This window comes from Suillus paluster, assembly GCF_016628075.1.
Source record: "Suillus paluster strain FC165 chromosome Unknown EDB91scaffold_32, whole genome shotgun sequence".
Taxonomy (NCBI): domain Eukaryota; kingdom Fungi; phylum Basidiomycota; class Agaricomycetes; order Boletales; family Suillaceae; genus Suillus; species Suillus paluster.
Window position 1 is genome coordinate 8,801 of NW_024537592.1, and position 253,340 is coordinate 262,140.

General features: G+C 47.9%; 87 protein-coding genes across 87 annotated transcripts in view; 42 read left to right on the plus strand and 45 right to left on the minus strand.

Moving 5' to 3' along the window:
* Positions 1-6,798: 6,798 nt before the first annotated feature.
* EDB91DRAFT_1237726 (uncharacterized protein) lies at positions 6,799-10,886 on the minus strand (the record flags this gene model as incomplete). Its single annotated transcript, XM_041321620.1, has 15 exons — positions 6,799-6,827; positions 7,187-7,376; positions 7,445-7,798; positions 7,851-8,045; positions 8,098-8,277; positions 8,339-8,397; positions 9,059-9,138; positions 9,224-9,297; positions 9,376-9,583; positions 9,638-9,710; positions 9,744-9,834; positions 9,889-10,068; positions 10,128-10,346; positions 10,401-10,694; positions 10,833-10,886. The coding sequence occupies 15 exons, from the start codon at positions 10,884-10,886 to the stop codon at positions 6,799-6,801; spliced, it is 2,280 nt and encodes a 759-aa protein (XP_041176292.1).
* A 6,539-nt stretch (positions 10,887-17,425) lies between these two features.
* On the plus strand, positions 17,426-18,019 carry EDB91DRAFT_1249237 (uncharacterized protein; the record flags this gene model as incomplete). Its single annotated transcript, XM_041323044.1, has 3 exons — positions 17,426-17,599; positions 17,655-17,825; positions 17,879-18,019. 3 exons carry the CDS (start codon positions 17,426-17,428, stop codon positions 18,017-18,019), a joined length of 486 nt encoding a protein of 161 aa, XP_041176293.1.
* A 709-nt stretch (positions 18,020-18,728) lies between these two features.
* Positions 18,729-20,184, minus strand: EDB91DRAFT_1082719 (uncharacterized protein; the record flags this gene model as incomplete). Its single annotated transcript, XM_041315530.1, has 7 exons — positions 18,729-18,804; positions 18,840-19,016; positions 19,176-19,323; positions 19,352-19,413; positions 19,516-19,670; positions 19,757-19,918; positions 20,068-20,184. 7 exons carry the CDS (start codon positions 20,182-20,184, stop codon positions 18,729-18,731), a joined length of 897 nt encoding a protein of 298 aa, XP_041176294.1.
* A 295-nt stretch (positions 20,185-20,479) lies between these two features.
* On the minus strand, positions 20,480-21,130 carry EDB91DRAFT_1054610 (uncharacterized protein; the record flags this gene model as incomplete). The annotated part of the gene is made up of 2 exons (XM_041313839.1): positions 20,480-20,754; positions 20,809-21,130. Coding segments are annotated over 2 exons (597 nt in total), but the record flags the coding sequence as incomplete, so codon positions are not given.
* A 12-nt stretch (positions 21,131-21,142) lies between these two features.
* Positions 21,143-23,452, minus strand: EDB91DRAFT_1249240 (uncharacterized protein; the record flags this gene model as incomplete). The annotated part of the gene is made up of 6 exons (XM_041323045.1): positions 21,143-21,345; positions 21,582-22,218; positions 22,274-22,330; positions 22,377-22,620; positions 22,672-22,850; positions 22,907-23,452. 6 exons carry the CDS (start codon positions 23,450-23,452, stop codon positions 21,143-21,145), a joined length of 1,866 nt encoding a protein of 621 aa, XP_041176296.1.
* Positions 23,453-24,263: 811 nt separating this feature from the next.
* Positions 24,264-27,242, minus strand: EDB91DRAFT_1082721 (uncharacterized protein; the record flags this gene model as incomplete). Its single annotated transcript, XM_041315531.1, has 10 exons — positions 24,264-24,493; positions 24,529-24,748; positions 24,868-24,972; positions 24,994-25,032; positions 25,112-25,704; positions 25,753-26,062; positions 26,114-26,332; positions 26,384-26,476; positions 26,524-27,054; positions 27,105-27,242. The coding sequence occupies 10 exons, from the start codon at positions 27,240-27,242 to the stop codon at positions 24,264-24,266; spliced, it is 2,478 nt and encodes an 825-aa protein (XP_041176297.1).
* A 206-nt stretch (positions 27,243-27,448) lies between these two features.
* EDB91DRAFT_1082722 (uncharacterized protein) lies at positions 27,449-28,353 on the plus strand (the record flags this gene model as incomplete). The annotated part of the gene is made up of 5 exons (XM_041315532.1): positions 27,449-27,545; positions 27,599-27,682; positions 27,733-27,852; positions 27,939-28,006; positions 28,210-28,353. The coding sequence occupies 5 exons, from the start codon at positions 27,449-27,451 to the stop codon at positions 28,351-28,353; spliced, it is 513 nt and encodes a 170-aa protein (XP_041176298.1).
* Positions 28,354-31,447: 3,094 nt separating this feature from the next.
* EDB91DRAFT_1249244 (uncharacterized protein) lies at positions 31,448-32,845 on the minus strand (the record flags this gene model as incomplete). Its single annotated transcript, XM_041323046.1, has 1 exon — positions 31,448-32,845. One exon carries the CDS (start codon positions 32,843-32,845, stop codon positions 31,448-31,450), a length of 1,398 nt encoding a protein of 465 aa, XP_041176299.1.
* Positions 32,846-34,727: 1,882 nt separating this feature from the next.
* Positions 34,728-36,370, minus strand: EDB91DRAFT_1082725 (uncharacterized protein; the record flags this gene model as incomplete). Its single annotated transcript, XM_041315533.1, has 6 exons — positions 34,728-35,218; positions 35,271-35,395; positions 35,423-35,444; positions 35,500-35,603; positions 35,659-36,077; positions 36,143-36,370. The coding sequence occupies 6 exons, from the start codon at positions 36,368-36,370 to the stop codon at positions 34,728-34,730; spliced, it is 1,389 nt and encodes a 462-aa protein (XP_041176300.1).
* A 541-nt stretch (positions 36,371-36,911) lies between these two features.
* EDB91DRAFT_1237729 (uncharacterized protein) lies at positions 36,912-40,032 on the plus strand (the record flags this gene model as incomplete). Its single annotated transcript, XM_041321621.1, has 8 exons — positions 36,912-37,580; positions 37,637-37,815; positions 37,882-38,175; positions 38,230-38,550; positions 38,571-38,574; positions 38,613-39,005; positions 39,049-39,703; positions 39,758-40,032. 8 exons carry the CDS (start codon positions 36,912-36,914, stop codon positions 40,030-40,032), a joined length of 2,790 nt encoding a protein of 929 aa, XP_041176301.1.
* Positions 40,033-40,327: 295 nt separating this feature from the next.
* On the plus strand, positions 40,328-41,052 carry EDB91DRAFT_1082727 (uncharacterized protein; the record flags this gene model as incomplete). Its single annotated transcript, XM_041315534.1, has 3 exons — positions 40,328-40,444; positions 40,616-40,795; positions 40,843-41,052. 3 exons carry the CDS (start codon positions 40,328-40,330, stop codon positions 41,050-41,052), a joined length of 507 nt encoding a protein of 168 aa, XP_041176302.1.
* Positions 41,053-42,366: 1,314 nt separating this feature from the next.
* EDB91DRAFT_1249252 (uncharacterized protein) lies at positions 42,367-43,047 on the minus strand (the record flags this gene model as incomplete). The annotated part of the gene is made up of 3 exons (XM_041323047.1): positions 42,367-42,594; positions 42,648-42,818; positions 42,874-43,047. 3 exons carry the CDS (start codon positions 43,045-43,047, stop codon positions 42,367-42,369), a joined length of 573 nt encoding a protein of 190 aa, XP_041176303.1.
* A 2,197-nt stretch (positions 43,048-45,244) lies between these two features.
* EDB91DRAFT_1249253 (uncharacterized protein) lies at positions 45,245-46,102 on the plus strand (the record flags this gene model as incomplete). The annotated part of the gene is made up of 3 exons (XM_041323048.1): positions 45,245-45,298; positions 45,351-45,541; positions 45,592-46,102. 3 exons carry the CDS (start codon positions 45,245-45,247, stop codon positions 46,100-46,102), a joined length of 756 nt encoding a protein of 251 aa, XP_041176304.1.
* A 1,897-nt stretch (positions 46,103-47,999) lies between these two features.
* Positions 48,000-48,161, plus strand: EDB91DRAFT_1054634 (uncharacterized protein; the record flags this gene model as incomplete). The annotated part of the gene is made up of 1 exon (XM_041313841.1): positions 48,000-48,161. A coding segment is annotated over one exon (162 nt), but the record flags the coding sequence as incomplete, so codon positions are not given.
* A 1,687-nt stretch (positions 48,162-49,848) lies between these two features.
* Positions 49,849-51,417, plus strand: EDB91DRAFT_1082731 (uncharacterized protein; the record flags this gene model as incomplete). The annotated part of the gene is made up of 8 exons (XM_041315535.1): positions 49,849-50,006; positions 50,067-50,201; positions 50,253-50,361; positions 50,412-50,602; positions 50,649-50,787; positions 50,836-51,030; positions 51,087-51,241; positions 51,297-51,417. The coding sequence occupies 8 exons, from the start codon at positions 49,849-49,851 to the stop codon at positions 51,415-51,417; spliced, it is 1,203 nt and encodes a 400-aa protein (XP_041176306.1).
* A 1,838-nt stretch (positions 51,418-53,255) lies between these two features.
* On the plus strand, positions 53,256-53,936 carry EDB91DRAFT_453561 (uncharacterized protein). Its single transcript, XM_041327310.1, has 3 exons — positions 53,256-53,434; positions 53,493-53,855; positions 53,914-53,936. The coding sequence occupies exons 1-2, from the start codon at positions 53,393-53,395 to the stop codon at positions 53,757-53,759; spliced, it is 309 nt and encodes a 102-aa protein (XP_041176307.1). The 5' UTR covers positions 53,256-53,392; the 3' UTR covers positions 53,760-53,855; positions 53,914-53,936.
* Positions 53,791-54,317, plus strand: EDB91DRAFT_1018697 (uncharacterized protein; the record flags this gene model as incomplete). Its single annotated transcript, XM_041312525.1, has 4 exons — positions 53,791-53,855; positions 53,914-53,954; positions 54,010-54,122; positions 54,174-54,317. Coding segments are annotated over 4 exons (363 nt in total), but the record flags the coding sequence as incomplete, so codon positions are not given.
* Positions 54,318-54,637: 320 nt separating this feature from the next.
* Positions 54,638-56,630, minus strand: EDB91DRAFT_1347607 (uncharacterized protein; the record flags this gene model as incomplete). Its single annotated transcript, XM_041325934.1, has 11 exons — positions 54,638-54,690; positions 54,785-55,212; positions 55,268-55,316; positions 55,375-55,435; positions 55,462-55,611; positions 55,662-55,796; positions 55,855-55,914; positions 56,235-56,264; positions 56,324-56,441; positions 56,494-56,513; positions 56,564-56,630. The coding sequence occupies 10 exons, from the start codon at positions 56,628-56,630 to the stop codon at positions 55,009-55,011; spliced, it is 894 nt and encodes a 297-aa protein (XP_041176309.1). The 3' UTR covers positions 54,638-54,690; positions 54,785-55,008.
* A 2,387-nt stretch (positions 56,631-59,017) lies between these two features.
* On the plus strand, positions 59,018-60,205 carry EDB91DRAFT_1223880 (uncharacterized protein; the record flags this gene model as incomplete). The annotated part of the gene is made up of 4 exons (XM_041320946.1): positions 59,018-59,382; positions 59,441-59,477; positions 59,537-59,650; positions 59,702-60,205. The coding sequence occupies exons 1-4, from the start codon at positions 59,204-59,206 to the stop codon at positions 60,203-60,205; spliced, it is 834 nt and encodes a 277-aa protein (XP_041176310.1). The 5' UTR covers positions 59,018-59,203.
* A 193-nt stretch (positions 60,206-60,398) lies between these two features.
* Positions 60,399-63,667, minus strand: EDB91DRAFT_1138236 (urease). The gene is made up of 11 exons (XM_041318883.1): positions 63,537-63,667; positions 63,249-63,472; positions 62,959-63,199; positions 62,502-62,910; positions 62,259-62,371; positions 61,683-62,211; positions 61,567-61,634; positions 61,410-61,505; positions 61,058-61,359; positions 60,867-61,005; positions 60,399-60,812 (listed from the first exon to the last, which is right to left on the minus strand). Exons 1-11 carry the CDS (start codon positions 63,579-63,581, stop codon positions 60,480-60,482), a joined length of 2,499 nt encoding a protein of 832 aa, XP_041176311.1. The 5' UTR covers positions 63,582-63,667; the 3' UTR covers positions 60,399-60,479.
* Positions 63,668-64,532: 865 nt separating this feature from the next.
* Positions 64,533-65,220, plus strand: EDB91DRAFT_1237732 (uncharacterized protein; the record flags this gene model as incomplete). The annotated part of the gene is made up of 4 exons (XM_041321622.1): positions 64,533-64,789; positions 64,812-65,059; positions 65,088-65,129; positions 65,177-65,220. The coding sequence occupies 4 exons, from the start codon at positions 64,533-64,535 to the stop codon at positions 65,218-65,220; spliced, it is 591 nt and encodes a 196-aa protein (XP_041176312.1).
* Positions 65,221-65,644: 424 nt separating this feature from the next.
* Positions 65,645-67,249, minus strand: EDB91DRAFT_1138241 (mitochondrial carrier). Its single transcript, XM_041318884.1, has 6 exons — positions 67,069-67,249; positions 66,997-67,017; positions 66,782-66,939; positions 66,269-66,729; positions 66,027-66,212; positions 65,645-65,975 (listed from the first exon to the last, which is right to left on the minus strand). The coding sequence occupies exons 1-6, from the start codon at positions 67,161-67,163 to the stop codon at positions 65,850-65,852; spliced, it is 1,047 nt and encodes a 348-aa protein (XP_041176313.1). The 5' UTR covers positions 67,164-67,249; the 3' UTR covers positions 65,645-65,849.
* Positions 67,250-67,862: 613 nt separating this feature from the next.
* Positions 67,863-68,247, minus strand: EDB91DRAFT_1138251 (uncharacterized protein). The gene is made up of 2 exons (XM_041318885.1): positions 68,142-68,247; positions 67,863-68,092 (listed from the first exon to the last, which is right to left on the minus strand). The coding sequence occupies exons 1-2, from the start codon at positions 68,214-68,216 to the stop codon at positions 67,901-67,903; spliced, it is 267 nt and encodes an 88-aa protein (XP_041176314.1). The 5' UTR covers positions 68,217-68,247; the 3' UTR covers positions 67,863-67,900.
* A 28-nt stretch (positions 68,248-68,275) lies between these two features.
* EDB91DRAFT_1138256 (uncharacterized protein) lies at positions 68,276-68,764 on the minus strand (the record flags this gene model as incomplete). The annotated part of the gene is made up of 1 exon (XM_041318886.1): positions 68,276-68,764. A coding segment is annotated over exon 1 (393 nt), but the record flags the coding sequence as incomplete, so codon positions are not given.
* A 765-nt stretch (positions 68,765-69,529) lies between these two features.
* Positions 69,530-71,093, minus strand: EDB91DRAFT_454165 (uncharacterized protein). Its single transcript, XM_041327311.1, has 11 exons — positions 70,831-71,093; positions 70,743-70,775; positions 70,673-70,692; positions 70,603-70,617; positions 70,517-70,555; positions 70,436-70,464; positions 70,367-70,380; positions 70,279-70,314; positions 70,057-70,113; positions 69,864-69,995; positions 69,530-69,807 (listed from the first exon to the last, which is right to left on the minus strand). Exons 1-11 carry the CDS (start codon positions 70,901-70,903, stop codon positions 69,575-69,577), a joined length of 681 nt encoding a protein of 226 aa, XP_041176316.1. The 5' UTR covers positions 70,904-71,093; the 3' UTR covers positions 69,530-69,574.
* A 1,033-nt stretch (positions 71,094-72,126) lies between these two features.
* Positions 72,127-73,222, plus strand: EDB91DRAFT_1054555 (putative methyltransferase-domain-containing protein; the record flags this gene model as incomplete). The annotated part of the gene is made up of 3 exons (XM_041313836.1): positions 72,127-72,296; positions 72,355-72,751; positions 72,806-73,222. The coding sequence occupies 3 exons, from the start codon at positions 72,127-72,129 to the stop codon at positions 73,220-73,222; spliced, it is 984 nt and encodes a 327-aa protein (XP_041176317.1).
* Positions 73,223-73,328: 106 nt separating this feature from the next.
* On the minus strand, positions 73,329-74,974 carry EDB91DRAFT_1249262 (uncharacterized protein; the record flags this gene model as incomplete). Its single annotated transcript, XM_041323049.1, has 7 exons — positions 73,329-73,565; positions 73,633-73,944; positions 73,994-74,011; positions 74,070-74,155; positions 74,207-74,310; positions 74,362-74,657; positions 74,714-74,974. 7 exons carry the CDS (start codon positions 74,972-74,974, stop codon positions 73,329-73,331), a joined length of 1,314 nt encoding a protein of 437 aa, XP_041176318.1.
* Positions 74,975-76,332: 1,358 nt separating this feature from the next.
* EDB91DRAFT_1054622 (major facilitator superfamily domain-containing protein) lies at positions 76,333-78,190 on the plus strand (the record flags this gene model as incomplete). Its single annotated transcript, XM_041313840.1, has 10 exons — positions 76,333-76,472; positions 76,522-76,596; positions 76,657-76,750; positions 76,809-76,991; positions 77,042-77,300; positions 77,355-77,389; positions 77,439-77,711; positions 77,767-77,849; positions 77,905-78,004; positions 78,098-78,190. Coding segments are annotated over 10 exons (1,335 nt in total), but the record flags the coding sequence as incomplete, so codon positions are not given.
* Positions 78,191-78,730: 540 nt separating this feature from the next.
* Positions 78,731-81,055, minus strand: EDB91DRAFT_1347615 (uncharacterized protein). Its single transcript, XM_041325935.1, has 13 exons — positions 80,578-81,055; positions 80,479-80,511; positions 80,410-80,429; positions 80,340-80,354; positions 80,241-80,279; positions 80,157-80,185; positions 80,085-80,098; positions 80,000-80,035; positions 79,782-79,841; positions 79,589-79,723; positions 79,298-79,529; positions 79,189-79,240; positions 78,731-79,134 (listed from the first exon to the last, which is right to left on the minus strand). Exons 1-13 carry the CDS (start codon positions 80,648-80,650, stop codon positions 78,931-78,933), a joined length of 942 nt encoding a protein of 313 aa, XP_041176320.1. The 5' UTR covers positions 80,651-81,055; the 3' UTR covers positions 78,731-78,930.
* A 796-nt stretch (positions 81,056-81,851) lies between these two features.
* Positions 81,852-83,108, minus strand: EDB91DRAFT_1054639 (uncharacterized protein; the record flags this gene model as incomplete). Its single annotated transcript, XM_041313842.1, has 2 exons — positions 81,852-82,638; positions 82,693-83,108. The coding sequence occupies 2 exons, from the start codon at positions 83,106-83,108 to the stop codon at positions 81,852-81,854; spliced, it is 1,203 nt and encodes a 400-aa protein (XP_041176321.1).
* A 1,488-nt stretch (positions 83,109-84,596) lies between these two features.
* EDB91DRAFT_1337025 (uncharacterized protein) lies at positions 84,597-86,044 on the plus strand (the record flags this gene model as incomplete). The annotated part of the gene is made up of 2 exons (XM_041325563.1): positions 84,597-84,770; positions 84,843-86,044. The coding sequence occupies exon 2, from the start codon at positions 84,935-84,937 to the stop codon at positions 86,042-86,044; it is 1,110 nt and encodes a 369-aa protein (XP_041176322.1). The 5' UTR covers positions 84,597-84,770; positions 84,843-84,934.
* A 2,859-nt stretch (positions 86,045-88,903) lies between these two features.
* On the minus strand, positions 88,904-90,612 carry EDB91DRAFT_1082744 (uncharacterized protein; the record flags this gene model as incomplete). The annotated part of the gene is made up of 2 exons (XM_041315536.1): positions 88,904-89,817; positions 89,991-90,612. 2 exons carry the CDS (start codon positions 90,610-90,612, stop codon positions 88,904-88,906), a joined length of 1,536 nt encoding a protein of 511 aa, XP_041176323.1.
* Positions 90,613-91,303: 691 nt separating this feature from the next.
* EDB91DRAFT_1138305 (uncharacterized protein) lies at positions 91,304-92,466 on the minus strand. The gene is made up of 5 exons (XM_041318887.1): positions 92,414-92,466; positions 92,223-92,357; positions 91,933-92,164; positions 91,823-91,874; positions 91,304-91,767 (listed from the first exon to the last, which is right to left on the minus strand). The coding sequence occupies exons 2-5, from the start codon at positions 92,350-92,352 to the stop codon at positions 91,561-91,563; spliced, it is 621 nt and encodes a 206-aa protein (XP_041176324.1). The 5' UTR covers positions 92,353-92,357; positions 92,414-92,466; the 3' UTR covers positions 91,304-91,560.
* Positions 92,467-94,554: 2,088 nt separating this feature from the next.
* Positions 94,555-96,713, plus strand: EDB91DRAFT_1054675 (mitochondrial inner membrane protein Mitofilin; the record flags this gene model as incomplete). The annotated part of the gene is made up of 4 exons (XM_041313847.1): positions 94,555-94,629; positions 94,695-95,884; positions 95,936-96,620; positions 96,669-96,713. The coding sequence occupies 4 exons, from the start codon at positions 94,555-94,557 to the stop codon at positions 96,711-96,713; spliced, it is 1,995 nt and encodes a 664-aa protein (XP_041176325.1).
* A 113-nt stretch (positions 96,714-96,826) lies between these two features.
* On the minus strand, positions 96,827-98,003 carry EDB91DRAFT_1054569 (uncharacterized protein; the record flags this gene model as incomplete). The annotated part of the gene is made up of 4 exons (XM_041313837.1): positions 96,827-97,302; positions 97,364-97,643; positions 97,704-97,874; positions 97,935-98,003. 4 exons carry the CDS (start codon positions 98,001-98,003, stop codon positions 96,827-96,829), a joined length of 996 nt encoding a protein of 331 aa, XP_041176326.1.
* A 274-nt stretch (positions 98,004-98,277) lies between these two features.
* Positions 98,278-100,046, minus strand: EDB91DRAFT_1249271 (uncharacterized protein; the record flags this gene model as incomplete). Its single annotated transcript, XM_041323050.1, has 9 exons — positions 98,278-98,483; positions 98,531-98,585; positions 98,639-98,702; positions 98,761-98,936; positions 99,000-99,102; positions 99,151-99,243; positions 99,295-99,303; positions 99,350-99,982; positions 100,030-100,046. 9 exons carry the CDS (start codon positions 100,044-100,046, stop codon positions 98,278-98,280), a joined length of 1,356 nt encoding a protein of 451 aa, XP_041176327.1.
* Positions 100,047-100,562: 516 nt separating this feature from the next.
* EDB91DRAFT_1138333 (uncharacterized protein) lies at positions 100,563-102,595 on the plus strand. Its single transcript, XM_041318888.1, has 7 exons — positions 100,563-101,110; positions 101,160-101,464; positions 101,517-101,747; positions 101,797-101,850; positions 101,907-102,170; positions 102,226-102,311; positions 102,365-102,595. Exons 1-7 carry the CDS (start codon positions 100,740-100,742, stop codon positions 102,410-102,412), a joined length of 1,359 nt encoding a protein of 452 aa, XP_041176328.1. The 5' UTR covers positions 100,563-100,739; the 3' UTR covers positions 102,413-102,595.
* Positions 102,596-106,808: 4,213 nt separating this feature from the next.
* Positions 106,809-110,006, plus strand: EDB91DRAFT_455612 (glycoside hydrolase family 37 protein). Its single transcript, XM_041327312.1, has 9 exons — positions 106,809-107,134; positions 107,188-107,448; positions 107,503-107,973; positions 108,029-108,951; positions 108,998-109,105; positions 109,162-109,260; positions 109,314-109,359; positions 109,416-109,515; positions 109,568-110,006. Exons 1-9 carry the CDS (start codon positions 107,009-107,011, stop codon positions 109,756-109,758), a joined length of 2,325 nt encoding a protein of 774 aa, XP_041176329.1. The 5' UTR covers positions 106,809-107,008; the 3' UTR covers positions 109,759-110,006.
* EDB91DRAFT_1138354 (alpha/beta-hydrolase) lies at positions 110,000-111,712 on the plus strand. Its single transcript, XM_041318889.1, is given in 9 exon segments — positions 110,000-110,511; positions 110,569-110,798; positions 110,830-110,869; positions 110,915-110,981; positions 111,034-111,080; positions 111,100-111,141; positions 111,193-111,305; positions 111,353-111,527; positions 111,581-111,712. The coding sequence occupies 9 exon segments, from the start codon at positions 110,068-110,070 to the stop codon at positions 111,617-111,619; spliced, it is 1,197 nt and encodes a 398-aa protein (XP_041176330.1). The 5' UTR covers positions 110,000-110,067; the 3' UTR covers positions 111,620-111,712.
* A 299-nt stretch (positions 111,713-112,011) lies between these two features.
* Positions 112,012-113,268, plus strand: EDB91DRAFT_1329376 (Ctf8-domain-containing protein). Its single transcript, XM_041325319.1, has 3 exons — positions 112,012-112,520; positions 112,575-112,899; positions 112,951-113,268. The coding sequence occupies exons 1-2, from the start codon at positions 112,338-112,340 to the stop codon at positions 112,839-112,841; spliced, it is 450 nt and encodes a 149-aa protein (XP_041176331.1). The 5' UTR covers positions 112,012-112,337; the 3' UTR covers positions 112,842-112,899; positions 112,951-113,268.
* Positions 113,269-113,381: 113 nt separating this feature from the next.
* Positions 113,382-115,316, minus strand: EDB91DRAFT_1138361 (uncharacterized protein). The gene is made up of 15 exons (XM_041318890.1): positions 115,223-115,316; positions 114,881-115,167; positions 114,826-114,835; positions 114,742-114,761; positions 114,657-114,689; positions 114,500-114,596; positions 114,421-114,449; positions 114,340-114,370; positions 114,257-114,289; positions 114,128-114,204; positions 114,018-114,072; positions 113,868-113,963; positions 113,696-113,812; positions 113,598-113,638; positions 113,382-113,538 (listed from the first exon to the last, which is right to left on the minus strand). Exons 2-15 carry the CDS (start codon positions 114,932-114,934, stop codon positions 113,395-113,397), a joined length of 837 nt encoding a protein of 278 aa, XP_041176332.1. The 5' UTR covers positions 114,935-115,167; positions 115,223-115,316; the 3' UTR covers positions 113,382-113,394.
* A 2,672-nt stretch (positions 115,317-117,988) lies between these two features.
* EDB91DRAFT_455794 (uncharacterized protein) lies at positions 117,989-120,205 on the minus strand. Its single transcript, XM_041327313.1, has 4 exons — positions 120,116-120,205; positions 119,754-120,067; positions 118,260-119,693; positions 117,989-118,178 (listed from the first exon to the last, which is right to left on the minus strand). The coding sequence occupies exons 2-4, from the start codon at positions 119,885-119,887 to the stop codon at positions 118,142-118,144; spliced, it is 1,605 nt and encodes a 534-aa protein (XP_041176333.1). The 5' UTR covers positions 119,888-120,067; positions 120,116-120,205; the 3' UTR covers positions 117,989-118,141.
* Positions 120,206-123,195: 2,990 nt separating this feature from the next.
* EDB91DRAFT_1337037 (uncharacterized protein) lies at positions 123,196-125,545 on the minus strand (the record flags this gene model as incomplete). The annotated part of the gene is made up of 13 exons (XM_041325564.1): positions 123,196-123,542; positions 123,596-123,647; positions 123,703-123,913; positions 123,971-124,102; positions 124,161-124,220; positions 124,381-124,412; positions 124,534-124,562; positions 124,716-124,730; positions 124,792-124,811; positions 124,862-124,894; positions 124,945-125,047; positions 125,185-125,364; positions 125,489-125,545. The coding sequence occupies 13 exons, from the start codon at positions 125,543-125,545 to the stop codon at positions 123,342-123,344; spliced, it is 1,125 nt and encodes a 374-aa protein (XP_041176334.1). The 3' UTR covers positions 123,196-123,341.
* A 474-nt stretch (positions 125,546-126,019) lies between these two features.
* Positions 126,020-127,615, minus strand: EDB91DRAFT_1082757 (uncharacterized protein; the record flags this gene model as incomplete). Its single annotated transcript, XM_041315537.1, has 9 exons — positions 126,020-126,055; positions 126,163-126,230; positions 126,275-126,406; positions 126,449-126,509; positions 126,530-126,579; positions 126,663-126,788; positions 126,903-127,080; positions 127,253-127,486; positions 127,559-127,615. 9 exons carry the CDS (start codon positions 127,613-127,615, stop codon positions 126,020-126,022), a joined length of 942 nt encoding a protein of 313 aa, XP_041176335.1.
* A 281-nt stretch (positions 127,616-127,896) lies between these two features.
* Positions 127,897-129,029, plus strand: EDB91DRAFT_1337039 (uncharacterized protein; the record flags this gene model as incomplete). The annotated part of the gene is made up of 2 exons (XM_041325565.1): positions 127,897-128,235; positions 128,286-129,029. 2 exons carry the CDS (start codon positions 127,897-127,899, stop codon positions 128,877-128,879), a joined length of 933 nt encoding a protein of 310 aa, XP_041176336.1. The 3' UTR covers positions 128,880-129,029.
* Positions 129,030-129,243: 214 nt separating this feature from the next.
* EDB91DRAFT_456056 (uncharacterized protein) lies at positions 129,244-129,853 on the minus strand. The gene is made up of 2 exons (XM_041327316.1): positions 129,448-129,853; positions 129,244-129,284 (listed from the first exon to the last, which is right to left on the minus strand). The coding sequence occupies exon 1, from the start codon at positions 129,707-129,709 to the stop codon at positions 129,461-129,463; it is 249 nt and encodes an 82-aa protein (XP_041176337.1). The 5' UTR covers positions 129,710-129,853; the 3' UTR covers positions 129,244-129,284; positions 129,448-129,460.
* EDB91DRAFT_456040 (uncharacterized protein) lies at positions 129,601-130,759 on the minus strand. The gene is made up of 3 exons (XM_041327315.1): positions 130,198-130,759; positions 129,988-130,139; positions 129,601-129,933 (listed from the first exon to the last, which is right to left on the minus strand). Exons 1-3 carry the CDS (start codon positions 130,484-130,486, stop codon positions 129,718-129,720), a joined length of 657 nt encoding a protein of 218 aa, XP_041176338.1. The 5' UTR covers positions 130,487-130,759; the 3' UTR covers positions 129,601-129,717.
* A 2,187-nt stretch (positions 130,760-132,946) lies between these two features.
* EDB91DRAFT_1237744 (pyridoxal phosphate-dependent transferase) lies at positions 132,947-134,817 on the plus strand (the record flags this gene model as incomplete). Its single annotated transcript, XM_041321623.1, has 8 exons — positions 132,947-133,106; positions 133,161-133,237; positions 133,275-133,518; positions 133,575-133,685; positions 133,754-133,885; positions 133,938-134,086; positions 134,152-134,661; positions 134,716-134,817. 8 exons carry the CDS (start codon positions 132,947-132,949, stop codon positions 134,815-134,817), a joined length of 1,485 nt encoding a protein of 494 aa, XP_041176339.1.
* A 197-nt stretch (positions 134,818-135,014) lies between these two features.
* Positions 135,015-135,346, minus strand: EDB91DRAFT_1249284 (uncharacterized protein; the record flags this gene model as incomplete). Its single annotated transcript, XM_041323051.1, has 2 exons — positions 135,015-135,175; positions 135,226-135,346. The coding sequence occupies 2 exons, from the start codon at positions 135,344-135,346 to the stop codon at positions 135,015-135,017; spliced, it is 282 nt and encodes a 93-aa protein (XP_041176340.1).
* A 2,223-nt stretch (positions 135,347-137,569) lies between these two features.
* On the minus strand, positions 137,570-139,277 carry EDB91DRAFT_1249285 (uncharacterized protein; the record flags this gene model as incomplete). The annotated part of the gene is made up of 2 exons (XM_041323052.1): positions 137,570-138,767; positions 138,943-139,277. 2 exons carry the CDS (start codon positions 139,275-139,277, stop codon positions 137,570-137,572), a joined length of 1,533 nt encoding a protein of 510 aa, XP_041176341.1.
* A 2,104-nt stretch (positions 139,278-141,381) lies between these two features.
* Positions 141,382-143,311, plus strand: EDB91DRAFT_456337 (uncharacterized protein). The gene is made up of 16 exons (XM_041327318.1): positions 141,382-141,472; positions 141,527-141,536; positions 141,599-141,618; positions 141,678-141,710; positions 141,767-141,863; positions 141,930-141,958; positions 142,012-142,042; positions 142,097-142,129; positions 142,179-142,255; positions 142,313-142,367; positions 142,426-142,524; positions 142,574-142,690; positions 142,742-142,782; positions 142,838-142,863; positions 142,918-143,063; positions 143,120-143,311. Exons 1-15 carry the CDS (start codon positions 141,413-141,415, stop codon positions 143,051-143,053), a joined length of 864 nt encoding a protein of 287 aa, XP_041176342.1. The 5' UTR covers positions 141,382-141,412; the 3' UTR covers positions 143,054-143,063; positions 143,120-143,311.
* A 529-nt stretch (positions 143,312-143,840) lies between these two features.
* EDB91DRAFT_456331 (uncharacterized protein) lies at positions 143,841-144,887 on the minus strand. The gene is made up of 4 exons (XM_041327317.1): positions 144,357-144,887; positions 144,161-144,305; positions 144,016-144,095; positions 143,841-143,958 (listed from the first exon to the last, which is right to left on the minus strand). The coding sequence occupies exons 1-3, from the start codon at positions 144,510-144,512 to the stop codon at positions 144,049-144,051; spliced, it is 348 nt and encodes a 115-aa protein (XP_041176343.1). The 5' UTR covers positions 144,513-144,887; the 3' UTR covers positions 143,841-143,958; positions 144,016-144,048.
* Positions 144,888-145,262: 375 nt separating this feature from the next.
* On the plus strand, positions 145,263-145,637 carry EDB91DRAFT_1249287 (uncharacterized protein; the record flags this gene model as incomplete). Its single annotated transcript, XM_041323053.1, has 1 exon — positions 145,263-145,637. The coding sequence occupies one exon, from the start codon at positions 145,263-145,265 to the stop codon at positions 145,635-145,637; it is 375 nt and encodes a 124-aa protein (XP_041176344.1).
* A 1,149-nt stretch (positions 145,638-146,786) lies between these two features.
* Positions 146,787-148,182, plus strand: EDB91DRAFT_1237746 (uncharacterized protein; the record flags this gene model as incomplete). Its single annotated transcript, XM_041321624.1, has 4 exons — positions 146,787-147,053; positions 147,112-147,386; positions 147,450-147,906; positions 148,012-148,182. 4 exons carry the CDS (start codon positions 146,787-146,789, stop codon positions 148,180-148,182), a joined length of 1,170 nt encoding a protein of 389 aa, XP_041176345.1.
* A 6,140-nt stretch (positions 148,183-154,322) lies between these two features.
* EDB91DRAFT_1249289 (uncharacterized protein) lies at positions 154,323-155,065 on the plus strand (the record flags this gene model as incomplete). Its single annotated transcript, XM_041323054.1, has 4 exons — positions 154,323-154,410; positions 154,461-154,698; positions 154,755-154,806; positions 154,862-155,065. 4 exons carry the CDS (start codon positions 154,323-154,325, stop codon positions 155,063-155,065), a joined length of 582 nt encoding a protein of 193 aa, XP_041176346.1.
* Positions 155,066-160,820: 5,755 nt separating this feature from the next.
* EDB91DRAFT_457133 (uncharacterized protein) lies at positions 160,821-161,779 on the plus strand. The gene is made up of 8 exons (XM_041327319.1): positions 160,821-160,995; positions 161,051-161,083; positions 161,140-161,159; positions 161,210-161,224; positions 161,284-161,322; positions 161,387-161,415; positions 161,634-161,683; positions 161,741-161,779. Exons 1-7 carry the CDS (start codon positions 160,923-160,925, stop codon positions 161,638-161,640), a joined length of 216 nt encoding a protein of 71 aa, XP_041176347.1. The 5' UTR covers positions 160,821-160,922; the 3' UTR covers positions 161,641-161,683; positions 161,741-161,779.
* Positions 161,537-162,637, plus strand: EDB91DRAFT_1347639 (uncharacterized protein; the record flags this gene model as incomplete). The annotated part of the gene is made up of 6 exons (XM_041325936.1): positions 161,537-161,568; positions 161,627-161,683; positions 161,741-161,990; positions 162,041-162,272; positions 162,328-162,379; positions 162,434-162,637. Exons 3-6 carry the CDS (start codon positions 161,861-161,863, stop codon positions 162,635-162,637), a joined length of 618 nt encoding a protein of 205 aa, XP_041176348.1. The 5' UTR covers positions 161,537-161,568; positions 161,627-161,683; positions 161,741-161,860.
* A 1,732-nt stretch (positions 162,638-164,369) lies between these two features.
* Positions 164,370-166,418, plus strand: EDB91DRAFT_457285 (uncharacterized protein). Its single transcript, XM_041327320.1, has 14 exons — positions 164,370-164,404; positions 164,476-164,696; positions 164,783-164,815; positions 164,867-164,886; positions 164,938-164,952; positions 165,012-165,050; positions 165,109-165,137; positions 165,197-165,210; positions 165,267-165,308; positions 165,475-165,534; positions 165,585-165,719; positions 165,776-166,013; positions 166,070-166,121; positions 166,178-166,418. Exons 2-14 carry the CDS (start codon positions 164,654-164,656, stop codon positions 166,382-166,384), a joined length of 927 nt encoding a protein of 308 aa, XP_041176349.1. The 5' UTR covers positions 164,370-164,404; positions 164,476-164,653; the 3' UTR covers positions 166,385-166,418.
* A 213-nt stretch (positions 166,419-166,631) lies between these two features.
* On the minus strand, positions 166,632-168,894 carry EDB91DRAFT_457448 (uncharacterized protein). The gene is made up of 2 exons (XM_041327321.1): positions 167,803-168,894; positions 166,632-167,744 (listed from the first exon to the last, which is right to left on the minus strand). The coding sequence occupies exons 1-2, from the start codon at positions 168,661-168,663 to the stop codon at positions 166,785-166,787; spliced, it is 1,821 nt and encodes a 606-aa protein (XP_041176350.1). The 5' UTR covers positions 168,664-168,894; the 3' UTR covers positions 166,632-166,784.
* A 1,976-nt stretch (positions 168,895-170,870) lies between these two features.
* On the plus strand, positions 170,871-172,637 carry EDB91DRAFT_1249295 (aryl-alcohol dehydrogenase; the record flags this gene model as incomplete). Its single annotated transcript, XM_041323055.1, has 15 exons — positions 170,871-170,898; positions 170,951-171,074; positions 171,129-171,165; positions 171,216-171,305; positions 171,357-171,431; positions 171,512-171,578; positions 171,636-171,673; positions 171,720-171,795; positions 171,850-171,864; positions 171,917-172,017; positions 172,068-172,166; positions 172,235-172,263; positions 172,314-172,387; positions 172,442-172,498; positions 172,552-172,637. 15 exons carry the CDS (start codon positions 170,871-170,873, stop codon positions 172,635-172,637), a joined length of 996 nt encoding a protein of 331 aa, XP_041176351.1.
* A 340-nt stretch (positions 172,638-172,977) lies between these two features.
* On the minus strand, positions 172,978-173,990 carry EDB91DRAFT_1337047 (uncharacterized protein). The gene is made up of 2 exons (XM_041325566.1): positions 173,645-173,990; positions 172,978-173,594 (listed from the first exon to the last, which is right to left on the minus strand). Exons 1-2 carry the CDS (start codon positions 173,984-173,986, stop codon positions 173,049-173,051), a joined length of 888 nt encoding a protein of 295 aa, XP_041176352.1. The 5' UTR covers positions 173,987-173,990; the 3' UTR covers positions 172,978-173,048.
* Positions 173,991-174,246: 256 nt separating this feature from the next.
* EDB91DRAFT_457555 (uncharacterized protein) lies at positions 174,247-176,069 on the plus strand. The gene is made up of 3 exons (XM_041327322.1): positions 174,247-174,469; positions 174,526-175,271; positions 175,319-176,069. The coding sequence occupies exons 1-3, from the start codon at positions 174,428-174,430 to the stop codon at positions 175,941-175,943; spliced, it is 1,413 nt and encodes a 470-aa protein (XP_041176353.1). The 5' UTR covers positions 174,247-174,427; the 3' UTR covers positions 175,944-176,069.
* A 909-nt stretch (positions 176,070-176,978) lies between these two features.
* On the plus strand, positions 176,979-179,682 carry EDB91DRAFT_457581 (uncharacterized protein). The gene is made up of 7 exons (XM_041327323.1): positions 176,979-177,039; positions 177,108-177,162; positions 177,214-177,255; positions 177,304-177,376; positions 177,423-178,544; positions 178,597-178,959; positions 179,014-179,682. The coding sequence occupies exons 2-7, from the start codon at positions 177,148-177,150 to the stop codon at positions 179,493-179,495; spliced, it is 2,097 nt and encodes a 698-aa protein (XP_041176354.1). The 5' UTR covers positions 176,979-177,039; positions 177,108-177,147; the 3' UTR covers positions 179,496-179,682.
* Positions 179,683-179,851: 169 nt separating this feature from the next.
* EDB91DRAFT_1138543 (actin family) lies at positions 179,852-181,999 on the minus strand. The gene is made up of 6 exons (XM_041318891.1): positions 181,568-181,999; positions 181,410-181,518; positions 181,252-181,359; positions 180,537-181,202; positions 180,173-180,483; positions 179,852-180,114 (listed from the first exon to the last, which is right to left on the minus strand). Exons 1-6 carry the CDS (start codon positions 181,915-181,917, stop codon positions 179,895-179,897), a joined length of 1,764 nt encoding a protein of 587 aa, XP_041176355.1. The 5' UTR covers positions 181,918-181,999; the 3' UTR covers positions 179,852-179,894.
* Positions 182,000-183,008: 1,009 nt separating this feature from the next.
* EDB91DRAFT_1249300 (uncharacterized protein) lies at positions 183,009-185,897 on the minus strand (the record flags this gene model as incomplete). Its single annotated transcript, XM_041323056.1, has 10 exons — positions 183,009-183,397; positions 183,455-183,669; positions 184,369-184,703; positions 184,813-184,826; positions 184,874-185,003; positions 185,060-185,192; positions 185,234-185,319; positions 185,366-185,442; positions 185,472-185,712; positions 185,790-185,897. The coding sequence occupies 10 exons, from the start codon at positions 185,895-185,897 to the stop codon at positions 183,009-183,011; spliced, it is 1,728 nt and encodes a 575-aa protein (XP_041176356.1).
* A 1,461-nt stretch (positions 185,898-187,358) lies between these two features.
* Positions 187,359-190,527, minus strand: EDB91DRAFT_1237752 (uncharacterized protein; the record flags this gene model as incomplete). The annotated part of the gene is made up of 13 exons (XM_041321625.1): positions 187,359-187,514; positions 187,537-187,679; positions 187,890-188,190; positions 188,263-188,433; positions 188,515-188,694; positions 188,744-188,840; positions 188,893-189,053; positions 189,101-189,308; positions 189,366-189,562; positions 189,615-189,685; positions 189,719-189,794; positions 189,867-190,085; positions 190,147-190,527. 13 exons carry the CDS (start codon positions 190,525-190,527, stop codon positions 187,359-187,361), a joined length of 2,361 nt encoding a protein of 786 aa, XP_041176357.1.
* A 1,800-nt stretch (positions 190,528-192,327) lies between these two features.
* On the plus strand, positions 192,328-193,244 carry EDB91DRAFT_1082775 (uncharacterized protein; the record flags this gene model as incomplete). The annotated part of the gene is made up of 7 exons (XM_041315538.1): positions 192,328-192,387; positions 192,581-192,655; positions 192,686-192,768; positions 192,818-192,846; positions 192,982-193,001; positions 193,056-193,142; positions 193,203-193,244. 7 exons carry the CDS (start codon positions 192,328-192,330, stop codon positions 193,242-193,244), a joined length of 396 nt encoding a protein of 131 aa, XP_041176358.1.
* Positions 193,245-204,500: 11,256 nt separating this feature from the next.
* Positions 204,501-205,333, minus strand: EDB91DRAFT_1249305 (uncharacterized protein; the record flags this gene model as incomplete). Its single annotated transcript, XM_041323057.1, has 2 exons — positions 204,501-204,658; positions 204,721-205,333. The coding sequence occupies 2 exons, from the start codon at positions 205,331-205,333 to the stop codon at positions 204,501-204,503; spliced, it is 771 nt and encodes a 256-aa protein (XP_041176359.1).
* Positions 205,334-206,260: 927 nt separating this feature from the next.
* On the plus strand, positions 206,261-208,438 carry EDB91DRAFT_1138556 (major facilitator superfamily domain-containing protein). The gene is made up of 6 exons (XM_041318892.1): positions 206,261-206,291; positions 206,341-206,777; positions 206,830-207,125; positions 207,181-207,340; positions 207,393-207,960; positions 208,013-208,438. The coding sequence occupies exons 2-6, from the start codon at positions 206,538-206,540 to the stop codon at positions 208,252-208,254; spliced, it is 1,506 nt and encodes a 501-aa protein (XP_041176360.1). The 5' UTR covers positions 206,261-206,291; positions 206,341-206,537; the 3' UTR covers positions 208,255-208,438.
* A 386-nt stretch (positions 208,439-208,824) lies between these two features.
* Positions 208,825-210,519, minus strand: EDB91DRAFT_457841 (uncharacterized protein). The gene is made up of 4 exons (XM_041327325.1): positions 209,643-210,519; positions 209,494-209,588; positions 209,352-209,440; positions 208,825-209,301 (listed from the first exon to the last, which is right to left on the minus strand). The coding sequence occupies exons 1-4, from the start codon at positions 210,314-210,316 to the stop codon at positions 208,918-208,920; spliced, it is 1,242 nt and encodes a 413-aa protein (XP_041176361.1). The 5' UTR covers positions 210,317-210,519; the 3' UTR covers positions 208,825-208,917.
* Position 210,520: 1 nt separating this feature from the next.
* Positions 210,521-212,325, minus strand: EDB91DRAFT_457888 (uncharacterized protein). Its single transcript, XM_041327326.1, has 5 exons — positions 211,444-212,325; positions 211,267-211,383; positions 211,119-211,204; positions 211,003-211,034; positions 210,521-210,953 (listed from the first exon to the last, which is right to left on the minus strand). Exons 1-5 carry the CDS (start codon positions 211,858-211,860, stop codon positions 210,805-210,807), a joined length of 801 nt encoding a protein of 266 aa, XP_041176362.1. The 5' UTR covers positions 211,861-212,325; the 3' UTR covers positions 210,521-210,804.
* EDB91DRAFT_457734 (uncharacterized protein) lies at positions 212,326-214,539 on the plus strand. The gene has a single exon (XM_041327324.1). The coding sequence runs from the start codon at positions 212,792-212,794 to the stop codon at positions 214,415-214,417; it is 1,626 nt and encodes a 541-aa protein (XP_041176363.1). The 5' UTR covers positions 212,326-212,791; the 3' UTR covers positions 214,418-214,539.
* Positions 214,540-214,899: 360 nt separating this feature from the next.
* EDB91DRAFT_1138565 (oxidative stress survival, Svf1-like protein) lies at positions 214,900-216,488 on the plus strand. The gene is made up of 4 exons (XM_041318893.1): positions 214,900-214,999; positions 215,046-215,240; positions 215,295-216,234; positions 216,288-216,488. Exons 1-4 carry the CDS (start codon positions 214,980-214,982, stop codon positions 216,399-216,401), a joined length of 1,269 nt encoding a protein of 422 aa, XP_041176364.1. The 5' UTR covers positions 214,900-214,979; the 3' UTR covers positions 216,402-216,488.
* Positions 216,489-216,587: 99 nt separating this feature from the next.
* EDB91DRAFT_1249311 (cytochrome P450) lies at positions 216,588-218,787 on the minus strand (the record flags this gene model as incomplete). Its single annotated transcript, XM_041323058.1, has 13 exons — positions 216,588-216,651; positions 216,708-216,846; positions 216,905-217,044; positions 217,097-217,121; positions 217,172-217,228; positions 217,278-217,470; positions 217,523-217,536; positions 217,605-217,722; positions 217,790-217,905; positions 217,956-218,107; positions 218,165-218,356; positions 218,408-218,537; positions 218,589-218,787. The coding sequence occupies 13 exons, from the start codon at positions 218,785-218,787 to the stop codon at positions 216,588-216,590; spliced, it is 1,539 nt and encodes a 512-aa protein (XP_041176365.1).
* A 2,015-nt stretch (positions 218,788-220,802) lies between these two features.
* Positions 220,803-222,876, plus strand: EDB91DRAFT_457981 (uncharacterized protein). Its single transcript, XM_041327327.1, has 3 exons — positions 220,803-221,222; positions 221,275-221,546; positions 221,599-222,876. Exons 1-3 carry the CDS (start codon positions 220,941-220,943, stop codon positions 222,800-222,802), a joined length of 1,758 nt encoding a protein of 585 aa, XP_041176366.1. The 5' UTR covers positions 220,803-220,940; the 3' UTR covers positions 222,803-222,876.
* Positions 222,877-223,089: 213 nt separating this feature from the next.
* EDB91DRAFT_1138578 (amino acid permease-domain-containing protein) lies at positions 223,090-225,430 on the minus strand. Its single transcript, XM_041318894.1, has 11 exons — positions 225,285-225,430; positions 224,927-225,231; positions 224,746-224,864; positions 224,616-224,691; positions 224,156-224,567; positions 224,093-224,101; positions 223,827-224,030; positions 223,632-223,777; positions 223,532-223,579; positions 223,449-223,479; positions 223,090-223,396 (listed from the first exon to the last, which is right to left on the minus strand). The coding sequence occupies exons 1-11, from the start codon at positions 225,411-225,413 to the stop codon at positions 223,214-223,216; spliced, it is 1,662 nt and encodes a 553-aa protein (XP_041176367.1). The 5' UTR covers positions 225,414-225,430; the 3' UTR covers positions 223,090-223,213.
* Positions 225,431-225,578: 148 nt separating this feature from the next.
* Positions 225,579-230,810, minus strand: EDB91DRAFT_1138587 (CHAT domain-containing protein). Its single transcript, XM_041318895.1, has 6 exons — positions 230,698-230,810; positions 230,419-230,644; positions 230,232-230,371; positions 230,105-230,177; positions 230,014-230,053; positions 225,579-229,961 (listed from the first exon to the last, which is right to left on the minus strand). The coding sequence occupies exons 3-6, from the start codon at positions 230,347-230,349 to the stop codon at positions 225,879-225,881; spliced, it is 4,314 nt and encodes a 1,437-aa protein (XP_041176368.1). The 5' UTR covers positions 230,350-230,371; positions 230,419-230,644; positions 230,698-230,810; the 3' UTR covers positions 225,579-225,878.
* An 804-nt stretch (positions 230,811-231,614) lies between these two features.
* On the plus strand, positions 231,615-232,833 carry EDB91DRAFT_1024696 (uncharacterized protein; the record flags this gene model as incomplete). The annotated part of the gene is made up of 6 exons (XM_041312618.1): positions 231,615-231,693; positions 231,749-232,010; positions 232,064-232,100; positions 232,157-232,235; positions 232,286-232,602; positions 232,663-232,833. Coding segments are annotated over 6 exons (945 nt in total), but the record flags the coding sequence as incomplete, so codon positions are not given.
* An 888-nt stretch (positions 232,834-233,721) lies between these two features.
* Positions 233,722-235,141, plus strand: EDB91DRAFT_1249316 (uncharacterized protein; the record flags this gene model as incomplete). The annotated part of the gene is made up of 6 exons (XM_041323059.1): positions 233,722-233,800; positions 233,853-234,202; positions 234,269-234,347; positions 234,400-234,716; positions 234,770-234,980; positions 235,050-235,141. 6 exons carry the CDS (start codon positions 233,722-233,724, stop codon positions 235,139-235,141), a joined length of 1,128 nt encoding a protein of 375 aa, XP_041176370.1.
* A 57-nt stretch (positions 235,142-235,198) lies between these two features.
* Positions 235,199-239,212, plus strand: EDB91DRAFT_458143 (uncharacterized protein). Its single transcript, XM_041327328.1, has 4 exons — positions 235,199-235,666; positions 235,726-236,204; positions 236,259-236,545; positions 236,598-239,212. Exons 1-4 carry the CDS (start codon positions 235,471-235,473, stop codon positions 239,152-239,154), a joined length of 3,519 nt encoding a protein of 1,172 aa, XP_041176371.1. The 5' UTR covers positions 235,199-235,470; the 3' UTR covers positions 239,155-239,212.
* Positions 239,213-239,414: 202 nt separating this feature from the next.
* On the minus strand, positions 239,415-239,666 carry EDB91DRAFT_1010176 (uncharacterized protein; the record flags this gene model as incomplete). The annotated part of the gene is made up of 1 exon (XM_041312403.1): positions 239,415-239,666. A coding segment is annotated over one exon (252 nt), but the record flags the coding sequence as incomplete, so codon positions are not given.
* A 2,471-nt stretch (positions 239,667-242,137) lies between these two features.
* Positions 242,138-242,662, plus strand: EDB91DRAFT_1138605 (uncharacterized protein). Its single transcript, XM_041318896.1, has one exon. The coding sequence runs from the start codon at positions 242,278-242,280 to the stop codon at positions 242,584-242,586; it is 309 nt and encodes a 102-aa protein (XP_041176373.1). The 5' UTR covers positions 242,138-242,277; the 3' UTR covers positions 242,587-242,662.
* A 1,001-nt stretch (positions 242,663-243,663) lies between these two features.
* On the plus strand, positions 243,664-245,457 carry EDB91DRAFT_1138610 (uncharacterized protein). Its single transcript, XM_041318897.1, has 6 exons — positions 243,664-243,793; positions 243,848-243,868; positions 244,001-244,306; positions 244,354-244,413; positions 244,469-244,615; positions 244,669-245,457. Exons 3-6 carry the CDS (start codon positions 244,078-244,080, stop codon positions 245,265-245,267), a joined length of 1,035 nt encoding a protein of 344 aa, XP_041176374.1. The 5' UTR covers positions 243,664-243,793; positions 243,848-243,868; positions 244,001-244,077; the 3' UTR covers positions 245,268-245,457.
* A 56-nt stretch (positions 245,458-245,513) lies between these two features.
* EDB91DRAFT_1138615 (uncharacterized protein) lies at positions 245,514-247,997 on the minus strand. The gene is made up of 6 exons (XM_041318898.1): positions 247,297-247,997; positions 246,760-247,240; positions 246,546-246,712; positions 246,370-246,497; positions 246,202-246,320; positions 245,514-246,152 (listed from the first exon to the last, which is right to left on the minus strand). Exons 1-6 carry the CDS (start codon positions 247,729-247,731, stop codon positions 245,755-245,757), a joined length of 1,728 nt encoding a protein of 575 aa, XP_041176375.1. The 5' UTR covers positions 247,732-247,997; the 3' UTR covers positions 245,514-245,754.
* A 116-nt stretch (positions 247,998-248,113) lies between these two features.
* EDB91DRAFT_458287 (uncharacterized protein) lies at positions 248,114-249,220 on the minus strand. The gene is made up of 2 exons (XM_041327329.1): positions 248,732-249,220; positions 248,114-248,675 (listed from the first exon to the last, which is right to left on the minus strand). The coding sequence occupies exons 1-2, from the start codon at positions 249,097-249,099 to the stop codon at positions 248,252-248,254; spliced, it is 792 nt and encodes a 263-aa protein (XP_041176376.1). The 5' UTR covers positions 249,100-249,220; the 3' UTR covers positions 248,114-248,251.
* A 962-nt stretch (positions 249,221-250,182) lies between these two features.
* Positions 250,183-250,602, minus strand: EDB91DRAFT_458305 (cytochrome oxidase c subunit VIb-domain-containing protein). The gene is made up of 2 exons (XM_041327330.1): positions 250,362-250,602; positions 250,183-250,304 (listed from the first exon to the last, which is right to left on the minus strand). Exons 1-2 carry the CDS (start codon positions 250,548-250,550, stop codon positions 250,203-250,205), a joined length of 291 nt encoding a protein of 96 aa, XP_041176377.1. The 5' UTR covers positions 250,551-250,602; the 3' UTR covers positions 250,183-250,202.
* A 15-nt stretch (positions 250,603-250,617) lies between these two features.
* The window catches only part of EDB91DRAFT_458526 (rab-GTPase-TBC domain-containing protein), a 4,198-nt gene continuing 1,475 nt past the window's right edge, over positions 250,618-253,340 (plus strand). The window contains exons 1-2 of the mRNA XM_041327332.1: positions 250,618-251,490; positions 251,544-253,340. The exon at positions 251,544-253,340 is cut by the window's right edge and continues 590 nt beyond it. Coding sequence (XP_041176378.1) covers positions 250,708-251,490; positions 251,544-253,340 — 2,580 coding nt within the window. The 5' untranslated portion in view covers positions 250,618-250,707. The remainder of the gene's footprint in view (positions 251,491-251,543) is intronic.

Here is a 253,340-nt window from a genome sequence, read left to right on the forward strand (position 1 = left end):
AGGTAAATGTACTATGGTTTCACAGATATAACCAATAGCTTGCAAGGTGGCGATCTTCATACATGAGCAGTGAGGTTGTTTTTGCGGGAAAGACCAGCTGTAGTATGGATTTGAAAATTTTCGTCAGTAGCTCATATGCCAACATCAAATGTATGTAGTACATAATACACTGGCTGTGGGAGATCTAGAGGCAGATGCATGAGACCGGACTATTAAACACTACACTGGTGCAATCAGTATATATGAGAGTCTTTGTGAAGTTTCATGTGAAGGAACATATCAGTGTCGACGGAATCGACAACAAAGAAGTCACCAGGCTGAGAGCGATCCTCAAGCAACAGTGCCTCCCTGATAATCGATTCAGCGAAGACAAACTCACTCTTATGCCAAGGTTGAGCTCTAACTCACCATAACCCTAGGTGCCTGTCCTTCAAAGGTCGATTTGGAAGAGGGGCGTCGCAAGGATGAATGAGTGTTATGATCAGCGTTCACCGATTGGCAAAGGCTTAACACAACCACTAGGACTCGTCAAGGATAAGAGCAAAGATGATATTGAGAGTGAACGTCTGAGTCTACACTTGGTAGGAACGAAGAGGTTAAGTCTAAAGAGAAACTACGCTAACTATCCTACCTATATACATAACATTGAGTCGGAGATATCTGAGTTTGTAAATAATCAGCCAATGAGAAAAGAGTCGTACGATACTGCGCATGACGTAGGATGACGTCGTGATATATAAGCAATGATGTCAGAGACGGAGATTAAGTGATAGGAAGACATATAGTTCTAACCCTGGGTGTAGGAGATCCGATCGGAGATGTGATTTGTGAAATGTGAAGAGGTGAAACTGTGACATGGTGATGATGTGATAATGTGAAAGGTAGTGGTGTCACGTGATTGGTTCGGGTATGGGACATAGTCGAAGGAAAACCGAGGAAAGAAAAATGATTCGTATTGGGAATTCGTGACATTACCCCCTTTTTAAGGTGAGCGTCCTCGCGAACATAGGATGGTCGAATATTTTTTTGTCTCCATTCCAAGAAATCAGGAGTTTGTAAGACTGGAATGATTGCGCTTGCAATTCGACGCGATTTGGGTGCATCGGGATTTGCCGTGTAAAACTCGCTGACTAATCTTGGAGAATTTTTCAGGTTTTCTTCGTTTTCCCATGTCGCTTCTTCTAATGGATATCCTTTCCACTTTGATAAGAATTGCAATCGGTTTCGTCGCATTCTGCTGGCTATCACTGCTTCTAATTCGTATTCTTGCATGCCTTCCACGATTTCAGGGGGTGGACGTTCTGGTGCAAGGCGAGTTGTTAACGACGAGGTTTTGTGAGCGGTGAGTAGTTCTACATGAAAAACCGGGTGGATTTGATAGGATTCCGGTAATTTCAATTTGTAGTTCAATTCGCCTATTCGTTCGAGTATTTCGAAGGGACCCAGGCGGCAATCCGACAATTTCTGACTTGGTCGTCGTTGTCTGATGTTTTTAGCGTCTAGCCAAACTCTTTGTCCTACTTCGAAAACTGGTGCGTCTTTTACTCTTCGATCATAGAAACGTTTCATCCGATCATTGGCGATTTCTAGCGTTGCCTTCGCTTCCTCTTGTGCCTCCTTCATTTCTGCTACTCTCTGATCGGCTAATGGAACGGTGTTGGAAGAATTAGGAGAAATGATGAATTCGGGGTTGTACCCGTAGAGGCATTTGAAAGGGGAATGTCCGGTTACCGTAATAGAGTTGTTATGCGTGAATTCTGCAATAGGAAGCCATGATACCCAGTCGTTCTGACGATAAGACGTAAATGCCCGAAGGTATTGTTCCACTTCTTGGTTTACTCGTTCTGTCTGTCCGTCTGTTTGTGGATGATATGCGGTCGACATGGACCATTTGATTCCCAGTCTTTTTGAGACTTCCTGCATGAACTTGGACACAAATTGGGTTCCACGATCGGAGATCACCTTTTTCGGTGTTCCATGCAACTTCCATACGTATTTGAGAAATAGGTCTGCGATTCCTTTCGAAGTAACGTCCTTGGTGGTTGGTGCAAGATGAGCTTGTTTGGTAAATCGATCGACTACTACGAGGATACTGTCTTTGCCTTCTGACTTTGGGAGATCGGTAATCAGGTCACAGCTAACTGCTTGCCACGGACCCTCGGGAATTTCATTAGGCTTTAAGGGACCATGGGGTTTAGATGGTAACACCTTCGTTTGTTTGCACCTGTTGCATCCGTCTACATAGTCATTGACCCATTTCTGCATCTGCGGCCACCAATAGTTACGGGAAACGAGTTCGAGAGTCTTAGCACGTCCCATATGGCCTGCTGCTGGTGTATCGTGAAAGATTTCCAGTATTGAGCGGCGAATGTCTTTGTTATTGGGTACGTAAACCAATCCTCTGAAAAGAATAAGTCCATCTTCTGTATTCCACTCTTCTAGTCCTTTTCGCAGCTGTACTGGAGCCTTTCTTAAGGGTTTCGATAGCATTTCGAACTTCCGGATCTAGATCTGTGCAGTTTCTGATTTGTTTAAGCAACGTTTGCTCTCCCTGTATCAGAACTTGACCTCTTTTTGCGGCTTTTATTTGGAAAAACTCGGGTTTCAAAAGCACGCGATCCGAATTAGTCGTTTTCTACCCCCCCTTTGTGATCTGGCCTCCTGGACAGAGCGTCGGCAGTGTCGTTGACCCTCCCCGGTTTGTGGTGCAGTGTGAATTCATACTCTGCAAGGAACAAAGACCATCTCGCTTGTCTGCGAGTCAACTTCTGACTTGTCATGAAGTATTCAAGGTTTTGTGATCCGTCCATATCTCTACCGGTTCTGGTGCTCCTTGTACATAATGCCTCCACTCTTCCAAAGCGCGGATAATAGCTAATAGTTCTTTGTCATGAATATCATAGTTTCGCTCCTGCGTCTTGCATAGATTTACTAAAGAAAGCAACAGGGTGCCATAGTCCATCGTCTTCCTTTTGAGACAATACGCCACCCGTAGCATAGTCAGATGCATCTGTTTCGATTTTTTTCTTTTTTGTGGCATCTGGCATTGCTAATACTGGTGCGGATGTGAAATTGTCTTTAAGGGTTTGGAAAGCTTTTTCTTGTTTTTCCGTCCATTCCATGGTACATTCTTCCGTAATGAGGTCATTCATGGGTTTGGCAATGTTCGAGAATCCGAGAATGAAACGACGATAAAAGTTCGCGAATCCCATGAATCGTTGGATATCTTTGACACAGGTAGGAGTGGGCCATTCTTGCACTCCCTTAACCTTGACTGGATCCATCGAAACATGTCCGTCTTTAATGATCAATCCGAGAAACTCTACTTCTTTCTTCTCGAAAGAACACTTCTCGGGTTTGAGATAAAGATCATTGTCCTGAAGCCTCTTCAACACTTCTCGTACCACCTTCCTGTGTTCCTCTATAGTCCCATTCGTGAAAACCAGGATATCGTCGATATAGACTACAACGACCTTTCCCTTCCTTGAGATCTTGGAAAATCTGGTCCATCATAGTTTGGAAAGTGGCAGGGGAGTTCGTCATTCCGAAGTACATAACTACTGGTTCATGGTGTCCGAAAGGAGTTTTGAAGGCTGCCTTCCATTCATCTCCCTTTCGCATTCTAATATTATTGTATCCCCATCGAACGTCCATTTTCGAAAAGAGGCTTGCACCGGTAAGAGAATCAATGAGATCTTGCGATCGGGGAAGAGGGTATGCATTCCGGACGGTTTTCTCATTTAACCTCTGATAGTCCATGACGGGTCTAAGTTTTCCGTCTTTTTTGGCAACAAAAAAGAAAGGAGCTGCTATTGGAGATTCTGAATCTCGTAGTCGTCCTAATTCATATTCTTGTTTGAGCCACTTCTCACATGCGTCATGTTCTGCGGGCGAAAGGGGATATGCTTTCGAGTTCGGGGGAAGATCGTTAGGGTCCTTGAAGTCTACTTTATGATCCCATTTCTTAGATTCGGGGAATCTAGTAGATTCTTCTTCGGAGAAGACCTTGAGATAATCATGGAGCCATTCTGGGACCATCTCTTCTACGGACTTCTTTTCCTTCTTCTTTTCCTCCTGTTGAGCTAATTCCGAAGCCACTGAGCTTTTGTACTTGATCCATACGTTTCTGGGTGAATCTTCATCTTCAATCTCCTCTATCTCTACTTTCTTAGGAGTACTTGAAAGCTGTACTTTGGCTGCAGGAATCGAAGTTTCCATGGTGATCTCATCGTCATCTTCTTCCATGGGTAATAAGGCAGGTAATATATCCTTCTGCCTTTTTGCCTTGGTCCTTCTCTTTTGACCTTGGCGTCCTCGCATTTGACTGGGCAGCGGTTCAACGTCATCTTTCCCTGCATTCCAATCTATGTTTGGATTATGATATCGTAGCCAATCTACTCCAATGATAACATCATCGGTTCCTAGATCTGTGATCAGAAAGGCTACTTCTTCTTCGTGGTCCCCTATTCTCAGAGTCAAATCTGCGTAGCTTTTGATTGGTCCGGCGGAGTTTTTAGTTCCATCAATATTGCGGACGGGCAGTGCTCGCAGTAACTGCTTGGTTTTGACTTTGTTTTTGTCTACGAACTTTTGGCTTAGAAATAAGTTCGTTGCTCCACAGTCTACTAGAGCTTCCAATTCTGCTTCCTTGTTTTTTCCTTTCAACGTGATTGGCAAGTAAAAATGATCTCGTTTATTCCCAGAACAAACTTCTGATACTTCCGTAAACATGATTGCCGAGTCACTAAGAAGAGAAAAACGATTGTTCTGGTCTAAGTTCGCAGTCAACTTCGACCCTCCTAAAAACCCTGTTTCTTCAATGCCTCATCTGAAGAAGTCATGAAAATCCTCTCGTTCACGATGCGTTGGATATCTTCCAGTGTGATTGGTTTCGCCACTGGCTTTTCTTCTTCTTCCTTGACCGCCTTGATAGCGGGTTTCTTGCCTTTGATATCCATCGCTTGTCCAGTACAGTTTCGAGCCATGTGCCCGGGTTTTCCACAACGATAACACTTAAAAGTGTCTCCCGATTTGCCTTGAGGTTGGGGTCCACCTCGTGTTTTAGGATGCATCTACGTCCATCGCATCTCCTCCTTGAGAAACTGGTTTGAGAGGGCCTCTTTCAACCCATGGGCGACGTGGTGGTTGCCAGGTCTTCTTTTTCTCATCGTCCAGTTCCTCAAAGTTTGCTCCGATAATAAGAGCCTGTGAAATCATTCCTTCTAGGGTGCTTCTTGTCCCTAGGGTTTACGTGGGCCAACTGATCCCTGATCCGTTGGGATAATGCGAGACGGAACTTGCGCATGAGTTCGTAGTCTGAAAAACGGCAGTGGGCGATTTTCTGTCTGAAGAGAGAGACGAATTCCGCGATGCTGCGGTTTCCTTGCTGGAGATGATCTATCTCGCGAGCAATCTTCTCTTCCTTGTTGACGATGCCCCACATGGCTTGCATATCGTTCTTCAACTGATCATAAGATCCGAGTCGTCCACTTAAGGCCGTTCTGGATACGCTTTCTCCCCATTTCGCTGCAGAGCCCTTGCAGAAAGAAATAAGACAGGAACTCTTCTGGAGCTCAGAGGCGGTGGGATAGGAGGTGAGGTAGAGGTCGAGTTGAGAGAGGAAGGTGTCAACGTCGATAGAGTTCTTGTCTCCTGTGAACTCTGTAGGTTTGGCCATCTTGAGATCAGAGCTCGAAACTCCAGAGGTAGACGCCTGTATTGTTGGCGTTGTCGTACGAAAGGCTTGCAAAGCCATGATCGTTTGTTCCGCTGCCACTAGCCTCTGGGCTAACTCGTTCTTCTCTGTCTCCACTCTGTTTAGGTTCTCGGCTAAGAGTGCGAGATGATCTTTCAACTCGTTGTACCGGTGTTGGTTTAGATCTCTTTCTGCTGCGGTTACGGTGAATATGGCGTTCGAAATGTTCTCGTGGGTGATGGTAGTCCCTTGAGGGCCTAAGATGCCTTCCGCTACCACAGAGCCCGGCCTCGATAGGGTCGGTGTGGAGCTTTCTGCAGATCCCGACGGCCCTGCTCCTAGTGTCTGCCATCCTTGAATTGGTGCGTGGTGCGGGGCGGGGGATTGGATTGTTCTCCAATCTTGCTCGGACATGAAGGAAAGGGCAGTTGTTTTCCCGACAGGTATCGTTGTCGTGGATTTGTAGGGCGCGGTCTCTGACGAGACGAGATCTCCAAGGGGGAGCTATGATGACTATAGGTGCGAATACAGCGCGTGTAGCGGTTCGTCAACCTAAGTAGAACTCGGAAGGAGTTCGGGAGCGACGCGGTGAAGTTTGGGTCTTCTGAATACCCACAACTTCCTAAGGTAATGTAACTAGGGTTGTAAGACCCGCGAGTGCCGTTCTTTATAGTACGAAAGAAAAGGTAGGTAGCGTGCAGTCGGTAGGGTTTTGGACCTAACTGCAGGCGTGCGGAAACAGGACCTAAGTGTCACTGCTCCTTATAGACTGGCGGCTCGCGTAGGGCAAGGGCCTGGTCTACTTCTACAAAAGACTAATCGTAAAAGAAGATGATATAATGCGCGTCTGGGAAAGATGGTTGGAAACGTAATCCGCGAGAATACTCTCAGCAGAATAGCACAGGTGAAGTTTATCGAGGACAAGGTGTCCAGGACAAAATTCGAGTCGGAGTGGTAAGAAGACTTAACCTAATGTTATGATCAGCGTTCACCAAGTGGCAAAGGCTTAACACAACCACTAGGACTCGTCAAGGATAAGAGCAAGAGATGATATTGAGAGTGAACGTCTGAGTCTACACTGGGTAGGAACGAAGAGGTTAAGTCTAAAGAGAAACTACGCTAACTATCCTACCTATATACATAACATTGAGTCGGAGATATCTGAGTTTGTAAATAATCAGCCAATGAGAAAAGAGTCGTACGATACTGCGCATGACGTAGGATGACGTCGTGATATATAAGCAATGATGTCAGAGACGGAGATTAAGTGATAGGAAGACATATAGTTCTAGCCCTGGGTGTAGGAGATCCGATCGGAGATGTGATTTGTGAAATGTGAAGAGGTGAAACTGTGACATGGTGATGATGTGATAATGTGAAAGGTAGTGGTGTCACGTGATTGGTTCGGGTATGGGACATAGTCGAAGGAAAACCGAGGAAAGAAAAATGATTCGTATTGGGAATTCGTGACAATGAGAGCCATGGGGTAACTTGCATCTCCAACCAAGCACATGAATATGAAGATCAAGTGACCAAAGATGATCCCATCTTGGGTCCTGATAATGACGGAGTCATATCTCGGCACATTGTGGAACATTGGGGAGCAGCGGAGGTAGTCTTTTGATGTCCAAAAATCAACCATTGACTCGAAGTTTGCTTGCAAGTAACAGAATTCTGTCACCTGTCAGTACAGCGCAAATCAAAGTATTAAAGTTGTGGCTGACTCATCAAGAAGAACAAAAATCTCACTGTATCAGCACCCAATTCAAGTGCAACATGTCCATTCCATGTAATGATGGGTATCATGTTAAGAAAGCGGTTAATTTTGGTATGAAACTGATGAAATGCTGGGTCTTCGAGGTGTGCTTGCTGAATGGCATTTATCAAGGATATATGCTGACGTGAACCAAGCTTGATATGAAAGCTGCCAGTGGACTCCAATCTAGGTGTAACTCTCTCGTCCGGGGCTGTGTCATCTGCGTCCGAATCCAAATCTGAACCACCAAGAGCACTCGCTTCCTTTCTTGCGTTATAGTCATTGAGATCATTGAGGTGATAGCGAATCCATGCCGATACAAGGCTCCAATGGTCTGCACGTAAGATCTAGTATTCTCGGTAATCAATGTAAGTTCAGAAATGGTAGCAGATGCCCGACCTGGTCTGCAACTTGTTTGAAATTTGTTCGGAGCTGGTAAGATTTTTTCAGGGGTCTATGTGCTTTCTCGTTTGGTTTGGTGTTGAAATTCCGAGTAACGCCTTTGGCCTCGATATCGTCAAAAAGGTGAACAGCTAAGTGATGCTTTGGAAAATTCCAATTCTTCAGTTCAGATCCAGATTTAGACATATATTTCTATGGATGATCTGTCAGCTACTCGACAGCACTAGCATAAAGCACAACTTACATCCATGAGTCTAGAAAACTTGCCAAGAGTGGCTTGACCAGCAGCAAGGGTCTCCATGGTGTGCACTTTAAGAGCCATGAACATGTCTACATCTAAATGGGCTCGAATACATTGAAGGAGGAGATATCCTTGCTCGTGTACTTCAGGATTGAGTACATCATGAGCAACAAACATGATCAACTGCATGTAAAGGGTGAACATCAATTATAATTGAAATTTTGAGAGTGTCCGAGTCAATCACCTTTAATATGTCTTCGTACTTTGTGTTACACGTAACCTCTCGGATGAGATCCGGCGGCGCTAAACCCGCAAGGGGTGTTCGAAGCATGGCCTTCAATGCTAGCCCAGCAAGGAGCTTGCCTGCACTAAGTCTGAGTAAGGGTTGAGACCCTTACTTGTGTAGAGTCGTTTGAAGTTTCTCGAGGATACGATCCAAGAGACAGAATTCAACTCAAGAGTATCGTCTCAAGAGAAGGTGGTTCTTTGTACAGAGGGAGTTCTCTTAGGCAAGAGAAGTTCAGACCCAACGACAAGATCAGATGAGAACTGAGTAGATTCAAGTTAGAGAATCTATCTACTGAGAAGTGAGATATATATATGTACGTAAAGGGGAATACCGGTGGAACAGTAAGGGTACAGGGTAACAGGAGTATTACCGAAGTACTGGTAAGGGCAGAGGGTTGTGTGAGTCATAAGTATAAATAGGTAAGAAGTACCGGTTGAGCAGGTAAGGGCAAAGGGCATGGGGAATCCCCATCAATGAGAGAACCGAAACAGTGGGAAGGGCATGGGGTTCGGGAGAAGCCATGGCTTCTGTGATCTAGGGGTAGAAGCGAGAGCTTCTCACATTTCAGAACAACGGAATCAAAAGAAGAGATGAAAATAGAATAGTCGTAACCATGGTCCAGGTCTAGATGAGTCCGAAGAATGAAATGACGCGTAATGCTCATGTTACTGTAACACTTTGTCCTGTCAGTGAAGCTAATTCCCATGACTTCCTTGAAGTGGTTGAGATTCCGCCACCTTGGCACTGCTGCGAACCTGAGAAACACTTATAATGGATTCAGATGTCTGTGATGAAACGAAAAACAGACCCTTCATCTATCATAGTTGCAGCTCGATCCACAAGTGTTTCCCCCACAGTCCTTCATGGTGGGTATGTAGGCAGTCAAAACAAAGGGCACGAAAGACGTCCAGAAGCTTTGATAGATTGAGAGAGTTCTGTTGAGTTACACTGTGAACTTGATTCCAGCAATATAATAAGATTCAAATACTTACTTCGACATCTCTCAGCGACTGAGACTTCAACTTCTTCTCTCGCTTTGCCTTAGTGGTCTTCCTTCTTGCCTTCCTGAGCAGGCGAACAGAATCGCGACATGTGCGAAGTGGCCAGGTGTCCAACAGACTATGTAACTCATCCTGGGGAACCAAGCAAATGGGACATGGAAATTTTCCCATGACTCCACGGATCAGGGACATAACACATCTGCACATAATACACCTTAGAAGCACGATAGATAATGCTCTGGACTATACGCACTGTTCCTCATAGTCTGCAGACAAGATCAGGACAAAAGGAAAGAAAAGGCGTTGAAGTTTATCCCAACACTCAACTCATCCACCATGCTTCCTCTTCGATCTAAGACACTTGAGTATGAGCTTGAAGGACTCCTGCCAAACCGCCACTTTGAAATCCGCAAATTTCAGGTTTCCCGACTTCGAGGGATCATCTTTGATCTTGAAAAATCAGTGTTAGTTAAACAATAGTCAAGCAGGATGGAGTCACGATACAATGGGGAGCCATGCGACAACTCGACCGCCACCAACCCCTTCGCCATTTCGGATGGATGCTGGGAGGTTTGCGATACGGGCAATCACAGGGTAGCCTTTTTCGCGACCAAAGGAAGACAACTTTGCCTTATCTGCATAGAGGATAAATGCAAGTGGCTTTGCATGGCTGGGCATAGATGACTGGATGTATTAAACTTGAGTGAGTTGCTGAAACTAATGTTGTGCTACTCGACACTCACCTGAGCCTCCCAAAACCTATCTGCAGTCCAAGGCTCATCGATAAATCTCACAAATGTATTCCCATCAAACTTCAACAGGCAGTGAGCGTCAAAGGTAAATTGGGGGCCAATATAAGGGTCTCGAAGGAGGTCGCATGCCCAGTCCCATAAGTCCCAGTAGTAAAGGGTGAATTCTTGATCAACCCCATTGTAAGGCACTTGGATTGTTTGCTTTGTAAACTATCAAAACACGCTTGTTAAATGAATTAAATCAAAACACCAAGAGGACCTTACTGGAGTTAGACGATGGGAGATAGCACTCCACGTGTTCTGAACATCTTTGTAGTTGCGGAGGGTGAAAGACTCTGAATCCTGCTTCGAGCGATGCAAAAGGTTGATCAGCCGGTCAATTTGAGGCTGGCTAAGGGCAGCTTCATGAGCAAGTTCAGCTACCTCGAAGTCCAGGTGAGATCGAAATGGCACCCAAGGTTGTGTATCGGGAATTGGTGGGTCTTCCAAATTGTTGCGCTGAAACGTCAAGAATGTTCGTGTTTGCGCTGGGATTCCAGAGTTGGGGTGATATTCAGTCTGAATATCATCAACATTATGCCGAGTTGCTTGATGCTCTGAACCATCTACAGACGGTTCATATGGTGAAGGCACACAATGAATATCTATAAAACGGCTGCTAGTTATAACATCAAAGGCAAAGATTTATTCACTCACCTTCATCCTCAACATCCATCCACTGGTTATTTGAATCATCCACAACAGGCTCATTGGCGATGCATGCATTCCAACTCTCCACCTGTTGATTCAGATTGTCGGCTTGCTCAGCTGCACGATGTGCATCGAATGGGACATTAACTGCGGTTGAGTGTACTGTCATGGTAATGTTTGGCATCTCGAGAAAAAATCAGAAGTGCACCTGAAGGTTGGTAATAAGTGTTCACAATGTGATGCTGGTCCTCCTCAAAATCCCTCACACATTTTGTGCAGGTGGTGCGATGTGCCCTGGAACCACGCGGCTTGAATGATTTACTACAGAGGTCACAGGTCACCTCTGCCATGTTGGTCCCGATGTTACGCGAAACCTCTCGGATGAGATCCGGCGGCGCTAAACCCGCAAGGGGCGTTCAAAGTGTGGCCTTCGGCGCTAGCCCAGCAAGGAGCTTGCCTGCACTAAGTCTGAGTAAGGGTTGAGACCCTTACTTGTGTAGAGTCGTTTGGAGTTTCTCAAGGATATGATCCAAGAGACGGAGTTCAACTCAAGAGTATCGTCTCAAGAGAAGATGGTTCTGTGTACAGAGGGAGTTCTCTTAGGCAAGAGAAGTTCAGACCCAACGACAAGATCAGATGAGAACCGAGTAGATTCAAGTTAGAGAATCTATCTACAGTACAAGTGAGATATATATATACGTAAGGGTGATATACCGGTGGAACGGTAAGGGTACAGGGTAAGCGGAGGCAATACCGAGTCAGTGGTAAGGGTCAAGGGTTGTGTGAGTCATAAGTAAAAAGAGGTAAGACGTACTGGTTGAGCGGTAAGGGCAAAGGGCATGGGGAATCCCCATCAATGAGAGAACCGAAACAGTGGATAGGGTATAGGGTGCGGGAGAAGCCGTGTCTTCTGTGATCTAGGGGAAGAAGCGAGAGCTTCTTGCATTTCAGAACAACAGGAAGAAAGAGATAGAAATAGAATCATAACCATGGTCTAGGTCCAGACGAGTCCAAAGAATGAAATGACGCATAACACTCATGTTACTGTAACACCCAATGGTTTGATGAATCACACATCAAAAACAATAACAGCAGAATCTGAAATCTATATTGGTCTTATCTGATTCAATTACATTATAATAGTCTCTATCACCGACATTTGTTGTCGCTTGTGTATTGACAGAACTTGTGCAAAGCATTACAATATCTTGTAATAATATCACGTGGAATGAGGTACCATTACAATTTTAATGTTATATATATCTCAATGACCTGCCATTACAATGGAGGTGGGAAATTTCTGACAAAGAAGAAGTCAAAAGAGTTGTTCAGGTGCCGCAGAGATTGAAGTTGCGACACTGGTTGTTGAAAGTATTGGGTCGCAGGGTGTGGGAGTAGGGCGCTGGATTAGCGCCTTCCAAGGAACTTAGCGTAAATCACAAATGTTGTGTTATCGTGATACTTAGCGTGATTGAAGGTTTGCAGAGTCAGTTGTAGCAGTGGCCTCAAATGGTCATTGTTGCCATTCTTCTCGATTGGTTGCTGGAGAGCTGCAGTGATAGCTGAATCTATGTTGATCAGTGTTAGTGCATATCAGATCTGGTGATAATATTGTGCATGTTTGGTGCGTCAACCAAGGTCAAGCGGCGCCTTCGGGGTTTGTTGGAGCTTCAGGACGGTATTGCAAGCATGGATCTTCAACACTGTCGATGACGCACCTCCTCAGAGGACATAGTCAATGTGTGGCATGTATTGCAACATCGTGTACATGGTCTGTTATTGTTAGTGGCAGCGAGGATGGGAGTGCCATTATTTGGGACTTGAACAGAGGGTCTTACTGGTGTTCCAGAGACAGAGGAGGAACAGCGCTATGACACTTGTCAGATAGAACAGGAGGTGCTGGCCGTTCAAGTACCCAGCCCATGAAAGGGGTGAGTGGAGCGGAAGCAATGGAACGAATGTATAGTGCGAGCGTTAGCAGAATAGAAGTCAAGCACTGGGGTTGTGCGCACCTCGTATATTGATGAGGATCCATTGGCTCATAATCCACATTACAGCATAACCTATTGAGACCCTGATGATGCATTTTCAGTGGCCTTATTGATGCCAGACAACGCAAAACTTACCCTGCCAACTAACAGTTGTATGATAAAGGATGAGGTTCAATACGTTCACTGCTGAGGGAACATTAGGAGGGTGCTCATCACAAGCAGAACGTACTTGCCAGACAACATGATGAAATATCCAATGCCGTCATAGATCAGGCTGAGTATGGTGAGCAACACGCATTGACTCTCCCAGTGGTGAGGGGCTTACACTCGTATCAGCCATTCTACTCTGATAGCAATGGTTTAGTGATCATAAAGATGGGAGAAAAAAAGGCGCACCTGGTACTGAGAGGATTATAGCGCAGAAGATGCATGGTAGATACCTTCACCTTCATGATGTCATAGATCATCAGAGGGAGGTGACACTCAGAAAATGAAAGAGGTGAAAGAAAGACAGTCAAGCAAGCAAAGAGAGAATAGTTGAAAATTGAAATCATAATACAACATGAGAGGCATTGCAAGATGCCAGGCAACCAGAAGAAGTAAAAGTAGCGCAAAGAAGAAATGAAGAGTAAAAGCAAACATCACAAGTCGTAGGTAGTAGGAACATCATCAATGTCATCACACTCCTCCTCTGCAATAGCTCTGAGAAGAGTGTCACATACATCACCTGTCATTCCACTGCTGGAAAATGTCAAAAGATTGTTAGTCTCCTCTCCCTCACCCAACACCTCATACTCCATAGCCTTTTGCGATGCTGCCCAACCTTTCATAAAGTTAAGTCGTTCTTTTTTCACGAGAAACTTTACCACCTGCAGGGCCTCCATCAGGACCAGGCTCATGCGATTACATTTCTTCATGTTGGTCTCACTACCGGACGAAAATACTCGCTCACATGGAACAGCAGAGGCCTGTATAGGGAGGTAGTCCATCACAATACCATAAAGTGTCGGAAATAAGGTCTCCGAGACCTGGTGAACACCTCATGGTCAATAAAGATTTTAATTGTAGAGATATGGGACACTTACCATCCAGAACCCAAGTATATCTGTTCCCTTGGCACTGAGATTAGCCATGGTGTAGGCCTCGAATTCTTGCTCGACTGTTTGGGCACCGCTGTTGTGACATGGCAGGACACCAATATCAAGAAGTCCATAAAGGCAGGAGCCTAGCGTGCGTGGTTGTTGCCGAGGTCTTACTTCATTAGCTGGAGACTCGACAGATGCTGAGCTGTTCGTGGTTCGTTTTTGATGCATCTGCGTGTGCTAATATTAGTTCAAAGTTGCATTGTTATTGGTTTGACAGACGTACCAGATTGATTATATGTTTCTCTACATCTTTAACCAGTTGTTTCGCCCAACGACTCTGAACCCATGACATTCGGACCGCAGGATCAACAACTATAAATGCAATCGTGAGCAACCAAATATTTAAAAAATATACTGGACTCGTGCATAGTGACTGCATAGGCATTTGTGGCGCCCAGCCTGTCGTCATACTTATCTGCCCAAGTCAAACCTATCTGAACAAGAGGGTCACAGTGTGGGACATGTTCGGCCAATAAAATCCACCGCTCGATCAATGATTTGAATGCCGGATATGTACCACTTAGCATGGGAGTGCATTCGCCTGACATGCATTGTTGGGCAGCGTGGGGCACCTAGTATAGAATGATAAGATGGACCATGAGTTTCGAAGATACTAAAACTAACCTCTAGGATTACTTTGACATCCTGTAGGAACTGCCACTCCATCAGACTCAACTTGAACTTGCTGATGGAGCATTGAGTGGGAGAGTCAAAGAATAAATCTATTGCCTGGGTGAATATTAGTTCATGACAAATGTTTCATGTGTGATGCCTTACCTGGCGAAGGGTTCATAAACGGTTGAGCATGATGTAGACTGAATCCCAACGGGTTACCTCATCAAGCAGGAGTTCGACAACAGGGAGGTGTAGTTTCTCGCCCACATCATCTTGGAACCACTCCTTCTCGTTACCTGTGATGATCGCGTCCCTGAAAGAATTACGTCACTGGTTTGATGCGTGAACCGTGCGCACAAGGTCCCTAGCTCTGCTGAGAGCTTTCCCAGTCACCACTTCAAGATACTCTGCCTTGATGATAGTGCAATCACCAATTACCCAATGTTTGTCCACAAGTAAAAAGTCAGCCTTGTGGTAATCCTCAATAATATGCTTCACACATATATTGATGATATGTGGGAAGCATGGGATTCTGCGGTTGATGGGGTCAAAATCAATACCACAGCACTCCAGTTTTTGCGAAAGCTCTCGCATGCAAACCTGATTGTTTGCAGCGTTGTCCAAGGTAAAATGACCAGTCTAAACAAAGTCAGAGTGTGTTACACGGTACAATTAAACACTGACCTTTTTAGTCACAGTGGCGCAATCAAGAAGATGCAAGATGACTCCTGCCAGCAATTCACCTGTGTGACTGCCTGGAACATGATGGAAGCCTATTAGCGCAGCCCTCAAAATGAGCATTGAACTCCGGTCGGCCTTAGCGATCCAGTGGGCAGTAACGCACATACTACAGTGACCAAACTCCGTCTTAGACGGGCCAGCCAAGGGACATAATACACCGTCTTAGATGGGTCAGCGGACCATGGGCCAAAGTCATAATATCCTCATTAAAGATGGGTGGGCCAAGAGGCATATTATTCTCGATAGAGATGAGTGGGCCCATCTAGGTAATATCTAGAGTAGAATAAAGTAGAAGAGTGGGCCGAGGTAGTCATATATCATATAGACCAGTGGGCTGAGGTAGATGAATATTATATAGACTGGTGGGCCGATGTTATGAATATCCTCGAAGATGATGGATGGGCTGGGAGTGATATTATTCCCGGTGGAGGTGGGTGGGCCCATGTCAGGAATAAGTAAGGTAGATGAGTGGGCCAATGCACATGAGTATTATATAGATGGATGGGCCGAGGTCATTGGATATTATGTAGATGCATATACCAAGGTAGATGGATATCACTTAGACAGGTAGGGCCAAGGGTAATTGTTATCATATACATGGGTGGGCCCAGACACATCATATTGACAGGTGGGCCGAGCTGAGGGTGTTGTATGATATACATGGGTGGGCCCAGATGTATATGATGTTGACAGGTGGGCCGAGGTTATTATATGATATAGACAGGTGGGACTATCGAGTGCCAAGTGCCAAGCTCCGACTACCGAAATTTTAATGAACCGAGCATCATGTACCGAGTTCCAGGACCCAGGTCTCAACACTCGAATATTTGATATCTAGCACCCTTCCAATGATCTGGTATTTCATTGACATACTAACATTGCAATGAATGATAATCCATCTTTGAAAGCTAAGTTCCAACTACCAACATTTGAATGAACCAAGCATCATGTACCAAGTTCCGGGATCCGGGAGTTCCGGGTCCCGGGTCCCGACACTCAAATATTTGATATCTGGCACCCTTCCCATTATCTGGTATTTCATTGACATATTAGTATAGCAATAAAATGATAATCCATCTTTGAAAGCTAAAATCAAGGTTCCCTATCTGATCCACCCTATCTCCACCACCTTTAAAGTCTGTGGACATCCAGCATTGACCATCTGATTTCCCAAGATCAACACCATCATGAATGTGTCTTCCACCTCCAATATTGAAATAACCTTCTGGCGCACTTGGGCCTTGACCGTCACTCATGAGGCATGTGAATATACCGAACAGAAATTCATTGCCGAGAAAACAGGAGGAGACCCAGTCATACCTTCTCCTAAGCTAGACACTGATCTGGTGATGGCTTGCAATCAATTGGTGGATTGCCTCATAAAGGCATATAACAATCCCAGTGTTACAGTAACATGAGCGTTACACATCATTTCATTCTTCGGACTTGTCTAGACCGATCACAGAAGCCACAGCTTCTCCTGAACCCTATGACCTTCCCACTGTTTCGGTTCTCTCATTGATGGGGATTCCCCATGACCTTTGCCCTTACCACTCAACCGGTACTTCTTACCTATTTATACTTATGACTCACACAACCCTCTGCCCTTACCAGTACTTCGGTAATACTCCTGTTACCCTGTACCCTTACTGTTCCACCGGTATTCCCCTTTACGTACATATATATATCTCACTTCTCAGTAGATAGATTCTCTAACTTGAATCTACTCGGTTCTCATCTGATCTTGTCGTTGGGTCTGAACTTCTCTTGTCTAAGAGAACTCCCTCTGTACACAGAACCATCCCCTCTTGAGACGATACTCTTGAGTTGAACTCCGTCTCTTGGATTGTATCCTTGAGAAACTCCACTCGACTCTACACAAGTAAGGGCCTCAACCCTTACTCAGACTTAGCGCAGGCAAGCTCCTTGCTGGGCTAGCGCTGAAGGCTATGCTTCGAACGCCCCTTGCGGGTTTAGCGCCGCTGGATCTCATCTGAGAGGTTTCGCGTAACACCCAGTGGGTCTTCCTGCAGATTCGGACAGTCCATTTGATCATTCAAATTGCTTCACAGTTCGGATGCAGATTGATATTGCGAGATACAGCAAAATGATCTCCCCGAAGGACACTGGACATAATGAAGAAAGAGAGGCGAGGTTGCTTGAGAGGTGTCCTCCTGGCCATGAAGGTACAAAGTTGGTCGACATACCCGCCACAGTTCTCAATGCTACCAGCGCCATCATTGCGTGGTACCTCCTGGATGCCCTGATGGAAACCACCCAGGTGGGTAATATATTTTGTTACTCGATGGATATGGAATATGAAATGGGAACTCCAGAAGGAAATTCTGGCAGCCTCTGATTTGCTCAGTCTGAGCCTTGCAAAAAGTGTAAAGGTTGATGGGAGTTGGCGAACTAATCAGGATTGGTTCAAACCAAGCTTGGAAAATGATGGCATATCTCCCAGATGCATCAATCTATCTCTGGCTTGGTTTCAACAGGGGCATGAGGTGGGATCTCATGAGATGGTGGTTTCCAATAGTTACACTGACCAATCTGGTAGAATCTGTCGGACCCGGCGATATCTGCCTCATTGAAGGGACCATTCTCCGAGAATATTCTCAAAGCCATTGCCAGGCCGGCAGCCATCGCATCAGCTGCACTCAGGGTGATGCATCCTGAGCAGTACTGGGCTGGGATATGAGCCTTTTTAAGCCTCGGACAATCAGCCAAAAGCAAGAATCTTCTGAGGATGTCAGAGACCCTCCAGTACTGGGCATCCGTGTTTAACACCCTCACCGTCATTTCCAATCGGCAAACCCCCAATCATCAAGACCACATATCCATTCCTGAATGCTTCAATATTCTCACCACTGTGGGTAATTATTTGAATGCTCGCATGAGTATGCCAAGTCTTCAGCTGGAGTTCATGTATGAGCCTGGCTGTATGATCACATTTTCAGGAAGGATCGTAAGACATGGGGTTCATGAAGTGGAAGGGGATAGAATTGCTTGGGCATGGTACATGAGGGATTCTGTTCATATTTATGCCAGGATTCCCTCATGTGGATGGGCTAGGATGGATTGCATACATACTCCATCCTGGCAAGGATAGAACAGGCACATAGCTTAGTACCCATGTGATAGTACCTACTGTCAAATACCAATTACCAATGTTCGAGTGCCAATAATCAAGCATCAAACAGGCAAATGTTCGACATTTGATACCCAGACCTTGGTACTCCACTCCTGGAACTCGGCATTCGGCACTAAACACCTGGAAGCTGGTAATCGGTATATGGTGTTTGGTACTCAACACCCAGACATCGGCACCCGGAGCTCGGTACTCGGTACTCAGTACAGTGATTTGTCCAATTTACAAAATGTGTATTCCAGGTTTCAGTACTCGGCACTCAGTACTCGAGGCCCAGAACTCGGAGCTCAGTAGTCAATGCCCAGCACTCGGCATTCAGCACCCAGATCGCACACCTGGAAGTCGGTAATTGGTATATGGTGTTCAGTACTCAACGCCCAGAACCCAGAACCCAGAGCTTGGTACTTGGTACTCAGTACGGTGATTTGTCCAATTTACAAAATGTGTATGCTGGGTTTTGGTACTCGGCACTCGGTACTCGAGGCCCGGAACTTGGAGCTCGGTAGTCAATGCCCAGCACTTGGCATTCGGCACCTGGATCGCACACCTGGAAGTTGGTACTCAACACCCAGAACCCGGAACCCGGAGCTCGGTACTCGGTACTTGGTACTCAGTACAGTGATTTGTCCAATTTACAAAATGTGTATGCTGGGTTTCGGTACTCGGCACTCAGTACTGTTCGGTGGTCGGTACTCGACACCCGGACCTCAATGCCCGGACCTCAATGGTCGATACCTGGAACTCAATGGTCGATGCTCGGTACCCGGAACTTGATACATGGAACTTGATACCCGGACGTCGATACTCATCATTCGGTATTCGGTATTTGGTGTTCAGTGTTTGGTACTCGACACCTGGACCTTAGTTATGTTAGTTCCTAACCTTGGTGCTCAATGCTCGGTACCCGGAACATGATACCCGGAACTCGACATTGAGTCAAAGATCTGTACAACATATGTCTAAAGGGCATGAACATTTGATACACTAACATTTAATAGGGATCATCCCCTCTGGCTCTCTTCAACCGGGCTAGGGTGTCAGTGTACATATCAATCTCCACCATCTTATCATGGATGCCCTCCTGATGGTCCTGAATCAACGACACCAGGCATTCCCTAATCCACTTCAGTCCCACCAGTGATGGAGCCGGGGTGCCGTCCAGCTGCTCTGGAAGGATGAAACCATTGTCCTCAATGCCGCTCTAGATCGGATTAGTGATCTATCAAGGAAGTTGGGTATAATGCTTACTAGCCAATGCTGGTAGTGAAAGTGACAGGAATCTATTACCTGATCCCATTGCCATGGTTTGTTAGGGATTGTAGTGTCCCCCATCCACCATGGAGTATCATAGGAGGATACAATCCGGGAGGGTTCTCCATGATCCCGGACCAGACGAAACTCGGATAAGTGGGATGAAAAGATGTGGTCTGGAACCGCGTTCCATGTGAGCTGAGGAAACAAGTGAAGAATATGAGCGATCGGGGGTGGCATAACCAAAATTATGTTCCTTGCAGCTGAGTACTGCAGAATCAGTGTCACAAAAGTCTGTTGGCAATCTCAGCATATTCCCCACCACAGTCATCTGTCTGATGGCTTACAGTGATCTCCCATTGGATTCCGGCTTTAAAGTAGATTATCCAAGCCGAAGGAACATCGTTCTCAGCAGCCTCTGTCTGATATTGACTGATACAGGCTTGAACGCGCGATGCAGCCATTGCCAATGTAACTGCAATATCTGCAAGACTCATTGTGGGGGGTTTATATTCAGTGCCGGAATCCTCAGTGGCAGAAGTAGATGCAGGAGGTGCAAAAGTGGATTCAGGAGGTGAATTTAAATCAGACATGGGCAATGCAGGAGTAGGACGCTAGCAATGATAATGAAGGTTTTTTCAGATGGGATCCACTGATGGATTGATAAAATAATTCAAACTCCGACATGGGCTGACCCGGCCCCTTGCCGAGACTCAATTGTTGGGATCGAATCATATATCAGCAGAACATATTCATAATTCATTCATCTCGGGCATCTATTAACATGCTCTGCAGGTCTTGAAACGCTGCCTGAGCATCCTGCGCCAGTAATGAATACATTTGGGATTGCCTTCTGGAGTAGCAAGCATGACCCGGAAGGCGTTTCACCAATGATTCCCTCATCTGGTCGCCCCATTGCGGTGATTTCCACAAGAAGAAATTACACATCCAATCCATCTCCAATTCCACCAATATCAGTTCTTCCTTCCATCGATCCCATGGTGCCTTTGCCCGAAGCCAATGAACTTGGTAAACTTCATGTGGGTCCGGTCAGATTGCAGGCATTTGTCAAGCAAGCCAGAACTCACATTCCTCATTCCACGAGTGATCCGGACCCCCCAAATCTACTTCGATAGACCAGAACCAAGTGAGAGACTCATTTCGCTGACCTCGGGCATTAGGATCGCCGATGGCCATGCTGACTTTGTGCTGCTCCTGAAGGAGGGGTTTATATTTTTCCACCTGGTCTTGGCCCGGCTCAAGTTTCATCATTTGCTTCCTTGTCTTGGTATATATGCTGGCATGGAGGGACACCACCTGCTGCACTGATGTCACCTGGGACCAAGCTCGGGTTTTCAATGCTTGAGATTTGGCTTGCCTGACTGTTGTTTGGAAGAGTATTGCCTTGTTGCACAAGTGAATTCAGAGGTTGTGAAGGGCATCATTGGCCTGTCCTTCACGAAGTGACGACTCCAGCGGAATCAGATCCTCTGCCATACAATGTTTGGATCGATCTACCCCGAGGTTTGATGGCAATGGGATGACAGTGAGCTTGGGGGAGTTTGTCCATGTATCGGACTTCCCAATGAAATCCTCCAGGTCATCATTGAGATCATCGAGAATGTCTATATTCAAATCGTCAGGGTCATCATCTGCATCAGAGCAGTCCGAGTGAATGCATCTATCTGGCCTTGTAGACGATCGCATTGCTGGGCGATGTCTAATCTCTGAGTCTCAGTAGTTCTTTTTCCTATTCTTCGAACCTCGATGTGCAATGCAATTTAAGCCTCTTCAATTGCCAGGCCCATTGATATCCATGTTGCCACAGATCTGCGAGAGGGTGCTGCATGACGGGCATTACCCTCCTGCAGCAGTCTAAGCTCTATCTCCTTTTTGCTCAGTGCTGGGTTCAAAATGAATTCAGACTTTGATCGAGACAGAGTGATCTCACCCTTCTTGATATTAATCTCATATATATCCATTGCAGCTGGATCTTGTATTCTGTTGGACTGAGTGATCCTCTCACTTGCTAACCAGTCTGTCTTTAAGTTGGCCGGTGCGGCTTCGTCGAGTCTGTCGAAAGCCTTTCCACTTTCGGCGATGCCAGTCTTCGCCTGCTTGTATTTCCGGCAAAGGGTCCTCTTCATGCGGATCATCTTGCAAAAGTTGGAATCGTTCATCTGGAAATCAAGACATTCCTTCCGATGCAGGGAAGACATTCCCTGAGCAGCAGGAGAAATCAGGTTGAGACGTGCCCATAGGAGCTCCATGATCTCTCCATCAATGCAACCAATGCCTTCAATGAAATTCGACGCATATCTGACATAGCAGCTATCCTGATGTCCATGCATGTGCCACAGCCCAATTCCGGGAATGACGGTCAATTCCGGAACCATTGTCAGAAATCGGCCTCGATCCACCCGAACATGCAAGTGCTTGTTGTATTGACAGTTGATGTCATAGAAGGTGACAGCCCTTGTAATCCCATCCATGTTGTGCTGGGCAGCCTCACAAAGTGCGTAGTCCATGTTCATTTGTCTGAAAACGATGCACGGTCAACTCGGGAATGTTGAACGGCATGTCCAGCTTGCCTTTCGCCTTTCTGGAAATCTACCATCGAGTGAGGGACAAAGCAACCGTGTCGGCCACAGGCTACTCCCCCGATGCCAGTGGACTCCAGCTTGTGCCAAGCTGCATTTGCTTGATTGACAGCCCGATGATTGTTGCAGCTCGATTTTTCCACAGTGTCAGCAGCCTCTTCAAGATGCTTTTGATACATTTCCTTTCCCACCATAAACCCCAACCCATCAAAGAGCCATACTTCATCATATGGCTTGATGGGATGCAGGTGTTCGGCTTTGAAATTTCCGTCCATCACAAATGACTGGGTGTATTTCCAGCTTGGAGTTTTTAATATCGCCAACGTAGATTCGGTAACAAAAGAGACTCACTCATCAAGCAACCCACCCCCTGACAAGGATATGTTAATCCCGGGCTGAGGACATGCCAGGCAGAATAATGCGAAATCTCTGGCATTCGGGTTGTCAGAACTATGCCCGAAGCCATGCCATTTCATAGACTTTAACTGCCTCCACTGTCGAGCGACTCTCATAAGCTCTCTGTATTGGTCCTTGCAACGTGCTTTGTCAATAAGATGTGCTTCAGATGATGTAGATATGGTATTACCGGAACAAGGTGTGGAAACACGCTCGAGGTCATTCGCCGAAGCTTGCTGTAATAGTTCATCGCTGAGGTGCCGCATTCAAGGTTGTCCAACAGAAAATCATCTAGCACTCTGAAGGTGAACACGGTCTTCGGCTTGTTAAATGATGCAGGGAAAAAGCCATGTTGAAACATTTGAATGTCTGGACTCATGGCATCGGGACAATCACAGCATTGAACCTTGAGGCGATGGACTCCTGACTTGTCAACGATGACCATTGTATTTTCCTTGGGCTGGAACTCGGGTCCCGATACAGAAGGTAGATCTTCAGGTTCAAAGTGGTCTTCTTGTTCATCTTCATCAAACAAATCCCACCTATCCGTGACTACCGGACATGGCTTGCCATCGAGCCCCTTCAGTGGCAAACTCCGTATTATACGAGGCAACTGATGTGCATAATATCCCGTATAACACGGGCCAGCGGACCATGGGCTGATGATGAAGATATCCTCGATGTTAACGGATGGGCCGGGAGGGATATTATTACCAATGAATACGGGTGGGTCCATCTAGGTAATATGTAGAGTAGGATGGACATGTATATTATAGACAGGTGGGCTGAAGAGAGATGTATATTATATAGACGGGTGGGCCGATGTAGTCGTATTATTATATAAACGGGTGGGCCGGAGGAGCAGTTTATTATATATGATATAGACGGGTGGGCCGACGTAGGGTATATTACATAGACTGGTGGGCCGAGGTAGTAGTATATTATATAGATGGGTGGGCCGGAGGAGCAGTTTATTATATATGATATAGACGGGTGGGCCGAGGTAGTAGTATATTATATAGACGGGTGGGCCAGCATAGGGTATATTACATAGACAGGTGGGCCGAGGTAGTAGTATATTGTGTAGACGGGTGGGCCGACTTAGGGGTATATCATGTAGACAGGTGGGCTGAGGTAATTGTTATCATATAAACGGGTGGGCCAAGAGAGCGATTTATTAGATATTATATAGATGGGTGGGCCAAGGTAGTTGGATATCACATATACGGGTGGGCCCAGATACGTATCATATAGACGTATGGGCCGAGGTGGTAGTATATTATATAGATGTATGGGCCAAGGTAGTAGTATATTATATAGACGGGTGGGCCGAGATGGTTGATATCATATAGATGGGTGGGCCCAGAAGAATGAGTGTTATAAACATCAGTGGGCTGAGATAGTTGGATAACATACTAATCAGTGTGCTGATGTAGGCACCAGTACATACCCACTGTATGAGTGCATACACCTATCATCAACCACCGAAACGAGAAACACAAAAGCCTGAATACAACATTTCATAAATTAGACAAATCACCAAGTACCTAATACCGAGTACCAAGTTCTGGGTAACTAATCCTGATGTCCGGGTAACTGACACCAATGTCTGGGTAACATCCATCGACGTCTAGGTAACTGATATTGACATCCGGGTAACTGATATGGAGTTCCAGGGATGTCTTAAATTGGACAAATGACCGAGTACCGAGTTCCAAGGTCCGGGCATCAAGTTCCGAGGTCCAGGCATCGAGTTCCGAGTTCCAGGCATTGAGCACTGAAACACGAAACTAAAATCCAAGTGTGAAGTACCGAGTTCCGAGTTCCGGGCATCGAGTTCCGAGGTCCAGGCATTGAGTTCCGAGTACCGAGTTCCGAGGTCCAGGCACCGAGTTCCGGGCATCGAGCACCGAAATACAACTTGGTGCCCGGAACTCGGAACTCGATGCCCGGACCTCGGAACTCGGTACTTGGAACTCGATGCCCGGACCTTGGAACTCGATGCCCGGAACTCGGAACTCGGTACTTCACACTTGGATTTTAGTTTCGTGTTTCAGTGCTCGATGCCCGGAACTCGGAACTCGATGCCTGGAACTCGGTACTCAGTCATTTGTCCAATTTAAGACATCCCCGGAACTCCATATCAGTTACCCGGATGTCGGTATTAGCTGCCCGGAACTTGGTGCTCGATGCCCAGAACTCGATACCAGTTGCCCGGATGTCGATGGATGTTACCCGGATGTCGATATCAGTTACCTGGATGTCGGTGTGAGTTACCTGGACGTCAGTATTAGTTACCCGGAACTCGATTTCATTCTTTGAGTATAGCAGAGGTACAATGCATTTCAACAACATTTACAGAAATCTAACTACCAAATTATGTAGACATTTCAACCTCGCCCAGATGACCCTCATCATCACCTTCACCTTCAACCTTGACCAGATGACCCTCATCACCACCTTCAACTTCAACCTTCACCTCAACATCCATCTCATCACCAGAATCGTATTCCGGGACAAGGTTGCGTGGATCATCCGGCACCAAAATTGCTCCGGCAGTTGAGGGAGTAGGTGATAGGTCCGGGGCTGGTTGAACTTGGCTCAGCTCAAATGAAAGACCCTCGATGGCAGAGCGATCCTCAATTTTCGAGGGTGTGGGCTCCACTGCAATTGAAATATCAATGAGAGGAGGGAGTGCGGATTGGGAGGGTGACGTTGTTCCAGCGATGGATTGATCAAGCAACAAAGACGTTGCAATTGCCGGAGTGGTGGGAAGGGGAAATGAGGGATGGGGTTCCATGGTTTGGCGTCGAAGGCTCTCATGGAGCCTGCTGAGGGTATCAATATGGCTGCCCTGCTCGGCAACAAGATCCTCAAGAGCCTTGATGCGTTCGGCACTATCGCGAATACTTCTTGCCATGGAATGGAGGTCCGGCATAGGGACGTCGAGAGCCGCACGAGGCACGCGGGCACTCGAAGACGCAATTGCTACAAAGGAATAAGATAAGATGATGATGAGAAATTCGAAAGACTTACGAGCTGGTGCAGGTGAGGGTGTAGGTGGTGGGGCGGGTGCCTTGACAGCTCCGGCTACACCACGAGATTGGCTGCGGGTCCGGGCCTTTGGTTGGGAGGTGGACGGAGCTTTGGAAGGTGTCCGGGACCTGGCCTTCCGGGTGGTCGACTTACCCCACGACCGTTTCGGTGGACTTCCGAGGGTGACGGAAAAACACTTTACCTTCTTTGTGTTGCAGAAAACACAGGAGAGAAGGCCTTTCCCAGTTCTGTTGTTGAACCGGGTCGTGCAGGGCAACTCTGCATTGTTGCAAGCCCAGCATGGGTTGTTCTGTTTGTTCAGTTAGTTGAAGGACGCCCAGTCAATTTTCAAAGTACTCACCGGTCCGGGAATGAGAATGTCATCTGTATCGATGACAGTTGGCGCCAAGTCCGGGGTGACCGCGGGGGTATTGGACGCCGAGTCCGAGTGCTCAATGACCTCCGGAGGGCTTCCAGCAGGGCCATCAATGACAGTTGGTGCCACCACCGGGGTGACCACAGGGGTGTTGGACGTCGAGTCGGTCTGCCCGGCGACGTCCGCACGCCTTCCGGCAATTACCTGACGACGTTACAGATGGCCAGGAGGGATGCGGGCATAAATTAGACATACCTTCACCAGGCTGAAAGGTCTCTTCTTGGGGATCCGGGGCAAGACTGAGGTGAGACGATGAAGTAAGATGACCGGCCCTCCTTTGGCAGCCGGCTGCAAAATAATGAGTGACAATGAAAACAACAAACAGAATGACATACCTTGTCCACAGGTTCGTCCTTGGACTCCACAAACTCGGCTGACTTCACAACCCGAGCTGACTTTGCCCTCTTGCGACTCTTCATCACGGATTTCAGCGGTTGGCAGGAGGGTCCCGAAATCAGGGGCGATTTCCTCTCCCTACTCCCGTCCGCCTCAGGTTCCGGGTCAGCATCTAACGCCTTACCCTTACCCTTATCCTCATGCTTCTCCCGGGACTCATCGATGGTGCTGGACGATGGGCCAGCAATGCTGCCAGCGACGGCAGGTGGGGAGGGAAGGTCGACCGCGACAGTGTCAGGGGATTTGGGGGCATCGACCGGAAGATCGAATGTCCGGTCGCCTAAAGCCTCCCATGCGGAGACCTTGTGGCGCCAGCTGTGCCTCTGGAGGTGAAGATTGTTATGGCCGATGCTGTGCCAGTTGGGCGAATCCTGGGGGGACAACTGCCGAACGCGAAGTAACTCCTTGGAGCAGGACAAGACTATGCCCGGAATGCAAGGTGAAGCCTCATGGTCCCAGACGGCCTTAGCCTGCCCGGACATTAGAGAAAATGAAAAGAAAAAAAGGAAAAACCACATACCACCAGTTCAGTGACTTGTGCTTTCAGAGCCAAGTGGCTGTTGCCGGGTGGGAGGAGCCGAGCCGCGCGGACAATGTCAACAATCTGCCTAGTGATTGCCTTAAGTTCGGCAAAAGAGGTTTCAGCTGGAGTGGACATGTTGAATGATGAGAAAGATGTGTAAATCTTTGAATCAGATGTGAAATTGATGAAGTTTCAGACGGAAAACAGGCAGTTGAACGGCCATGTAAAACTTTGTTGATTTATTTGGCTTTGTTTGGCTATGGTTCAACTTTCGGAATTTGCCAGACTTCAGTTGAACTTCAAGTATACAATCAATTATCGGTACTTCCGTCCCTCACAAGATGAATTCACATCCAACAGTCAGATTTAACGATCCTCCAGCGACCGAGTATTATTCAATGGACGTAGATGATTCAACACAGTCTGGGACATCAACAGGTAAGATCTATTTGTACTATCCCTTATCTATGTTTTTATCTTACATGCCATAGATGATTTATACCTTGGGCTGGATGATGACATAGAAGATGATTCCGTGTCTTCCAGTGGTCCGGGCGTGTTGGCTGCAATCCCTGGTACATTTATCACTTGGATATTACCATGCATGCTCACTAAACTCGTACAGATCAATTACCTCCGGCTCAATATGATCAACCGGTTCAGTACATCGACCCGGACTTGTACCTTGGGCCTGATGAGGATCTGATTGATTGTGATGATGAGCCGGGCTCTGTCTATGCACAGTGTGAGTCTCCGGTCGCATCTGAAGTTTCAATGTCATGTAAGTAAATTCTACACATTTTTCGATCGAAACTTAATTTATCTCGCAAGTGAATGAGAGACCAGCCAAATGTGATCCAGCACATCCAGAGGTCACAAATGAAGATTTGCGTGTGATGGTTCGTGAGACTCGTCCCGCGCGTCTGTTGGTGTGGGAGAGTTGAGGAGAGCGGTGCAAGTGCAAGGTGAAGTCAAGTGAATATATTCAGAGAGCACCCGCTGGTTTTGGGTGGGGTCTCAGCATGTGACTAGATCTACAGTACAAAGGAATCCCTAAAAACACGAAGAGTGGGAGTCTGCCTGGTCTGTCTGCTGTCTGAAGGCTGAGGCCTGGGTTGTGCCAAGAATACGAGGGGACACGGAAACCACCCAACAGCGCAAGAAGGACGTAGGACGCGAAAAACCAGGACCCGAAGATGAACGGGGGAACTGCCCACAAGCGGAGGCCGGCGACGAAAGAGAGTGATTGGACATGAACGCGAGAGAACGGAACGGCAAGGGGGAGGGGGGACGGTGGTCATCAGGGAGCAGATGAGATTCGAGGGCCGATCATTTCTGCATGTAGGGGGGCGAGTTGCTCGAGGCAGCGCCAATAGCGCAGGAACGCGTCTGAAGACCAATGGCCCAGAGTTTTCACTATGTGGGGAGGTACACCACAGAGCAAAAGCTCCGTGGTGCCGCCAATGCGAAACGAGTGGCCTGATATGGAGGGGTAGCCATGTTGTGACCAGATGTCATTGCAGCATGAAAGAAATTTGTGTTTGGTGAGGGGGATTAGAGATCCAGTGAGAGAACGGTAGGCAAAGAGGTGGGAGGATGGGAGAAGACGGTTAATTGAGAGATGATTATTGAGCGAGGCAATAGGATCACAGGGTGCGTGTTGGCGACCCAGGAACAGATCCTCTCCTCGTTCATGCGCCGTTTTCGACCAAGGGAGAAATAACATGCAGGACTGGCCAGACACAGAGACTGGGCGCAGGTTTGCTACCGTAGGGAAATACAGAGGCGAGAATTTAGCTTGGGATAAGGGCAGAAGTTCCCCTAGCCGTGCTTGACCCCACGTAGTGCAATCAGCAACTGCGAGACAGACCGCATCAAGGGGGTTCGTGGGGACAAGGTGGATGTGGAGAAGAATGAGCATATCAATGGTGACTGGAGGGCGGGCTGGCTTTTTGGAATTGGCGGGGGTTGCACAATGAGCACCGCGAATGGTATAAGACAGACGGATGCCGCCGTGATATGGCACACCGTTGAGGATATGCCAGGCCTGAATTCCAGACAAGTCGTTGGAGATGGCACCTCCAGAGCGAGAGCCTGCTTCGAATGCAGCGAAGGCACAGAGTAGGAATTCGTTGGCTGGGAGTGTGAACTTGGGAGGGATGTTGTTGTCAGCGCAGAAGGAGAGAAAACGGTTGACACCGAGTTGGTAACTGGCGAGGGTGGAGTCCTTCCAGGAATTGAAGATGACGGCGTCGATACGAGCCGCAAGGTGGGGGAAAGAATGTGCAGCAACAGAAGGGGGGAAACGGGAGCTGAGGGTGTCGATTGCCCGAGACACGATGGCCTCCAATGCAGGATCAGCGAGGGACATATAAAGGTATATGAGTGGGAATGAGAACTTATGAGCGGGTGGAGGACATGAGCTCAGTGATGCGACACGTGGGAAGCATGTGAAGGTTGGATTTTGGGGTGGGACGTCAATGGCAGCAAGAATGAATTGTAGGGCCGCAAGGAGGGTGTAAATAGTACATGAAAGACTACGTGATGGATGAGACTACAGCAACAACTAAGAAGCGGACACGAAGGGCCGTAAGGCATGGGGGATATATGCAGAGTGAGGGAATCTTGGAAGATTGGGGAAAACTCCCCGTGAGGGGCTGTCTGCGAGGTTATCTTTCGACGGGACCCACATGGTGGAGAACCGGATAGAGTGTTCGAGGAGGAGTGAGATGATTCTGCGAAGCACTGTGTTTTGCTGGGCATTACGTGAAAGCCCCGCACGAAGGGCACCAACAACACCAGCATTGTCTGAACGAACGATGAAGTGCGCATTGCGAAAACCTGCAGCGATGATGTTGCGAAGGGCAAGTTCGACAGCTACCATTTCTCCCCATCCAATATCGCGTCCTTCGGAACGCCAGTTACCACCCAAATGCCAGGCTGACCAGCTGTTCCCCAGGATGAAGCCCATGCCCCAAGATGTGGATGCATCGACGAAGATTGGGGTTGGAAGAGGGGAGGGAGGGGCTGTGATATGCATGCCACAAAACGGCTGCAGAAAGCATTCACGCCACCAATTGACATCTCCCAAGACCTCTGCTGGAATGGAGCGAGTAGCGAGGAGGTGGGCGCCAGGGCAAAAACGGCTAAGAAAACGGTAAAATGAAGGGAGGTGGGTCCGGCTGGAGACGAGGATGATGGAGCAGTGGTTTAAGGTCCCCACAACCACCTCCACTTCCCGCTTGGTGACTCTTGCTCCTGCGAGCCAGCCTGCAAGGCATGCCAGGTACTTCTCTTTTTTGCTCTCTGGGAGCTGGACAGAGCGCGAGGGGATATCCCAGTGGAAACCGAGGTAGGGGAAATCTGGGGCGAAGTCACGGAATTTTGGGATGGACCAGGGCCAGCCGAGGAACTCGGCAGTGGACCAAATGGAGGAGGCGTCGACGGAGAAGGTGAAGGAGCCGTCGTTGTTGGTGTGAACAGGGTAGCAAAAGAATAGAAAGTCGTCAGCCCACTTCAGGATGTCCTTAAAGGATCGGAATCAATATATGGCGACAATGCCATCTGCGGAGCGGCCAAAGATGCCAGAAGAGCTGGAGGCCCCAAAACAAGCGTTGTGGTCAATGTGGACTTGACCATTCCAAAAAACGGTAACATGAAGGTGGTCTTCTGGGGCAATGGGCATGCGGCAATGTGCGGCGTCAACATCGAACACGGCAGCCTCAGTACCCACTGGAGCATTCACCACAAGAAGGAAACATTGGGCAAAAGTGCCCCAGTCACAAGAAAAGGCAGAGGGGTCGATCTCGGAATTGATGGAGGAAAGGTCAGGGTGGTTGCATGGGAAGGAGTGGTCTTGGATCAGCCACAATTTACCAGAATTGGGGTTGAAAACCACACCCAGCGGGGAGGAACAGAATGGGCCGAAAACACGCTCAAAAACAGCAGGGTCAAAAGGTTCAGAGTATCTGCCAGCAGCAACTTCATTGCAAATATGAGTATTAATGATATTGGGATGGTCAAACGCAGAACGATGATTGGGGGGCAAGAAAGTACGAGTCAGGGAGGATGTGACGCCGAGGCGAAAACCATCGCGGATGCCAGCAACAACATCAGAAAACTGATCAAGAACGCCCACTGCAAGAAATAGCTCCTCCCACCTCTGCCAGCGAAGGGGAGTCACTATGGGGAAGAACTGGTTACGCAGGGTGGGATTGTGCATTATGGTCTGTGGACCCGCAGCGAGAGCAGACATGAGTGAACATGCACCCGCCAGGAGGGTTTCCACATCCCTTTGCACCGTTGAAGTATAAACAAACTGCGATGTTGCCAGGGCCTTTCTAGAGGCCCTGGGCATCTTTGACGAGCCACCCGTTGTCAACGGATGGGCAATCCTTGGGACGGTGGAGCTCTCCGCAGAACCAGCATGCGGAGGTGATGCGAAAGGAAGAGGAGGGGAGCTTCTCCGCAGAGTCGGGGGGTGCCTCTTTCCGAAAGGAAGATTGGGCAGCATGGGGATGTTTACCAGATGAAGCAGATGACGAGGGAGTGGGGGCACGATGAGGTGCCAGAGAAGGGGTGCTAGTGGAAGATGTGCCCGCCCTCATGTGATCCATCATGACATCAAACTTTGCCATGCGGTCTTCGCGTTGCTGGTCAACAATTGATTGCCAGACATGGACCTGGAAAACGCTGGGGTCAAAATCCCCAGAACGTTTGGGAAATGCCATGCGGAGCATCTCATCATAGACGAGGTAGGTGGCGAAAGCCGAGTATATGTCTGGCTGGTCAAAAATCATGTCGTAGTGTAACTGCCACGAATGCGCAATAGCTTTGCGGTCAGGAGAGGCGAGGTACGAGGAGATGAGCTGAACGAGGTTGCACAATGCTTCACGAAAATTAGTGAAAGACAGGCTGTGCTCCAGGGCACGAATATCGGCATCAGAGCGCTTGACTGAAGGGACAAAGGATGGGCAGAGTTCAAATAAGGGGAAGTACATGCGCCAGCCTGATTCCATGATCTTGATGTGCTTGGCCTGGTGGCCCACGGCACGAGGATTGAGGAGGGCACCGTGAACAGGTGCTCGGTGGGACTGCAGAGCGCGGGAAGCACGACTCTGGGCAAGTGCATATGGAAGGAGAGGCGGGAAATCGCGCAAGTAGTTGTCTGCGAAGGCAGTAAGCAACTGGAAGAAACAGGGCGCAGAAGTGCGAAAAATGGTCGAATGGCAGAAAGGACGTGCGAAAGCACAGGACCGAAAAAAGCCACACGCGAAAGTGAGGGGGACAGGGGGAGAGATGTGCTTACCTTGGTGAGAGAGGCTTCCAGGTGGAGGCTGCAATACGAAAGGGGCCGCCAAAGCGTGCCCGTGGATGGACTGGGCGTACCTAGCGAGAGCCTCGTCAGCAGCCCTGGAGGCTGCGGTGGCCACCTCCTCCTCGGTGAACATGTGAGGAGGGGGGCACGAGGTGCGTGAGACAGGGGAGGAAGCGGGCGAGAAACGCTTGGCGGCAGGAGAAGAAGGAGGGGAGATGGGTGTGTGCCTGGCAGCAGGTGTGCCAGGGGCCCCAGAGATGGAGGGGGCTGAAAGACCCGAGCTTGCGGATGGCCTGGGGGGGAGGGAGCCACGAATGGCTCGCTCTTTCCCTTTGGACGGCTTTTTGGGGATGGGAGTAGCACCCCGAGGGCGCTTTGCGACTGGACGGGAGATAGGGGAAATGGAGGAAGTGGGAGCCATGGGAGAAGAAGGTAGCCGGGACCTGCGATCACCCGAGGCAGGCAAGGGAGGGAGGGTGATGGTGATAGCGGGGACTTGGAGAGATTTGGAGACCTGGAGTGAGGTAGATGCCTGCAGGGCCTGCTCCAGGGCCAGTTGAGAGAGAGGAGCGCGCGGTCAGAGGCTCGTGAGGAGATTGGTGAGGAATGGCTGGTGGCGGGAGTGTCTGGTGGTGCAGAGGTTGGGGTAGCGCCGACAGTAGAGGCGGGAGGTTGATCAGGTGCTGCTGCACGAACAGGTGGGGCATCAGGAACAGGTGGGACTGCAGAGCTTTACCCCGAGGGGGTGGCGTTGCCTGCGAGGGCTGAGGAAGAGGTGAGAGCCTGCATTTTCCTGGTTTTGAGTCCCACAGAAGGGTTTGGCATGGGAGAAGGAGGGAGAAAGGACGACGGCGAGGAGAGGAAGTCCGCCAGGGATATAAGGGCTCCCAGAGTTCGAGCAGCGTCAAGCACACGCAAAAAATGCGGATCCCAAGCACCAAGACTCGCTGCTGTCAGTTGTGGGCTCCATGGCGGCTCCATGCAAGAAGATGCGGGAGATCCCGAGCTGCCATGAGCCCACCTTCCTGGGTCACGAGTCGCCCTTCTTTGGCACTCGTACCTCACACCTCTGAAGGAACATTCCAGCCAATAGGGTCATTTGAACACTCTGGATGTGAGTATCTGGTATACTACTATATCTATCATTTTTCTTATTTTCATTTCAGTGCAATCCCTTCAAGATAGACTCAGCAGCTACAAACAAGTTAATGGAGGTCTTCTGGCCCCTTCCATACCACTACTCATCGAGGCCGAGCGACCATTTCGAATCGCTTGGGCGGATACATCTGACAAGCTCCGGAGGGCTGATGCTGAGCTACAGAGGCTGAGAAGAGCTGAACAGGCAAGCATCGAAATGCTCAAGGTGGTAGATTCCATGATTCATCAGTGTGAAGAACGAAACCAAAACTAAACTTCTGAATTTTCAATACCATCACATGTAAAGTACCAACTCAGTAAAATACCGAATCTTCGATAACATAGTCACATCACATGTAAATTACTGGAACACAGAGGTATTACATTACTGCCATGTAGAATAAGTAATCTATCAAGAGTTCCGGGTATCAATTTCCAGGCATAGAGTACCCAACACCAAATATTGCGTTCTGGGTATTGAGGTCCAGGCATTGAGTGCCGAGTTCCGAGTTCCGGGTAACAAATACCAAGTTCCCTGAATCAAGTACCTGCCCGGACCTCAATGCCTGGACCTCAGTAATCAATACACGGAACTCAGTATTTGGACCCGGAACTCGGTATTCTCTGCCTGGATCAAGAGTTCCGGGTATCAAGTTCCAGGCATAGAGTACCCAACACTGAATATCGCGTTCTGGGTATTGAGGTCCAGGAATTGAGGTCCGGGCATTGAGTGCCGAGTTCCAAGTTCCGAGTTCCGGGTAACAAATACCGAGTTCCCTGAATCAAGTACCTGCCTGGACCTCAATGCCTTGACCTCAGTAATTGATACACGGAACTTGGTATTCTCTGCCCAGATCAAGAGTTCCGGGTATCAAGTTCCAGGCATAGAGTACCCAACATCAAATATCACATTCTGGGTATTGAGGTCTGGGAATCAAGGTCCGGGCATCAAGTGCCGAGTTCCGAGTTCCGAGTTCTGGGTAAAAAATACCGAGTTCCCTGAATCAAGTACCTGCCCAGACCTCATTGCCCGGAACTCGGTACATGGTCATTTGTTCAAATTACTCGGTGAACCACAGAATCTTTGACCACATTAACATCACATGTAAATTGAATACCGATTGAATAACATTGATAGTGACATATGAGACAATGGTACATGTACATTACTTTTTGCCCCTTGCTCTAGTAACTCTGTCAGATGGTTGTTGCACTGACTTACTCCGAGTTGTTCTCGCCGGTGCCTCAATCACATCTTTCTTCCTCCGGAAGCTCTTCAGGGCTGGCAGTGGAACTTCATGTTCAACATTGCCAGGGCCCTCAGCCTCACTCTTGGATTCACTTGATGACTCCCGAGGTCTCCGGATCATCACCCTCTTACGCTTCAGACGAGGAGGTGATTTCTCAGATACAACGGAATCTACCATGTCGCCTTCTTTGTTCCTCCATGCCTTGAACAGGAACATCAGACCTTCACCCATTTTCTGACGAGCATACCAGAAATTGAGCAAGGCGGTGGTGGTATCCCAATTTTGCAACTTGGAAGGCTCCTTCAAGTTTACATCCTCCGGAAGATACTGTCTGGCCACAAAGTCATCCTGACTTTGTATGATGGCACTCCACAGCACGACGGCCTTGTCAATCCCAGAACAGATCCCTGTACCCTACATTAAAGAGATTCTCTTAGGAAGTTACGAAGCCAGACTCACTATAGTGCTTTGTAAGAAAAGCCCTCACTATGGCCTTCTTCTCCTCCAGTTTTGTTTCCGTGATGTCCGGAAGCAATGGCATCCCATCCCCGTCCAATTCCAGATTGAACGCCGGTTTCTTCATTCTTTTTCGCCCTCCCTTCACCTGTCACCCTCCATCCTGTGCCTCGCCACCTATGATCCCGACGATCAATGAAATCATTCTCTTCTCCACAGTGGGAACACTCACCGAACTGTTCCTGCGCGTACTCCTGCCAAACCGGCTCTATGTCCTCCCAGTCCTTAGTCTTCATGAAGCTGTCCCCATCCCCTAATGCCTCGTTGTCATTGTGCCTATGTGAAATAAGTTGAGACCAAATATCTGTGATGACGGATAAAATTCACTGACATCCTGAACAGCACCTCTCCGTGTTCATTCTTCCAAGCCGACAACACAAACACTCTCATCCCGCATTGTCTCCACATCTCGTTCAAAAAGTGCTCCATATATACAGGTCCCTTCTTACGGGCAACTTGCGCCTGTGTCTCAGGAGGAGGAAAGTTGTTGGACCATTCTTCGGCGGTTTCTTTCGCCTTCTCCATCTCATCCTCGGACAAATTGGCCATGACCTTCTTCACCACAGCTTGATAATGCTTGAACATGTCTTGACCTCCTGGCTTTGCCCCAAACTCGTCCTCGATCCTCTTTAGCACTTCCTCTCTGTTCTGCTGATAGATCACCTGCCTAGGCGTCCATTTCCTCCCATACTTAATCATGTCCTTCCTTTCCTTCTTTTTCTTGTTGTTGAACAACCAAGTTTTATACATCTAAGAGGCAGAGGAAGAATCAGACATGAAAAATCGAGTTTTTCAATGCAACAAGGATGTATCACCTGCTTCCTCTTTTTCCATTGTCCTTGGTCGACCTTAGGAGCAAATAACCTGGCCGCTCGCGCTATGGCATTGAAAACTCCCCGTTTCTCGCTCCTTTTTGCAGAAGTCCACTCAGGAAGGTAGTTCTTCAGCTCTGAAATTTTGTTTTCCGTGAGCTTCTGTGACTGTGGTTGACGCGTTCTGTGTCTTCTAGAAGTCAACTGAGTGGAATGACCTGATCTTGCCATGGTGAATAAGATTGCAGAATGGGCTGAGGATAAGCAAAGTGGAAGGAATAATGGTTGCGAGTTCAACTTTGATCAAAGCCTAACAGTTGGTTAATCTACCTATAATGGATGCAATGCCATTCATGGAAATGAATTGGTAGTGAGCCAACCAAACTGCATAATACGATGATGGAATAACAATTCGTTTGACCTTCCTGAGCTAATGCTTTCCTTGCAACATTAAAAAATAAAATGAAGATAGGTCATTGCACCCCATTGCAGAAATCCCACAGGGTGGAAGCAAGGGGCAGCAAAGGTAGGAAGACATGGGTCAAGGTCCCACTTGCCAGCACAAGTCGACATGCCTACAGGTCCATGCCTAACTCTCCCCCGGAATCACCGACACTTGAACCTGTTCAGGCCCCACCTCCTTGGGAAGACTTTCCTGAAGATACTTACGAGCAAGACCAAGGGTCATTTGAGCCCTTGCAACTCCCAAAAACAATGGCAAGTTCATGTAAAATGTTGGAATGTCTTTCAAACGAAAGCTAAGTATTGAAAAATGCAGAGTCAGAATGACTACCTCAGGCAATGGCTGCCAAGGCAGGAATCATATCTCCATCACCTCCTCGATCGAGAAGCTCCACCAGAAGATAGGAGATGCATCATCTGCGATCAGGATGGGGTCTTCAAATGTCAAGATTGTCTTGGGGAGCCTCTCTATTGCACAGGCTGTTGCCGGAGTCAACATCATTGCAATCCTTTCCACTGGATCAGTCAATGGAATGGTCAATTCTTCGAGCAAAGTTGTCTGGCTCATGTTGGACTCGTCATACACCTCGGTCATGATGGCAAGCTGTGTCCAGTAGTCATGGATAGGTGGGATTTGTTTGATGAAGATGAACAAGAAGACCACTTTGAACCTGAAGATCTACCTTCTGTATCGGGACCCGAGTTCCAGCCCAAGGAAAATACAATGGTCATCGTTGACAAGTCAGGAGTCCATCGCCTCAAGGTTCAATGCTGTGATTGTCCCGATGCCATGAGTCCAGACATTCAAATGTTTCAACATGGCTTTTTCCCTGCATCATTTAACAAGCCGAAGACCATGTTCACCTTCAGAGTGCTAGATGATTTTCTGTTGGACAACCTTGAATGCGGAACCTCAGCGATGAACTATTACAGCAAGCTTCGGCGAATGACCTCGAGCGTGTTTCCCCACCTCGTTCCGGTAATACCATATCTACATCATCTGAAGCACATCTTATTGACAAAGCATGTTGCAAGGACCGATACAGAGAGCTTATGAGAGTCGCTCGACAGTGGAGGCAGTTAAAGTCTATGAAATGGCATGGCTTCGGGCATAGTTCCGACAACCCGAATGCCGGAGATCTCGCATTATTCTGCCCGGCATGTCCTCAGCCCGGGATTAACATATCCTTGTCAGGGGATGAATCACTTGATGAGTGAGTCTCTTTGTTACCGAATCTATGTTGGCGATATTAAAAACTCCAAGCTGGAAATACACCCAGGTCATTTGTGATGGACGGAAATTTCAAAGCCGAACACCTGCATCCCATCAAGCCATATGATGAAGTATGGCTCTCTGATGGGTTGGGGTTTATGGTGGGAAAGGAAAGGTATCAAAAGCATCTTGAAGAGGCTGCTGACACTGTGGAAAAATCGAGCTGCAACAATCATCGGGCTGTCAATCAAGCAAATGCAGCTCGGCACAAGCTGGAGTCCACTGGCATCGGGGGAGTAGCCTGTGGCCGACACGGTTGCTTTGTCCCTCACTCGATGGTAGATTTCCAGAAAGGCGAAAGGCAAGCTGGACATGCCGTTCAACATTCCCTGAGTTGACCGTGCATCGTTTGCAGACAAATGAACATGGACTACGCACTTTGTGAGGCTGCCCAGCACAACATGGATGGGATTACAAGGGCTGTCACCTTCTATGACATCAACTGTCAATACAACAAGCACTTGCATGTTCGGGTGGATCGAGGCCGATTTCTGACAATGGTTCCGGAATTGACCGTCATTCCCGGAATCGGGCTGTGGCACATCCATGGACATCAGGATAGCTGCTATGTCAGATATGCGTCGAATTTCATTGAAGGCATTGGTCGCATTGATGGAGAGATCATGGAGACCCTATGGGCACGTCTCAACCTGATTTCTCCTGCTGCTCAGGGAATGTCTTCCCCTGCATCGGAAGGAATGTCTTGATTTCCAGATGAACGATTCCAACTTTTGCAAGATGATCCGCATGAAGAGGACCCTTTGCCGGAAATACAAGCAGGCGAAGACTGGCATCGCCGAAAGTGGAAAGGCTTTCGACAGACTCGACGAAGCCGCACCGGCCAACTTAAAGACAGACTGGTTAGCAAGTGAGAGGATCGCTCAGTCCAACAGAATACAAGATCCAGCTGCGATGGATATATATGAGATTAATATCAAGAAGGGTGAGATCACTCTGTCTCGATCGAAGTCTGAATTCATTTTGAACCCAGCACCGAGCAAAAAGGAGATAGAGCTTAGACTGCTGCAGGAGGGTAATGCCCGTCATGCAGCACCCTCTCGCAGATCTGTGGCAACATGGATATCAATGGGCCTGGCAATTGAAGAGGCTCAAATTGCATTGCACATCGAGGTCCGAAGAATAGGAAAAAGAACTACCGAGACTCAGAGATTAGACATCGCCCGGCAACTGCGATCGTCTACAAGGCCAGATAGATGCATTCACTCAGACTGCTCTGACGCATCTGGGAGAGGGATTTGATGCAGATGACGACCCTGACGATTTGAATATAGACATTCTCGATGATCTCGATGATGACCCGGAGGATTTCATCAGGAAGTCCGATACATGGACAAACTCCCCCGAGCTCACTGTCATCCCATTGCCATCAAACCTAGGGGTAGATCGATCCAAACATTGTATGGCAGAGGATCTGATTCCGCTGGAGTTGTCACTTCGTGAAGGACAGGCCAATGATGCCCTTCACAACCTCCGAATTCACTTGTGCAACAAGGCAATACTCTTCCGAACAACAGTCAGGCAAGCCAAATCTCAAGCATTGAAAACCCGAGCTTGGTCCCAGGTGACATCAGTGCAGCAGGCGGTGTCCCTCCATGCCAGCATATATACCAAGACAAGGAAGCAAATGATGAAACTTGAGCCGGGCCAAGACCAGCTGGAAAAATATAAACCCCTGCTTCAGGAGCAGCTCAAAATCAGCACGGCCGTCGGCGATCCTAATGCCCGAGGTCAGCGAAATGAGTCTCTCGCTTGGTTCTGGTCTATCGAAGTAGATTTGGGGGGTCCGGATCACTCGTGGAATGAGGAATGTGAGTTCCAGCTTGCTTGACAAATGCCTGCGATCTGACCGGACCCGCGTGAAGTTTACCAAGTTCATTGGCTTCGGGCAAAGGCACTACGGGATCGATGGAAGGAAGAACTGATATTGGTGGAATTGGAGATGGATTGGACGTGTAATTTCTTCTTGTGGAAATCAACGCAATGGGGCGACCGGATGAGGGAATCATTGGTGAAACGCCTTCCGGGTCATGCTTGCTACTCCGGAAGGCAATCCCAAATGTATTCATTACTGGCGCAGGATGCTCAGGCAGCGTTTCAAGACCTGCAGAGCATGTTAATAGATGCCCGAGATGAATGAATTATGAATATGTTCTGCTGATATATGATTCGATCCCAACAATTGAGTCTCGGCAAGGGGCCGGGTCAGCCCATGTCGGAGTTTGAATTATTTTATCAATCCATCAGTGGATCCCATCTGAAAAAACCGTCATTATCATTGCTAGTGTCCTACTCCTGCATTGCCCATGTCTGATTTAAATTCACCTCCTGAATCCACTTTTGCACCTCCTGCATCTACTTCTGCCACTGAGGATTCCGGCACTGAATATAAACCCCCCACAATGAGTCTTGCAGATATTGCAGTTACATTGGCAATGGCTGCATCGCACGTTCAAGCCTGTATCAGTCAATATCAGACAGAGGCTGCCGAGAACAATGTTCCTTCGGCTCGGATAATCTACTTTAAAGCCGGAATCCAATGGGAGATCACTGTAAGCCATCAGACAGATGACTGTGGTGGGGAATATGCTGAGATTGCCAACAGACTTTTGTGACACCAATTCTGCAGTACTCAGCTGCAAGGAACATAATTTCGGTTATGCCACCCCCGATCGCTCATATTCTTCACTTGTTTCCTCAGCTCACATGGAACGCGGTTCCAGACCACATCTTTTCATCCCACTTATCCGAGTTTCAGTCTGGTCCGGGATCACGGAGAACCCTCCCGGATCGTATCCTCCTATGATACTCCATGGTGGATGGGGGACACTACAATCCCTAACCAACCATGGCAATGGGATCGGGTAATAGATTCCTGTCACTTTCACTACCAGCATTGGCTAGTAAGCATTATACCCAACTTCCTTGATAGATCACTAATCCGATCTAGAGCGGCGTTGAGGACAATGGTTTCATCCTTCCGGAGCAGCTGGACGGCACCCTGGCTCCATCACTGGTGGGACTGAAGTGGATTAGGGAACGCCTGGTGTCGTTGATTCAGGACCATCAGGAGGGCATCCGTGATAAGATGGTGGAGATTGATATGTACACTGACACCCTAGCCCGGTTGAAGAGAGCCAGAGGGGATGATCCCTATTAAATGTTAGTGTATCAAATGTTCATGCCCTTTAGACGTATGTTGTACAGATCTTTGACTCAATGTCGAGTTCCGGGTATCGCGTTCTGCGTACCGGGCATGAAGCACCAAGGTTAGGAACTAACATAACTAAGGTCCAGGTGTCGAGTACCAAACACTGAACACCGAACACCGAATACCGAATGCCTGAGTATCGACGTCCGGGTATCAAGTTCAGTGTATCAAGTTCCGGGTACCGAGCATCGACCATTGAGTTCCAGGTATCGACCATTGAGGTCCGGGCATCAAGTGCCGGGTGTCGAGTACTGACCACCTGAACAGTATCGAGTACCGAGTACCGAGTACCGAGCTCCGGGCTCCGGGTTCTGGGTGTTGAGTACTGACTTCCAGGTGTGCGATCCGGGTGCCGAATGCCGAGTGCCGGGCATTGACTACCGAGCTCCGAGTTCCGGGCCTCGAGTACCGAGTGTCGAGTAACCGAAAACCCAGGCATACACATTTTGTAAATTGGACAAATCACCATACTAGTCCCTGAGTCCCGAGTACCGAGTACCGAGCTCCGGTTCCGGGTTCTGGGCGTTGAGTACCGAACACCGTATACCGATTACCAACTTCTGGGTGTGCAATCCGGGTGCCGAATGCCGAGTGCCGGGCATTGACTACCGAGCTCCGAGTTCCTGGGCCTCAGTATCGAGTGCTGAGTACTGAAACCCAGGAATACACATTTTGTAAATTGGACAAATCACTGTACTGAGTACCGAATACCGAGCTCCAGGTCCGATGTCCGGGTGTCGAGTACCAAACACCATATACCGATTACCGGCTTCCGGGTGTTTAGTGCCGAATGCCGAGTTCCAGGAGTGGAGTACCGAGGTCCAGGGTATCAAATGTCGAACATTTGCCTGTTTGATGCTTGATTATTGGCACTCGAACATTGTAATTGGTATTTGACAGTAGGTACTATCACATGGGTACTAAGCTATGTGCCTGTTCTATCCTTGCCAGGATGGAGTATGTACGCGATCCATCCTAGCCCATCCACATGAGGGAATCCCGGCATAAATATGAACAGAATCCCTCATGTACCATGCCCAAGCAATTCTATCCCCTTCCACTTCATGAACCCCATGTCTTACGATCCTTCCTGAAAACGCGATCATACAGCCGGGCTCGTACATGAACTCCAGCTGAAGACTTGGCATACTCATGCGAGCATTCGAATAACTACCCACGGTGGTGAGAATATCGAAGCATTCAGGAATGGATATGTGGTCTCGATGATTGGGGGTTTGCCGATTGGAAATGACGGTGAGGGTGTTAAACACGGATGCCCAGTACTGGAGGGTCTCTGACATCCTCAGGAAGATTCTTGCTTTCGGCTGATTGTCCGAGGCTTAAAAAGGCTCGTATCCCAGCCCAGTACTGCTCAGGATGCATCACCCTGAGTGCGGCTGATGCGATGGCTGCCGGCCTGGCAATGGCTTTGAGAATATTCTCGGAGAATGGTCCCTTCAATGAGGCAGATACCGCCGGGTCCGACAGATTCTACCGGATTGGTCAGTGTAACTATCGGAAACCACCATCTCATGAGATCCCACCTCGTGCCCCTGTTGAAACCAAGCCGGAGATAGATTGATGCATCCGGGAGATATGCCATCATTTTCCGAGCTTGGTTTGAACCAATCCTGATTAGTCCGCCAACTCCCATCAACCTTTACACTTTTTGCAAGGCTCGGACTGAGCAAATCGGAGGCTGCCAGAATTTCCTTCTGGAGTTCCCATTTCATATTCCATATCCATTGAGTAACAAAATATGTTACCCACCTGGGTGGTTTCTGTCAGGGCATCCGGGAGGTACCACACAATGATGGCGCCGGTAGCATCGAGAACTGTGGCGGGTATGTCGACCAACTTTGTACCTTCATGGCCAGGAGGACACCTCTCAAGCAACCTCGCCTCTCTTTCTTCATTATGTCCAGTGTCCTTCGGGGAGATCATTTTGCTGTATCTCGCAATATCAATCTGCATCCGAACTGTGAAGCAATTTGAATCATCAAATGGACTGTCCGAATCTGCGGGAAGACCCACTGGGATTGTTATATGCCTTTATGAGGCAATCCACCAATCGATCGCAAGCCATCACCAGATCGGTGTCTAGCTTAGGAGAAGGTATGACTGGGTCTCCTCCTGTTTTCTCGGCAATGAATTTCTGTTCGGTATATTCACATGCCTCATGAGTGACTGTCAAGGCCCAAGTGCGCCAGAAGGTTATTTCAATATCGGAGGTGGAAGACACATTCATGATGGTGTTGATCTTGGGAAATCAGATGGTCAATGCCGGATGTCCACAGACTTTAAAGGTGGTGGAGATAGGGTGGATCAGATAGGGAACCTTGATTTTAGCTTTCAAAGATGGATTATCATTTCATTGCTATACTAATATGTCAATGAAATACCGGATAATGGGAAGGGTGCTAGATATCAAATATTTGAGTGTCGGGACCCGGGACCCAGGACTCCCGGATCCCGGAACTCGGTACATGATGCTTGGTTCATTCAAATTTTCGGTAGTTGGAACTTAGCTTTCAAAGACGGATTATCATTCATTGCAATGTTAGTATGTCAATGAAATACCAGATCATTGGAAGGGTGCTAGATATCAAATATTTGAGTGTCGAGACCCGGGTCCCAGGAACTCAGTACATGATGCTTGGTTCAGTCAAATTTCGGTAGTTGAAACTGACCTTTCTATGATGGATTATCATTCATTGCAATGTTAGTATGTCAATGAAATACCAGATAATTGGAAGGGTGCTAGATATCAAATATTCGAGTGTCGAGACCCGGGTCCCGGAACTCGGTACATGATGCTCGGTTCATTAAAATTTCGGTAGTCGGAGCTTGGCACTTGGCACTCGATAGTCCCACCCAGTCTATATCATATAATAACCTCAGCCCACCTGTCAACATCATATACATCTGGGCCCACCCGTGTATATTCATACAACACCCTTGGCTCGCCCACCCATCGACATGATGTGTCTGGGCCCACCCCATGTATATGATAACAATTAAACTTGATGCCCGGAACTCGGTGCCCGGAACTCGGTACTCGGTACTTCGTGATTTGTTCAATTTTATGAAATACCCGGAAGTCGATATTAGTTACCTGGAACTTGTATTAGTTACCCCGGACATCAATAGACGTTACCCAGAACTCGATAGACATTACCTGGAACTCGATAGATGTTACCCCGGCCCGGGATATGATATCAACCATCTCAGCCCACCCGTCTATCTAATATACTACTACCTTGGCCCATACGTCTATATAATATACTACCACCTCGGCCCATATGTCTATATGATATGTATCTGGGCCCACCCGTATATGTGATATCCAACTACCTCGGCCCACCCATCTATATAATATCTAATAAATTGCTCTCTTGGCCCACCCGTCTATATTATATACCCCCATGTCGGCCTACCCATCTGTGCAATATACGACGACCTTCAGCCCACCCATATATATAATAAATATTTTACCGCTCCCTCGGCCCACCCGTATATATAATAAATATTTCACCACTCCCTCGGCCCACCCGTCTACAAAATAATCTTAATTTGTCGGCCCACCCGTCTAATATGATATATATCTGGGCCCACCCGTCTATGTGATAACAAGCACCCTTGACATACCTGGCTATTTGATACACATCTACCTTGGTAAACCCATCTACATAATATCCAACTACCTCGGCCCATCTGTCTATTGAATATTCATGTCTATCGGCCCACTCATCTACTCTACATATTCCCTACATGGGCCCACCTGTCTCCATCGGGAATAATAACACTCCCGGCCCATCCGTCATAGTCGAGGATATATCTACCTTTGGCCCATGGTCCGCTGGCCCATATCATATGGGATATTATGCACGTCCGTTCACTCGTATAATACGGAGATATGTTACTGCAATATGTGGATGGTAATATGTTGGAAGAAGACCAGATGGCAGACATAGTAGCTGCACGTGCAAACACCATGTTGAACGAAAACAATCTCCGGAACTATTTTTTGCATGGCTGGGATGCTGACCGCAGGAAAATTCTTGTGTTTTCGGCCGTAACCTATTTCAACTTTCATCAGGGTTTTTGGTTTGGAAGGAACTCGCCTTTCCTTGATGTCCCAATGTCGAGGATCTTGAACCTATCATGGTACATGTACGAGCTCTCAGGTGCTGCGGTGAGTCCGTTCATCAAAAACCCGCCAGATACTGATGCACTGTCGACACTAGTTAAATTGTGCTATTCGCCGTGCTGCAACAGGCCGGCTATCTAAATCCAAAAATGTACTGCCATTCTCTACGCACGAGTTCCAACCTGTTGCAATTGGGATCTGGAATGCGATGAGAAAATACTTAGACAGCCCTGAGCTTGACGAAGGTGAGTTCTTGCCCCGCATGACCGCACACCACGAACAATGTTTGTAAGTGTGTCTAAGACGCAAATATATACATATTGATGCTATGTTTACAGAAAGGCTCTTCGATCTCGCACAGGTGAAGCATTGCCTATCAAGAAATACAATATATATGTCCCGTCCTCCTCGTCGGAACTATACCGATCGGTGGTGAGTACCTCAGCATCAACACCATCTTCCAACTCGGTACCATCACTAACACCTCAAAACACACTTGCATCATCTTCATCTTCGTTGTCTAATGCATTGTGGTACCCCAAGCCTTGTGGATTTGTAGATTCCCCTCAGGTTGCACAAAATGCACCATGTGTTCCCGATGGCAGTTCGCAGGGCTTCTATTACAGCGGTGAAACGCCTTCAGGCTTCCAGCCACAACCTGAATACCGTGACCACATTCCGCCGGAGTCGCACTCTTACAGAGAGGAAACGTTGGATCATCGCGATCTGCCGCCATTTATGCAGGACAACCTGCAGCATAATAACCATTTCTATTTTACATCAGGTTTGAGTGCAGGCTGGGGCGCCTCGGAGGGTAGTTCAAGTTTGGGGGGGGCGCTACTACCATAATCATGTTTCGTATGATGTGTTTTTTTCATATCATTCAGACTAGTAATGATAAAGTTTGGATGCAGTTCGGACTCGCAGTAGCCAGTCCGACAGCAGAGTTCGTTCCTCCCTTGTTTGAACGTCGATACAATGAGACTTTCAAAATGGGACCGTAATATGGTCACCGTACCTCGGTACTGTTGGCTGTTTAGACCTTGAGGCTTCATCAATGTTTGGACCTGTTGAAAAACTATCGTTTTGCAATCCCTGACATTCCCTGTTTGGTATAGTCTCAGGTGAACTGAATTGATTTCTAACACTTAAACTGGGCGAAATTTCAGCCGCTTTTGCTGATGTTGAGTTGACAGTACCATACCTTAGCCTATAGGAGTATATATGGCTGTAATATAGGGTTTGCTTAAAACTTTCTCGCTCGAATTTTATGTTTATCATAATTGTCACAGTGGTCAGATGGACTTCACTGGCGGTGAACAATGAACGAGGTGAGTTATTTTAATGACCTATTTCGTTTCTGACGAATCACTGCTGTAGAACGGTACCTCCGGATTCAATTGAATCTGCTGATATGTCAGAATGGGTGCACTTCCAGTCGCTGTTAGATGTCAGGGATCACAATAATGATATTGAAAACGGTGTTTGTTTATGTACGTTATATCCTATTACAACTTGATTCTGTAGTACTTGACTGTTACCACTGGTGCTACAAAGGACTTCATACTAGTTCACATTACCCCATGGCTAAGATAGGTTTGAAAACCTTAATTTTTCGCTACTGAGCCATTTTAGACAGACTAGGCTCTCATTTGTTAGCTCACCCCCGCACGATGGTGACAATGTATATGGCTCACAACGATAAGAGAGAGCGGGCTTACAACTGGACAAAGCTTCACTCGTACTATCAACTTCAAACTACCCAGCCGTCATGTGTTATAGCACACAAAGTTCTCGTGCAACTAATACTCAGCTGCCAACTTGGGCACCTGACCTGTCATACACAGACCCTCAGGCTTTTGTCTTCCCTGCACCTCCAAGTCCATCCAGACAGAACTTGAAGCTTCCAATACCTCTATCTGCTCTGAGTCCAGATGTAAAATCCTCTAAACTCGGTGCTGACATATTATGTGCGTCTGAATCACTGCTTCCATTGATCCCTGGCAATGAGGAGAAGTCATATGAGTCTCACACAAGATGCAGAGGTGCCGCACTCGGCGAGCACCTCGCGAGAGTTGTAGCTGCTACTAGTAGGAAGGTGTGTTTTCAGTCTTTGTATGTGACTTCGCAGTACTTATGAGATACTATTAGAAAGATCGAGTAGGTAGCGAGGTTATACGAGTACACGTTACTCACAACAATTGCAAGCAGAAGCTTGATAGTGTCGATACCAACTCCGACAATGGCTGTAACAGGGAGAATATACTTCTGTATTGTGTGCCCAAGCAGCTGGCTCCGCCTGGTGCTCCCATTACCAAGTGTATCTGTCACGAGAAAATGGGCACCGAATGGCAGTCAGTTCTTGATGTTATTAAGTATGGCGAAGAGGTACTACGAAGCAAGCCGCTGTCATAACCTACACGTGTGTCATGTAGTATTGATACTACTATACCCATGTAGACTGCATATTAATGACAGCTGTGCTATAATTGTCATTCACTATTACCATTGAGCCATTTTGCTCGGAATCATTGGATCCCAGTCAATCCTACTCAGTACGCATGTGATGCTCAAGGTCTTGCGAAATTTTGTCAACAGGTTGGTTGTCTGTAGTACGTAGATCTCTTGTCCGGCTAACTCCGAGTCTAGATCTTGATCGACTACACCACTGGCAGGTATGTCGATGAGGCGCAAGACATAACAGTCCAGAAAGCTTATTCAAAACTAAAAGATAAGTCTTACTGTCATAACACTCGACGTGACTAGCTTCATAGACAACAAGGGAGGGAATGCCGAGGAAATTCGTGAATCGCAGCAGAAGCGAGGAGAGTCGGGAGAGCTGGTCGCAGCTTCCAGTCGGCCCATAAAAATGGGATTGCATATTGATGTCAGGGACTGCTCCAGATAGTACTTAGTACACAGACTCGGACATTTATGTGCCCATAGTACCGATATGGCAGGTGGAAGCTTCTGGATTAAACAAAGATAAACAACTCTACATCTTGATCCATCATGATTCTGCTGCAAGTTTGTGTGGGGCTTGTGCACACACATTGCATCCACTGCACGCGCCAGACCTGCCAATGTTCATTCAAAGCATCTTTATGAACCTCGATTTGACCCTCTTCCGCACGGTTTAGCTGGCCTGACCCGAGAGTGGTGAAGAAATGGATTCGCGAATCTTTCTATTGTTCAAGCCCATCTAAAAGCCCTCAATTTCTGACGACCTTGATGAGAAGTACAGGTTTGAGTTTCGTTTTCGTCCTGCATGTGATGCTCGTGCCTACTGTCCTCAGACAGTGTCTTACCCGAAATACTATGATATCCGCCAAGCTCCTCCGCAAGCCAGATAATGCCATCGCTGCCTTGTGATGGACATGCTCAATTTTTACCAAGGAGGTACTCAAAGCAATATATCATCGGGAATTATGTTTAAACTGTGAGTGCTGGTGATTATTGATTATATGATGGAATATATGCCCTTCCCAGGTCTCCAGCAGTTCACTGAGGATTGCTCGACTTCAGCAGCGCCCGCACTTCCTAGGAGAAGGATTTCCAGGCCTTTCAATGATATCGAGCATCTAGCTGAGGACCTGAATGCCTCCAATGATATTGATGATGTCCCCAGGCCATCACTCCCACACCAGAACAGAATTCAACGAATCATTTTAATGCTACGGGACACCATCCAGACTGCCTCTAATTCATTCGGACTCAGTCGACTGTACCCTCGTCGTCCTTGCTTCAAACCCGATAAATTTATTCTGTCTGGATTACTCGCAAGACATTTTAATGCTACGGAACACCATCCAGACTGCCTCTAATTCGTTTGGACTCAGTCGACTGTACCCTTGTAGTCCTTCGAACCAGATAAATTTACTGTTCTTTTCTGATGCAACTCACTTAGTGAACCTTCAAGTTGGAACTGCAAAAGCTTGGCCACCGTGACTTTACTCTATTTCGGAAATCTGATGAAGTACGCTTGATCGTTACCTCAATCGGGGGCATGCCACCTCGTTGGGTTCTTGCCTTCAGTGAGTCCTCCTTGCGATATGCCTATCAACGGCATTATTGTAGTTCTACTACGCAGTTTGCTTTGCCGTTCACAATCAGATCTATCTTCCATATTCTCTAATATAAGTTTTCTCGTTTTTGAACGATCAATCCACTCCATTTACGAAGCGAAGATGAGTAGCGCTCGAGTCCGAAATCGGTTCCCAGTTCCGTGAATCTGATTAAAAATACATTTTAACTCTAAATAGCTTAGCACTACAGCTACAGCCCATTACAGCTTGTTACCACTAGTCCGCTGAGTCCTGACGCCACTGGCAGTACCATACTCGATTCTGCTACTGTGCTTCTGCTCGCTACAAAGAACTTCATAGTTCACATCATCCCACTGACTCGATGGACTCCAACATATATTTATTTGATAACTGCCTTTCTTGACATCCGCCGAGTCAGACAGCGACCATATAAAGCCGCGGCAGCAGGAGCTGCATCAACTTGCCTATCCGCACCTCCTGCCTCATATCCTCACCTCCAGTAAGCTTGATTGATCTTTCGTTCCCTTCTCACTGTGGAAGTCCGAATCCATGTCCCAGCCAAGCACGGTGGAGGACATCCCCCAATCCCAAAGATCGTCACAATCAATATCAGTGCCGACATCTGAGGGTGCTCACCAAAGGCGGAAAATCGCTGAGTTAGAAGAAAAACTACAGGTGCTGGAATCGGGGCAGGCATTCAAACAAAGGTATGAGCGTCACCACAGCAGTATGCCTAGTTCAGTTCACTCACCATGATTGTGACTCAGGGAGACAAATTACTACGTGTTCAAGGGAAGGGCCATCAGACGCACAGTTACATTGTATGATCCCCTTGAAGATCTCATAACCGAGAATGATAGGAGATGCGATGACCATCAGTCAGACGAAAATGTAACCGTCGAGTAAGTCTTTCACCTTGTATTTGCTATCATTTTACCAGTCCGTCCTCACAGTCAGGAGCATTTGCAATTTGGATACATCGCCCTTAACAACACCTTCTCATGGTTTCACCGAAGGGCTTCAGAGATGGAGTACAACGAGTACATGGAGATGTTAAAAAAGGTATGATTTTCCTATATAAATATTTTACCTTCTACTCAGTTGTTATATAGCTCAGGCAGGGGGCTGATGGTGCTCGAGGAGATGACACCTCAAAGCTCAAGAGCCTCGTTGCTGACTGTGTTAATCGTGAACTGAAACCTAATCCCCCTGTTGACCCCGATGACAAAAGCTGTCGTGGATTCGTCAATGATGCGTGTGGTAGACTACTTTTCCCAACCGAGCTGGACTGGAGCAACCCAATGTAACTATCTTATTCAACTTTTTTCATCATACTGACCGTCTACCAGCGTCAGAACAGGAATCAGGGATTGTGCAGACGGCTATGTCATGACGGAAATGTCCTGGCCAGATTTCCTGTACAAAAAGTACACGGCTGATCAGAACAATCTGGAGGAGGGCCTCTTCAAGAGCAGTCTTTTAGTTCAGGTTTGTCATATCCGGTTTAGAGCTCGACAAAGATCTAACGTTTAGCAGGCCTTCAAAGCTATATTCACGTCTCCCTCCTCTGCCAAGGAGGTCGTGGATGAAGGTAACAGGGCCGATATTATTGCTAATAACCGATGTGTCAATAAGGATTTGTATTCTGGCAAGAAAGTTAAGATGCACGTAGCGCAAATAATCAAGATGCATAAAGTCACTCCCCGTTCAATTGCCTACGTGTCATGTCAAGTAAGTAATAGAGGCTTTGTCTAATTCCTTGCCAAACACTAATATTGGGTAACTAGCTGCGATTCGCCCTTTCTTCTGTGACCTCGTGGTGCTCTATCGACAGTGATTTCGACTACATCCCATTTTGGCAAACCATTGTAGACTTTTTCGAATGGCCCCCTGGTCGTGCAGCACACCGAAAAGTTGAGCAACTCCTGACATGGTGGACAAGGTGCATTGTTCACATGCTTAACAGTCCTCAACTAATTTCTGTCTCTCCAAGTCAGGAAGGTCTTTGGAACAAGTCGTCATGTGGAACTCAGTGACAGGGCGAAGGCTAAGATGTCCATAAATGCACTAGCCAGGCAACGAGCACAAATGGATGATGCCACTTTCGATTCAGACTGATTTTTTTCTCGTGCCAGCTACTTGGCAGCGTCTACTACCTTGGTATTTTTGATATCACCTTAACCATCATTTTCTTATACATCTGGACAATCAAGTATACCTAATTAATGTAGTTGCAGTTTGCCGTTTTTAATGTGATGATTTTCAAAATGCTTGTGTAGTGTGAAGCTCCCTCTGGCACTGTATAATGTGTCTGAGATGCGATATATTATTCTCAGGCCTCAGATCACTAGGCTTAGATATACTATTCGCCCTCGCGCTATGGGAGAGAGCCATACTTACAATCTTATTAATTCATGGACGTATTATGAATGATGTAACTGAGGCTGGAGATGTCAGATCCATGTGCATATAGTTTGAACATCTGAATTGCGGATATACAGCATGGAAGTGGTGATATCCATATTTGCTGCTCACCGTTCACATCACAGACAGTGAGTATAGACTCGAGAAGTCACAAAAAGCAGCAAGACTGTGGTGATACATGTATGTCATGGACTTCATTCCTATCAAAAGAGAAAATATTGTATAAATCCGAAGTGATATCATCCTACTCATTATTCCTATCTACAGACAGAAAGTATGGAGGTGCAAGGAGAGGGGAAGTAGCGCAAGAATGGTGATATGTGGAAGGAATGTGTATTAGCGCAGTGACAAAATTCTCGACACACCATTCCTATTCACAGGCGAGATTTGTTGACGTGTGATTATATAAAATGCAGCATCATAATATGTATTTATGTACTGCCTAGCCTCATTCAGGTCGCACACAGGAAATATGTATTAGTGTGGTGACAAAATTCTCGACGCACCATTCCTATTCACAGGCGAGATTTGTCAACGTGTAATGATACAAAATGCAGTTGACACATGAGGTAGTCGGGATATGATCTTTCGTCTGCAGACTTCTAAGTCAATTTCTCACTTATTGGGAGGTTGGCACCAACGCCTAGGATTGCACAGCGATGAAATATTTGTCCCATCGACAAATGGAATAACCAAGGCTCCCAAATGCCCACACAAACAATTACTTCAGCAGGGCACACAGACCACCGATTTCACGGATAATGAGGTGAGAATAAATAAAATTGTAGGTCTGCGAGGTCGCAGCAATGGTTGAATATAGCGACATCACAGCCCCACTCGTCATACATGGGAGAGTCAATATATTTACCTTGTCTATGCCCACACCAAAATTGTACTGTAGTGCGGCAAAACACATTCAACTTTACTGGCGATTGCACAGTGGATAAGACGTGAATCAAACGGCAAACGGGGTGCTAAGGTCAACCAAGACCTACTATTGGCAATCCTCTAGTGAAGTAACTACACCATGGAAATGTGTTGTTGATGTAAATCTAAAGCAATTTCATATGGAGTATCCAATGACACTCCACTGACCAAAATTGCACATTCAAAACATACAGTCGAAAAACACGAAGGTTCGTATAACTTAGTTCTTGTGCGATTGGCGCACAGAGTATTGGTGACCGCAAGATACTGACTTCTGGCCTTACCGTCCAAATAGTAGACGTTGGTCCCGAAGTGGGGGCTGTGAATCATTGAGACAGACCATTAGCTTTTGCTACATCTACAACGTGATTTGGAGTGAAACTAGTCTATGACTTTTTGGCAATTTGCAAAACTGTGCATGTTGATTAAAAACTCATCTTTCAACTATAAAGCTAAGTATGACATTGTGATAACTCATAGCAGAATTATACAGATGCTGGTGATTATTGATTATATGATGGAATATATGCCCTTCCCAGGTCTCCGGCAGTTCACTGATGGTGGAAGGTTAATGGCGAATATTGAGGCATTGTTTACTAGCTCACATGTGACAGGTCACAGCATGAACCTCCTTCTCGTATTCTGTATGTACCGAGGTCCAATCGACTGACAGCGTTCGAGCTCATGGGAAGCTTACACGCCAATAGCGTATAGACAGGCCCCCCATGACGACGGCGCCTTCATGTTCAGGTCAGGCCTCTTATCGTTTGTAAAAGGCGCCCAGGTACTTACATGATGTTGGCATGTAAATCGCTAAACTATTTTAATTACTTGGCTATTAGGCTTGGCTAGCGCTTCTTTTCGTTTTGATCCTTCTTTTGTTCCATCGAGTCGTTGTATCCTTTCCACCACCGTTTCGTACCCAGTACGCCAGTCGCTCCCTTGTGCATACGCTCCTTTGCTATTCCTCGAAAAGAAAAACATATTTCGGTGACGCGAAACCCTCGTTGTTTCATCTGATACTCAATGCTAGTGTCGGCAATCATCCTCTTCATTTCTACCTTTCTGTCATTCACCACTGCCAGTACGCATGGCCATCTGAAGCGTGACCGTCATCAAGATCTCGCGCAGTGGGCATGAGGAGACGTTGGCGTGCACAAACGCTCTTTTGACAACGCGCGTTTCACCTTTTATGATGTTGGCTTGTGAGTGTACTAGGACTACTTGTTGAGCTATTGAACTTAATGTTATTTTCGATTCAAGGGGTGCTTGTGGGCAGTATAGCTCTCCGGGTGATTTCGTATGTCCCAGCCATTATTTTCTTGCCATAAAATTTCCGAAACTCATTTTTATGACAAGATCGTCGCCCTCAACGTCCTCCAATTGGCGCTGGTTTTCCGGGCCCAGAGTGCTTCAAGTCCATAACCATTACCTATGGAGGAAAAACTGCCCAGGCTACCATCATGGATGAAGTGAGCTCAACAGCATATCGTTTCTTTCTTGTATTTGCGCGCCTTTTTCAGTGCATGGGGTGCCCGTACGGCGGGCTTGACTTCTCTGATGGTCTTTTCAATTACTTCGCTTCCGCAGCTGATGGCGTCGTTTACGGATCATGGTGGTTTAATGATGGCACCAACAACCCTACAACATCCTCTAGTTCCCAATGGATGATCATTAACAAATTGAAACCCTGCCTTCTTGATGGTAATTCTTGATGAGGCCATCTACACTCTCTCATCCATGTTGGCCGAGCGCGATGGGCGTAACAGCTCTCTGAACAAGGTCCCATTCTGTCGGTATGATAATGACACCATGGGTCGGCGGCATGGAGCGAATGTAACATACCTGTCCCACCTTCCTCTAGACCCCTCAATGCTCACTGCTGCTGTTGCTGATCATCATCATTATAACATCTGTCGCCTCGACCGCATCTCCTCCCTCATCATATGATAAGGATGCCAAGATGGTGGGCGTGAAAACGCGCTACCCTTAATGCATCGTGTAGTAGATGCAATTGTGATACATCACACAGCCAGGATCCTGATTCATATCAGTTGAATGTACGACACCATTTCAAGGTCAAAACAAATGAGAGGACGCAGAGAGGACAAGAATACTCGAGTCTCGGATGCACCTGTGCATCAGTGAACCAGTGAACAAATTGAAATATCATATTTGACTATATATAGCTAACAATCGCAACAACCTCCGTAAATCTGGTGGGGGGGTTTACTTGACAAAGATAACCGTCACTCTGAATCTTGGCATATACACTTTGGAACACCGAATAACATACATAGATACCGCCACGAAACTATCCTCCTGCTCTTTCAGAGAACCCAATAAGTATCTCTCATGCTACACACTATTGTTAGTTGACACGTGTACGCGCTCCTCGAAGACAATTGAAGCCATGTCAGTTGCTGTGTCGGAGACGGCCACGAGCTTAGCGTGAACTTCCCGAACGCTAAGGATGAGGCGCGGTCCCAGCATAAACATCTGCACGACCGAAAAAACTTGAAGAAAAGCATCATATATCACGACTCCCACGGAATCCGAGTTCTATAGAAATGATGAGTAATGGTGAAAATCAGAGGTCAGTGACGGATCAGCGTACAATTATTGGAGAGAACCCGCCAAGCTGGAGAGCAGCAACAGCAGCAAAGCTAGCACGCGTGGAACTTTAGCGAGAAAAAGATCACCGCATTCAAATTACAAAGTCACCTTGCAAAGTAAAGCACATGAGATTTCATCAACACTGTGAAAACGTCCCCGATGGTCAATCCTGTCGATTGTCAAGTTGTCGCAGACCGCAGAAGTGTTTCACAGCAATCCAGACCGCAAGACACAGTGCGAGGACCTCCCATATAAGGGTGAGTATCCAAGTCATCTGAATCAGAAATACAGTGTCTCCCCATAAGGTATAGTAGCACGTATGGGCACCGGAGAGGACATACTCCTCTGATATTCGTCCAGTCAGCCTAGTTCTTTGATATATAACTAAAGCTTACCCGATGCAACATATTGAAGCACTATTGCAGTAATCACTATGCAGGCAATGTTGACAGCCAAGAAGCTAACGATGAGAAATATAAGCATCTTTCTAGATCCCTGATACATGGCATGTAACCGAGCAATCATGATGACTTGCATGGTGTGTCAGTGTAGTCGATATCACTGGGGTATTGCAGCTGCGTAGCTCACCATCCAGCATGACAGCTGTGATTACATTTGTCCAAGACATTGCAGAGTACTTAATATCGCCTGAAATAGAAAGTCAGTGATCGCCCTCATATGATAAAACACTCCAACGAAACTGACACCTGTGGTAGTCAATATAGTGAACCAACGAGCAGGTCAAAAATCTCGCTCACCCCTACATAGGAGTGCAGTTAATTGGTTGGGAATGGCAAGCATCAGAACATTACTCACTGCATCCGTCAACGAGATCGATGGAAGTTCCGCTGTATGCTGCCAGTCAGAACAAAACAATAGTAAGGTGCATGAGACATACACATAATGTAAATACTAATCGTGGGATGGCTTATTAGCACAGCACCACCTCGTTAGTCTTACGAACGTACATGGTGTAATGGTATCCCAGCATAGCGCGTCTAGAATGTTTTGGCGTCAGCGTAACTTGCCACCTGTGCTTATAACACAACCCACGTACAATGAGATACATAACCGTCATGAGGGACCAGCGTTGCATCTGTTCCGAAAATAGTATCATCCTCTTCTTCTTTTGATGGTGATGGTGATGGGACTCTGCTTACCCAGACCAGTTCAACCTATAGAGCCATTCTTAGCAAGACAGCCACTTCGGTAATTGCATGAACCTACCTCTTGTCCGAATGTTAGCGCTGGAAATATCATGAGGATGCCAGTGTTTCTGCAATGCTATCATGCTCACCCCAATCGTATACCATTATGGCAGAGGCGGCAACTGTGGAACCACAGTCCAGGTTAGATCGAGACATCACCGACATCATCCTACTAGACCTTCACTAACCTACATAATAGCTGAAGAAAGAGCGTCAATTGATTACTGGCCACCAGCCGGGATCATTTGAAACAAAGGTCATATCCGAGGGATGTGTGTGAGTGAGTGGCGAACTTGGTGGTCATATAGCGACGGCATTTGTGCTACATATATATACCACCGCACGGCACTTGTATCGCCAAATCGACATGATGATGATGGGGACGGAATTCGGCCTTGCCTCAAGGCCCTTGACTGGTGTAAGGACTGCGGTGTGAAATTAAGTAGACAGTTGAAGTCCTCAATTTGAATGAAACTGAAATCAGTCTCACGCACAGGGAATGTTTGCGGACCGGGAAAATTCAAATAGTTGTTCGTGATATCAGGGACTTATTTCCAACGCCATTCTCGAGATGTTCTTGCACAGGTCTAAGTATCAAGTGATCATTAACAAGTTGAAACCCTGCCTTCTTGATGGTAATTCTCGATGAGGCCATCTGGACTCTCTCAATCCATGCTGGCCGAGCGCGATGGGCGTAACAGCTCTATGAACAAGGTCCCATTCTGTCGGTATGATATGACACCATGGTCGACATGGAGCAAATGTAGCATACCTGTCTCACCTTCCTCTAGACCCCTCAATGCCCACTGCTGCTGCTGATCATCATCATTATAACATCTGTCGCCTCGACCGCATCTCCTCTCTCATCATATGATCAGGATGCCAAGATGGTGGGTGTGAAAATGCGCTGCACTTAATGCATCGTGTAGTAGATGCGATTGTGATACATCACACACCCAGGATCCTGATTCATATCAGTTGAATGTACGACACCAGTTCTAGGTCAAAACAAATGAGAGGACGCAGAGAGGACAAGAATACTCGGACGCATCTGTGGGCCTGCATGACTGTGCAGGAAGCCCGACTTCTTATTCTTCTGATTGTACAAGGTCGTGTCGATGGCCATCATGTTCTTCTACTGTTCCGAATTGAGTCAGTGCACACGAGAATGCTGTGAGTGTAAGATTGAGATGACTCGGATGATCATTAGAAAAGAACTCATCGTCGGATCTTTATTATGCTTCTATGCGCAGCAATATCATGGGCAGGCTATGAGAGCCACACTGCACTTTGATGGTTCCACCTCGTATACGAATAGTCAAAATCTAGAATAACATCTCATCACATCGCGCATAGGTCAGCGAATCAGAAACAAGCAGCTTAGGGCTTTCAGTCACCCTTCAATGATTATTGATCAAGCTTCGTGATGAACTCACTGGCGGTGGGAATCGAGCACAGGAAGTGTGTCACGGACGATTGCTTCTGCTTCACTACGACCTCCTGACGAATTTGTTTGACTAAGGTAGTTATCTCGGAGTTATCAGTAGTGTCTTGCTCGCCAGGGCACCGTGACAGGAGTGCGAGCTGCTACTTAGTGCACTTGCAGATGATTTACTTGTGACCGGTAATTTCCGAGTGCCAAGCCTGCGTCACGGTCCGATATTCTGCACCGCGCTCTCACCCATGAGCGAAAGCCAGCACATCGTGCTGTTAGCGTGGGTCTCGGTCGAGAATGCATCAAATTTCTGTATTTGTACGTCCTCTTTGTCTGTATATTTTTGAAATACATTTCATTTCATTTTATGTCGCTAGCTCGCACTCTCCAATCTTGAATGGACTTCAGCCCTCTTCCTCCCCATGCGTGAGTACTCCTCCTCCTGCAGGTCTCCGCCCCTGATAGGATATCGAGGCTGAGGGACCAGATCATGTCGTCCATGCATGCGGGATGCACAACTTCGTCGTCTTGCGGGTCCTCCGAGGGCGGTAGTGAGGGTTGCGCGTGCATAGAGCTTTGTGTATGCTGCGGGGCACACGTGTGCGTGTTTCCGTGACGGTTGTGAGAATGAGGGTTGTGAGATCCACAGCGGAAGCCCTGCCAGGAAACGTGCACGGAGATCTGTATGAGGATAAGCATTGGGAAACGAGTGCAGTGCTCTATCGATCTCGTCTTTGGCAGATCATGATACCTATAATGATATGCCAGCCTTACTGGTTATTGAAGATATATACCGTGACATGACAAGCTAGCTACGTTGCACTACAAGTGGAAGGTTAATGGCGAATATCTAGGCGTTGTTTACTAGCTCACATGTGACAGGTCACAGCATGAACCTCCTTCTCGTATTCTGTATGTACCGAGGTCCAATCGACTGACAGCGTTCGAGCTCATGGGAAGCTTACACGCCAATAGTGTATAGACAAGCCCCCCATGACGACGGCGCCTTCATGTTCAGGTCAGGCCTCTTGTCGTTTGTAAAAGGCGCCCAGGTACTTACATGATGTTGGCATGTAAATCGCTAAACTATTTTAATTACTTGGCTATTAGGCTTGGCTAGCGCTTCTTTTCGTTTTGATCCTTCTTTTGTTCCATCGAGTCGTTGTATCCTTTCCACCACCGTTTCGTACCCAGTACGCCAGTCGCTCCCTTGTGCATACGCTCCTTTGCTATACCTCGAAAAGAAAAACATATTTCGGTGACGCGAAACCCTCGTCGTTTCGTCTAATACTCAATGCTAGTGTCGGCAATCATCCTCTTCGTTTCTACCTTTCTGTCATTCACCACTGCCAGTACGCATGGCCATCTGAAGCGTGACCGTCATCAAGATCTCGCGCAGCGGGCGCGAGGAGACGTTGGCGTGCACAAACGCTCTTTTGACAACGCGCGTTTCACCTTTTATGATGTTGGCTTGTGAGTGTACCAGGACTACTTGTTGAGTTATTTAACTTAATGTTATTTTCGATTCAAGGGGTGCTTGTGGGCAGTATAGCTCTCCGGGTGATTTCGTATGTCCCAGCCATTATTTTCTTACCATAAAATTTCCGAAGCTCATTTTTATGACAAGATCGTCGCCCTCAACGTCCTCCAATTTGGCGCTGGTTTTCCGGGCCCAGAGTGCTTCAAGTCCATAACCATTACCTATGGAGGAAAAACTGCCCAGGCTACCATCATGGATGAAGTGAGCCCAACAGCGTATCGTTTCTCTCTTGTATTTACGCGCCTTTTTCAGTGCATGGGGTGCCCGTACGGCGGGCTTGACTTCTCTGATGGTCTTTTCAATTACTTCGCTTCCGCAGCTGATGGCGTCGTTTACGGATCATGGTGGTTTAATGATGGCACCAACAATCCTACAACATCCTCTAGTTCCCAATGGACGCCAGCGGCGACACCGACGCCAACGCCGACCCCCACTCCAACACCAACACCAACTCCTACGCCCACAACGCCCACAACTACTTGGACACCACCTACTACCACAAGCTATTCCACACCCTCTACCACCATAACCACATCATCTATACCCACCACATCTACCTCCATCACCAATTCTACGTCCAATATAACTACGACTTCATCCACCAATTACAACACAGGTGCAGCAAGCGGTATCGTCGTTCCTACTGGCACGGCAGTCGTACCCACACCTGATAGTGGGAGTCCCCAAATCCTTCTGATGCTCAACCAAGCCTTCATCAACCTTGGTATGATGCTCACAGCTGCGCGAGGCAATTAGGCTACTTTTGGCAAAAGGACAATCGTTTTCGTTAATGTTATTTCTTGGATGGGACTATTACTAGTATTAGCTTCGCCGCCGATGTATGGCATGTCCATAATACGTGACTGACGCTGCCGTCATAGATTTGTTCTGACTCGATTCATGGGTGATGAGGTGATTTGAATTCATGTCAAACTTCACGGTAAATTCCTTCAAGGGTTCAGCAATTCCATAATCCCGCCATGACATAGTACAGGTAATATACACGCTTCTGATCTTTTCTTTTCCGCGGTCAGAAGAAATTGTACTCCTTCCCGAGCGGTAGCGTGGTCGCAGGCTCGATATCAGCCAAAACACCATCCGCCCTCACCTCATAGGTCTCTGGATCAACAGTCATCTTCGGCAGTGCATCATTCCACTTCATGTCTCTCTTGGTCACATTCCTACAGTTGAAAATAGGCTCCGCTCGCTTGGAGAGTCCATATGAAGCAATAGTACCAGTCTCGATGGAGATCCCGGAGACGAACACGACTGAGTTGAGCGCGGCTGCGGGAGGGAAGGAACCCCACATCGGTTTGCCATAGGATGGTTGTACAGTCGGAATGGAAGCGTTTGCGTCGCCCATCTAGCGAGTACGTTAGCACCATGATTCGAGAAGTTACATTGTGGGTCCTAATACCTGAGCCCAAGCGATCACTCCTGATTTCAACACCATTTCAGGTTTCGCGCCAAAGTTTTCCGGCTTCCAAAGCACAAGGTCAGCGAGCTTTCCGACCTCCACTGAGCCAACGAGGTGACTGATACCGTGCGTGATCGCACTAACGAAGAAAGATCCGTCAGTGCACGACCACTGGAGGTAACAGAAAAAACCTAACGGGTTGATCGTATACTTCGCTAATATATCTCTTGACGCGTCCATTATCCTTCTCGCTTGTATCATCGAGCTCCTTCAGCGGACCTTTGAACTCCTTGAGCTTGCTTGCAGTACGCCATGTCCGAGAAGTAACTTCTCCGACACGCCCCATAGCCTGAGAGTCAGAGCTGATCATGGATATCGCACCGCTATCGTGCAGGACGTCTTCTGCTGCTACTGTCTCTGCTCTGATGCGAGACTCTGCGAATGCCAGGTCCTCGGGAATCGATTTGTCGAGGTGGTGGCAAACCATTAGCATCTGCAATTGATTTAGTAAGTAAAGATAACCAGCGTGTGTCGATGGCTCACGTCAAGGTGTTCGTCTAGAGTGTTGCTAGTGTAAGGGCGTGTGGGGTTGGTGGATGAAGGAAGGACGTTCTCCAAACCGCAAACCACGATGATATCCTGGGGCGTGACCGCCACCTGGTTTCATAATGAGGCGATGTAATAGGAGGCTAGAGGAAACAAAACCTATACCTGCGCCTTCCGTGTGGTACGTATGGATGGTACGACCACCAAATGCCTTGATCGTAGCTGTTTTCCATTAGCATCCGAAATACCGATGAATAGAACGCCTCTCACTCTCCACAAAACCGCTCTCGTTGAGAGTATCTGTATGGATATTGACCTGAACATCAAATTCATCACCAACATCCAAGCAGTTCGAGATCACAGCTGGAGTGGAACCCCAGTCCTCGTGTAATTTCAAGCCCGATGCACCTGCGCGAACGATATCCTCCAATGCGTGCCTTCCAGTGTCATTCCCCTTTCCGGTAAACGCAAAGTTCATCGGCAGCCCATCCGTCGCCGCAAGCATAGTCTTCATATAGAATGGGCTTGGCGTGCATGTCGTAGCATTGGTTCCCGCGCTCGGACCCGTCCCACCCCCAATCATAGTTGTCGTACCCGCTGCGAGCGCTTCGGTGACTTGTTGCGGACAGATGTAATGCACATGCGCGTCAATAGCGCCTGCAGTCACAATGAGCTTCTCGCCCGCAAGGACCTCTGTTGAGGAGCCGATGCGCATGTTAGGGGTGACGCCAGCCATGATGTCAGGGTTGCCAGCTTTGCCTATGCCAACGATCCTGCCCTTCTTTACTCCGATGTCTGCCTACAAGGGTGTGCAGCAGGTGAAAGCTGGAGGAGGGTATAGATTACCTTGTATATCCCGGTCCAGTCAATTATAACTGCATTGGTAATGACCAGGTCAAGGTTGGGCTCGAGATAGCGAATACTTGTTATCTGGCCCATGCCCTCTCGGATAGACTTGCCTGCAGACATTGATTAAAATTAGGGAAGACACCAGAAAACACCACTGACCGCCGCCGAATTTGACTTCTTCGCCATAAAAGGCCTGTGCTAGAGATGAGCCTTACGCGATAAGCATGATCGTAGTCTAACAAACCTCCGAGTAATCTTTCTCAATTTCAACCCACAAATTGGTGTCACCGAGCCTAACACGGTCACCGACTGTGGGCCCATACATAGAGATGTACTCTTCGCGGCCAATGGTGGTGTCCTCATGTACTTCGAGCGCATCAGGTTCCGGGTAGTGGCAAAAAGCCTCTAGTAGTGAACATTTCTCGATAAGAGTACCCTTCTTCAGAGCATCCCCCATGCGAGTGACAATCGAGTTGCCGCCAGTTATTTTTTTTTTGCCCGCGATAGCACACAGTGTGACAGTCTTGATGTCGCCAGGCTCGAAGCGGACAGCAGTGCCAGCGGGAATATCAAGACGCATCTCGTTAGCCTTGACCCGATCAAACTCCAAGGCGCCATTGGTTTCGATGAAATGGTAATGAGACCCCACCTTCCGAGATAATGAGAGCTTGCACGATAAAATAAGTAGGTCACGAACCTGGATGGGACGATCACCGTTGTTGGTCACCTTCAACCTGATGCGTGTGCGTCCTTTATTAATAGTAATCCTCTCTTTCCTGGCGATGATAGCTCCTGGAAGGCTTTCGCGGGAGATGACTGTGGTCTCCACGGCTGGGAATTTATCCTGTGAAGGTACGGGAAGGAACGAGCCATACAGCGCTGCCTCCAGGTCGCCATGATCTGTGCATATGGGATCATGCACAGTTACTAGGAATACGCTTTAACTGGGCGTGAGTTGAGGCGATGTCGCACGGACACACAGCTCACCCATCTGGGAACGTTCCTTCTACCTGTATCTCGTGTAGACGGGGTGGAACGCTAGGTAAGACATGAGTCCTCCCCAATAAGGTCTTCCCGTGCTGCATCAACTCAGCCACGGAATGCTGTCCATCACGTATACGCTCCTGCAACTGAGAGGCAATCAAAGCGATAGCTTCGTTGATATTGAGCTGTATGCCTCGAGCGAGACGCTTTTGGGCTAGAAAGCCGGCCTGAGAAGATGAAGAGATAAAGACATATCATTCCATCCCATGAATTAAGGACTGTGGGGAATACCTGATGTAAGAGCAACTTCTCATGTTCTCTCGGCAGGATATGCATTCTGAACTCTACCCCGCAGTTTGGAACAGGTTCGCTGTACGAAAGCTGTACGAGATGTTTGCTCAATTGACGTGCGCTCAAGACTGGCGTTAGTCAAGATAACAGGTCTTCAATTCCGGTAACTCGGTCCATCATTAGTCTCCCGATTCCCGAACCAATAGAAAGAAATGACAGTTATGAATTCCTTCTAATGAATTGATTCGTTACATTCGAAACCGAATTCTGCAAAATTCTTCCTTCGTCTCTCGTACGAACGACGCTTGAAGACAAGCGAGTCTACTGATAGACAGCCCCGAAGCCATCTCTTCGGCTCATTGACGCTCTGGTCGACCTTGAAACAGTGAATTTATGTTTCCCTGCGCCACTCATGAAACAGCCTCTCGAGCAACCCGTAGGATCGACATTCGTGTCTTCATAGCCCTAGCTTGGTTGGCATCTGTCACGACAAGGACAATGTTCATCTCGACAAGGGCGACAATCTGCATTCCAACTAATTACAACATCACCATCTTGGGTCATACAAACCCTTTGTTCTAGTTATTGGCCAAGTCGTTGGCGCTCAGCGCGGGGGCATTTCTAGGTCCATTGGCCAAGCTGACTCCAGCGTCCCAGTAATGGATATAAGAGAATGCTGACTTGGCGGGAGCACTTAGGTCTGCACATTCTAACATATTATTGTTTCATACAAGTGGGGATTTATCGAAACTTGGGGCTAATGGAGCCAGGGAAATGGAAGACCGGAACCTTGAGTCAGAAGGTGAGCACGTACCTATTTGGAAACGTTGATCCTGATCTGACAAATCTGCTTCCGTCATCATTTCCGATCATATCTGAACCTAGTCATTAGCGCCTTTGCCCAAGCTTGGCACTGCTTTTGTTTGAGCCACAAATCCACTGATATGAATCCCTTTGTCCTGTGCCACCGAGTCTCACATCTTTCTTTCCCTACTTATGCCTGCTCTCACATTCACTACTCCTTCCACGACCAACGCTCTCAAGCGTACTTCGTCTTTCTATCACCTTAATCCTTCAAAGGCTGCCCGCATGTCTCTTCGTCGCACAGCTTCTTTTCTCTCCTTGTCAGACTATGACGGTGACGAGGATACCTTGTTACAGTCTAGCCCCTCTTCATTTTACGCAAAGTCGCAACCCCCTGTCATTCCCTACAACCGCACTCTGTACCACTACAAGGAGCAGCGTGAAGCGGCGTAAAGCCGTGCTCAACCGCAGCCGCCCCGAGTTTACCATTGCCCCACTCTCCACGAAGCAGCCTGCCAAGTCAACCCCCCAAATGCCGAAGCCTCGCCAGCCAAAACTAATGCAGGGGCTGCGAACCTCCTCCCCTTTATCACCCAATCAGAAACTTCTCCCGCCCCGCGCTTCATTCCCTCGTTCAAAGCCTGAGCCGGACCTGTACCGGATCGCAATCAGAGCCCGTATGCGGTGCTCTCCTGAAGGCGCGAAGATTCTTCGCATGGGTCCCTCGCATGGCTGTGTCTATTTTAGCCGCTACCCGGGACCTCGAGATGCTTGTGTCCACACAGGAGGGTGAGTAATTGAGGCGCCCGATGAGACATTGTCTAATTCCTCCTTAGTGAACTCCAGTGATGACTGGGAAATGCTTGACTGCAGTGCTTGATCTTGATGCAACCCTGATGTCCTGATGCGAAATGCGCATCACGCTCTCACAAATGATCTGACGATTTGGGACGACCTGAAACGATTCAGATCTGTATGAGAGCAATCACATGTATTTATTCAATATTTCACGAGGGGGTGTCTTCATTGGCGCTTGTTGATTTATCACGTTTCATTCTTCCTCCTCTTCGTTCGTGTCTAATATGCCGGAGGATTATAGGACAGTTAGGATTGATTTGTTTGTACCCATAGTTTTCACGTGTTCCTTTCGATAACATACCCCACACGACCACGCACTTGTACCGCATCATTCATCAATTATCTACTTCTCATACACACTCCTTAGCACGCATTTTTGTTTCCAGAACGAGTCTTTGAATTTCCAGGCTGTGTTGCACGTTTCACATCTCCGACCTGACGCGTTTTGACTCGATCAGATCCGCGACTCGCTGCCTGACAACTACATAGAAGTAAATAAGATAGCGCCCTGCAGCCAGACGCGCCTCATCGGGATTGGTACATGATCCGTCTCTTCATTTATCAAGGTACTAGGACGATACGCAACACAAAAGGTGTACACTACGCCCAGAAAGCAAACAACCAACTGATCCTGATTACAATCATCTATTGTCATGACCGCGAAGTGAACTTTGCAAACAACACCATGATTACCAGGGCCCAATGCTCGAACTGTTCCTTGGATACAAACAACAATGCCTGAGACAGTACAGCTTTGATGATCTGTGCGGACATCCCCTGTTTACTTTGTCAGCGTAGAATAGGGAATGATAACGCGGTGATATTGACCTGATACCATCCTACAAATCCTTCTTTCCTCAGAACTCTGAGGAGGAGGCCAAGGGCACCGGCTTGTTTTGCCTTGGGTTTAGTCTTTTCGTTTTGACCACCAGGTAAACTGTCGGTCTCTGATACATCCGCATCACCGGTACGGGCCTGAATTCTAACCTTGGCCATAATATATGGATAGGTTACCTAGGAAGCAATGTCAAGAAACGTCATTCAGCCACCTAACCACATATCGAACTCACAATAGTGGCAAGCGTCTTGCTAAATGCCCCAAGCAAAAACGTCGTTCCTGGGCTCAATTTGCCATTTACAGAACTTGCGATCAACAACAAGGTCTTGAGGCGCTCATAAACGCCGTATGTGATGGCAGGGTTCACGGTAAGGACCATGCCAGGCTTGATGCCCAGCCAAAGGCCCGTGACGCCATCCTCTCGAATGATCTCACGAGCGACGGCCAAGAAAGACTCGTCCATTTGTCCCTCTTCCTGGGATGACTCTCGGACAGAGCGCCCGACTTGCTGCCGAGTTGCGATTACAGATACAGGAATCGTGAAGATCTGGGATAGCGCGCCTGCGGCTGCCCCGAGGGAAAGTTCAGCAGCTGTAGATAGTGAAGGAGGTCTTGATCCAGGAGGAAGCTTCAAAGTCATGCGTTTGATGTAAGATGAACGCATGAATGAGTAGAAGAAGAAGTAGGCATATTCTTGGGGTATTCAGTTCGACGGGGAATGTAAAGGAGGTAACTGAAGACACACGCATCGAGAAAGTGTTTAGCATAGTCGCAGCAAATCCTCTGTACCATCCATTAATTCCCTCTTCTTTGAATATGTCGAGTATCATCGACAGCATACTCAGCTCGTCCTTACGCTTTCCTCGCGCAGCTGACGAGGTCACCTGTATCCTGGTCTTAGCGCTATGACAGCATTCATTGAGACATACAAGATCTTATGAAATACGACTGTCGACTTACACATCTAGAGGATACACCACACTGTTGATGTGTCAACGACAGTTGGTGCGTGGGGACTTGAGAAGTACTTACGCGTTACTGAAGCAAGCTCCGAGGGCGCCAGCCAACGCAGCTGCAAAAGGCGTCAGCTGCTGCGCCTGCTTCACTGGTGGGGACTGCGTTGACATGGTTCAAGGTGGGAAGTGAGCGACTGAGATATTTCGACTTGAGTTCGGAATTACCGGCAGAGCCGGTGTAGCTTTGATGAAAAAGTATCACATGAATTCCAAAACAAATCATGACCCGTCCCAAAATAGAAGGCTGAAGCTTCTGAAGTTAACACGGACAAACAATGGTGCAGGTGACTACGAATTCCGCATGATCGCAGTAGGGTACGGACGATAAGTCATCCGACTGTTATTAACCTATGTTAAAAATCAAGTAGGATGCGTAGGGTTATTAACAAGCATGTTATTAACATGTTATTAACAGTCACGTGACCTAAAATTTGAAAATTTCGCTACAGCTACTACCAAAATTCGTCCCACTCGTTGTCCATGCCTTCTAGGTCAGCATCATCCTCCGTAGCATCACCTTGAGTGCTACACAGGCCATTGATAGGACTTTCCTCGTGTTCATCAGACAAGGCCTTGGTGACAATTAGTGCGTGAAGGTTTGCATCTGCTTCAATGTCGAAGGCTGAATCCTCCGCCGGTTTAGCCGCTAGTGTCTCATCGAGCCAAGTGCCTTCTTCATCTTCAAGGATTTCTTCCTGCTCATCTGTGCCCACAGATAGATAGCTGCCAGTGGTTTCGTGGCTTCGACTGAGCAGCTGATTGTTTGGGTGAGGAAATGATGGAGTCAAGATTGCAGAATGAAATGTCTGGATGCCGTCGTTCAACCATTTTCTAAGGGGCATGAGTTATCAATACAGGCCACTGAATAAGACACTGACCTTTGGATCATACATATGCCATTGTCGAATCTGAGTCATGTCCACCAACGTCCGGACATGTTGACAGTTCCTGGCTGGTGTATTCATCCTCGTGAATACCGACATTGTTCGTTCCTCGGGCACAGATGAGGGCTTGATTGAATAAATTTTTTCTGCGATACACTGGAGATAAAGCTTGAGTTATGAGTAGTCAGGACTGGCTGAAACTCACAGCAAGTATGGAGCCTTCAGGTATCTTCGTCAAGTGAGTCCAGTATGAGAGGACGTCCTGACCAGCATCCATCATTGTGTCAAAAGGGTATTGTCCTTTCACATAGCGCTCGAACTGGCGAACGAAAGCTTCATGAACATCAGCAGCTGTTTGTCCTTTGAGTGTGGGGTTGTGCTGGGACTCATTAGGTTGATGTTTGGTGAGGAAGGCTTCCGCCTGTCGCCAGTTGCTTTGGATGTCCAAGAGAGTATAGGCTTGGCGCCAAAACGTCAGAATCCAGAATGGAAAAGGTTGTTCAATGTCGGCATGGGCATAGATAATAGACCGGCTACCACCCGATATTGCATGTTGCACCCCTTCTAGGAGCTTGTGCAGAACCGCAAGCTGGGGAAGTGGCTGCGTGCGGAGATAATCGAGATATAAGCTGTCCTCAGGTGGGGAGTCAGTGCTAAAGTATTTGCGCAGTGGCGGAGCAGTGGTAATTGAAGCTGACGGGAGTGAGAATTGAAGGAATGACGAGACAGACAGATTCTTGTCTGGGAGAATAATAGATTGCACTGATACAGGAATAATGAGAATATCATCTGAGGCTTTTGTGTTGACGATGTCAGCCATTTCGAGTGCTCGACTGGTGCAAGAGGGAGGGAAAACAAGTTGAAAACTTCGTTGCGAGACACTCGAGTCCCATGTCAGACAACAGCTTGCTTCTCTGCAAGATTTGTGTTGCAAACTTCTAAGTCAATGATCTGCGAGGAACAGCAGAAGGTCGGAAGGCGACTCACAAAGACTATGGGGGTCAATAGACTTATTAGCACCATGTCACCCCCCCACGGCCGTGTGCCTGTTATTAACATGTTAATAACATGTTAATAACACACCTTTCTTAGCAGTGTTATTAACAACCCACTTTTCGTCCGTACCCTAGATCGCAGTGGGTAGTTCCAGTAGTGAATTAACCTACTCCCTTTTCGATTCTACTTCCGTACACCATATCAAGACGACGAAACATCAGGCTCTCGTGTTCCCTGCAGAGTACTTGACAGACAACTCTTAATCACCTGGAACATTTCGCATGCTACACACTACCACAAGTCGACGTATGTACCCCCCGGAAAGCCATTGTACCCATGTCCGTTACGCTGTCGGAGTTGCCCGAAGTCTTGGCGTGATATTCTCGAATGCTAAGGATGAGGCGCGGTCCTAACACAAACATTTGCAGAACCGAGAAAATTTGAATCAAACCAACATACACCTGAGCTCCCGCGGAATAGGGTTGCTATTGAGAGGATAGTGAGTAGTCACGAGCAGACATCGGTGACAGATACATACCATCCCCGCTGTAGATAGCCTGCCGAGGACGAAGCAAGAAACAGCAGCATAACTAGTGCATTCCGAACCTCAGCGTAAAAGACAACCGTATTCAAATTACGAGCTCACATTGCATGAGGTTGTACTAACACCGTGAACCAGCCCCCTATGGCCCATCCTGTCGATGATCCATGCAGTCCATAGAAGTGTCTTGCAGCAATCCAGACCGCAAGACACAGTGCGAGGACCTCCCATACAGTGGTGAGTACCCAAGGCATGATGCTAATCCAGTAGGTTTCTCCAACGCCATCGGTATACACATAAGTGCATATATAGGTGCCAGAGAGTATGAGTTCCACTGGGATTCGTCCGATGAGCCTGTTGCACTTTCCTTTGTCCATTATAAACGCTTACTCCCTGAAGCAAAGTCGTCTCTTATGGTGATCGCTGCGCAGACGATGGTGACAGCCAGGAAGATTATAATGAGAAAGATAAGCATCTTTCTCGATCGCTGATACATAGCATGTAACCGAGCAATCATGATAACTTGCGTAATGTTTCAGCCAAGTCAGTTTCAGTGAGGTATTCCAGCTGAGTAGCTCACTGCCCAGCATGACATTCATGGCTAAATCCATCCAATTTAGTGCTAAGTCCACAATAAGGCCTGAAAACCACAGTTAGTGTTGAGCTTCGGGAGGAACAACACTCGAACAAACTCACAGCTGTTGCAGTTATTATATTGAACCAACAAGCCGGTCAATAATCTCACTCACCCCTTTACAGACGTACAGTCAAATTGACAGGAACGGCAGGTATCAGCGCAGATTACTCACTGTATCTGTCAGCGGGACTGTCGGAAGAGTTACTGTAAGCCGCCGGTCAGCAGAAACGAATGTAGTGCATGGGATGAGACACACCCAGTATGTTGAGGCTTATAGTGAGGTGCTTGTTAGTACAGCGCCAACATATTAGCCTTGCAAACATACACAGCATATGGTATTACAGCATAGCGCGCCTAGAATATTTTGGAGTCAGAACAACTTTCCGATTGCAATAACAACACGCACACCAAAGTACAGAAGAGTCATAAAGGACCAGCGTTGCCTCTGCCCCGAATCAATTGCATGATCTTCCGATATGGGACTCCGCTCACCCAGATCAGTTCAACCTAGTATAAAAATATTCTTAGGGGGGTGGCCGCTCTGGTGGTGGCATCAACCCACCTCTTGTCCGAATGTCAGTGCTGTGGATATCATAAGAATAACAGTGGTTCTTTAATACTATCTTGCTCACCCCAATCATATATCACCGCAACACAGGAGGCAACTGTGACACCGTAGTCAAGGTTAGATCAAGATATCACCGACGTCTCTCCACGAACCTACGAAATAGCTGTAAACACGATTACGATCGATTAACGGCCACCAACTGGGATTGTTTGAGATTACGAACATATTCGAGGGAAAGGCGTGAGGGAGCTGGAAGTTAGATGTATATATAATGATAGTGTTCGTGCCATAGATATTACCATCCAGTCCTCGTATACGCGAAATAGGCGGTATACGGAGATGTGAATTTGTTCTTGCGTTGTCGTGCGAAATAGAATAGAGGTAACTTACAACGTCTTCAAAGCAAACGTCTCAATGCGTAATCTTCCTCAAATGCGCCCCTTTCCTCTTCCCATGTCTCCGCATGCACACTCCCCACGCCACGCTTTGGTCGTCGGGCTATCATGAGGACCCCAAAAATATGATAAGGGTGGTGCGACTCGATGTCAACACAGCTCCAAAAATACATCTATCATGCACATGATACATTGATGTTGCATCAATTTGAATAGCCGTGTAATACATCCTGATTGATAATCGATCTGGTGAAGATATCGACACTGCATCCCTAGCTTAAACAACAATGAGAGGGAACAGAGGAGGAGACAAGGCGACTCAGATAAGTATTGCTCGGACACGCCCGACTTCTTGTTCTTGGAATTGAACAGGCACATCTAGTAAAAAACCAATGATCATCGTTTAGTGATCTTCTTCGGGGCCCAAGTTGACCCAGTCTATATATGCCACAACAACGTGAGTGCACGAGAGAGGCACGGCAAAGTACTCACTGCTGCGGGATCTTCATCACATGGTCAAACGCCAAGACTCAGCGCTGAGCGACAACACACACAGCAGCCGCAAATTAGTTTATTGTCCCACCCTCGTACACCGGGGGTCAAAGTCCAAAGGACTGCATGTCATCTAGCGCGCTGTTTACGGCATTCTTCATCTTAGAATAGAGATCAAGCGATTCAGAAACAAGCGCATATGCAGCTTACTCCTTTCAGTCACTCATCCCAAGTTCGTCTTCAAAAATCGGGGGCCAAGGACGCAAAGTCTTTGCAGACGGTCCCGAGCATCTCGTATTCGCCAACAGCGTCCATGTCATTGGGATTTGGCAGGCATAATGGAGGCACCTGTTGGACTACAAATGTGAACGGGGCAACGGCTGCACGTCAATTTCCGTGAAGAGCGATAATGAGTGCTGTCCAGCTTCCAAAGTACTGTGAAGTCAGTGCTGGTCAGTTGTCGGAACTGGTTTGGGGCCTGACTTGTCCCAAATTAGAAGGCTGAAGCTTCTGAAGCTAACACGGACAAATGATGCTTTCAACTTCCAGTAACTGTATATCATGACCGAGGTGCGCGACCATGTCAATTTCCCAGAAAAACTTGCGATCAGTCCTTTGCTTCCACACGAGACTTACTTTACGCACGTCTTTTTGGATGAACAACAACTTGTCTTTGGTGCTGATGCACAGCGAGAAGCGATCGAGACCTACGGGATCGCAGGTCGCGTTTGGTGACTAGATATCACTTTGATGTTTTCACTCCCACGCTCTGAGCGCAACGTCATGTAGGGAAGCAGCATACTTGATGACCAGCTACATCGACCATTTCTCTACTTGGGAGTTCGATCCGCCCTTGGTCGATAAACAATTATCTGGGCGCAAACGAGTTTTTCTTGAACTTGGTTCTGGCACGGGCATTGTTGCGGCGAAGATAGCTCAAGCAACTGTTTTGTCCAGACAAGATCTAGTCATAGCGACTGATCTACCTGAAGTTTGCCCGCTTTTGGAGAAGAATCTTTTCGTCACGCCAAAGGGAGATTCAGCAGATACACAGGTTACTCTAGTACGACCTCTTTCGTGGGGGAACTATGATCATGCCATCAATATCGCACGAGAAATTAAGCGCGTCAATGATCCAAGCGGGCGTGAGCACGCCTGTATCACACACATCATCTGCAGTGACCTTGTAAATAATACGGTCGTCTCCATGCTTTAAGACTAATCACTAACATCAATGCAGGTATATTTGCCGGAGCTTCTGGCGCCGCTTCTACGCACCCTCCTCCATCTGACCTCTCCTCCTATCTCCACCTTCGAGTCCCAACCACAAGTTATCATATCATACAAAATTCGGAGTCTTCCTAAAGAGACTTCATTCTGGTCGGCATTTGGCCTGTGGTTCTGGTTTGAGCCTGTCATTGCACGGAAGCTTGATGCAAACAACTCGCTTTCCGAGTGGCAGCGATTCGGATTTGATACAGGGGATGATGGCGATCAGACATTCATCTTCGTGGCACGTAGACGTCCTGAATCACTAAACTGGATAATCCCATCGGGGGATACTGATCTACTCGGAGGCGTCGGCGCAAAGGGGACGAGTGGCAAAAAGAGTGACGAAACATTCGAAACCTTACTCCTCATGGGACTCGGAGAGTGATATCCGTCCACTTTATTTAATTCTTCATGCAATACTCATTCGAATACCAAGACATACTCACATACCACGACATAATTAAATAACAGTCCCCCTCCCATTTCCGTCATCAAGCAACTCCAAGCCCTCCATGATGATAGAAGCGCTGGTTTCCATTCTCCAACAAACCAACAGAGTTGTTGAAGTTCTCAATTTGCTCTGTATACTCGGGTGGTGCAAAAGAGCGCATAACGAAACCAGTTGAACGGAGAGATGTAACATTAACTGGTAGTGTCAGCAGTGGGCCGGAGACAGTCGGTGGATGTACGAAGCCAACTGCTTCGAAAGGATGCACTTCGAGATGGTACTGTGACCCAATAACAGCATATTGATAAATAGATTTCTCCGGAAAGACCAAAAAGAGAGTTACTCACCCTCACAGCAAATCGGGGAAATACAACGCTCTGTTTGAATGTCTTCTTTAAGTTCACTTCGCCTTGAAGAGCCCGCTTCCCCGTGGTACTGGCGTCCCTTGCAGGCCAGAAAACAGCGCGTGCTATGGTCTCAACGAAGAAGCTGTCTGTATGCTTCCCAACATCGTCCTTTGTTGCATCAGAGCCTGTAGCCAACGATCGCTTGAGGAAGATACGGATGGCTTGGGGATTGGCGAGTGAATCGAGAGCTTGCTCGTCTGTTCCCGTGAAAGTTAGCCATAGGGGCATCGCAGAACCACGAGCATAACTGAGCTACGGGGACAGTGAGAGGCCTGCCGCTCAAAGTCAGGAGTAGGCTTACTGGTTTTGTTAGTGCTAGCTACAGATGTGTATCGGGTTAAAGCCTTAAGGATCACAAAAAAGGGTGATTGACGTACGTTAAACTCGACACTCGCTCTCTTGGCGCCAAAAAGAGTGCCTGTGACAGCAACTGATGGAAGGATGTGCCAGCCCTCCGGATCACCTGCCTATTATTGAATACAAGCATCGAAGACTGCATCACTTGACAACTCACCTTCAGGACCGACGAGTGGTGTATTCTCTCTATATGCTTTCTGCAACATAGAAGATGGGAGTTCCGGTTTCGTGATTGGGACATATGTAAAATCTGTAGTTAAGCTACGGACTATTGAGTGCTTCCAAGAGCATCCGGGAGAGTAGGGAACACACGTTTGATTCACTCCCAGGGCGCCCCGCTTAACGATGACAGTAATTTTGTAGTTGATGTAAGCGGGACTGGCTCGCTCTGTGAACGAAGGCGGAAGGGGAAATATCTTCTTCTCTTTATGGTCCACAACTTCCGTCTCATGTGGAAGTGGGATTTCGAAGGGCAACGTGTAATGGCCTTTCTCGAGTTTGGACACCATGGATCCATCAGGAAGGGCCTTTGCTGGACTCCACAACTCCTTTTCGATGACAAGAAATGGTTGCCCTTCTTGTCCAATGAGGGTGGTCGCAGCTGTCACCTGTATCACTCATAAGGATAGAGAAGTTGTGCAAACGGATGGTAACTTGCTTTTACTATTATAGCCTTAGATGACTGCGATTTCACAAGGTCCAGAGTCACGCTCCCCGAGATGAGATCGCCGGTACAGAATGCTGGCCAAAACTCCGGCGTAGGAGCACGACTTTTCACCGAAAGGAGAAGCCATTTGTGCCCCTTGCTGTCTTCAAGCGATATGGTGCGTTCGGATCCAGGAATAATGGCATTCTGTGAGGCCAGGCTGCCGCCAGCTCGAGGTGTGTATCCAGGAAGTTCATAGTCACCCTCTATGTGATTCATTGGGACACAGCCGATTGCCGGTTTGCGAGCTGTGATAGGTCTGTTAATGCTCACGACGAAGTCGTCTGTGGCAAGATAAGGTACTAGGAACAAATGTACCTATTCCACGACCAATGTGTTCAGCGTGCCTGACCAAGCTTGATGAGAATACGACTTACCAAAATAAGCAAAATCTATACTATGAAGACCGAGTCTTCCTCAAAATTGCGCCGGAAGTAGATTCACCAGTGTGAATTACTGTGAATTTGGCCAAATGCCCTGTGAATTAGGGTGAAAATGTCTCAAACAAAAGGGTCGGGGACAGCGGGAATGAGTTTTTCGCAATAGCTAGCCTTCTTTGTGGATGCGGAAATACGATTTAAAGGATGTTGTCCAGTAGAATCAAGCAGTTCACGTAGGTAGGGCGTACATATAAATTGATACCACCGGATCTCGCATGCACGAATCAGTCTTTTCCGCTGTCTCAGCTCTGCAAGAAGAACAGACGGACCATCCAACAAATCTGCGCCATCATCGAACTCGTCTTCTGATCTTCTGCGTCTGAGTTCGAGAATCGATGAGGTTTTCGACCAGCGGGATGTAGTGACCGGTAAACCTTCACCAAAGGGCTTGCCGAGGACAGTGGATTACACAGCGCCACTTGACCAGAAGTTTGTATGGTCTTTCAGTTTTCGCAAGGTTACTGATGAGACTGAGCAAAATAAACGCAACTCACGTAGAATCAAAATGATGCCATCGCTGGATTTTAATGCGATCTTGATTCTTGAGGAGAGTTGAGCCAATTGAGAGCCAATTGATCATCGACATAGCGCATTCATCCACATGGATGTCGGAGACACTGAAAACACCTTGACTGCGAGAGGCTGAGTTTCGTTGTTTTTTGGGTAGAAATCGCGAGAGCAGAGAGGTCGCCGTGAATATTCACTGCGCACGGTGATCCACAAGAAGGCTGGAAGTTTCCACAACCAACATTCAGTTCCCGAGGAATACGAAGGAATGTCCATCTTCCTTCGAATGGTAACAGTGATAGCAGGCAACTCAGAGCAGCATCACGATACTGTATACTTTAACTCGGCGGAAAACAGTGGCACTGCACAATCAGTGGTCACTACTAGATGTAACCTTGAAGCTACATCGAGGGTGTAAGTATTAAGTAAGTGCGTTTTTACCAGTACAGCTGTTACACGAGCTTCTAGATCTGACTCTGGTTCAGATAACTTTTCAAAAGTTCTGATGCAGACAAGTTGTTTGAACTTCCGCACTATTCTTAGAATTCCTGATTTGGTTCCAGAGACAACCTTTTACTATGATAGTGACTTTCTCATCCCGGACTATGGGGGTCTTCTGTCGTGTCTGCGAACACGGAAGAGAGCCCCTTGTTCGAGGGACATGGAATACATATCCCTGACGACTTGGACGGTGTGCATGACCGATTCAGCAAGGCTCAGAAAAACATCATTGTCTTCGCAGTGTCTTTTGCAGGGGTGCTTCCTAGTGTGTATATGTCAAAAATACATTCTCTGGCTGCGTTGATCTTGTCTCTCCAGTGTTCGTGACTGGGACCTTGTCTCTTCCATTCCTCAGATCGCTCATGACCTTGATTCAACAAGTGCTGCTGTAAGGTATGCTTCTGAATTCTGCAACAAGCACTAGCTGGTGACCCTAAGTTGGGCTGTCCTCAGCTTGGCTGTGAGTTTGTCAGTCTTTGCAAATGTGATCGGGTGTTTGGTGTGGGCAGTGTACTCCTCGGTTTGTAGGTTCTCGGTACTGCTGCTTGTTTGAATCAGACCATCTAATTTCGCCCGAAGATGGGCGCCGCGCAATGTACTTGTAGGGTATGCCTATCTTATGTATAGGAAGCTTCGGCGGTGTAGTATCGACGACTCTTATGAGGTTGTTGTTCAGGCGGTTGTTTCAAGCGTTTGGATGTGCTGGCGGGTTGTCGGTAGGCGCGGCTGCTATTAGCGACATCTACAGGGTCGAGCAGCGAGGTACAGCGATGGGTATTTTCTTTGGGGTACGTATGTACTTTCATATCATGAAGTGAAATCATCAGTTCTCGTGAAGGTTCGTCTTCTGGGCGTCGCACTGTCACCTATTACGGGCAGCACTGCAGCACATCACTGGTCATGGCGCAGCCTGCACTGCTCGCTTGTACTATGGGGCTTCATTGAGATGGTCTTGCTCTATCCTTTCTTGCCGGAGACAAGCCACCCCTGTTCAGGACTCACAAAACCGTTTTGGATCAATCCTTTCAACAGTCTCTGGCTGCTCCGTAGTCCAAACATTATGGCTTTTGTTCTTCTTCTGACTATGCACTTCCTGAGTCTTGTTCTCAGACACTAGCAAACGTGAACGTCGTCTCCCAGACTAACCTAAGTACCAGTTTTGTCGATCCCAATTGCCTACACGATCGTGAGTCTGTCATCCTGTTTCAAATCATTTGGTTAACATGTGATTACAGGGTGTTCGATACCACATATCTAACGAGGCACTGATTGGTGTATGCTTCCTCCCAAGTGGACTCGGAAACTTCACTATGCACACTTCTGCTTTTCGAGTCGTCTTCTTCTTATTCAAACATAAATTGCCTCACCAATTGCTGGGCGGTGCAGTCTTGGTCGGAGGACTATTCGTCCCTTTATCCGTTTGTCTTTCAGGATTGGTCACTACATACATCGCTGGACCATTGGGCTTGGTATTGAACTTGCTTCGTCTTTTTATGAATGGCATCGGAGTGAGTCGTAAACCTGTATGTTTATTTTCTCCGTCAAACCTTACATGCTGCACAGGTGAATTTTGTTCTCACACCGATCGGCTCGTACAATGTCGACGTACTACAATCACGCAGCGCAGAGGTAATTGTCGCAGTTACGTGAGTAGCATTCAAACCTAGCGATGTGCTACATTCATACCAATCAATGTCGCAGCACTTTCCGCGCGATCATTCTTGCACCAGTGATTGCAGCGGTACTTCCATCGATAGAAACGCTGGGCGTGGCAGCGACAAATGGCATAGCTACCGTGATTGTGATTCTTGGATATTTGGATATGGGTGAGTACTGTTGTGGAACACTTGCGGTGACCAATGTCTTATGCTAGTACATACTCACCCATATACAGTGTGCGGCGGATTACCATCTCACGATTCGGTATGGAGATCACATGAGAGCTTGGGTGGACGTCGGACACACTATAATCACTAACCAGACTTGAACGATTGTCATTTTTCGTCCTCACATCGAATTTACAAGCGGACACGGCAGTGCCGCAGGCACAGTTATCAAGGCCCTCCTAGGTATCTTCGAGGATTGCAAATTAGGATGTTGTGTCCTACCTTGTCACGGAGCCTCAACGCCGTGTGGACTCGCACCCCAAAGCCGCAACAGCTCCTCAGCCTCGATCTCACTGGCCACCTAGTGCACTGCATATCTTGATGAAAGAGCCGACCACATTGCGCAGCACCGGCAGGTGCTCACTTGCAGAATCATGCGATGGGTGTTCTGTACACAGAAGGATGCGAGCATTTTGGGTGAAGACGATGCATCCTCGCATAACACAATACATTGATAACCGCCAACAAAGCAGCAGGGATATGCATACCGTTTCATCACTGTTCAAGTATTGCGTACATGTATCAGCATAAAAGCAAGGGGGTCCCGCCGTATGAGATGGAGAGTCACTGGTTGGTCACCAATGTCGAGTGATAGACAATCAATCCCAAACCCGCACTCAATATGGAGCACCAATGTACTGGGATGGGCAACGCATGTTTTCAGCTTCGTGCAAGTGCAACTGGGCAGCCAGTTCCAGTAGTGATGAAACATGATACGGGTTTGTTAACAACTTGTCAAATCTACTTCGGAACACCAAATGAGTACATGACAAAAATTCGATCATATTTTCCTATCCTCGACAGTGCCCGACAAATGTTACTTGCTTGGAGCATTTCAAAGCTACACATCACCGTCAGTTGGCACATCGCCGGGCTCCTCGAAAATAATCGTAGCCATTTCGATTCCTGCATCGGAGTCGGCTACGAGCTCAGCGCTAAATTCTCGAATGCTAAGGATCAGGCGTGGTCCCAGCACAAACATTTGTGCGATTGAGACAAATTCAAGTATTCCACCATAGATATCAACTCCCACAGAAGATGAGCTCTGAAAATACAATAAACGAACATGCAGATGCCACTGAGCAGGAGATCGGCGCACCATGATTCCTGGAGAGAGGACCCCGAGTTGGAAGCAAGAAACAGCAATAAAGCTTGCATGCCCAGAACTTCAGCATAAAAGGATAACCACGTTCAAATTACGGGCTCACCTAGCAAAGTAAACCATGTGAGTTTTTATCAACACCGTGAAACAGTCCACCATGGTCCATCCAGGCAATTGGCGGTGCAGTGCACGGAAGTGTTTTACAACAATCCAAACTGCAAGACATAGTGCGAGGACCTCCCATACAGTATAGAGAGTCCAAGCCATAGAATACAAAAGTCTGGTGTCTCCCTCATAGTGGTAAGTGCACTGATAGGTGCCGGAAAAGATCGTTTCCTCTGTTATCCGTTTGATGAGCCTGTTGCACTTAAGTCATTTATCTACAATTCAAACTTACCCCCTACAGTATGTCTGCTTCCTATTACGGCGATCACTCCGCAGGTGATTGTGACAACCAGGAGGATTACAACGAGAAAGACAAGTATCTTTCTGGATTGCTGATACATTACATGTAACCGAGTGATAATGATGACTGGCATGATATTTCGGTTAAGTCAATATCATTGAGGTATTGCAGCTCAGTAGCTCACCGCCCAGCATCGCATTTGTGACCACAGTCATCCAAGTTAGTGCAGAGTACATGACGTTGCCTGAGAAACCCTATTTAGTGACGAGGCTCGGACGACCGAATACTCAGAACAAACTCACAGCTATTGCGGTTATTATATTGAAATAACAAGCTAATCCCACTCACCCCTACATGAGTGTAGTTGTTTGGTCGGGGATTACAGGCATTGGTGAAGAGTACTTACTACATCTGTCGCCGGGGCTGTCGGAAGACTTTCTGTATCGAGCTAGTCAGAAGTAACCAACATAGTGTATGTGGGACATACGCAGCATGAAAATGCTGATTGTGAGAAATTTCTTATTAGCACAGCGCCAACTTTTTAGTCTTGCAAACATACACGGTGTATGATATTCCAAGGTAGCGCACCTAGAATATTTTGAAGTAAGCACTTCCAATTACACTCATAACAAAATGTGCGTACACCGAGATACAGAAGAGTCACGAGGGACCATCGTTGCCTCTACCCCGAATGACTTGTATTACGATGTTGTTTTCTAACATGGAACTCTTCCGAACTCACCCAGACCAGTTCAAACTAGTATAAAACCATTGTTAGTAAGATGGCTGCTCCGATGATGGCGTCAATCTACCTCTTGTCCGAATGTGAGTGCTGAAAAATAATAAGAATATCAATTGTTCGTCGATACTATCTCGCTCACCCCAATCATATATCACCGCAGCACAGGAGGCAACTGCGAAACCACAATCAAGGTTAAATTGAGACTTCACCGACACCATTTAACTGGCTATCCACGAACCTGCAAAATAGCTGAAAACAATATTAAAATTGATTACCCGCCACCAACTGGGATCATTTGAGACTACAGTCATGTTCGGAGGACAGACGCGAGCGAGTGGTGAACCTGCCGTAACGAGGCGTGCATGCTAGATATACCACTATCCAGCGGCCTTTGTCGCCGAAATAGGCATATGTGATTGTCATTGGTGACCGGTGAGGGTTCTGCCTCGATTGACAGGTCACAGGGTTGAGTGTTGTCACCTGAAATCAAGTCAAAAGCTCGTACAGGTGTTTGTGATTTCGGGTAGTTAGTTTTCGATGCCATTCTCGAGATAAGTTCTTGCCACACTTACATCAATTCAGAAGTTCGCATCAGTAAATTTTTGTCGTTCATCAGTCTAGATGCATTAGGCGTGATATGATCATGGAAAAACCTGCCGTCTCAATAATTTCTAACGAGTATCGACTCTCTCCCCGCCTCGCTGGCCAGATTGCGTTCGTAAGACATTTCGTAACAAGGTCACGCGCCATCAGAAAATTCAAATACAGGCCCAAACATGCCACAAAGACAAACTCACCCCTCTCCCACCCACCTCTGCTACGCCCCCAAGGACACGCCTCGAAACCTAAACCCTCAGATGTGCCCCTTCCCGCCTCACAAGTCATGAGCATCTGTCGCCTCGCGCTCTTTGCTCGATCCTTAGGCTATAATACGATAAGGGTGCCAAGAAATGTGGTAAGGGTATGCGATTCTGATTGAAAAGCGATGCAAAACGTAATCCCAGTGCAGCTAATGGCAATCCGCGTTGCATCAATTTACACAGGTATGTGACACGTCCTGCCGTGTCTGGTGAATATATGACGCTACCCCCAGCTGAAAACAGAAATGACAGGCCACCTGAGGCCACATGAAGAAAGACACCGACACGCCTGTACAACCGCACGACCACCCAGGAAGCCCGATTCCTCGTTCTTCGGTGATCTTGATCTGTCCTGACATGATCATCCGGTCTGCATATATATGCTAGAACATTATATCATGGTGCGTACCAGAGAGACGAAGCAAGGAACACACCGCAGGATCTTCATCGCACGAGTCAGCAATACGACGGGCATGTCATAAAGTTCCAACTTCGACTTACTGCTTGACGAATCAACCGAATGCGAGGCACGTAGGTTGGGCTGAGTCCGAGCGTTAGCTCGGGCTGGACGCTGAGAGAATGAGCCGCTCACCCTGCTGCTAACGAGCTCACAACCGCGGCTGAACTCAGCGGCTAAACCCAACCGAGCGAGCTAGCTATTGACGGTTCGTACCGTCTCCGTTAAGCCGCCGAGATGTTGAGTTGCTATTTGTTCGAAGGCTCTGATGTAAGTCTCGTATGCCAACGACTTCCATCGGCCGGCGATCCGAACTATCTCTGGGTCTACCTTGTTGGCCAGGTAGAATGATGCTCCGCCAATTCTGAACGAGTGCCCAAACGTTGTCCCCCAGTTCCAGGCGGACAGGATCTTGTTTACCGTCTCGATTGCCCGGGCTTTGACCATTGGTCGAACGCACCCTTTGCTGTCCCTCCACGAAAATAGTGGGTCGTCTGGTAGCGCAGGAACCACACTCGCTAAGTTCCGTAGTGCTTGGATTGGGCAGAGTTCTCCTTGCTCCACTATGAACACTGATTGAGTTTCTCCTGACTTTGCCGTCTTGGCTTGCGGTAGGTCGAGTCTGGCGTACGGTTTTCCGGCTAGGTCGACACCGAAATGAACGTCCTTTCGCGTGATATGTTTCGATTTGTCGAAACTGGTGCGTGACTTGACGGTGACTTCGCCGAACCGCATCATTCCAAAGAATGCGCAGCTCGACATCGCCCAGATGCACGCGTCGAATGGCTGGTCTATCTGTAGAGTGGCTTTGATGGCCGATAGCATGCGGATGGTAATTGGGGGCCTGACTGGTTTGCGGCGTGTCCCCTGTAGGTTTTCCATTCCTTGGAGTGACCAGTTTATGCGCGTGAAATGATCTGGCGTTAGCGGGGGTTGCCATCCTTGTGCTATATGCCATGTGCGGACTGCGGATAGGTATTTTCTTGCTACTGATACTGACACTGGTTCGAAGGGGACCGCTTCAGCCGACGATGACCTTAGGAATGAATTGGCTATGGATGGGTCGGATACGGCCCAGAGAGCGAACGAGTGTAATAACTCGAATGATGCTGGCAGACGGTTCGTTTCTGGGACGGAGAAGATGTCACAGAAGACGTGGAACTTTCGCAGGCCTGATCCGTAACTCGCCGTCTCTCGAAGGGAGGCCTGGTTGGATATATTGGCGAGGAAGTGGATTAAGGGATTGTCGATTGTGGAAGGGGGCGGGGTGTTGACTCCACGCCAGCGAAAGATGCGCTCGTCAGCTGGGCAGGGTGGGCGTAGTGGTGACGTTCGAAGGGATAATGGCTCGATGGATGCTGGGGTGTTGATTTCTGCTGATGTGGTAGTTAGGCTGTAACAAATGACATCTTGTCTCTGAGGTGCGAAGGGAGTGGGAAGTCCGTTCTGCATGATGGGCCCGAAAATCCATCTAGGAAGGCTTGAATGTTGCCACGCGATAGCGGATCTGAAATGTTGATTTGGCCGGGGACGTGTTCGAGTTTGAGATGGACCCCGTTGAGTGCCTGCAACAGATAGATTTCTTTGAGTATGATGTTCGTGGCTTGGCTGCGCGATCAGCCCTTGTTTATCAATATTACAATGCCAGCATTGTCCGATCGAACCAATAAGGATTGGGCCTTCACGTTTGGGCGCTCGTGTAAGCCAAGGTGGATAATGAGCCTCAGACCCAGTTCCACGGCTGTGGCTTCGGCCCAGCCGATGTCATGCTCGTGTCCTGGGCCTACTAGGAAGCCCTCTTTCCATTTCCATGCTGCCCAATGTTGGCCTACCACTACACCTATTCCGAAGGAAGTACTCGCATCGCCCCACCAGAGGAGGTTGACTGGTTTCTGGGTGTGCAAGGGTCTTTCTCGTGGCGATACTGCTAGAATATCTAACGCCCATTGCAGGTCGGCCGATAGCGTGCTCGGTACGTGGAGCCGTGCTCGCCGCGATTTGAATTTGTTGGCGAAAAGGGCTATTGAGCGTAGGAAGGGGCAGCGCCGCGGATCAGCAGGAAAATCGATGAAATATGGACCAGCTTGCCGTGCAAGCTCACTGCTTCGATTGTCGTGAAGCGAGCTCCTTTCGTGAGCCATGCTCGCAACAGAGATAAGGTCTTTTCCATCTTCTCCTCGGGTAGCGAGACTGATCGATGTACTAAGTCCCAGTTGAAGCCGATGTAGCGTTGTCGAGCTGTGAAGGCTCGCAGCTTCTCCAAGCTCCATGGAACCCCGAAAACAGATGACAGTGCAATGAATTCTTCCTCTGTCCAATCTTGGTGCGGTAGGCGGATGACGAAGAAGTCGTCCACCCACTTTCGAATTGGACTGAATCCGGCTTTCTCATAAATGGCGACGAGCATGTCTGCTACTGAGCCAAATACTCCTGCACTGGAGCTCAGTCTGAACATGAGGGCTCTGTTGACGTATACTCGATCTCGCCAAAGAATGCACAGAGCCCATTGTTGACTGGGGTGTACAGGTACGATCCTGTAGGCTGATGCGATGTCGAACGTTGCTGTGACACAGCCATCGGGCAGTGAAAGGATCAAGTCGACGATGCTGTCGAACGTTCCCCATTCTGTTGGGAATGCGTCCGGGTCTATTCCCATGTTGACGGAAGGATTCTCGGGATTGTCGCGAGGGTAGGACATGTCCTGCACGAGTCTGAACTTCGTGGAGTTTGGTTTCGGTACGAGACCGAGTGGGGACATGCGGAAGGGGCCGATTATGGATTCTAATTCTGATATTGAGTATGCGCGAGAGTAGCGCCCTGCGCTCTGCTCACTGATTACTGTAGAGATACGACACTAGGTTCGTCATGTGCAGCCCGTGACAATGTCACGCTTAGTGTTACAGGTTCGAATGTCCAGGTGACCTGTGACCTTACCCAAATAGATTCGCCTGCGGATTGGACGTGGTGCTTCGCCGCTCGCAACGCCGTTTGCAACCATTTGACATGCTGCTTCGTGATTCAAGCAACTTGCTTCAGTCTGTCGTGGATTCGCCTCGCATAGCGCTGAATGGTAATGAGTGGAATTGGAGACTCCGTGGTCTTAAAGCCTGCCAGGTGAGTCTACCAGTATGATCCGTTTTTAAGCGCCCGTCATGCCATCACAAACTGATATGTTTATTGCTTCAGAGTGGCTCTCATGTGGTCGTGTTTTTGACCAGAGCAAACTGCCGCCTTCTGTTCGACGTGAGATCACACGGTTACTCAGGATCCCAACTTCAATGCAACCAACCATCCCATCTCAGACTCTGCCTGTCGCACAGCTACTCGACATCAATATTTGCACATCGCTGGACTGTGATCTTAGCCCAGACACCATCATTTTCTCAACAAACCCCCCTCTCCTCAGCCTTCCCAACGATTTCACGGCATGGTCAATTCCCCCGCTCCGTTGCGTCACTCAGCTCCTCGATCGGTTCGGTCAGGCTTGGTTTAATGGTCACACTTCAGTCATCCATCCACTTTCCCCAACATTTCACCTTCCGTTCTGGGTTCTTTCATACTGGAGGGACATCTCATGTGCCCTGGAGGCTCATCTCACCTGGATATTGGCCCATGATTGGGTTCTTCAGAGGCTTGAGGATGAAGAGGACACAGGCCGTGGTGCTTCTGAGTCAGTAGTTGTAGACGAGGTTCTAGATTCGCTTGAGCGTTTGCCATGGGATGTTGACTTGAAGGGGTTTGGTGCTCAGACCAGTCTTCGCACACCAGAGCTTCTCCCTCTACTTGCTGACACAATGGTCAATGGTCATGTACTTGATGCTCTTATTGCCGCTATCAATGATCGTGTGGATGAACACAATGATACTGCTGTCGAGACACTTGATTTTTCAAATATATTGTTCCTGGGCGACACGCGGTGGTCAAAGTATCATTTCGACAAAGCCTTTACTCAGCTGCATTACCTCGGAGACTCGCTTCACGATGGCACCATACAGCGCGTCATTTTCCCTGTCAATGTTGCCAATGTCCATTGGGCCATCGTTAGCGTGGATGCTAGCACACGGATGATCTTGTACGGCGACTCACTTGGATGGTCCATGCCTAGTTCATATGTTGATGCTATCCACCGCTGGTTGAAAAACCACGGTTTCGCACCATTCGGCAAAGGATCCTTGTCTCATGGGGAGCAGACAGACTCCTTTTCATGTGCAATCGCGGCTCTCAATACCATCAAGTACGCTGTCTTCAGACACCACCCGCTGTTTACCGATGACTCGAAATATCGTCTTCGCATGGAGGAGTTTTTGATGTTGACAAAGAGCCACTTTGAGGTTCGTTTTTACTGTGTTTTTACAACTCGAAAAACTCATTTCCTCATAACAGTCTGAGGAATTACTTTCTGAGTCTTTGGAGAGCTCTTTTGCAGATGACACTAGCGATTTCAGCATTGAATTTTCATCATGTCCTCCATCATATCCCAGTCCGGTACCAGCAACAAGCCCCTCCCCTCCGCCGACAACATCTAGCTCGGAACGTGTTTCCTTGAATCTTAGGGTTCGCGAAGAGGAAAAATCTGTTGGTTTGTTCAAGTACTTTCCAACTATGACACGCGAGGAGCATCTCAAATCAGCATGGACTCCTTTCTCTTGGGAGCTAGAGAGTCGTGAGCGGGATGCCCATAGGGTTCGTGTTGAAGGAGTAGAAAGAGATATACGCCGACGTGAGGGAAATAGGGAGCGGAAACAAATCCAACGTGCCCGTGAAAAGGCTATGAAGAAGGCCACTACAAATCACGCATCCGACATTGCTCCTGCCCTCCCAATGACAGATCTTGCTGAGGTGTCTCGCCCATATCGCGAGATTCGAAGAGATGCGAGGGCGCATAAACCTAGTGTTCAACCTGGATGCAAAAGGAAGCATGAGGACACTGTTGCAGTTCGTGTCAACTGGCAACACCCCTTGTTATGGGTTACTATTGCTGAAGCTGCTGTTCGAGTGGGGATTGGCATGTCTCCCATAGAGATTGTGCGCGATCTTCAGCAGAGGGACTTAGCACGATTCTGGACATTGACTCCGCAGGTAGTTGGAACATGGATCGACCGCTCTGGTGACAAAGCTGTTTGGAGCGCAGCAACTCTTGCTCGTGTTCAGCAACGCAGCCTGCCCATGTACCAAAACACACAGAAACACATTCTATCCTCCTATCCCAACATGGTCAAATTGATCATCGATGACCTTCAGTCTCTCCGTCTAGTTGGTGTTGCGTTGGACACTCTCCGCTGCCGTGGTATTATCCTTGCACGCCTGCAACACTCCGTTCCTGATATTTTCGAGCATGTCACCAAGGACGGTTCTCGCTTCTGCTGCACGGAGAGTTGGGTGAAGGAGTTTCTCACTGAGCATCTCAATTGGAGCTTCCGCAGGGCAACACGTGCAGCACAAAAAACACCACCAAATGTTGATCAACTTCTCCTTGATCAGTTCCTCCGTTTAACGCTCACAATTCGTGACTGCGCAATCTTCGATGCTGCATTCATTGTCAATATCGACCAGATGAATATTGTCTATCAGCCAGCAAACACCTCAACTTTTGAAACAATTGGCTCAAAGCAAGTCTCCATGATCGGGCAGGAAGAAAAACGAGCATTCACTGTCGTCAACGGAATATCTGCCGGAGGTCATGCCCTCCCCTTGCAACTGATCTACGAGGGGAAAACTTCACGCTCTATTCCTTCAAAGTCTACTCCGCAATACAAGGAAGCGATGGAACTCAAGTTCAAAATCTCGTACTCAAGTACACACACTTACTGGTCAACATTTCCCCTCATGTGCGAGTATGTTAACGACATTCTGGTGCCTTACTGGGAGGAGCAGAAAGTGTTACTCAATGCACCGGCTGACCAGGAGTGTATTTTGCACCTCGACGTGTGGAGTGTGCACAGATCAATTCAATTTCGCATGTGGATGGATATGACCTACCCTTGGATCAAATACCGCTTTGTCCCTGGGGGCTGCACTGGTGTTGGTCAGCCATGTGACGTCGGTATTCAACGACCATTCAAACTTGCAGTCAAACAGACACAGCATGCTGATATAGTCAACGAGTCTCTTGTTTGACTTGCCCAAGACAGGTCTGCATCACTCATCCGACTCAACACAACAATTGGCACCCTTCGTGATTGGTCATTGCGGTGGGTAATAAATGGATATCACACTATAAACAAGCCCGAGCTTGTAAAGCAGGTTTGTTTCTCATTTTCTCGCACTGTCGAATCTTGATGCATGGAGCTAAATCATGTTTTCAAGGCATTTTTCATGTGTAAGGCTGGGGAGAACTTCAATCTCTCATTCACGAGCCTCGCAAGTCGAGAGGCGTTGCAATATTTACGTGATGTTCAGAAGAATGATCCAGCTGGATGGATGAGGATTGCTACCGCTCAGTACAAGACTGTCAGCGTCGACCAGCCAACAGACTCCGAGTCAGAGGACGAGGCCACTGATACTATTGGAGTTGAATCCCCCTTCGACGATGCTAGCGAGCATGACCTTGATGCCAGTGACGTGCCAATGGATGCACTTCTTGACCATATGGCTTCCGGGGGTGAACGTGTCCGTTCTGACTGCCGTATCGATGCAGATGGCGGACTTCTGTGTTCAAACCACTCCGAAGTCTATGATGTGGGTGACATTACTGCCGAAGATGTGGAGAGTGGCTCGAACAGTGTTCCGAAGGTTGATTACGGGCGTGGAAAGCGTAGACACATCGCAAATTCGATGTATGATGATTTCTGGTCCCATTAGCGCACAACCTATGTTTTTTTCCGTATGTCACAAATTAGCTTCGTCCCACCAAAAATTCGTGTGACAGTCACACTAAATAGATTTGATTCGTTAAGGGCTGTGACCTGTGACGAACCTAGTGTCGTATCTCTACAGTATGTATTGATCTATAATGTTGATGTTGAGTTGAGATGATGCGTGGTTTTCGAAAAGTTTGCGTGGTCTTTGGAGATTCTCTCACTCCTATGTCGAATCCTTTCTTGATGCTGGATATCATATGTTTCCATTCTTTGTATATACCATATTTATAAAGAAGCTCCTCAAGCTTTGATGCGATAAGGGGCATTATGACCTGCCTAAGGTCTAGGTTAGGCCACTCTGCAGGTTCCTGCGCCATGGGCAGTGTCTCCACAGATGCTGCATCTGTGGTAGTTGATGCAGGCATTAGCGAAGTGGCAGCTGGAGAATCATGCCCAACCAATGCAGAATATCTTTCCACCTGGGGCTGCAAGGGTGTGCGCACTCTTGGCTGATGCTGCGATCTGGGCTGCTGGGTGCCCGGTGATGGTTGATTCTGCTGTGCAGTCGCCCGGTAGATGGTCTGCTCCTCCACACTGAAAGCACTGGAGTCTGGACTTTTTCTTTGGTGGCTGCTGGGATGATGATGAAGAAGAAGGTGGTAGCGGCCTCTTGAATTGCGGAGTACTATATGTGGCAGTTAAGGCTGGCTGCCTAGCTACTATACATGTCGCGATGATGGTCAGGGCTTTGTCATCCAGCTGCGATAAGTCGTGCTGTGGGTGCTGCACCACCATCTCACGTTGCTGTATGTCATACTCGACTGCCACGTTCCAAGAGTGGGATCGGCTTAGTCCTAGGACAACGCTATGGTGCGCTCTTAGTGCCTTGGCTCGAGCTGCCCCATGATAGTGCTCGGTGCGCTCTTCCACTGCATTCGCTGCTCCTATCCAGTCAGATAAGGATATGCTCCTTTCGTTTTGGCGGTCAAGCCCTCTGGCTGTTATCAAACCCGATGCTGAGATGACGAAGGCTTCTTCTCCGCTTCTGATGGCTTGCCATCGAGCCGACGATGTAAGTGCACTGTAAGGTACGTATTTGGAAGCCTTGAAGACCTCATCTACCTTGGGCGGAATGGCTGTAAAAAAAAAACACGGGCTGTCGTCAGCCTTAGGCTTCATTTGGGGTGATTGGGTAGGTTTGGGCTGAGTGTGCCTATGATCATATGCGGGGCGGAGAACATTTTGGCGGCCTCCAGCCCCTTCTTTGGTCACTTCATGGCCTGAAACCAATAGTCTGGCCTGCTGCCTGACATATCGCGAGAGTGCCTTTAGCATCTTGAGCCTGCTGCTCTTTGGTTTTGCTGGCCTTTAGCTCAGCGATGGTGAACGACTACACTCGAACGCGCAGATGTCCCATGTGCCTTGGGTTGTAGGTAGGGACCCAAGGCACTGAACACTGCCCTCGGTGTGCATGAGGTGTGACGTCGAGTGGAAAACTACCAGTTGGAGAAACAAAGAAGGAGAGGATTCTCACCAGTGTCAAGGGGGTTCGCTTTGTAGCCTGGCACTATTTCCAGGAGAGTGACCTTGGATTTGTCCTTTCTGGCTGCCGTGGTGGCAGCCCTTGCTTTCTCGACTTCTTCTGGGGAAGTGAATAGCATGGGGGGAACTGTCCTGTGGGGGATTTCCGCTGGCTGCATGGTTCTGGCTGCTTGCTCTTGCTCTAGCTGCGCTATGCGTGCAAGCAGCGCCGTTATGTCTGCTGCTTTTTGAGGAGGTGCTGGGGCCGGGGGGGCTTGGGGGCTTGGGGCGTCTGGTGCATTGATTGGGGGTGTCTGCTTAGTAGCCGCCTGCTTGGCAGATGGTTTGGCTGCTGGCTTGGCTGTTGACTTTGCTGGCACACCAGGCAGAGGAGTTGTCTGAGATGTGCTGCCTTGGGGTGGTGCTGCGTCTTCGGCTTCGGTGCCTGCGCTGGCAATTCTGGCAGACTGCCTCGTTGCTGCCGTTTTGGTCCGCGTTGTACTTCGTCCTTGGTCTGCTGGGGGTTCGGCTGATTCCATTGGTAGAGGTGCTTCAGGTGGTGCAGTTGGACCTGAAGAGCTGGCTTGAGGCGATGAAGAGCTCGGGAGTTGTAGGTTCAGGTGTTGGTAAGTCATTGGTGGCAATGCAAAGGATTGGATAGTGTAGGGTCAATTATAATGAAAGAAAGAGATAAAGTGTGGTGCGAGATTTTCTGGATGTGAGAGAGTGATTAAGACAATGAATAGTAAGGAACTGTGCTAAGGGTATGATATGCGGATGCTAATATTCGAATAGTGATAAGAGAAATAGGTAAGGACCAGGCATTTCGCTCAGTTGGACGCTTGGTGCTGACTCTCCGGCAGGCTCCGAATCGGCACCTTACTCATTTCATGGTTCCATGGAGAATCACAGACCAAGCCTGGGTCGCATGTTAACATGGCGCAGACTGGATCTCTAACAAACTGTAGTGAACAGCAGTCACATGCTCAGAAAATCTTCATTGTCTTCGCAGTGTCCTTTGCAACAGGCTTGCTTTCTAGTGTTTGTATTAAGCCTTGTCTCTAGTGTTCGTGACTGAGACCTCAAGTTCATCCCTTCCATCCCTCAGGCGTCAGATAGTTCATGACTTCAACAGGTGCTATTGTGAGATATGTTTTCAAATTCTGCAGCATGAACTAGCTGGTAACCACGAGTCGGGCTGTCTAGATCTTCAGTTCGGTTGAAAGTCTGCCAGTATTTGCGAGTGCGAGTGTGTAGTTGGTGATGTAGTAGAAAATCAATCCCGACCCGCCTTTAGTAAGTATGGAGCACGAAGGGACTTCGCCGGTCGGTTGCGAGACGTAGTGCATAGTTTCATCCGCCCGATGAAGGCATCCACTACGTCTTGCAACCGGCTATTTGGTGCAAGTGTAGGTTGCCAGCCAGTTCCAGTAGTGATGATACAACATGATATTGGTTTGTCTAGGCCAATGTCTTATCCACTTTGCAACATTAAACCAGTACCGCGACGAAAACCCGGACGAGATTCTCCTGCTCCCTGCAGAGTGCCCGCCAAGTGTTAATGACTCAGAACATTTTCCGCGCTACACGTCACTACCAGTTGACACATAGTATACGTGCTCCTGGAAAACAATCGGAGTTATGCGGGTTCCTGTATCGGAGTCAGCCACAAGCTTGGCGTCATATTCTCGAATGCCAAGGATGAGGCGTGGTCCCAGCACAAACATCTGCACGACCGACAAAACGTCAAGAACACCATGATAAATAAGGGTTCCCACGGAATCTGAGTCCTATAAAAACGATGAACAGCGGTCAAACGCAAATGTCAGTGGTAGATCGGCATACCATAAGCGTTGGAGACAAGAAACCGAGGGCGAAACAAGAACCAACTGCAAAGCTAGCATGTGCGGTTCAGCAGGATAAGATTAGCCACGTTCAAATTTGAAACAGCTCACCTTGCAAAGTAAACCACGTGAGTTCTTATCACCACCGTGAAACAGTCGTTGATGGTCTTTCCCCTGTATGATTGTCGCAGTTCACGAAAGTGTTTGACAGCACTCCAGACTGCAAGACAGAGTGCGAGGACTTCCCATACAGTGCAGAGTATCCAAGTCATGGAATTGAGAAGTTGGGCATCTCCCTCGTAGTCGTAATTGCACTGGTATGTGCCGGAGAGAATGAGCTCCTCTGGTATTCGTCCATTAAGTTTGATGCACTGAAGTTTTCGTCCATAATTCAAGCTTACCTCCTAAAGTATGGATAGTTCCTGTTGCAGTAATCCCCACGCAAGCGATCGTGATACCCAGGAAGATTGCAACAAGAAAGATAAGCATCTTTCCGGATTGATGATACATAGCATTCAACCGGATGATCATAATGACTTGCATGAATGGTCAGTCAAGGTGACATCACTGAGGTTCGCAGCTGAATACTCACCTCCCAACAAGGCAGTGACGACTACATTGATCCAATTTAATGCGAGGAACAGATAATTGCCTGAAAACCCGGTCAGAGATTAGGCCAGAGGATCAAACACTCGGAACAAACTCACAGCTGTTACAGTCATTATATTGCACCAAGTGGTCGAGAATATCACCCACCCCTATGTAGGAGTTCAGTTGATTGGACGGGAATGCCAGGCATCAGTACAGAATACTCACAGCATCTGTCACCGAGACTGTCGGAAGGGTTACTGTATGCCGCTGGTCAGAATTTTTTTTGCTGTTTATGTCAGGAGCATACTCAGCAGGAAGATCCTGATTGTCAGAGATGGCTTATTAGCACAATTCCAACTTGTTAGTCGTGACAACATACGCAGCATATGGCATTGCAGCATAGCGCACCTAGAATATTTAAAGTCAGCACAACACGCCAACTGCGTTTATAACATATAAGGTCCGTACACTGAGATATAAAAAAGTCATGAGGGACCAGCGCCGCCTCTGCCCCGAGTCAGTTTTATCATTATGTCGTTCTTCTGATATGGGCTCTACTCACCCAGACCAGTTCAACCTATAACACCATCTTCGGTGAGATGGTTGCTCCGATAATTGCATCCACCTACCTCTTGTCCGAACGTGAGTGCTGGGAATATCATAAGGACGTCGATGATTCTCTAATACTATATTGCTTACCCCAATCATATACTATCGCAGCGGAGGCCGCGACTGCAAAACAGGAGTCAATTTGGTCAGCTCAAGAGATCACCGACGTCAACCGAATGGACAAACCTATAAAATAGCTGTGAAAATGATACGAATTGATTAGCGGCCACGAACTGGAATCATCCGAGACTACGGTCATATTCGAGGAATGGGTGTGAGCGAGTGGCGAACTTAGTGGATGTATGATAATATACCCCCAACCAGCGCTTTTATCACGCCGAAATAGGCATTTTTGGGATGAACCTTCGGTGCTTCCATTGGCTGTGGCAGCCCCTGCCACCTGGGCTTCCACCACCTCTTTGCCACCCACCCCTTTGCCACGCCACCAAGCACACCCCGCGATTTCTAGTCTCTTTCAGATCCGCGCATTTCCTCCTGCGAAGTGGACTGCATCTGTGTCCTCATGCCCATATCCTCGCTCGCTGCTTCGGTCATCGAGCTATAATGTCATAAGGTTGCCAAATAAATAGTAAGGCCAGGGTAGTGCGACTCCAGTGCAAGACTGATGCGAGACGCACTATACTAAATCCATCGTGCAGGTGATGCCAATATTAATCGGCATTCATAAATTTGCACAGCCAGGTGATATATCATGATTGATAAACCGTGATTTTCTGATGAATACACGGCATAATCCCTAGGCCGGAACAGAAACGAGGCCACGAGAGAAGAAATATGCCTGTACGACCGCGCAAGCCTATTCGTCGAATTGTACAGACTCATGTCGTAAAACATCGATTCTTCTGTCCACGCTTGATCCTCGATATGTCAGAACGTTATGTGTACGAGAGAGATAAGACAAAGAACTCACTGCAAGATCTTATGGTATTACACGAGTCATCACGTACACGAAGGTTCGAAGGCCAAGAGACTTCATGTCATCCCAGCGGATGACATTTGCAGAATTTTATATCTAGAATGGGGGTCGACGAATCAGAAACAAGGTCACATGTGTAGCTTACGGCTTGCAGTAACACATCTACAGCAAGTCATCCACTGAGTAACTTACTAAAAGTGTACCTTCAAACTTCGTGACCAGCTAAGTGACTTGAGTCAGGGATCGGGAACGTGAAGTCCTAAGTAGACGACTAGTAAGTCGTCAGTAGTAATGTCCTGTTGAGTCGCAAGCAGCGTCGATGCCATGGTGGCGGTACTCGTTGTCAAAGAACCTATGAATTCACGATGACCGACGAGTAATTGCAACCGTTTGCCTGTTAAACCTGACAGATCATAGGTCTTGGAGACCTACAAGGGAACATAAGTACTTGATTTTGAGGTTGTTTGGACTACTCCCATGCGTAATAGGGAAGTACAAAGCGGGACGGGAATTTCCGGGAGCACCGGGAGCAATTTCTGTCTTGCAATTCGCCCGCTCTCTTTGGTTTGAGCTCATCGAGCACCACAACGGCGGCCATGTATCGTGCCATTGCCGTCCCCAGACATGTCCCAGCGACGGTTGGACGGGGCCTCGTACGGTCTTCTCGCAGGGTGAGCAAACAAATTTTACAATACTCTCCTGGGACGTGGCTTATGACGGAGTTAACTTGTACCAGCGACTAGTCTCCACTACTACCACCAGCACCTCCAATTCTTCATCTGGTCCCAATCCCGCGAAAAACATCGTTCGCAAGATTTTATTCTACACCGTAGCAACGACGGGCACGTTCTACATCGGTAGTACATTCGTTTCCTTCGAGAACCAACAGTACCGTGAGCTGTTCACGGAAAATGTTCCTCTGGGGAAGGAACTCGTAGAGTATGGCGAGTCGCACAATTGGGATGAGGTTACCGTTGAACAGGTGGTGGTGGCTACTGTGGACGCCTACAAGAATGTCTACAACTTCGCACAGCGGCAGCTGGGTAACGCGCCCACCGAGGAAACATCTGAAAAGACTGCCAATTCAGCACTCAAGGAGTCCAAAGAGCGCGTAAAGTCTGCCGTAGCATCCCTCAAGACCGCTGTGAAGAAAGTGGAGGAAGAGAAGGTCCCAGAAGCAACCGCGAAAGCGATGGCCATTGCACGACACCACGGTGCAGAGTTCGCTGATGAGCTGGACGACCTGATCCACAAAGCAGAAGCGGCCATTGCTGGGAAACCTGTTGAATCTCTTCCTAAGGCGACAATCACCCCGGCTCAGCCCGCCTCCTCTCCTGCAGATACTATCTCACTACGCGACGACACCGACCTTATAATCGTGTCGGACAAAAATACAAATAATGTCATTGTTTATGCGGTACCGCTCCCTATTGGTTTCGAGCCCCCACCCGGCTATGAGCGCCCCGCACCCCCAAAGCCTGCCCCGAAGGCCCCTGCGGAACCCACTCCTGTGCCGCTCCCTCTTGTTGCTCCAGCCGTGTCTGAAGTTGCCGTATCTGAACCCGTGATTACCCAGCTCGCATCCACGATTGACAACCTCGCCTCGTTCCTTGCTTCCAACCCTGCTGCCTCCGAAAAGGCCAAAGACGTCCTTGAGATCGCCAAAGGTGACCTCACTGGTCTCGCCGCCCGTATTGAAAAGATAAAGGAGGACGAGAAGCTTCAGCTAGAGATGAAGCTCGACGAACAAGCACGGGAGTATACCACAAAGCTTCTCGAGCTTGAGCTTGAGGCGCAGGATAAATTGGATTCGCAACAAGAGGGTTTCAGGACATTCTACGACCAGGAGCGTGCGAGGTTCTCACAGGTGTACCGCGAGAAGCTGGAGCAGGAATTACGCACACAGACAGAACTTATCAATGAGCGGTAGGCGACCAGCACTGGCCCAGTATACGTCACCTTACCCACGCTTTACAGATTGAAGGAGGAAGTGATTGCACAGGGCATAGAGATGCAGAGACGGTGGATCCGCGAGGTCAAAGTCCACGTGGAGCAAGAACGCGGCGGTCGTCTCGCCAAGCTTGACGAGCTTGCGACAAACCTCAAGCGCCTTGAACGTCTTGCACTCGACAATTCCTCCTACCTCGATGAGAATATTCGCGTACACAGCATGTGGACCGCCCTCCGTGCTATGCAGAGCGCTGTCGACGCATCCACTCGCAAGCCATTCCGTGAAGAGCTCCGTGTACTCCGACACATCGCGGTCGCCAAGGAAGACGCGATCATCGCTGCAGCATTGGACTCCCTCGAACAGAGCGATATGCCTGACATCGGTGTCGAGCCATTTGCAGACCTTGCATCATGGTTCAACACCACTGTGCGACCGCGCGTCTCGAGCGTCGCTTTGGTCCCTGATCAGAATGCAGGTGTGCTCACGCACCTGGCATCGCATTTCCTTTCCTCATTTAGGTTCCAGCAACAAGGACTTGTTCCTGGGTCAGACGTGCTGAGTGTATTGTCGAGAGCGGATTATCACATGAATGAGAAGGATCTCGATAGTGCTGCAAGAGAGTTGAATCAATTGAAAGGAACTGCAAGGGAGCTACTCCATGATTGGCTGGAAGCTGCACGGAGACGGCTGGAGGTTCTGCAGGCTCTTGAGGTATTAATGTCTCAACTAGTAGCATGTGCCACGCTGACACCCTCATAGGTGATACAATCACAAGCAACACTCGCATCACTGCTTGTCGTATAGATTTGGATACTAGCAATATATAGACCACTGCACGATATATCCCACCCACGTGGTATCATCCTTTTCATCTTATCCAAGTCAAAGCTGATATAAATTCTATGTGGGGAATAACACTATTCCTGCATTGGCACGTTCCCCGATGATACGAGCGCACATTCGCAGATCACCTGCGCGCGCCGCACCACCGTATGTACCATTTCCTGGTTCTGCTCAGTAGGTCGAGCGCCACCCCTCGTGACTTTTACAAGCCCAGGGAAGATTGTTGCACCTACACGGTCCTGCTCGCCGCGCTCGCTCTTGAGACAGCGGCGTACAAGCTCTATCTGACGTGGGTAGAGTATACTTCCGAGCTCGGGAACGAAGCTGCGGTAGAATGCGTCGGTGGATGATGACGGGGCGCCGTGCAGCATGCGCGAGAACGTGTATGCGCTTGCTAGAATCGGGGCTGTACTGCTTGCTGATCCCCCGAGCACTTTTGTGAGCGCTGGGAGGGTCTCCGCAAGAATGGCGGCTGTCATTTCTGGGTCGCAAGTCTCCACTGCTGCTGAGAATGTTTGTCGGCGCCAAACGCATGCCACAACAGGGTTGCCTGGTGCATTACGCTATCGTTAGCATCTGTCAAGTGAGGAAACGTAAGACTTAATGCGCACGCGCGAATAGGTGCTCGTGAATCCTCGTTAGTTGAACGTTTGCTTCGGGGGAGTTGGTCACGACGAGATTGTTGACGATCTCGTTGCCAATAACTTCTGACATTGCATGGCGGAGGATGTTCTGTACCTGAATCGGTGTGGCTTCATAGGGCGCGTGATCATAAGACCCTGTGATGTCGCCCACGGCGGCCCTATGAATGTCAGACAGCCCAGATGGCAGCGTGCGCACAATGTCTGCTGCCCAGCGGTTGATCAAGCGCTCCAACTGGGACGCCGCATTCTATACATAGCAGACTAGAGGGTAGTTCCAACACTAGTCCAACCAAATCCTGAGACTTACTTTGATGGAGAAGTCATCGACTGAGCTGCCCCCATGTTGTCTGACACCCTCTTGCGGCTCCTCGTTCGCTGTCCCTTCTAGTAAAGCGATCCGTGCACGAAGCAACGCAACCTGTTTTTCCTGTTCTTCAAGCTGCCGACGCTGTTCCTCGACTTTTTCGTGCGCGATTCGCTGGAGATGAGATAGATCAGATCATAGATCAATATCGAGAATACTGATGATATGACGCACGAAGTTGGTCAACGCGTAGCGGTACTGCTCGCCACTGACCACGTCGAACTGTTGGGGTTGGTAGGCCATCGGCAGGATTGGTACCTAAATAGACGCAGGAGGTTGGACGGGTCTTTGGCATTGATTCGAGGCGGTGACGAGGCGGTGCGATACCTTAGAGCGCTCAAAGTCACAGGGTGCAATATAGATGATTCACGGAAGTAATCAGATGTGCGAGGTTTGTGCAAGATTGATTTTCTCAGTTGCCAGCTGGCAGAGGGTATCACGTCCATCAAAGAATTTGAGATCACCCTCAAGCAACAAAAAGCCCAAAGCATGGTATCTTGAAATTTACAAAGCTACCTCACTTGACCTGTAACGACTCCATCCCAAACTCCCCTCCACTCCCGCGGTCAAGTTCATTGAAAGGATCACGCATACTCCCCGTTTTCGCGCGCCAGAGTTGTGTGTATAGTGCCTTCACCTTCTGAACCTCGGCGTCAACAGCAGCAGTCCTAGCCGCAAGTGAGACGAATATGGCGTGCTGTGTCTGGAGGGTGGAGGATATTGCTGGGGGAATTTAAACTAGGGATGAGGGAAGTGAAGGAAAGTCTCACCTTGGGGTGTATTTTGGGATTGGGATGCTGATGCGGATAGTTTCCGCTCAATTTGCTGTCTGGAGTATTAGAATGCTTTAAAATGTTACTAAAGATACGACACCGTACCTCGATCGTGTTTTTGAACCACTGCAGACGCTCCTGCATCTCTTGTGTGACTCGCGTGAAGAATCTGGTCAGTAGCACGTCAACACTCCAAGATACTTTATGCCGAGAAATCAAGTACATACTCCAGAGGGAACGAGGCATGGTTTTTGAGATACGCTGCGCTCTGATGGGGGTTCTTAAAGCCCTCGATGATATTGGTTGCGACAATGGTATCTTGAACCGCCTGTTCAGTCTTCGCTTTCAGGTCCTTGGCAAAAAGGGAGTCCGATTGGATAACGGAGGATACACCAAGCAGCTCCTGACATTATGGAAGTTGGTAGGCCAAATGTACTGTACCCATGCAAAAGGGAATAAGACGCACCTTGTGTAGTCCACGAATTAACTCCTGACCCTTGATAGCCTCTTCCCCCATTTTTCGCTGCTTGAGCTCGTTGCTTATTTGCACACGTCCTTGAATGTGCGAGCTACGTGAAATTAGTCCTGGAACATGTTAGTATTTATGAATAGCGCACTCAATAGCTTCAAATGTCTTCTTGATATCATCCGGAAGATCGTTGAATTTCGTGGACTTTGAAAAGGGTGCAGGTCCACTTATGGGTGTGGTGCTGTTCCAACGTCAATAAAGCCACACCTACATGCGAGTACATGTAGCTAACCTCATCATCCTACGATACATCAATACCAATTCGAATAAGCATAATAGGAACTCACGATGATTGCCTTTGTTGTCCGAAGAACGATGCCCCCGCTGTACTCACCCCCAGCCCGCCAATAGGAGCTGTCTGCTGAGTAGTCGTGCTCCCAAACAGTCCACCCACCGGCTGCTGTGGCTGCGTGTTTCCGAACAAACTATTTGTCTGCTGTTGTGGTTGCGCAGCTCCAAATGGACTGGTTGATTGTTGCAGTTGCGTGCTTCCAAACAAACTTTGTTGCGGCTGTGTGCTTCCAAATGCGCCACCAGTCTGCTGCCCAGTCGTAGAAGGGTTTCCAAACAAAGATGTACCTGACGCGCTCTGTGGCTGCTGTTGGGCAGGCTGCCCAAACAGCGATGTTGTAGGTTGCTGCTGCTGCTGTTGAGCGGGCTGCCCGAATAACGAAGTCGATCCGGACGGTTGCTGCTGCTGTGTCTGTCCGAAAGCGCCTCCTCCGAACATAGCACTTCCTTGGGTGGGCTGTTGTGTTTGCGTTTGGGGCTGCATCCCGAAGCCACCGAAGCCCGTCGTTGTCCCCGTCCCGGAAGAGGGCTGCGTCTGCGTATTCCCGAAGAGGGAAGCTGTGGGCTTTGGCGCGTTGGATTGCCCGAAGATGGACGTGCCAGTAGCGTTACTGCCGAAAACATTGGTACTAAAAGACTTGAGCCGTAAGTTTGAAAACATATAATTAGAGCCTACCCTGTACCAAACGACATGTTTGACAATTAGGTTGATTACCTAGTGTGTTAACAGTAGACGATGCTCACTGTTCTGAACAGTGAGCAAGACCAGTGGCAGTAGGGACCCCAGAATTACCCCAATGTTCTGGGGTCTTGATGCTCAAGATCACTCGGATACCCCCGGGCCGTCAGTCGTCGCGAGTCGACATCGCGCACCGAAGGGTGATTCATCAGTGTAGTACCCCCATCACTGCGTCCGCCTTGGCAAGCCAGACACTATTGACAACTCTGAGAAATAACTCAAATCAACACCGCTGAGTCTGAGGCTGTGAGGTTGAACACCCGTCCTCGCAGGTCACCTCGGTTCACTCTTGCACAAGGTTGGGGCCGTTATCGGGGCCGGGCTGCCCCTTCGGATCGGGGTTTCCGCCCGAAAAACTGCTTGCAATCATTTGTTCTCGTTCCCCTTGCTAATCCCCCCGCGCAACAGCACACGAGGTGTAGAGCTTGTTGTTTCGGCAAGTTCCGATGAAATCATCTGATGACTCATCAGCTAACCATTTGACTGCCATGTACGCTTGACTCACGCAACAACGAGTCGCTTTGTTTCCTGCAGTCACCATAAAAATCTCACTGTTTTCCTGAACGTCTGCGTCTGAGCTGTCGCCTCGAACGAACCGAAGGAGGGCCTTCCAGTGTACAACGCTCCGAAACCCCCTGAATCGCCAGATGGGGAACACAGTTCAACCAATGCGCAGTTCCTTCGCGAACGCTGACCTTGTAGTGTGTGTTCTGACGTCTCTGCCTGACTTCCATTGCCTTGCATCAACAATCTTGACCTCAAAGACCATCTACAACGTCTTTCAACAACATCCTCGCTCGATTGTTCGCTCTGTAGCTTACAACTTGGTTGGAGCAGCCTTACCACAAGCATTACGTTTGGTCCGGTGCCAACATGCGCAACTGTATTCCAAGCCTGTTGGTGAACTCTTGGGCGATGATGATATTGAGAAAAATCCAGTACTTTCCAGTGAAGACATCACAAGACTTGTAGTCATTTTCAACTCCGTTCAAGAGCTCGAAAGTCTGTTTAGCTGGAGGTATTTTTATCATCTTTTACACCCAGATTTGTCTAACTTGTTTCGTCAGAATGAAAGACCGAAGATTCAAGACAAGTCAACTCTTCTTGGCGGAGTCGACACGATTCCAGAAAGCGATGTACAGATTGTGCTTGTTCTCGGCCGTCTACGGCCGCGAAGCTTACGAGTCGGGCTCTGACACTGACTCAGAAGAAATGGAGTCGGAACTCCAAGAAGCCCAGACACTACGAAAAGACTTCTTTGGTAGTTTTTCCACTCCTGAGCTGAGAGAAATCCAAAGGGTTGAATCGTTTTTGCGGGAAATATTGGCTCGGGCTGAGACTGTTATTTTTCCTGCGATTCCACCTACAACCAGTGAGCGCGAGCGTCACCGTCCGTGCTCCAGCCACTCATCAAGCTCATATAGACAGCCTTCGGTCATGCTATGCGCTATATTGCGCTCCCCACAACGTGCTTGATGTGTATAAGGAGGGATTAGACATTATAGATGACTGGATGGACGATACTGACGAAAGCTTCTTTCATGACTTCATGATTGGGCTAACGTCTGTCTTGGTCGAGAGGAAAGAACCATCTGTTCTTCCCGTTAACCAAAAGCAGCCTATAATTGACGAGGTCATTGGAGAGCATGATCGGTGTCTGTGTCCTCTATTCCTTTTCGTTGATGGTTGTTCATTTAGTGACAGGCTCGCAATGTCAATCCGACACTGTCCAGGGGTTGGATTTATGGGGACCAAGTAGTAAGTCAGGGAATATAGCCCGCAGCACACACATACTCAACCCGTAATTACTGAAGACTGGAGCTACCTACGGGGCCCTCCGCCTCATCATTCAATTACGCACTTACTGAAAGGTAATCTCTGCGCAAATCTTGCAGACATAGCGCATTTCACGACTGTGCTGCGAGAGACATCATCTGAGCAGCTATTCGGGGGGTTATTCGATTACAAAACATCGGCTTATAACACCTGGAACAAAGAGGACTGGCTATGTCAACAATGCTTGGAGAAGTTCATGCGCGACCATCTACATATCTGGTACCTGGGTCAGAAGGTTCAGGGTAAGTTTCTGCCCAGATTACCTTCACGGATGTCCGCTCACTCGGTGCTCCACAGGAGGACACGCGATTCCAGACAACTGCTGGTATGGATATAACTGTCGTACCCAAACACACAAACGAGCACATGCTCAAAAACTGAATGTGAGTTCTTGCCAATTGCTTTAGTATCGAGAGCTGATTTTATTTGGCTGTAGCACTGGTGTGAGCCTATCAAGGGAGATGCCCCTCCGACCCAGCTTTGAGCATCACGAATTTTCTTACGGCTCTCAAACCATCATTCATCATGCTTCGTTTGTCATTTCGAATACTTTGTATTTTTCGTAGGCGTGTGCAGGGATTTGGTTGCGATAGAACTGGTTCGAACGTCTCGTGGCAGGCTCTTTGTATTCAAGCATTCGTATTTAAAATGACATGCAATAGTGATTTGTGACTGATGTGGATTGGCGGGGCCTATTACAAACGACTTCTGATCATGAACAAGACAGACGTGAGTCCCAGCACATGATGATCTGCGAGCAATGTCCCAAGTAAGAAGACACGAGCTCTCTATCTAAGAACATGGCAGAGTAATGGTCTAGTCTTCTCTAGGGCCAATAGAAAAAAGACAATTTCTTCTACAATGAGGTCAGTTATGCATTTCCGACGAAGACCCTGCGACAAAAACAAGAGGAAGGGACACAATCCCAGCGGAACTGTCTTGAGGGCAATGTGCTGTGTTCCACAGCTCGCGGTGCATGCGTGTCACTAATATTGCGTGTACAACGATCTGTAAACTACGATGCAGTCAGTTGATACCTCCACTCCAAGAAAAATGCCTCGTACTCTGATGCCATGTTTCCGTAGGATGCCTGTAGTCATTTTAATTGGACGTTTAACATAATGCCATTGATACGCACAGGAAGAGTAACCATGATGATCATGACTGTGGTGGAAAAGACTGGTCCGCCACAATTATCAATGCATATTTGTAACGGATAATTTTTTCACTCACACAGGCCACAGGCAAAATAGAATACCTGGTGTGTGACAAGGACCCGCAGAAGAGGCAAATCGTCTCCAAGTTCTCTATAAAGCTTCCAGGAGCGGTATAACATGAATCCGAGGATCTCTATTGAATATTTGTTAAAAGTCCAACAAAAAAATACCGCGAAACACACCTAGCTCTCCGACCACGAGTAAAATATAGGCTACAAAAATGACGCGATTTTCTCGGCTGCTGTAACAACTCGCAACTTTGGGAATAGGTGACTGCAGGACTACATCACATCGCTGAGAATGTCCAAGTCAGCGAGCAGGAGAAGACCCACCTATGGAGGAAGAGTCAAATAATGTTAATGTCACCACCACTGGGATCATGAAGAGCTATACATTGGGCTATTGACAAAATGGTCCACTTTCAAACGACGACTTACCGCAGCGTTGCAACACATTGTTATACCTCTCCAGCGTTTGCAACCCGTCATCGCCCAAACCCTCAGTATAAAGAGTGCTGCATTACGTTGCAATGAGGGTCAGCCACTGAAACAACGGAATAACAAATGATACTAACATTCTGCGCAACACAGTATTGTTCCTCCGATGTCTGATAAGAGGGGGGTCAGCTCAGGAAGTAGTTAGTCCCTAAGGAGTATCAACTCACATGAGTTAAGTGCAAAGCAGGTTGTGCAGGACTGAGACTCTGGTATTGAGCTTCACAAGTAACATGCAAGGCAAATAATATACCTTGACGGAAAGCCCAGGGTGTACAATTCCTGAAAACAGGTGAGATTCCATTCGCTTCCGAGTCAAGTGATACATTTCTGGACGTACGAAATATATCAATGAAGACCAATACGAATGGTAAGTATCGGCAGATAAGGCAGAGCAGTTTGGGCGTTTGCCATCGAGCGTTTGGTATGAACTCGAACTTTGTATGTCACTTGTCAGGCTATAGGCCATGTCGTTGGCTGGATGAAAACCCACCTCTTCATCGAGCGTGAGCACGAAGTCGTAAACCTGATAAAGATATAATCAACTTCCATTGTGAACTTGACAGGTGCTGTCCTGAGTCGGTACCTACCCAAAGACATACTATGGCAACTAAGACAGAAATTCAGCATCAAACGCTGCCACATACAACCACTGGTACGCACAGAAAGCATACTATACAACGTGCACAGTCAGTTTGTTGAACCATACTATTGATTCAGAACATCACTTACATTGCTGTGCTGGAGCGTGATCCCAATACTGATTTCAGCTTGGTCAAACAACAGGGCCATGAGGGTATACAAACTGACCAGTGGATCTGTTGCAGATAGATATTATAAGTCCAACCGGAGAAGCACTGTGAGTAAGCTGGCACCGGTTTTTGTGGTCCGTGGTGATGCCCACTCCGAGCCTATCCCAATACAGGGAGTGGGTGGAGCAGTCACTAGTGCAAAGTTCTAATTTCAAATTCAGCTACCTCAGACCACCTTGAGCAGACCACAGAAGGAAGATACTCAGTCGTTCCTTCAATACTAAGTTTAAGATACGAGTCCGCGGCAGAAACGACATGAAGATGATAAGGACCTCAGGATATGCAGAGCAGTACTATCTCTGACCCGGTGTTGCAAAACTTTTCAACTTGTTTTTTATAAGTCGTCGCGTCACACTATGTCACACCGCCGTTTTTACTCTCCGACGCCGTCAAGCGTTGAACGAATCTGGGGCAATTGACGAGTGCTATTCAATAATTGTTTTAGCCAAGTTGCCGAGCAGCGATTTATGACTCCGAACACAATCTCACTCCTCCTGTCACGTCCTGTATCTTGATAGTACAACATTTGTGACTCTCAACACCACTCAGTTATCATGTCAGAAAAAATTAGTGTGGTATTAGAAGGCAATAGGAAATCACTGGTGGAATTCCTGATTTTTTAGTGCATGTGATGGCTTCCCTCCGATGGATTGGCGTGGAAAGTGCACGTTCTGAACAGTGTTTCACTGTCGCGAGCCCTTCTAGTGCATTTTTAAAATACACACAGTAAGCTATGGATTACTCATCCTCTAGAATCATTGTGCGAAGGAAATGAGTGAAATATGAGCGTGCTACTAGATATCGTGATTTGCAACTCCGGGCCATTTTGCAACACCGGGTCAGAGATAGTAGGAGGCTCGTTTAATTTTAAATGCAAGCGTTAAAGAGTTGCTGTGTCCGCAGACAGCACTTCTGTAAATTATCGGGACCTGAGCCCACGGAAACCCCGAGCGTGTCTCGCAGCGATGCATATTACTATCAATTCGTCATACCATACCACTACCTAACATACCGCGTCCTTTACAGTGAGGTGGAGCGAGTCCAAGAAAATACCCAACTTTCCATTGACAATACAAGGCTTACGAAGAGACCGATAATTCTCGCCTGTAATTGTTCTGTCAGCCTATAGCTGTGTCAACTAGTAGCGCCCACTGTCAGACTCGTCCCGAAATCTTACACGGCCTCAATGTGCAGCGCGCTAAGCTGTGATTTGCCCTATTACTCCCGCGGTGAAGTAAACCTGGACCACTTGCTACACGACACTGCCATTTTCTGTCGAATCGGCAAAACCATTTTGGCGACTTGCGCGATACTTATGATAGGCTAGTTGTTCGACCCTAAAGGAATTGCGCGGGGAGGTTGAGGATAACACTTTCCCAAGGTGTGTCAATAAGGCACAGGTCTTCGCAGTGAAAAGGTCAGGAACACAGAAGAAGTGTTCTGAGTCCATGTTGGGATACATAGTTATTGTCTTGCCTCGTAAACAGCCCTGCAGGTTCAGGGCATCTTCCTATTGCCGGTTTCTTCTAATTCGGGTGAGAATGTGATTGGATACCGGGGATAGCGTTTGCATGAGATGAACATTCTCAAGACTTGTGGAGAGCCCATGCAGTGGCGGCTTGACATCAAAATAGGCGCTTCCGTCACCTGAGGCTAGTGTGACAAAGTCATCTACAAGTTCAAGTAATAAGTCTGTTCAACAGTGCGCGTTTCTTGTAGTTAGGAGATGGAGCGCTCACAAGCGTCTGATATTGTGGATGCTCCGGCCGACTGGTGGCACGGAGTTCGCCATCTTGAAAATCTGGGAAAGACAACCTAGAGCCTGGCAGTTCCCTCATTCGTGGGTTTTAGTATCATGACAACAATTTGGAGTTCGAGAGGCAGAAAGAAAACAAATACTGGAAGGACGTCTCCGATGTGACGAGGGGGTACAACATTAATATCGGTTCGTAGACTGAGGCTACGTCATATTGGGGATAATCAGGAAACGAAGTTGATGGAGAAAGGGAGACCGAAAGGAAGATAGATCTGTAAGGCTTATCTAGGATCCGGGTCAGCCGCTCAGCCGGGATGAAGGTGAGAGAGATGACAAGTCCCTGACTCGGATCCTGGGTATAAAGGGAACAGCGGTGCGCTGCGCTGCACTTGATAATCATATCTGCTGTCTAGGTAGATCGTCAGGTTCGAGGTGACAGAAACTGACCGCACCATTGATAACCCTTATAGGTAGGTTGAAGAAAGCCTGATAGTGCAAATGCTTAGTCGTAGACTTTATCAGCCCCGGTTGACTAGGACTTTTCACAAGGATCGTTCCTGTGGTCGTCGTTCTCATCGCCGTCACTAGTACTGTCGTCGCGGAAATTTGGAGGATACAATAATTTCCACGATTATTTTTGGCAACGTGGTGTAATTTTGTCTGGCATAAATTCGGCTCACCCCCTCAGACCACAACTCAGTCTTCGCTTCAAACTAAAGTACCCCACAACTATTAGTACAGCAAGGTCGCCGTTGTCGCCTCTTCTTTTCTCGGTTCACTCCTTTCCTTCTAACCATCACCATGGCTCCTACCCTTAATCACCCAGCGGGCGTCACCTTCGTCGATGCCCATAGACCAGTCCACGTAGATGCTGCAACATACTACGGCGGCGGTGAGGCGTTCACTCGTTCAAGAACCTACAGTCATGTAAGGCGTCTAGTCTCGTCGTTCGGCGAGTATCTTGCTAATTTCTTATGCAGTCACATATTCATGGGTATAACCCAAAGCGTGCTCCACTCTTTGAGGAGGATACGCACATGAGGGCTCGTCGCATGTCACACGACGAGAAGAGCGTCACCGGCCCTCGGCGCTTCCTCATTGATGTCGAAGAGACCATTCGTGTTGTCCTTGAGCAGGAGGACACAGACGGTGATTTCCAAATCAGTATCACGGACGCGGGCCCAAAGATGATGGCCCTTGGTACGGCCACGAGCAATGGCTTCAAGACTTTTGATATCCGAGTGAGAGTCCATGTTCATGACATCGTACCATTTCTAATTATAATTTCCATCCAGGGAACCTACATGTTGTCCAACCTGCTGCAGGAGCTTGCCCTAGCCCGTGATCATGGACGCAAACGTATCGTCCTCGACGAGGGCCGTCTCTCAGAGAACCCAGTCGACCGTCTCTCTCGCATGATCAAGAACTCATTCTGGCACTCACTGACTCGCCGCATTGACGGTGATGGCCTCGAGATTATCACTGCCGACCCTAAGAATCGTACGGGCCGAGTCCAGCCTCGGATCTACGTCCCCCACGGCGAACCCGCAATGGCTGAATACTACAGAAAAGTGGCGCGCGAGAAACCACACATGAACCTTGATGTACAGGTTCTACCTCCAAAGCCTGACGATGCCTTATTTGTCAAAAGCTTGAACTCCAAGCCAGGTCTTTTAGCGCTCGCTATGAATGAGGTTGATGATGGCAAGGGTGGCCGGACCCTTAAAGGCATTCCATTCATTGTGCCTGGCGCTCGTTTTAATGAGGTGCCTTCATCAAATCACTTGATTGGTCTCCCTGACTAACACCATCCGATGACAGCTTTACAACTGGGATTCTTACTTCATCTCCCTCGGTCTCCTTGTCGATGGTCAAGTGACCATGGCGAAGGGCATGGTTGACCACTTCATATTTGAAATCAAGCATTACGGCAAGATTTTGAATGGAAGCCGGAGCTACTATCTATGCAGGACACAACCTCCGTTCCTGACGGACATGGCGTTGCAGATCTACAATCAGCTAGATCGCTCTGACGTGGAGTCTAACCGACAGTGGCTGAAGCGGGCAATCCAAGCCGCTATTAAAGAGTACCATACCATCTGGGTCGCAGAGCCCCGCATTGACCCCAAGACGGGGTTGTCCAGGTACCGCCCCGACGGTCTTGGAATACCGCCTGAAACTGAGGCGACGCACTTCACACATATCCTTGAGCCTTATGCTGAGAAGCATGGCATCTCGGTCCTCGAGTTCAGTGAGAAATACAACAATGGAGTTCTCAAGGAACCTGCACTGGACGAGTACTTCTTGCATGACAGGGCTGTGCGCGAGTCGGGCCATGATACGACGTACAGGTTTGAGAAGCGATGTGCAAACCTTGGGACGATCGATCTACAGGCGCTGCTGTTCAAGTATGAAGTCGACATCGGGACGGCCATCCGGGAGGTGTTTGATGATGAGCTCGACCTCGAGGAGGAATTTGATTTGGCACCCTTCCCACCTTCTGTTGAGGCATACCGCAACCCCTACCGCGAACGCTCAACCAGTCGGATGCAAACCAGCGAGGAGTGGTTTGACAGAGCTGATCACAGGAGAGAGATGATTGACAAATACCTCTGGAACGAAAGCAAGAAGCTCTACTTCGACTATGATACCGTTCTGGAAAAGCAGAGCCTGTATGAAAGTGTCACTGCATTCTGGGCGCTCTGGGCTGGTTGTGCTAGCGAGGAGCAATGCTGGAAACTTGTGTACGTTCGGTTGCCTTCATTCGGAAACTCATCTAACTTTGTGCAGTTCTCAGTCGTTGAAGAAGTTTGAGGTACTTGGCGGTCTTGTTTCCGGAACCGAGGAGTCTAGGGGTAAGATTTCCTTGGACAGGCCTAACCGGCAGTGGGATTACCCGTGCGTAGATGTCTCTTTTATTGTTAATACAGTAGATCTAATACTTCTCTTTCCAGCTACGCATGGCCTCCTCACCAAATCATGACTTGGGTTGGACTGGAGCGCTACGGCTACCTGGAAGATGCCCAGCGATTATCGTATAGGTTCCTTTACATGTACGTGACCATACGCGGCCTTATTCACGCTGGAACTGACTCGATTGCTGTAGGATGACCACAGCATTTGTTGACTTCAATGGAGTTGTACCTGAGAAGGTGTGTGACCTAAGCGGTGACTGCGTTATACCACTAACACGAATGCGCATGGCCAGTTTGACGCAGTGAAACTTTCGCATCTAGTGGATGCCGAGTATGGCAACCAAGGTTTAGATTTTAAGATGGTTCCTCGCGAGGGCTTTGGGTGGATGAACTGTGCGTCTCTCTACCTCCATACTCATGTTCACTAGCTGATCAATGATCACAGCCGCCTACCAGGTGGGCCTGTCCTTCTTAACGACACACATGCGTCGCGCAGTCGCGACGTGCACCAGCCCAGAAGTCCTCTTCGGGCCAGCAGCAAACCTCGACAATGCTGTTGCTCAAGCGACTCTTGCTGCTGCTGACCCTCTCGGCCTTGCGATGGACTCGCTGAACATCACCGGTGTTCCTGCTTAAGCACGATTTTTGCTTTCATGTCTTCGTCTTGCCTTGATATTATAATGTGCCGTCTAATGTGCCCTGTGGGTGGCAGTACTCATGTATAGTACATCTTGGTCCAGATTTAGAGTTACTATTTTATTGTCGATTTCCTCTTTGCATTTTCACTCGATGTTTACTTGTGTATTCTTACTCGCACTGATCGCAGTCTCTTAAGTTATAATCGTGGCTCATAGACTGCAATGAAATTAAGGCTCGAAATATCTTGCTGAATCAGCAACACTAAAGTTTGTCTGCAACGTTTATGGCCCGCTGTTCGGATGCTCCATGCTCCCAACAGCTTTTACGGCCCTCCTCGTCCTGGTCCTGGATGTTTTCCTTGGCCGTAGTCAGCGGCCGCAGACTGTTCATGTCCAGAAACCCCTACGATTTGAGCTGCGGCACGAACATGCTGTCTCACCCGATGCACATGTGGCATTCTCCGACGTGCCATTGACGGTGAGCCTTGTCGATGGCAATCAATCATCCTATTCGATAGATACACGGCATACGACCGCATATCGCCCATCAAGTTTCAGCGCATATAATGATGCGAGGATACTTTCCATGCGGCACGCACAAAGCGCGAATTTGCCCTGGTACGAAGCCGAAATATTGGGGCCGAATGTCGAGAGCCGCGAAACACTTTTGGAACTTGCCAAGATGACAAACAATGCCTATGTAACCCCTGATGATAGCCAGTGGTACGAACTTAGCGATAACTGGGCCGATGTTCGTAGGTTTCCTTAAATCATACATGCACGTTATCATTGAGGATCTCTTTTATAGCATCATCCATTTGGATGGGAACCAGATGCAGATGGGTTCCGAGGATATGTGTTTGCGACCCCCGACAACTCCATCGTCATTTTATCTATCAAAGGCACTTCCGCAGCCTTGTGGGGAAGCGGAGGTCCCACTGCCAAGAAGGATAAATTGAATGATAACCTACTATTTAGTTGTTGTTGTGCTAGAATTGACTGGTCATGGACGACCGTCTGTGGTTGCTATCGTGGAGGGTGGAAATGCGACCAGGATTGCCTGGAGGAGGCCTCTGGTGGAAGACAGCCTATTTTACCCCATTGCAACGGTAAGTGCATCGTTATCGTGCGATCCCCTTGCTCACTTGAACTAGAATCTGTATAATAACTTGACGTATATGTACCCGACATCGGATATCTGGATTATAGGGCACTCACTAGGCGAGTACTTTTGTTGATGCTGGCGTTATAGTCACTTACTCTGGGAGAGAAGGTGGTGCGTTGGCTTCTCTTCTTGGAGCCACGTTTGGCACCCCTGTTGTCGCTTTTGAGTCACCAGGAGAAAGAATGGCTGCAAGGACGGCTGCATCTACCATCACCGGTAAGTGGTTCCAATTTGCTTATCATCTTAGTAGTGATAGACCAGTTTTAGCCATCAACTCATCATGTCACGCATGTATACCACACTGCAGATCCCATTGCGATGGGCACCTGCAATGGAATTTTGTCTTCCTGCGCCCTGGGCGGTTTCGCGATGGAATCCAAGTATGTTTTCCGACGTTCGTGCTGCTCGCGTCTCTGAGGCAACCTAGATGTCATCTAGGCCAATCCATTGTATATGACACCGTGTCGAACCTTTCTTGGTCTGTAGACATACGCAAACATGGGATCGTCAGTGTTATAGATGAAATTCTTGGGAAGCCCTGGCAGCCCAGCGAAGATGTCGGTCGGTCGGTTCCACCCCCTACAGTTGAGGAAGATTGCGTGGTGAGTGGTCATAACTTATACAACGCTCGTCTGAAACTGATGTGAATTTGCAGGAATGTTATAGCTGGGAGTTTGGTGATTTCCCCCTGTAGATTTAATTGTAGATATCAATTTGGCCAAGTAGTTTGCTAGAACATACCATACCTACTTATACTTACCCATAAAATGCGCTCTTGAACCTCGGATCTGCAAACCAACTGCCAGGTGGATCATCGACGGCGGTCCGGCTCGCCGACAAGAATTCCTCGACATGATGGAGAACAAGCCGAAGTCGAAATTCAGGCGCGCAAGAGGTTTATCTCTCATGGCAAAATGTGAATTGTAAATGGTCTTGCGCGTGTCTTCTTCCGCGAAAAGCTGCAGAAAGAGTGGATGGTGTAAAGTAGTCAAGACTGTCGTCCCTTAACCGTTACGCCAAAAGGCAGTGATAATGAAAGCTCATGTTTCATTATCTCGGACAGTATTTATGCTGATTATGGGAACTCAGGTAAGCCACCGGGCTTACAGATGGTTGACCTTCGAGTGCACAGACAAGATTGAGCTCGGCGACAGTCGCGACTCACAATCACCTTGTCTTGCCCTGCATCCGGTCAGTGACCTCGACGATCCACGAAATATGTAGTCATCGACTGCGATTGCGCGAGATTCAATCGCCCCTAGGCAGATCAAATACCTAGGAGGCGTTTCTTCTTTACGAGATCACTTGTGTCCCATTGAACACGGTTTCTGGGGTCTTTGACGCGTTGAAACTTGAGCTTGAAACTTGACGCGCTTTGTTTGGACGCGTCCGACTGCAGTTGTGCACCAACCATGCCAATCGATGTATCTGTTTCGCTGTCCAACGCCTTTAATCCGAAACTTCCGCCTTGCATCGCGAAGCTTGGTCATGACGAGCTTGTTCTCATAGAACTGCAAGGCACGCTCGATATAGAGTCTAGTGAAGACACCACTAGAGACGGGCAGTTCGTTGGCAAATTGAACCTCAAGGATGCCGTGGGTGGAGTTCTTCACAGTCACTGCTCTGGCAGCACCTGACAGACCTTTAAGAACAAACCCACACTGATCATTGGGCATCATCTGCTTGAGGGCAAGGTCGTAAACTTGCCTAAGCCGTTGGGCGTGATGCATCGCAAGGAAACGTCCAAGCGATATGGCTATCCTGGTAACGGAGATGACTCCAGAACGATGAAAGACACTTCAAACCCCGGAGTTAGCTGGGGCATCGTCGCCCTGGTGAAAAAAAAGATTGTGTTTTCCAAACGACCCATGCCGATTGTGAACTTGGGCGGTACTACTCAGAGAGAGAAGGTTTGAGTCGGGTACGTGCCCTGATGCCTGGATTCCGTCGTGTGACAGTCATGAAGTTTGATTGGTATGTTTTCGTCTAACGTACAGAAGGAACCACACTAAACGAAGCTACCAGAATCCAGATCAGCTCTTTCGGCCATTTTTCTGTCACCGACGGAGCGGACAGACCTGCAATTGAGGCCACACCGGTTGTCCATAGACAATATTTGACTTGAGCCTCAAGGAGAATAACACTTGTCTCCTCTAACAACCTGACATATACGAGGGGATAAACCAAGATTCCATTTAACCGGTTATTTGCTATCAAACGTTTGCGTTGACACGGCTTCAGGAAACTATCCTAATACGTCCTCTCTTGAATGACATTCATTATATGTTCTAAATAGGTCTGACACGACCAACATGCAAGCAAGACATTAACTTCTTGAGGGGCAGTCGCTGTTTTGATGGATACCACGTTCTGCCTCCTACGTGTGGTCGTGACGAGTGATGCCGCTTCCTTCGCTCGAAAGGGATCAAGAAATTGACTGAAAGCCAGAATTTGACATTTGAGTTAACATTACAGATGAGGAGGTAAGGATTCTAGTGAAGCACGCCGCTGGTCTACTTTCCAGAGTCCACGGCTCATCCTTGTCACAAGAAAGGCATGAACAGTTACTTGCCAAATACGAACAAACTTCACAATCATGAAACCGTAATATTCCTGTCAGATTTTACTCGTCGTCAACACACACGGCTCCATTCATTTTTCACGCCACTAACCTCGACACACACTGTCGTTAATATGACTGAGAGCGAGAAGACTTTATTATAAAATCTGCATATGTATTTGGAAATCTGTCAATATGGAAGCAACTCACTGAGTCCGCAGGTAAGGTAAATGATATTGTGAAGGATCAGCTGTCCCAACAAGCGATTATGGGTTCCCTCTCGCCAGTAGCTGGTCACGGCCTTGTACAGTGTGAGCATCCATATTTCTAGGGGATCATCAATTGCCATGGGAAACGAATGAGGTTGCGAGGTTGTACCCACGTATCTCCGCCATAGCCAGTATCACATAGACGATTATGATGCTGCTACCCTCGCCAGTGTCAAAGCAGCCTGTGACAGGAATGGGAGATTTAGTAACTGCAACTATGTTTCAGCGCAAGTAACCATGTCTAAATGTCCGGAAAAACGTACTCCTAGGGGCGAATCGACCAATCGAGAGCACAACAGGGATAGCAATAACGTATATCTGACGGTTGCAATTCAACTGACACGGATGATTCCCAGTAAAGCTTGCGACTGACTGCCGCGTTGGTCAGGAACATCACTACCATGCGCCTCCTAAATTCCCAAAGTGCGCAAGCGCGCGCCAAGAAGACACCTTGCAGGTCTTTTTAAATGAATATGTAGACAGTGATATGAAAACAGCAAACCTTCGGCACACACCAGAATTACACCTCCTAGATCTGTCAAATATCTATCAGACGATTTTGTTTCAACGAATGATAAACCGCACATGTGTTTATAGAGTACATCACTCGACACACCTGTATGATACCTAGATGAGGTACGGCCTCACTGTCATTGAAATACTCACGTGAATCGACATCGTGGGTCGAAATGCCACTGTGAGCGTCATGAATGAAAGGATGAATGACATATAGGGTTGTGCTTGCCAAGCATCGTCAATGACAAGTAACCACAGGTAAGATATCGGCAGACAAGGTAAAGCAGCTTCGTCCATTTCCACTGTGAGTGCTTCAAAAATTCAACCTGGAATTATTTAAATCTGAACCTGGGTAACCATCGAACAAACAAGTAGAGCAACAGTACCTCATCGGCCAACGTCAGGAAGTAGTCATATGCCTACGGCGATGAAGATCAATAATATAAGTGTGGGTGATTCATATGAGTTTACCCAGAACGAAGTTACAGCCACTGCAACGATGTCATGGACAAGATAATCAGTCGCAGCCAACACAACTTGAACTAGAGTGCGGACCATTGGCGTACTTGAGAGATCATAAGTAGCTGGAACTGAATAAAGTATTGCTTACATTGAGGCTCCAAAGAACCGACCCGAGCTGAAATACATCTTCAGTGGAGTTCATCACGGTGCACGGCTTTCACAGTGCAAAAGTGGGGATTCCCTTCATGATTCTGGCACTTTATGTATTTTAGAAACCTCGGGTAAAGTGTTCGAGCTAAAGTAAACTTTTTGAATATAATAGGACACTGTCGTCGCCCATGTGGGTTTTGATGCAATCTTTATCAAATAACCTGTCGTGAGTTGCCTTGAGATACAAGGGTCTCCAGAGTTCTTGGCGCTGTCCCATCCTTTTACCTATTACCGGGGGGCATTGATGTGGCACAAGAGCACGTCATAGATCGATGCTCACCCTCAATACGACGGGGAGCACCACTGCGTATGCAACTGCTGGAGCAATCTGTTGTGATCGTCGTAGGCTTCGTCTTCCGTTCTGTGACTTGGTAGTAGTTTCTCAATTATCGTGTTGTGCCCAAATCAGGAGGGGATGTACTCGGCGTTTCGTAAAAGTACCAATCAACGATGACCTATTTTGTTTTCTGTACAGTCCCAACATGTTATGTGCTATGACTGTCATGAAGGCTGACATTTCAGGGCTAAAATAACGACGTGAAGGCAACGATTCAATAAAAGAGACACGCAGGGACATATTAATAACGTCAATTATTTGCTCATCGCACTCGATCCACAGCCAAAGTTGTGAAATATCGTGATACCGCTCTGATTCCCATAGTCTGAGATGCATCTTTGTTACAAGGAGCGCATGGAACACGACTTGAGCACTAGAGGATACTTTAGTTTTGTTTAACAAAGGCTGGGGGATGAGATGAACCTAGCCATCAAATTCCCGTACGATGCCTTGCGATGTCTCGTCAATACAAAATCTCAAGCAAAGAGGAGGCGCTGACCTGCAATAGGGCCTTCGTTAAAATAACAACAACGGAAGAACCTGCAGGTTAATTGTCAGCGACCAGACTTTCCGTTCCTGACAAAAAGTTCCTAACACAATCCACAGGCAAAGTAGAATATGTTGTGCTGGATGAGGATATCGAGCAATCGATTCTCACGACCCCAGCTTCTGAAGCTTGCTACGGCTTTGCGGAGTGAAAGGAACAGAATTTCTGTACCGTGTCAAAAGATACGTGTCAGGGTTGACAAGATGAAACTCACGCAATTCCGCAAGAATAAGCAAACTATTTGCTGCGATAATGACGTTGCTCTCTCCGGAATCAAAGCAACTCACGAAGGGTATCGGTGATTTGATGACTAGATACAACGGTCAACGACCTGGTTGAAGGACAATGAGAGCAGGTGAATGAAACACTTACCTCTGGCTGACGACGCATGTATCGTTAGGATTACGATGATTAAAATGAGATAGAGCTACGTAATGTGAATGGTTGAGGAATATAAATAAAAGTATGAGAGTTTAGCCACGCACCACCGCGCTGATCAGAAACAAAACAACAATTGATCGTTTGTATCCCCAAAGTGCACATGTACGCGCGACGAATATCCCTGGAAAGAGAACGTGAATACGAAACTGCAGACATGAGCACATTTGAATCATACACTCCGCGCAGCATAGTATAACACCACCAATATCTAGGAGTGCACAGACGTTAATATTAAGCAGAGCGATCGATCACAAAATGCTGACAAGTGTTCAAAGAATAATACATCTTGCACAGCTGACCTCAGAGACTCAGCCTCGAAGGTAGCTGGAAATATACTGGGACTCACAGTCATGATCTGTGATAAAGTAGGTCGTATGTACACTGTCAAACCGTGACCAAAGTCACTAATTAGAAAGCGAAATACTTATTGAAGTATTGCATATTCGACGCACTGAGCATCTCCAAAGTCAGGTAAACAAATGGGAGATAGCGACAGACCAAGTACAATAATTTGGTCGTGCTCCATCGTCCATGGAACAGAAAATTGACCTGAGGGGTGGCATGAAATGAACGCTCAGGGTAGTTGTCGTGCAGACTCTAACGTACCTCGCTCGAGAAGGTGGTCAAGTAGTCGTACACCTATGCCGAAGAAAGTTGTTTGTTACCCGACAGAGAAAAACGCAACACTAGTATTTACCCAGAGAAACGCTATGGCCACTTGTTTGCATGATCAGTTGCAATAGTAGGGAAACATGGTTACCATTAGCATACTGGTCAGGTTGATAAGCCACTACCTTCACTAATTCATATTGGAAGGACTCACATTCAGGCGTAATAGCATAATTCCCAACTCCTTAAAGTGATGGGAGCCTGAGGGTGAGTGGATCATGACTATCAGTAGTCGCAGGTGATAGAACCGAGAAGTGCGGGAGGCAGATCACTACCTCGGAAGCCTGTGGATATAAGTGGGTCTGCGTGCTTCCATGACAGCGTTTACAACCGCATGCTCCATGAGCTACAGTCCATAAAGCTGTGTCGTTCGAACGTTCCATGATCATACGACACAGCCTCGAGCACATGCGACAATTGGAACGTTGGACTATCTCCGTTCCATTATATGATAGACTCCAGTTAATGATGATTGATTGCTGGAAACTTTGATCCTTTCCTATAAGTAGTTTTCCGAATGGGGGGCTGCTCCTGCGATGCAACGCCTATATTCAGTAATCTGGTAGTGGGTGCTTAGTACACTGAAATGAATCTTGCGGTCGTTTGGGACATACTCCGATTCCTAGTATTGCGGGTACTACTATCAGGAAGTTATTTGGCAAAAGCCTTGGATCCAAACAACCGGGTGTATTAGTCAAGCCACCTTCAGAGCAAATTTGAAATAAACTCAAGTGACAGGGTCGGAGTCAAGTCGGCGAGTAAAATCACCCCACTACTTAACACTTCCTCCTACCGTTCTGGTCAAAGACAAGGATATAATCTGTCATCGCATCCCACCGATTCACGGACGCTGGCAAAGAGCCTTCGCTGGAAGTCTGCGTTATTTCAAGGATGACTAGCTCCTGTCAGACTCTTCAGGCCTCACGCGGCGGCGTGTACAAACGAGGTGCAGTTTCAAACGCTTGCGGCAATCCATTCGGCGATGGCGCCTGATGTTGATATTGGTTCGTGTACTGCTGGTAGGGCATCACGAAGACTCTGAGGTGGCGTAAATTGGTGGTGGCGAGGGTGTCGAGCGAATGTGGGGTTGTGAGGGAAGATGAAAGGGGCCAAGGTCACAATGGTGCATAACAGAAAAAGGGCATCAGATATTTAATGTACTAGGACAGAATATACAGTAACTGTGCACGACGAATAGTTGGTCTCTAACGTATGTCTGCTTTGAAGACAATTGTAGGGTATCTGCGTTTGCATATGTATGGTCAAGATACAAAGGAAAAATCAGAGATCTCTGGTCTTCAAAAAAGGATTCGTACGGCTTACAATATTTCTAGGGTCCTGACTCCGCCTGTCATGTTGTGAACAGAAGCCACGCCTTTGGCCTGTGCAATGATATCATGATCCAAAACGATCCTCTTGTATTCTCCGCTGCGCTGCTGCACGAGTAAAAATGCGCTGAACGACTGTCCAAGGCGAACCATCAATCGCAAGGCTCGCGAGTGAGATTCCGAATCATCTCGCTCTCGTACTGCAGGAGAACCGCCGGGTGAGTCGCCTAACGGAAACTCGGGCTCCGAGTTGGACCAATCTCTCAAGCTCTCCGCATCGTCTGCAAAGACAGGCTGCTCTGGAAAGTCAGGATGCTCGAGGAGACGTCGATCCCATGGACGGACAAGCAGGAATGTCTGTCGAGTGGGCCTTGTCCGCAAGAACTGGATTAACTTTTGTGTCGTGATGATCTGTAGGTCATGAAGCCCGTCTGCCCTGACTCCATACGTAAATGTCTCCTGGTCTCGACCAGACCGCCGCTTGGCTTCTGTGACAGGGAATAGAAGATGCAACCGGCGGTGCGCGAAATGGGGAGCGCTCAATTGGTCAAGTGTCTGATCAAGTGTCTGATACAGTCTCGAAGCTGACTCTAAAGCCATAGTATCTCGCAGCGAGGAGACCGATGACTGAATCTCATCTTCGGGTAGAGATGGCAGCTTGCACGGTGGAGCTTCGTACGAAATAATGTCGGCTGGTAGACAACTGTTGAAGTCTGATAATTTTCCGACCCAGACCAGCGCAGTGATGTCACCCGACTGAGCCACAATTTCCTGTAGGAGCCGCCCAAGTGCATTTTGCTTGTTCTCCCCATAGAGGATGGGTAGTACGCCGAATATGCCGAACAATGAATATGTAATGTCTTCCGGGACAGTGGTAGCTCGCGTAGACGCCCATCGCAGTTTCTCTCGGGCGTCTCTCATTCCCGGTTGGAAGGCGACGAGGACGCGTGCATCTATGCCTATCGCATCCTCCAACTCATCCATAATCTTGTCAGACTCCTTATGGTTGAGGGAGTGGTCGTCGAGATATGGAGACCAATCCTGCTGGTAAAAGCGAATGACTTTCGGAACGAGGAATTCGGGGACGGTCCATCCTCGGGTGTTCCATGTGCTCTTCGCTAGCGCGCCGGGCTTGGACGAAGGCGAAACATCTGACAGGACTGTAAGCGCTGAGTCGTGATACCAGCCAAACATAGAGTTAAGTGATTTTTGGAGCTCGACGTTGTTATGCTGGTCGATGCAACACGAATCAACCCATGCCCAGTGATACTCCGCCTTACGAGCCATTTCGCAGAATGACTGCAACTTCGCGAGACTGCCTGCTGCCTCCAACTCGTACACGACCTTGTCCTTGATATCCTGCAAAAGTAGCTCCTTCTCGTACCATCTATGGGATAGCATGGGTATATTGCTACCGCGATCCGAAGAGCTGCACAAAGCACGGGGTTCAGCGTGAAAAGCTGTCAGGTGAATCATATCGCTGTACTACCACCAGGTCCTCGTATGCTGTATGAATGTCCGATTTTGATGAGAAAGCGCTACGGTTGACGGCGGCAGTGAAGCAATCAACAGCTTCGTCGTGCCGTGCGCCATTTCAGGGCATTTATTCCGAGCTGAACACATAGATACGCCTGATTTGCGAAGTTCAGACAGATCAGTGTCAATGCACAAAACCTAGGCTCGATCAATACTCGCTTCCACGACACGACAAGCAAGAGTGTCGTGCGTCGGACAAGCGACAGCCAGCTTCCGGATGCGGAAAATTGCCTCCTCATGCTGACCTGCATTGAAAATAGCGATAGCCTGAAAACCATGATGAAGCACAGAGTGTGTAAGAAAAAAATTACGCGCCTTAATTAAGAGAAGGAAATGAATAATCTTCGTATCTTCGTTCGCGAACATGAATGCGAGGTCAAATGCTGTCCTCGCGTTTCGGACCTGCCCTTTTCCACATAGGGCGATGCCCTCAGAGATATGACCTGTCAAGGAAGGCTGAATGGTGACGGACTACATCACAATGAAAGTTAGTCTTTCATAAGGGAGGAATGATGAATCAGCCTATCTCACCTTAAGTGCATCATCAAGGGCGCGGTCCCAGTCGTGTGTTAGCGCCATGATGAATGCGCGATTGGCATATGAGGTGTAGTCGTTAGCATCGGCGTCAATCTCTTGTATGAATATCTCTTCAGCGGTAGAAAAATTCACCGCGATGCATGCATTACGGGCGGTCGCACTGATGGCGAGGATCTACGACGCGAAGCATGTAAGAACTTTGAATTGCGGTATCAGAATCAAGGATGGAAACACACCTTTGAATGAACGCCACTCTAAGATCATCTTATCATTCCCTCCGTTGAGGATGCGTTTACTGTCCATAGAGAAAGTGACACATCCCGCCCAGACGGAGTGCTGGAAGGTGGCGATGGTTTGTCGGTCTGAGAGCCGCCAGAGACGGACAATATTGTCTTCAGATGAAGAAGCAACGAGGGTGCCAGCAGGATGAACGGCGATGGCGTAGATATGATTGGTATGACTGTTCCAGGGAGCACGGACCTGCTTCCAAATGAATGCATCCCACTCCCGTACGCTGACATCGCCCCCTGAGAGAAGGCGTTTGCCATCGTACGTCCACGTGAGTGTCTGACAATTGTTTCCTGCGTGAGCCTTGAAGTTTGCGACACGTTCCCTCGTGCCTGAATTGTAAATTTTGATATTGCTGTCTGTTGTGATCAATAGCTAGATGTTCGCCTGACGGCGAATACCGAACGCAGTAGATCCAACCACTAAAATTGATTGGACTTCCTTGTACCTGCCAGGTAATACCGCCACCCCAAAGACCCTGTCGCCATGCCCCTCATCTTCTTCAACACTACACCTGTCCTCAAGTCCCACAGACAAAACGTCTTATCCCATGAGGCCGTAACCATTCGTCGCCCATCGGGGAAAATTGCTAGAGCGTGTACGCCATCTATATGGTCTTTGAAAAATTCGAAGAGAGGTGCGGTGCTTGAAATGAGCTGTGACATTTTACTGCAGGTTGATGGAGGGATTCTGGGTATTTTCCTCTCTTGAAGCTGCGTATACTGTGCGTTTCTAGGCCGTTCCCTGTATTAGCTTGCCTTGTGTTTCCTATAGACGCCCAGGGCATGAGAAGTTTGCCTTCATTAAGGCTGCAGGATGAGTCGGAATACTCCGCGTTATCATACGTGTCTTCCTCGACGGTATTGCACTAACATGTCACCCTGTGCCTCTGCACATCTGTACAACGTATATCTCCACACCTTCCAAAATACATCCCATCGTACTCAATTGCGATCGTGCAGTTGATATTTCTCGGCTCTCAAATCTGGCTGATAGTACTTACGGCCTGCATCAGTGTCTTGTATGGGTTGTTTTCCTACATGGCTGCCAATTCTCCCTTGTCTTATGTGCGGACTACGGGTACCTTCCTGTTGCCTGAATCTCGTGACTGGATCTCCAGACGGACGAATTGCTGACCGTTTTCTAAACAGGTAGGTTGGATGTTCCGCGCAATGAAGAAGTCGGTATCTAGTCCTCCTATCGTTGTAATGTCCGCTGCTGCGGAGCGCAACGCGCTTCAGGATGCAGCTGGCCGTTAGTGTCGTCCAACTTCTCTTAAAACTTGCTGCGTGTCATGAGCAATGATGTGATGACATAAACTGGTGATGGAGGTGAAGACGCTTCTTCCCCTCTTCATCTTGCTTTATACCATCATGTCACCGTCCTTCAAACATCCTGTTTGGTTATTTTTCAATCATATCCGCATTCCCCATATTCCACACTCTTAACACTTCTACCTTCCCTGGGCTTTCTACCGCTTTCCTTACTGAGCAGGCATCATTACCCCTTTCGAAAGTGCCCCTGAGTCAGCAAAAATCTGCCGACCTCTTATCCATGACTGTGCCTGGTGCACATTTTTCACCGGTCGACCCACCTGTTGCCTTCGAGGAGTCACCTTCACAATTCACGGCAGCCATTCGCACGAAGCCTCCCCACCCCCGGGTAGCTCATGCCTGCGACCACTGCAGGCGTCGTAAAACGAAGGTGAATACTCAATGTCTTTTTCTTCAACTGAGGCTGACGTCAAGGGACAGTGCTCCGGGGAATAGGCTGTGTGTGACAGCTGTCAGAAGAAGGGTAGAGTGTGCCAGTGGACACCTCTCACTACTAAAGAGTGGCAAAGTCGGAAGTCCTATGACGGCATTGAATACATACCACGACTCAGGACGCCTGTAACAACTGCGCCATAAGACGACGTATTCGAGCGCTATGCTTCTGAATCCAGTGACCTTTGGTCTGCCAAGGATCTTATGTCTGCATCGCAGGCAGCTACTATGACGAATCCACCCATGGTCAAGCCTATGGTGCAAGCACCTATTGGTTGGAGTGCCTGTGCACTGGGTAGTTGGCAAGATTTAGATGTCGATCTTCAATGGATACCACCACCTCCTTCCTCGTGCCCATCATTGACGAGCGGTGCCTCATCTTGCGAATCGTCACCTCCGCGCACACCGGTTGCAGCGGAGGAGGCGCCACCAAATTTTGATGATGCGGACGCTTTCTTCCGAGAGATATATGAAAATCTATCATCCGAGTGGTCTTCGTTCTTAGACGACGGCCCGGAAATTGAGATGCTTTTTTCTTAGTAAGTACCACTGCCACGGTTTTCATTCCTTTGGACGCTGGTCGTCAAATAGAATTATTTCTGGACGCTTTTGCGACACCTGTAAGCCTGTGCAGTGCTGTGCTCTGAGTATAAAATAACACATTCAATTGCGTAACCAGAGTGATACACCCACCGCGGCCATAGTCTCTTGTCGTGCGTTCGTGACTTCATGAGATTTCCATCACCTTGAACCATGTCAACGCAGAAGTTCCGCATGATCGGAGCGGGTACTAAGTTCTAGTAGTAGCGATTTACCATGATATTGGTCGGCCAATCCCTGTTTCTTTTTAAAATCTACTTCCGTACACCATATCAGCACGACGAAAATACAAATAGATTATTGTGTTCCCTCCAGAGCAACCGACGACTCTTCATCACCTGGAGCATTTCCTACGCATTACTGAAAGTTGACGTATGTACCGCCTGGAAAGAAATTGTACTTATGTCCGTCCCTATGTCGGAGTTGCCCATAGTCTTGGCATGATATTCTCGAATGCTCAAGACGAGGCGCGGTCCTAATACAAACATCTGCAAAACCGAGGAAATTTGAATCAAACCAACATACAACTGAGCCCTCGCGGAAAAGGGTTTCTATTGAGAGGATGGTGAGTAGTTACATGCAGATGTTGGCGACAGATGCATACCACCACTTCTGCAGACAGCCTGCCGAGGAGGAAGCAAGAAATAGCAGCATAACTAACGCATTCCGAACTTCAGCGGAAAAGACAACCATTTCAAATTACGAGCTCACATTGCATGAGGTTGTACTAACACTGTGAACCAGCCCCCTCTGGTCCATCCTGTCGATGATCGTCGCAGTCCATGGAAGTGTTTTACAGCAATCCAGAGTGCAAGAAACAGTGCGATGACCTCCCATACAGTGGTGGTAATCAAGTAGGTTTCTTCACCGCCATTGGCGGACATATAAGAGCACATATAGGTGCCAGAGATGATGAGGTCCACTAGCATTCCTCTGATGAGCTTGTTGCACTTATCTTTCGTCCATTATAAAAGCTTACCCCCTGAAGTAAAGTCGTCTCTTATGGTGAACATTGCGCAGGCGATGGTGACAGCCAGGAATATTACAATGAGAAAGATAAGCATCTTTCTCGATCGCTGATACATAGCATGTAACCGAGCAACCATGATAACTTGCATGATGTTTCAATCAAGTCAATATCACTGAGGTATTCCAACTGAGTAGCTCACTGCCCAGCAAGACATTCATGACTAAATTCATCCAATTTAGTGCCAAGTCCACATTAAGGCCTGAAAATCATAGTTAGTGATGAGATTCGAGAAGGAACAACACTCGAACAAACTCACAGCTGTTACAGTTATTACATCGAACCAACAAGCAAGCTGCTCACTCACCCCTTCACAGGAGTCAATTTGACGGGAACGGCAGGTATCAGCGTGTATTACTCACTGCGTCTGTCAGCTGGACTGTCGGAAGAGTTTCTGTAGGCCGCTGGTTAGTAGAAATGAATGTAATGTATGTGAGGAGACACACGTAGTATGTTGAGGCTTATTGTGAGGTGCTTGTTAGTATAGCGCCATCATGTCAGCCTTGCAGACTTACAAAGCATATGGTATTGCAGCATAGCGCGCCTAGAATTATTTGGAGTCAGAGTTTTTTTCCCAATTGCAGTAATGAGTAATGATATAAACTACGTACGCTGAGGTATAGAAGAGTCATAAAGGACCAGCGTTGCCTCTGCCCCGAATGAATTGCATGATCTTCCGATATGGGACGCCGCTCACCCAGATCAGTTCAACCTAGTATAAAGGAGAAAACATTCTTAGGGGGATGACCGCTCTGGTAGTGGCATCAACCCACCTCTTGTCCGAATGTCAGTGCTATGAACATCATAAGGATAACAGTGGTTCTTTAATACTATCTTGCTCACCCCAGTCATATATCACCGCAACACAGGAGGCAACTGCCGGAGTCGAGGTTAGATCAAGACATCACCGACATCTCTCCACGAACCTACGGAATAGCTGTAAACACGATTGAAATTGATTACCGGCCACCAACTAGGATTGTTTGGGATTATGAACATATTGGAGGGATGGGCATCAGGAAGCGGGAACTTTGGACGTATATATAACAATGGCGTTCGTGCTGGAGATACCATTATCCAGTGCTTGTACCGCGAAAAAGGCGATACGGAGATGAAAATTTGTTCCCGGATTGTCGTGCGAAATAGAATAGAGGTAACTTGCCTACCGTCTTCCAAGCACACGCCTCGATGCATAATCTTCCTCCGACGCGACCTCTTCCTCCTCCCACATCCTCAGCTGTCTCCACATGTCCACCTCCCCACGCCACGCCTTGGTCGTCGGGCGATGATGTTATGATGATACCAAAAATATGGTAAGGATGGTGCGACTCTGATGCAACACAGCACTAAATACATCCTGATTGGTAATTGATCTGGTGAAGATATGACGCTACATCCCTAGCCCCAAATAAAAATGAGAGGGAACAGATGATACAAGGCGACTCAGGTAAGTATTGCGTGGACACGCACAACTTCTTGTTCTTGGAATTGTACAGCCACATCTAGTATGACATCACAGATGGCCATCGGTTAGTGATCTTCTTCGGGGCCCAACCCAGTTTATATATGCTACAACAATGTGAGTGTACGAGAGAGGTATGGCAAAGAACTTACTGTAGCGGGATCTTCATTACATGGGCCAGCAATAGTATACACAACAGCTGCAAAGTAGTTTATGGTCCCACCCTCGTACACTGTGAGTCAAAGTCCAAAAGACTGCATGTCATCTAGTGTGCGCTGTTTGTGGCATTCTTCATCTTAGAATAGAGGTCAAGAGATTCAGAAAAAGGCGGATATGTACAGCTTGCGGCTTTTATTACTGCATGCAAAAGGGCGCAATTCCTAGTCTCCCCTAGACAGACCATAGACGAATGAAGATAGTTGTTCCTTCTATTAGTATGCGCGGGTTCATGAGGGCGTGGGAGTCCGGGACGCGGGGTTTCGGTAGTGTTGTTGGCAGAAGTCTGCCATTCTGCCAATGGCAATTGCCACGTTGTGGATTCAATCTTCTGTCTCCTGGATATGGTTACTCTGGGGCTAAAATATGGGGCGGTCTAGAGGGGCCAACGTCTGAGGCGCTGGCAGTTTGATTCGGAGTTTTAAGTTCTCAAGGCTGATCATACTAAAACAGGTAAGCGACCCACCCGCGCGGGCCACACTCCGCACAGTTGCCTAACACCTTCGTGTTCGCTGTTGCCCACAGCGAGCTCAACTACTGAATCCATCTTTGTATTCTATGACTATATCACCATATACATTCTATCAGTAGCATCCCAGAAGACCCATCGCGAGTACCCACATCGTCTTGGGGCTGTTTCAGAACCGCCAACAATTCATCCACATCATCACTCAGGCTGTCCGACTGGAAATGATCGACGGACCTTGACTCTTGAGAGTCAAATCACAATCTCGGAATCAGTAAAGACTGACCTGGCAAGTAGCATAGATACCGCTTCTCAGTAAGACTGCCAGATTTCCCCTTCCACAATTTCTCCAACATTCAATAGTTACCTTACTGACTTCTTCCAGTTGTATGTCGCGTGCAGCGCGATTCTGGACGCCTTTAGTGGAGTGAGTTCATACGGTCGGTTTCTGTGTGCAGTTTACATTCGCTACTCTCGTGTCGATGTCAGATTTCGCTCACCTGGTCTTTTGATCCCTCTCACCGCGTATCTACTACCCCCTGCAGCTTTGGTCCGAGCGAATTCGTCTTTGCGAGTTCTGCTTTTGAGGTCGAAGAAGAAACTCGCGCTGACGCCTGCTGCTCTGGCTTTGTGCCATTTACAGAAAATTGGGTGTACACGAAATAATAGCTGCATTCTGAAAACGGCTCAAATGGTCCTTCGGCTCGGCTCTCCTAATGAGAAAAACTTCACCAGTACACCGTTATCGAGTATCAATTGGAGATGCGACCTAGCATCGTACAGCCGTACGATATTGATCGTAGGTGGTCTACGCGATTGATATAGTGTCTTCAGAGAGGGTTGGTTCTGAGTTGGAAGAGAACGAATGAGCAAAATTCCATTCAAGTTGGAGACGCCCCGTTTCACTGCCACCCGCTCCTGTTGAAGGACACTTGGGTGTCACAATGTATCAGAGATCTCGAGCCATGTTACGCTCTGGATCTGAAGTCACATTGCGGTACCTAGGCAGTAGTAGCCCCGAGCCGTTGTACCCCATCGACCCTTTGGTCAACGTGCAACACCTGGAGTTGGAGGGGAGCGCATAGCGTACATTCGTGATCAGTGAGCTGAGAAAAGTCCATATCTCTTGAATTCGGGTAGCTGGGTTCCGCATGTTGGGTAGAAGTCGATTGCATTTTGGCAAAAGCTCTGTGTACCGTGACTTGGTTTGATTCTCCTGAGAGATGCTCATCCAGTCCACACGGCGACGCTTGAGGCGAAAGTGAGCACCTTGGTCCGAGATAGACGTTGACGACTCGATAAACGGTTCGACGTTCGCCTGTATCTGGGCTAGCAAAAATCGAATCGTCAGGGCACACCAACTCTCTGTCATGCAGCGATACAGCTCTGCACGCACCTTGGAAGAAGAGAATGACATCCAATTGAAGGTTTGGATGTCCCTAGCAGTGCGCATGAAGAAGTCGTTATCTAGTCCTCCTATCGTTGTAATTTCCGCTGCTGCAGAGCACAACGCTCGTCAACGCTTCAGCATGCAGCTAGTCATTAATCAAGGGTATTAAATGTTGTTCAACTTCCAGCAAGCAAAACTTGCTGAGTCCTGACGGTATCATGTGACGTAATAATAAGCTTACATAAGTAAGCTAGTGGTGAAGGTGAAATGCACACTTGCTAACGCTTCTTCATCTTGCTCTATATCATCATATCACAAACCTCCTATTTTATTATTTTATAATCATGTCTGCATTCCCTATGTTCTACACTCTTAACACTTCTACCTTCCCTGGGCTTTCCACCCCTTTCCCTGCTGAGCAGGTAACATTACCCCTTTCGGAAGTTCCCCTGAGTCACCAAAAATCTGCCGACCTCCCTGCGCAGGACGCAATGTCCCAAGATGAATTGCTTGCAATGGTTACTAGTCTCTTATCTACGTCTGTGCCTGGTGCACATTCTTCACCGGTCGACCACCCTATTTCCTTCGAGGAGTCACCTTCACAATTCACGGCAGCCATTCGCACGAAACTCCACCCTCGGGTAGCTCATGCCTGCGATCACTGCAGGCGTCGTAAAACGAAGGTGTGCATTCAATTTCTTTTTCTTCAACTTTGGCTGATTTCAGGGGACAGTGCTCTGGGGACCAGCCTGTGTGTGACAGCTGCAAGAAGAAGGGCAGGGCGTGCCAGTGGACACCTATCAAAACTACTAAAGAACGACGAAGTCGGAAACCCTACGACGTCGTGGAATACAGACCACGACCAAGTGCACCTGCACCAACTGCGCCGTACATTGCAGCGCCTAGGCCAATGTATCCGAGTGTTATGCTTCCGAATCCAATGACCCTTTGGTCTACCCAAGATCTTATGTCTGCCTCGCAGGCAACTACTATGGCGAATATACCCATGGTCAAGCCTGTGGTACAAGCGCATACTGGTTGGAGTGCTCCTGTGCAGTATGACTGGCAAGATTTAAATGTCGACATTCAATGGATAGAATCACCTCCTTCCTCGTGCCCTTCACTGGCGAGCAGTGTCTCATCTTGCGAATCATCGCCTCCACGCACGCCTGTTAATGTGGAGGAGGCTCTTGTCTCGGCTAGTCCTTTATTTGTGGAGGAGGCGCTACCAAATTTCGACGATACGGACGCTTTCTTCCGCGAGCTATTTGGAAGTCTACCATCCGAGTGGTCGCCGCTGTTAGACACCGGCTCGTGGAGCCTTTAGGTCAGTAAGCGCCGCCACCACGATGTTCTTTCCTTTGGCGCTGGTCGTCGAACGGAATTTATTGTCAGTGGGTTTGCAGTATGGACGCTTTTGCGACACCTGTAGGCCTGTGTAGTGATGTATTCTTAGCGTAGCGAAAATAACACATCCATTTGCATAACCAGTGTTTGACCAGTGATACATCCTTTCATTTCACCATACGTATAACGACTTGCGCCATAGTCTCTTATCGATGTAGCGCCAACCTGAAACAGCGAAGTTTTGCACATGCACCACGTCACCGAACGCATTCCATCATTCGCTGCTTATAAGTTAGAATCAAACACGATAGCTAAGCCCAAGCAGGGCCTTAAGATTTTATTTGGTGTGAAACCTCGTGGTAGTACATGTACAATTGAAAGCGAACTTCACTAAGCAAATATAGGAGACAATACAAATTACAGGATGAAGAACGAAGAATAGGCAGACAGAACAGACAAGAGGAAACAAAGTCCAAAAGTGTTGGTGTATATGGTAATCTGAACGAGTAAATCAGTTCATGGGCTTCGCTGCCTTGAACCGCACTCACCGAATGGAATGCCTCAATGCAATGTGTGGCAAGTGACAGTGGTGATGATACAAGTTGAATTTAAACCGAATGATGAGCCGGCCGATAGATATAAGGGCGCATTAGGGTTGATGGAGTTTGTACGTGTCACATAACTGAGAGCTTCTTGTCCTTCAATCAAGGACATTATTGATGGGATACGGTTTGAGAACGACGAGAACAATGTTCGCGCGAGAGGGTATATGAAAGGCAAGGACATGATGATGATGATGATGATGAGCATCGAGCCTGTCAATTGAAGCCGTCGAAATGACCCTTCAGGATCCTCTCGCCCATGGGAGAAGGCGCGCGACGTTGGCGTCCAGGATCAATGCTCACCGTCGCTGAGCGCTTTGCCCTGCGAACAGCAAATACGGGTAAAGTTGACATGGTAGGGGAGATTGCGGAGTTAGGTGGGACAGTGGGACTCGAGGGACTTCGGGAGCGAAGATCATTCACATTGGGAGGCTGAGAATCACAAAAATTAATGGCGCGTCATACGACAATTACAAAGAAATACACCTTTGCAAGTGCGCTTCCAAGCGAAAGACGCCTTAACAACCCAGCTCCACGGTCGTGATGACCATCAGGGACAGGTGGAGCGGGTGCAAACAGCCCAGACGTGCCGGATCGACGGGCATGAATAGTTGCTGGAAGTTCCTCGGGAGTGTCCTCTATGGGGATATCGGGGATATCAGTGAGAGCAATCCAGGAAACGACTAAGGAACCGACCATCAAACGAAGGCTGTCCACCAAATCCACGGTAAGAATGCGAAGATGGGGATTTTGAGGTTGGGGACTGGGACAGGAAAGAAAGGATAGGAGAACTAGATGGGGAAGCAACTGGAACACGGGGAGAGTTGGCGCTCAATGGGGTCTGCAGTTGCGGGGGCGACCCGCCGGGAAAGGTCGACGCGTCCGACGAAACTGAGGTAGAGCGGTGCCTCCAATGATGAGTAACCATCGGAATTGGCTGAGAATGCTTCACTGAATCGTCCTTCTCGACATTATCTTGATTCATATTGACTGTGGTATATAGGAGATGGAGAGTGAGTGAGTAGAAGAAAGGAGAGCAGTGTTTAGATTTTAAGATCAGTCATACGACCTTTATAATTGGCGATGGAAATCTCCGAGTGTGTCATCCCACGTGCTCTGGATTACAATTTGGTCTGCCCAGATCAAAGTTCCCGATCATTGCCTCCTCCTGTCGTAAGGCCCGACTTGCAGTCTCTTGCAATTGAGCTCTCGAGACATATGGATGAGACCTGAGGTTCAAGGCAATCACTCGTTACTGAGCAATCAGAAAGGGTCGTAATAATCACGGCAACGAGGTGAATCTTGCGGGGTATGTCAATGTAGATAATGCGGGGTATGATCGATCACGAGACATTGCAACCGTATGCAGCAGACTCAGAAATAAGACATGTCCACACGTCAGAGCTTGTTTGGTCCTTCTAGGTACTCAATCACTGACAGCAATTAGCAGAAAGTTCAGCTTGTCACTTGAGAATGTCGTATCAAATGTTCTCACAGAATTTGCATTCTCTCCAACAAAGTGCATATCTCGTTGGAGAGCTGCGATAAATGATAGCTTCAACCTTTGTTCCGGTACCAAAATGCAGAATCGGGAATTTTTGTGGACTGCTTCCAATGCCACCACGGCGTAAATACTTGCCATATACAGCTGGGAGATGGAGAGATCATTTCTTCACGTCCTCCAGATTCACGTCCTTGGAAATAGATCCGGCGGGAAACTGCTTCATTCACTGAGACTTTGCTCGCATGTGTACTGCCATGTCACTTGTGTGTGGGTTTTGATCGATATCGATTCCTTGTTCGCCGTCAATTAGGAGCCTTGGTCTCAGGAAACCCCTGCGTGACGTTGCAACGGAGTCCAACAAATATGATATGTCGTCTTCTGCGCCCTCATCTCGTGGTCTGAGTCAGGGTACCGACGAACGTGTCAATTCTTATCCTTATCTTTGACCTCATTGCATATTAGCTTCGAACTCGTACGTTCAATTTGCTAACAGAACAACGCCAGGCTGATCAATAGCGGTGTTGAACTAACTGTGTAAGGGGTTTCACGCTGACTATCAATATAATCGAGGCATACCGATGATCATAATGATTCATAAATAACACTTCACGAACTTACCAGAGAACATTCCAGATTCTAACCTTGCTTCAATTAGCGACCAATCATAGGGCCTTTGTTAGGACGCCACTGGTTAAGCACAACCTTACAAATAGCCCTGTTCCTGTTCTTCATGCAGTACAGTCGGATCCGCAGCAGCAAAGAGTAGCATGCAACTCTTTGTTCGTTCGCAAGCGTGAGCCTTTGTGAAGTTCTCACGGTCGTCTTGCAATGCCTAAGCTTGCTGACGTGGCGAGGGTCTAGAAAATGGTGTTAGGACAAAGGAGTTCAGGACACCGTGGCCTAGGCTGCCCTACTCCGTTAATCTAGAGTATCAATGTTTGCGGCATATAAATACATGCCTAACCCAGGAATAACTATCAAGCTCGACCCTGAGAAACGGGGCGCGGAAGAAGCACCCTCTGCTACCGCTGGGATATGTATGTGAGGCTGGTTCGTAAGTGTCAGAACCTTGAAACCGGCGCATTACTCGAGATAATGGACAGCTGTCTGCCTGATTGAGACGTCCGCGGCGATGTCTCTTGAGCAGTGCGTATCGCTCTATATGGTCCTGCCATGCTGAGCAGCTGAGTGTCAAGTGACCATGCAGACATACCCAGACAAGTTGGACGGGTCCCTTTTACCATTCACGAGCTGTAGCAGCAAGAGAGAGCAAGAGCTGGTTGTGGAAGGCATCCTCTTGGCAAACTGCATCTCTGGTATGTCTTCGCTCTAGGCGCATGCAGGGAAGCTGATTCGCTTGAAATGCGTTGACAGGAGTCATATCGTAAGTTCTTTTGAACTTTCTTGGTCAATTATGGTGCTCAGAAAAGATCGGGAGTAGCTGGAATCGCACCCTGTTATCCAACAAGAGACCGTCGACGTTACTTCGATTGCAGGAGGTGTGAGTCCGTGGCTCTTGAAATTAACTCCGCTCCAAAACGCCGTCCAAGCTTTATCTCCAAAACCATATCATGTAGTGGAGACCAAGAGCTCTCACAAGGCTACTGGACCGTCTTTGCGTCTATTGGTACGTGCCGTAAATGTAGCTTAGGATCTCATTCCTCAGTAGCAGGACTGTACTCGGGGGCGGTTTGGAGTTGATGGTTAAAAGCAGTATCGATGGCACCGGCCTTATTTGGCCTCCAGATCGCCATAGCTGGCATCCACTCAAGAAATGCTATAGCAAGGATAGACGAATGCAGTAAAAGAAGACGTGGACCAACCGGCGTTTAGTGACGGAAGTATCGTTGCTTCTCGAGCTTCTCACTACCGTTACAGGATGGCGTATTATCAGCGGCTCCGAAAAGATCATCCTTCTCTCCCTTATCTCTCACCTGTTCGATGGAGGGACCCCAAACCGATAATCATGGTACTAGCAACGCCATTGACCTTTCACACCACCTATCGGGTGAGGCTAGAGATCGAGTCGCCAATCCACTGAAAGACATCCTGCGGGTGATCAGCGAATGCCCGGTCGCTGATCTCATCAGCATGGCAAATGGTAATCCTGCTGTCATACATAATGATGACATATAGCCAAAAGAATGTTTTCTAGGCGATCCTCATCATTCGTTGTATCCTTTCAGGCAAATTATGTACGAAGTGCCATCTGTGCAGGATGCATCGGATCCAGTCACATCATGGCGTAACAACTCCTGGGCCCGCCCAGATGATACATTCATACAAAGATCAGGAGTGCGCACTATCCTATTCGCGACGCCTTCCCATACTCCCGTGCTGCTGGACTTACAACAGTGCAGAGACGTGCTCACCTGACTTCACGAAGTTGATATTTGCTCCGCCGAATCATCATGTGCTGTTGACATTGGGGAACTCTGATGGCATCACGAAGGTTTATCGCCTTTTGGGGGAGAAGGGAGATCATTTTTTGACTGACGAGTTTTCTTTTCCTAGTCAGCAAAAGTTTTTTGTCGAATCATTGCTCTAAGCTAACCTCGTCGTGCTGTAGGTATGACTAATTCCCCCCTCGCATACGGCGTTAAGTGGGTCGGCATCAAGATGGATTCTGGTGGTATCATTCCTGAGGAGCTGGAAAAAGTCCTCGTCAAATGGGAACGAGGTGAAGTCAGGACGACGGCCTCATGTTCTCTATATCATCCCGTAAGCTTCTAAGCTTCAGTCTGAAAGCGCATCGCATCAATAAAGTTGGATGTATCATCAGGGTTGGCCAGAATCCCACTGGATCAACGCTGAGCGTGGATCGTCGCAAGAAGATCTATGCCATTGCACAGAAATGGGACTTAATTATCATAGAAGATGGTAAATCTACTCAGCGGTGTCATCCGCACGTCGTCTGACATTCTTCTCGCAGATCCTTATTATTTCTTGCAATACGATATACCTCAAACGAGCCGTACGTCTGCAGATCCTGATGAATTTATTCAAGATTTCAGAAGCACCTTGATACCGACATTCTTGTCAATGGATGTCGACGGCCGCGTGCTTCGTATCGACACGTTAGTGCATCCAACAAAACATAGATACCTTTCTGATTGTCTGATCCACTGTCTAAAGGTTCAGCAAAGTGCTTGCCCCCGGAATGCGATTGGGTTGGATTACAAGCAATAAAGCTTTTTCATCAAAAGTTGGCAGATTACACCGATTCGTCGACCCAGCCACCACACGCCTTCGGTCAGATGTTTGTCACCGAGATGCTCGGCGAACATGGCTGGAAAGTCGAGGGCTTCTCTCGGTGGCTGAAAAGCTTACGATTGGACTACCAGAGACGCCGTGATTTCCTCCTCGATGTTTTTCAGCGCGAAGTGGAATCTACCGGTTATGCCAGTGTAAATTGCCCTGAAGCCGGGATGTTTGTTTGGATAGAAGTTTTTTTTGAGAGACATCCTCGTTTTGTTCGCGAGCAGTATTCTGGTGGCTCGCCTGTTGTTGCACAGACGAATACGGAACACCTGCTGAAGGAGCTTTTCGAAAGGTTAATGAATACCCAAGGCGTCGTGTTCATACCATCTTCTACCTTCGCTATACCGGAAAACCCCCTATGGGTGGCAAGCGATGGGCATGTGCCATTGCGCGATGTAAGTGTTACCGAAATCATAGACTCATCAGTACTTTGTTTAACTCGGAGACAGCGAACGAGGTTTCTTCGTGCAACGTTCGGTGGCACTGAGGAGATCATCGAGAAGGGCATGATACGTCTTGGCAAGGGCTTACGAGAATTCTTTCAGGATTAGCAGACGTCGTGTTGATTTCAAGTACAGATATGTGTAGGTAACAGCATTACATGTAGTATATATGAGAATCGTGCATCAATGATAGCGTGAATTGTGATGATAGCATGAATCGTGATCATAAAGGCACATCATCATTCAGGAGTCAACTTCTTTTCGGCGACAAGCCTCCTGAGTTCAGCTGCTCTGTACCAGGTTTTCTAGTATTTTCTAGGTCTCTGCCACCTTCGCGCTAGCGCGGAAATTGTCCATATCTTCTTCATCTTGGGTACGGATTCCTGTAGGCCAAAAGCGACCACAAGGAAGTTGTCAATGGGGACACCAGCATTTCGCATGCAATCCAAAGTACTATTGAAGTACCCTGAAAAATGCTTATAAAACGTGTGTCCGAGTCTGTGTTGGAACACTTACATGCACGTAACTCGTCATCCTCGGGGTATTTACTGGCAGCGGTCATATACGCTCCGGCTCCTTGCCCAAAGCTCAACATCCATCTCCATAGGATTACTGGCGTACCGGGCCATTTAGACATGATATAATCCTAGCATGCCTGTAAAGTAAGGCGATGATAAGCAGAGGACCGGAAGCGTGGGGAGGTAGGGGCATAAGAATGAGCAATTCCAGGAGGGTAGGCAATAAAAGACGATATGAAGTCGGGGTCAGCTGGCTCACGGACACTTATTAAGAACGTATGCTCGAAAATCGCTCCTCTGCTGGACTTCGGAACTTCCTTCCAAATACTTCCCCATTCGATTAAGTCGAGAGCTCGTCTGTAATACCAGCTAGAGGTTCTTGTCTTAAACTGCCGTCGAATGCAGCTCTCATTATCAATAAATCTTATAAGATAGAAATAATCTTAATTGACGCACCGAACAGTCACAGCCAAAGCGGGGCGTACATTATTCCAGCCATTCTCCTTCAAGCGTTTCTGGGCCATTTCTTTGACAGTCTCAAGTCCTTGAAAGTTCCAGGTCTCGCGAGCCGTAGCTTCGAACAAGACCGGACTTCGGCAACTTGAGTACGCGATTCTAGAACAAGATCACCTTGTTTATTGTAAATGCTAATCCAGTTAGCTTCGTTGATATGGAATGCGTGATCGTCATGCATCAACCCATCATTTAAACTCGCCAACCCCTAAAACGTGTTAGTATCAAATTATTGTATGTACGTAAACAACTCTCGCCTCTAGGTTTCCGTAATGCGCAAAACCACCTGGCGCTTCAGGGTGAGGATTTTTTTTTCAACCCCTTTGGCGAATTACCAGCACTCAAACGTTAGCACACCACTCTTTATTGGAAATTTGCAAAGATCATCTCATACATATATGCAATCACCCAAGCCTGAATGAAAGGAGCCCCAACAACTATTCAGCGAGGGCATGCAAGATTACAATTCAAGCTCACACTGCTAGATGGGGTACGGACTTCCCGGAGCTCAGGAAGTATCTCCTCAGCCACTTGCCAAGGAAACTTGCCAGATTGTTGATTGACCCGGAGAGGCTCGATAGGAGGCTGGTCTAAACGCCTACGCACGGCTTTCAAACCGGCAGTTTATTGGCTCTTTGTTGTCGCTCTGCGAGACTTTGATTAGTTTTTGGGAGTGTGTTCAGAGCCTTTTGCCAGACATAAGCGTTTTCTCTCAGTCCGCAGCAGTGTGGACTGGAAGAAAATGCTTATGCCTGGCAGGCAGAAGGCTCAACTGCCTATGATAGTACTAAGTGAGATCATGCTGATGTGGAGAACAAAGGAACTTACGTCTCGACATGCTGCCAGTCGTGACCACCCTTTAGCATGGCACGGATCAAGCTGTGTAGCCTAACGTACGCGTCAGAATTCTAAAGTCCATGTAAGTATACGCCGCAGTAAAAGTACCATACTCGCGTCATCCACAGCTTCTAGATATCTATTTAAAGATCAAAATCAGCAACTGCAGTGCTCACTACTACAGCTTTCATGATCAGCACCACTCCGAATCACCTGTTCAGTGCATGATAGCAAGCTGCATGGTTGGCATACAGAACTGCGTTTTTGTCATTCACAGCAATCGCCTCGACGTAGTCTTGCGTTCAGAACCTTCGTCTTTGAGCTGTGCTGCTGTAGTAGGTTCGGACACTTTTAGAAGCTCTGACTGGTTGCCAAAGTGTGGTGTTGCTGTCCACGCCGATCAGTTAGTAGAAGCGCAATATCAAAAGACGGAGGAATACCTTCGAGAAGCTGATGGGAGAAGCTAACGTGAACTAACGGTTTGCGCAGACCTTTGAGACGGACACAACCGATCGACACGAGGGCATCTGGAGCATTTTTTACGTGTCGGCAACACCAATTGAGTCAAGGTTTGGTCAGATGTTTTACAATGTGATCGATTACAACAGTACAAAGGGTAGTTCCAAAGGAGAGGATGCAAGTAGGTGGTATCGCGTTGGTGAAAGAATTAAAGAATCGGTGAAAGATGAAGAGTAGGTATTGCAAAAAATGAAATGAATTGATTAAAACTACATGCAAGAAGTAAGTAACGAGGGTGTTGAATGATTGATGGATGTATTAGCCTGAATGAATGTGGAAGGCGTCGCCGTGTGAGTGTTCGAAAAGGATGGGCGAAGAAGATTATCAATTATAAGTGACCTGCAAAAGAACAGGGGGTGATTCCATTGATGTAGCACCACTCGCACGATGCGCCGGGACAGCCAAATTGTTCCACGAAGCAAAGAGCAGAGATGCCTTCGATCACCAACCCTTGAATCCGAAGATCCGCATGATCAATCCAAGAATGCCAACTCACTCAGTCGGCGACTCTCTGCATCTTGGATACCCCTAGCCTCAACCAGTATGCTTCCGCGGTTGTGCATCGTCGGACTGACAGCCACACGGGGAGAGGAAAGTTGACTGGAAGCAGTGGACAGATTCGCACTTGACCCTGAATATCTTATGCTCCCAATCACCGAGCGTCGAAGATTGGTGAGCGAGTTAGTGCCGAATCTGGACAGAGAGGTTCCGACTGATGAAGAACGTCTGCGATCGTTCGAATCTGTCGTACGCCGCCGGGATTGGTGCGCCGAGAATGGAGAAGATGAGTTTTCCTTGTCTGGTGAGACCGGTAGGGGTGTATGCGGCTGTGAGGATGACCCTGGAGGCGCGAGATGGGTAGAGAAGGTACAAGAGATTGGGCTCTCAACAAGGACATCGAAGCCCGGGGGGAAAGAGTCCTCAACGGGGGTAGATATGATTATCGGCGGCTGGACATGATGCGGTGGCGGTGACGTTGGAGGCACATGCTCTGCAGGCTCCTCCTGCAGTGCTTCTAGGTGTGAGGATTGGGATAGAGGAGGGACGCTACTGGATATTGAGGATCTTGCCAGGAATGGTATCTCGGCATTAAGGTCCGCGCGAGAACAATCTGAATCACATGTTGAGGTCCGAGGCAGCGATGGAGATGCCGAATGGGATATGAGCGCTACCCCTGATGCCAGCGCACTGAAGTTCGGTATCTGTCTTGGGTGAAATGCAGACCCAGAATCCGAGGCACGTGATTCAGAGGAACGATTTATGGACAACCATTCTTCCTTAATTTTCGATGCCGCACTGGAGCCATTCTCGTGTTGGTCAGGGAGAGGAGTTAGACCCAGGCGCTTATCAGCCTCACGCTCCTGTTCGCTGAGATCTTTCCTAGGCGGAAGTAAGCCACGCTCACGCAGCGCCGCCTCACGGTGCTCGCGAGAGACAAAAGAGTTGGGAAGGGTGGGAGAACGGGGAAGAGCAATGCGGGGTGATCGAGGAGGTCGTGGGGAGTGCTTCACATTAACCGCGGCATGTGCTGGCCGCACGGATGACTTGGGCTGTGAAGGCGAAGCAGTTGCAGGGACGATGATGTGTAGCTTCGAAGTTACACGACGAATCAAGGATGTTTTTCTGTCAGGTGGTGGAGGTAGTAATGATTTATGTATATTTGTAGTTGATCTGTCGAAATTTGGAAAGTCAGCAAGTGAGACCATCGGCTAATGAAATATAATCCGAGATTGGGCCGAATTTGTAAACGAACAAAAAAAGAAAAGTTAGAGTTCCAAGAACATCTATTGCTGCGACCACATGTAACGCCCCACAGTGCCCAAGGAAGGTATTGGCCGGAACTCACGTTAGGAGACCGACAACTTGGTCGGGTGTTACTTCCATTGGTTGCTCGAGATAATGAGTGCTGGACTTTTCATTCACGACTTCGTCATGAAACTGTTTGCTGCTGGTGCCGGTAGGTAATCCGGGGAGGGTCTTCTCATTGTGTTGAACATTCCGGGGTCGGTCTGCGGATTGGCGTGTACTCTTGGGAGTGGTGATGTGGAAACTGATACGATTCTCTACTTGTTGAGGTGAAGACGAACGATCACTGTCGTTCTCGCTAGGGGGAAGTGGTTTGGCGAAAGACTTTGACCTCCAGCGCAGACGAAAGCCATCAAAGCTAACGACAGAGGGCATAATGATCGTCTCGATCGGTCGCCGCCGTATTCAACAAATAAGCTGGGATACGGGGTGTGGGGAATGGTAAACCAGTTTGGTTGTTGGCCCTTTTAAGTGATTCAGCCTGAAAAACACACGGTCGGATAAAAGTGGAGTGCTGGGGATGAGGAGCGTGACCACTTGGCACTTGATTATTGAATTTTACTTTGGAAGAGATCTGTACCCGAAGTGCGTCATAAGGCTAACCATAAACATATTCAGATAGTTACTTACCTGGTCTTATTATTGGGCCATGAACAAGCGTGTTTTCCTGCAGTTGTTCATTATTTTTCCTTGCACGGTTCCGCAACAAAAAGAATTCCACGAGCATTCCATGGGGGTATGAATGGCTTGATCCGGTAAATTTTGATGGTTAGCAAGCGTCGTATGACGTTTGGGAGAAGTCAACGTCAACGTCAACCTCGTTTCCCTCGCATTCAAGCGCCCATATCTCTTACAACTTTCAAAATCCGCTATGATCTCTGGAACAACATCGAGCAGTTAGTGCGGCAAATGCCTATCACTCGCCCCATCTTTCTCTCCGCGTACAATCCCACGTACGTATATTTTTTGCCAAAATGTTTTATTCAAATTCTACGAAAATTTACAACGTCACACCGCGTTTATTTTTATCTAATTATTACAACCTACCATTTTAACTCGACTTAAGCAGCTCACGGAATTTAGGTGAGAAGCTGCCATGGATCGCCGCAAGTCGGACAGCTGAGAACTTTGACCAAAGAGCTCAATAGGTCGGCTTCCATCATTGATCATCCAATGATGTCTGCTTTCACAGCCACAAAGTTCACCGTTGAACCCAGGGGTGCGTGAGGCTCTGCACATGTGCCCAACGTGCAGTATATGGTTGCGATTGACGGGTTGTTACAGCCTGAAACTTCTTCGCTAAGTTCCCTTAATGACAGCGTGGAACTCACATTTCCCGTCTCCTTGTAAGTAGGTACTGACTATATGATAGGTAAATGCGGCTGCAGACGGTCACAAACCTGATTGTCCAATCTCAGTGATTCAGCCACCGCAACATTTAGCTCCGTTTACTGGTCGATCGAGTCCTCCTACCTATCTTATTCAGGTTTCACGAAGCTACTCAAATGAATGTCTGCAGGATCTTAGTCTCACCTCGGTGTTTCCTGCCCTGCCTTGCTTCGTTGACTTGTTGCTATGTAGGCGTGGTGCAGGAGTGGACGATCATTAATGTCCTTCAAGTGGCTTCGTTGCTTGGGTAAGCAGCAAAGAATCTGATATCTAGGCAAGGGGCACTGTTAAACTTGGATGTCAGATAAGATACTGGATATGGATCGCGGATCTCAAGCAATTGCGAAGTCTACATAGGTAAGTTAAAATTATGGGTGTGCTGTTGCCTGGTGCCTCCTCATGGTGCTCATGGTCGCAAGCTCTAGAATGAAATAGGCATTGATCGGGGACCTATAACTGGATTCATCTCCAATTCAGATAGGCCTCTTTCAATCCCGGCAGCCCGAATCAGACTGCCTGCGGGATCATTGTTGTGTATCTGTCAGTTGGAAGCGCGGTTCCCTCTGGCTGAGTACCCGAAGGTGATACCGACCGGCGACGGTTGATACGGTAAAGTAAATACGGCAGCGGAATGGGAAGCGTCGATTTCTATTGCAAAAGGAAGGTTGAGGGTTGAACAGAAGCTTCGCTAATTGAATATCCAGCCTCCGTTCAAGGCCCACATTTGCTTGCAGGCATTTCACATAACTTCATATCCGCACAATCATGGGAAATTTAAGCGCGAAAAGACGAACGGACGGCAGATTCTCAGTTAAGTATGCTGTTGATGAAATAACACTAGCTTGGCAATTCAATGTGGATGTAAGCTGACCCACGAAAAAGTGCCACGAGTCTATGACGGTCCGGGATGGTCCGCTCAATAAGGCAAATGTGGACCGTCGTCTTCGCGATGGACATCTTGAGCCATTCGAATATTCAAGCGCCTTCCTTTGTGCCAACTATGTGATCGATAGAAAGTACTTTCGAAGCCGAGAATCGGAGAAGCTCCACGTCCACGGACTGCATCTTATATTATTCGGAGCTTAGTAGGTTTAAGCGCTTTGCTCTCTTTTTCACTCAGTATGCAGTCCCCAGTGCGTCTGAATGAAAATGCAAGCCCCGATGTCCTGATTCAAATGAAGGTGAGTAACGATCTAGTAAAATGAAGCCGTCCTAACAATTCATCAACGTCGCAGTACGCTTATGGTATGTACATTCTGGCATACGACCGCATGTTTGCATAACTGACACCGAACCTGTCACCGCAGTGGCTTTGGTGGCGTTGTGGGTAGGTAGTGCGGCCAAAATCATTCCGTCTGAAGACTAAAAACTTCTCTGTCAATTGAGGTTTATGACTATGTCACGACATTGGATGAAGAGGTATGTGTATTATTAAAGCAGTAGTAGTATGATCACCGTCGTGTCATCTCATCCAGCTGTCATTTGTTACGAAATCGAGCTGGAGAATAGTCAAATACCTCTATCTCCTCTGTCGATATCTGCCTTTCGTTTATCTAGGCGTAGTTCTGATCCGTGAGTACATTTAAAAGCTGATATACGTTTATCGCGCCCCATTTACCTGACATCGATCCAATCAAGGAACCCTGGAAACCTATCCATCGCTCAGCGTAAGTTACCCGTGTAAGCGCACAGGGGGCGTGGCTCTGACGTTCCTGCGTAGATGTGCCAAACATACTATTCGCTGAATTCATGTAAGTGATCAGGTTGGGCGGGTAGCGCCCGTAATCTGACCTCCATTTCGTCAGATCTCGGTAGTGTCATAGTTTTTGCAGCAGAAAGTATGTATTAGTGGTGCACCGCAGACGATACTGATAATATATATTTAAGGCATATTTTTTGTGCGAACGTACGCCATTTGGGACCGTTCCAAACGGATATTGTGGGCCTTCATCGGCAGTGTTGTTGTAAGGCCTGTGATATCGTTGTGCAGCGCGCTCTTCGCATTGATCTATTGCATTCAGTTTATCCTGACACCAATAATTGCCATTCTCGTGAAGTACAATTCCTCAACAACCGGTAAGTGCCCCTCTTGGTATCCACACAAGCCACATCGTGAACGATCTCGCCCCTTCAGTTACCAGTTCGATCGCCATTGGGATTTCGGGGTGCTCCAAAATAGGTGAAACTACTGCTATACTTTTTGTGTACGTTCTCTTGGTCGTCGCCGAGTTAGGTGAGCCTGAGTCACGTGATATTGTCTGAAATCATCTGATTTGTCGCAGAAATCTTGTGTTTGACATTGTACCGCGCCATCTCTAACTACCAACACGAACGGGGAAGTAGTAACGTGCTTGGAGTTCTTGTGGAGCATAATATATTCTACTTTGTGTGTGGGGTTGGTGGGTTTAATCGTCTCTTTCCTTCAAGGCACCAAGAGTGACGCGTCGTAGTATCTTCTGCTGTGCTCATAGTTGCCATTGCTATCTTCCCTGTCAGTACCTGATCCAAGAGACCGTTGGGGTGTCACTGACTTAATCAATATACAGGCATCATACTCTGATTTAGCGTCCAGGTGGGTGTCAAATTTTGTTACATAACGATTGTACCACGCTCATCGCTCTGGAAGCATTCAAATTACCGCCCATGCTATGCTGGTCACGAGAATGCACCAAGCGCTATGGAGATACAACGAAGACTATGCCCATCCGGATGAATTTTCCCTGACGACGTTCAGCGCTGCTTCACCATCGCGGACTCTATGAAGTTCGGTATGTAAGTAACGCCGTGACTTCATAATGCATCTAGCTCACGAGTATCGCAACAATAAGGAGTCGCACAAACCCTTTGGGTTTTACCCACATGTAAAGCGGGATCGCACTCCTACGAACGTGACATATGATTACTTTCGCCACATCCCATGCAGCCATTATGCATGCTGACACGGGATAACACTCGGATGGGAATGGACGTACAATGTCGTGTTTTACGACTGCCATACATAGTCACAGGCGTGGAAGACCTTGAGTAGCAAAAGGTTTGCTACTTTGGTTACAGCCCCGTAGATTGCAAGCCATCAGACGTAGGCTCAGTTAATCTCAGATGATTTGATCTCTCCATTTCATGGCGTCATCTTGGGGCTGGTGTTTATTTGGTGAGCTCGGACCTGTGTAGAGGACATTGAGATGTAATGAAGGGGGAAATCAAATATCCCAACCGCGGACATGGCTGCGAATACGGAAGTCCCAGCTGAAGGATTTGCCTGTCCTAATCAAGTTCTCGTCTGCATGGTTGCGGTACCGGTACGTACTCCGCTGGCACACCATTTCGGAGAGCTGATTAGCCTGTTCAGTGGTGGATAATTCATTCACAACGTCTGAGGTCAGTCGCAAAGAGAGCATCCTTCACACCGTCACATTACTGGTGTAGGAGGAGGCCCAAGATTGGGAGTGCGCCTCACAGGCACGGAAATAGATATTCGACGTAATTGGTAGTGTGAATGATGGCGTAAAAGAGTATAGCAGACGTGAATTCGCACTGGTCGACACACCATTATTGTATTCTCGCGAGTAAATTCACGGTATTGAGTCAAGGCGATGAAAGGATACTCTCCGACGGCTGGCCTAATATACATGTATGGCAGTCGATATATTGTGATATAATAAAATGACTGTTACGAATCGAGCGATTGTCAATGAAAGGCATGCGAGCAATGAAGTGAAATTACCTGTCTATGATTCTAGCCCAACCACCAATTACTCTACTCGTCCTCATAGCCTTGTACAGACCTTCGCTGTCGTTTTGGCACTGAAGAGAAGAGCCGTGTTTAGAACAGCACGATGCGGACCAAAACTGGATAGGCAAGGACGTACCAGGAAATGTGGTAGGTATAGGCTCCGCGGGAGTATATCCGAGCCAATTCCTCCTGACTGCAGGCACAGTCAGAGCAAGAGCTGGTCCCGCAAGTCCGAGGACGCAAGAGTAAAAGATGACTGGTTGTTCATGTGCGAGGTATTGCTAGGGAGTGTCGGCCGAGAATATCAATGTTTCAGGTCGAACTTTACATACCAGATGTCTGTAGCCCCTTCGGAAAGGGGACAAAATAGACGCCATTGGAATAGAATAATGCGGGCACCAGCTTTCGAGTGGGCCTGCTGCACTTAGGTTCGGAAGATGCGGTCGTATTGTTTGTGCGTATTGTGTGAAAGCTTTAGAAATAAACATAGATAAACAACCATTCCCAGTAATTTATGTGTGCAGTCCATAGCTGGCTGATAGTTTCTCATGGCAGGCAATGCCCAGACATGTCCAGGTAATAATACGCAACTCCTTTGTTTCTGCCGGCGGATTTACGGTTCTGACATCCACGAACTGAGTTTCATCTCGGAATTACACCTGAGTCACCGATCCCGCCTGACATCTTCCTAAAGATGCCCGAGGCTTCGCAGTAGATCTTATATATACGTATACCAGGCCTAATCCACGCATCGAGATGCCACTCGGCAGACTCACAGCTTGCTGACGTGCGACTCAAGTCTGTGAGCATCACGTCAGAGCCCGGACCTGGGTTCGAAGCACAGAAAGACAGGACATACTGTGTGAAAATGAACATAACACTTATGAAAGCCTTAACCTCCCGAAGGGTCAGTTTTCCGTGGTTTTTTCGATGATGTCAAGCTTGAAGATCCGCGGAAAGTGACCGTAAACCACGAAGAATATTCCTCAGGAATATTCCAGTCAAATCTTTCTGATGTTGTGCGCCTTGGTTCTTTCGTGATGACGAGGGAGGCGACGTCAGATATGCACCTGTTTAGCGGCCTTACGCTCCTTTATAGCCGCTACTGATCCAGACGATATGTGAGCTTCGAGTGCTGCAATAGCCCATCCAAGGCTAGCTTCTTTCCGCCTTTGCCGTCCTTGCACACGTACAAGTGCCGTCCCCCACGTGACAATCTTGAATTTGTCGACTCCACCATGCATGGTGGCAATGTTGTATTGCAATTAACGCTCCTCGTTCTTCATGCCCGCGGTAACTTGGTCTACTCGGCGCTTGGCAGCTACAATGGCTTGATCCACATTATTCTGCTCGTCAGCGACCTCGTGCATCGCATCGACCATCTTGGCCGCATAGTAGTGCCATTCGTAACGCTCGGGCTCGGCTTTCTTCAGCATAGCTTAGTCGACCTTGTCGTGGAGAGCCTGAATTTCGCAGTTGTGCCTGCTGATGAGTTGATTCGCAGAGTCCCTGACGCCCTGATTAGTTATTCCTGTCCAAGCCGCTTTGCTGGCGTCGAGGTCCCCTTGTATTGGTCGACGCCCGCGAGTATTGCTTTCTGTTCGGCCTCCTGATGATCATGACCCAGATTGCGCAATCCTTCTGTCACGGAGTAAGCTGTCCAGGTACTGACAGCGCGAGAACGCCTATGGCGAGGGGACTTGTTGACACCGCTGGGACACGATTGCAGCGGATCGAAGAGAAGATAACAATGCACAGCAAGTGCCTGCAGGGTACCGGGCGAATATAAGTTGCGGACAGAATGGTAGTACTATATTGCAGTATCTTGGGTCTAGAATCCCTGTGTAGAACACAATCGCGAACGATCTGTGCAGGAACGAGCGCGGTGGGAGTACCATACTTACTGCAGGTGTTTAATTATGGGTCTGAACAGTTCCTATGAAAAGCTAGCATTCAAGGGGTCAGAAAGGCGGCCAGATAACATTGACCACAACACGGACCTGTCCATCACCGGGCTTATCACTAGCCCACGAGTAAGGCACTGAACACGAGGTGAACGCAGTACCTTGAAAGTAAGCGCCCCAGTAAATTTGGGACGGGAGCATGTGCTCGCTCATGGTCGTCTCTTGAATTGAGATTTCCACATTGTTCTGCTCTCCAACCGTTCGAATCTGGATTAAAAGCGGTGCGGTACCGTCCTCTGATAAACAGCTGTTACATATAGAGATTGCACGAGGCAGAAGATATATTCCTTCTGCTCCCTATAGTTGAGCTTTACGCTGATCGCTAAACATCCGCGTCAAACCAAGCGGGCAATATGATCCTCTGCCTGTGGGGATGACGGTTACGGCGTAAATTGAGCATGATGTCAAACACGTCCTTGGACACACTGCAGGATGCGATATTGGGGAAGCGTCCTGAGCTCGTTAATCCAGTGGACGTTCGCGCTCATGCGGGCCCCGACCCTGTTTAATACTGACAGCACCAGCATTCCGCGGCAATATGCACCGATTCTCTCTTCCTCCTGGTGAAGTTGGGTTTAACTTTCCAAGTTGTTCGATGGCACGGAGATTCTTCCTGCCATTCTCATTCGATGTCCCTGTTGGTCAATTTCCTGTGACAGGTATTGTTTGAGTTGGAGCTTGGGATGATGGAAGTACTTGACGGAAAGGTGATGGCCCACAATTGGAGTCGTGGTTTCTGGGGTCCTATACCACCTCTGCAAAGATCCTCTCGCATATCCATTGATCGCGACTTTCAAAATGGGTCGAGCGCGCGCGAAAGCTAAGAAGTCTGCACCCATCGTGACAAGCTCATCGCAATCATCCTCAAGCTCAGCAACACCAGCCATTTCTGCACTCATTGACAAGGCTCAAGAGTTCATCATACAGTGCAACTTCCCTTTGGCACGCAAATTCATCGAGCGTGTTCTCGCAAGGAACGATGGGTCGGTGAACGAAAAAAATCAGGCGAGGGAGATGATGGGTGTCGTTCTCCTCGAAACAGGGGAAGTGGATGAAGCAAGAGAGGTAAGTAGGAACTGTTGCTCGCCTTGTATCATGAACCTGATCATTTACTTGCCCTTAGTTATTCCTAACGTTGCTTCCACCGCATCCAACAGCTCCTACACCCCCACCACCCTCAGCGCACCTTTATCTTGCTCAACTATCTGCCGATCCGCATACCGCTTTGAATCACTACCAGGCAGCTATCGACATACTTCAGACACAACTCAAGGGCAAGGCACCTTCACCCATACAGGAAAATGAACAGGACGAAGGAGAGGATGAGGTGAAAAGTAATATCGTGAGGGCTTATATCGGAATGGTCGAGTTATGGATGGACCCTGAATATGATCTATGGTGCGTCCTCAATTTACTTATCACAAAGCCTTCGTGAAAGAGTTGACCTATTTCGGATAACAGCTTTGATCCTGCTGCATCATCAACGTGTGATCTCCTTCTGGCAAATGCTCTACAGGTTGATCCATATAACCTCGAGGCTCTGCAATCCCTTGCTAGCGTTCGCCTCAGTCAAGAAAAAACGGAGGAGGCACTTGCTGCACTTCTCACTTTCCCACCGTCCTCACCAGATGCGCCTCCTGCGCATAATCAAGCTTTAGTTGCTGCTCTTCCTCTTTCTGTGCGGCTTGCGCGCGCCAAGCTGCTTCTGGAGTGTGGCGCTTACCACGATGCTCTCGATGTTTTGGAAAATGTTCTTGCGTCTGATGATACCTCAGTAGAAGGCTGGTACCTCATGGGGTGGGGGTGGTGGCTGGTAGCTGAACGCCGGAAAGAAGGAGGCGAAGTAGAAGGAAGCGAGGGCCTTACATGGGAGGATATAGCCAGAGACTCGAGGGACTGCTTAGAAACTTGCCGAACGGTAGGTCTGCCTCGTTCCTACGCATTTTCCCTTGCAAGCTCTACTAGAAAACCTCCTTTCATTTCTTACTGGTTAATATCTCAGTGCTGACATTTTTCGATATAGTTGCACGAGTCACAGTCAGATCCAGACACGCCTATATTAGAACACGTCCAAGAACTCCTTGGAACTCTCGATGCGCTGGGTATCCTGCCCTCCCCGATCCAGGACGACGAAGAGGGCGACGGGGATGACTGGGAGGATGCCAGCGATGACGAGGACGTTGAAATGTCATAACACGATGTCCCTACTTGTGGCTCGAGTCAACCCTCAAAGTCTAACCAGCACAAATACTCCTCGCCATGAAGAACACATCTGATCGATCATTTATCATTCACTGCATTGAGCGATAGCCTTAACGGCTGCCCGCATAACAATCTACTTGGCTCGTTCAGGATTTCTAGAAATACTTGCAACTTTCTCGCCGCGTGCAGTGCTCTGTAAGTATATAAATACTTCAAAGATCATCAGATTGTACACAAACCTGATGTGCTTGGATGGATGTTGTGTTGTGTTGCGATTTGCACAAGATTCATGTCTCTAGAAACAGCCGTAATGTCGTTCGGCATTTTGGTTTAGTGGCCACTAACAACCGATAGTTATTCCCTCTGCGTGGTACGCAGGGCAGTCCACCTGCTGTGCATGCGGGTGTTCTTATCGAGGTGTCAAGTGCGAGGTGCTCAAGGCGCTCGGCGGGGCAACCTCCACGTTACAGAACGAACCCTTGACTTTGACCCTCCGTTACGACGGTGGAACCATCGAACTGCTGTGTCCTGCTCGTGATATCGCTAGCGTGATAGATATCCCGCAGGGAATTCTTTGCTGTATCTCTCTAATACGCTCATAATGGTCTAGCGTATATGGCCCGGGTCAAGTTACCGACGAAGGTCAGTGAAAGCGAAACACAATGACTATTTATGATTTTAGCTTGTCTAATTGGAAGAACAAGCTTCCTGTGTGGTCATGTGGTTGTGAGGGCTATCTTTTATCTCCCATGACCTCTCATTTATGTTTCGACCCAGAAATAGTGTGATGCATTCGATGCCAATCACGTATCATGAAACGAGATCTAGAAAATCTATACATCACCATCACCTGAACACGATGCATTACGTTCGTGGGTTTTGTGTGCGATTCGCCCTACGCTATTTTTATGCATCCTTGCGATAACTGAGGCAGAGAGCGAGGGGGTGCGCGTGAGCCAAGGGATGCTGAGAACGAGGAGGAGTATGGTGATTAGGTATTGATTGGTGACCTTGGAAGCGTTTCAGAGCGATTTTCGCAGTCCAGCTGCGACAGGTGAGGTATCTGCTTGCTCGGTTTCAACCTGTTCTATTTTTCGTGTCTGACTTTCCTGGTGTCATGCTGACAGGATGGGACCTTGTTATGAGACTTCGGAGGAGCTCTTACGCTCCTAAGCACACGCCAGCGGGGCACATAGAGTGCCGATGCTCATCGAGACCGCAGGCATTGTCTATGGTCACATCACGCCTATACCGGTGGTAGACTGATGACTGCATGATTTTACTCACGGGGCTCCTGAATTAATGCAAGCAGAGCAGAATATTTCGAGAATGACGCAACTCCGCAACATCACAGACAACTTTTCGACAAGTTTCCCGGTGCTCAAACATTCCCTGTGCGTGACACTGCTTCGTAAGTCCATGACCCACAATCTACTCTGATTCAATCGAGGATTCCCACTTTTTACTTGATTTCACACTGCAATCCTTAGTTCAGTCAATTCAGGGCCTTGAAGCAGGAACGAGTATTCATCTGCATCATGCCGATTTTGGCGATACACGTGCCGGATGGTGACATATCTAGCACGAACGCCATCGTTATACGTTCACCAAGTTCCCCACTCACTCACACCCGTCCCTTGAATATGACCCTAGTTTCAAATGATCTCAGCTGGTGGCCACTAATCAATTTTTCACAGCTATTTTACAGGTTTGTGGAGAGACAGTGGTGTATATGGTGTCTTGGTCTAACCTTCACTGCGGTTTTACAGTTGCTGGCTGTGCTGCGGTGGTATACGATTGGGGTGAGTGAAATAGTATTATAGAGCCATTGATATCCTTATGTTATTTCCAGTACTGACATTCGCACAAGAAGTGAGATGATGCCATTACGGGAGTAACTATCTCAACTAAGAATGGTTTTGTGCTAGGTTGAACTGGTCTGGGTGAGCAGACTCTCCCATACTCGAGTGTTAGAACACAACGGGGTAATTTCGGCGCAGAGGCAACGCTTGTCCCTGATGACTATTGTATATCTCAGTGTGCGTAGCTTGCATTATAAGCGAGGTTGGCTAGTGCTGATCGCAAAATGTTCTAGATACAATACATCAGAATACCATATTCTGTGTACGTTTTCAGGGCCAGCATAACATTGGCGCTATGCTAATAAGCCGTGTCTCACAACCAGTATGTTCATGATGGGCATGTCTCCTTGCATACATTGTGTTTGTTTCTTCTGACCGACGGCATACAGACAGTCTTCCACCAGTCTCGGTGACAGATGCAGTGAGTTTTCTGCGCTGATGCTTGCCCTTTCCGTCTACTTGACCGCACTCCTATGTAGGGGTGAGTGAGGTTCCTGGCCAGCTTGTTGGTTCGCTATAATAATTAAAATAGGTGTGAGTATCATCGGGGTTTGACATGGGATAATCACTGATTGAGTGTTTCAGGCTATGGTATGTTCTCTGCAATAAATTGGACGGATGTGGTCATGGCCGCCGCGCTGGGCGGTGAGTTGCCGAGTTGCAATACCTCAGTCACAGATACAGTTCAAGGGCAAGGCACCTTCAACCCCAGTAAGATGAACAAGACGAGGCAGAGGACGAGGTGGCAAGGAATATCGACATGGTTCGTGTCGTCGATGGTTGTTTGGAATCCAAACAACCACCGACACGAACCATTACGATATTGAACTTTGGATGAACCTGGGTATGATCAATGCTACGTGGTGCATCCTCTATTTATTTATCAAAAAGCCGTTAATGCGATCGTGAACATCCACATGATAGCTTTGCTCCTGATGCACCGACAGCCTACGATTCCCTTTGGGCAACTGCTGTACAAATCGACCCGTTCAATCTCTTGCCAGTGCTTGCCTCAGTCAAATAAAAATCAGAGGAGGCGCGCTCTGATGTGTTGGGAAATTATACCCGCATCTGATGATAGAATAGAAGGCTGGTATTCTATAACAGCCAGAGAATCAAAGGGTGAGTTCACTTTTTTTTGTCCTTAAAAGGCCTTCTAAGACGTTTGCGCAACGTCTGTTCATTTCTTACGGGTTGCCATCTCAGTGCTAAAATTCCATGTAGATCCAGTCAGATCCAGTCACGCTTCTATCAGCACACGTCGAAGAACCCCTTGGGACCCTAGATTCCCTGGGCATCCAGTCCTCTACAGCCGAGGATGATGAAGAGGGCGACAAAGACAGTTGAGAGGATGCCATCGACGACGAGGACATATGTTTCCTACTCGTTCGAAAATGTATCACTCTACCCTACACGCGCGAATACTCCTGGGTTCTCGCTATAATGGGCGCGACAGCCTTTTCTGTAGGTGTTCATAGCCGGCTGAAGCTCGAAGCCAACAGAGTTGGCGCAGCATAAACAATGACGTTGGACTAGGGGTTCCAAGGGCAAGGTCACGCACCGAGAGCTCTCTCGGCCATTTCCGTAGCTTAGTCAGCACATGGGTCAGGCGTTAGCATGTTCGTAGTGTAGCATCATCAAATCTCAGTCGATCCGCGCATCATCTAGGTCTCAGGCATTCGGCACTACTCCAACGTGGGCTTGCTGGTGTTGTCGTTGCAGGAGGAAGGCCCTAGGTCTGGGTAGCGCTCTCAGCTAGGTGTACAAATAAAAACCATTGGACACTCCGGTCCCAAGTAATTTTCCATCTTATCTGCGGCGAACAAGGCGGCTCCAAGATAGCCTATATGTAGTCAAATCAACTCTTCTGGGGAGGTACCTCCAGTGAGTCAGTAGGTCGAATCCAGCAGAAGCAAACATCCGTGATGTTGTATTCCGCCTGCACGGACTTCACACCTTCAGTGAGCTCATCACGAAGTTTGATCATTGATGTGTGACTGGAAACCCAGGCTAAGCTGTATATATGCGATTGTTTCTGATTCGCCGACCTATGCGCGCGAGATGAAACGTTACTCTTTGTATTTTGACTATCCGTATGCGAGGTGGAACCATCAAACTACGGCGTAGCTTTCATAGCCTGCCTATGATATTGCTGAGCGCTGAGTTTTGCTGAGCGTGATGGGTTCTTTGCTGATGATAATTGATCTTCCGAGTTATCTTACGCTCACAGCTCTCTCGTGTACACCAGCTCGATTCGGGACAGAAAAAGATCACGACATACAATGGCCATCGACATGAGCTTGTGCAATTAGAAGAATCAGAAGTCAGACTTCCTGTGTAATTTTGCGGGCCTACAGGTGCGTCCGATTCTTCTTGTCTCCCTCTCATTTCCGTGTTGACCTAGATATGGCATGGCGTCGTACACTCAACTGATATCGATCACGGATTATGAACGAGGATGGTTGTGTGATGCATCACAATCGCATCAACTGCGCGATGCATCGAGTGTAGTGCGTTTTGCATGAATCACTTCACACCCATCATTCTTGGCATCATCCTTGTCATATGATAGCCCGATGACCGAGGGAGGAGATGCGCGCGAGGCGGCGGATATGTTGTTAACGAGGAGGAATGGTGGGCATTGAGGGGTCTGGAGGAGTATTGGCAGCCCGGGAGGGACATGTATGTTACATTTGGTTCGTATCGACTCATTCTGTTTTTCTTGTCTCATGTCCCGGTGCCATACTGACAGCATGGAAGGGACCTTGTTCAGAGACCTCTGAGGAGCTGTTACGTCCACTGCGTTCGGTCAGCATGGTCGAGAGAGAGCAGATGGCTTCGTGGAGAATGACCATTGAGAAGGCAGGGTTTCAGCTTGTTGATGATAATCACTTCATGCTGAGACCCATGCTAGATATCACCCATGTAACTCCTGAATCGGCGATGCAAGCGTGGCAAGAACATCTCGAGAATGGCATTGGAAAAAGCTCCCAACATCACGAACAACTTTTCAAACTGTCCCGATCTGCAAACATCCGTCGTGCGTGACACAGGTCTGTAGATCCTCGGCTCAAATTCCAACTCAATTCAAATCGAGGACTTCCACTGTCTATTTGATTTCGAACCGCAATCCCTACATCGGTTCAGCGAGGGCCTTGAGGCAAGAACGATTATTCCTCCCCATCATGCCGATTTTGGCGACACAAGTGCCGGATGGCAGTATATAATACTGTTGTGACATGTCCACTAAGTTCTCCCACTCACTCACTCACTCACTCACTCCCACCCCTCGAATATGACCATAGTCTCAAACAATCCCCGCTTGTGGCCAGTAGCAAATTCGGGTCGTTTTTTCAGCTATTTTTTTTAGGTTCGTGGAGGTCCAGTCGGATGATGTTGGTAATGACTTGATCTAACCTTGACTGGGTTTCGCAGTTTCAGCCTGTGCAGCCGTGACATACGATTGGGGTAAGCGAAATAGTATTAAAGAACCATTGATGTCCTTATTGTATTGCTAGCACTGACACTCGGACAGGAGGTAGGTTGATGCCATTACCGGAACAGCCATCTTGCTAAAGATGGTGTTATAGATTGAATTTACCTGCTAAGCAGAGTTACATATAACAGGATGATACAATTAATCCGGGGCAGAGACAACGCTGGTCCCTGATGACGATTCTATATCTCACTGTACGTGGGTTGTATTATAAGCGCAGTCGGCTAGTTGTGCTGACGTCAAAATATTCTAGGTGCGCTACATTGGAATACCTTACATTGTGCATGTTTGCAAGGCTAGCAAGGAAGCGATGTGCTAATAAGCTTTCTCTTGCGATCAGTACTTACTTGCTGCGTATGTCTCAATATGCACTGTGATCGTTTTCTCTGATCGGCGACACACAGAAAATGTTCCGTCAGTCCCGGTGACGGATGCGGTGAGTAATGAATCTACTTGTCGTTCCAGTCCAATCAACTTCCTCCTATGTAGGGGTGAGTGCAATGCCTAACCAGCTTCTTGGTTCAATATAATGACTACACAGGTGTGAGTTTCATGAGAGCGTTCGATCCTACGAGAATGATCACCATGACTAATTCATTATTTCAGGCTATATCATGAACTCTAACTCCGCATTAAATTGGACAGATGTGGTTATAACTGCCATGCTAGGTGGTGAGCTACCCATGGCTGCAGTATCTCAGTGATACTCAACGGAAACGTCATGCAAGTCATTTAATTACTCGGTTACATGCGATGTATCATGGATCCAGAAAGATGCTTATCTTTCTCATTGTGATTTTCCTGGCTGTCAACATCGCCTGCGGAGTGATCACCGCAATAGGATTCAAGTATACTGTAGGGGGTAAGCTGGAGTTATGTATCAAAGAATCAGGCTGACCGAACGAATACCAGAGGAGCTCATCATCTCTGGCACCCATTCCTGCGTTTTTGACTACGAGGAAGACACCCGCATTCTGATTGCAGCGGTTTGGGCACTCACCGCTGGATGGGAGGTCCTCGTACTGTGTCTTGCAGTCTGGATTGCTGTGAAATACTTCCGTGACCTGCGACGACTCGAACCATCGACAGGATCGATCATCAAGGACTGTTACGCAGTCTTGATAAAATCTCACGTACTTTACTTTGCAAGGTGAACTCGTAATGTAAATGTACATGTCTTTGCCACTGAAGATCTGCACATGCTAGCTTTGCTGCTGTTGCTTCCCTCCAGCTTGGTTTTCTCTCTCCAACGATCGCGGTATGCTGATTCGTTACTGACCTCTGCATACGACCACTACTCATCATTTCTATAGGGGTCATCTTCCGTAGCAGTTGAGGCGTATGGTTGTGTCCTTCAGATTTTCTCGACCGTGCAGATGTTTGTGCTGGGACCACGCTTCATCCTCAACATTCAAGAATATCACGCTAAGCTCATGGTCGATTCCGACGCAGCAACTGGCATGGCTTCAATTGTCTTCCAGGAGTATGTACATGTGTCAACTAGCAGCAGTGTGTAGTACGGGAGATGCTTGTCAGGTTCTCTGAAGGAGCAGGAGGATTTTTTTCGAAGTTTCGTTTGTATGTATAAGTTGTTTGGTGTTCCAAAGTATATATTCCAAGGTTCAGAGAGAATGGGTTTGGGGAAACTAATTTCTTGTTGTGTCACGTCTCAAGTAGCTGCCCACGTACCGCGGACCCCTGCAATGACAGTGATCAGAATACCTTATTACTTCACTTGACTTCATTCATAGCAACTGAAAACCGGGAACGTCCTAGCTTGGGGCGTAGTTGGGATTGAAAGGTTGCTGCTGCGCCTAGTCTTCCCTAGCCAGACCAATCGAAGGAAGATCGTCGTTCCTTCGTATTAAGTGTTGTGCCAGCCAGATTTGAGCTGGCATAACGGCCATCAAAGATTGTGCCTGCCCGCGCCCAAATCTTGGGATTGAGTTGTTTCTGGATGGTCGAAGGGTTGGGTCCATTCACTCCACAATCGATAGTGTTTTTCAACACCTGCAGTGATGCGATCAGGCGGCCAGGCTCGTTGACTTATCAGGAAAGCTGCGGTGACACGAGTCGGACATATGCTTAGATCGTCATGCAATGTGCTTATGATAACAGCCTCATGTCTTGGGCGTCTTGTGAGAAGTTAATGTTATGAAACAGCATAAAAACGCACCAGTACATGCACCTCTGCAACTCCGAGCCAGACACCCAAAATCCCCCCAACCAAATCCACTTTGGCCCTTCAATACCGTCAACGTAATGGCACAGCTCATTCCAAACACCATACCTGTTCGAGAGTTTGAAGAACATGAAGCACGCGTGTCCGCAGTCGCGGTCTTCTCTGATAAACGACGTATGGTCACATGCTCGGACGACAAGATGGTTCGTCTGTGGGACTTGACGACAGGTCTAGTGTTGAAGATGATGGAGGGGCATCACAATCGGGTGCAGGCATTGGCGGTATCACGGAATGGGCGGTTGATAGCAAGTGGTGATAGCAAGGGAGAACTCATTGCATGGGATGGAGAAACCGGGGAACCTCTCACCCAACCTATCAGTGCCCACACCGATTGGATATTATCCCTTGACTTTTCTTCCGATGGTAAAATACTGGCCAGTGGATCATCAGACTCCACGACGAAACTGTGGTACACATCAACATGGCAGCAGCAAGCAAAAATCAGTTGTGGTGACAATACGGTCGTCCGCTGCGTTCGGTATTCGCCGTCTGGCGGACTTCTTGCAATCGCAACACAGCACAATATCAAAATTTACCAAGACAAAACCCAGTACAACTACGAATACAATTCAGGGAACTACGAATACGTCCGGACTCAGTACAGCGCAGGTATCAGTGAAGGATGCAACAACTCACTCGCGTGGACGCCCGATGGCACGCGCCTTCTCTCGGGAGGTCACGCGAATGATCCCACCATACGAGAGTGGGATACATCAACCTGGCAGCGGGTCGGCGATCCCTGGAAGGGCCATTTCAAGACTATCCGCGCTATTTCCTTGAACTCTAACGGGACTCTCCTTGCCTCCGCCTCCGATGACAACCGTGTCCGCCTCTGGCCGCTCTCAGATCGACGAACCATCGCCGTATTCAAGCACTCTGGCGAGGTGAACTGCGTCACCTTCTCCGCAGATGGCAGGCATATCTTCAGTGGAGGTGTAGATGAGAAAATATCAGAGTGGCCAGCATCCGAGGACACTTTGCCAGAGGAAGATCCAAATAATGGTCTCATGAAGGAGCATGCGATACACCAGGTAAATTCATTATCATTTCCCGCCCCTTCATCATCTAAGTCTCTTTTTTATACCAAGGCTCAAGCCTACTGCGAATTCAAGGTATGTTCCCTCCTTTTACTCTGATAACGCAATGCGAATATGCTTCACTCAGGTCCTCGTTGCTGACTCAACAGTCCGTAATGCGTGCATAACTGGGGACTTGCCTACCGCTGAGAAGGTGCTAAATATAGAGATCGACGCTGGCGCCGGCGATCATACCTCCTATGCCAGTCGCGCATTTATTATGGCGCGAAAACGCGACTGGGACCATGCGCTTCGTGATGCAATTTAGGCGAGATAGACTGACCCACCATGGCCCCGTTACAAAAGCTAACTTTGATAGTGACATAGTCCGTCAGCATTCAGCCCACGTTGGCAGGTCATATTTCCAAGGGGATTGCCATCTGCGGAAAAAAGCAAGTCCGCGTCGGGAGGACATCATTTGACCTCGCGTCCATGTTCACGAATGGAGATTCAAAGACCGATCATTTTCTTTTTTTCATCAAGGCGGGTAATATTTCTCTTACGTACTCCATACTTCATTGCGATTTTCAGACCATCGCGCTGTTCAATGCAAATGAACATGAAGAGGCAATACAGCGCGTCGAAGAGCTATCTGTATGTCCAAATGCCGATCATCTTGCCTGTCGTGTCGTGGAAGTGAGTATCATGCGCTCGATCACGACTAGGTTTGTGTGCTGGCACTGATTTTTTTTTGCCCTTCGCACATCAGGCGTATCTACGCGTCCAACTAGGCAACATTGCCTTGGACGGCGCGCGCCATAATGCAGCTGTTGACCACTTCACTTCTGCCGTCAATGCCAGTGCTTTCTTTTATAAATTGGAAATTCATTCGATGTACGAGGAATTTGTCGTGGTACGTTGATATGATGTGACCGAATATCATTTTCGTGCTTACATTTCTGCAGCTCTTCGGCTGGGACCTCAAGTCCTTGTGGCAAACCGCGAACCAGCAACACTGTCATGCACTCTTTCGGGCAGGTAGAATTGGAGCAGCCATCGAATCGTACCAATCCATCATGGAGAAGATTGATGACGCTATAAAGGCCAGCTTATGTGCTTGGTTCGCTGGTATGTCTTCGGTAATGTCACCTCACCCTGTCTACAATCCTCAATCACACTTCACTCAGCTCTCCAGCTCCAATAAGAGCGAAGTGCGCTGTTAAAATGCTGCGCTCGCGGTGAGCGCTTACTCGTAGTTTGAAATACAGAGATCCTCGAGCTGTTTTCATCTGTACTTTGACAGTATCTGTATCAGTTATCATACACTGGTTCACTTGAACGAGACATCTATTACAACGCTTACATTTAAATGCCCTTCACCGTCGGATCGTTGAAATTCAAATTTTGACCGCCTTTGATTTGCCTTTGATCGAACCACGCACACAAGTTCCTTCCATCCGCCTCACTCGGATTGAACTGCTACTGTAAACTGAATAATTCCCTCCCAGATTTTGCAGTGTCGCCACTTCATTTGTTGTCTAACACCCGTAGTTCTCAATCTCTGTCCGACCAAACGTCAAAATCATGAAGTCAGCATCATAAGCTACGCTTATCGACTCTACTTCAGACGAGGCTATGGGCCTTGCTCTCGACGCGCGACGACTTGCCATCGTAGTGGTAAGCTCTAAGATCTAGGAGGCTAACTAGTGAGAGTTCGGGTCGAGTTGTTCGGTGTGTAGGGGGGCTTTTGTCATGTAGCGAGAGCAAGAAATTATGATAGGGGCTACTAATTAACCATTATCTGCTACTGTCATCATTATGAAGTTAATTTTACTCTATGACCCTGCGAATGAAGTCTTCGAACGAGAACCATCTGGATTTACCGGCCCTGTACGGTAAGCACCAAGTCCTATCGAGAGAGGTTACAAGAGAAGCAGCTAACGATGGAGGCGCTCGAGAGCTTGGAAATATTAGATCGGTCGATTGCTCAATTAAAGAAGCAGTCAGGGGAGTCACTTACTCGGATAAAGAAGATGTCGACTCGGAAGAAGAAACAAGGCGATGAACCAGGAGCCCGCCTTCAAGTGTACGCTCTCATTAGTGAGGGTATGATATCTTCTTTGTTTTGCATACATCAACTTACAGTTCTGACCCTCTCTTTGCAGTACTCCAAGATATCTGGCTTACCATGCTGCCCACTGTAGTGGGGAGACCTGGCGCGCCGTGGGAGTGCCGGAGGTCCTGGCACAGTGGCTGGAGTCCTGGTTCGCACAGTGTAGGCACGCATATCAGTAGCAGTCTTTAGAAATTAGATCCCATCCATCCGCTGCCTGTCGAAGTTGGACTTGCTGTCCTGCGGGGGGAGAGCCCCTGGTGTCTGAGCCCGTCCCTAGTCCACCACGGAGATCACGAAACAGCCACAGACCACTCCATCAACTAATCGTAAGCCCTTTTTTTTTGGCACTATCCAATTTATTGATCTTCCTTCCCAGCGGCAGTTCCGCGTGCATTCGTTAATTGGTGGATAGTATAGAACCATATATCCCGACTCTTATCCTTTGCCCGTGCCCATCCGCATTCGCGGACAGCCATCTACTCGCTATGACCCGGATTGGAAAGACTGCCTCGTTGAAAATGGAGAGGAATCACGATTGGGAATTGCAGTCCGCCAAGCATGGGATATCGTCTTACCAACTGACCGAGATTTGATGATCTGTTGTTGGGCATTTGAGCATCTCGATTCTCGATGCCTTCGAACCCTGCTGCTAGTCACGTTACGCCCACGCTGTTACACCTGTACTAATAGATGCCATCAGATGCTCGAGTCGGAATGATAAGATGCTGATGATGAAGTAAACCATCTTGAACAATACTTGAGTTAATGGTAATGACAGAAATGCGCATGCATGTCTGACGAACGCGCATACCGACCACTGGCAAGCGGGAATTCATTTTGAGCGCACGCATTTGGAGGGCATATGAAGGAACCTGAGGGACCTGTAGTGAGAAACCAAACAGATATTGAAGGTGTCTGGCACGCAGCAACCGAGAGACCATGATGACTGGCTAGCTCAATGAACACAAAGGACTCACATGCCAAATACCCGGAATACGTCTACTTCGGTTTTATAGATGAGTTGGCCACAAAGCGGGGAGATTCTACGGCCAATTCGCTTGTCAACTACGCATCGCAAATCAGCGAAAAACGTCCGCAATAATGTTGTCCACTTCCTCAGTAACAGGCTGAGCAGTTCCGTCTTTCATCAGTAAACCGATGAGACCTTGATATTGTAGCCGTGCGAATTGTAGAACGGGTCTTAAGTTTGACCTCTATCATCTAACTAAACACGTGTAGTCTGCCCTGCATGGCGGCGAGTTTGTGCTGAGGGCCTGAGGCCGGCGCGCGTAAGCATGTGCAACATGAACTTATGTAAATATACATTACAAACTTGAAGCTTTTCTATCATAGTATGACGGTGGCCTCAGCAATCACGTATTATGACACAAGATGTATCTCAAGGCTGTGAAGATGGGTGGCGTTAGTGAGTTTTTGCCATCAGATTCGTCGAAATGTCGCTCAATGTTTACGTTTACCTTATCTCTCTGCCATAGCCCTGTGACCGCGAGGAGATGCGCAATAGATGCCTGAGGACGAGGAGGAGCTGCTGCAGGGAGATTAAGCACTGACGTGTGTGCTTCGAGGTTTCTCGAGGGATGTTGGGATGTTGGCAGTTCAAGTTGGAAAGGTGAGTTCCCTACACGTGTACATGCACATCACGCCGGCTACTATAGGCCTGTGTCACTCAGGCTGTTTACATGATGCATCAATATTTCAATGATGACCGGCCAATAAGTACAGCATTTCACTCGGGCCGACATCACGAACAAACTTCCCGCCACTGGTTTACACATCCACAACCCAAAATATTTGATTCAAACAAGGACTTCCACTTTCCACCTGAGTTCATCGATCAAGGCTTTTACATAAGGGGGGGGATGGATATCCATCTCCATCATGCCGATTTTAGCCATATAAACGCCGGGTGAGGGTATATGTAGCACGGATGCCATCGTTATATACCAAGGTCTCCGCCCACCTACACCATTCCCTCGATTATGACCCTAGTCTCAAATGATCCCGCTTGGTGGGAGCTAATCAATTCCGCTCGTTTCAACAGCTATTTTTTAGGTCTGTGGAGATCCAATTGTTGATGTCTTGATCTAACCTTGACTGGGATTCGCAGTTGCTGCTTGTGCTGCGGTGATATACGATTGGGGTGAGCGAAATACTAGTAGTGTTGAAGTTCCATTGATATCCTTTCGATATTTCTAGTACTGACATTCGAAGAAGAGGTAGGTTGAATTATACCGGACCAGCCATCTCGCTAAGAATTGTGTTATAGATTGAACTGATCTGGGTGAGTGGCAGAATCCCATATCAGAAACAAAATGGGTCGATAAAATTAATTCGGGGCAGAGGCAACGTTGGTCCCTCATAACTGTTCTGTATCTCGTTGTTCGTACCCCAAGTTTATACTATAGCATGGTTAGCAAGTTGTGCTGACTCCACAATGTTCTAGATACGCTATATTGGGATACCATATTCTGCGTATGTTGTCAAGGCTAACAAATTGGCGCTGTGCTAATAGCCTATCCCTCACAATCAGCGTCAGCATGTTGTGTATGTGTCACATACACTATGTTTGTTGCTTCTGACCCGCGGCATACAGCAAATCTTCCGTTACTCTCGGTGACTGATACAGTGAGTATCCTTCATTGATGCCTGTCATTCCCGTCCAATTAACTGCTCTCACATGCAGGAGTAAGCTCTTAGAAATTCTTGACTACCTTTTTGGTTCAATATATTGACTACAGGTGTGAGTTTCATTGCCGTGTTTGATCTTGCGAGGGTGATCACTAATCGGGTGTCTCAGGCAATATTCTGTACTCCGCAATAAGTTGCACGAATGTGATCCTGCCTGCCCTGCTGGGCGGTGAGTTACCCAGCTGCGATGCCTCAGTGGTGGCTCAACTGAAACATTGTAAAAGTCATCATGATTTCTCGGTTACATGCCATGTATCAGCGATCCAGAAAGATGCTTATTGTTCTCATTGCAATCTTCCTGGCTGTCAACATCACTTGTGCAGTGATCGTCGCATTGATACTCAGGGAGATCTCAGGGCGTAAGTTTTGGTCATGTATCAAGGGGAAAAGGCTTATCAGACAACATCAGAGGCCATCATCCTTTCCGGCACCTATCAGTGCGGTTATAGCTATCCGGGAGATACCGTACTTCTGATTTCCATGGTATGGATACTCAACACTGTGTGGGAGGTCTTCACACTGTTTTTTGCACTCTGGATTGCTGTAAAACACCTCCGCGAACTACAACGATCATCGACAGGATGGACCGTCGGGGACTGCTTCACGATGTTAATCAAAACTCATCTAGTTTACTTTGCGAGGTGAGCTCGTAATTAATATGGTCATATTTTTCCGCTGAAGTTCTGCACGTGCTAGCTTTGCTGCTGTTTCTTGCCTCCAGCTTGGTTATCTTTCCCCAACCATCTTGGTGCACTGATCTGGACTGACATCTGCATGTGACAACTGTTCATCGTTTCTATAGGAATCATCTTCTGTGGCAGTTCAGTTGTATGGTGGTGCTCTTCAAATTTTCAAGGTCGTGCAGATGTTTTTACTTGGGCCACGCCTCATCCTTAGCGTCCGAGAATATCACGCTAAGCTCGTAGCCGACTCTGACTCAGGAACTGCCATGACTTCAATTGCCTTCCAGTCGCGCGTACATATGTCAACTGGCAGTGGTGTGTAGCGCGAGTAATGCTTGTCGAGCAGGGATAAGGAGAAAATCGATTCAAGTTTCGTATTTATATCGCGTTCTAAAGTATATTTAATGGGATCATAGCCTATAGAGGTCTAGGAAAACCAAATCCTTGTTGTATCACTATGGACACCAAGTAGCTGCCTACCCACGCTTGTACCGAGCAGCAAGCTGAAAACATGCGGAATGCCTCGCAACCAACCCAGTCCTTGGTACTCGATAATTACAAGAATGAGCATAAGAAACTTGCCTAAGCATCTCTTATCCGAGTTCCAGTCCAAACTATGAACTTTGCAACTGCGTGCTCGCGCAAGGAATATTTGATTCCCGTCACGCGCGCCTTTCAAATTTTACGAATGGCCAATTATGTGGCCGGAAGGACCGCTCAATCTTCCTGGTGCATCATATGTGATAGAGGTAGTGCAGATACCTGCAAGCACTCTGCGATGTGAGAACAAACAATAACTCGCTTAGGCTTGTGTTACCTGGTTCGCTATGCTTGTGTTTGTATGTCAAAGAGCTCGTAGCCCGTAACCTGAGCCTTATGAATGATACCAGAGGAAGTGCGTCTCCTTGAATCCACCTTTCCTTGAGTATTTGTGGTGAGAACGCGATGAGGGAATGGCAAATCCTTCTGACAGGGCTCCTTATGGCCGTTCCATGATCCATCCATTCTACAATGCATTCTGTAGGGCGTTGTTAATATATTATCGCAGGCGTATACTGCCTGCCCCGCGATATATATGCTCAAGAAATGTATATCTTCTGTGACCAGGAAGGAGAACACCTCGCATCTGAAAATTGGTGCATTCCGGCTAGACAGTGTATATGTACAGTAGAAACTAGACGTGCGTGAAGGTGTGTTAGTACAGGTACCACGATCGGCCAAACAAAAATGATGGTGAAATACTTTTGTTCAACCAGTCTCAATCAATAACATTTCACCCGCCAGCCTTGCGCCCCACAGACTCTGTCGAAAATCGCAAACACTCGTGGAGCCGCTACCGCTCGGTGAGTTCTTCGTCGTCTACACGGGGAGTGTATGGTACTCGAATGCGCTGGCTGAGGGACTAGCTGATCTCCGCGAGAAAGTTGCAGGTTTGGGAGACAGTAGTACTATGTAGGTCTCGGGATGGGCCGGGAAACCAATAGATCGATTAATGACAATCAGTATGTTATTTGTGTTCGGGGTCGTGTGGGGTAGTGACACGGTCACGGGTCACGTGTGACCAGAAGCTTGCATGCTGCATTAGATCCACACAGCCCTTACCACATCATTTATCAATTATCGCCCGATGCTGACCACGGCGGAGAGGGAGGAAGTGCGCATGAGGCGACAGACAAAAGCGATGCCTTGGAGGGAGATTAAGCACCGAAGGGTCGGCTTGGAGACTGAGTCATTGCACTGCCAGTGGAGGTGTGTTGGCAGCTTAGGTATGGGGAGAGGTGAGCTATTATTGCGTTTGAGCTTATTCCATTTCTCATTTAGGAATGATCCATTGCTATTGAGTGTGACTACGTCAACTTCTTAACATCTCAAAGACGTAGTTCAGACTGGTTACGACTCTAAATTCTCGGGTCAATCCTCATCGAGAATGATTGAGACGGCAGGCTTTTTCGATGGTTACATGATCATCACTCCTAGACCTGTGTCTGATTGATGAAATCACTGATGGAACTCCTAAACTGATGCAAGTGTGGCACTTTGCAGAACATTTTGAGAATCACATTCGAAACAAGTTCCCGAAATCATAAAGAGTATTTCGGATTTTACAGTGTCATTTCGCGCGACACTGACACTGCTCATCGTCCAAATCCACAACCCAAAGTCTACTTTGATTCAATCCCCTCGAAGATTTTAACTTTTCGTGCCATAATCCTTACTTCATTTATCAACGGCCTTGAGGCGTCCGGTGGCATCATGCCGATTTTGGCAATACTACAAGCGCTGGATGGTGGTATATCTAGCACAAACGCCACCGTTATGCATTCATCACATCTAGTAACATGACCCTAGTCTCAAATGATCCCAGTTGGTGGCCGGTAATTAGTTCGTATCGTTTCAACAGCTATTTTGTAGGTTCGTGGAGAGCCAGTGACTAGTCGGAAGATGTCTCGATCTAACCTTGACCACAGTTGCCTCCTCTGCTGTGGTGATATACGATTGTGGTGAGCAAGATAGTATTCGAGAAACCGCTGATATCCTAATTGTATTTCTAGTGTTGACACTTGGACAAGAGGTAGCTTAATGTCATCACTGGAGCAGCCATCTCGCTAAGAATGTGTTATAGGTTGAACTGATATGGGTACGCAAAGTCCCACATCCGAAGACGACAGGATACATAATACAGTTATTTCGGCCTAGAGGCAACGCTGGTCCCTGATGACCATTCTATATCTGAGTGTACGTAGCCTTACTTACGCCATAGCTGGCAAGTTTTGCTGACTTCGAACTATTCTAGGTGCGTTACGCTGGAATACCATATGCTGTGTATGTTTGCAAGTCTAACAAGGTGGCCACTACACTAACAAGCCATCTCTACCAATCAGCATTTTCGCGTTGTGTATGTCTTCTTGCATAGATAAACTGCATTTGGTTCTTCTGACTGGCAGCATACAGATACTCTTCCGTCATTCTCGGTGTCAATCTCAGATGCAGTGAGTATTTTCCACTAACGCCTGTCATTCCCGTCCAATTACCTGTCTATGCACTAGGGGTGAGTGGTATTCTCGACTCAGCTCGTTGGTTCGATATAATAACTACAACAGTTGTGAGTTTCGTTAGAGTGTATAATCCTTCGAGAGTGATTACTAATCAGGTGTTTTAGGTGATATTATGTACTTTGCGCTAAATGTGACAAACGTGGTCGTAGCTGCGATACTGGGCGGTGAGCTGTGATACTTCAGTGATATTGACTTGACTGACGTATCATCTTAGTCATCATGGTCGCTCGGTTGCATGCCATGTATCAGGGATCTCGAAAGATGCTTATCTTTCTCATTGTCAGCTTCCTGGCTATCAACGTCACCTGCGGAGTGATCACGGCAATAGGACTCAGGTATTTGTCAGGGGGTATGCTTTAGCTTCAGTTGTGTATCAAAGAGTCAGGCTGATCGGACGAATCCCAGAGGAGCTCATCCTCTCCGGCACCTATATGTGCACTCATTACTACAAGGGAGATGTCAACCTTCTGATTAGAATGGTTTGGACACTCAACACTGTATGGGAGGTCCTCGCACTGTTTCTTGCAGTCTGGATTGCTGGGCAATACTTCTTTCAAATGCGACGACTTGAACCATCGAGAAGATTGACCATCGGGAACTGTTTCGCGGTGTTAATAAAATCTCACATGATTTATTTTGCAAGGTAAGCTCGTAATTTGAATAGAGTTACATCGCTCCGCTGACTTCCGCACGTGTTAGCTTTGCCGCTGTTTCTTGCCTCCAGCTTGGTTACCTCTCTCCAATGATCTTGGTGCGCCTATTTATCGCCGAGGCTCTGCATGCTACCACTGCTCATCATTTCTATAGAACTCAAGTTCCACGGGAGCTGAGATATACAGCGCTGGTCTTCAAATTTTCAGGACCGCGCAAATGTTTGTGCTGGGACCACGCCTCATCCTTAGCGTTCGAGAATATCACGCTAAGCTCGTGGCGGATTCTGACGCCAAAACTAGCGTGAGTTCGATTGCTTTTCAGCACCAGCGCGTACATGTGTCGACTAGCAGTGGTGTGTAGTACGAGAAATGCGTGGTGGGTATTTTGTAGGGAGCAGGAGAAATATGTCCGAAATTTCGTCGTGGGACTATGTCATTTTATATTCCGAAGTACTTTTGGAGAGACAATAGGCCTGGATATCTGGCCAAGTTGCAAGCGAACGTCGACCTCGCAACCAACCCAGTCTCTTGGTGCTGGGTACGAGATCCGTGATGAGAGCAAATAAAGTGCTGCCTGCCCCGCAATGTCTGCTCAAGACATATATAACTTCAGTAACCAGAAGGCCAACGTATCAGCATCTGGAATTCGGCAAGATGGTATATGTACAATGTAAAACCAGATGTCCAAGAGGGTATATCAGTAAAGGTATCATAATCAACCAAATACAAAACTAAATGCTTTTCGTCAACGAGTGCGTCGATCAATCAAACCACCCCGCATCTCTCATCTCCATAGCCAAATTGCCCCACTCGCACCCACCAGCTTTGCGCCCCGCACACTCCGTCGCAAATCGCATGCACTCGTCGAGTCTCCACCGCGCGGTGGGGTCTACTTCCTTCTCCTCCGCTTGCACGGGTGTGTACGGTGCACCTGGAAGAATGCGCCGGCTGAGGGACCAGATCATCCCCGCGACGAACGCGGAATGCGCACCCTCCTCGTCTTGCAGGTCTTCCGAGAGCGGTGGTAAAGGCTGCGCGTGCACAGAGCTCTGTACACGTTGTGGGGGACGCGCGTGTCGCGGAGGACGCACGTGTTGCGGAGGACGTACGTGTGCGTGGCTGTGACCGTGAACATGACCGTTGGTGTGAAGATGAGGGCTTGGAAGTGAGTGCGGCAGGGATGTCCCGCGAGTGGTATGCGTGGACCTCGCGTCGTCGTCATCATCGTCGTCATCGTCGAGTGGATGGAAGGATTCTCCTGCTGATGACGTGCGCCCCCTCGGCTCGTCCTCGTGGTCTTCTGAGTATCCACTATCACGATTTCCGGCAGATGAGGAGATATTGCCCATGTTGAACCCGCTTGAGTCGGGGCTGCGGCCGCCAGCCCAAAATTCTGACCCGCTGCGAACGCTCTCGACACCCTCGGCGGTGGAGATGATAGAATGTAAGTTGGAGTTGGTGTGTGCGTGGGATCTGTACCCTATCGGGGGTGGAGACCAGGAGGAGGACTGGAGGTACTCACGCGTGGGGAGGGAGAGGAGGGCTGAACCGAGCGCACCTCCATATAAGACAAGGAGCGCGTGTGGAGGTGCGTGTCGTGCGAGCGCAAGGAGAATAGCGCGCGGAGAAGGTGGGCCAGGGTTGGCAGCATTAGGTTGGGGATTAGAGAGTGAAGGGAAAGTGTGGGCTGAAAGGAAGATGATGTCTGCATGGGGGATAAGCTGGTTGCGTAAAATGGTCAAATAAAGTACGTTTAAGAAAAGTTCAAAGAGGACTTACGGCTTCGACGCCTTCTCGTGCCCTCCGACCGAGATCCACGCTAATAACACAATGACCTCGCCACTTTCGCTCGCGGGCGAGACCGTCTACTCCAAGAATGTTGGATAGGGTGGTTCTGACACTCCGTCCTTCAAAATGCAGCCAGTCAAAAGGCGCTGGTGAAAATGGACTTTGCGTAGGCACGATGGCCATATGTGGAGCGCTGCTTCCTGTTGGAGCTGTTGCAGGTCTGGAAGACATGCTAGTTCTCGGTGGTGGAGTGGAAGCAAATGCGTTTGGGAAGACAGAAGTGGGCGAAGGTGGATTTGGAGGTAGTTGAGGGGGCTGGGGGTGAGCAACACCAACGTAGTTCTCTGGGGCCAGAACAGGGCCAAGCAAGGCAATAAAATCTTCGTGAGACACCTCTGGAAGCGGATTGTGATTTATGACAGTCTTTTCACCAGTATCACGGGCGTGCATTACCCATGCAGATGGAACACCAAGACCGGGCCAGAGTTTGCAGTATTTCGTGCGCACTCCACCAGCTTCAAGTTCATCTCGGAGTCGGATTCCGTCGGGTGACGCGCCCAAACTCGCTATGAGCATAGGTTCTACAGCAGCGGGAAGCGCTGCCAAAAAACCGAGTACATGTCCAGCGCTCCCACCTCGTGCGGCGGTGACTGCCTGTGCACGAGATGTAGTACCCGGAACTGGATGCGAGGAGAGGTCCAATGAATACGTCAAGAATATTGTCCCTGTCGAGAAAATACGAAATGGTTTGGAGGGCGTTATCGGACTTGGCATAGGTGAATTCGCGGTGGTAGATGTTGGAGAATGAGTAGTGCTGGACGCTGAAAGTGTGTCGCGGCGCAGGCGAGCCATCTTGTATGTATGATAATTTACGCGGCGTTGAGTCTAACTGAAAGCGGGAGGACCGTCGCCCACGTCGGGGTCGACTGAAAAGATGAAAAGAAGCGTTTGCATTGTCGTAAACACAGGGACCCGAGAAACCATGTTCAGGTCCGTGATGAGTCTACTTATTACCAGCAAACTGACGCTCGCATGTGTTCATAAACTATACCAGGACTGATGTCGTGCGCGTATCCAACGTATCTAGATGCCTAACTAGTCACATTTCGATATCTGATATGATCATGTGGGAGCCTTTCCGAGCGTTGCTCATGGTATGCAAGTGAGATGACTGCTTGATTAGAGTCCGTTACGGCGATGTTTGAATCCACAAATGTGGAACAAACTTGGTCCGAGTTACCCTATCGTTTACGCTATAATATCTGCTCCCCGTGTTTCTGAAACAAGAAGTTCCAGCCCAGACAATGTATCCCTCCAAGGAGAAGCCTTGTATGATTTTACCATGACATTGATACTGACCGTAGTCACCTAAAGATGGGATTCCATCTCTAGGTGGCTACGGTCACTGAATGAACAGCACGGGCGGAATGGTCGCGCCAATGCCCGTAAGACTGGTAAATGGATAGCCGAGATAGTTGACATAACGACGGCGGCCCACCTTGGAGAGATGTAGGCGAATCAGAGTGAATTCAGGCAAGTATATTGATAACATACACATAGGTTAAGCCGCTTGGTGATGCTGTTGCTTTCCAACGAGCAATATAAGGACGTCGTGCATCCTTAGGGTTCTTCCACACAGACGATATGTAATGCAGGTCAGAGGAGCTACAACCACCATAACTGTTGCTGCTCGGGCCTGCAGATCTCAAGCAGTGTCATCGGAAAGTTCTGGACGCAACGGGCGGCAAGCTGGAGAACGAACCACATCGGCTGAAGAATGGCGATGCCCCATCACCCTTACTTTGATCTTCTGTCTCTGCCTGTATGATGTCGGATATATCCACGGGATCCCTCATGAACAAAGCGTAGAAGTTCATCGAGTGTAAGAGTAGCTCGCGGGTTCTTATCAACGTAGAGCATGAAAAAGTCCGTCCTGTGAAGACATCTGTTAAACCTGCCGGACCGAAGAGTCCGAGCATGTAACTGACCTCTAAATTTTGCAGGTTCGGGGAGTCAGGGGCGCCCAGACTTCTACTTGATTCTGGAATTTCGCCAAACAATGTAGTTGTTCTCTCTGATATATCATGATGGTCGGCAAAGGCCTGGGTAAGTTATGCATTAAAGGCATCGTTGTAGTCCTTTGCAGCTTTCCGAGAACTGAAAAACTGCCGCGTGGCCCAGGTGATCATGAGTTCTAGGGCGATCAACGCCATGATCGTGATAAATATACGACAAGAGGTGATCGTAACTTTCCCCTCGTCCATACCCGGAATGTTTGGGGGGATCAGGGCGGATCTCAGTTCATGTACATGCGAATAGAATCGCATTCATCGAGTGAGGTGATATTAATATGAACGGTGTAGCCGTGATCGGGAGAGAACACGAATGTGGTACCTACGATACTGGTCACCTGGCTGAGACCTGAATTTACGCAGAATGACGGAAGGGGTGACTCGTGAGGAGCTCCTTGTGTCTATCAGCTTGCCAATGACTCTACATTGTCGTGGTCATTGGCACACACAAGGAGCTCAGCGATCAGCGTGAAAATGCGACTGCGTGGTGGTCAGGAAGGTATACCACCGGCAACTCCCGAAATAACCTCGACATCCTGATTCACGAGCATTCATCGGTCATGGAGCTGGCTGCTGTCAGAATGGGCTGACGGGTTCTAGCCAATCATGATGGTACAATTGTATATTTGTGAGGAGACCAGCTAGCACTACGCCACGAGGGTGACTATTGAACTTACAGACTCACAGCAACATCTAATGTTGGTGTTTGATTCCAAGGTTATTGCCAAATAATGACATTTGTCTTCAAAACATCCGGGCGCCATCCTAGAAGACGACCAAAGATGATGACATCCCCTTATCTACCTAATCTCGGGAAATGGATGAGCAGCACACGTCAGGTGAGCAACCTGCTGACGGAGGGAATGTGTACGGGTTCCGACATGCACATAAATATCAAGATCGCACGCCATTCCTATCGTCCTGCTATTCACCTTCAGTGTCTGAGCTTGTTCGCCTCTTCGACAAATCGAAGTACCTTTTACTAACATGTCTATGCCGAGGAAAATGCCATATGGTGAGTCTGGCTACACTTCGTAGGAAGGCACTCACTTTGACTATGTGCTCAGTGAGGCTGGGGAATTCTGGCCTGAAGGTGTCCAGAATCATACTTGGCACCATGCAGTACGGTAACAAGGGATGGCAAGACTGGGTCCTCGGAGAGGATGAGGCGGTCGAACACATCAAAGTTGCGTAAGTCATCATTCTCAATAACATGTACACGCCACCCCTGATCGTTAGGACCAGTTACGAAGCAGGAATTCAGACTTTTGATACTGCTGATGTGAGTCAAGCAATGTTACTGTCAGAACTTGCTCGATCAACGTTTCTTAGACATATTCAAATGGTTACTCGGAAGTTATTCTGGGACGCGCGATCAAGAAGTTGAATTTACCCCGCGACGAAATTGTCGTCATGACCAAGGTACACGTCGTCATTTTTCTGCGGCTCTCTCATCATCTTTATCTCGAACAGGTGTACAATGTGGTTGGACGCGAATACAGCACCCACCAGCTTAGCGGGCGTAAGGACCCAGATCAGAATGGTTATGTGAACCAGCATGGCCTTAGCAGGAAGGCACGTTTTCAATCGACTCTGAGGTGTCGTGACTTTCTGAACTCACGAAACAGCACATCTTCGCAAGCGTGAAAAAAAGTCTGGAGCGGCTTCAACTGGATTATATTGACCTTCTACAATGTAAGTCTGGCTATCAATATGCTCAACTGCTTTCTCATGTCGCTTATTCATCTGCAGGCCACAGATTCGACAAAGAAACACCGATTGAAGAGACGGTAATGCATTTTTTCTATTCGCTTTCCTGCGCTAATTTTCGAGAAGATGCAAGCATTGCACGACGTAGTCAAGGCTGGCTATGTCCGTTACATCGGGATGAGTTCTTGCTGGGCGTACCAATGTGGGTGCACCTTATTCCTATACAGAGTTGGTCTAATGTCCGTTTGCTGTCCAGTCCAAGCGATGCAAAGTCAGATCTCAATTAGATGCACATATCGTCCTCTAACCTCGAATTAATGCAGACTATGCGATCACAAACAAGCTCACTCCCTTCATCTCCATGCAGAACCACTACAGTCTACTCTATCGCGAGGAGGAGCGCGAGATGTTCCCTACTCTCAAGGTTCTTTCATAGTGTTCATGATATCAGCGTCGTTGCTCACACCAATGAAGATGTTTGGTGTCGGTTCAATTCCATGGTCTCCACTGGCTCGCGGTGCCCTCACACGGCCCCTTGGACAACAGACAAACAGAGGCCAATCCGATTGGCAAGTATTTCAACATATTCTCGGAGCCACAGTCTGATGCTATTTCACAGGTTCATTGGGAACTATGCCCAGGCGTCGGCTTACGAAACTATCGTTACCCGGTAGGCTGGTTCTGTGCTAAGAAAAACAACGATGCTGACAGGTCGATCAGTGTCGAGGAACTTGCCAAGAAGAAAGGTGTAACCATGGCCCAAATAGCAATATCATGGATCTTGACGAAGGATGGTGAGTCATTTTCACGTCTACGTGTATCCTCGATCAATGAAAACGTTCCCACAGGTGTATCAGCTCCCATCGTCGGAACTACGAGTATCCAAAACTTGAAAGATATCATCGGTAAGTGCCGATGTCTATATTGGATGTCCTGCGCCATTGACGTTGAACCCAAGCTGGAATCGACGTGAAACTCACAGCAGAAGAAATCAAATATCTGGAGGAAGAGTACAAACCTACTGCTGTGATTGGTCACTTCTGAGCGGTCAGATGTATGGCTCTATTGGTCTTGAATCTTGATTCGCTGCTTGCTCCGAAAGCGATTAATGAATGACATATGGTACTACTACATCACAACGTAAGACTGTCCCACTACGTCCAGACAAAGAGCTTGTATTACAGTTTCGGGCAGCCATGAAATTCCACGTGGATAATGATGCGAGATAAATAACTCACGACAAGAGAATATAGCGCTATAATGAACTGAGCTGATTAGTATCACTCTGGTCAAACTCCAATTGTTATGTAACTTGATGTTTTATTTTCGCTACACTAAGAGGACATCACTACACAGGCCTACAGGTATCGCAAAAGCGTCCATACTGCAAGCCCACCAGAAATAAATCCCGTTCGACGACCAGCGCCAAGGGAAATAAAATTGTGGCAGTGGTGCTTACTGAGCAAAAGACATCTCAATTTCCGGGCCGTTATGTAACAGCGAAGACCACTCGGGTGATAGACTTTTATATAGCTCGTTGAGGAAAGCGTCCGCATCGTCAAAATTTGGTGGCGCCTCCTCCGATGCAACCGGTGTGCGCGGAGGTGATGATTCACGAGATGAGACATCGCTCGTCAATGAAGAGCAGTAGGAAGGAGGTGATGGTATCCATTGAAGATCGGCATCCGGATCTTGCCAACCACTCAGCGCAGGAGCGCTCCAACCAGTAAGTGCTTGCACCATAGGCTTTACCATAGGTGGATTCGTCATAGTAGCCGCCTGCGACGCAGACATAAGATCCTCAGTAGACCAAAGGGTCACTGGATTCGGAGTCGGATTAGGCGCCGCAATGTATGGAGCAGGTGCACTGGGTCGTGGTCTGTATTCCACGATGTCGTAGGGCTTCCGACTTCGCCGCTCTTTAGTAGTTTTGAGAGGGGTCCACTGGCACGCCCTGCCCTTCTTCTCACAGCTGTCACACACAGGCTGTTCCCCGGAGCACTGTCCCCTGATGTCAGCTTGAGTTGAAGGAAAAGACATTGGGTGCGAACCTTTATTTTACGCCGCCTGCAGTGATCGCAGGCATGAGCTACCCGGGGGTGGGGAGGCTTCGTACGAATGACTGCCGTGAATTGTGAAGGTGACTCCTCGAAGGCAATAGGGTGGTCGACCGGTGACGAATGCGCACCAGGCACAGACAAGGATAAGAAACTAGTAACCATTGCAAGCAATTCGTCTTGGGACATTGCGTCCTGCCCAGGGAGGTCGGCAGATTTTTGGTGACTTAGGGGCGCATCCAAAAGGGGTAATGATACCTGCTCAGCAGGGAAAGGGGTGGAAAGCCCAGGGAAGGTAGAAGTGTTAAGAGTGTGGAATATGGGGAATGTAGACATTATTATAAAATAATAAAATAAGATGTTTGAGGACGGTGATATGATGGTATGGTATATAAAGCAAGATGAAGAAGAGAGGAAGCGTTAGCTATTTGTCCCTGGCTTACTTAATCACACTATAATATTGCCTGTTACGTCATGTCAGCAAAGTTTTCAACTTGAGGCTTGCTTTGAATACTTCCAATATTAATGCATAATGATCAGCTGCATGCTAAAGTTGATGAGCGTTGCGCTCTGCAGCAGCGGAAATTACAACGATGGGGGGACTAGATGTTGAGTTCTTCATTGCATGCCAAAGCTATTTTCGGGTCACGTGTGCTTACGGCTCGTCTCACACTGGCAGCCGAACAAGACACAAACAACTTGTGAACACGTTCGCAAAACGTTCACATGCTTTCTGACCTGAACCAGCGCTACGAAATTCAAAGTTGACTTGATAACATGAAAAGAGAATTGAAGAGTGAATATGATGCTGGGGCAGAGGTGAGTGTTCGATTCACCCAAGTTCATACCACCTTACCAGCATGTGACTTACCTAGGAGCCCGTATCTGCTCTTGAAGGAGGCGATTGGGAGGATATCCCAGACAAGGACGTCAGTGCAGAGCGGTTCGATAACTGCGACTCCTTCAGTGCAACCAGCACTTTTACGGATACCTCGAAAGCGAGGCATCGCCCTGGTTCAAAGACTGTCTTCATCGCTGACACCGCTCGGCGTAGTCGCCCCGCACCTCTACGGCAGAAGCGCAAGAAGAGTCCCATAGTAGACAAAGAGCAGATCAAAGAAGCGCTTTCCACCGGTGCCCATCACTCAAGCGCTTATATCCTCGACGTTTTCCTTCGAGCGGTGCGATTGATGCGTATACCATTATCAGTAATGCTCTTCCTTTGGATGATGACATTCGTGATGGTACGCCTTTCGGGTGCGTTGCGCACAGCGTTTGCCCCGATGTGTTACCTTCCTTTGGTATCGAGGTCGGCGCTGTGTGCTCCGCTAGACCTCACTGCTTCGCATGATCCAAAATGGGCGGATTTCCCGCAACTTATGCAGGTCCAGGGCTCGACTTTTGAGCAGCTCTTGGATGGGTCGGTCGGAGGGTCTGAACTTTCGCTCGAAATCCGGAAGGCTGAATTCGCCACAGCTGACCTTACAACGCTCGTGCGACACAGCGACCTGAAGTCTAATGACGTCCTAGCTGATCTCTTGACAACGTTCGTCAAAGATGCCAAGAAGACGGCTAGGAGTCTTACAAAACTCAGTTCGAAAATCGGTGGCGCTGTAGACAAGTAAGCAGCCGTACATTAGGCGTAGAATTTGTGCTCATGTCCGAAAGCATCATGGCAGTGAATGGGTATGCGATGCGTACCATAGAAGATGCGGAGAAGAACGCACCATCGCCGTATTCGCTCACAGCTTTGATTCCGTTCCGCACTGGACCCACAAACCAAGAGGTGATAGTCGGCGCATTCACCAGTGCGATGGACACCTTCTCTATAGCAATTCAACGGCTTATTCTGGAAGCCGAAATATCCCTGCACAACTTGGATATACTAGAGGAAGATCTGTCCGCTGTCCGCGAAGCTGTGCAACGCGAAGACAATTCCATCACAGCTGAGCATTCTGAGCTTTTGGGAGCGCTATGGACAAGGCTGGGCGGGAACAAACACGCAGTAAAGGATAATGAGAAACGTCTTCATTTGCTCAAAGACCTTGGTGACTATCGGAAACAAGCACAGGCACATGTTGTTGCCGCACTCCACACACTGCATTCGATGAGCGAGGACATGGAAGATTTACGAGAGAGGGTAGCGGCTCCTGAACTGGTTGATGGACGAATCCCACTTCACGTGCATATCGAGAGCATTCAGACGGGACTTCAGCGGCTACAAGAGGGCCGGGTGAGAGCGAAAGAGAGGGAAGAAGAGGCGATGAGAAGAGTGATATTCGGTACCGATTGAGTCGAGAGGCACGTTACATGTTGCTAAGCTTCCTTCGATTGCGTGTGCTTGGCTTGTATATATTACTAGCAGTTACCTATGTACGGGCGGGTCATGTGTGGACTACCTTGGCACCAATCCGTGAGACCCGTCCATCTCGGTCAACTCTGGGCTCGAGAGGCACATGTAGTAGTCGAAGATTTCGCTTGTTATCTACAAAATAATTGGATAGCGGGTCCGGAGTCAGATCCGTTGCACGTCGAACAAATCATATCATATGCGTGCAACCCGATACATATGGATAAGGACCGTGAAAGCACGCCGAGCACATAATTTACGGTGGTTCCCGACCCATGGGATTGGAACATCACAACTCTCTGAGTAGCCAACAGTACTGCGGTTCTCAGTGAACTCACGAACACAGCTTATAGTTACGCACCCACACACAAATGGTTCATGGAACTTCGAGGCTCCGAGCATGTTATCAGGAGGCTGAAGCAAAATAGCGCTGTAGACCGAGACAGACTTCGGTAATTATATCTTGAGCCATTGAAATCTGCTGAGACCATCCTGGACCATCCCCATGACCAGTAACGCTCGGGCCCTGTGAGAAAGTTGTGGACTTGTGTACTGTGGAATCAAGGATTGTGATGTGGTAATTTCATTCTTATTGTGGTTATGTAAATTATTCTTGGATATAACGGGTAATTAGATCGGATAATCACAATTGTGGTCTTTGCAGTCACAGTGATCGCATGGCCCGGGTCAAGTATTATTATTATGACAAAACGAGAAGGCCATCCATCTTTCCCTCCTCTTCCACCTCATCGTTTCAGAGCTATACTTGTGCTCCTTTCTGAAGAAAGGTGCTTAACGAAAAGTCACTGATTGCAGACACTCATATACTCACTGTATAGCCACACGTCAAGGTGCATATCCTCCGACTCATTCACGCAGCTAGGCACATACATATTTATTGACATATCTTTCCGACAGAACACTCCAAAGCCCTTTGCTTTTTTCTCAGATACCTTCATCAACGACTGAGCACGAGAGCCCACAAATCGAGCTTCTCGTTCAAGCCCCCTACATCATTCAGTGACAGTCCGCACCTAACGTACGTGGATAAATTCTATAACCGCATCTGTGGCATGAATTCCTTATCGTGTCTTGATCCTTCTCTAGATACCTTGCCTCGAGGCTACCGTTTGAACGCGCGGCATTCATGGATTTTGCCACGGTGCGTACATGCCACTCATGACTCACTCACCGTCTCTCAATCAACTTTCAGGGTGGTGCTTCAGCCTACCACCAGGGGCCTATATCTCCCGACGTAAGTTAAAGCCCCCAGTTTGCGAACAACGTGCTCATGCCATTACAGTCGTGGAAACGTGCCGTTTACCGGAGTGCTCCTCAGAATTTTTATGTTGGCGTACTTACTCCGGAAAAGCAAGGTAAGTTCACTCAGTTCATATTGAATCGTGTTCATTTTTGTTTTAGGCGGCAGCTACAGCTACGGCCTCCGGATTTGTCCCTTCAAGGATGATAACGCATCCATTTCCACCCATTCGACTTCTTCGAAAGGCTCGCATTTGGAGTATGAAATATGGCGCAAATGGGAGGACTGCCTCTGGTTTCAAGACACAATTGAGGCTGAATATACTCTCATGGCAAGAGAGAAACGTACGCGTCTAGCCGCGGGCAAAGGAGTGAAAAAGGACGGGATGTACATCCAGAGTGACCAGGCGGCTTCTTTCGAATCACTCCCTCCGGGTCCCGATCCTCAATCCGTTGCTCGTGACATTCACCAGTACATCCCGAAGCTGACGAAGAAGGGAACTCTATTCCGCGCGAGCCAGGCTACCATCGATCAACGGTTCAAGGAATTTAGTGCCATGATAAATGCCTTTTTTCAGGATGAACTCCCGACGCTCGTAAAGGAGCTGATGGCTACGCGAACCTTCACTGATTTCTTCGGCTATTGGAGACGTGATCATGACCTCGCTCTCAAAACACAGAAAAATCAGACCCCTCCCGCGAAACCTCGCCGTTCTGTGTCTAGTAGCATGCTTTCTGCTTATTTTTATGCATCCACTCCGGCACTGGCAGACATGCCATCTGTGAATGGCTCGCACAAGCTGCTCCCCAAACGTGGCTCAGGTACCTCGGACTCATTGTCCTCGGAGACTTCCCTGCAAGATCAACCAACCGCGCGGTCACGAATGAATAGTCACCCTGCTGGCTTAACGATATCCCTGCCGTCACGTAGCTCAAAATCCACCCTATCATCATCATCTTCCTCTTCGAACTCTCCATCTCCTGTCACGCCTCGTCGATCTGGCCGCACCCCAATGATTGTTACGCATGAAGCTCCGATGAAATTTGGACATAACCCACAGCACACATCTGACGGCTACGCGTCGGAACGTCAAACGTCGATTCTCCAAGCTCTCCCAGAGGATAGAGAGGTTGAGATTAGCAAAGCCGCATCTACGGATTACTCGCAGATGCGAAGGCGAGCAGGTTCTGCTTCAAGCGAGGCAATTAGGAATGGAACGGCTTTTGTCCCCCGTCCAGAGAGTTCTTCCGACTTATCTGATGATGCTGAATTTCCTTCGGACGGTGCGCCTCCAACTTTTTTGTGCTTAAATATCCTGTACTGACCGCAAAGCAGTGACGTCCTCTCGACATGATAGGTGCTCGTGGTTGTCAACCTCTTCTGTTTCCCAGACCGCAGCCTACCTTGCGGAACTCGGTGTTGACCTTACGCTTCCACACCCCCACCCGGAACGTGCGCACCGCCCACGTGCCTCGATGTGTAGTATGGCATCGTACAGGACTGACGCCTCTGCCGATGCAATCATTCCTCGATCTGCTCTTTCCCAGTCTTCGGCTCTCCAGCGCCCACCCTCTTCAGGGACTCGACAACACCGTCACTCCATGCCTTTCCCTGACGAAGAGGAGTGGGTGGAACGTGAACCATGGGCTAATGAATCGGCTTATGGAGAGGAGGATCTCCTCGATACTTATTTCTCTGGTACGTGCGGTATACCTACATGTATGACCAATTTATCAATTACCGCTGCTACAGACGCGATAACGCCGGCATCATTCGCCAGTTCTCAGACGTCAAGTGAAGATAGCCACTTCTATGCACATCAGTATCCAAGTTCGACGTACGTCCCGCGACGCGCATCCATAACCACATCCATATCCAGCGGATCAACGGGATGCAGTGACGGTTCAGCCATCGCCATCAAAGCAATGCACGAGAACAGCATCATCATGCTTCGCATTCCACGTTCCTTGTCATTCATGGAGGTTCGTCATCGACTCTATGACAAATTTGTACGGCAGGAAGGCTTGCCACTGTCGGAAAGCTTTGTCGTGGCGCTCGTTGTTCCCGCTCTAGCGATTGAGAAATCTGGAGGACGACCTTACGCTGGCTCGCTGTCTTCTGCGAGCGCTGATAATGTGGTACTGCACTTTGTGAAGTCCAACGATGACTGGGATCAGGCGATATACAAGTATGGTAACAAGGTTTCTCTTCGTGTTATCGGCAGCCGTGCATAGGCTGCTTGACGTATGTATGCATTGCCCTCCATGCATTTACCTATAATGGGCACTTTCGATCTTATGACTTTTTGTATAGAATTTCGGGTTTTCGACTTCGTTCCAGCATACATCAATTGTTTCGTTCCAACCAAGTTCCAACTAGCGATACCTACTGTCCTTCATCAATATTCAATTTTCGTTCAATATTGGATTTCTTTGTTTACGCTTCGTTTCTGACTTTAGCCGTGTTTGTACTTTCATAGGATTGTACTCACGAGCTCATGTGGGGGATTCAAGTTGTAGAATAACATTCTTGTTATCGAATTATCACACATTATCTACTGCATACTATAAAATGCTGCATATTATGACAATCTTTGCCTGATCTTTCATGAGAACAATTATACAAAGATACAGTCAAGCACCGACGGCTTGCGGGGTAGGCGGAGGTTTAGGGGCTACAGCAGGCGGCGCGCCCGCGGGCAGCGGTCCTCTAGTCCAGTCTGGTATCACGTTTCTTGGAGCATATTCAGGTATAAGGGGAATCATCACAACATCATCATCCTGGTCAGTTTGCGCTGGATCTGACTCATCCCATTTCTCTCGTGCAACTTCGACGCCCCCCGTTTTTAATGCCCTAGGGAAGGTCATCATCAGCATATAATAAGACGACGCGAGGGAATACGAGAACATACCCAGCTAGGGAGCCACCCACCCACGCCATAGTAGCAGGTGTGAAAGCTGGCGCTTTCCCTGCGTTCGCATTGGCACGTGTGCTTGATGAGGGTACCGGTGCGGGATTGTTGAGGATAGCAAAATGTGGTACCAATGGGCGTAATGCAGCATAGCGATCGTATGTGGGTCTTGACCGTGTTGATGACGTATTTAGCGGTGCGGTGGCACGCAGAAGCTCCGCGTGTAACCGAGGAATGAACCCGGGAAGCACGGCTGTTCCTCCTGTGATGAGAATAGAGGATGCCAGTGTTTTACGAAGATCAAGTGGGACCTATGAACACGGTGAATGGTGTGATTATGAGATGGTGCGATTGGATAGCAAACCTTGAGTAAAGCATCCAAGATTACTTCTGCGACACTACTTTCATCGACATCGCCTCCTTCAAACAGCACCTCGGCAGCGCGTTCGCGGATCCAGCCCGGGATGACGAGCGTTCCACGCCCTGTTCCCGTCTGCTGAGAAACAGGTGGAACAACGCGTATGTGAAGATCCGTAGCGGTGGAATGACGCATGTACATATTCGCAATGACTTGCAGATGGTTTTCATTTCTTGCCTCTCCACCGGAGCTAGGATGAGTCGGATGGGAGATGATCGAGAACTCGGACTCTGCTGCACTCTCCTGGCCGAGGGAACCCCGTGAAAACTCGGACTCAGACATGGCAGGGTCACTTGAGGGAGGAGGCTCGTGTTCTGAAGGATCGTCGCCTAGCGGGGAGGATGCGCGGGTATCATTGAAAGATGATTCTAAAGCATCTGACACGAGGCAACAGCGCGTCTTGATGTCCTCGATAACAGCATCCGTTAGTATCTCTTGTGGTACACGAGTAGTGCGATTGGCTGCGGGCACGTTGACAGCTGCACTGAGTGTAGTTGGTGGAGGGAGGTAAGAACCAAATAAAAGGAGTAGTACACGGATGTGGGACGAAAACCGAGAGCCTGCGAGTGGTGTTGTTCGGAGTTGGGGGAAGAGAGGACGTGCTGCGAATATCTAAGAGAATGTGTTAACAGAAAAATACAGCAGGTTCTATCTATCTTACAGGTAATGCAGTGGATTCTAGATGGCCACAATCCAAGACAAGGCCTGTTATTCGTCCAACAGATAACAGAGACAACAGATGACTTGATGCGAATGATATTGAGGGGACCTGTCATCTTATGTCTACAGAATTGTAGCCCGCAAATACTGAACACGTACCTGGAGGTTACTAAAGAGGATGCGAGCTAACATATCCTTAATGTACAGCGGCATTAATGGATGCTCGACCATTATCACCTTTCGGGCCTTGGGTTCTGCAAGAAGTGACCTTCACGATCTATTGGATGCGAGTGCCGGCGAGAGTTCTGTCCACTTACTCGTGAAAAACGGAACGCATACATCTCTCCAAGTTGATTGCCAACATGTTGTCCTGCTCTGTCCTTTCTGCTGGGTCTGTAGCTCGATTGCAACTCCACAGGGAGCCATATTTTTTGGGGTCAGCGTAGAACACGTCTCTAGGTTTTCCTTCGCCACTGAATCCGACTTTCCAGATTCGTGAACCTGGGTCGATTACAACACGATCCTCTGTGCCATAGAGAGAGTGACGCCTGGTTGTCGCGTAATGAGGAGATGCTTGAAGAACATGGGATCCTGCCACTCGATTTGTCGTTGGCGTTGCAGGGGTGATACCCGCCTTCGCTCTTGGTGTGGCTGGGACTGTCGACATTAATATTCAGCCTAGAATACGGTAGCCAGCATACAGAGCGTAACTTAGAAGTAAGTATACGACATTGACAAGCCTGACAAGCACTTTGCTTTTTCGCGCACGTGATCAGGCGCGTCGCGTCTTGACGGACTGCATTTATTTATAGTGCAACATTATGTACTCTCAAATAGAATGTGCTCACAGGGCACTCACAATTTAACGAAGTGGCCATTGGACACCTAAGAAGCCTTCCTTTCGACGCTAGGTCTCAGCGCGAGACTTTCAGTCATGTTGAACGGAATGATCGTCCGAGCATTGGAAGGCCTTCAAAATCAGCAGGGTCGAGCGTTGAGGAATGTCTCTATTACTCATCAAGTCGTGGAGGATAGTGCAAGCTACTTGTATTACAAAGGCGCTCAAAGACAAACCAGATCAAATGATGTCAACGTCTTTTCTTGGACTTTTTTCTAGGAACGTGTTGTCCAGTCTCACGACTCTTGCATCCTTCAGACCGTCCGTTCTCATTACGACAGTCCCAGATAAATCACTCCGGGTAATCCGCTCTGTTTTGCGTTGCATTGGGATCATGGTATCGAGGCCGTCCCAGTCTGGGTGACTCTGGGAAATAAAACTCCGCATCAACCTCTAGTTCACCTTTTGAGAAATTTGTTTCAAATCAGAAACACTAGTAATGTCGGAAATTTCTAATTTAACTTTCAATGCATGACAAAGCATTGAAATGTCTAAATGCAAACCTCTGCTTGAAATGGCTTCTAATAATAGAGAGTGTCTTGTAATGGTCGTTACAATAGCGGTTGCAATGCCCATTGCAATGGGCATTGCAACCCGATGCAGTCAATCTTAGTCATTGTAATGGACTGTTTGCACCCCTCAGCCGCGGTGAGCATTGCAACCGGTTGATAGAGATAGTCTCTTGTAATACCCTTACAAGTGTCTTTCTATTATGTTGTTCAATTGTTATATTATCTCTTTTGTATTTGTTACATTGTAATATCCGTAGTGTAATAGACATCCTACATTAGACTCAAATGACGAATCAACATCATGCCATGAGAGGAGCGCTGATTATGGGGGTTAGACAACTGCCAGCTCTACGGGACTTCCTCTGGTGTCTCCGGGGAGCGCAAGGACTCATAGCAGGTTTCAGACAGCCAGCGTGATGGACCAGTCCAGCCTTCATGACCCGGGCTAGGCTGCAAGCCGCCATCACCGAAAGAGAGTGATTTCTTGGTGGTGATAGGTCTGCTTCCAGACGGTAGGGGTACTGCGCGGTGTGTGTATGAATCCTGTGTGCCAGATGGACCATTCCAATCATTGAGAATGGGGTCAGACTGAACACCGCCATTGAACGAGACCGATTTCTTGGTGGTGGGCATTGTCCACGCAACAGTTCTCTGGCAAAATTTTCTGAATGCCGAACCGAGCCTTAGGTCCAGGTTCAGCTGTTGGTCGAACTCTGGACCGAACACATCAGCAACTGCTGACGTAGCTCAGATAAGTACGGACAATGAACGAGAGCAGGAGGAGGGAAGCAAACGAGCAGGAGAACCAGGGAGAGAGACGAGCAGGAAGAAGGAAGAAGCTAGATTTGTCCGTGGAGAGATGGGTTTGCGTGAATTTGAGAACCGTTGGTTTGAAAAGAGAGCTAAAGCAGTTGTGCAACCAGCAACACCGCCCTCCCATGCGCCAGAGATGTCATAAATCGCAGTCAATTTCAGATGGTGTAGAAGTGTTCTCGAAACTACAAGCTGTCTGATCAAAAGATTCAGAACTATTAGGAAATGAACCAAGATTGTCCGATTCAGACAACATCCACTCACACAATTTAAACGGAAGCTGTACTTCAGGATGGTTGTGCAAAGTGTACCGGTCACGGCCTAAAACAATTGTTACAGTGGCCGACAAGGTGTTGCAAAGCGCGAACAGAAAACTGGTAGAAAAGCGAACATCTCCTTCGAGCAAAGTCACAAGCAATTGAAACACACCCTCACGTCAAGAATGAGCAAGGGCACATGAGTTCAAAAAAGACACAGATTCAGAGAGTAGCAATATTTCTGAAGAGTCGTCTCCATTTATACCCTCAAGCATAAACAATTCAGACATAGTGGCGGCAGAGTGAAGTCTAATAGGTGGCGGTAATAGACAAGAGACATGGGAAAAGAAACGCTGCCCTCTCGCTTATTTTAAATTTATCATTCTCTAAATCTGAATCACATCCGAAATAACATTTAGACTTGAGCACAAGTGTGAACTACATTTAAAAGAAACAGCAGGCACTACAACACGAAGTGTGACTATCTATCCCTGGCGAGTGCGAGTGCCACGACGAACACCTTGAGCTGCAGCCTTCTTCGCCTTAGTCTTTCCTCTACCTTGAGTTGGTTGCTGTCCTACATCTGAATCCTGCGCCGTGACTGCAGTAGTAATAATGGCTTCTGGGCCCGTCATTACAGGTAATACTTCAGTGTGCTTTCTGGAAGCGCTGCTGAGGGTGGAGGCACTACTGAGAGTAGAAGTAGCACTTGGACTGAGAGCTGGGCAAAATGTTCTGGAGGCCGCGCTGCCTTGATAACGTCAGACCGAGAGGCAGTTACAGTGGTGGTTTGTGCTGTAGAAGATGGGGCAGGTAAATCTGATTCACTATCACTGTCTATGTCAAGTGCATTCATGGCACGAGTGATTTCGCTGGAGTGATCTTCCTGACCAGCTGGGTCAGAGGCAGAAGACTTTGTGGAGCCGAAAAACTTCTCGGTTGATGTTTTGAACGATAGTCTGGATGCGACAGGCTATCCCACTTTGTGAGCAAGAGCTTCTTGTAGTGGTAGAATAGATCCTTGTAGTTGATACCAGGAGGACTTTCCTAAGCCAGACTTCTGAAATTCTGTGTCAGGTGACAGCAGAAAGATCGCCTGTGATATGAGCAACACCGTCGCTCAACATAGGGTGGATGACTCACAATGACAGGTGGCCCATGCAATGGACCCTGGTGTGACCTGTTCGAAGTTCCATTTGCGTGCATTTGTCTTCGGTCTGCCTGTCGTCTCTTGATGAAGTGAAGTGACGCCACGTAGGGCAGCCTTCAAAAACTATTTAGAGGTGCATCATCACATGGTCTGCAAAAAGACACAGCTGAAAAGCCTACCTTAGCCAAAAGCTCCCAGTTTCCGAACACAGTCTTCAAGGACGAGTCTTCCCACATTCCAAGAAATAAGACCGGTGGAAAAGTCTTGTACTTTGGATTTGTCGCTGACACTCCAAGCATATCCATGTATTTCCTGTGACATCAGCTCTGCGGTAGTTGGTATTGGCGAAGTACATCCCTGGAAGCCCAAAGATATCACCAGTGACACCACGCAACTTATTTATCTCTGATGAGCGAGCCTCAGAAATGGACTTCATTACCTGATGAATGTCAGTTACATTTAGTATCAAAACATATAATACTTACGAGATCACTGAAATACAAACTTTCCATGGCGCTGTGTATGCGATCGGGGAAGTGCTGAAATAGTTCGTCCAAGAATGCTGATTCCTGTGTCATCGCTGTCAGGTACCTGGTCTCAGGCTGTCGAATGGAGTTGGGTTCTCAGGGCGTGGCTTGCTGAGAAGGTTGGAATCGGGGAACATTTCAACAGTCAGGCCGTATTTACGAGCGAAAAGCATTATTGTTTGCTCATGGGCCAAAAGTTCATCAGGTGCTTCCACACGACATTTTCGTTTGGGTTTCTCAGCGATCAGAACCTTGTTCTCCTCACGAAGGGTATGATTGTCCTCGACAAGCTTCTGAACCTGAACCTGCAGCAGCCTTAAGTGCCTAGAGTGAGAGAAGTGTTAGATGGGTAATGTAGTCAGGGTGTCTAGAACATCATTACCTCTATGAGGTCTCCCTTTGATGTGTTTGGCCCTGGAATCGCAACAGATTCAGTGACAGGTTCTTCATCTGATTCATCATCGAATGTATTCCCAGACAGGTGCGACATGATGCAAATGAACTGGAGGGAAGGGAGACAAGAGAGCGGTCAGCACAACACCCCGGTATATAAGGCAAAATGTTTGGTGTACCTCGTGTATGCTGCAGCCGAAGATCCCTCAGGCTGCAGTGATGTGCCGGCACACGAAGAAACATACCGTGATGCACCTTGAAACGTGCTTATGCTCCAGCCATGTAATGAAGGCTAGCCTGACCTTACAACATAATATGAAATCAGCACGAGTAATCAGCATAATATTGCAGGCTGGTCTCTTACGTTTCGTGGGCCTCCAGTTCGGCTCTTAGCTCCCAGAGGATGTCAATAGACATGCATCAATGGTATCCAGTACAAGAATAGGATAGCCTGCCATGACACTTAAAACAGGCTGGGCAAGACCATCATTTGGACGGGCAGGTGATATGTGCTAGCCCTAAAGATAAAATGGGCAATGGCGGCAAAAAATTGGGCAAGATCATGCCAAGGTTTCGAACACTCCATTTCGTGATGGTGGCCAAGAATGTGAGCAAAAGGCGAGGCCTTTCGCGTCGGATTGTGGAGAATGAATGAGAGCATCGATAAGGTGAGCATGACTGAGAGATAAGGATTCAGAGTCGTACCTCATCGCTGTCTTCTGTGGGTGCAACTTGACACTTCTTGGCAACTTTTATAGCCAGACCACCTGCACTTAGACTGGTGTCACAAGCACCTATACCGCCAATCTTATGCAGTATGCCACTCAGACAACCATATTCAAGCACGGCACCAATGTTCACGACTGCCATTGTGATCAACTCGTGCTCCCTGGTGCCCTTGATTTCAACATGCTGAAGGAAGCGAGCAAGGGTCAGTGAGAAGTTGTCAAGTTGGATGTTAGTGAATGACATGCCAAGTAAGAGAACAAAGAGTTCTGGTGCGTAGGTGTTGGGTTGCGACCACCGCGATCATGCAGTTGATGACCAGATGGGAAGAATGGACTCCTGAGAAGTAGAAAAAGTGCGAGAGTCGCCAATCCTGCGCAGCAGGACGACCAGAAGATGATTTGACTGCTCATCTGTGACTTTGACAGGGATCTCAATACGGAATTCCCAGTAGATGACAGTGGCGAACACGATGGAGGTTCATGATGTTTGGGAGCCTGTCACGTCCAGTCTGAAGAAGCTCAGTTGAGGGAGGATAATGATACATACTGTGCAATCTAGTGACAGAATTTCTAGCAGGAGTGGAAGGAATGGTCGGATGAGATTCAAGTGAAGAAGTACATTGGGTGGCCATGCAACAAAAGCCAATGAGAGTTGCCTAGCAATTAAATAATACTGGTGACGAGAATGGGATGGAAGATAGCTTTTCGGTTCATGGAAAGTCTGGTTAATCATATTCCATGAACCATTTTGTGGTTGCTGTAGGTTGAGAATCAGATAATTGTACCAACTTTTGGCATCCTGGACTTACTGCTGTGATGGCTGGCAGATGTCAAACGCGCACGATGTGCCCTGCCTTGAGATGCATCATCTTCATGCGAAGAAACATGTCTGTATCTACAGTATCAACTACAAGGTAATCAGAAGGCCCATCCAGTACCAGAAGCGCTCCACGTATGATGGATCTGACTGAAAAAAAACTGTGCCTCTGCTCATTGTCTTGCTCAAACTTGGAAGAGGTTAAGATCCCTGTCCTTTCGAGAGTGCTGACCAGTGGGAGCATCAAACGGGTGAATAAGAGCAAGGGGAAATTTGTGGTCCCCAATCAGACATTCGAAAAGGAAGAGCAGCCGGCCAAGAATGACTTTATCTTCTGTCAGCCGAATGAAGACACAGTCAAAGTGTGGGGAACCAAAGAAAAGGGGATTGCATCAAAGATAATCTGTGTGTTGGCACCAGTCAACCATTGATTCATAGTTGACATGAAGAAATCGGTGCGCTGGAATCTACTTGTATGTTAGCATAGCCAATGAACAAACTGAGATAGAATATCATACATTATTGTTTCCTCAGAGATGAATACGTTTACTGTCAGGTAGTGGTATATCCGACGAGGGTAACAGAACATTAAGGAAATCATTGAGTTTGATGCGGAAATTACCAAACGCTTGGTCGTCCTGATGAGCTTTCTCAATCGCATCAAAGGTCTCCGAAGGTTGTTTTGATCCAAGTTTGACATGAAAGGAACTGCCAGTTGAGATAGGGCGCTCGACGACATTTGCGATGAATTCTTCTTCCTCCAGCAAGTCTTCTTCGTGTAATTGACGTTGATGCTCGTCAAATTCATATAAGCGACGACGGATACAATCCGCAATGACTTGCCACTGATTGATTCAGAGGATCTGTCAAACAATACATCAAATTTAAGTTAGTAAATGATCGTTGTAACAACACACCTGTTCTGCTACATCACGAAAGTTCGTCCGCAGCAAATATGAATCCTTTAACGAGCTGTGCATCTTCTCATTCGGCTTTGTATTATAATTCCGTGTAGCTCCTTTTGCTTCGACGTCATCAAAAATATGCAGGTCCATATGTAATTTCGGATAATTCCAATTTTTTCCATTCTCGTCAGCCGTTTTGCTGATGTGTTGCTAATAGCGAGTTGATTAGTTGACTATTGGTAGCAGTAAACACATGCAACATACATGCAAAATGGCCGAAAACATGTGGTGTGTGTGACGGCCACTGCTGATAGTTTCGGCCATGTAAACTTCAAGCGAGGCATACATATCAAGTTCGAGGTAAAGACGGACACAACGAAGGAGTAAATAACCAAGAGGACAGTCTTGCTCAGTTAGAATGTCATGAGTAGCATATATTATCATCTAGGAATCTGTCAGACTCAAGCTAGTAACACAAAAGCTTGATACGAACCTTTGAAATGTCTTCATGCACGGAGTTGTCCATAAACGAAATGTTCATTACTTGGTTTGGGTGCTTCTGATCTCGCCAATGGGGAAATGCTTGATAGCTGTATTAAAACATGTCAATTCAACTCAAAATGTTTCTGAAGAAAGTGTTACTTCTTATCTACTTGAGATGTTTTGTCTTGTCCAAGACCATTGATATACTTTTGAAGCTCGACCCACAAGTGATCCGACCATCCACCACCAGAGTGAAAGTGCAGTTTGTCCCACAACAATGCACGATGCACATCGGTAGACTTCACTGTCCAAAATGCATTCTATGATGAAGTTAAAAAATGTGTCAGGAGAGTACAGATAACCTCACCAGGATATCATGGAGTCCATAGTCTTTTAGTGTCTCCTCCCTCTCTTCCGCGGTGTCCTTCACTCGTGCAGTTGCTAGGATAGCCTGCAAGTCACAGGATGTGCGACGTGGATAGCAGTGTGACGTGTCACTAAGTTCGTCATGTGGAACCAGACAAACGGGGCATGGCCAAAGTGCCCTGACACCTCGAGTGAGTGACATTGTGGACCTTGAAACACAGTGAGTTAGCGAGAGGCCAGCATTTAAATTGAAGTTCAAATCCTACTGCTCCTCAAAATCGGACGATAAGATTAGTATTAATGGAAAAAACCAGCGCTGAACCCTGTCTAAACACTCAAACCATTGTCCCATATTGGATTTTGTCGCTAGCGAAGAGAGGATCCTTTTGAAGGACTTGTGCCATACTATAGCCTTAAAGTTGGCCCATGCCGGCTTGCCAGAGTATTGCTTATCTTCCTTCACCTAACAGAATTAGTTTTAAATTGAATCAGCGGATGTAACAAATGTACCAAACCACGGGAAGCCACCCAACAATATAACCGCCACCCATCCCCTGACCATTGCGAATGTCAGTGGGTAAGTTGGCTAATCATGCAACGACAGGGTACCCTTTCGCACTACCGAAACTGGATAATTTCATCTTGTCGGCATACAAAATGAAGGCAAGGGGCTTTGCATCAGGCGGCAGCTGTGACTACACAATACATCGAAATTTAAATGCAATCAAAATCACTACACGTGGTACATTGACATGAATAGTACATACTTGAGCATCCCAGAAGTTTTGAGCCGTAAAGGGCTCGTCTACAAAGTGTTTGAATGACTGGCCATTGAATTTTGACAAGTGTTGAGCATCAAAATGAAAGTGAGGAAATAGATAAGGATCATGGAGGAGGTCGGTGGCCCATCCCCAAAGATCACGATAGTAGACATCAAAGTCCCAAGATTTATCAGTGAAGGGTATCGAAACCACGTCTTTTGTAAACTGAGCTCAAATGTTAGTCCGAAGAGAATCATACAGCAAGCAATGAGACAACCCCTGTTACATGTTGAGAGGCAGCATCCCACTTGGCGCGGATATCCTTATGGTTCTGGAAAGTAAATTTCTCTGACTGCCGCGCACAACGGCGGCAGATGTCAAGGAGATGGTCAGTCTGAGCATTATTGAGGGCCGCTTCAAGGGTGATTTCAGCGATATCAAACTCTAAACGAGACTTGAAGGGACGCCAAGGTTGTGCATCAGGTTCAGGAGTGGACCATGAGGAGTGATGGGCTGGGTGGCGCTTGAAATCACCAAACACATGAACTTTCGTTGGGATCCTGCTCTTTGGGTGATGTACAACCTTGATATCATCAACCTCGAATTCATGATATTCGAGGTCTCCATCATCGCCAGGGAAAAACAGTTGATCCTCTAACATCCACATTAATGATACACAATTAAGAAAAGTCAAAGGAATTGTGGAACTCACCGAAAATAGGGTCCAGATGTTCAACACCATGAGAACTTGTCAAAGACGGGCCATTCTGGCCTGTTGTGACTGATTGATAGACGGATAAGTGAAATAGACGCCATAGTATATGACACAAAGGGTGAAACTTACCCTGTGTCTGATTTGGAAGCCCGTCAATGTTTGAATCTGCAGCTGCATTGATAGTCCTGTGTCCAGGACCAACAGGATTATTTGCTGCAGCTATATTCTGAATCAGATGGGAAGGTGATGAGAGCAACTCAAATTTAAAACGCACCTTTTCGCTGCCTGATTGATTCCACGACGTGTTCATCATGCGCTCGCTTTTGCGTGTTCCTCTCGCAGGCCTTTCGGTGAGTGGCCCAACCATGTGGTTTAATATTCTGTTTGCACAGATTGCAGAATTTCGCCCGGTCGGAGCCCATGATGTTGACAGATATATATAAGGTATCTATAGAGTTGATGTGAGCAAAGAAATTGAGGAATACAGATGTGTGAGAGCTCAAATACGAGGAACGACGCCTTGCAATCGCCTGACAATGCATTGAAACTCAGCAAACAATCTTACATTATCATGCCAATAGCAATTTCAACGACATCTCAACAATGGAGCATTGAAATAGGTTTTGCAAATTTCCGACATACTGCTATATTTATGATGAAGATACCAATACCAACCTGGATGAAAACACACTAGTACTCTTTGTCATCACGATGTTCACAGCTCACGCTCACGTTGCAACTGATGCATACTATCTGTTCCCGTACACTTGGCACCCCCAGAAGTCGGCAGGTCACACATTTTAGCGGGAAAATGTGACACTTTTGTTTCAATTGGTCACATGCAGTCACACAAAACCCTGCGAAAAAGCGTGACTGCCGACTTCTGGGGGTGCCGAGTGTATGGGAACAGATAGTATTTCCCATCTCGGAATAGCTTTTCTCTTTTTGCCACTCACCACCATGGCTTCTTTCATCAATGCACTTCTAAACACTGGTACTTATCTTGTCGGCGAGCCTGATTGCCATCTTCTGAAGGCGTGTTTCGGACATGTCGTCAACCACATTTCTGGGCTCTTTGTGCGACACTGTGACTTCTTCATCGTCTGAGGTGGGTAGGTTGCATAAATCTATGACCTCCATGAATGTCGAGACGAAATAGGTTTGTGACCCTACTTACCCCACAGATCATCACCAAGTCATCAGATCACGCTTTTGTCACGTCCATTGAAGCCTTTCGTTCTCCGAACATAGAAGAAAGCGTCAATTGTGGAACGTAGGCGGCCCAAATGTTCCAGTTACTGCCAGTCCCCGTTAGCCTGTTCATACTACGGGGATGCGGTTGTTAAACACTCGTATGGAAATGCACAGACTTACTCATCAATTTTCAAGGTAGCTACATAATGATCTCGGATGCTTGGAGCCCGCACTTCTGGCAAGCTCCCAGATCAATAAACACCAGATTTCAGACAGTGTCCATGGAGTCAAATTACAGAATGTAGCCTGCCCACAGCTCCAACATTTTGATTACCTGGGCCCATTTCCCAAGTTGTGCCATCCATACATTCCAGTGACAGGCAGGCCCAAATGTCTCTCATCGTCTCCAGGGCTCATAGTGAATGCTCGGAATCTGTTCCCAATCTCAAAATTATTCGCCTCCACTCAAGCTGTACAAAGCTTCCAATCTATATACAATGCACCAGTTACTTGTATCAAGGTGTATACCCACTTCCACAAGGTGAAGACGCGTGCACCATGATGAGCTCCACTAGTAAGGACATACTTGAACTTGGACGGGTGCTGTGGGGTCTTAACGTGAGTGATACCCTGTTTGGTTCCAGCTGCTCATGATCTATCTAGTATGCCAATGGTCCGCATTCTCTTTCAAGTTGTGTTGGCTATAAAATATACTGACTTGTCCATAAAATTGTCGCAGTGGCTGTAACTTCGTCCTGGGTAACCTTGCATGAATCACTCTCAATCAAATTATTGATCTATATCACTGCAGGCGTATGACTATTTCCTCACCTTAGCTGACGAGGTACCCTTAGCTGTATTTTTCAGTCGATATACAGGCTTAAAGGTGTGAAACATTCCAGATGGCGTTTTTGAGGCAGTCACAATGGAAATGGGTGAAGCTCCTTTACTTTGTCTGTCGATATCTTACCTGCTGTTACTTGACATTGGAGATGCTCGGTAAGCGCCTTTGGATGACGTTAATCATTTTGATTCATGACATTCGCAGTGGCATTTCAACCCATGATGTCAATTCATGTGAGTTTTGCAATGACTGTGAAGCCGCACTCAACTATGGTGTTGTGACAGATGTGTCAAGTGATATATTCCATAAATACCTGTGCATTTTCCTCATTTCTAAAACCAAAATTATTCCTAATAGTTGTGACATAGATCTGGGAGGTTTCATAGTGGTGTGTGCGGAAGGTTTGCTTTTGACATCCTATGTCTGTGGATTCATTGAACAGAACCTGCAAGGTGTCTTTTTGACCCGTGTTTGTGCAATTTGGGGATTTAGGAGGCGCATAGTGGTTCCATTCCTGATAAGTGGGCTGGTCAGTCCCAAGCTTCAATTTTACTAGGGTCTCTATGTTAATTGAATTTTAACTGCTTAGATGTATGTTATTGCTGCGATTGTGGTTCTCTCGATCATCTGATCCCCCCCTGCAAGTATGTTTCCCTGGACAGTCAGAAAGGGCTTCTTGCACTGAAGCACTGCTGCAGTCACCAAATCTCATATCCCTGTCACAAGTTGTTTTGAAACTGGCAAGGATACATCCATCATATTCCTCTACGTGATTCTGGTCATGGCGGAGATCCGTGAGTATAATCTTATTTGTGTCCTACCATAAATAATGGTCCCAAGAAATATGGGTGTTCTCACTGTACAAGGTCGCTGTAGGCTGGCGCATGTCACGAATTCCCAACACGAATCATTTTTCATTTCTCGGTTTTCCTTCAGCTATGTCCCATACCCGAACCGGTCACATGACACCACTACCTTTCACATTATCACATCATCACCATGTCACAGCTTCACCCCTTCACATTTCACCAATCACATCTCTGATCGGATCCCCTACGCCCAGGGCTAGAACCATATGTCTTCCTATCACTTAATCTCCGTCTCTGACATCATTGCTTATATATCACGACGTCATACTACGTCATCCGCAGTTATCGTACGACTCTTTTCTCATTGGCTGATTATTTACAGACTCAGATATCTCCGATTCAATGTTATGTATATAGGTAGGGTAGTTAGCGTAGTTTCTCTTTAGACTTAACCTCTTCGTTCCTACCCAGTGTAGACTCAGACATTTACCTCTCAATCTATCTGATTCTCTCATCCTTGACGAGTCCTAGTGGTTGTGTGATACCTTTTGCCATTAGGTGAAACATTGATCATAGCATTAGGTTAAGTCTATCTTACCACTCCGACTTGAACTTTGTCTTGGACACCTTGTCCTCGATAAACTTCACCCATGCTATTCTGCTGAGAGTACTCTCGCGGATTACGTTTTTCAAATCATCTTTCCCAGACGCGCACTATACCATTTTCTTTTATGTTAGTCTTTTGTAGAAGTAGACCAGGCCCTTGCCCTACGTGAGCCGCCAGTCTATAAGGAGCAGTGACACTTAGGTCCTGTTTCCGCACACCTGCAGTTAGGTCCAAAACTCTACCGACTGCACACTACCTACTTTTCTTTCGTACTATAAAGAACGGCACTCGCGGGTCTTACAACCCTAGTTACATTACCTTAGGAGGTTGTGGGTACTAAGAAGACCCAAACTTCACCGCGTCGTTCCCGAACTCCTCTCGAGTTCTACTTAGGTTGACAAACCGCTACACGCGCTGTATTCGCACCTATAGTCATCATAGCTCCCCCTTGGAGATCCCGTCTCGTCAGAGACCGCGCCTTACAAATCCACGACAACGATACCTGTCGGGAAAACAACTGCCCCTTCCTTCATGTCCGAGCAAGAGTGGAGAACCATCCAATCCCCCGCCCCGCACCACGCACCAATTCAAGGATGGCAGACACTAGGAGCAGGGCCATCGGTATCTGCAGAAAACTCCACACCGACCCTGTCGAGGCCAGGCTCTGTGGTAGCGGAAGGCATCTTAGACCCAGAGGGGACTACCATCACCCACCAGAGCATTTCGGACGCCATATTTCACATAACTGCCCAAGAAAGAGAGCTCAACCAAAACCGGTACAACGAGATGAAAGACCATCTCGCACTCTTAGCCAAGAACCTGAACAGGGTAGAGACAGAGAAGAACGAGCTAGCAGAGAGGCTGACGGCAGCAGAGCAAATGATCACGGCTTTGCAAGCCTTTCGTACGACAACGCCAACAACACAGGCATTTACCTCTGGAGTTTCGAGCTCTGATTTCAAGATGGCCAAACCTACAGAGTTCACGGGAGACAAGAACTCCATCGACGTTGATACATTCCTCTCCCAGCTCGATCTCTACCTCACCTCCTATCCCACCGCCTCTGAGCTCCAGAAGAGTTCCTGTCTTATTTCTTTCTGCAAGGGCTCTGCAGCAAAATGGGGAGAAAGTGTATCCAAGGTTTCCTTAAGCGGACGACTCGGTTCATACGACCAGTTGAAGAATGACATGCAAGCCATGTGGGGCATCATCAACAAGGAAGAGAAGATGGCTCGGGAGATAGATCATCTCCAGCAAGGAAACCGCAACATCACGGAATTCGTCTCTCTCTTCAGACAGAAGATCGCCCACTGCCGCTTCTCAGACTACGAACTCATGTGCAAGTTCCATCTCGCATTATCCCAACGGATCCGGGATCAGTTGGCCCACGTAAACCCTAGGGACAAGAGCACCCTAGAAGGAATGATTTCGCATGCTCTTATCATTGGAATGAACTTTGAAGAACTGGACGATGAGAAAAAGAAGACCTGGCAACCACCACGTCACCCATGGGTTGAAAGAGGCCCTCTCAAACCAGTTTCTCAAGGAGGAGATGCAATGGACGTAGATGCATCAAAGACACGAGGTGGACCCCAACCTCAAGGAAAATCGGGTGTCATGAATGTTACCAACTGCATCTAAAATTCGATTATCGAACCCTAAGTCACCTTATCCGATAAGATTAGATTAGATAGATCCCTGATAAGATAAGATGGATAACCGATTAACGATCACTATCTTTACATCATATCTATACTATATCAACGTCATCCATCTTATCCGTAACCCTAAAACATACGAACTCATCACATCCTTAGAAGTCCTACGATTAGGCAACGGGTTATATCATAAGCGTCTATACGCCTCTATGATCGAACCATAACCAAGAGCCCTCTACGAGTTATCTCTCGAAGAAGTCATCCCTTCACATCGCACACCTTCACTTCTCATGACACGTTAAGAGTTACCTCTGTCATTTATCGAACCCCTTACATTAGAACCTGTTGCACAGTCACAGCTAAACCCTAGATCCCTATCACAGAAGCATCGCTCATAGAGAAGCATGTTCATTACCGAAGACCCTGGAGAACCCTTAGATCCGATCGTACCCGATACATCTCCAGATCCAGATTCTATCTAGATCCTTAGATCTAGATCCTCAGATCCTATCTCGATCACATCTCTTATCGAGATCCTTAATTACCGCTCGAGACTTCTAGTCACAGAACTCTCTCACACCCTTCTTAATCTCCGTTCACCCTGAATAGAAGCAGTCCCTGAGAACCCTGCTTAATTACCGATACCCTTGGCCCTATAAACCCTTTACCCTTCTCTTCTTGTAGTTGATTGGTTGATAAGACGCCCTATACCCTAGGTGCAATGTTATGACCGTATATAGTTATATCACATACCTTTCATACTCAGATAGCTCCGCCCCAATAGTAGTATATAGTCTAGGTAGTAGTCAGTAGTACTCCTTAGACTTAACCTCCTCGTTTCTACATCATTGTAGGGCCTAGACGTTCCCTCTCAATCCATCTCGCTTTATCCTCTTTGACTGAGTCCTGTGGTGTGATTCCAACTCCAGACACCTACTAGTTAGGTTAAGGGACGTGGGTCATAACATCGGGAGACACTTTCAAGTGTTATCGTTGTGGAAAACCCGGGCACATGGCTCGTAATTGCACTGGACAGCCGATGGATACCAAAGGCAAGGGACCTGCTATCAAAGCGGTCAAAGAAGAAGAAGAGAAACCAGCGGTGAAGCCCATCACGCTGGAAGATATCCAACGCATCATGAACGAGAGGATCTTCCTAACCTCTTCAGACGAAGCCCTCAAGAAATGGGGTTTTTAGATAGGTCGAAGTTGACTGTGAACTTAGACCAGAACAATCGTTTTTCTATCCTTAGTGACTTGGCAATCATGTTTATGGAAGTATCGGAAGTTTGTTCTGGAAATAAACGAGATCATTTTTACTTGCCAATCACGTTGAAGGGAAAAAACAAAAAAGCAGAATTAGAAGCTCTAGTAGACTGCGGAGCAACGAACTTATTTCTAAGCCAAAAGTTCGTAGACAAGAACGAAGTCAAAACCAAGCAGTTACTGCGAGCACTGCCCATCCGCAATATCGATGGAACTAAAAACTCCGCCGGACCAATCAAAAGCTACGCAGATTTGACTCTGAAGATAGGAGATCACAAAGAAGAAGTAGCCTTTCTGATCACAGATCTAGGAACCGATGATGTTATCATTGGAGTAGATTGGCTACGATATCATAATCCAAACATAGATTGGAATGCGGGAAAAATGATGTTGAACCGCTGCCCAGTCAAATGCGAGGATGCCAAGGTCAAGAAGAGAAAGACCAAGGCAAAAAAGCAGAAGGACATGTTACCTGCTTTGTTACCCATGGAAGAAGATGACGATGAAGTCACCATGGAAACTTCGATCCCTGCAGCCAAAGTACAGCCTTCAGATTCGAGTGCTCCTAAAAAAGTAGAGATAGAGGAGATCGAAGATGAAGATTCACCACGAAACGTGTGGATCAAGTACAAAAGCTCAGTCGTTTCGGAGTTAGCTCAACAAGAGGAAAAGAAGAAGGAAAAGAAGTCCGTAGAAGAGATGGTCCCAGAATGGCTCCATGATTATCTCAAGGTCTTCTCCGAAGAAGAATCTACTAGATTCCCTGAACCCAAGAAGTGGGATCATAAAGTAGACTTCAAGGATCCTAATGACCTTCCTCCAAACTCGAAAGCATATCCCCTTTCGCCCGCAGAACACGACGCATGTGAGAAGTGGCTCAAACAAGAATATGAATTAGGGAGACTGCGAGATTCAGAATCCCCAGTAGCAGCTCCTTTCTTCTTTGTTGCCAAAAAAGACGGAAAACTTAGACCCGTCATGGACTATCGGAGGTTAAATGAGAAAACCGTCCGAAACGCATACCCTCTTCCCCAATCGCAAGATCTCATCGATTCTCTTACCGGTGCAAGCCTCTTTTCGAAAATGGACGTTCGATGGGGATACAATAATATTAGAATGCGAAAAGGAGATGAATGGAAGGCAGCCTTCAAAACTCCTTTCAGACACCATGAACCAGTAGTTATGTATTTCGGAATGATGAACTCTCCTGCCACTTTCCAAACCATGATGGACCAGATTTTCCAAGATCTCAAAGAAGGAAAAGTCGTTGTAGTCTATATCGACGACATCCTGGTTTTCACCAATGGAACTATAGAGGAGCATCGGAAGGTGGTACGCGAAGTATTGAAAAGACTTCAGGACAATGATCTTTATCTCAAACCCGAGAAGTGTTCCTTCAAGAAGAAGGAAGTAGAATTCCTCGGTTTGATCGTTAAAGATGGACACGTCTCTATGGATCCAGTTAAGGTTAAAGGAGTACAAGAATGGCCCACTCCTACCTGTGTCAAGGACATCCAACGATTCATGGGATTTGCGAACTTTTATCGTCGTTTTATTCTCGGATTCTCGAACATTGCCAAACCCATGAACGACCTCATCAGGAAGGGTGTACCATGGGAATGGACGGACAAACAGGAAAGGGCTTTCCAAACCCTTAAAGACAATTTCACATCCGCACCAGTATTAGCAATGCCAGATGCCACAAAAAAGAAAAAAATCGAAACAGATGCATCTGACTATGCTACAGGTGGCGTATTGTCTCAAAAGGAAGACGATGGACTATGGCACCCTGTTGCCTTTTTCAGTAAATCCATGCAAGACGCAGAGCAAAACTATGATATTCATGACAAAGAACTATTAGCTATTATTCGCGCTTTGGAAGAGTGGAGGCATTATGTGCAAGGTGCACCAGAACCGGTAGAGATATGGACAGACCACAAAAACCTTGAATACTTCATGACAAGTCAGAAGTTAACTCGCAGACAAGCGAGGTGGTCCTTGTTCCTGGCAGAGTACGAGTTCACACTGCATCATAAACCGGGGAAGGTCAACGACACTGCCGATGCTCTGTCCAGGAGGCCAGACCACAGGGTGGGTAGAAAACGACAATTTGGATTGCATGCTTTTGAAACCCGAGTTTTTCCAAATCAAAGCCGCAAAAAGAGGTCAAGTTCTGATACAAGGAGAGCAAACGTTGCTTAAACAAATCAGAAACTGCACAGATCTAGATCCAGAAGTCCGAAACGCTATCGAAACCCTTAAGAAGGCCCCAGTCCAACTGCGAAAAGGACTAGAAGAATGGAATACAGAAGATGGACTCATTCTATTTAGGGGATTGGTTTACGTACCCAACAACAAAGACATTCGCCGCTCGGTGCTAGAAATCTTTCACGATTCACCTGCAGCAGGACATATGGGACGTGCTAAAACTCTCGAACTCGTTTCTCGTAACTATTGGTGGCCACAGATGCAGAAGTGGGTCAATGACTACGTAGATGGATGCAACAGATGCAAACAAACGAAGGTGTTACCATCTAAACCCCATGGTCCCTTGAAGCCTAATGAAATTCCCGAAGGTCCATGGCAAACAATTAGCTGTGACCTGATTACCGATCTCTCTAAATCAGAAGGCAAAGACAGTATCCTCGTAGTAGTCAATCGCTTCACCAAGCAAACCCATCTCGCGCCAACCACCAAAGACGTTACTTCAAAAGGAATCGCGGACTTGTTTCTTAAATGCGTATGGAAATTGCACGGAACACCAAAGAAGGTGATCTCCGATCGTGGAACACAATTCATGTCCAAGTTCATGCAAGAAGTCTCAAAAAGACTGGGAACCAAATGGTCTATGTCAACCGCATATCATCCACAGACAGACGGACAGACAGAACGAGTAAACCAAGAAGTGGAACAATACCTTCGAGCGTTTACGTCTTACCGTCAGAATGATTGGGCATCATGGCTTCCCATTGCAGAATTCACGCATAACAACTCCATTACCGTAACCGGACACTCCCCTTTCAAATGCCTCTACGGCTATAATCCCAAATTCATCATCTCCCCTAATTCCTCCAACACCGTTCCATTAGCCGATCAAAGAGTAACAGAAATGAAGGAGGCACAAGACGAAGCGAAGGCAATGCTAGAAATCGCCAATGATCGGATGAAATGCTTCTATGATCGAGGAGTAAAAGACGCACCAATTTTCGAAGTAGGACAAAAGGTTTGGCTAGACACCAGAAATATCAGACAACGACGACCAAGTCAGAAATTGTCGGATCGCCGCCTTGGTCCATTCGAAATAATCGAACGAGTAGGCGAATTGAACTACAAGTTGAAATTACCGGAATCCTATCAAATCCACCCGGTTTTCCATGTAGAACTACTCACCACTCATAAAACCTCGTCATTAACAACTCACACTGCACCAGAGTGTCCACCTCCTGAAATCATGGAAGGAATGAAAGAATACGAAGTAGAAGCAGTAATAGCCAGCAGAGTACGGTGAAACCGGTTGCAATTCTTATCAAAGTGGAAAGGATATCCATTAGAGGAAGCAACCTGGGAAAACAAAGAAAACCTAAAAAACTCCCCAAGATTAGTCAGCGAGTTTTACGCGGCAAATCCCGATGCACCCAAATCACGTCGAATTGCAAGCGCAATCATTCCAGTCTTACAAACTCCTGGTTTCTTAGAATGGAGACAGAAGAATATTCGACCATCCTATGTTCGCGAGGACGCTCACCTTAAAGAGGGGGTAATGTCACGAATTCCCAACACGAATCATTTTTCATTTCTCGGTTTTCCTTCAGCTATGTCCCATACCCGAACCGGTCACGTGACACCACTACCTTTCACATTATCACATCATCACCATGTCACAGCTTCACCCCTTCACATTTCACCAATCACATCTCCGATCGGATCCCCTACGCCCAGGGCTAGAACCATATGTCTTCCTATCACTTAATCTCCATCTCTGACATCATTGCTTATATATCACGACGTCATACTACGTCATCCGCAGTTATCGTACGACTCTTTTCTCATTGGCTGATTATTTACAGACTCAGATATCTCCGATTCAATGTTATGTATATAGGTAGGGTAGTTAGCGTAGTTTCTCTTTAGACTTAACCTCTTCGTTCCTACCCAGTGTAGACTCAGATGTTTACCTCTCAATCTATCTGATTCTCTCATCCTTGACGAGTCCTAGTGGTTGTGTGATACCTTTTGCCATTAGGTGAAACGTTGATCATAACAGCGCAAGGGTACTCGTAATCGCTTGTTGGAACAGCTGATCCACCACAATGTCATTTACCTGACCTGCAGACTCAGTGAGTTGTGTTTATATTGGCAGAGCTCAAAGAAGTGCACAAACTGATTTTCTAACTTGTGACCCAAAGCCTTTTCCCTCGCAGTCATAATGACGATGGCCCTTGTCAAGGTCAGTGCCCCGAAATATGGATAGAGCCATATGTGTTAACGACATTTAAACTTGACAGGTGTCTTACAGCTTCATGCTTGTGAGGTTTTTACACAACTGGCAAGTACAGTATAGGACCAGTCCTTTGCCCACAACATTTTGAAATGCATCCCACTTCATAATAACTCATTTTTTCAAAAATCGTAGTAGACAGTAATATTCCAACGTGCATGTAAATACCACGATAAAACTTTGAGAGCCATCAATGACGACATTAGTGTGTTGTAGCAAGATCGTTGAAAACAGTGTTATCTTTGACTTTACCAGTCCTTTGCCCACCTCGATTTAGATGTCACATTATGCAACACTGTAAATTTGTAATCCAAAAGGCAATGATAAGATTAATCCTCTTCTTCCCCATTGTCTTCTTGCTTGCTCTCATAAACTTCAGGCTGAGCTCGCTCTGGCCTTGACATGGGTTTCTCGATTGCCCCCATCTTTGGTTTGTTCCACTGTGGCCTTTAGAGTTTGAAAGTTGAATAGCATGAGAACTATGTGTGACAAGCTCCCCGAGATAAGACCTTTGAAAACTACCATTGTTCAATCTATGTACTTTGTAGAAGGAACAAAGGAGGTATTCACAAATCTGTTGCAGGTGAAAATGATGTCCGAAGTATATACTTTGTATTGTACCAGCCACTTTTTCTCAAAAAAAATCATTGATGTACTATATGGCTCTCAACAAAATTCACTCAGGATGGAAAAATCGACTGATTTGTGTCATGCACAACATCGTGGACATCAATTCTTCATCGTATACTATACAAATGTCCATTGAGGCCTCATCTTTAATATCTTCCTATATGTTGATATGAAAAAATGAAGAAATAATAAATTTTGCTTGAGGTGGGTAAAGGAGTGGGGGTGGGCAAAGGACCGGTCCTATACTGTAACTGTCCATGCCTTTCTCGTGACAAAGATGTATCGTGGACTCTGGAGAGCAGACTGGCAATGCATTTTACTCAAATCTGTTTCCCTCTCGCTTGCAACTTTTCATGCTGCACCTGGACACTGTGGGTAGTAGTTTCAATGGAATTCACTAGATGAAATCAGAAGATAATTCGGTGAAACTAAGAGCATTAAGAGCTGAAATAGAGGTGATATTGCCATTTTTTACTCTGAAAATATGCTGAAGTTATGCCAAAAGAAATGTCACCATGCTATAGCACATGTCACATGACATGATCAATTTTCATTTATTATAATTTGCAACAGGCAGGAATTGAACCCAGAACCGCAGACATCACACAATTATAACTGCAGCATCATTACCGCTCAGCCACAAGACCATATGTATAACTTCACAATAATAGCAATATATACCAAAACAATGTCACATGACAAAAATGCGAAAAATTCCACCCAAGTGACTGAGTCAGTCCTTTCAATTATCACTACAACACTAGCTACTGTTCTATTTACTACCACATAAATTCCAAGTACAGTAGCTTGATATAATTGTAATTGCATTGATGATAAACTACTTTATTTCAGATCAACTGGGAAGTGATTAGTCTTGTAAGCCACGTACATACCATACTACGAAGAAGTGTTACAGCCATTTGCAGAACGCTAGGCCAAAAAATATTCACTACATATATTCAGCAATAAGTCGGGACAACAAAATTTTAACTTCCGACAGACAATCTCGATCTACAACTTGGATGGGACGATACATGTCCAAGGAATGAAAACAAGTTGCTTTACAAATGAGCTTGTTAAATGTCAAAGACCCAACAATTCATTGTTACACTGGGATTAGTAAGCGGTCATTGCGATATCTTCGGAAGACGTATCGATATCTGATTGGAGAATAGAAGTTGAAATACCCTTGTGTATGTAGTGAATTTTTTTTGGCCTAGCGTTCTGCAAATGGCTGTAATGGTGCTTTGCAACTGAACGCCAAATAAATTACCATTATAGGAAGGCGTGGGGTACCGGTTACAACACAAGCCCCGACCCATACAGAGCTGAATCTGATTCAGTAAATTTTCTACTGAAAGGATGGTGCTGAATCAAGGGTGATAAGCTGAAATTCAGAATCAGCACTCCAATGAAATTAACTGCATGCAGTTTCAGTGGAAGTTACTCTGAAACATTCAGCACCAGTGCATTTTCCAGTGATTTTCATTGGAACTACTATCTACAGTGTGGAGTGTCAACTCAGGCGTGAAGTTCGGGGTTTCACCCAAACTTGTATGTCCTTTATTCGTCACAATTTGACACGACTACGCATCGAAGGTTGTGGTATTACGGCTGCCTGCGGAATTAAATTTTGAAACGGCTCAGGCAAAACTTGGGACCGCAGTAATTTAAGCTGCCCCGATTGTATATATCACTTTACGGGCTGGTCCGTTTGATATCGTCTCCAGTTCTGATTGATTCGCTCAGCCGCCATTTGCACTTAGTTCTGTATCCTACAGACATTACAATATTATATTCCTGCGACAGCAGAACACGACAGTAAACGGAGAGCAGAGGGGAAAAGAAAAAATGGAAAAGACAAAAAAACGCGTGGTCGCATAAGAGTACATCACTTTCCAGAGGACATTAAGAGTCAAGAAGCACGGTCCAATGTATCACATATGTATTCCTAACTCATGAATACAGGGGGGAGGGCATCTTGCGAAGGCCGCTGTGGGGATAGGGAGGAGGAGCTGGGAGAAGCCCGTGAAGAGACAAGCGCGTAGAACGTCTTATACCCCATCATCGCTAGGGCCGGTATTCCCCGACTTCCCACCAAGGTCACCTCTTTTGTACAATGCCACGGCAAGCCTAGGCCAGTGGGGTAGACTTGAAATCAGATAAGGGCCCGCCTTACGGATAGGAGTCATAGGACTGCCAGACATAGGGTCCATGAGCCCCAAGGGTCAATAAATAGAATGTCTACGCAGACGTGCCTGACGCTATAAAGAATTAGGTATAGGGTCTAATCTTCGTTCTTTATACACGTACTTAGCTGACATCGTCTCGCGCCCGACAGCATATTTCCACTTGAAAGCGTGCTAGTAGCATAAGGCAGTATGATCCCACGAAGTTCAAAGGTGAGGAGTCGGTCGCTTCAAGACAATCGCGGCAATCCAATGCCCCCGGCAGGTATATGGTACCCAGTCTCACATCCCTCTGGGTTGCTTTCGTTACAACACCTCCAGATGAAGTCCTGTGGATAAGACCGGGGATCCCGCTGTTTGTGCCGCTCAACGTCTTTCTGGAGAAACCCTTGACGAGGGAAATTATTGCGATCAAAACGAAACATCTCCTGATAATAGACCTAGACTTACCTGGATGGTAGCAACATTCGAACGGCCCACGCACAGCGTTCATGTCAATTGTTTTTCCGCAGTTAACGCAAATATCCCAGCGTGGGTGCAATCTGACATCTACGCTCACTTCAGATTGAATGTCAGGGACGTCCTCGATATTAATGTCCCAGATGATCACCGAATGGGCGGTTTTCCAACTGAAACTACTTCCAGCGTCCGAGGGTGAAGGACTTGAATATTGCGTGGGCTCAGAATCTGTCGACACACACTCTAAGCTGCAGCAAGCTTCGTTTGAGTCTGCATCTGATCTTGTGCCCATATATAAAACATCCGAAGCCTCCTTTGACAATGTCTTCAAGGAGGCGAGCGATTGGACAAGAGACTGTTGTAGTTCAGGTATCTCGTCGGCGAGCTGAAGCACGAGAGCGCGCAATTGTTCGGGAGATGCCGTTTCAATTGAAGAGAGCAGGTGCTCACGGAATTCTGAGTCTTCGGCGGTCGACTGACTGTGCTTCTCTGCCACGTCAGAGTCGACTGTGAAGCTGTTAAGAACAGATTCCGGGAAGTCCGATGAACGTGGGCGAGGCCCGGAGGTAGTGAAGAAGCGTGACAAGCTCACGAAAGCCGACATCGAGATAGGCCTACCTAGGAAGAAGAGGAAAAATCACCCTTAAAGCTCCTTCAAGGCATCATTCAACTGTCAAAAGCTGTGCAACAAAATTTCGCTTCCGCGTTTTATTACGTCTCGGACCAGCTCGAACTCAACCTTTCGTCTGGGAGAAAGGTTCATACCTGGAGTGCTTTCAGAGATCAACAAAAATCTTCGAAAGTTGAAACTCATGATCACGATGAAGGCAAGCTATTCAGGAGTCCCGGAAACTGCCGAATTAGTCTTCCATTGAACATGATGCATGCGACCTGGCAAATGCAATGACTCATGCCATTGCAATTTGAAAGTCTGCCCCTTATCTAGGTCTACAGGTGACCATGCATCTAGTCCCAGCTATTTTGAATAAGCATTTATCAGTTCCAGGTGAGTCCACAGTCCATCCGCGACTCTCGTGATCCTGAGGCTCAGTTCTCCAGTCCAACATGACGTCAGATGGCCAGCCAACAGCTAGTCTATCGATATAAACATACCCTGTCCATTTTTTGCGCAGTATTTCCCCGCGGTCACTTGGTTTTGACATGCCTCCCTTCACTACATGAGTATGAGGAAATTTATGCTTCCGCCGTCGGGCTTTCTAGGCCTCACCACTCTGCATCAAGATGTCGTCAAAGCTGAGCGGATGGGGCCACAGAGAAGCAACAACTTCTTCCCTGGCTCCTTACCAGTAGTCACTCACTTAACGCGTTCTCGGGCGTCGTGGGACGTACTGGCTTAGCGTTTACACATCCCCTATGACCTCGATCTGGTATTTCTAAGATTTTTTGTTAGTGTGGCTTGTCTATTAATCAGTTGTGACAGCCTCTTTTTCAATTCCAGTGGTACTTCGGGTCTAATGGTAAGTAATATGTACCCTCATTCAAATCGGGTGTTGCGATATTTGAATAACCAGCATCTCGTTCATGAGTCACCATTGAGAAAAGTGAGTGAGAAACTGTGACAAGCGTCTTTGAATATTGACGTTTAAAAAGTGCCGATATTTGATTATGGGCTGCTTTGTCCCCAGATGCGGATAATATCTGGCAGGTTTTCCATTTCAGTTCGTGTCATCTGGAATGCTTGGTAGGGTCAGAAGCATTCGTATGGCCGTTGTTGTATGTATGAATACAAGTTCATATCTCGCGCAGCTGACAGCCTTCGATAAGCCCACACGCGTATCTGCCTCTCAATGGTTCGAACACAACCCTCACAGATGCCCGAAGAAAACCAATCAGGCCAGGAGGAGCTCATTGAGGCAACACCTCAGCCGACACCTCTGCCAAAAATACAGCTGGCAATCCTTCTCCTTGTCCAGATGCCCGAGCAGCTGTCAGCCTCTGTGATATATCCCTTTGTTAACCAGCTAGTCAGGTCAACAGGAATTACAGGTAAAGATGAGCGTAAGACAGGCTACTACGCGGGCTTGATTGTATGTTGTCTATTGACGGACTTCGACCCCTTCACTGACGAAACTATATTAGGAATCTTTGTATTATGCAGTCGAGGCTGTCGTGGTTCTGCAATGGGGTCGCGTGTCTGACCACGTCGGAAGGAAGCCAGTGATCCTCGTCGGGCTTTTCGGGGTTGCCTTGTCTATGGTCTCCTTTGGGTTATCGAGAGAATTTTGGATGATCATCCTCAGCCGTTGTGCACAAGGTGCTCTCAACGGTAATATCGGTGTGGTCAAATGCAACATGACCGAGATCACTGACGCCTCCAATATGGCACAAGCATTCGCATGGCTACCGTTAGCATGGGCAAGTGGTTTTACGCTTGGGTTTGTTTAGCTACTAGCCATTGTATACTTCGCAAGTTAATCGGGTTCTGACTAGATTCCTTATTGGGGGGGTGCTCTCAGATCCAGCGGATAAATGGCCATACTCCTTCGGTCGCTACCACATATTCCATCGGTATCCTTATTTTCTACCCTGTATGGTTGCCGCCAGCGTATCGGCAGCGTGCTGGCTCATTGCCTTGCTATTTCTTAAAGAGGTATTGTGATTCAGCCATAGTATCATCTAGTGCTTACAGAATGATTTTTCAGTCGACACGTGGCACTGCATCCGTGAGCCACAGTGATGACACCACAAAGTCGGAGATGCACGCTGTAAATATCCAGGACAAGCCTGCGACAGACACTCCGACCGACATGCCACCTCACATGCTAGATGACGCAGAGATCGCCAACCCCGCTGCCAGTTCCCTCGGGTCTACAAGGTCCGATTTTCGCTCCATTCTCATCCCACGCGTCATAATACCGGTCATGCACTATGGTTTGCTATGTTTCGTTGACCAGTGCATGCTGGTACTAATGCCGCTCATGTATTCGACATCACGTCCACTCGGAGGGCTTGGGTTTAGTAGCAACACCATCGGATTGGTGATGTCGGCCTGGAGTATGCTGAATGGTACCATACAAGTTTATGCGTTTCCGCGTTTGTTGCGACGCTTTGGACCAAAAAGGTTGTACATCACGAGTTTCGCCTTCTTTCTCATAGCGTTTGCCACTTACCCGGTAATGGGATATATGGCTAAGCGTCAGATGGAAGCAGGAATATGGTTGATTCTTTGCGTTCAACTCGTGGCATACCTTGTCGCGTACAGCACCTATAGTGAGTTACCTTCTTCGCACATGCATACATACTCAACAATAACTGTTCTTAGGTTGTATCATCTTATATATCAACAATGGAGCACCTAGCAAGGACTTGCTAGGGGCGACAAATGGCCTAGCGCAGACGCTCGCCTCGATGATGCGTGCTGCCGGACCAACAGCGGTATCCTCGCTGTTTGCTCTGTCGTTGGAGAATGACCTCGCAGGCGGGACAGCCGTATACTGGATAATGTGTACGATCACCATATTAGTGCTCGGTTTCTCGACATACCTTCCAAAAAGCCTTACTTAAATATCACCGCGACACAGAGGAGATGAGCGGGAACAAAATTCGATAGCGCAAAGAGTCATTAGAAGTTAATTTTCGGCTTTCGCGGCAGTCCGTAAATCTTATGTACAGAATAGGGACAGCCGTCCGTGGTAAAATACAAATGGTACTATATTCAGAAAGTGAACATCGACGCGAAAATGACATTTCACAATACGGGATCGTTCGCAATAAGGACGTTATTTGTTCTTGTTGAATCTAGAGGCTGCTGACTAATGAGAAATTGCCTTATGCTTGCAAGTTTTCTCTTGCTGGTGTTGACGTATGCACACATTGCAGCAGACTGAGCGCGGTCAAGAAATCTTTCACCCACCACAGTGAATATACAGGATCGCATAGTCCAAAACTTTCACTGCGGTGCGCGAGAGCCGTTTCGAGACACTTGAACTTGTGGAAGTGGCCTCCCCGGGTTCCAAGAGTCAAGGTAGTGGCAAACACCATATACTTCTGAGTCTCTTTCAATAGTAAGTCTTTTGTACTATGTCATTTTTCACTAATCGCGTTGGAAAAGGGGCTTGTTATTGTCTGAGCCTGTATGACCGCTTTTACACGAAAACCACCAGGTCTCAAATCTGACATATTGGACAACCTTATCTACTCGATTGCGACGTTGTCTCGACTTTCTCACTAGATAGGTTGGATGAAAAGCTGGTAAGGCTGCAAGTGATCCCCACGAGCCTTACCGCTGCGCCGTTCTGCCTTTCGAGCGCGTTTCTCCTGGCGTCTCTCAGCCCTAGCCTCCCTTTTCTCGGCACGGCGCTGTCTTTTATCAGACTTGTACGACACCAACGGTGCACGTCCATGTCCGTGTCCATGACGACTCCTGCAGTCTTCAGAATCCGATGACGAAGACGAAGATGAAGACGAGGAGCAACTTGAGGTACGGCGACGGCGGTCATTTGTCATGTGGCGCTGGCTAGCATCACCAAACGGTGCCGCACCCTCACGGCCGCTCAAACGCTCGGACGCTTGGCAGAGAACCGCCTCCATTCTGCGAGGTCCGAAGAAGTACTGAAACAAAGGTAAGTATTCTGATAGAGTTTTGTAGGACTGATACTCACGTAATTCCAGTGATCGATTATATCTCCCGCTGCATTGCGATTCTTCGCTTTCATCCTTCTCTCGATGGCCGAAGTCAGGAACAACCCGCCTAAGATTACAGATATTGAATCATTTCCTGCCAAAAAAAATTGCGCTACGTACCAACAAGACTGGCTCCTACCATCAAAGGTATGACATTCGATTTGATGCGCTGTCCTCCAGATAATGAACCTCCTTTCTTGACGTCTGCTAGAAATCTGAAGATATTGGGTCAATCCAAATGGAACGTTGCTGATGGAAAATATACGTACCGTATCCAATCTTCCTCCGTGATATCATGCGTCGCAAATGGGTGAGGATGTGCTTGACATGGAGGAGGCAACTCCGGGAAACCCTTGCTCAGGTCTTTATCTTTGGAGATGAGACACATGGGAGGAAACTGGCTGTATGGGAGATGCTGAGGTGGCCGGCGCTCCCACATTGGCGGAGTGCCCGTGTTACCAAAGAATGAAGCCAAGGACAACCCTTCAGCCCCGCCACTGGGCGACGGGGCGCGATCTTGTGGCACAGCACCGGGGTTCTGGCTGTATGGACTTAGGCTGTTGTTGAGCTGGTATAAAGGATAACCCGATGGTCCTGCTCTGTTCTGGTCATAGGGAGACCTGGCTCCTGGAGCACCCTGTTGGTGTGATAGATATTCCCCGCCTTTTTGGTCGTTATAACCAGCTGATGGGGCTTGATGTCCTGAAGGAAGCAGGGATCCTGATACCAGGGGCGCCTGGTATGTTTGGGGTTGAGATACTTGTGATTGAGGGATGTGCCCTTGATACGCATCGCGCGGAGTATAAGGTGACTCCTGGGTGTATGCAGGGGGTGGGCCCAAAGGTGCCTGGTATTGATTCTGCTGCTGCTGAGCAGCCGGGTCAGGGGGCTGTACCCAGTTTGTGTACGGGTTGTTTGATTTTTCGTCAGGATATTGAACCATGGCTAGTTTGCAGAAATGTTGTGGGGATTCCAAATTACAATCGTCATAACGCCCGCGTTGGTTTTTATATGGATATTCTCGGTTATTAGTGGTTATTATTGTCTAACTCTTTACGGTTGCTGCGCTACATCGCCTATCGATTCATGGCAGTGGGGTTGGAGCTGATCACCTGTCTGCATGGGAAATGCTCGTCTCCAATTTACCTCCGACCCAGGGCTGTACAAAAATAGCCTCAACTGCGGAAAAGGACAAATTGCGCAGGGTTTTTAAGCGACGAACAAGGGCAACGTCATGCGGCAAGCTACAGCGCCGTCACAGCATATGAAACTATCAGCTGAAATCCAGTATACTAATTATCCTCATCGTAAAAGACAACATATTGCGATAAGACATGAAGAGTGCAGTGCGAAAGAGATGGTGGGAAGCAAGACGATAAGCCATGTTCCTATAGACGTAATCGATATGGTATGGATGGACCGAAGTTAACATCAGGGGAATGGTATGCATGAGGGTAAGTAGGAAAAAGTGGAAAATTGCGTGCACGTGTCTCCTAACAACGATGCGTGAATTCGTGAGATGCCGAATGGTTTGGTGAATGTGGTATGGAACGATAGGTGGTGGTGATAGATCATCACATCTAGGATCGGTAAGCCTTCGGGAATCAATGAAAATAATAGGGTGCACACCGAGTGCTGGTAGCTGCGTCCTCTTCCAGGACCTCAAGAACCCAAGAAAAAGCGTAAAACCCAATTTAAAACTGATGTCAAGTACGTTACAAAGTCCGGTCAACAAAAAAAATCACCTACGTCGACCGGCGACTATCCTCAAAATCTGGCCGACAGATGAGCCTTGTACATTGCCTCGATTTGACGGATTCCCTCGCCACAGCTGATAGGATGATATTCAGTAAGCAAACGTGCCGCTGACGGTGTATGCGAGTGAAGACCGACGTCAAGATGTTTATGGCCACCGTTTGACCCAGGTGCACCCGCAGCTAGCACTTCTGGTGCATGATCGCCACCTGTCATCAATCCTTTTTGATCGGCTACTCCCTCCCTTGTGTCCATCTTGGAGCCAGAAGCACCAGCTGCACGGACGGCATGCGCTGAAGGGTGACGACGGCGCACAGTGATTTCCGAGTCGGACGCGGGGTAGGCATCTACTTCGGTAAAAAGATTGCAAGAGCCCCGGCCGCCTGTTTTGAGGTCGCTAAGGTCGCTCTGTTGACTCTCTACAGAGCCCTGGCGCTGCAGGCTAAGGCTCCAGGCACTCCGTTTGTTCACCAGGCCGGGTGGAACGGGTGGTTCTCGCACAGACCGCAGCTTCGGATGGGTTCTGGCTTTTCTGGGGGGAGGGGCAGTGAGGGGGAAAGATTTTGTGACTTGCGGAGACCAAAAAGGCCAGAGTGAATTGGACGGAGATGTGATTGTAATTGAGGAGGAAAGTGGTAAAAATGGATCGCTTGATGTACCTTGAGTAGGAGGGAAAGGGTATTCATAGCGTTGCGATCCGAAATCAAAGGGAGTCCCAGTTATCTGAAGCATTCCAGACGAATGTCAGGATCGTGCAGTTCTTCGAGAACATGTATATTAATCGAGAACAACGAGAACAGGGTTTGTGATTATGACCGCCACTCCACTACACGTGTCATTGGATCAATAGAAACTTACCTCCCCAGAGGAGCCAGATGATATGCTGAATCCAGAGTCAGAATGAGAAGCCTCGGATGGAGAATTCTGGGGAAGAGGAGCCGGGGAATGTTCCTCGTGGTCAACCTGGTCTGAAGAAGGTAGCGAGGACACCTCCTCCGCGTTTAGATTCTCCTGAGACTCTGCTGTAGCTGTCCGCTCGTCACTTGAGTGTGACATTCAGTAGTCACTTGGTTTTGAATAAGTCGACAGTTGAAGGAGAAGACGGAGAACCCGTCTCAAGCAAGTCAGCGGACCATTTACATTTCCTGCAAACGCTGGCGGAACGTGTGCGGGGAATGTGACGCTGTGCGTGGGCCACGATCTCGTCCATCCGTCACGTCACTCTCTAGAAGCGTCTTCGTCTTCGAAGTTCTATCTCTTTTGTCCTGGTCGTCCGGATCATAATTAGTCGAACGGCAGGATAGATCCTCGTAAACGGCGTTGCTCCGCGAACTGTTGCGTAGTACAAGGAAGACTTGTATAAAAAAGTATGTCAATGACACGCAGAGTGACCTGTTAAATACCCAAGTGCGCGATAGTTTGACGCGCGGTGGTTTATAGGCAAACTGGAAGCGTCGGGTGATTAGTTGGAGTGACTAGGTGATGTCTTGAATTTTCTTACGTTTATAGAACGTGTATTCAATGGCTAATAGGCGGCTGACCAGGAGCATTGATTAGTAAAAGTCAGCCTCCGAGTCTGTGCTCAAAGCGATGCCCGTACCGAGGCTGGCAATTGCATTGTTCTCCTCACGAACTACTGCTGTCCTTACTTGAAAGCGAAATTATGCCTGTACGTCGGGTCGACTCACCTCAACAGCCTGGACCCGGTTTCTTCCTACGTCTCTGGCTTTTCTTCGTTGGACTCGCCCACTCATTCGCAGGCTTGTTCGGCTCAAAGGCTACTCCTACTACCTTGCCAACGCCGGTGACGGCGGGAAGCCAGACTGCCCGTCACAGAACGCCTCCTGTTCCCAGACGACTCGAGCTAGTGGATATCAAGCTCTCTAACAGGCGCAGTCCCCAGCGAAGCTCCCAGAGAAAAAAGCTTTCGAGTCCGTCTCCGGCAGTGCGTATGCCAGCAGAAATCCACCGAGGCAATGAAGATTTGCAGACAAAGAAACATGCAACCTCCTATCCTGGTTTCATTGGACGAACGGCATCTCCTGGTCGTGCATTCGAAGGTGGCATTCTTCTTACACCAACCCCACTCAGCACTTCCGCCCAGCCTTTAGATCGGGACTTTAGATGTTGTAACAGCGTCACGCCCGTTGTAGCTGAGATCTGGAGCCCAGCTTTGGTATCGAACGGCCCTCTTCCATCCCGAGGGATCTCATTGCGTATCACTTCCATTCGCAATCCAAACGGCTCGATCTTGAGCTTAAGTCCAGTGAACCCTCGTTTAACCGATATGCCCCGTTCAACTGGCCCTCGTCTTCGCATCTTTCCATCAGCGAGATCCACTCAAGTGAGCGCATCCGAGTCGGTTCACAGCTTTAGCGCGTCCCCATTCGCAATTCGGCGTGGTTTTTCAGGAGCATCTGTGAAGATACCTCAATCCTCACTCCGTCTCGAATCCCCTTGGAGCCCCTCAGACAAGACACTACCCCATGATATGTGGTTGAATTCAGAAGGCGTTCTGGTCAACGTTCGAGGCCCTGTCTTCTCAGTCGATGCTGCTAAATCTTCGCAAGATGACGTTGTAGTACTCCCACGTGGACCTTACGCGACACTTTCGCACGCTCCTTCTTCTCGGTTCTCGGACGACGGCGACGACTTTATATCCATCTGTTCGAATATCTTCGACCTCCCAGAAGAAGAGAAATACGAGGAAGAAGGATCCAGCAAAGGCACATCCCAGGGCGACTGCTTTGCTGTCAACGATACAGACAAGGGTTCTCCTCCTGGCGTCGTTATGACAAATGTACCTTGTCCCATCGACGACCCCGTCGTTATCACGCATGATTCCATTCCCGACGCTACCCAGCCTTCTACGGAGGACATTGAGTTCGAGAACGTGGACAAGAGTGACACGACATCCGAGCTCGAAGAAGGCTTCTTTTGCTTCGTCTCTCAGTCTAAGGTTGATCTAACCTCGGATGACCAAATGCCTGGCCTCACCTATATCCCTTCCCTGAAATACCGACAGGTACGCCCTCTCAGCATTGCCATCGAACCTGTTTGTCGCCCCGATCGCAGCACCAAACATTTCTCGGTTCCTTGTCTGCACTCTGTCCGTAACTTTGATGAGAGCCCGCTTCGCACTTCGACCTCGGATTCTTCCCCTTCCAAACCTTTCCCCGAAGCTGCGGAAAGCAAAAGTTTGAGAGCTCTCGCTGACCTTATCTCTCTGCTGGATTTTCCTGCGATGGAGGCTGCGGAGACCACTAGCGTTTTTGAGATTCGTGGGTGATTCTTACTTGGAGCGGGCCGATTGACCAGACGTTGTTCTGTTGTATTTTTCCTGTCTTTACTATGTTCGACCAGATTGTATCTCCTGATATCCGTGGCTGATTGAGTGGTTGTCTTTCTGTTATATATTCCCTGTCTTTACTCCCATCGACTAGATTTTTTTGCCACACGAAAGTTGTCTCGTTTCAAATTGTCAGGTCTAGGGGCTATCTATTATAATATAATCGTGGCGCTACATACTCTAATTAAGTCCATACCTGGGCGCCTGAACCAGGAGCTCGCTTAGTTACTTCCCATTTCGAACATGTAACAAGTTGTATTAGATACTTACATGCTGATGCTGCGTACAAGAACAGCAGCTCAAGCCAACTTGTAACGATGACTTGGAGCAAATTTGAAGTACGTATACATGATTATTCAAATGATAACCCTATTAGTATGATGATACTAAAAAAGGGAGTTCCGAACTCCGACATTGGGGCTTCTTTACGTCTAATCAGATCGCTCAAATACTGCAGTGGAACTGCACAGTCGTTCTATTCCCTTTCATCCCACCTCATAACATGTTCTCCTCTTTATTTTCGTGAGTGGAAGTTCTGGTCTGCGATTTTGCTCTGAAGGATTTGTAGCACTGCACCCCCCGTCGATCCGAAGGCCCCCAATTTATTCCCTGTCTCGGAGAAGTCAGATCTCCTCGGGGAGCTAGAGGCCAAGGATCTTGAGTGGACATGTGCAGGAGGCTTCGTGACAGAAACGCAGATATTTTATCACTTCCTACAGGATGGGACTATGTTGATGTGTCAAGTGATCCACTCGTCAATTGGGTAAGCAATTCTGTTCGTTTACGCTTATTCAACATGACTCATGTTATTCGGCAGCTTGTGGTACCCTACCATTCAGTTCACATGCAAGATCTACAATCCCACAACGAAAGAGACGACTTGGCGTTCTGTTAACGTTACAAACTTTGTAACCCCTCCCCCTGGTCTTGACAAGAGATCCAGCAAGGCAGATCAATTCTCCATCACCTATAAGCCTTCCTCGGATGGTTCTCATCCTGAAATGTACACCATTCGCGCAAACCTCTCAGACGACTTGCAGGTATCACTTGATGTATCGCGGCCCTCTGCTGTACCTGGGTTCAAGATCGGCAAGGGGCCAAAAGGGGGGTTCTCGTACTTTGGGTCAGATCAACAGAAACCAGATGGCTATGTCGTCCATCGTTTCTGGCCTCGTACTAAAGCCAGCGGTCACATCATCCACAACGGCCGGGCAATCACTGCTGAGGGCCACGGCATGCTCGTCCATGCCATCCAAGGCATGCGTCCAAACTTGATCGCATCGCGATGGAACTTCGCAAACTTCCAAAGCGACGCCTATGGTGGCGTGTCTGCAATCCAAATGGAATTCAAAACCTTGGATACCCACGGACGCCACGGGGCTGGCTCTGGCGGAGTCACAGTCAACGTTGGTTCATTGGTGCTTGGTGGGAAGCTGGCCGTGGTCACAGCAGAGACTGGATGGTCTGACGAAGCACAGCCTGAGAAGGCCGCAGTAATGTCGCGTGCCCATCACCTCAACCCTGTCCATGATCCGGACACTGGCTACATGCAGCCTACTGCAGTTGAGTTCCGATGGGCAGGTTCGCCCCTGCTTCAGGGTGTGGAGGGTTCTGTTGATGCATCTTTGCATCTCGATGTTGGCAGTCCATCTTCACCTAAGGGGTTGATCGAAAAGGTGGACGTACTTGCAGAGATCCCGTATGTGATCAAGACGATGGTTAATTACGTTGCTGGCACGAAGCCATACATCTATCAGGTGATTAGAGACGTTACATTCAACTTATCTGATAACTAACAGTAATCTGATAGTGGCAAGACAAAGTCAAGCTTGCTGTACGTGGTCCGGATGCAATTATCCCTGGACTTTCCGAGGGATTAGAGATAGAAGGGGTGATATACACAGAAGCCTCGTTCATATCTTAGATGTCTACATATCTTCACATCTACATTTCCTCCTACGTGTAAGTATACTGTTGCTCTAATGTAATATTATGGAACTATGTGCGTTCTTTATTGCCTCTGAGCTGTGCAGAAATGCTCAACTTAAGCTTCATCCCTGGATGCGCAACACCTTTAATTAAATAGTCGAATGAGACACCTACACCGAAATCACAGAGCAGACGCCCTTTCGTCTGAACGGCTGACAAAAGAGCAAGAAAAATGTACAGGATGGCTGAAGGTTATCAACATAGTCAGGAATAGACGAGAAGGTATAAGAATTTCACGTACACCGCGACACCAGCAGTAAATTCTCTCTTCACATCGATTTCCCCACCCAAATCGTCCTTCGACTTCACAATGCGAAACGTCGCGAGGATATTCACAATGGCGATCCAGATCAGTGCCTCTGCTGTGAATCTCCCCGGACCTATGGTCATACGTTGAGCTGCTTGAATGGACTCAGTCGTTATCCGAGGATGACATACATATACGACGACCGAGCCCGAAAATCGGATCAGCGGAGATGGGCCGGAGGCTCAAATTGCGATCACTGGCTAGAAGGTGCCGCTCAGGCCTGAATTCTTCAATGTCGGCCCCATGTTTCGATTCATCCCTGCTCATTGCCCTTCACGAGTGATATCAGCCAGTGTTAAAATATGCGAATCCCGCACACAAACCAAACATTGTTTATCACGAATGCCCCTGGAATCTTTCAGCCAGTTAATCTGAGTGCTTAGTTAGTCTGTTCTCACCCTTAGGAATGAAACGCCCATCATAAACGTCGTCCTTGGAAGTCGCATGGGGTATGCCTGTCCCCACGTCAGACACAACAAACCTGCTGAATGATATGTGACTAACCCAGAGGAACCACAGGAATCCATCTCAACAGCTCTCGAAGGATCGCATCAACATACGGTAGGAGCGGTCGGTCTTCAAATTCTGGCAGTCTGCTAGTTGTCCCTATGACAGAATCGATTTCTGCTTGAGCCTTCGCCTGCACATCTGGATAGAGGATCATTGCGAGAATGAACGTATGCAGTGTCGAAGAGCTCTTTTAGCGCACTTGTCAATCACGGTTTCCAATACGCGGAAGATATATTTACCGACTCAAAACCAGCTGCGATGAGTTTTACAGAATGTTGAGTATGTGGCCAGGATACGTATGAGGGGCGGACGAATACTTACCTATAAATGCAGTAGCTGCCGCGGCTTTTATGGCGGTTTCTTGTTTTTGTTGGTCGTCCTTCTCATCAATCTGAGCTAAGCAATCAGACACCATGGAATGAGTCGCCATCCCTGCAGCCTAGTGTGCGCACACGATAATTCAGTGTCACTGCTACTACTAGTACTTACATTGGCTGAATACATACAATATTTTTCTTGACTAAATCGAGCGGTACATTAAGTACATGTCCTGCTAATGCCCTCGCACGAGCAGCGTCACGTCGAGATCCCGCGGCAGGAAGCCACGCAGGTAGACGAGTGACTGATTGAATCAGAATCAGTAACACTCTGGTACATGCTTTGTTCGCTCACGTATGGGAAACGCAGACAGAATCGCACTACGCTCGGGGGAGAGTGCCTTTGCAAGTATATCGACGAGTTCTTTTACAGTTGCGACTATCGGATCGTTGGGTAGAGCTACATCGTAGCCGTAGGTAAACGCCATAACATTAGAGGCGATATACCTGGATAATGTTAACCTTGCATAGGTTGCCTTTCTCCATTATTGCGATGTGATTTACCTCTGAATATGGACTTCGAAATGTGATGGATCATAAAGCAGATCCTTCAGCAATGGTCGGATTCTCTTCGTGTGGATGTCATGATAGCGTGATGCGCTCTCTACGCGAAGCGCGTGGTGGAACATCTTGCGGTGAAGCTTCCAATCGCTATCATGGTAAGGCAGCATGACAGTACTGAAGTCAACGCCAAAACTTGATTATCATCAGCATAAAATTGTGATCAAAATGCAGATGAAAGCGTACAGCTTTTTTGTCGCAATAAAGGGGCGATCGGAGTATATGGCGGAACGTTGATCCATGAGTGCTCTTGCAACCTTTTCCGAATTGACCACAATAAAGTCAAGGCCAAGGAGGCGGAAATAAATCAGATCACCTGTATTAGAGGTGGTCACACCATCTTGTTAGTAATGTATCTGCCGCGCACCATATTTTTTCCTCCACTGTGTATATGTTAGCCATGGCCGGGTAATATTCAATTGGAGGAGGTTGCCCATGAGGGGAAGTGGTTTAGGGCCTGGGGGGAGTGGTAGTCCGGTGGTTCCCTTACACCTTGAAATGACCAAGGAAACAAGAACACAGCCAACCAATATCCAGGTACCAGGGGGATTTGTGAGACCGTTCATATTGTGGGGGGAATGATGACATGAGTGACGTGCATTGCAATTTATATGTATCTTGTAGACCCGTCGGTAGTCGAGAGAAAATCCTCCTTTCGAAGTGCTCAGCATGTAACTCAAGGATAAATATTTATTGGAATATATTTGATCCTGCAGCTGAAGTCGAGGCATGGATCAACGATTTGATGCGTGGTTCAAGGAACCAGTATCATTTAGGTGCCGATTGCCACGTTAGGCAGACAGAACGACATGGATTCATTTTTAAAAAGCCTGGTGCATCGATCAGGGGACTTTCCCCACAAGTAGTCTGGAGTGTGAACAGGAAATACATCAGTTTGCCTCTTGATGTCATTACAATAACACTACCCCTAAGAGGTCGTGACTTCCTTGAACACTCACTCAATATTTTCCCGAACACATGGTTTTATTGACGAGGGATCGCGCTGAGTTCCGGGTCGTTGTCACGCTGAGTGGTGATCTGCCGTTGGGAAAAAAATTGAGTTCAGTGTCCTTTTGACCGTTCGATCGCGCACAAACACCGCGCCCGCGGTAGCCGCCAATGATTCCTTTGCTCAGCCGAGATGAGCCGCCTGAAGCCAGCAGCCGCACCTGTACATCACCAAGCCACTGCCTCAAATTCCATACAGGCGTGCTGTGGTAGCTTGTGACATTTCTGTGACTTAACGAGTAGAACGCAGGCGATATCACCGTGAGTGTCAAAACGCATTGACTTATAAGGCCAGCTATCACGAATCTTTGTATGAATTAAACTCGTCACTCAGAAGTTATGAATTCTGTGGGATTGCGCTAAATTATGGCACAAGCAATTACTCGGAGAGACGTTTTAAAAGTAAGCGAAGATATCTTACAGAGATGAGCCTTAGATGAACGCCCTGGCCGTTATTATCCCGCGCGATTTAGGGAATTCATGACATCATACACCCCTGGTATAAACTAAAAAGTCTGAATCGAACGGGGTAAAGAAGTTGAAGCGGTCAACAACAGCAAGTTTCAAGATTTAAACAAATACTCGCGGATCCCAAGGATTCCGATCCCTTCCCGCTGTTATCCTGACAAGGAATTTTACTGCTTAAACTTGGATCGGCGATGTAGACGACCAATGACAAACGATAAATCGGTGACTGGCGAACGGCATAGCGGAAGAGGAAGACGGTAGCGCACGGCCCCGCTCAACAGGCTCCGAGGGAAACTCCACTCGATGTTTCGAACAACCTTTCACCCTTGATTGACTCTTGACTATGCGGAGCGATGCACGTAAAGCTAGACATAAGGAACCCGAGTCGGGCATCGCGGGTTTGAGGTTGGCGTACATCGAAAGCTGCTGAGCTATTCCAGGGGCATAACGCAAACCAGATGGAGACGCACACCTTGGTATCGGAACCTTGACAAGATGATCACGATGATTCCATCGGGGGATGATGAGACTGGTGGAATGTCCAAAAGCTTTGGATTGAGGAAGCAGAACACATAATATACTGCTAGTCATCATGGGACAGTCAATAAACGAAGCGATACCTAAGTTAGTCAGTTTTTCTTTTTCGACTGCCGTCCATATATGATACTTACAGCCTCAGGCACTCTTGGCTCCCAATCCGTAGAAGAAGAGTATTTCCAAGGAAATGGTAAAGGTCCGACCATGAATTGCGCTTTTCTGTGTCATGATCAAGAGACGTGTCGGAGCAACAACCACCTACCCACAAGCTGATTAATGAGGGATCGCGAGGATTAGTCCATGCTTCACCGGGGGCTGGCACTTAAGGAGATGCTGCTATATATATAACCTACCGAGATCTCCACACTTCTCCGCAGCACGTGTGATTTGAAAGCTGGTAGATTTCAGTCACGTCATTAGCAAAGGTGGCCGATCAGGTTGCAGCCATATAAACTAGCAGCAGAGGAAATTCACCCCGATAGCCTGGCAAGTCCCAATAGTGGATGGCGAACGCGCCCACTAGTGGGAAGTCCAGTTGCTACAGAATGACGGTAGCACAGAGAGTACCCATTGGGCCGCACAGCCTTTGAAACCACTTAACAGCACACAGCCACAATAACATCAACTCTATTGCGGAACCGCAGCTTCAGCCATCAAACGCTATCGTAAACTTGGGAAATACGCTGGTTTGACAGAAACATGTACAATGTTTCGCCCAGCATTGAAAGTCACATTGAGAGCTACTCCCGTTTCCTCGATACTCTGGCGCTTCCCTCCAGCTAGCGTTCGAGTGGTACGGGTAGCAGCGCGTTCAAGTTCATATCATGTACTCCATTCCACGCCAAAACCCAGCGGTTTAGTCCTCGTTCAAGCTGATGTTTGCAGGAGGAGGACAATACGGTATGCGCAGGGAGGAGTAGCACAATTTCATTCTTCTCGGTCAAGCCAGGGACTTCCACTCATACCGATGCTACTGGGTGCTTTCAAGGCATGTTTACCTGAATGATTCATTCTTGCGAGTCCTAGACTTCGTTTTACAGGCTTCGACTACTATAGAGGTGGCGCGTACCGCTGGGCGTATTGCGCTCACGTTCCTACCCCTCATCCTGTTCAAAAATAGCTGGTCAAAGAAATACCTCAAGCACCATGATAAATTTCACCCTGGTGAACCAGTCGACGAAGAGAAAAAGGCCGCCCTTCTCAAAAATATACGTGCAAGGACACTTCTCTTTAACGTGCTTTTGTTTGTCCCTGTCGCACTATTTTGGCTGGCAATTCTAGCCAGCGCTGAGCAGACACCTATTACAGGGCGGTATGTCACAAATAATATTCAATCTCTGTGTTTCAGCTAAGTCTCTCTACAGGTGGCGGCTCATTATTCTATCTCCCGAAGAGGAGGATGAGATTGCTGCGCAACTCAGAGGATCAAATTGGTATCACGCTGTCACAGAAATTCTCTCGACAGACGAGCCGCCCAGTTTGATTCCAACCACTGATTGGCGATACCAATGGGTACGTGACACCCTACGGCGACTGGAGGCTGGCATCCCCATACTACAGCGCGAACAAGAGCTAGCCTCCCATTGGTTAGATACACCACCTGATCAACCACCATTACCTCCACCTGCAGAATATCCCTTACGACCTCGACCCCGAGCCATGGACACTATGAGGAGGTGGTCAGAAGGCCTCTGTGGACGAAATTCACCACACTCAGCTCATGTCATCGCTGGACCCCCATATTCACTTCTTATCGTTGACAAACCCGATGCTGCTAACGCCTTTTCGTACGGCTTTGGGCCAGATGGCGCTTGCGGCGTCGTAGTCTACTCTGGATTCCTTGACAACATCCTCTCGAAGGCTCCTTCATCAACCATCTCCTCTGGCTACACGCCACAAACTCTACCTGAAGAAACCTCTTGGTGGACACACCTTTTCGGTTCGCTCTTCATCTCACCGCTATCCCCATCCGCATCCCACCCAGTACCCACAGAAGAACAAACAGCCGAACTCGCCATTCTCCTTGCCCATGAAGTTGCACATCTCGTTCTCTCGCATCACCTTGAGACGCTCTCATCCGCCACCATCATGGTTCCTGCCTTGATTTCCATGTTTGCTGATATCACGCGCACCCTCTTATTCCCGGTAACGATGCTTTTTGGCCCTTTTGTCAACGACGCAGTCGCCCAGCTAGGCAAAGTCGGTTCTGGTGAGCTGACTAAAATAGGGGAATACTGCACGAGCGTGCATCAGGAGATAGAAGCGGATGTTGTATCCGCCAGAATCCTTGCACATTCTGGGTTCGATGCGCGCCAGGCAGTAGCGTTCTGGGAAGACAAACAAAATGCGCCCGAATCTGCTGAATGTTCTCTGACGGGTCGCCCGGGGACACATAACTCCAGTTGGACGCTTGCACGGCAGATCACGGGTTCCTCACATCCTGTGAATGAAGTGCGAATAGAGAAACTCAAGAGCGAGCTAGTCCGATGGGAACTGGAAAAACGCGTTGCCGAGAAGAAGCGCATTATGGGAGAGCCAGAACGAAGCTCGATCTTGGGGTTGGTTTGAGGTCAGAGTACCCAGATTTTGGGTCTCCAGACTCAGGAAATATTACAATTACTTACTGCAGTTCATTCCTTTTGTTATCTTTGATCTACCATTTATCATCAGCGTCTTCCTGCTTTCAGTTATACAACATAGGCAATGTTCTTTGTACTCATTTTGTTGTCACTAAGGTATCTAGAGATGTAGTCACTTGGTACCCCACTCCTCCATCTAATGTCACGTCGTTTGCACTGGAGCCTTGGAAATTCAAACCTTGAGTTCTATGCTTCATGGCCTGCATCTCGGACCAAGGCTCGCTGACGATAACATTCTAAATGGTTTAGTGTGGAAGATCCGTTCGCACCGGGGTCACGCAACTGATGTGCGATCACACGGTAAGGAAGATTAACTGCAAATGTGTATTCGAGTAGCCCATTAAGTACTGGCAAGGAGTGGCTGTTGCTCTCTGTTATCAGTTTCTGCAACTGAAGGGTGGTATTTGCGTGTCAACCGTGCGACCAAAGCGCCGTCATCTAATCGTTCTACCTCCTCTACGATAGTATACCCTCCTAACCACGGCAAGAATACAATCCACAGCCAGTAGTAGACTCCGCACAACTGTAAAAGGTCAGTTTCAAGTGAAATTTCATTTTGTGGGTAGTATACGCACTGCAAGGACACCAAGGCCCACTACACAGTAACTGGATGGATGTGGTCAGATGTGGGCCAAAAATGCAACGGTGTTGAACTTACGTTGCGTACCAGAAAGACACGTCGCCATGACCAGGTTCTGGTGGTACCCTAGTCGAATAAATCAGTTCTGGTACAATGCGTAGATTCGGAAACACAATACCAAGCCATAATGAGGATAAATACTGCGCCGAGGAGGTAAAGGGAAACGTAAATATTTCTCGCGCGATACTTGGAAGGTGCGAGGCCGGCAAGCGATCGCCGTCGGCGAAGAAGCCACACTCCTACAGCAGTTGCAGCTGTAAACACCTAGGAATTGTTCAGGAAATAATATGCGACAATGGAGTAAAGATCCTACTTGACCCGGATAAGAAACCAAGTCCACCAAGAAGTTGAATGCATCTTGGGCGGGGAGGGCGACCATCACGAAGACTGTAAGAAAGTACCTCAGACACACAGGTGCCAATGGGGTGCCAAATGGCTTGGTCGACGCAAAAAATCTTGGATACGGAAGCAGCCCTTGACGGGCAACCTCACGCAATATGCGTGCCTGACCAATAGTCTATGAAATTAGGCAGAATATAGTTTTTACAATAACGAGCAGTCTTAAAGTGTGTTGCTCACCACGGCGAGCTAGACATGCATTGGGTGAGTACCTCAGACAAGCGGAATACATAGATCACAAACAATGCTTCCGAAGCAACTCAAAGCAACCATGATAGGCAGGGTTTTGGCTGCGAAACCCTGTCCGAATACACGTTGAAAAAATAGAGCGGCGATGAGCTGCCCCGAACTGCTCATCTCGTCCTTTGGCACTGCTGCCACGTACGCAACATTGGCAAAGAAAAAAAGACACGTGACCGAAAGCAGCGACAGGAGGCCGGCTTTGCGTACTGTGCGGACAGGATCACGCGTACGGACTTCACCAAGGACATTAAACGCGTTGTGCCAGCCAGAGAAGGCAAAGCTGGTCTTGACTAGGGCGGTAGCCAGGGAATTTGGATTGGTTGTGCTACCGCTGAAGGGGGACCGAAAATTGGCATATGGATCACGTATGCGAGTAAAACCACCAAGTACGAGGGCCCCAGTGAAGACTAGGCTAAAAGAACAATCGGTCAGTATGACGAACGGCGAATGACGCACTCACAAGGCAATAGAAAGGACCTTTAACACACTAAGAAAGTTCACAGCTCTTAAAGACCATTTGGTTGACAGGCCGACGACTGCATGGTCATGTTTCAGGTTGTACCTTAGCAGAAGAAACATAGGAAACTCACAAGCCATACCGACGGTGCAAACCGCTATGGCAATGGCAGTTTGCCTTGCGGGAGTAATGGGAACATCGAAAATTACAAGCACATACTGCGCAAATACAATGGAACTTGTTGCGCTAGAGCTGATCAGTGCGGAAACCCATCCCATGAATATCACATTCAATATGCAAACCGCAACACGCACTCCAGAAGGACTGCATTTACAGCAAATGCTACTGGGACCAAAAACTGTGGACGAGGATATGCTTGTTCCAAGTACACGACTTCTGCCCCAGACCTCTTTGGGAACATGCTTGCGTATTCACTGTAGACCATGAGACCGCCAAGTGCAAACAATGGAGCTAATAGCCAAAAGACGAAGAGCAACCCGATCGAGCCAACAGAATTGAGGGTGACGCCTGGGACAGAATATATCCCTGCGCCAAGCATTCGCCCGAGATTGAGCGTAACAGAGGACAGTAATGTAACCTCATGACCCAAGGGATTGCTCTCCAGAGAATATGAGTAATTATCGGATATACTATTAAGTGAGCTGTCGTTGCCTGTTCTATGGGTGCTCCCACTAGCACAATGTTTCCTGAGTCATCTTGGACGTCTTCCGAGTCGCTTTGGGTGTCAAGAGAGATAACTGAGTCAGAGTCCAGGGCGTTTTCTACGTTGGCTGCAGGCATGAGATACTACTACTAGGACGGTGGGTTCATTAATTTCGACTCCAGATCCTAATCAGGCGGGGTTTCAAAAAACCCGGTCACAAATGTATATGTGCGTGGCTGTGCTATCGCACAGTGCTGGGAACTTCAGAGATAATTTGAAGCCCTTGATCAATGCAGCACTCACTTACACAATAAGTTATATCCTCGTGGCAAGGCTCAAGACTGAAACTGAGGAAGATCTTCAGTCAGGTAGGCGGCAACTATTTAGTAAGTAACGGTGCATGACTAAAGCCACAAGTTGCGAACTTGCCCATTGAATGACGAGCGTCACCAGTGCACCACGCCAGGCTGCTAGGTCTGAGACCGAGTCTGACTACTATGTCGAACGATATCGTCATATGTATGTACTCGATCACCACGAACCCAAGACAAGTTTATAAGTATGTACACAGTACTTACTTGCTAATCCCACTGCACGGCTAACTATGCTCCAATGTGAATGAATACGACTCTCTGGTCCATTGGTACTTTATTCTTGTCGACGGCTTTGGAAGCTTTGTTCAAAGCCCTCGCCGCGTTCGTGCAGTCGATTTTACCACTGAACATCGCGTCATAGAATTCTTTCACCATGAGGTGAGCAGTGGTATCATCCACCGCCCACATTGTACCGATGACACCTCTGAAACCAGAAAATTGCATCCCCGCGGCTAGATGGATGACTTCATCAGGTGTGTTCTTGTCACCAACCGCTGTGTGACAGGCAGACAGGAAAGCAAACTCCGGGTTTTCCAGTTCGGCTTGTATGATGTCTAAAAGCCGCAATGGCTTATCACGGAGAGCGAAGGATGAATCGAAGGGCTGAACAAGATCTTGCTTGCCGTGGCATGCGAGGTGGACCCATGAATTGCTTTGCAAGGCTTGGATCGCCCCACTGACAGTTCCTTCATCCTCGGAAACCTCCGAGTATGACATTGATGGTGGTACAAGGGATTTGACCAGTTCAAGCTCAACTCCCACCGCTCCCAACTCCCTTTCTCCACTCCCGGAATTCGGTTTTGATTGACCTATGGAAACGAAAGACGAAGACTTCGATGCGACCTTAGATGCATTTTGCCTCCTTGAGCGTATCAATGCAGAGAGAGTTGGTGTGTATGACGAGACATAGATATTCGGCATGTTACTGGCACCCTTGCAGTATGGTCCTGCGGCATGAATGGGCATCGAAGTGAGCTTAGAAGTTGGGCACCACCAAACGCGAGAGCCCTTCGGCACGATGGTCAAAAGCTCTTCAACGATGGGAGCCAGTACAGAATCCCAAAGCCTGCGGAGGACAGGTATAAGTTGCTTTTCTCTCATCTTCTCTTCTCCAACTCCTGCGGTGTTCCGAAGTACATTGCGAAAGTCATCAGACGTGGTAGAAATACCCGCTAGCGAGGCATGGGGGAGTGGAATGAGTCGAGGAGGTCCGTCTTCGGTAACGATGATCCCATCACACCGCTTCACGCTTGCATTGATGATGACGACGGGGCCGGCAATCGCAGCTGCCTTCAGCTCCTTGTATGACATTGGGTTCAAGAAATACGCAAATCCTTGCTTTTGCTGTATTTTTGCCACTAGGACTTCCCACTGAGACGTGAGCTGGCGATATCGACGCGCCTCTTGTTCCAGCTGTGTTCTTCTTAGCGACTGAGCGACAATGCTGATACTTGAGAAGTCAGATTGCCTCCTCCCAAGTTGAGCGCTGAGGAACTCGAATTCATCCGCAAGTCGACACCCTTCATCATCAACAGCTCGCAAATCGTCGATGGTTGCTCGAAAGCGAGACATCTGTGACCAAAGTAGCCCTCTGCCTTGTTCTGAGAGTTCGACTGCCAGCTCGAGATCGCCCTCACTGATCGCGCAGGCGGTAGCATCTGCAGCGAGTGAGGACGTATCGCGCAATATACCACTGAGCATAGCCTTATAGCGCCCAGAAATCGTAGGAGTATCCATAATATGTCGATCGAGCAGCTTCATGGAAGTTTTGTATGCTTCCAGAGCCGACGGATGATGAAAAATATCGGCGTCCGTTCTCCAACCTAAAGCCGCAGTCAGCTGTTCCCATGTGCGGATTCCAGATGCGCTAGAAGCCAGGTCATGATACTGGAATGCCATCTCTAACCACGAGGTGTCTTTGGTGAGCGTGTGATAATCTCGGTAGATGATCGTATACAGGCTGTAAATGGGGAAAAACTGCGAGTGGCCTTTGGGCAGCTTCTCGCTGGCAGTGGCAAGAAGTACGAGGGCATTCTGAAAGTCGTCATCATCTTTATCCACCACCGCCCGCATATGCCGACAGCCTGCTAGCCAAACCAGCGTAAGCGGCAGGTCAATGTGATCATCTGGCGAGATTGTCAAATATGCCTCAAAATGAGCAATCGCAGCGTTTAGATCGTCGATCATCCGTCGTTCCAAGTACATCTTGTGCAAAGAACGAGCAAGGTTTCGGCGGAGGTGAAGCCCATGAGGGTTATGGGGGGAAAACATGGGGAGCGCTGTTTCAAACAGCTTGATGCTTTCTTGCAAATCATCGATGTCTTTGCGTTCGTTGTAGCGAGTCGAAAGTACAGTGGCAAGGTGGTAGGAAAAAATGTGCCCCTCTGATTGGTTGGGATGATCCCGGGCCAAATGTAGATAATTTACTGCGATGTCCAGATCAGTGATGTTATGTTGGATTTGGAAGCGGACGAAGATTGCATGTGCAAGATTTGCAAGACCTCTGGGATACTCTGGGTGGTTGGTGACCGAAGCACGGGCTTCGACAATATGAGTTAAATGAACTATGCTTTCGTCGAGGTCATCCAGAGGACTGAAGATGAGATACCGCAGCAGGAGAGTGTTTCCGAGACCTGAAAAGGCAGCCGAATGGTCAATGTGACCAGGAGGGCACGCCTCAGATGCCGTGCGATAGTGATCGATCGCGCAATTAATATCATCCGCTTTACCATTCTGCTCAAAGCGAGCTCGAAGTGCAGATGCTAGCTGAATGAGGGCACGGGAAAAGGCTGGATGATCTTTAGATAAATCTTGCATCATGTCCTGGTAACATGAAATTGTGTGCTCCAAATCATCCATGCTCCCTTCATGGAAATAACGCAGTAGGAGAGCATCTGCACGATCCATAGCAAGGATCTGGGCGGCGTAGTGATGTGGGACATCTTTGAGAGCTGAGTTGCAGCAGTCGATTATTCTCTTCAGATCTCCAACGTCCTGTCGGCGAGAAAACCGTGTGGACAAGGCGTTGTTGGCATGCGTCAACAGACGGAAGTAGTCAGTGTTCTCCCTCGGGCAGACTTGTATGGCTACCTCAGAGTGCTCGACAGCAGCATCGAGGTCATTGATATCTCCGCGCTCCTTGTAACGCACGATGAGGCAGTTGATCAAGCTCATCAGCACAGGTATATGTTCTGGATGCGAGGGTCCACACAGAGCCATGGAAGATGCTATGTGTGTTATAGCGAGATCAAGATCTTCGGGAACACCGTTAACGTTGAAGCGGGTCAACAGAGCGTTCCCGAGACTACGAAGGGAGGAGAAGCGATACAGGTGTGTAGGGGGCTGATTCGCCAAGGAGTTGGTATAAAGTGCGATGGAATATTCAAGGTCGTTGGTATCTCCACGCTGCGCAAATCTCATATAGAGAGCGCCCGCATAGTTGGCGAGGAGGGAGGATCGTGTTGGGTGATTCTCGGGACAAGCTGTCAGTGCAGCGCTGAAACGCTCTATTGCCGCATCCAAGTTCTGCAAGTCCCCGTCGCGCTCGAATGAATGCTGTAACACAATCCCGACATTCATGAGAACCATTGCATAAGATGGACTTTCGGCCGGACAAAGTTCTAATGCTCCACGATAGTATGCCATTGCAGTGGTGAGGTCATCCACGTGTCCTTTATGACGATAGCGAATACAGATTGCATCACCAAGGTTCGACAGAGTCGAGAAACGGCTTGGGTGGCCAGGTGGTCGCAGCAACAGACATTCTTGGTGGGTGTGAATCGAAAGGTCCAGGTCTTGAGCATCTCCGATCTGCTCAAAACGAGTTCGAACAGCGGAGGCGAAGTTGTTGAGGAGGTTGTGACGATATGGGCTATCTGAAGGACAGCTAGACATGGCGGCGCTATACATCTTGATGGCTTGTTGGATGTCCTCGAAATTTCCTTCCCATTCAAACCTCCTGCGAAGCATGCCTCCCAGGTTGACCACCAAAGGGATGTAATATGGTGATTCGGAAGTCCAGGATACTAGAGCTATACTCCAGTAATGTACGACTTGCTTAAGGTCGTCAATGCTATTCGAGTGACGGAGACGCGAATGAAACGCGTTACCAAGGCTGTTGGCGCAGGCAGCGTGATCATTACTGCCAAGAGGCAAGCCATTGTACCACTCAGAAAGGATTAGGATGGCTTCTTCTATGTCTTCATCTTGATGTAGCTGGTTGTAGCTGGTCATGAGACTGTTTGCTCGAGCACTCAACAACCCCCAGTCCATATTTTTTGGGGGACTGGTTCCAGCGTTATCGTCCGTAGGCTGGAGTCCAATTAGAGTATGACCAATTCCTATGACAACTAATGGTTCGTACAGGCGTAATGCACTTAGCAGCTGCATGGCCTGCATCGCTCCTGTAGACGGCACATAAGACGCAGCAAACACTCCCAAAAGCTGAATCAAACCTTTCTTCGTTCTGGGCTGGCATTAATCGGAAAGACAACGAAACACTCGATGGAGGCAGAACTACAGAAAACCCTATATCACGCATTGGCTGATCACTGATGGGAGAAGAAAAGAGGTAAAACTTGCCGTTATCTTGTTCGATGCCATGTGCAGCCTTCAGTTCTGCAAGAGAGTATTGCACTTCCCCTTCCAATGATGTGGGACTTGCTTCATCATCTACAACCTTGTATAGCTTGAACCGCATAACGCTAGCATCTTTCCCCGCGCTTCAAGAATAGATAAAAAGGGAAGCCAGGATGGAACTCTGACTTACGCATCGCATTTAGCGCTGAACGTGATATTACTCGCTCCAAGTATCTGGGTCGTTCGAAGGATTTCTGCGCCATCTAGCTCGACCAACACATTATATCGAGACCTTCCATCATGATTTTGTACCCCAATCACTGGAAATTTGTGAGCGATAGGTCAATCTGAGATGACAAGTAATCATTCCCATACGAGTCAACGTGTGCCTGCAAACGAGGCAGTCGTTTTGGCTGCTGAATAAGAACCCATAAGCACTGTTGCGCATGAGAAGATAAGTCTATCATACCCCGACATGTTTCTCACTTGCTTCTTCCTTGTAAGTATAAGTGAATCCGGGGATTGTTCGGGGATGTAAACAGAGGTACACTGTCCCAACCAAACCAAACAACAACATCTTCATCCCTTGCCAAGTTAGCATAGAAGGAAGGCGGTGGTTCCTTCATGATAACTTACTGAACAAATGTAGTCAATGTGAGCTCCGGGTAACCTGCAGGGAGATTGCAACTCGCAAATTAGGATTTGGAACCGAACTCGTGTCAAAAGGTACCATTAGCAGGTCAGCTCATCACTCCTGTACATGTAGTGACTATTATCGGTTTCCACACTTCCGGCCAATCCAGTACTCACTCGGCCGCCTGTAGTATATGTAGGAATACCGCACAATTTCTCACTGTAACTCATCCCTTACCTCGCACCAGCTTCCAGGCACTGCTATTCGAACATCGAATCACAAATCCGCGATACTACTATGGTGAGGTTTAACGAAGCCGTCCCGAGACTCACACAGTACGAGGTTTCGCCGAATTTGTGATGATTGAATACGGCCCTGGGACCTGGACAACTCTGGACGCACAGCAAAGGCTCATTGAATTTTGCACCACTATGATATGCGGTTCTATATTATAAGCAAGTTCTTGCTAAGACATCCAGGGTCTATCACCCACGTAAAGGAACACTAGCTGCCAACGCACAACGTATTCTCGACATGATGAGGTCACACTCATTATGTCGGGAGTTATGTTTTGCTCAGAGCGTCGATATCTGTCTCCCAGGTGAATACTATTGTGAGCTTCCATATAACCGCTGCTTCTTCCCACTCATTCCCAGTCATCCTTTTTGTTATCTCTACCACTGAATAGGTTTGGCCATTCGGTCTTGGTGTCTTCCCAAACCTCCTTTCACCTGGTCGATGAATTTTGGGTCATGTCATCCAACATCCCACAGGATCTGTGGCTTGAGCGATCTCGTCTCGATGGAATGACGTTAGGTGCTGTATCCTATGGTGCATTTTCAGTTGAAATGCGACAATTAGGAAGATAACTTATATACCACTGTAGGCGTGTTCTTTCTCCTTACAGTGCAAGCCGCGACTGCCCTCATGCAACGGCCTCGACATGGAAGGAAAGTTGCAGAACGTCGTCTCCGATTCATTCTTCTTTTCTACATCATCATCACATTCGTATTGGGGACGATAGGCTTTGCTGCGAACGCACGATACACAGAGATGATCTGGATAGACCTCCGCGATGCGCCTGGTGGTCCAGTCGTACTAATTGTCAACGAAATGAAATATTCTATCAATGTCGTGGCACTTTCCTGGTAAGTACCTTTGTCCATCCATCTCTGAACCTCTAGTGTTAACGATCTCGTAGTTATTTCGTCATGGAGTGGTTTATGCAAGCCCTTCTTGTGAGCTGAATACTTCGCCATATGAACTGACGCAAATCTGATGCTGAAATATTGAGCTTCACCGATGCTTTGTGATATGGAATTGGACAAGATATGTGATCATCCCGATGACCACTATCTATATCGCCATGATTAGTGCGATCCATCATTTATCAAGCGACAGCAATCACTAACATCTTGAGCAGTAACGTCTATTCTCGTCTTGATCCAGTCGAGCTTCGGCGCCATATGGTACAATATCAACACCCAGCTCATCTACCTCTGCATCGAAGTGGGACTCAGTGTGATTTATACCGTTCTCGTGACGAATCGTTTACTCGTCATGCGAGGCTTGATGAAGCAGGTCATGCGGGAATTTGATTCTAGCATTTACGATACCGTCATCATCATGGTCATCGAATCAGCCATGCTATACTCTGTCTGCGCCATTATCTTCATAGTTTCCTTCGGTCTGCATTCTAGTGTCTCCAATCTATGCTTCCTGTCTATTAGCCATGTCCAGGTAAGCAAATGGAAACCTGAGTCATTTGGGTCTCTGATACTATCTTGGTTTTCGCTCTAGGGCATTGCCCAATTGCTCATTATCATCCGTGTAGCACGGGGGCGGGCAATCACATGCGAGCGGTCAACCCCAGTTGCTGCAGTGTCTACGTCTATAACTTTCTCAGGGACGGTATCGGATTCACCAGGGGGAACCACTATTGAGGGAATAACTAGGTCTGAGCAGGACGGTACTTTGCATTCTGTTAAGGCTGAGGCGACGGAAGCAGGAGTGTTAGTATAGCATAGACGTGATGCTGAGGTTTAATTAGGTTTATACTTGAAATACTATTTTAACTCTGGGGATGCAATGATGGGTGTGTCTGTGTGAATGTGCGGTGGTCTGTTGTAAATATGTCAGCCTATGTCTGCGTGTGTGTGGGGAAGACTGGAACAAATCTTGAACAGATCTTACTTTCATATCATTAAGGTACCGGATGGTACCGGGCATAGCGTAGCCGACAAAGAGCCGACAACGTTTTTGACAGAACGGAACCTCATTCGTTCTTTGCACCTTGTTTTTTCTTCAGTGTTACTCCTTCTCCATATATATTAATTGGTAGGGGCCCGCACAACTTTTTCACTGTGGAGGTGTTGACATGCCAGTGATATCCTCCGAATCGCTCCAGCTCCATACTGAAGTGTGAAGCTTGTGCGATTCACTCTCGGAGGCTATGATTCGGCCAATCGTCAATCCGTGTTTACAATAACATTGTAGGCCGTTTCGATCTCATAGGCTGATCCGATAGCAGTAGTCCACTGCTGTAGTGATTTCACGCAGCACTGGACGCCCAGCGACTTGAATTGTTGCAATGACATCCAGGCAAAGGGACAATAGCCCTAAGATGTTGTCGTAACGCATTCCCGGGATGAGTGTGACACTCATCATGTTGGGAATATTCTGTCTCCCAGGTGAACACTGTGAATCTATTCCGAGTCTCTTTATAACAGCTGCGTCTTCCCCACTCGTCCCTGACTGTCCCCTTGGGTTATCTCCACCATCAGATAGGGCGAATTGGTGATTTTGTCTGGGTGTCTTCCCAAAACTCCCCTCCCCTGTTTAGTGACCAAATTTTGGGCCATGTCGTCCGAGACCCCACAGGATCTGTGGCTTGAGCGATCTCGTCTCGCTGGAATGATATTAGGAGCGGTATCCTACGGTGCATTTTCAGTCGACTGATAATTTGGAAGATGACTTATGTACCGCAATAGGCGGATTCTCTATCCTTACAGCGCAAGCCGCGACTGCTCTCACGCAAAAGCCTCGCCGTGGGGGGAAAATTGCAGATCATCGCTTCGCTCTTATATCCTACGTCTTGATCACGTTCGTATTGGCGACGATAGGCTTCGCTGCGAACGCAAAATACACCCAGACGATCTGGATAGACCTTCGTGACTCTACGCCTGGTGGGCCGATCGCACTAATTGTGAACGAAATGGATTATCCTATCAATGTCGTGGCGATTGCCAGGCAAGTACCTTCGTTCACTCATCTCATACTGCCCGTGTTGACAGTTCCGTCTAGTTACTTCGTCATGGAGTGGTTTATGCAAGCCTTACTTGTGAGTTGATAGTTCGCTGTATGAATGGTGCAGGTTTGTGCAGGTTTTAATTCTTGATATACTTAGCTTCACCGTTGTTTTGTGATATGGAATTGGACACGATACGTCATGGTCCCGATGATCACCCTCTATGTTGCCATGATTGGTGCGGTTCATCGTTTACCAAACGACAAGTAGTCGCTGACACTCTTGAGCAGTAACATCTATCCTCGTCTTGATCCAGTCGAGCACTGGCGCCGTATGGTACAATATCAACACCGAGCTTATCTACCTCTGCCTCGAAGTGGGGCTCACTGTGATGTACTCCGTTCTCGTGACGAGTCGTTTGCTCGCCATGCGAGACCTGATGAAGCGTGTCATGCGGGAATACGATTCTAGCACCTATGATACCGTCGCCCTGATGGTCGTCGAGTCCGCCATGCTATACATTGCATATGCCATTATTTTCATAGTTTCCTTCGGTATGCATTCAAATGTCTCCAATCTATGCTTCCTGTCTATTAGCCATGTCCAGGTAAGCAGACGGAAACCTGAGTTATCTGCGTCTCTCATGTCAGCCTGTTTCAGGGCATTGCCCAATTGCTCATCATCATCCGTGTAGCACGGGGGAGGGCAATCACATCCGAGGTAACCCGAGTTGCTGCAGCATGTACGACTATGGCATTCTCAGCGTCTGTATTGGATGAAACAGAGGGAATCAATGAGCAGACAGCGAGGTCTGTGCAGGATGGTGTTCAGTTGTATTCAGTTTCTACAACGGCGGGGGAAACAGAGGACGGTAAAACATTATGAACATGATGAATCAAGTTGATTTATACTTGATATACTATTATCTGTCTCTGCAAAGGTTTTGAACTTCATACGCATGAATTCATGGACAAGCTCCTTACCCCTGATCGGCGGAAACCTCCGGACCTTTGGAATTATTACCAATCATAGGCTTCTGATCCTAACAAGGCCAAATATGTATTCTAGGTGCCTTGACCGCAAGTGACCAGAAGAGTGTTGTCCAGGCCAAGCTGAAACCAAGCTGAAACGACCTAGAAATTATTCAGAAGGACATCATGAATTCCGTGTAATTTCACTGCTTACTTGCTATGTCGCCCATCATGGCGTATTTCTATCGTGCCTCTGAATCTTCCCTGGGTAATCATTCGCTGCACCATCGTTGTCTCTGGTATCTGTCATTATCTCTACCTGCTTGATCTTATCTGCCACTTGTCGTCCCGCTCTTCATTTTGCTCATATCTCGGCCAAAAAAGCATAACATGGCGCTCCAATCTCGGCCAGTGCCTATGAATGCTTCACCGCATCACTCCAAGGTCAAGGTATCCCTGACACTATCTGACCCCATATTTGTGGCTGGAAGTAATATTGCTGGAAAAATGGAAGTCGAATGTCGCGGCGATGGCGAGTTCGGTCTTGGCATTGGTCTTATGATGGTCGAATTATTCGCCGTCCAAGGTCTGTGTATCATATTCATTATTAGACGAACATCATCGAATGCTCAATGAATATCCCAGAAATTACATCTCGTGACCACTCAGCCACTTCCACCTTTATCCACTCCCGTAGACTGTTCCAAGGGCCAGGACTCCCACCATCGAATGCCATCCAGTCTGACTTCATTCCTCCACCAGGAGAACCGCCCCTTCCGGCACATCACTACCCTGCACGTCGTGGTCTCACTACATTCTTCTTTCGTTTTCCTCTCCCGCCTTCGTCCCCTGCCTCAATATCATTCGGTCCAGCTCAAATACGATACGAAATCCGGGCGAGCGTTGGAGTTGCTTGGAGAGGAGAGAAACGCCTCGTAACCGATCAACAAGATGTCAACGTAGTCGAATACTGCGATAGCAGGGCACCATCGAAACGCCCCCAAGGTTTTGCCATCGCCGACGGTGGAAGCATTTCAGCCCAAGCTTTTGTCATGAATGGTCCTATCATTGCTGGGGAAGTAGCTTGTGTCGAGTTACAGCTGAAGAACCACTCACTCAACTGGGTTTGTCGTCTGACTCTCTTTATTTGTAGAATTAACTTAGCACAAATCTGGCAGACGTCTGGGGTTACAGTCACACTTTCTCGCGAACTTCGGTTGTCGTCACCTTCTGTCGATAAGGAGGAATTGAAAATAACTGACGCAATCACAGAGGTCGACTTCAGAGGTCACGAATACATGGTCCCCCCTGGCATCGAAGGCGTCGCCAACTTGGTGATTGATATACCTCGGTCTTCCCGTGGATCTCGCGGTGGTGCTCGCGTCGGCGAGAATGGAAACATATCTGACTGTTTGTTTGAAGTTTGTTGCAGCCTGAGACTCCGGGTCGATATGCCTATTGGGAGGTGTGTAGTGTTAATCTTATTCTTAGGCAGCCCTCTGATCAAGTGCCTTCAGCGAGCCTGCTATAATTATAATTCCGCTGGTCATTTACCATCATTTGGCTATACCTAAAGCGTCACCCTACGCCTTCCCTGCAACTTCATCACAGCCGTATACATCACCTCCCACACAACTCTCACCACCTCCTGGTGCTTCCTACGCGGATCCTCATTTTTCACCGCAGCCGTATGATCTACCACATACGTACTGGTCACCACCATCTCCAGTAGTGGATTACAAGCCTTTGACCCCTGCATTCTCGGAGCAGTATTATCCTCAAGATTTATTTTCATCCAATCCACACTTCCAACACTATACTCCACCTCGACCAGCATCAGCCGAACCCCCTCAGATGCCGTATTATGACACAAGCCTAGCATGGGAGCTTCCTACATCAGCAGCTCGTCTTCCGCTACCTCATCCACCTATCTCATATTGCCCTCCGCAGGCTGTCGAAAGCAGCCCTCAGCACTACGCGGATTCAGAAGAGGGCAAAGGCGCTCGTGCGTCTCGCATCTCCCAGACGTTGCGCCTCTCCTCTCGACACCGCTCGGTCTCACCACTGTCGCACAGGTTTCCCTTGCCTCAGCCCTCTGCTCAACACGTGTCCCCTCGTCGCCCGCGCCCCAGCGCAATCCAAATCCCCACCCTTCCTAATCCTCACGACTCTCAGGGTGTATTACACTCACCACGCCCCATCCCCTCACCAAAACAGTCCTACTCAGGCCCCTCCCCACGCAGCGAAAATGTGTGCGCCCTGGAACGCATGGCAGACCAAGTCGTCAGGCATAGCGGCGATCTGAGCGCAGATCTGCCAAAGTGCGCGGCAAACGTGGACAAAACACTCCCCAGTCCTCCTGCACCCTCCGGAAAACGACTATTTCATGTTCGACAGTACGTCGAGGCAGTGTTTCCCGATACTACTGTTCCTCATCTCTCTGCACTCAATCATGAGTCAGAGCCCGTTTTCTCCGCTCAACCGACCCCACCACTCGCAGCTATAACTCCCGTTAAGTTTCCGCGCGCACCGACTGAGTTATCTGGCCTAGGCACTAACTTAGGCAAGGACATCCCGCAGGAGAGCGGCCTGGACGCCCTTGAGCGGCGCCTGCTCGCAGAGGTAGGCACACGCCGCCAGGAAGTGGGTGAGCTGCGTCCGGACGTGCGCAGCTTGGTGCAGCCAATCATGATCCCACCCAGCGGGGCTCCCGCAGGTGTGAATGACAGCGCCATATCGAGCCTGACGCTTGCAGATCGTGATGCTTTCCTGCGAGGTGACGAGGGCGAGCGTGAACAGGAACAGGAGCAGGAACAGGAGCCGGAGCAAGATCACGATTCGGATGAGAGGACGCAGCACCGAGGTGGCCGTCACAGTCAGAGTGATGATGAACGCGAGGTGCGCACCCAGAGGGGACGGTCAGGGGTGAAGAGCAAACATAGCGATGAGGATGATGAGAGGAGAGCTGCGCGGAAGCGGGAGCGGGGGCGGAAGAGAGGCAAGGAGGGTGATATGCGGAAGCTGCGTAGTGAGGTTAAAGGGCGGATTGCAGCATGGCTAGGGGAGATCGACACGACGAGCCCGCCACTTGTGGATGACTCGTTATCTTTGTCGTCGCCCGCTACATCTCACTTCGTTCCCATCACCGACAACGAGCCTTTTACGCCACTACCGTCATCAGAAGACCCATTGCCGTCGTCGTCGGGCGACCCAGAACTTGGAGGCACATTATTTAATGAAGACGTTGTGGCAGCCCCCAATCCACGATCATCTGGCTTTGTGACTATTTCTACGCTCAAGACTGCCGGGACTCGACGCTCTACTGTCACCGCCCCAGTAAACACTCTTACTCGCTCTGATGCAGAAAAGAAAGCTCTCACCGCGGAGTCGTTGATACCGGGTCCAATCCTGAGAAAGATGTCTGCAGGCCAGTCAACTGTACCAGCCCTTGTTGGCTCTCTTCCCAATGCTCCACCTGCAGGATCGAAATCCCCAGACATCACAAGGGCTGATCTCATATCCCCAGTTACTCACCATTTCCTGTCGCCTCGCCACCCGCGCTATTCTCCTCAATCGATGAACCCTGAGAAGTACGACATCCGTTCTGCACGCGGAGGGAAAGGCGGCAAGGTCACCGAAGTCGCTTCGCTGTGGGCCGCAAAGGCGGATGCGGTTGAGCCACAGGCGAAGCAAAATGGGACTCCCCAACCCGTGAAGAAACCTGTCAACTATGGTGGAAAGTTACCCGTCAAGTCCCCGCTGGCGTCGCAAACCAATGGTCCGGCGGATACGAGCAAGGAAGGACGCGGAAAGGCCACGAAAGCGACGACAGTTCCTGCTGTTATTTCATCGTCTCATGCCGTTCCCATGCTTTCGTCTACCGCTTCTCTTGCTCGTGCAACGCCTAACCCCCGGACCCCAGCATCTCGCCCACTACCTCCAATGATCTCGGAGACGATATCAGATCTTAGAAATGTCGTTAAAACTCCCATTCCCAGAGTTACCCGCACCCCTGGTGACCTTGGATTTGGCCAGGCGCGTCTCAGGGACTTAATCAAGAAATATCAAGGATAATTTGTTTGCTCGTTACTGTATGGTCGATGTATGTGCTTCACTCTTACTTTTGTTGTTTTATTTCCTTGTTTTGTTTTGTTAGAACTGTCTCGATTGATTTACAGTTGCGATTTATGTTATACGACTAGACACGAAGCTCGAATCATCACGGTCTCAAACTTGTTATCGGAGTCTGCCATGTGCATGAGACTCATAAAGCCATCTTGCCCGCAGTCTGTAAGATGAGACATCAGCCGCACATAGATCACTAGTATTCGCAGACTCACTTCGATAGGAAGCAATATCGTCAAGACGGCTGCAACCATAAACAACGCAGCAGACACAAAGACAGGACTGCAAAATACGAAAGCCATCAGCATTACAAACGTGGACGCGATCACAACGTGCCCATTCGCTGTATTTGCCGATGCACTACCACCGAGCGGTGTTGTGGCAATCTTGATGAGGGGAGCAATAATGCCGTCAATGCGGTTCAACGCAGCACAGAGCGCGTCGCCCGTGCCACGGTGAGGTGCTGGGAAGACCTATGGGGTCTGCAGGATTTTGGGTTACATTCCGGGATCTTAGGCAATTCCCCAGTATATCACTCACATACGCATATCAAACCCCATACATCTAAAGACGAAAAATTAGTACGTGGTACTCAACTCGATAAATCACCCGTACCGCATCCCTGGATGTACTCGGTCAACTTGCAAAAATCTACGCATCGTCGCAGACCATTTCGAAGACGCAGAGCAGTCCTGTTTCATTTTCATTTTCCAGCGTTGGGTAATTCGCTGCTTTCATCTCCGCTGTTACGATTGTCAAGTCGGGCTTCCTGTGTTGTTGTTTCATCAGGAAAAATACCTTTGACTACACGGAGCTATATAGTCAATTTAGTACCTGTAGCCCAATGTGTCAAGTACCTACTACACACAACTACATAATCACACAGCTAGCTATATAGTGTTGAGCACTGACGTTTCGGAGCACGGACCGGGAGGAGGAAATGAGATGTCAGAGTGAGACATTGCGAGCAGTCTATGTGACGCGCGACGTCGTGACGTCGGCCGAGACATAGTAATATATTCCTATGCTACCATTTATTCGTATCACTATGCTAACTACTATAAAGTGTCGAGTACCGCGTTAGAACATCTCAGTCGAGTATCTCGAGACTGAGATGTAAGTTGTTACTATTATTTCCCTTTACTTATCACGAGCTAACATACCCGTAGTATATATTCTTACCAGGTACTACAATACTTTACCGAGTCGAGTATCTCGAGACTGAGATTATATATTCTTACCAGCTCCTTGTTCGTCCCCGCTCGCCTAAACTCGCTTTATGATTACCATGTGGGCTTCTGATCAGTAGAAATACCCCCTTTACATAAGATCTCAAATTTCCGGCCTAAATCTCATGGATCCTTAGCATAATAAACATATAAACATATATTAATGATAGTCTCTGAGTAGCTTGGATAATCTGTGTAAGGGGGGGGTGGTAAAACACATCAAAAATGTCACAATTGTGATTTGTCAAGTTTTGTTCCTATAGAAGGATCATATAGGTGTCCTTGTCTAGCTATATGATGTATCTACCACCAATATACATAGAAATAGACCCCATACCCTCCTTGAGGTCTGGTCCTACAGGAAAAAGCTTCTCAGGGGGTAAACCACCAGGAGAGGGAGGGTACACTATACAACAAGGTCTTGTCCTATGGTCCTGGGCTCCTGATACATTGTTCCTACTGTTTAATAAATGCTGGGGATCATTTTTCAAAGTCTGTCTACCTAGAAATAAACACATGTGAACATATTCTGTATCTTCCTGTATATATGCTATATCTATTGATGCAGGGCGCTTCAGGGGGTCAAATAAAGATGGGAATCTCTTCATATATACTACTAAACATGTTCTGAATGCCCTGGAACACTTCCATATCAAAGGGGTAAAAGTGCGAAAATGTTTTGTACCCTACATTATTTTGAAAGGGCCCTGGAGGGGGACCTATCACACAAATGAATAAAAAAATGGCTTATTATATTATATTATACATGTATATACAAAACTACTACTCAGATACAAGGGGGGACCTATTGTGGTGTAGTGGTGAAGCTGCAGTGAAGTGGGGAGGGTGTGGGAATAATTGGTATTGTGGAGATTCCTAAAATGGGCGATGTTTTTGGTGTTGTGGGGTAATTCCCACGGAGCCTGGAGAAGCCAGGAATTTGAAGAGAAGCTGTAGGAGAAGTATGGAAGCATATACTAGAAAAGGGAGCCAGAGAAGCAAACTTTGGGATTCACCAAGTGATATGTCACAGCTGTACGGATGCTATGCACTACAGCAATTCATGTATCACATTTTCATTACCACTGTAGGTTCAGTGATGTATCAATATCACAGTACTTATAGCCTGCGCCAGGGATACGAGTTCCTCCGCGTCCTACTTGCGCCCGCACGGCCCAAACAAATACAGCTCATCAACCCCGACTTCCCCTTGGTTCGACCTCAGTACCAGAGCCGATGGCATAACGAGTCTTGAAGTTTTCACTACGCTGCACACTGCATTGCAACGCCCACTCAGATACGGGGAAGGGCCCATGCATCCACTGCATCAGATACAAACCATAGTATTGGAAGCAGATGTATGATGGTGAAAATAAGCGACTATGCATCAGTGAACCCATGAGGAAAGTAGAAGGCCATAAATTACAATATATAGTACATAATCACAAGAACTAGCGTAATTCTGCTATGGACCATCACATTGTTATGTTTGGCTTTATAGAGGAAAGACGCTTCCCTGATTTTCCTATAAAATTTTATGATCGAGAGAAGCACCTGATTTTACTCAAACTCCAAAGCATCAAATAATTGACCCGAAAATATAATGGTTTACAATGCTTTGTCTAACCGTCAAATTTATATGGTATATGTCAGAATGATACTACTCGGAGTAAGTTAGACAGAACTACCAAAAGCGCCAGCATGACAGATTCCCCGCAACTACCTGCCATTTTATCACCAGCACCAAATAATTCTCAACCTCAAACACACATTTTATGAAGAAAATCAAATTTATTTATATTCAAATACATATGTAGTTACAGGACAAAAAAAGAAACAGGGAATGATAGCGAAGAGGGAATATCACAACATGAATGACAGAGCGGCCACAAGGGAGGGACTAAGGCCAGCGAGGAACCACGAGAAATGGCCAATGAGGAACCACGAGAAAAGGCCAGCAAGGAACCACGAAGAAAGGCCAGGGAAAGACCACCACGAACGGCCAGGGAGGAACCACGAGGAAAGGCCAGGGAGGGACCACCACGAACGGCCAGGGAGGAACCACAAGGAAAACCAGGGAGGGACCACCATGAACAGGAGGAACTCGAGAGGTGGTGGTAGTAGCGGTGAAACAAGATTGAAAGGAACTTAGCGTGAAAATTTCCGTCCTGCACAAACAAGGACAAACCAATTTCAACCACTTGCGCTGGTCACATGATTTGAGGTTATCCGATAATACTACAGTAAAATTTGAGGCTGAGGTGATGGTCACGTGCATGATCTTGGATGACATTGTAATTCACGCAATATTTGAATCGACTTATATAGATTTGTAAGTCAAATATAAATGAGGGAATATGATGTTGCTCGACAAACGGTACCTAATTACACAAATTCATGACCTTGTCGGAAATTCTCATAAGAATCTACATTAGGTTACAAGTGCTAATGGTCCTTTCCACGATAAAGTCTTATATCACTTGGTAGTTTAAAATATAAATGAAGGGATATGGTATGAGTCAACAAGTATGACTTAACGATGCTATTGCACATTGATCGCTGCGACGGCGCAATGTCGTTATCTTGTCGCGAACTCCTCATGGTAAAATGAATTTTCAGACATCTATGGCTATGTACTGATCACTAATATTTCTTGCCGTATACATAGGTATATTCAGCAGTAGCAAAATTATTTCACACTATATTTCTCACAGCTACCATATCACAGACTCATCAATTCACTGATGCATAGCACAGCCTATGACACATCTGAGTCAGCCACGTACGTGGTCAAAAGATAGTCTCCCCTACTGACAGATCATAGACGAATGAATATAGCCATTCCTTCTAAAAAGTTTGTCCCACATATGGATCAAGATTATTGTCGCATAGCCAAAGTCCTTCACTCACCAGCGATGCAATGAATTAGACGTGGAGTCGCTTGGCAAGCAGCGCTCTGGCACATATGGCAGAAGTAGAAGGTCAGTCGAGCACCGTATTGGTGGTCGTGTGTGTTGAAGCGGACGGCGAGCAGAAGACAAAAGTAAATTACGACATGAGCACTAAACATATGCTTCTTCACGTCCTTGCCCCATAGCCAACAGGCGCTACGTCCTGATGCATATTTCCCGCACTTTTTTTCCCTTCCTTTCGCTCATCAGAGTACTACTAGTGATTAAGCGCTCGAGCTGATTATCAATCCTATTACAATACGAAACCAGAAGAGATAGACATTCACGGATGGACTGATACGTTGCTAATACCGATCTGCTAGATCATCGAAATAGTGGGTTTAAAATGGACGAGGTTACTTTGGGTAAGAGGCTCGATTCATAGTCGCTTATGGTATGCACGGCAAGGTGACTGGGAAATCTGCGAAATACACTTTTGATCTGACTTCGTTCGGCGTACAGATCTCACACAACGGCATTGAGGTATATACGCTGTTTCTGTTGGATAAGAGGCCCGATCCATAGTCACTTATGGTACGCGCGTATGGGAACGGCATGGGAAATATTCACTTTGGATCTGACTTCGTTCGGCGTACTACAGATCTCACACAACAGGTATATAGGGTGCCCCTCATCCCCCCTCCCCCCGAGAGCGTTCCAAGCCCTCTCCATACATCAACGTCACCTCTCTCATGTTTCCTACAGTTCGTCCTCCCTGGCTATGCCAGTGCCAGGTTGCCCCTAACAATCCTGACATCTCTCTTCCGGGTCGGTTGCACGATGCTCGCTACGAAGGGTGGCCCCACCCCGAAAAACAGCTTCCTCATGTTGCTTTACCTCCATCTACTACACAGCGCGTCCCTTTTGCAATTGATATTCCATCGCACCGTCTGTACCATGACGTTAATGCCGCCCATACCCGTGAGCTCTAATTCTTATTCCACGCCTCCTTGCTTAGCTGTCATTAGAACATCACCCTATTCATACCCAGTATAAAACTCGGCCCCACATAAATCCGTGGGCGCAAGGTAGGCACCTTTTTCTCAGTTCTACCTTGAACTTTTGTTCTGATGACATCTGTAGATATGATGGGGCCCGTCGACTCTCAACGCCAAAAAGTGCCTGCTTCGTGGGCATGGAGTAGTGGGTTCTCTGTCATTGCATCGTCATCAGATGACTACAATTCTGCACAACAATTAATACCATTAAACGCCAATGAAACCCCAAAAGGTATGGCGCAGACACAATTTGTGACTGCAATTGACTCTCATGCTTCCCGCCAGTCTACCCCCATCCGTTTCTCGCCCCACCATCTGTGCCACTGATATATGACCTGCGGTACTCACCCACCTCTCTCCATTTTCCGTCATCATCTCCATATGCTGGCTACGGGTACGAGCTCCTCCGTGTCCCACTTACACCCGAACGCCCCAGGCAAATACGGCTCGTCAGCCCAGACTTTCCTTGGGCATTCGACATAAGCCCCAGTGCCGGAGAAGAATGCGTGACGTGTCTTGGCGATCTCGCTGCGCTCCACGCTGCATTACAGCGCCCACTCACGGACACGGAGTGGGGCACCGCTGGAGACGATAAACGCGCCAGTCTTATCAGAGCGCGTGTTCGTCGCTTGGGGATGGAGCCTGCGTTGCACGGGAGCTCAAATTCTGCATCACGCACTAGGTCCACGGTGAGCTTTGCGCCTAGCGCTGATGCATCGAACCATAGGCCTGTGCAGCGATGGCCACCGCTACTCCGTGTCGACTGGCTTGGATCTCGCGTTGCATTCGTGGGACTGGTCAAGGATGAGATGTTTGCGAGGGACAGGCTTATCGCCGGTGGTGGGGAGGCGCCTGAGACTTGGGTGGTGAAGTTTCAGAGGTGAAGTTTCAGAGAATATAATCCTGATATCCGGAGAATATGTATTACTAGTTATTCTTTATCGTAGCGGCGCTTACTCACCAAGTCCCCGACTCCGATCGGTATGACGCCAGCTTGTAATAGCAAACTTCCTTATCACACATGATGTCGATTTTGTGACTGAAATCAACAGTTGGGCTGCGGCGCCAATATTCTGTCGTGCCAATCTTGTGCCAATCAGTCCAGTTCAAACTTCACATGATACACTCACAGGCAATTACGAGTTACAAATTTATGCTGAATGTTCCAGTGAAAATGCATAAGTACAGGGATGTATGACACTTGTGGCTGTGTAATACATTGCAGAGTACAGCTCGGTTCAATCTCCACGTGCATCGAACGCAGGACAAGAGGTAGAATATTCACCAAACCAACATGATCCTCATAAAGTGGCAACAAAAATAAGCCTGCATACAAAACATACAGTCTCGAACAAATAACCTCGCGCACGTTCAACCAGTAGCCAACCTAACCGTATACTTCTCCCAACTTGGAAAGATGAACGACTCCGTCCTCGTTTTCAGATCTTTCGGCTTTAGCTCGGTCGCAGTCTTCCCGGATGGCATCATAGGAACTTCATAGGACACTGGGATCGAGGAAACCTTGATCTTCTTATCATCATTACTGGACCGAGCAAACGGCAATTGTTTTAGCTGCTTCGGTTTGGGCAAATGCAGGTGGTCATATAGCGAACTAGCATTTCGGGGGGCTGGTGAACTACTGGAGGATGACGTCGCAAGGGATGAAGACGAAGGAGCTAAACGTGATGAATCATCGGGCGGAAGGATAGACAGCAATTCATCCAGTGCTTCATTGTTTGAAGGCTGTATCTTGAGTGCTGCACGTAAATCTGACAGCGGCTCAGCATATCGGCGAGGCGATCCAATAGATACACCCACCCAGCACAGCGTCATCTAGCTTACCCAACATTCGACGCGCTTTCGAGCGTCTATAATAGCCTTTTATGCTTCGATGCTGTCCCAAGGCTTTCGTGCAAGCTTCTTCAGCTTCAAGCCAACTATGGATTATGTGAGAATAAGGCACGCATCAGAAGGACCGTGACACACTTGCTCAGTTTTAGATGGGCCGCTGCAAGGTTGAGTTGGTAGTGAGGCAATTCTGGCTCAATTGAATGTGCTGCCTTGTAGTGTTTTACAGCGCGCTGATAGTCGCCTCGCCGGAACGCGGTGTTACCCTAAGATACAAATGAGAATGTTATTGCGTTTTTCGGAACAAAACCCACAAATTCTTTCTCTCTTTCTGCTTTGATGAACCTAATTTCCATCATTTGAGCAATGGTCATTTCGGACCCAAAGCCCTCCCCTTCTTCAGAGTCGCTCCCGCCAAAATCAAGATCGATATCCCATATGTCCTCTTCTTCTTCAGTCTCCCAGCCAAGAACTCCGCTCCCTGTAACCCATGTTACATATTATCATCACATCGCCTAAATGACCTACCTCGCCCATCCCATTCTCTTTGCTTGCCAGACCTTACACCGCTTCCTTCCTCGTCTTCCCGTACCGTCTTTTCACAGACCTCACCAAGGTGATCCGTAGAGCATCCACAATCGCACCACTTTGTTGTAAGCTTCTCCCGAAGTACACAGCCATATCCGCTGACATCAAATTCTCGGGCCACACGCCAGAGAGTTTGAGCAAGCCTCTCATACCCCATACGTACTTTTATGTGCCACTGATGGTCCCATCCGGGAGGAGGGGTGGACCTTAACGGAGACTTTTCCCCGTATTTTAACTCGCATGCTTCTTCGAGGGCCCCCAAGCCCTCCGTGAGAGCACCGAGGTGAGGAGGTTTAGTAAATGACGCGTGCGGCATTGAGTCCAGGGAGTCCAAGTGCACCTTCAGCGAGTCATAGTGAGGAAGTAAACGAAGTGAATGTAAGCCGCGCTTCCGGCATACAGGAACATTATTAGAAAGTGCCTACGATAGATTGAAATCAGCACGAGCCAGAACATGAAATAAAATTGAAAGCGCACGAATTCTCTCAAAGCTGTGTAAGACCACAAGACGCTCTTCGTCGAGACTCTCTCTCCAGCCTGTCGCAGGTCCATGCTGACGACGGAACGGAAAAAGTCCTTGATCTCCTCGCAATCTGCATTATATGCGACCCAGCTGGGCCCGCAAACGGTAATACAGCGCATCATAAACGTTGGTAAGTGAATAAGAGCGACACAGAATACGTGTGTTGAAAACAGGCGCGCGATATCTTGCTCGAAGCGGATCAGGAAGATCTTCGCGATGGCACGCTCCAGTTGCGAAACTGCCGACATGGCATTGGTGATCGTCTTGTCAATATGATTGGGGAGCTTTTTGTGGCGATTGCTGTCTTTCCCGGGCTGGATCGTACTACCAGTCTTTTTCTTGGGATTCGTCGTCGTCCTCTTCTTCACGTGGGAGTACTTGGCAGGCATGGTGACCCCAGATGAAGAGCCAAGCTATGTGAGAGTGAAATAGAAGATACACCGGTTGGAACTGGAGGGGGATTATTGGACTCCTGTCGTGTGAGTACAGGATAGCCGCGGCGCCTGATTTGACTGTTTGCTGAAGCAGATGGCAAGATATGTTTTACGTAGGTTTAACGTGTCCTGATGGTAGATAAACAAGACATTGTCAGTAACATTTAAATACATTTTACGGTGGATAACACGCAGAGATCTCACCGCTGCAGACGAATGAAAGACCAGTTAGCAAGCAGCCATGAGCAGGTCACGCTGAACAACTTCCTCATCTATTATGTAATCATGCTTATTTTGGATGTGGCCCTCCTAACTCTCGACTCGTTTCGTAGAGAACGGATTAAATTAACTACTAAATCTCACAAGTTAAGAAGACACAGAGCGGTGTGTATGAACAGGTAATATAGGCGATACATGTGGTAAGAATACAAGGGTGAATCACATACAGTATAGCAGAATCATAACCACGCAACAATTAGATCGGGGTAGTCAACTGCACAGCAGGCTCGTTCTGGAGCCAATCAACGTGAAACTGGCGCCAATCCGACACGCTATCAAGGTTTATTTCTGTGACATCAGCATTCTCTCCATCGTCCTGCGCCTCCAACTCTGGACTTGATTCCTCCAGCATCCAAGCAGGATCGATACGTTCCCTGCGCTCGCGCCGGTTGCGCCCCGAAAATCTGCGAGAAGGCAGAGGCATGGTTTGGGTAGAGAGCGGGCGCTCGCGACGGGGCGGTCGATAGAGCGCGTCCAAGTCATTTGACAAAGACAGGAAAGATTCTTCTTTAGGTGGAAGAGGTGATGGGTCCCTCAGATTCACGTAGAACGATCGTGACTGAGGCAATGAGGAAAACAGATCTCCAGAGTCGATTATAGGCGAGAGTAGACCATCTTGGCTGTGTGAGTTGACATCAGTGCCCTAAATCAGTAGTGGTGCAGGAAGTAAGCGCACATCAATTTCGGGCGATCATCGGTGCCATCAAGATAGCTGCCCCCTGTTACCCAGAGCTCCTGAAGCTCCTTGGTGGAGCTCACAAACATGGACGATGGCCGCGGACGCACTACCTTTTCCGCGTCAGACGGGGGCGGACTAGATTCTTTAGATGTAGGAGGACTCTTAGTTGAGGTACCTCGCTTGAGCAGGCGAGATGACAGAGAGCATCTCCGCTTGGTTTTTTCTAGCGACGGAGTCGGGGCTGCAGACTGAGCCCGGGTGCGAGTACCTAAGAGGGGACGCAGGGAGATGGCTCGCAGACCTGAGTGAAACAGGCTGGAGTATTCCACGCCCGATGCCCAGTCTCTAGCCTTCAACCAAGACATTGATATCCAAGCCCGTGACGACGGCCGAATACAAGAGGGGGTTAATTCAAAGAAACCGGGAAATAGCAGGATATATGTATCCACAGTTGAAGCTCAGTCAAATCGTCCGCATGGGCCTAGCATGCGCATTATTAGAAGCATCGGGACAGCTCCAGCTGATGAACTCCAAGTATAGTCGATTCCATATGCTGTGCTTGGAAAATATAGATGGAACTCGTACTGCCTATGATCCAATTTCTGAGCTAGCCGAAATCATTACAGTGATATTTGCATTCTTCTCGCACATCAGCCTGCGGGCAATCAAGTGAAAATCGGTTTTGCGCCTTGAAGTCGTTGATATGGGCAAGATGTGGCAGGAAGCGATGAGAGAAAAATCTGTAAACAGAAGCAATGAGAATCTGATTCCTGGGTATCGCTCCTCTGTGGCATCTGCGACCCACTGCAAAGTAGCCACAAAGTGGAACTTGATCATGTTTCACCATTCCCCGAGGAGCGAACCGAAAATAGCTAGCTAATATAAGCTTCAAGCTATTTCTTGTGTCTGGACTCTGAAGCAAGTTAGAAATCAACGTATCAACCACCATTTGCAAGCACAGCACGCAATGCTGCACTGCTCGGATCATAGGTTGATGGCAAGTGGGTCCGAACAAGACGGTCGTCAACCAATGACAATAGGCACTTTGATATGAAGTCGTCTTCAAATTGTCTCGGTGTATTCAGGAACAAAACTGGGAGACGTCTCGGATGCGAGGATCAAAATCAGCACTGGGTTTTTACATGTGGTGGGTAACACCCTTTATATAGCACAGGAACTGTTCGGATGATGCAGCATATGGATAGTCTTTCATGTGAAAAGGGGCACAGGACGAAACGACCGACATCAAGAACGCCTCTCTTGATGAAGTTGAATGGTATCTAAAAATCAAAGAATTGGGAATGAGAAGCAGTCTGCGTGTTTCAGGCGAAAGAAATGTAACCACGGACCACAGCTTGCGAAATTCGGCAGTGGTCGAGTCATGCCGACTGGGGTGGTGCTATTCATTCATGATAAGCATTCTGCCTAACAAAATGAACAAATTTCTCGTACGCCAGCCAACTCCCAGCTATAGCGACTTGCGTTTGACTTCCTGCGCTTGCAGCTGAGATTGCGCAAGCATGTCCTTCTGTTTCTCAGCAAGGACCCTCCGTTTGTTGAAATAATCAATCTGATGCTCAGCAATCAGATCAACTGGATGGACGAACAGTTGGATTGGCGTACTCACCCAGCTTTTGGCACAGTTCTTTTCGTACTGAAATTTTGATTTGGTGCATGCCGTCCCTTCTTCTCCGGCTGTTAGAACACCTGCGCCATCTAGGCACTCAAAGTATTGGTCGCGACTTTCCCAACACTTTTGGCGGTCCTGCCTCGTTGCAGCGGGAGATTCAGAGCTTGAACTGCTAAACCAGCCCATAGAAATTATAAGGCATACAAGTTATAATTGCTTATTCGATGAGGAGAGTGGCTGTCCCACGGTCCAACCCTTAGACTCATTCTGTCATCTTTGTCATTTCTTTAGCAGAGGCTAGCCAGCCAGGAATAATGCCAAGTTTCAATTGGAATCAAAGCGAATGACTTCACAAGCCGCGCCCGTCACTACCCCCGTGCATTTGCACCCTCTATCTCCAAACGAAATATCGTCCCGAGGGCGTAGAACACGTGGAGCTCAGGATGTAGACGAAACGCGGTCTCCTAGCAATTATTTTACTCTTAAAGCTCAGTCAGAGAAACTTGCGGAACCGGAAAGCAAGAGCGCCAATAACAAGGCAAATTGGGAGGGCAGCGTTCGCGGATTTGGGAAGCCTGATGCGACCAGTGCAGAATTAGTGACAGATCGTGGGGCATCTTCCAGCTCCCTTTCGGCACTTTGGGAGAGACCAATGCATCAAGCGCCGCGATTTATCATTGGACCACCTTTTGATACCAATTTCCTTGTTCCTCCAGGCTCACTTCCTCCAAGAACTACTCTCCCAGATGGCACTTCCGAAGTGTCTTCGTCAATCACAACACAAGTACTTGCCAATAAGTGGCACGAGTACTCAGATGAGGCCATCCAGGCCGCAATATCCAGACTTGCTGTCGCAGAGTCTCCGTCAGATGTTGACACTCATCCATACCACTCCGCACTTCGTGTGCTTTCATCCGCTCTTCACAGTTTGTCAAGAGCCAGAATAGAGCTTGAAGAACATAGAAAGTTATTGCAACAAAAGGAGGCAGCGCGCAAAGAGCGTGCTGAATCTTTGCTATCAGAGCTGCAGCCCTCCGAACGAGAGGTGGCAAAACGGGTCATTCAATCAATCTTCACCGACGACGACGAGATACGCCATCGAGTTCAGCGTCGGGGAAGCCTTTCTGTGCGTCAATCTACTTTACTTGGATCATGCATTCGCTCTGATACTTTCCACAGTCACTCAAGACATCGTTGACGGAAGCTATCGAAGATGACACTCTACTTTCACGCAGCGTTCCGGATGATACCGTGACTCCCTTAGCATCGACTCAGCTTGGCACATCTGCGCAATTGCCTCAAACAAGTGAAACGGCAACCGTTGAACCAGAGGAAACGGCCGATAGGATAGGGTCAATGGCACCTGATAAATCGGTGGCCATGTTAGTCCCCGAATCCATTGTACTGCCCGTTACCAGGGTTGCCGAGATTGTCTCAGAGCCTCCAGCTCCTGTTCATCACGCAAGGCATGAAAGAGCGACTTGGATGGGTACCTGGTGGCAGAAAGGGAAACCTAAACAAACCCGTGCGCTGAACACAACTTCCGTGAAGGAAACTCCTCAAGCTCCTGGAAAACAACCATCTCGAGACTCATCCCCACATTCAGAACCCCTTTCTCCCCCTACCCTACCTAGTCTTTCGCGCAGGAAAAGCAGTAGAAGCGTCTTCGAGAGCTTGGGTATTTCTATACTCAATCCTACTGTACCATCATCCTCTACGACGAAACCACCATCAAATCCGAAACCTGTAGCAGAGCCGTCATTCAAAGCACGCATAGATGGCACAAAGTCTTCTGTGAGCTCTTCACCTGTGTTGAGCACGTTTTCTGCTCCTGCGCCTGTTGCACCGCATTTAGCAACTGTTGGAGAAGTCTCTGATCTAAGATCAGAGAGTTCCACTACCTCTCCCTCATTGACGGAGGAAAAGCCGCCACAAGGCGCATCACTCCGCGCCATTGCGCATGCTACTCGAGTTATGACCTCGGATCCAGGTAGCATCCTGACTGATCAAGGCCGAGAAACAAGTCCTTTGATTGCCAAACTGGCCCTAGAGCTTGTCAGGCGTGCCCGGGACGAGCATGTGTCATTCCGCGAGCCTCAGAAGCCCCGAGAGAAGAGGGAGCATAGACCAAGTAAGGCTGAGATGGGAGAGCAGATAATAGCGCACGCAACCCTCAGTCCTATCGAGGGCACAGATGCAAGTACGGCTCTGAACCGCACGTTGACCACTCAAGGCAAATCCGTCCGTAAATCCAGGTCGCGGACAGCAAATATGATTTCACCGTTTACATCGCCTATCTTCGGTTCTTTCATGCCGCAGCAGAAGAAATCCTTACCTATTGCGGAGGCCTCGAAAACAACAAGCGAGGGCACGACGTCCACCATACGATCGGGTAATAATCCAGTGCAACAGCAACAGTCTGCGAATAAACCAGGCTCGGTCCCCCTAGAGTCCATCATACCCGCGACTGCGAAGCCGCCGACTCATTACCTTTCCCGCACATACACTCCTCTCACTGCTCCAGACTTTCACTTTACCATCCCTCTTCCTACCACCGCATCTCGGTTCACAATTTACCGCGACGACGAAAGCAAGCAACCTCTTACGGATCGCTATGGCTTCATTTATGATGTCTCGCAGTATGACGTCTTGCTACTCATCCGGGCGAAGGAATGCGGCAACACAGCTCCCGCATGCCTGACCGGCGTCAAAATTGCTGACCGCAAAGAAAGTAATTCTTGGTCAGACGATGATGAAGACGACCGGAAGGATGTGATTAAGATCGTAAAGGAATCATGCAGTTGCGGTGGAGAAGGCAATCCATTGTCGCCGGTTCCATCTGGTCCTTCTAATGGCAAGGGAGTATCATCATCATCCCCTCCAGATAGCAGCAGTGCTTCGCGCCGTTCTCGCGCTGGCTCAGCGTCATCTTCTCGGCCCCGCTCCACTACTGTCACTTCTATGGCTGCGCCACCT

Bases quoted from the DNA above. Each gene is read 5' to 3' on its own strand.
- EDB91DRAFT_1138556 (XM_041318892.1), top strand. From the start codon at position 206,538: ATGGTTCGAACACAACCCTCACAGATGCCCGAAGAAAACCAATCAGGC. The intron at 207,126-207,180 runs GTTTGTTTAGCT...GGTTCTGACTAG, and splicing joins GCAAGTGGTTTTACGCTTGG to ATTCCTTATTGGGGGGGTGC. The intron at 207,341-207,392 runs GTATTGTGATTC...ATGATTTTTCAG, and splicing joins CCTTGCTATTTCTTAAAGAG to TCGACACGTGGCACTGCATC.
- EDB91DRAFT_458305 (XM_041327330.1), bottom strand. From the start codon at position 250,550: ATGGGCTGGTTTAGCAGTTCAAGCTCTGAATCTCCCGCTGCAACGAGG. The intron at 250,305-250,361 runs GTGAGTACGCCA...GCTGAGCATCAG, and splicing joins AGAACTGTGCCAAAAGCTGG to ATTGATTATTTCAACAAACG.
- EDB91DRAFT_1138241 (XM_041318884.1), bottom strand. From the start codon at position 67,163: ATGTCAACGCAGTCCCCACCAGTGAAGCAGGCGCAGCAGCTGACGCCT. The intron at 67,018-67,068 runs GTAAGTACTTCT...ACACATCAACAG, and splicing joins GGAGCTTGCTTCAGTAACGC to TGTGGTGTATCCTCTAGATG. The intron at 66,213-66,268 runs GTGAGTTCGATA...ATTGCTTCCTAG, and splicing joins GCAAGACGCTTGCCACTATT to GTAACCTATCCATATATTAT.
- EDB91DRAFT_457581 (XM_041327323.1), top strand. The intron at 178,545-178,596 runs GTGCGCCTCCAA...ACCGCAAAGCAG, and splicing joins TGCTGAATTTCCTTCGGACG to TGACGTCCTCTCGACATGAT. The intron at 178,960-179,013 runs GTACGTGCGGTA...CCGCTGCTACAG, and splicing joins CCTCGATACTTATTTCTCTG to ACGCGATAACGCCGGCATCA.
- EDB91DRAFT_1138361 (XM_041318890.1), bottom strand. From the start codon at position 114,934: ATGAACTCCACTGAAGATGTATTTCAGCTCGGGTCGGTTCTTTGGAGC. The intron at 114,690-114,741 runs GTAAACTCATAT...TCATCGCCGTAG, and splicing joins TGGCTGTAACTTCGTTCTGG to GCATATGACTACTTCCTGAC. The intron at 114,205-114,256 runs GTTTGCTGTTTT...AAGACCTGCAAG, and splicing joins AATTCTGGTGTGTGCCGAAG to GTGTCTTCTTGGCGCGCGCT.
- EDB91DRAFT_1138333 (XM_041318888.1), top strand. From the start codon at position 100,740: ATGGGGAACACAGTTCAACCAATGCGCAGTTCCTTCGCGAACGCTGAC. The intron at 101,111-101,159 runs GTATTTTTATCA...TTGTTTCGTCAG, and splicing joins GAAAGTCTGTTTAGCTGGAG to AATGAAAGACCGAAGATTCA. The intron at 101,748-101,796 runs GTCTGTGTCCTC...ATTTAGTGACAG, and splicing joins CATTGGAGAGCATGATCGGT to GCTCGCAATGTCAATCCGAC.
- EDB91DRAFT_457555 (XM_041327322.1), top strand. From the start codon at position 174,428: ATGAAAAGAGAATTGAAGAGTGAATATGATGCTGGGGCAGAG. The intron at 174,470-174,525 runs GTGAGTGTTCGA...TGACTTACCTAG, and splicing joins AATATGATGCTGGGGCAGAG to GAGCCCGTATCTGCTCTTGA. The intron at 175,272-175,318 runs GTAAGCAGCCGT...CATGTCCGAAAG, and splicing joins ATCGGTGGCGCTGTAGACAA to CATCATGGCAGTGAATGGGT.
- EDB91DRAFT_456337 (XM_041327318.1), top strand. From the start codon at position 141,413: ATGCAGTCCCCAGTGCGTCTGAATGAAAATGCAAGCCCCGATGTCCTG. The intron at 141,619-141,677 runs GTAGGTAGTGCG...CTGTCAATTGAG, and splicing joins TGGCTTTGGTGGCGTTGTGG to GTTTATGACTATGTCACGAC. The intron at 142,691-142,741 runs GTGGGTTTAATC...GACGCGTCGTAG, and splicing joins CTACTTTGTGTGTGGGGTTG to TATCTTCTGCTGTGCTCATA.
- EDB91DRAFT_457448 (XM_041327321.1), bottom strand. From the start codon at position 168,663: ATGGCTCGCCTGCGCCGCGACACACTTTCAGCGTCCAGCACTACTCAT. The intron at 167,745-167,802 runs GTAAGTCCTCTT...TTACGCAACCAG, and splicing joins CACGAGAAGGCGTCGAAGCC to CTTATCCCCCATGCAGACAT.
- EDB91DRAFT_1138610 (XM_041318897.1), top strand. From the start codon at position 244,078: ATGTTTCCTACAGTTCGTCCTCCCTGGCTATGCCAGTGCCAGGTTGCC. The intron at 244,307-244,353 runs GTGAGCTCTAAT...AGCTGTCATTAG, and splicing joins CGTTAATGCCGCCCATACCC to AACATCACCCTATTCATACC. The intron at 244,616-244,668 runs GTATGGCGCAGA...GCTTCCCGCCAG, and splicing joins CGCCAATGAAACCCCAAAAG to TCTACCCCCATCCGTTTCTC.
- EDB91DRAFT_1138354 (XM_041318889.1), top strand. From the start codon at position 110,068: ATGCTCCCAACAGCTTTTACGGCCCTCCTCGTCCTGGTCCTGGATGTT. The intron at 110,512-110,568 runs GTTCGTAGGTTT...TCTCTTTTATAG, and splicing joins TTAGCGATAACTGGGCCGAT to CATCATCCATTTGGATGGGA. The intron at 110,799-110,829 runs GTGGAAATGCGA...TGCCTGGAGGAG, and splicing joins TGTGGTTGCTATCGTGGAGG to GCCTCTGGTGGAAGACAGCC.
- EDB91DRAFT_1138605 (XM_041318896.1), top strand. From the start codon at position 242,278: ATGATAGCGAAGAGGGAATATCACAACATGAATGACAGAGCGGCCACA.
- EDB91DRAFT_1337047 (XM_041325566.1), bottom strand. From the start codon at position 173,986: ATGTCTACATTCCCCATATTCCACACTCTTAACACTTCTACCTTCCCT. The intron at 173,595-173,644 runs GTTCGCACCCAA...ATCAGGGGACAG, and splicing joins GCAGGCGGCGTAAAATAAAG to TGCTCCGGGGAACAGCCTGT.
- EDB91DRAFT_456331 (XM_041327317.1), bottom strand. From the start codon at position 144,512: ATGTTTATTTCTAAAGCTTTCACACAATACGCACAAACAATACGACCG. The intron at 144,306-144,356 runs GTATGTAAAGTT...GACACTCCCTAG, and splicing joins GAAGGGGCTACAGACATCTG to CAATACCTCGCACATGAACA. The intron at 144,096-144,160 runs GTACGTCCTTGC...TCTTCTCTTCAG, and splicing joins TATACCTACCACATTTCCTG to TGCCAAAACGACAGCGAAGG.
- EDB91DRAFT_458143 (XM_041327328.1), top strand. From the start codon at position 235,471: ATGGCGCTCCAATCTCGGCCAGTGCCTATGAATGCTTCACCGCATCAC. The intron at 235,667-235,725 runs GTCTGTGTATCA...TGAATATCCCAG, and splicing joins CGAATTATTCGCCGTCCAAG to AAATTACATCTCGTGACCAC. The intron at 236,546-236,597 runs GTGTGTAGTGTT...AAGTGCCTTCAG, and splicing joins GTCGATATGCCTATTGGGAG to CGAGCCTGCTATAATTATAA.
- EDB91DRAFT_1138236 (XM_041318883.1), bottom strand. From the start codon at position 63,581: ATGCATATCCTGCCGAGAGAACATGAGAAGTTGCTCTTACATCAG. The intron at 61,506-61,566 runs GTTTCCTCTAGC...GTCACGCCCCAG, and splicing joins AAGGCGCAGGTATAGGTTTT to GATATCATCGTGGTTTGCGG. The intron at 60,813-60,866 runs GTATTAGGACCC...CGTACTCGCTAG, and splicing joins GAGTGATCGCTTGGGCTCAG to ATGGGCGACGCAAACGCTTC.
- EDB91DRAFT_455612 (XM_041327312.1), top strand. From the start codon at position 107,009: ATGGCTCCTACCCTTAATCACCCAGCGGGCGTCACCTTCGTCGATGCC. The intron at 107,135-107,187 runs GTAAGGCGTCTA...TTTCTTATGCAG, and splicing joins GTTCAAGAACCTACAGTCAT to TCACATATTCATGGGTATAA. The intron at 109,360-109,415 runs GTGTGTGACCTA...GCGCATGGCCAG, and splicing joins ATGGAGTTGTACCTGAGAAG to TTTGACGCAGTGAAACTTTC.
- EDB91DRAFT_455794 (XM_041327313.1), bottom strand. From the start codon at position 119,887: ATGTGTTCAGCTCGGAATAAATGCCCTGAAATGGCGCACGGCACGACG. The intron at 119,694-119,753 runs GTAGTACAGCGA...TGCTTTGTGCAG, and splicing joins CAGCATACGAGGACCTGGTG to CTCTTCGGATCGCGGTAGCA. The intron at 118,179-118,259 runs GTAAGCCGTACG...ATGCAAACGCAG, and splicing joins GTCAGGACCCTAGAAATATT to ATACCCTACAATTGTCTTCA.
- EDB91DRAFT_456056 (XM_041327316.1), bottom strand. From the start codon at position 129,709: ATGCTCATCATCATCATCATCATCATGTCCTTGCCTTTCATATACCCT.
- EDB91DRAFT_453561 (XM_041327310.1), top strand. From the start codon at position 53,393: ATGTTCAGGTCAGGCCTCTTATCGTTTGTAAAAGGCGCCCAG. The intron at 53,435-53,492 runs GTACTTACATGA...CTTGGCTATTAG, and splicing joins CGTTTGTAAAAGGCGCCCAG to GCTTGGCTAGCGCTTCTTTT.
- EDB91DRAFT_1347615 (XM_041325935.1), bottom strand. From the start codon at position 80,650: ATGACTGTAGTCTCAAATGATCCCAGTTGGTGGCGGGTAATCAATTTT. The intron at 79,241-79,297 runs GTGAGCCCGTAA...TGGGCATGCAAG, and splicing joins CACATGGTTTACTTTGCTAG to CTTTATTGCTGTTTCTTGCT. The intron at 79,135-79,188 runs GTGCGCCGATCT...TTGTATTTTCAG, and splicing joins TCCTCTCTCCAGGAATCATG to AGCTCATCTTCTGTGGGAGT.
- EDB91DRAFT_458287 (XM_041327329.1), bottom strand. From the start codon at position 249,099: ATGTCTTGGTTGAAGGCTAGAGACTGGGCATCGGGCGTGGAATACTCC. The intron at 248,676-248,731 runs GTGCGCTTACTT...CAACTCACACAG, and splicing joins GATGATCGCCCGAAATTGAT to CCAAGATGGTCTACTCTCGC.
- EDB91DRAFT_457734 (XM_041327324.1), top strand. From the start codon at position 212,792: ATGCCTGTACGTCGGGTCGACTCACCTCAACAGCCTGGACCCGGTTTC.
- EDB91DRAFT_1138615 (XM_041318898.1), bottom strand. From the start codon at position 247,731: ATGCCTGCCAAGTACTCCCACGTGAAGAAGAGGACGACGACGAATCCC. The intron at 246,713-246,759 runs GTAGGTCATTTA...CATGGGTTACAG, and splicing joins AAGAGAATGGGATGGGCGAG to GGAGCGGAGTTCTTGGCTGG. The intron at 246,153-246,201 runs GTGGGTGTATCT...AGCCGCTGTCAG, and splicing joins GCTAGATGACGCTGTGCTGG to ATTTACGTGCAGCACTCAAG.
- EDB91DRAFT_456040 (XM_041327315.1), bottom strand. From the start codon at position 130,486: ATGAATCAAGATAATGTCGAGAAGGACGATTCAGTGAAGCATTCTCAG. The intron at 130,140-130,197 runs GTCGGTTCCTTA...ATATCCCCATAG, and splicing joins TGGACAGCCTTCGTTTGATG to AGGACACTCCCGAGGAACTT. The intron at 129,934-129,987 runs GTGTATTTCTTT...TGTGATTCTCAG, and splicing joins TTGGAAGCGCACTTGCAAAG to CCTCCCAATGTGAATGATCT.
- EDB91DRAFT_1329376 (XM_041325319.1), top strand. From the start codon at position 112,338: ATGCCAATCGATGTATCTGTTTCGCTGTCCAACGCCTTTAATCCGAAA. The intron at 112,521-112,574 runs GTGGGTGGAGTT...CAGACCTTTAAG, and splicing joins AATTGAACCTCAAGGATGCC to AACAAACCCACACTGATCAT.
- EDB91DRAFT_457285 (XM_041327320.1), top strand. From the start codon at position 164,654: ATGACCCTAGTCTCAAATGATCCCAGTTGGTGGCCGGTAATTA. The intron at 165,309-165,474 runs GTATTTTCCACT...CAGGTGTTTTAG, and splicing joins GTCAATCTCAGATGCAGTGA to GTGATATTATGTACTTTGCG. The intron at 166,122-166,177 runs GTGCGCCTATTT...TCATTTCTATAG, and splicing joins ACCTCTCTCCAATGATCTTG to AACTCAAGTTCCACGGGAGC.
- EDB91DRAFT_454165 (XM_041327311.1), bottom strand. From the start codon at position 70,903: ATGTTCGTAATCTCAAACAATCCCAGTTGGTGGCCGTTAATCGATCGT. The intron at 70,776-70,830 runs GTTCGTGGAGAG...ACGGTGTCACAG, and splicing joins TGTTTACAGCTATTTCGTAG to TTGCCTCCTGTGTTGCGGTG. The intron at 69,808-69,863 runs GTAAGCGTTTAT...GACGAATCCCAG, and splicing joins AGACGACTTTGCTTCAGGGA to TGGAACTCATACTCTCTGGC.
- EDB91DRAFT_1138251 (XM_041318885.1), bottom strand. From the start codon at position 68,216: ATGATGGATGCTGGTCAGGACGTCCTCTCATACTGGACTCACTTGACG. The intron at 68,093-68,141 runs GTGAGTTTCAGC...CTTTATCTCCAG, and splicing joins CTGAAGGCTCCATACTTGCT to TGTATCGCAGAAAAAATTTA.
- EDB91DRAFT_1138305 (XM_041318887.1), bottom strand. From the start codon at position 92,352: ATGATCATCCGGTTGAATGCTATGTATCATCAATCCGGAAAGATGCTT. The intron at 92,165-92,222 runs GTAAGCTTGAAT...GACGAATACCAG, and splicing joins AACTATCCATACTTTAGGAG to AGGAGCTCATTCTCTCCGGC. The intron at 91,768-91,822 runs GTATGCCGATCT...TCGTTTTTATAG, and splicing joins TCTTGTCTCCAACGCTTATG to GACTCAGATTCCGTGGGAAC.
- EDB91DRAFT_1138587 (XM_041318895.1), bottom strand. From the start codon at position 230,349: ATGCGGTTCAAGCTATACAAGGTTGTAGATGATGAAGCAAGTCCCACA. The intron at 230,054-230,104 runs GTTTGATTCAGC...TGCCGTCTACAG, and splicing joins CCAGCCCAGAACGAAGAAAG to GAGCGATGCAGGCCATGCAG. The intron at 229,962-230,013 runs GTACGAACCATT...ATTGGACTCCAG, and splicing joins CTGCTAAGTGCATTACGCCT to CCTACGGACGATAACGCTGG.
- EDB91DRAFT_457888 (XM_041327326.1), bottom strand. From the start codon at position 211,860: ATGCTTCAGATAACTGGGACTCCCTTTGATTTCGGATCGCAACGCTAT. The intron at 211,205-211,266 runs GTCGGTCTTCAC...TCATCCTATCAG, and splicing joins GTGGCCATAAACATCTTGAC to CTGTGGCGAGGGAATCCGTC. The intron at 210,954-211,002 runs GTGTGCACCCTA...TACCGATCCTAG, and splicing joins GACGCAGCTACCAGCACTCG to ATGTGATGATCTATCACCAC.
- EDB91DRAFT_457841 (XM_041327325.1), bottom strand. From the start codon at position 210,316: ATGGTTCAATATCCTGACGAAAAATCAAACAACCCGTACACAAACTGG. The intron at 209,441-209,493 runs GTACGTAGCGCA...CTGTAATCTTAG, and splicing joins GGTAGGAGCCAGTCTTGTTG to GCGGGTTGTTCCTGACTTCG. The intron at 209,302-209,351 runs GTGAGTATCAGT...CCTTTGTTTCAG, and splicing joins TAATCGATCACTGGAATTAC to TACTTCTTCGGACCTCGCAG.
- EDB91DRAFT_1138543 (XM_041318891.1), bottom strand. From the start codon at position 181,917: ATGTCGACAGTCCCAGCCACACCAAGAGCGAAGGCGGGTATCACCCCT. The intron at 181,360-181,409 runs GTACGTGTTCAG...ATAAGATGACAG, and splicing joins TCCTCTTTAGTAACCTCCAG to GTCCCCTCAATATCATTCGC. The intron at 180,115-180,172 runs GTATGTTCTCGT...GACCTTCCCTAG, and splicing joins GTGGGTGGCTCCCTAGCTGG to GGCATTAAAAACGGGGGGCG.
- EDB91DRAFT_1138578 (XM_041318894.1), bottom strand. From the start codon at position 225,413: ATGCCTGCAGCCAACGTAGAAAACGCCCTGGACTCTGACTCAGTTATC. The intron at 224,865-224,926 runs GTGCGTGTTGCG...CGCACTGATCAG, and splicing joins GTAAATGCAGTCCTTCTGGA to CTCTAGCGCAACAAGTTCCA. The intron at 224,568-224,615 runs GTGAGTGCGTCA...TTGTTCTTTTAG, and splicing joins AAGGTCCTTTCTATTGCCTT to CCTAGTCTTCACTGGGGCCC.
- EDB91DRAFT_457981 (XM_041327327.1), top strand. From the start codon at position 220,941: ATGTTTCGCCCAGCATTGAAAGTCACATTGAGAGCTACTCCCGTTTCC. The intron at 221,223-221,274 runs GCATGTTTACCT...TTCGTTTTACAG, and splicing joins TGCTACTGGGTGCTTTCAAG to GCTTCGACTACTATAGAGGT. The intron at 221,547-221,598 runs GTATGTCACAAA...GTCTCTCTACAG, and splicing joins CAGACACCTATTACAGGGCG to GTGGCGGCTCATTATTCTAT.
- EDB91DRAFT_457133 (XM_041327319.1), top strand. From the start codon at position 160,923: ATGACCCTAGTCTCAAATGATCCCGCTTGGTGGGAGCTAATCAATTCC. The intron at 160,996-161,050 runs GTCTGTGGAGAT...TGGGATTCGCAG, and splicing joins TTTCAACAGCTATTTTTTAG to TTGCTGCTTGTGCTGCGGTG. The intron at 161,323-161,386 runs GTTCGTACCCCA...ACAATGTTCTAG, and splicing joins TAACTGTTCTGTATCTCGTT to ATACGCTATATTGGGATACC.
- EDB91DRAFT_1138565 (XM_041318893.1), top strand. From the start codon at position 214,980: ATGTTCTCCTCTTTATTTTC. The intron at 215,000-215,045 runs GTGAGTGGAAGT...AAGGATTTGTAG, and splicing joins ATGTTCTCCTCTTTATTTTC to CACTGCACCCCCCGTCGATC. The intron at 216,235-216,287 runs GTGATTAGAGAC...GTAATCTGATAG, and splicing joins CGAAGCCATACATCTATCAG to TGGCAAGACAAAGTCAAGCT.